General features: G+C 35.8%; 7 protein-coding genes across 10 annotated transcripts; 4 read left to right on the forward strand and 3 right to left on the reverse strand.

The window, feature by feature from the left end:
* The first annotated feature begins 3,876 nt into the window (after nucleotides 1-3,876).
* LOC129275217 (cytochrome c-like) lies at nucleotides 3,877-11,470 on the forward strand. The gene is made up of 3 exons (XM_054912009.2): nucleotides 3,877-4,007; nucleotides 7,843-8,074; nucleotides 9,307-11,470. Exons 2-3 carry the CDS (start codon nucleotides 7,882-7,884, stop codon nucleotides 9,471-9,473), a joined length of 360 nt encoding a protein of 119 aa, XP_054767984.2. The 5' UTR covers nucleotides 3,877-4,007; nucleotides 7,843-7,881; the 3' UTR covers nucleotides 9,474-11,470.
* A 5,954-nt stretch (nucleotides 11,471-17,424) lies between these two features.
* On the forward strand, nucleotides 17,425-18,660 carry LOC129274690 (cytochrome c-like). Its single transcript, XM_054911452.2, has 2 exons — nucleotides 17,425-17,903; nucleotides 18,468-18,660. The coding sequence occupies exons 1-2, from the start codon at nucleotides 17,714-17,716 to the stop codon at nucleotides 18,632-18,634; spliced, it is 357 nt and encodes a 118-aa protein (XP_054767427.1). The 5' UTR covers nucleotides 17,425-17,713; the 3' UTR covers nucleotides 18,635-18,660.
* Nucleotides 18,661-20,268: 1,608 nt separating this feature from the next.
* LOC129275212 (polypeptide N-acetylgalactosaminyltransferase 11-like) lies at nucleotides 20,269-43,721 on the reverse strand. The gene is made up of 12 exons (XM_054912004.2): nucleotides 43,651-43,721; nucleotides 38,776-39,301; nucleotides 36,815-36,971; nucleotides 35,798-35,964; nucleotides 34,456-34,616; nucleotides 33,562-33,776; nucleotides 32,845-32,962; nucleotides 32,417-32,569; nucleotides 28,777-29,010; nucleotides 28,037-28,147; nucleotides 26,598-26,741; nucleotides 20,269-25,672 (listed from the first exon to the last, which is right to left on the reverse strand). The coding sequence occupies exons 2-12, from the start codon at nucleotides 39,149-39,151 to the stop codon at nucleotides 25,547-25,549; spliced, it is 1,962 nt and encodes a 653-aa protein (XP_054767979.2). The 5' UTR covers nucleotides 39,152-39,301; nucleotides 43,651-43,721; the 3' UTR covers nucleotides 20,269-25,546.
* Nucleotides 43,722-46,614: 2,893 nt separating this feature from the next.
* LOC129275211 (uncharacterized) lies at nucleotides 46,615-56,199 on the forward strand. Its single transcript, XM_064108956.1, has 7 exons — nucleotides 46,615-47,250; nucleotides 49,819-50,841; nucleotides 51,394-51,532; nucleotides 51,987-52,151; nucleotides 52,804-52,946; nucleotides 53,402-53,499; nucleotides 54,445-56,199. The coding sequence occupies exons 1-7, from the start codon at nucleotides 47,124-47,126 to the stop codon at nucleotides 54,679-54,681; spliced, it is 1,932 nt and encodes a 643-aa protein (XP_063965026.1). The 5' UTR covers nucleotides 46,615-47,123; the 3' UTR covers nucleotides 54,682-56,199.
* A 4,615-nt stretch (nucleotides 56,200-60,814) lies between these two features.
* LOC129274247 (uncharacterized) lies at nucleotides 60,815-229,819 on the reverse strand. Its single transcript, XM_064108955.1, has 83 exons — nucleotides 229,736-229,819; nucleotides 228,896-228,957; nucleotides 227,353-227,592; nucleotides 224,775-224,932; nucleotides 220,657-220,815; nucleotides 219,201-219,342; nucleotides 215,679-215,842; nucleotides 212,425-212,571; nucleotides 210,724-210,865; nucleotides 208,093-208,436; nucleotides 206,827-206,968; nucleotides 202,429-202,473; nucleotides 199,584-199,766; nucleotides 198,700-198,882; nucleotides 197,561-197,743; nucleotides 196,677-196,859; nucleotides 195,539-195,721; nucleotides 194,655-194,837; nucleotides 193,771-193,953; nucleotides 192,634-192,816; nucleotides 191,520-191,702; nucleotides 190,386-190,568; nucleotides 188,831-189,013; nucleotides 186,923-187,093; nucleotides 183,756-183,929; nucleotides 179,636-179,821; nucleotides 133,863-134,057; nucleotides 132,931-132,957; nucleotides 129,761-130,080; nucleotides 127,446-127,587; nucleotides 126,975-127,088; nucleotides 123,875-124,185; nucleotides 121,625-121,805; nucleotides 120,456-120,769; nucleotides 119,852-119,996; nucleotides 111,125-111,148; nucleotides 110,489-110,566; nucleotides 106,492-106,566; nucleotides 105,667-105,783; nucleotides 104,406-104,468; nucleotides 104,186-104,269; nucleotides 103,532-103,648; nucleotides 102,965-103,027; nucleotides 102,745-102,828; nucleotides 102,092-102,208; nucleotides 101,530-101,592; nucleotides 101,310-101,393; nucleotides 100,654-100,770; nucleotides 100,060-100,122; nucleotides 99,566-99,789; nucleotides 98,855-98,987; nucleotides 98,320-98,391; nucleotides 96,932-96,955; nucleotides 95,668-95,718; nucleotides 94,728-94,951; nucleotides 93,865-93,997; nucleotides 93,073-93,141; nucleotides 91,785-91,844; nucleotides 90,628-90,807; nucleotides 89,904-89,966; nucleotides 86,562-86,785; nucleotides 85,827-85,959; nucleotides 84,964-85,035; nucleotides 84,192-84,215; nucleotides 82,633-82,683; nucleotides 81,704-81,927; nucleotides 80,834-80,966; nucleotides 80,072-80,140; nucleotides 78,742-78,801; nucleotides 77,577-77,756; nucleotides 76,844-76,906; nucleotides 74,846-75,069; nucleotides 74,115-74,247; nucleotides 73,271-73,342; nucleotides 71,827-71,850; nucleotides 70,319-70,369; nucleotides 68,832-69,055; nucleotides 67,916-68,048; nucleotides 67,058-67,126; nucleotides 65,737-65,787; nucleotides 64,442-64,768; nucleotides 63,796-63,855; nucleotides 60,815-63,267 (listed from the first exon to the last, which is right to left on the reverse strand). Exons 3-82 carry the CDS (start codon nucleotides 227,576-227,578, stop codon nucleotides 63,833-63,835), a joined length of 10,908 nt encoding a protein of 3,635 aa, XP_063965025.1. The 5' UTR covers nucleotides 227,579-227,592; nucleotides 228,896-228,957; nucleotides 229,736-229,819; the 3' UTR covers nucleotides 60,815-63,267; nucleotides 63,796-63,832.
* On the reverse strand, nucleotides 135,827-179,203 carry LOC129274243 (sushi, von Willebrand factor type A, EGF and pentraxin domain-containing protein 1-like). Its single transcript, XM_064108485.1, has 26 exons — nucleotides 179,197-179,203; nucleotides 177,657-177,851; nucleotides 174,375-174,569; nucleotides 172,736-172,930; nucleotides 171,098-171,292; nucleotides 169,460-169,654; nucleotides 167,822-168,016; nucleotides 166,183-166,377; nucleotides 164,545-164,739; nucleotides 162,905-163,099; nucleotides 161,268-161,462; nucleotides 159,631-159,825; nucleotides 157,990-158,184; nucleotides 156,350-156,544; nucleotides 154,710-154,904; nucleotides 153,069-153,263; nucleotides 151,429-151,623; nucleotides 149,789-149,983; nucleotides 148,149-148,343; nucleotides 146,509-146,703; nucleotides 144,869-145,063; nucleotides 143,229-143,423; nucleotides 140,654-140,848; nucleotides 138,078-138,272; nucleotides 136,439-136,633; nucleotides 135,827-135,864 (listed from the first exon to the last, which is right to left on the reverse strand). Exons 1-26 carry the CDS (start codon nucleotides 179,201-179,203, stop codon nucleotides 135,827-135,829), a joined length of 4,725 nt encoding a protein of 1,574 aa, XP_063964555.1.
* Nucleotides 229,820-246,059: 16,240 nt separating the features above from the next.
* On the forward strand, nucleotides 246,060-269,536 carry LOC129274682 (CUB domain-containing protein 2-like). Of its 4 annotated transcripts, none has more exons than XM_064108200.1 (11): nucleotides 246,060-247,189; nucleotides 251,584-251,695; nucleotides 252,253-252,338; nucleotides 253,956-254,085; nucleotides 255,310-255,699; nucleotides 256,813-256,869; nucleotides 258,425-258,557; nucleotides 264,702-264,925; nucleotides 266,147-266,457; nucleotides 267,333-267,412; nucleotides 267,911-269,536. In XM_064108200.1, the coding sequence occupies exons 1-11, from the start codon at nucleotides 247,085-247,087 to the stop codon at nucleotides 268,464-268,466; spliced, it is 2,184 nt and encodes a 727-aa protein (XP_063964270.1). In that variant the 5' UTR covers nucleotides 246,060-247,084; the 3' UTR covers nucleotides 268,467-269,536. The 4 variants fall into 4 exon arrangements, with proteins under 4 accessions (XP_063964270.1, XP_063964271.1, XP_063964273.1 ...); XM_064108201.1 differs by having other exon boundaries at nucleotides 266,147-266,436; XM_064108203.1 differs by having other exon boundaries at nucleotides 246,072-247,194; nucleotides 266,147-266,436.
* Nucleotides 269,537-288,358: the final 18,822 nt, after the last annotated feature.

A 288,358-nucleotide genomic window follows, 5' to 3' on the forward strand; every position in this document is an offset into this window, starting at 1 on the left:
GGGAAAGTTGTCCTTGCCCCTTGTCATAATTTACTTACCCAGTTGCCAATTTGAAATGTACATACTATTAGTGATCTCAATTTCAAAGCAGCTATAACTTTCTTATTGCTTGTCCGATTTATTTCAAACTTTCACCATTCTGTTTAATTTATTTTTCTCCTTCCCAACACAACATTTTATGGCCAAGGCTGGATTCCCCTTTAAGGACTATATTTTAGGAATCCATTAAGAGTATACATATCTCACCATAGTCATCTAATGCGAGTGCAAAGCGCTTGCTGATTTTGCTACATCTAAACACATGAAGCACTTTTTGTAGTCATTGTAATCATGATACTACGCATCTCACTCATCAAATATTGCGAGGGCGAAGCGCGAGCTGAAAATTTAGGATATTCAGACCTAAAGAGAGGCATTCTAAGGCCTGTTTGTAAGAATTCACTAAGACCATACGATACGTATTTCACTAACCAAATGATGCGAGCGCGAAGCGCGAGCTGAAAAATTTTGATATTCAGATCAGAAAAAGGGACATTTTAAGGACTGATTTTTAGGAATTCATGAAGAGCAGACATATCTCACCAATCTACTAGTGCGAACGTAAGCACGGACAGGAAATGTTTTATATTAACACCTTAAAATGGGGCAATCACTGTAAGTAGTCATGAAAAAGAACCATATGTCACTACATAAAACAATAATAAGTCGAAGTGCGAGGAAATATATTTGGTGTATATTGACTTAAAAACGTTAAACAGACAATGCGAGTACCGGGAACAATGAAGACATCTAGGCCTGAGCAAAATAAACTTATGAAATAATGTTTCTTATATATTATAACATAACATAATTATAATATAACATTATAATGAACAATAATTTCTTCATTCCCACTACGTTTCTCTTCCTTTCTCCCTCTTTTTCTCCTCTTCCCCGTTTTTTTTTTTTTGCCAGCCGATTGGGGGGCACGTGCCCCCCATGCCCCCCCCCGTAGTTACGCCACTGACCTGAAAGATTTATGTTAGTGACAAAAATTACTGGGAGCTAATAGTGAATGAATGAGAAAATTTTCAAAATTTAAAGATCGAAAAAGCTGTTTTGAAGCACTTTGCAGCTTTAGGAGGATGCTTATGACAGCACTAACTATGCATTTTTCAAAATTTCGAGGGAGCAAGTGGGGGGGGGGGGGGCAACTCACTGGGTTGCCCCTCTTGGTGCCACCACTGGTCTTGGGCGGCGCCCCGGAACCTCGTGATATCTTTAAACATTGCAGATGGCCATTTTTTTTATCAAATCGTGGGCAGGGGCGTCGATCCATTTTTCAGATGGGGGGGGGGGGGGGGCAAAATCATGAATCAACTTTCCAAAGGCACTCGATCACACAAAACAAACAAACTCACACACACATATGCCTATATATATAAAAGAACTTAATTGTTGGCACTTCAAAAACTGCATTACTCGTGAATTTGTTTCGCATTTCTGATGTCTTATATATATATATGACTCATGAGATAGAGACACATATCTCACCAACAAATTAATGCGAGCGCGAAGCGCGAGCCGAAATTTCTTTATATTCTGACCTGAAAGCTTGATATTCTAAGCATTTTTGGTACTAATGATTAAGATGGGTATCTAAAAAACAATAGATGCGAGCGCGAAGCGCGAGCTGAAAATTTTAATATTTCGATCTGAAAAAATTGAGTTTAATGGACGTTTTAATAAAGAACAAGATACATATCCAACAAAAGATTATTGCAAATCGAAGTGGGAGTTCTTTTGAGGTCTAGAACTGAAAAGGGACATTCTATTCACCTATTTAATCATGAAAAGTATGGGTTCTGCTACAGAAATGATGCGAGTGCGAAGCGCGAGCTAAATTTTTGTTATATTCCAATCTGAAAATCGGACATTTTGAGCACGATTTTAGATAAAGAACGAGTTGTGTATCTCAATTTCGCTTGCTGATTTCTGTGTAACATTACAATCTTATTTTATTTTTTGCACATGCGGAATTATTGGGGGGGGGCAAAACGATATGTTTGCCCCCCAAATATTTTCATTGGTGGGGCGATCGCCCCCCTGCCCCCCCCCCCCCCCAGGATCGACGCCTCTGATCGTGGGTACATAAATTATACACAACACACATATTAACTTAAAGGCAGTTGCAGATAATAATCGAAATATTTTGAGGCAGCTAAACATAGCAAATGTGGAAAAAATTGTAAAAAGCGCCAGCGAGCGAAGCGAGCCAAAACATTTAGCCTTTAAAAATGATTTTGAAATTAAATTCTAATTGTGATGGTAGCTTTGGAAGTTTAGCCAAAGTAAATATTAAGAGGCTTTTTACGGTCAATCTAGCCAGCGTATAAAGCTTTACTTATATATTATTACAGGGAGATATAACTAACTTTTGGCTAAGTATTTTTGTTGTTTTCCTGATTGCGACCATTATTTTTGGCGCGTCGTGGTCTAGTGGTTCTGACTCTCGCCTTTCACACAGAGGGTCGTGGGTTCGAATCCTAGCCGCCGCGTGTTTTCCTTCAGCAAGAAATTTATCCACTCTGTGCTGCACTCAACCAAGGTGAGGTAAATGGGTACCAGCAGGAAATAATTCCTCAAAAAGCTGCGTGCACCTGAATCGGTAGCCTATAGCTTAGCCCGGGTAACTGGGTAATAATAATAGCAGGGTCCGCTGGGAGAACAGTTTTCGGAACTGGAGTGGCTACCCTGGGTAAATATACCGTTATCATTATTATTATTATTATAACTTTTATTATTATTATTATTAATATTATTATTATTGCGTAAAGATTTAGCATGCTTATAAAAGACGCCATCCACCGTTCTTTCCGTTCTTTATATTTTTCAATCCTCGGCAGTCCGGCCGTGTTATTAAGTTCTCTTTTTTTTTCTTGTCTCTTTACTTCATATTCTGATTTTCCAATTTAGCTTTTGGCTCTTCCTTCATTTCCCGTTTCTTTTTGCCTCTTTCTCCCATTTTCCCGCCATTCTTGCCCGTGCCATTGAGTCATATTTTTTTTATATCCCTCTCTTGCTAAATGATGTATTAGTATTTCATGATTGTACTTCCTCACATGTTCTTCTTTTCTTCCATTTCCCACTTTTCCTTTCATTTTCCCTATTTATGTTCTTTCTTTCCCTTTCTTTTCATTTTCCCTTTCCCTTTCCCCTTTCCTCTTTTCTTTTCTTTCTTTCCCTTTCTCTCTTTCTCCTTTTTCTCTTTTCCCGTTTTCTTTATTTTCCCGCGGTGAAATCCGCCAGGGGGGCAAGTTATATACGCCACTGGCCATCCATTGTTGCATCTGTTACAATAAATTAATTGATTACTAGTAATTAATTCGTTCATTAAATGATTTTATTCGTTTGTTTACTTACCGGTATATTTGTTATAAATAATTTTTTAGTTTAACCCCCCCCCCCCCTTTCTTGGATTGATGCCCATGTCTGGCCATTCACAACGAGGTGGACGGGAACAAAGTTTTATATAATTTTCTCTAATCTTTTGCGTCAATCAGCCAATCAAATCTCCGTATTACCGGCGTTTTCCAAATATGGGCAATGACCTCTGACGCATCATCTACGTCGGGTAACCTTTCGCTAATCTTTTTGCAAGCACGGCTTGTTATTCGAAAAAAAAAATAATTACAGAAATAATGATTGTATATTAGTATATGATTTAATAATCAATATTATGATAACAAATAAAATCGAGGTTAATTCAAATACAATTGATTTGGGAAATAATATAATATTAAAAGTAAAATTAGGTAAGAGTATTCTTATACTATTGGAAAATGTCTTGAATTGACACTAGTAAGGTCGTTGCGCATGCGCACAATTTCCCTATCTTGTGCAACCGGAACGAGAATTTCATGTAACATGTGTAGCTAGTTGTACAAGTCGGCGGGGTCACGTCATAGAAAATTACGTGCAAAACCATACTGAAATCAACGACCAACGCCGGTTTTAACCGAATTTTAGTAAGTGATTTCATTAAATACTTTATTTATTTAAACTTAAATTACTATCTTGGTTCTAATCATATGGATGGAGGGATGTCAATGGGTGTATTGATTTGTTGATGTGGACGTATTGTGCAAAAATTTCATGGAATTTTACCGAGTGTGACTGAGTGAGAGAAATGTCTGCGCGGCGCGAGTGGCTGTACCGGTATGGTAGTGGATCGTATTACCGAACACTTTTCATAAATTCAATCATATAAAACACGTTATTCTCATAAAATTCACCAAACTTTTAACATAAATACACAATTACCTACAAAATATAAATATGTGAAAATTTTGCCAAAATCGTTTTTCCTTTTTACGATATTAGCTTCTAATCGGACCCCTCTTCGCACGTGAAATATTTTGGTCAGTAGTTAAAAAGGTATCGTATTACCGAACGTGTGTTTTCTATGAGAAAAGTTGACAAAACAACAAAAACACTTATGAGCTATTTTGACCATATTTTATTATAGTTAGAATATTAAGACTTTGAAAATGTGTTTTTGACAATTTTTCATCAATATCTATTCAAGTTCTCTTTGGAAGGATGTTGCAAAATTTTGAGCGTATGAATTTATTTTCTGATGCGTACGATGTGCGCGTTCGGTAATACAAGGCCGGTCGGTAATACAATCACTCACTATACTGCTGTACTGTACTGGCAGTCGCGTCGCTGCCTGCATGCATGGGCATGCATGCGCCTTCACTCTTCAGCCATGTCCAGGATGTCAGCTATATATTATCTGTGGCCAAATTACCCCAAATAATTAGCCTAGGGTGGCTCTAGGGAAAAGAAAAACAGGATAAGTTAAAGCAAACAAGTGAAGAAAGGAATGAGAATTTATGAAAGGGAAAAGGAGAGAAAAGAACAGAAAGGAACGAAAATGAAAGCAGAAAGGAAAGGGAGGAAAGAAAGAAATAACATGAAGAGAATCATTAGACCCTTAAAAGTAAAACCTAATATTAAATAAGAAATATTAAAAAAGGTGCAAGAACTTATTATGCTGCTGACTTGGAATCGGATCAAGGTCAGGACAAGGGTGCATACCGTGCATTTATAATTAGGCCTATACAGTTATATGGCCTATTATGCGACACTTTTTACCCTGTAGTAGAATCATGATTCAAATCATGATTTTGCAGAATCAGTCACGGTCGCGTTTAGTCAAAAGTGAAAATAAACGTCTTTCAAACATGAAATGTGGAAAAAGGGGAGATTGGAAAGATGTTTGTAGAATCACGGACAAAAAAGCTCAAATAGATTCTAGACATAATCATGATTCTACGACAGCATCAAAGGCACGCACTGTGCTCAGTATGCATGTACATAACAGAAATTCACTTCCACCATTTTTGATAAACCGACAAGATGAAATTACAAGTAAACAGAAACACAATGAGGTATAAGAATAGACCAAAATCTGGAAGCTAAAGATTTATTTTTCGAGAGCAGAGCAAACCTTGCACAAACGACTATGCGATCGAGCTACGCTGTACGAACAGCATGCAAAAACATGCAGCCGTTAAAAGAAGCCCAAAAAAGTTGACCTATACTTCCCGGGTCAAACTGCGCGCTGTGATGCGCACTGGATCGGCCCAAATCTGAAGAGGAACAGCGTTAGAATGAAGGTCGTCTAAACCCTGAATCTGTGGTACCGGGGTATTTTGATTCATGTTTGTTCATGATTCTGGCTTGAGGTCGCATAAACGCGGCCCTGGTTGTAAAGTGACATAATGGGGGTGATCAGTTCCAAAACTTACCAGGTTTTGTTTCACTTTTTTTTTATTGCTGATAGGAAAGCCTAATAAAAAAAATCTGGTGACTGATGTCAAGTTAACATTAAAAACCCCTGTCAATTAAATTTTTTGAAAATCAAGTTACAGTAGGTCTTTGATTGCTACTTTTTTTTAGCTGGGTGCAAATTGGGATGAATTTTTGCTGGCCAATACAATGGCAATATACGGCAGTTTAGATGGGGAGGGACTGGAACTTTATACGCAATCATTGCTGTCCAGTTTTCATGTGGTACACGTACAGTATTGCCACAAAGTGCCCCACCCCACCCTACTTTGATTCCTGAGTGGATAATGAGCAGTATTTTTGTTTTGTATTATTAAAGTAAATGTTCTGGCATAAAGATGGTCTGAGGAGGGGGGGGGCAGAAGGAGGGGAGGGGATATAGAGAGAACCAGAAATATAACGTGGGAGGTGTGTTAAACATGGGTTTAGCATACTGAGGAAAACTTCATGGTTCATGGTTATCAACAATGATTATGACCATCCTTAGTACTGGTCACAATAACATAGTATAGACCCTACAGGGCCTTGGGCATTACATGTACATGTTCTCATGTGGCCTTCAATGTAAGTGTGGCATTGTTCACATCAAGGCAACTTCAGGTCCTATTCAAGCCAGGCAGTTCTATTGTCAGTGCTCATTGGCTGCATCCTTGGATCTCATTGATTGATGTAACAAGCATCTTATGAATGGGAGGTCATGTGACCATGTGAAGCTGTTTTAGCAGAAGTAGCTCATGGAAACAGGAAAGAAATAGGCCATGATAGATTGAGAATATCCTTTCCTGTGTGTCATGTTTTTTTAATTTTTTTCCGCCACTGTATGTGTATACCAGTTGAAGTAAAGGGACTGTATGTTTTGTAACAATGTTGAGTTGAATGCTTAATAGAATTGTTTGCTGACCCAACTGTTTTAAAATCAATGGTACCCTCAGCTACTTGATTGATTCATCTTTTTGAGCATGCACCATGTATTTCCACTGAATTTAATCCTAATTAGGGCGTACACACATGTACTTTCTTTAGGTGCACACAATCACGTGCATGGGCTATATACTAGGGTTTCCAAATTTGCGCTTATTTTATAGTAAGCTAAGAAAAAGGGGTCTAGGAGGGGGTTCTCCCCCCCCCAAAAAAAAGCTTTTAAACCTCTTATTTTAATTGGGCCAGAATCATTGGACTAAAAAGAAGCATACTTCTAATATTGAATCTGTTGAGTGATACATGACGTTCTACTGAACTGTACATGTAGCTCTTTCGGACAGTTTACATGTATATACATGTAAACTGTGTTGACAGCCAAGATGTAGTGAAATAGATATGACATGCAGTTGTGCTGGTGTATGACTCAGTATGCAAGCATAAAGTTCACCAAAAGGTCATTTCAGTCATACTTGTACACACTATCACTTTCAGAATTAGTGCACAATGCCACAATCTATATTTAGTTACTATAGTACTGTACACAAATATCTAATTAGCCTTTATGTTGTAGGCCTACTTGCCTATATCTGTCAAAGCCTGTATTTTATAGAAAATTAACAACTTCATGAAATTTAATTGAATGCAAGGTTTCATGTATTTTATGTCATTTATTTTTTAATACTGAAATGATGGAATTCATCTGATCACAATTGCTTGGTTCAGCCAATTTTCTTGCCAATCATTGGAGGTAATCATGACAATACACTGTTTATGTTAACAGTTAGCTAACCTCGGTAACACTAACAAGTATGGCAATTTCAACTTGCTGGATAAAAGGGTGTATTCATAATTACATGCTTTTCAATATACACAATGAGGGTTATAAAACCACCTTTGTGAATTCACTCCTACATGTAGGAGTACATGTAGGTAATGATAAACAATCTTAGAAGAATCTCAGGAAAGCTAAATTTGTTGAACTTCAAAAGTGGACTTCTTGTTGTCCATTTAATCATGGTTTACTTGCTATTATATTTAGTTTTTATCAACCAATGTGTCTTCTTTTTTTATTCCTCCTCCATCTAGATTTTCAATTTCATCACCACCGATCACATCTAATTCACCATGGGAAAGGATAGCGGCCCAACTCTTGGAGATCCCGACAAGGGCGCCAAGATCTTCAAGGTCAAATGCACCCAATGTCATATCATTGATAACAGTGGGAAGCACAAGCAAGGACCCAACCTGATGGGGCTTTGGGGCAGGAAAACTGGATCAGTTGAAGGATTCAAGTACACAGATGCCAACAAGAACAAAGGTGAGTGCATTTTCTGTGGGTTTTTTTTTTCCAGCAAAGTCCCAGTTTTCCACACTACAGATATAATGGAAAAAAATTGGGATTTGGGGAGAACACGGAATTCACAGAATTTCATAGAAAACACAAGTTTTCAGGCCCCAAACTTTTAATTTTGACAAATGAATTGTGTATCATGAAATCATAGCAAATCCAATGAAACAAAACTGCATTAGTGAAAATATATCTTCCCATCAAAACTGTTAACAGTCACAGTGTTTAGTATTTGCAAACAGGGCCAATCTACATGTATATCTGCTTGGAAATCGTGTTCTAATATTTTACTATTTATGTATACAATTGATTTTATCATTTGTACATGTCACCATCTACCAAAGAACATGGAATTTATCCATTGGCATTTGAGAACACAGAAAACTAAGGTCTCTGATGGGTGTTTCATTAAGCTGTTTGTAAATTAAGAGTGATATCGTTTCATGTGATAAATGATATTCAACATTCAATGTTCATTTGTGATTATTTAGCGTGTAACAAAGGTTCACTAGTCATTCTTAATTTCCGAACAGCTTTATGAAACACCCCCCCCCCCTGTTGATTGGATTTTTGGATTGAAAAAACCCAACCCCTCTGCTGTCATATTTCATGGTGAATAGATTGTGAATTTCCCATGGAATGATGGATTTTGATGTTTGAACAGTTGTTGCAAATTATTCAAAACAAGAATTAAGTGATATAAATGTATTACAAGAAGTACACAAGATGAAAGTGCTTTATTCTTTAGAGTCTTGCGATGTAAGGCTATTTTAATAGAAAGCTGTGGGGGTAGATTATCCCCCATCACGGACTCCTCCACTAGGAATTTTGTGTGTGTTTGCATGTAGAGTTTTGACTGGTACACTATCCCAGACACATTATACACATGCTCTAGTCAATTTCTTGCTCAAATTAAGATCCATGGATTGCCATTATTTCTGCCACAATTTCCATTTTATTTTCATCAATAGACAGTCACAGTTAAACTTCCACGAGTCAAACCTATATGTAATCCATACATATATTCGCCAAAGTTTTTTTTTTTTTTTTTTTTTTAGTCCAGAGCATTAGGCAAAAGAGGTAAGTACATGTATGGTTTGCATAATCTGATCTTCAAAAAGTTATTTAACTAAGCCGAGTATTTGACTTAATAAAGCAGTTTTAATTGTTTTAACAATTGTATTTCTCTCTTTTTTTCCAAGGCATCACGTGGGGTCTTGACACGTTATGGATCTACCTTGAGAACCCTAAGGCATACATCCCTGGCACCAAGATGGTCTTCGCTGGCCTCAAGAAAACCAAGGAACGAGCCGACCTTATCTCTTACTTAAAGGAGAAGACGACGGGAAACTACCACAAAGACGATTAATGACACATTAGCTAGGTGCAACGAGACCTAAAGCATTTCCGCAAATACTGTATTGATAATATATGAAAAAACAAAAAGATAAAAATTAAAAAAAAAAAAAAAAAAACTTTAAATATGGTCAACACTGTTTTATATTGATGGAAGAATCCCATTTTCTTCCAATTGAACCATATATACTCAGGAAATGGAAAATTCCATTTTCTGAATTTTATTTCAGTCGACTTGAATACCTACTTACATTCGTAATGAGTAATGGCTAACGAATGCCTCTGTAGTATGATAGAGCAATCACTTCTCAGCAATGCTCATTGTTGTGGAGTATGTTGAAAGAATTCATAGAAAATTTATCGTGAATATTGAATTTCAATTAGAAATTTAGAATGGAAAACCAATAGTCATATTTATTGTAGGTTATCTTCATAATTTCTCCCCCATGACATATAATGATATCTCACTTTGCCATTCTCTCACATTGGTGTATTTGATATAGAGCACTAATATATTAAGTTTTTATATTCATGGGCACAAAAATTGTATCTAACATGTATTTTGATTCAAAGCTTATGCATACATGTAAATTGTGCTTTGTGTGTGAAATTTTGTCTAAATGGAGGATATACTCCGTGTTCATCCCTATATGTAGAATAGCAATAACTAATTGAATCGAAAGAACGTTTCTCTTATTTAACCATAACGGTAGTTATATTTTTTGTTCCATTTGTTTTGATGAATTGCATCAGTAAAAAGGTCTACCGATATAACTTGCCTAATTATGATCATGAAGTAAATACATGAACAGACCTCATTTATAGAAAGGAAAGTCTAGTGATGTTTAATTTAAACCCAGGATATTAATGTACAAATTGCAGTGCACATGTATGTTGAAATGGTCAATACTGTTAAGAAATGTTTATGCATTCAATGAGATATTTGTCCTTTGGATGAATTGAACCTAAGCTGTTAATGCTTATTTGAAAGAGGTCCCCCTTTCTCTATACAAATATACCTAGTATCAGGCCATATCAAAGTTTGGCGTTTGGTTCTGATTTAGTTGTTACAGGCTTGGTTCAGAATAAGATAAGGTCGATATGGCTGGTTTTAGTTTTGCACCACTCATGAGTTCATTACCAGCACTTGCGATTCTTATTCATAGATAATTTTTTTATTTGCTTGTGATAGCCTAGTCTGTAATATGGTATTCAAATTGAACTTGAGCCAAATCACTGGGTTTATTGCATTTATTATGGGAAGTTTCCGGTATTGGTGTTGGGCTGGTGCTGCCTAACACCAACACCAGTCCAACATTCATGCTATTGAGCGACTACAGAATATTTAGACTTTACCCCCTCCCCCCAAAAAAAAAAGAGAGAAAAAAAGTAAAAGAAGAGGAGAGTGAGAATTATCTAACGGGTTTGTTTTTGGCCGTAATGAATTTATGAAGTATGCTGCATGTTTTACATCGGGGAGAAATCCACAAACTGTTGAAAATCAATTTTCTCTCATATGCAATCAATTTCCTACAATATGAAGTTACTTATAGGATTCAATTGGTCTGTATTTTTTAATTGTTATTAGCAGTATTAGGGGATTCCCTCCCATGTAAAAAAGATGGAAGTTAATATCAAATGATTAAACAGGAGTGAAATTCACATGAAAACATTGCTTTTTGTGATTAATGAAAATTGATTAAGACGATACATTTCTCCAAATTGTCGTACAATTTTGCAAGATATAAAGTAACCTATATCTATGGGTTCAATGTTTTATCATTTGCAGTTTTAATCTTGAGGGTGAAAATATTTTCACTTATTAAGTTTTTTTGATGTGCTTATATGTTTTCAGGTATTTGTCCTTCATATTGTATACCAGTGTCATGTTTTGTGGGTTTTGAAGGTGTACATGTGTAGATAGACAAGTTTTATTGCATCACTTTTTATCATGTGTCTGAAATTGAAGGTGAGATATCGAAAGGAAAAAAAATGGTGTTGAATCCTTAATCAGATAATGTTGTGTTTGCTTTGTTACGTGTCAGTGAACAGGGAGTGTTTCACAAAGTTACGTCATTGATTTTCACCTAGAGATTTGAAAATCCATGTCACTGATTGGCTGATAGCATGTGAGTGGGTGAAGATCACAGACAAAACTCTTCATGAAATGCTCCCATATAAGGACAAAGTATGGTTCTCCACCAAAACTAACCCAATGTCGAGAGATTGCAGAAATCAGAGTGCTTATTTTGCCTGCTAAGTCTCACATTGGGTAAACTGTAGGTCTTGCTGTGACACCTCACCCCCCCCCCCATAACTGAGAGTAAAATTTTGGATGTGTGTAAGAGGAAGGGAGGGAGAGAGATTGTATTGTAACCAAGATGATGATCTGGTGGTTGTTTCATAAAGTTGTTTGTAAGTTATGAGCGACTTTAAGAACGACTGGTGATTCTTTCTTGTGGTTAATGGTATATACATTGGAAATGGTTTAGCACATAAGAAAGGATCACCAGTCATTCTTAAAGTCGCTCTTACGAACAGCTTTATGAAACAGCTCCCTGGTCTCCAAATGTGGGTTTAATTCGGAATCCTACTTTTCATTAGTGAGAGAACTAAGGGGAGTTTCATGTGTATAGGTGTATGATATGCCTACATATCGGGAGACATTGCACTTGATGAGTTCTGGGGTTCTGCAAGGGTATGGGGGGGGGGGGTGCAACACCTATTTCCGACCAGTTTGATTATAAGGTGATACATATTTATTTGATGAACTTCTTTCTTCTCTCTTCTATTTATATGGTTCTTCCCCCTTTTTTTCTCTACTTGAAAAAAGAATCATGGGGGGGGGGGGGGTGGGTATCGCCCCTGATCCCTGTAATGCCCCCCTTTTTTATGAATCAAATCAAATTCCAAAACCTCATTGATGCAACAACAGTTAACACAAAGTCAGTGTGATAAATGCGTTGTCAATAATGCAATTTAATAATGAAATCGTGAAAACATGCGTCGGGCACATGCCTGGGTTTTTTCCCACGCAACTTTGAACCATCTAATGATCTCGAATGTTTGCATTATTTCCAAGAGCGTCACATGCACACCCACAGTGACAGTCCAGGGCCGTAGCTAGAGGGGGGGGGGTGTGGGGGGGTGTGACACCCCCCCCCAACATTCATGGCAGTCGGCAAAATCATGTACCAGTTGGCAAAATGGAGGTTAGGGGAGAAAAAGAAAGAGGGAAAGAAAGGAAGAGAAAAACGAAAGAAGGAGAGAGGGGAGAGAAAGAAAGAAGAAAAAAAGGAAAGAAAAATAGGGGTACTAACTTCGAAGAAGGTTACGACTTATAGAGTAAAGACAACCAGTTGGCAAGTCCATGTAGCCAGGCTTAGAGCCCTACTAGTCAGCAAAATACAAAGGACAAATCAGATGGAGCTATAATAACACACAAAGTAAGCCCCCAGTCCTCCCCCAATATAAACAAGCTTGTGAGTTTGCAAATTATACCACAATTATTAACGATTAAACAAACACATTAGTTATGTAAAATTAGAGGCAAGACTATAGGTAAAGAAATATGGGGTGGGATGAATTTTCAAGGTTTAAGTTGAATAATAATCAAAGCCAAAGTATAGTTGGCAAATTATACAGTGGGCCTATTAAAGTGCAGAATACTATACGCTCTACCAGTCAGCAAAGTGATGTACAAGTCACTGGCGTAAATCCCGGGGGGGGGGGGGATGGGGGGGATATATCCCCCCACTTTTCGAGGAGGGGGGGGGGGTGGCCTGTACAAACATCCCCCCCCCCACTTTTTACGAAAGAAATGAAAAAAAAATCACAAGAGATAATTGTTTTATTGGTGAAAATTCTTCCAAAAATACCGCTTAAGAAATAAAATAATATTATTGAATCATAAAATGCAAATAAAGAGCCAGTTCACCATTTCCAAACTAAATACTTATGTCCTTCTTATAACATTGAAGAGAAACCCCCGTTTCTTCCAATTCATCAATGTTGGGGTCTTTGGGAAGGGATTCAGATGGAATGTCAAAAATTTGTTGAATGTAATCTCTAATAAAACCATTAAACCATCATGGGGTAAAAAAGATAATAATATTGGAGGGGTATTTGCCATATGGACATACAGTGGCGTAACTACGGGGGACATGGGGGCACATCCCCCCATCGGCTGACCAAAAAAAAAACGAAGAAAGGGGGAAAGGAGAAAAGAGGGAGAAAGGAAGAGAAACGTAGTGGGAAAGAAGAAAATATTATTCATTAGAATGTTATATTATATTATAACTATGTTAAGTTACATTACATAAGAAACATTTTTATCATAACTTTATGAAACATAATTTGCCCAGGGCCTACGTCTTCATTGTTCCTGGTGCTCGCATTGTCTGTTTAACGAGATATATAATCCTGTTGTACTAAAACATCCCGTTTTCAAGTCAATATAAACCAAATATATTTCCTAGCACTTGAGTTATCATTGTTTTATGTAGTGACATATGCTTCTTTTTCATGACTCAAAAGTGATTGCCCCGTGTTAAGGTCTTCGTATATATGAAACATTTCCTGTCCGTGATTACGTTCGCATTAGTGGATTGGTGAGATATATGTCTGCTCTTCATGACTTCCTAAAATCAGTCCTTGAAATGTACCTTCTTCTGATCTGAATATCAAAAATTTTCAGCTCGCGCTTCGCGCTCGCATCATTTGGTTAATGAAATACGTATGGTCCTAGTTAATTCCTACAAAGAAACCTTAGAATGCCCCACTTCAGGTCTGAATTATCTAAGTTTTCAGCTCGCGCTTCGCGCTCGCATTGTTAAGCGAGACAGGTACCTATCATGATTACTCAAATTTGATTATAATGTCCCTTTTTAGGTGTGAATATAAAAAAAATTCAGCTCGTGCTTCGCGCTCGCATTATTTGATCAGTGAGATACATATCCGTTTAATGACATTGTCCTTAAAATGTCTCTATTAGGTCACTCACTCAGTCATTCAAAAATTTTGCTGGTGCCCCCCCCCCCCATGCCGTAACCCACGGTCGCCACTGTGGACATATCAATGACAATTCCTTGCATATCTAAAAACATGATTGCAAAAAAATGCCAAAATATTTCAGTCATCCCCCCCCCACCCATCAACACGGATTTACGCCAGTGGTACAAGTACTGCCCCGTTTCAGATCTGAAAAGAACAGAACACAAGACTTAAAAAATGGTAACTCTGCAGTTGGCAAATTCATGAAGTCTACAACTTGTAGACTTGTCTACAAGTTTGCAGTTGGCAAAAACACAAAATGTTCTAAGTTATTTTTTACTAAATTCTGTCGCCGAAGATTTTTTTTAAAATTTATGTTGTCAGAATGTGCTTGGGGTGGGAGTGGGGGCAGGTTGGGGTTGCCCAAGACGTTAAATATGATATACAATAACATACAAGATAAAGGTTAATTCAATAATTTCTGTAACATTTTTAATGGCTGAAAGATCGAGATACATGTTAGCAGTAGCACTCTTGAAATTTTAGTTACATCTTGCACAGAAGATCAATTAAAAATTGACAAATCTTTGATTTTGATATTATTAATGCATAGGTATATCATTATACTGCAAGTTAGTAACTACGGCACACTAGCCTTTCTATTTTGATCCAAAATGTTTATTTTTACAGTGCAAATATCTTTGTATATCTTTGTATAATTTACCTTAAAGTATTCACCAAATGCCACTAATTCAATTCTAAAAATTCAAAATCTTTTAGCATGTGATTATTGTAGGGGGGGGGGGGCACATCCCCCATCAGACTACCCCTGTGCTCACGTTGGCGCTGTCACGCCAAATTTAGTTGGCAAATTTAGCTGGTACACCCCCCCCCCCAACAAAATGCTTCTGGCTACGGCCCTGCCTGCATACCCTCCCCAATAAAACCAACTTAGCGACAGACGCCTTTGAAATTCGAATCACCAACATCCCCACCCCGGTTTCGGTCCCATCGGATTTTACCCTTATTCATATTTCGAGAATCATAAGCGCATGCGTAATACGTGCGCGCATATTCAAATTTACCGACGACGCGCGCGAGACGTGCGCACGCTTTGAATTTGCATAAACCGAATTGAGTTTTGAGAAGTGACGTTTGCACTTTTTTTGGTTGAACTTTGCTGTATATTTTCATATTTTTTTCAAGAGACCTATAGGATAACGAGAGAAGTAAGTGGGCCATTATATTTGTTTTAGGAGCTTTGGGATTTCACGCGCCTTTCTGAGAGTGAGTTTTGAGAAGTGACGTTTGCACTTTTTTTGGTTGAACTTTGCTGTATATTTTCATATTTTTTTCAAGAGACCTATAGGATAACGAGAGAAGTAAGTGGGCCATTATATTTGTTTTAGGAGCTTTGGGATTTCACGCGCCTTTCTGAGAGTGAGGCAAAGTAACGAGTATCAAACGAACTTGGAAATGACCAAGTCCCAGACCCAGTCGTGCCGCGCCCATGATGACTGGCACTAGTGGCAGCCACGGGGCGCGCGGGCTTGCAGGCAGGCTAGGCCAGGGGCAGGGGAGTGTTTCATCAACATTTCCGTCCGACAAGTTGTCAGATCTGACATCTTTCCTTGATTCTGATTGGCTAAGAAGCACTGTTACTTTGGTAACTGTCGGATAAAGTGGGACTTGTCGGATAAAACGTCCGACAAGTCCTTTCATGAAACGCTCCCCCGATGCAAGCATATTATGGGATGGGTGTGTGGATTGGCAGAGCCAGAGGCAGAGAGGTTTCCCTGACTGAGACTGAGTGTGAGGATAGAGAAAAGGGGACAGAGAGAAAGAGTCAGAAAAGTTGACCCTATTGCATCTGGCTTTGCCCTAGTCAGCCTAAAGGCCACTCTAAAATAAATCTAGTAGTAGTAGGATGGGGGGTCGGGTGTCCGGACACTTTATATTTTTGAAGCATTCTTTTTGTCTTTGGATTACACTAAAAATATGAATTCAATAGTTGTAATCATCTTCTATTTTGTTCTCTATATTTCCTAATATTTTGTACTAAAAATTGATGAAACTTTGCTTGTAAATTTTCCAAATGACTTTCTAAAATTGATCTTCCGGACACACAACAACTGGGTATAAAAGTCAAAAGATAGAGATCTAAGTTAGATGTGGAGTTAATATTTACAATACAATTTTGAACATGTTTAGTACTAGGTCTATGCCTAACAAAATGTTATTTTTAATTCTTATGCATTTTAATAACTCAGTAAATTATTTTGGAAATCTTTTAGTATTTGCATTATTTTTCTGAAATTGTTGGTGAAACCTCGGGCCTATAGTCTATGTAGAGAAAACTCTCGTAGTACTTAAGCAGTAGTTATGAACGCAGTGTGTGAAATACAATAGATCTAAGTTAAGTTTATTTTATGTTTCTGTTATACAGAGAACTTTGTAAATAATTACGTAAAGTGGTAATAAGTGATATGTTATTATTATTGTTCACATCTGTGTGTAAGACTTGACTTTAGTGAATTTTAGGCAATTTAATTCATGTCATTTTTTGGTATCATTTGAAAATAGTGACAGCAGCCCGGCCAGGGAGGTAAAGTTCTAATCAATATGCATAGCATAATTTACTGCAGGACCAACTGGTGGGGAGGGGGTGGGGCCATGGATCCAAAAATGTTCATTACTAAGGAAAAAAAAGAGAGAAAAGGAAAGTTTAAAATATAAATTTTCTGAATATTGTATCAAATTCTATTTCTTTTTAAAAGATAGTACATGTAAAAGTTTTTGCGTTTTCGAGATTTTTTCCCCTTATGCAATGTCTGGCCCCCTTAATTTTTAGGGGGTCATTAGGTCATTGGCATGACCTCAAAGTGTCCCGTATTTTGACTGCCAAAATATGGTCACCCTGGGCAGGTAATCTAACGTCAGCTTACCTTTTATTTTTAACCCAGGCAGCGGGCTTAATGTTAGGCTTATGTTAGAGATAGACAGTCTGGTTTGCCACATGCATACACGTCATAATGTTATTGAACTGTTGGCTGTGGCCTGTGCTAAATAAATTGCCTTCAAAATTTCATATGCTAGTAATTTTCACATTTCTGTAGATCTACACATTCTTAGATTGAGATAATAAAAAAGGGGTATGAAGCCCCCCCCCCCCTCTCCTTGGTCTTGGTTCTGACTTCAGTGGTTCCATGCTCCTGATCATCACAACTTTCATTGAATTGTGTCTCATTGTTATTCCAATAGATGGGAAAGGATAGCCCAGTTATGGGTGACCCTGATAAGGGGGCCAAGATCTTCAAGACCAAATGCCTTCAGTGCCATGTAATTGACAACAGTGGCAAGCACAAGCAGGGACCTAACCTGATGGGCATGTGGGGCAGGAAAACTGGACAGGCTCCTGGCTTCAAGTACACTGATGCTAATGTAAACAAAGGTAAGCTGCATGGCCATGGGTAGGCAGGGCAATGAAGTCAGCAATTTTTCACTCATAATACAAATTTAAATGTAATGAATGCATGATTAAGTATGCTATTACCAGATCCAGAGGCACCCCCTCCCCCCAAAAAAAATTGGTTTGTAAAAAAAATAAAAGACAACGACCAACAGGATTAGTGTTGCATGCACAGCGATGCACATAATGTTTTAAATACTTGAAATATGTTAGATCAAAAACATTATTTGACAATCAGTTGATCACAAATTGGGGCTAGAACCCGGTGGGGAACAATGGGTTTATTCCGTATACTAGTAGTATGGCAGATGATGCTAAGGGGACCAAATATTTGTTAGGCCGGGGGAATTATCATCATCAGATATCATTTTTATCAATTATCATAATTATTGACATGGAAATGGAATACCCAACACCCACATGTCTTCATTATCTGTTCAACTACATCCAGGTTCTTTAACTGTCTGCATAAGAAAATCCTCTTTGTTCAAACCTTAGTACTAACAATATTCCAATGAAATTCACTTTTAATGTCATTTTATATAGGTATCACCTGGAGTCTGGAAACATTATGGGTGTACCTTGAGAATCCAAAGAAGTATATTCCTGGCACCAAGATGGTCTTCGCTGGCCTCAAGAAAACCAAGGAACGAGCAGACCTCATCGCTTACTTAAAGGAGAAGACGACAGGAAACTACCACAAAGATGACTAGATTTAACCTCATTATATAAAGGCATTCATGGTGTAGATAACAAGTTTCATAATTAATAAGTTGTATTAAAAATATTTATGATCTTCCATTATTCATTCATTTATAATGCACTGAGACATAATGAATTATTAATAATAATCAATTGTATTTATCCAAAATTTGCAATTAGATGAGTATAGTGTGAACTTTCATTGTAAAACCTACAAATTTGATCATCATATTTTACAGATAATGAAGAAAGGGCGGCTACTTTTGATGGATGAAATTGTACCATGTGAACGGAAATAGAAAACTCAGCATTTCATTATCTCTTCAATTTCTTTTTCGAGATGGTTTCTTACAAAAATTCTTAGTGATTCTTCTCTCAAGTGTCATTCTTGTAAAACAAAACTGAAATAGGTGCAACAGCAGCAATAAAACTTGCCATCAAACAACAAATCTGTATTGTGATTGATACATGTGACGTCTTTCTTGAGGAAGAGTGGAAGTGTGTAGATACTTCTCTTGGCCTTGTTACATGAAAACTTGTTAGAGTACCGAAGTGTGATGTCAGTCGCCATGTTGTCATGGCGGGCTGGTTTTAAACAGAGTCGCAGCTGACGATCGTCTGTACACATTTGCATGACTTTGGCTCATCTGAAAAATAGGTTGCAAGTGATCAAATTCCGATAGCAGCCATTTTCTCCTATGAGAAACAAACGTTTTCATTCGGCGGGTTCATTTGTTTAGAACCAGGCCGCCATGACACCTGACGTGATTGCTTCGGTACTCTATTGCATATTACAAACCCATCAGAGTGAAAGTACATGTAGCATGTGTCATTGATTACAAAATACAACCAAAAAAAAGGCCCTGCTGAGTTCAAGATAAGGCACCTTGTCAAAAGTCAGAGCCACATCTTTCCTGCAGGAATCCTGCAAGTGACTTTTAACAATCCTGATACTAGTATTTCATTATAGACCAAATACTGGGCAATGCACAAAAGCTGCATTGAAAAGATGCATAGCTTTCCTTTTGACAAAAGCATTAAAACATCTGCCTTCATATCTTGGAATAATTTGTTCTTTATACAAATTATCTTAATTCTCAGTCAAGAAGCAGCACCATGGTTTGTATTTTCATGCTGGGGGAAGGGGATGCAAGTGAAAGTGTTGATACTCCTGACAGAATAGTTTTCATTCACTTCATCCATTTTACCCAATATTTGAACAATGGAATCTGTACCAAACTACCAATTGTCTTTCAGATTAATTTCTGAATGCTATCAGTTGTAAGAGTAAGGTGATGAGAAGTAACTTTTGTATTCTAGTAAATACTCAATAATCTTTTAACCTGTTCAAGGCTGGCTGATTATACTCTTGCATAGACCCTTACCCATATATGCAGGCTCATACTCCAACATGGTAGTATTATCCCTCTATAAAATTCAAATCAACTTTGTTTTAATACTCACTATATTTGTACAAATGTAGTGAGTATACATACTCGTCTCCCTCTATTCTATTTAACACATGAAATATCATGGGGTGACAGTTTCTCCCCTGTTGCACTACTCCTGACTCACTTCAATTTCAACACTTCACATTCAAACTAAGTTTAACTACTAGAAACAAATCAATGATGATTCACAGAAATACAGATGGAATCACATTTTCCATTTTAATTTCTTATGAATAGAGCAAAATTCTCTTTGTATTACAAGATAAATAAAATCTACAGCTTCAAGCTACCTATAACATGCAAAAATATACAAAATCACCATAGTTTATACAATTCACAATTACAATCATTATCATGATCAAACTTTGTGCGTCTAGTCTAGGCCCATCGTGAGTTAAGAAAACAATATATACCAAGATGTACTAGTTTATCACTTGGTCTACACGCAATTGGTCTACATATCATATAGTCTAATATCACATAGGCTAAACCTTTGGGCTAAACCCATTTGGTCTACTATCAATTTAGTGCATACTACACTTCGTCTACACTTGTATAATTGTCAGTCAGTGTAATGCTCAGATGTCTATTTACTAAGTACTTTGTCAAATTAGAATTCAATTCATGAACAGTTCAACCAAGTGGATATTAGATGAAATAGGTATAGCCTAACTGGAAATTACCAAAATGGTGGGCTAAAATGGCAGTTAGACCAAAATGGTTTGTGAACGAACAGGTTAAATAGACAAATTAGGATTAGACCATATGAGATAAGACTATTAAAGCATAAAGTAGTAATGGGTGTAAACAAAGACCCGTCTTACAAACAGTTGCGATTGATCTGATCAACAGTAACTATATGGAAATCCATCGTCATAAATTTCCAAAAAGAAATTTGTACAATGTTTTTTGTATCCAAAGAGGGGCAAACCCAATTGTCAAAACAACATTGATTGTATGATCATACATCACATCTAGGAAACATTTTAAATAAACATGCATTTTACATGTTGGCGTTGCTGGCTTTCCAAAGTTGTTGATTGGATCAATTGTAACTCTGTACGATGGAGCCCAAGTGTTAATTTACCAATGGACTATACATGGTATGTTGATATCTTTGATCTGCACAGTTTCAGCCATGATTGAGAAGCCAATTGCGTGCCATATTCTAGGCATGCACAACTTACAACAAATAGAAGGGCTTCCATTTGTGTACAACCTGGACTGCTTTGATGCCTTATTAAGTCCCTCTGACTGTTTTCCCACCTTTTATTTTAAGCTATTTTCCATTTGTCTCATTTGTGCTGTTAATTTAAGGCCTGAAGTAGTTCGCTTCAAAAGCATGAACCAGCCCCCCCCCCCCCCTTGTGACTACACTATCAAACTGTCACATTCTTGGTAGAAAACAGACAGAGTAAAATTGAAATAAAATTAGATGAATAATATTCAGAAGAAAAAAGAAATTAATATTAAATATTGTCAATCATTGCTAAGTCTGTATCAGTGGCAAGAACTGTTATCTGTGACTTACCAGAAGAACCATAAAGTAGCCTGGGTGTTGCAAAAACTTATATATAATTGCAAATCAAGCACAAAAAGAGACATTGCAAGAAAGTTCAGTTGCAACAGAACACAAGTATCTTGCAACGATCCATAAAGAAAATACATATTGCTAGAAGTACATTCAACCAAGCTGCCAATGCTACCATCAGAGAGAAAGTAAATTTTGTGAAAGGGTGTAACATAATTACTATAATGAGTTGACTGTAATAAAATCTACATGAACAACAAGATTGTCAAACAAAATGAGTTCTTAAAAAACAAACAAATAAACAACATACCACCATGAGATAGAAAAACTTTAGACAAAGGGAGTGTTTCATGAAGGACCTGTCGGACGTCTTATCCAACGAGTTCTGTTTTATCTGACAGTTACCATAGTAACAGTGCCTCACAGCCAATCAGAATCAAGGAAAGTTGTCAGACGAAATGTTTATGAAACACTCCCCAGCATTAACATATCAAACAAAATATGTACACCCTTAAATACCAAGAATTACTTACTTATTAAATTTAGATGAATACACATACCACTAACTCCCACCAAATCAACAAACTTTCAATAGGAGTTTGATTGGGAATATATCACATTGTATTTTAAACCAATATTCATAATATTTTGAGACATCACAAATAATACACACACAATTACTTTAAAATATTTCAGTTTATGAGGTTTTTTTATATAAAGATGTATGTTTTACTGGCTTAATATTTATCATTGTACAGGTACAACTTGGTAATGGCATAATTAATTGTACATGTGCCTTTCTCTATATCAAACAGAAGGAAGAAGATGTGAAAATGACTTAAGAATTGAGAGGAAAAAGATACATGACAGGGAGAGAGAAATGAGAAAAACAAACCCACCTTTGCTATCAAGAATGCATCTTTAAAGAAGTTTGTCCAGATTTTTTCAATTCATTGTTAATATTTCCTACAACACTACTTCAGCATATGTATGTTAAATGTGTTTTAAGTTGTTACATGCTCCAATAACAGAGACACATCCTTACTACGATGTATCCTGCAATGAATGAAATAATCAAAAGCTTTGGTTTTCACTATCAGGTGCTGCAAAGGTTCTTAAACAGAGCAGAAGATGCTAGGTCACACAATACTTGAAGAGCAAAGATCTCTATTCAGGAAATAGCAATTAGAAGACTTGGTTGGAAGACAGCAAAAAAAAATAGGTAGGAATGCAAAATCATCAATACTTTGAATTGTATACACTACCATATCATTTCCTATCATTATTATCTATATTAAAAGCAGCAAATACATGAACATCATACATAAGCCGAATACTTCTCCCCCAAAATGACTTTTGGTAAATTTCTACATACAAGTAAAGAAAATATAACAATAGTTTAAATTATTGATTGATCTTGGATAGTTCAGTACAATCCAGTGATATCTAGAAATCCTGTAATAGGAATTAACTTCAATTGGAAGCTGTTAGAAAATGAAAGGAAAGTGTAGAAGACCAAAAATTCTGAAAAAAAAATTCTGCCCTGCACCTGCCATCTTTTGCAAAGTGCTTCTTTAGATGTTCATCACATTAAATCTTAACCTTATACTTCTTTCTTGCCTTTTTTCACCCCCATGACACCTGGGTCACACCCCCCCCCCCACTCTCTAGATACCCCACAGATTCTTGGCAAGTTGTACATTGACATGGAACAAACGGTAACAATGACAAGAACATAAATTATGTGTACTTACTGTGTGTCGAAAAGCACCCTTTCTTAGTCAGTCATACTTCAAAAATAGCACAAGCAATAGAAAAATATAGTCTCTGGTATATACATACACCATCAATATACATTAAAAGGAAGTAAAAGAAAAGACAAGTGGAACGCCTCTGGCAGTCTCGCCTGCATTACGCAATTCGATATAGCAGCATTGCTTCCTTTGAAAAACAGCTAATGAATAATTATTCACAGAAGAAACATTAATAGGATACTAAAATATTATGTCCATTGACCCAAAATGACCTTTGACCATGATCATGTGACCTAAGGATTGTGCAAAACTATCATTCATACTTGATTACCCTTATGTTGATGTTTCATGAGCAAGTACCATAAACTTCTTAAGTTATGATGCCAATTCCACACATACTCCCAAGCAGAGTACATTGACCTTTAAATGACCTTTGACCTTGGCCATGTTCCTGAAACACACAGGGTATTCAAGGATACACTGCTGCTCTTATGTCCAAGTTTCATGAAATAAATCCATAGACTTTTAAAGTTACGATGACAATTCCACAAATACCCCCAACATTACCAAAGTTTGTTGACCCTAAATGACCTTTGACCTTGGTCATGTGACCTGAAATTAGCACAGGATGTTCAAGGATACTTGATTGCTCTTAGGTCCAAGCTTTATGAACTAAATCCATAAAATATCAAAGTTATGATGACAATTCTTCAAATACCCCCATATGGCCAAAGTTCGTTGACCCTTAGGGACCTTTGACCTTGGTCATGTGACCTGAAACTCACACATTATATTTAGGGGTACATGGTTGCTCTTATGTCCAAGTTTCATGAACTAGATCCATAAACTTTTAAAGTTATGACAATTCCTCAAATAACCCCAACATGGCCAGTTTGTTGACCCTAAGTGACCTTTGACCTTAATCATGTGATGCAAAACTCAGGTAGGATATTCAGTGATACACTATTACCTTTATGTCTAAGTTTTATGAACTAGGTCCATATACTTTATAAGTTATGACAACATTTCAAAAACTTAACCTTGGTTAAGATTTCGATATTGATTCCCCCAACATGGTCTAAGTTCATTGACCCTGAATGACCTTTGACCTTGGTCATGTGACCTGAAACTCAGGCAGGATGTTCAGTAATACTTCATGACCCTTATGTCTAAGTTTCATGAACTAGGTCCATATACTTTATAAGTTATGACATTTCAAAAACTTAACCTTGGTTAAGATTTCAATGTTGACGACGCCGCCGCCGCCGTCGGAAAAGCGGCGCCTATAGTCTCGCTCTGCTATGCAGGCGAGACAAATATCAACGTGCTTACTGTTCTATTCTATGTACTTCCAGGGAGGAAATTGTTGTTTTTGAAATTCCAGTATTGAATGATACAAATAAACTCACATGTATGTAAATTGTTTTAAGCACATTTTCTAGACAGTATAATGTTATTTTTGCAGCATACATACATTTTCTAATAGCTCATTTTTTCAAAGAAGTAAACAAAAATAAAAACTACAATGCACACACTACTAGTCTAGTACTGTTAAATCTCATTTTCATGAGAAAGGAGAAAGAAAGAGAGAAAAAAAAAAGTGAAGTAATAAAAAAAGACTTTCAAGTTATTACTAATAAAATCAGTCAGACTGTTTTTGTGTTTTATGTTAAGTTTTGTTTTTGGACATCACTCACTTGTCGGCAATTCTTGTACATACTATGTACCATAAATGCTATGATAAAGTGACGAATTAATGAAGTACATGTAAATATTATCTGGTGGCCATACTCACTGACCACCTCTAAATTCAATAATGGTTCGCTGTCTTTCATGGCAAAATAAGAACAGCAATTGGGGCTCTATGACACAAAGCTTTGTAATCTTTAGCTAGATCGCAATGGCCAATCAAGATCATTCTCCCATGCACAGTTCATTTTAAACACTGACCAGGAACCAATCAGACTTGATCTTCCACAATATTTGCGACCCATTAAAATCTTTTGTGTTACAGGACCCAGGTTCAGCTCAGAATCAGAGTTGACTTACCCCTCAAAAATATGTCACACTCTAGATCATTAATTCCATTCAAGATTATCATCACAGTTATTATTAATGTACTTTTCATCCTACCATGGCTCAAAATTGAAAGCTTGTGACATGCAACCTTCTTTCAATACTGACGTGTCACCTGTGTGCTTGGTATTCCCATTCCTGCATAGGGTCATCACTACAGATATCTACATGGGCCATCTGTACAGTGCCAAACTCCTTTATGCTCAGGCACTGACCGGTAACAGGATGGTATATTTTCTGTAAAAAATAAAAACACCCAGAATTTATTTTGCTAATCATTTGGTACGCACATTCACTAATGAAGCCAGACTCAAAACTTTCATTGGTGTGACAGTAGTATTGACCAGGCTCAGCCAGGCTACCACTTTAGGAAAACTCACTCCAAGAATCATAGCTGATTCACTGTATCTGCTCATAGTATTCCCAGAATAACAGGGCAGTCATGGAAGATTTGTAAAAAAAAAAAAATCTTTCATTCTGCAACTCTCTGTCCTCAACTGAATCAACTGCCCCCTTTCCAGCTTTGAACTTAGGGAAGTCCCAGTTCAGAAACTAAAGCTTATTTGCAATCTTTTCACTATTTTCATTGTGATATAATAAAGGACATACACTGTTAAAGTTGCTTGCAGTCTCAGAAAAAGTCAAAGCTTCTTTGTTATTTTTAGCTGGCCCATGGTAAAACTAAAGCAAACTGACATCCTTCTCATTCAAGTTTGTGTAGACCTTGTGCAGTATCATTCAAGTTTAGGTAGATCTCCATAATTTGCATCTTTCATTGCTTAATGCCCCATTTACATTAGGTCTATAATCTACAATCATCGGAAAGTGCCCATAGGGTGATCAAATCCTAGTCCTACATGTAATCATCCTAAAATGACATACGACCATGTTATTTTCATCCCGATTAACGATCATTATACGGTCTAAAATATTGTTTAGCACAGAGTAAATGCAATATTTTGGAAAAATTACAAGATTGTAGCCCTTAATACATTGTACCAATATCATATGATTAGCGCAGGGGTATTGTATGATGATCATAGCAAATGCAAACTAGGCATTAGGTCCATGACACATTGTTAGATTTCTTTTCATTTTTTTTTCTTTCCTCAAACTTTGGGGTCTAGAGGGAACTAACCCCTAAAAAGGGAGGGGGTCATACCTTATTCTTGATACGCCAGCGTTGGGAGCCCCCCATTCCATCACACTTGCGTAGTTGAGGAGTGGAAGCAGGGTTTCCCTCCATCATGTCCATGCAAATGGCATCACCCAGCTTCAGTTCCTCTACAGAAGTCTGGTACCATGTCTGAAAGAAATATGAGAGGGATTCCTGTAATAAGTGATGTTTCATATGGTAAAACAATTGTCACAATAAGACGTCATATGTGAGGAACCAAAATATACCAATATTTGACCAATGTTCACACAAATTGCACAAACTTGCAAAATCACTCTCAGTCAAAATCATTGTTAATTCCTCCTTCAACATCATAAACCCTAAACAGGCCACATTTTCTGCGATCATTCCGCCGCGCGAAATTTTTTGACCACGCCACTTGCAGAGTTTATACTTTTAAGTTTCGCGCATCTTTTGAGACCAAATTTACGACGCCCGGGTACGCGGTTCCGAAATTACGCAACATTTCGTAAGTGCATGTCAGACCAAAAATTGTTCCAAAACGTGATTTTGTGTACAAAGTCAATGCAAATTGAGTTTTCTCATCTTATTCATAAAGATATGATTATTTTTACTTTAAACAGCTGAAATCGATTTATTTTTGCATAATTATGCTTCAAAAAGGTTGTGCAATAAATCTGGTGAAAAAAACAAAGAAAAACAAAAGGTTGAAAAACAAAAGAAATACATAAGAAATTCATAAAACAATAAAATATATAAGAAATTGATTTCCAAATCGAAGTTTTTTCAATTACAATTGTTAAGAATGCTACAAAGAATATTTTTACCAAAAATTAGCATTCTAGGAGCTTTATTTAGTGAATTAGAGCAAAAAGTATGATTTATGCATAAATTAGCATAATTTATATAAAATAAAATCTCATTCCCGGTATTTTGGAAAATTTTACCATACAGCCTTGTAGATTACATCGCACACTACCAGCGTGCAAATTTTTGCGTCGTTCGCGCGATCGGCGGCCGAGATCTCAGCGGGGGTTGAATCAACCCCCCCCCCCCCCCCGGCCACAGAACAGCCAAAAAAGCCCGGCCTAGTTAGGGTTAAATCATGATGAGTTTATGAATAAATTACCAATTAACCTCATATAGATCACATAGAAAATTCAAAGAGTCATTATAAAGATGACAGAGTTTCATATGCATGTCAATTTAGTGGACTCTGACTTCATCGCAAGGCCAACTGTTTACATAAATTAATGAACATAAAACATTGGACTCATTAATCCTATCATAACCATGGTAACAAGCATCAATATAGCGCCCTGTGGCAAAAGCAGTCATTCATTATCGGAAGCTTCCTAAATATGTGCTGAATAATTAGGATGGAATCTGCATACACCAAGATTTAAAACCATGAAATCAACACCACCTTTGTGAATTCAGGCCATTTTATTGTAGAAACTTACCTTTGTCTTGGTGCTACCCAGGAACTCACACCCTCCTAGGATAAGCTCTGTTCCTTTGACCAACTCAACTGTATTAGGCACCAGACATAGGCCAGTAGAAACATGCTTTAGCTAGAAATGAAAAGAATTTGGATGGTTTTTAGGGATCAACGGAGAAGATCAGATATAAAACTTTCTCCCAGTTTTCAAAGTTTTTTATTTTATTTATTTATTTATTTTTTATTTTTTTTTGGGGGGGGGGCTGAACCAGAAGTGCAAAAATCACAATCAGATGGTCATTTGTAAATTTTTGTACACATTAACTGAGAAAAAGTAGGGGCCCTATGACCAGACATTGAAAGACTCAATTGGAGGTATCGATTCTGAGGACAAACATTCCCTTTGTCAAGTGATATTAGTGGTACCTTCATTGGAGAAATCTACACCCCCCAATTGGGGGAGGGGGTCATCCTTAGCACAATATCTTCCTTGCATATTTTCCCCTGATATCCTGAAAAATAACCGATCAAACCAACTATTCAAAAGCTTCATAGCTGCGTAAGATAAATAATAATTAGACATGGGTAGCATTTCATGAAAAAAATTGTGATTTTCATGAGAACTGTTATAAGCTACTGAAATCCTTGCATGTGATTGGCCCAGAACAAATAAGTCAGTGATAATAACCATTTGCTCCATGAAACACTAGGGGCTCTAGACTTCAAAGTCCTCTACTGACACCATCAGATTTTAGATCATACCTTCCCCTTGCGGAGTGACGTTGGTGCGGCTTTCCTTTCAATCCTCTGCGCTCCTCCTCTGACCACCCCATCTGATTTGCCCTTGTTATCATCTGGTGTCCTGATCTCTGGGTAGACGGTATCCAGGTACCACTTGAAGGACTTGCAGTTGAGCTTCTCCCGCAGGGCCAGACGAGATGAGATGTCCCCGTAGGTAATATCTCTGGCCCTGGGCTGGACATTGTAGAAATGCTCCTGGAAATGAAAAGTGTGATTTTATGAAATTTTACAGGTAAACTTGAAGTAGTGGACCTTTCATACAATAGTCACAAAGGTCAAACAATTTTTTAATCCAGGGGGGTGTTTCACAAAGATTTAAGTATGACTTAGAGTCGCACTTTAATACCGAGTGGCGTACGGTATGAAAGGCTTGACCGCATTGGTCAGATCGTGTCATGAGGACGCGCACTACTGCGTATCTGTCAATAAGATCGCGCGTTGCATATCATGTACGCGTCAGCATTTAAGTGCAACTCGAGTCATACTTAAATCTTTGTGAAACACCCCCCAGATTATAACATTTTAAACATCTTCTAAATCAAACAGATTTGTGTGGTCCCAACAAATTCTATGGCGGCAAAGTGACCTGTATTTTTCAACTGATATGAGAACACATAAAGCAGAATAACCTGAAATAATAATCAGAACATAACATTGGAAGGAACGTAATTCATGATTTCGTGCATTACTGTTGGCCTGGGGGAACGTTTCACGAAAGGACATGTCAGAAGTTTATCCATTAAAATCTTATCCAATAATTCCCATAGTAACAGTCAAACACCTTTGCTCTCAGCCAGTCAAACTCAGGAAAGTCATCAGATCTGACAACTTCTTGGACTATAAATTTTCAATGTTCCCCTGTTCTTAGGCAAACTAATAAACCCCTCTTTAAGCCGACATAGCACCTAAGATCATGTTCCTATTATGTGTTACTTACACACAGCTTCATATAACACCAACCTGGGACCTCAACAGCTGTTGATAAGTAACATATGATTTTACATACGACTGGTGGCTTGTTCTTGTTGTTAAAAACCCCTATTCAGATGAATTAGAACTTACAAATATGACATATGATTTTATGCACGACTGGTGACCAGACCGTTTCATGAAAGTTGTCAGCACTGTCAAGTTGTCTTTCTCCGACGGTTACCATAGTAACAGTCAGAGCCAGTGCCTTTCAGCCAATCAAAACCAAGGATTTCACTGAAATTGCCAGTGCATGCTGACAACTTTCATGAAACACCCACACTCAAAAACCCCTATGCAGCTGACTTAGAACCTACAAATATGACATATGATTTTACGTACGACTGGTGACCTGGTGGGTGTTTCATATAGCTGTTTGTATGTTAAGAGCGACTTTAAGAATGACTGGTGACCGTTTCTTTTGGTAAATGGTATATTCATTTGCGATGATTAGCGTGTAAGAAAGGTTCAACAGTCGTTCTTAAAGTCGCTCTTAACTTACGAACAGCTTTATGAAATGGCCCCCTGTTCTTGTGCTTATAAAAACACCAATGTAGCTGGCTTTAGAACCTACAATTATGGGGTAAAAAGATGAATGAAAAATGTTGTCTATGCAATTGTACCGGCTCTTTGGTCCATATTTCAAATATGTGCACTGTTGCCCTTACTCAGGCAGATTTACATACCGACACAATAGCGTGTTATGTTACCTTGCAAAGGAATTGAAAAGTTGTGCTGAAAGCAATGGTATAAGATTTGATTTGTATGCTGACCTCCCAGGGATGAGAATTAATGGTGGCACAATCCCTTCTAATGTCATAGTCACCACAGTGAAACCAGATAACTCTCTATTTCCCAGAATCTACCCCTCCAAAGATTGTACTCATTGAGTTGACAGTTCCTTTTGAATCTAATATTCGTAAGGCGAGAGAACGAAAGGAAGTGAGGTACGTTCAACTGAATAGGGACATCTAAGAATTATGAGTCGCATCTGATATGTTTTGAAGTCGGAAGTAGAGGGGTGGTTACTAGAGACAATAAACAGCAAATTAAGACAATTCTACACCACGTCGGTTCAAGGAAATACAAAGATGTTATCGTTACAATGAGTAAATTGGCACTAATTGGATCATACGTGATCTACAATGCAAAGAGTGAGCCACAGTGGACCAACAGGACACTTCTTCACTAATTCTCATTTTGAATTTCCCAAATATGATTGTTGGACATCTAGAGATAATTATTTGCTAATTTTCCTGTCATTATTATGTTCATATTATTATGGCGTAAGGACCGATTCCTCTTTCCTTTTCCTTATACTTCACCCACCCCCCTCTCTACCTCTTTATCTAGATTCCCTTCTCCCCTTTTCCTCTCTTCTTCCCAACCTATTCCATACCATTTCTTTTCCATCAGCCCTTGCTTCCTCATTCTCCCAATCATAATCTCTTTTCATTCCAACCATACGTGTTTCATTTATGTATGCCAGACTGTAATATATAATATAATTTGCCGAACAAAACTACACCTGTTATATATATAAAATATAAACACAAGATTTAGGCCAACTTATGTGGATTTACCCTTTATCTGTTCATATATTTATAATTGCATAATTTATATATTTTTGTTATACCAATATGTTAGCACAATGAACTTATTTTAAAATCAGAACAACTTAAGTTAAACTACGAGATAGCATATCCCCTCCTTCCCCCTTCTCATCACTCTAAGTATTAATTTTGTTATGAATTGAATCGACGTGTTTGATATGTAAATAATGATTATCTCTTGTTTTATGTTTGTTTATGTATACCATACTGTATTCATTTTATGTTGCCCTGTATTACGTTCATCTAGAACTGATAACCTGGGCCCATTATTGTAATCGATTCCCTTTTTTTATATGAAGAAAAGGTGATTTATAAAAAAAAAATCAATTTGTGCACAAAGTCATGTGTCACTCTGGAATAGCTTTAGGAAACACCACATAAGTGACAATTCACCAAGTTCATGCTCATAAAGGTTTGTGTTCTCTAGGTCTACAAATGGCTGGTCTACTTCTCAATTAATCTAATACCACATGGGCAAAACCCATATGATATCCAGTTGGTCCAATTTCCATTTGGTCTACACTATACTTGGTCCAATACCTACTTAGACTTACTGTCCCTTAGTTGAAATCCCAGAAGGTCTATTTTCCATTTCATCTCTCTATTATTCTGTGCTTGGCAACATAAACATTGTTCATCTAATCATACAGATCCAGTGGTGTGAGAACGTGTGGATGAAGATGAAAATTGTACCAGCGTAACTGGGTCCCGTAACACAAAGCTTAGTGATCAACGCAAAATAGACTGACCAATCAAGATCAATGTTGCCTGCGCATTTGGTTCAAAATACTGACCAGGAACCAATCAGAAGTGTTCTTTCAGATTTGCTATTCATTGCTAAGCTTTGTGTTATGGGCCCCTGGATAAACAAAATGGCAAATGGGCAACATGACAATTAGACTAAATGGTTACCAGGTAGTAGAGAAACTGGTTATAGATGAACTAGTGGGAACATGTGTGATAAGACAAAATGGAAACTAGACAAAGTAATTGTAGACCAAGAGGCGATTGTACCGTACCTTATACTCATCCATCCAGACTTCAGCGACTCTGACAGCATTTTTAGTCGTCGTGTCCTGCCGACTTGGAGAGCCATAGGGTCGACGTTTTCTGAAAACATGGCCGACCCGAGAGCATGGAACTATCTCCAGTTTTCCTCCGCACTGCCATATCTGAAGCACAATTTGAGTTTTAGAAAAATATGGAGGGTTTTTAAAACATATTTATGGAATTTTTATGTCTAGTAGACACTGAGAGTAAAAAGTCATCAATATTTTCCTTTCCAAATAGATGTTGTGATTATCGAAATAGCTATGGCCAATTCCTGTACACTGTCGTGTTTGACTCTTAATTTTCTAAATTTTTATTTCACTTCACAAACTGCTTTGGCCATCATGATTTCAGAGCATTACAAGTGGTCCTATGAAAACTAGAAGAATCGTCTCACCCTAAATGAGATTTCCAGATTCTCTCCACCCCATATATCCATGCCTTCATCATATTCTCCTAGTTCATGGAAGTATTCTCTGTTCATTGCAAAGAGACCACCAGCCATCGTAGGAGACCTGTCAAGCAAAAAAAAAACCAAACACAGTGGCTGATATTCTTATTGCATCAAGTAGAGATTTTTTAAACCCTAAAGAGGAAAGTTTTCCATTAAGTGAGAAGAAATTGGTTAATAGAACTGTGATATGACAATGCTTGGTTGGGGGGTAGGGGGTTATTAATGTGTCCTGCTTATAGATGGAAACTAGAATCATTTGTAATCCACCAAAGTGTGATATACTTGTGCAAACCACATTTTCACTTTTATGGAGTTTCTGTTGCCAATTCATTAACCAAGAAAAGATTTTTTGAATATTCAGTGAAAATTACCTCCCCCCAAAAAAAAATAATAATAATAAACAAACATAAAAATAAAAATACAATAAAAAATTATTAGAAAAATAATAATGATAATATTAATAATAATAAAAGAGATAGATTTTGTCAAGAAATAAAAAATATATATACTAGTATCAAATAAATTTGACATCAGTGAATTCATTGGCAAATTATATTTGTCATTTTATTGTGAATACCGAAAATAAAACCAATTACGTGGACTGACATTCTTATTCAGTCTGGATGAACTAATGACATACCACCTGAGTAGTTGACTTACTCTATTGGCTTCACATAATCTTCTTTACCAGCAAGCTTTCCAGGCCTGATGCTCTCCCATTTGAAGTGCATACCCCAGTTAAAACCCCCTTTGACAAGCGGAGACCCGGTGTAGGCGAACGTGTCAGCACTGACGATATCAATGATGGGACAGACTACGGTATGTGGATCAGCTTTGATCCTCTCTAGCAGAGGCTCCAACCAGAGCTCATTCACCTATAAAACAAATAATCATAATTTACTTTTATATGGTCTTCTTATATAAATTTGCTATGACTTAACCGAAAACCAACTGGTTTTTGGTAAAGTTACAAAAGTGTTTACTTAAAGTCTTGCACATCTTTTTGAACCAGGGCTCACAAAGATTAGCCATGAATCGCGAAATGAACTGACCAATCCAGATCAACATTACACGCGCATTTGGCGCAAAATACTGACCGGGAACCAGAAGTGTTCTGTCATATTTGCTATTCATCGCTTATCTTTGTGTTACGAAGCCTTGGTCTAATATTTGAGAAGGGGATGCAGGGTATAACACATTTAGTAATCGCATATTGGCTAAAAGAAAAACCTGCAGTTTTAAGGAGTTTATGCACACAAAAAATGGGAAATACTCATTTTCTTAAATTGCCACGAGACACTTTTAATTTCACAAAGGATCATAATTTCTTTAAAATTGATCAACACCTTCAATCATAAAACAGTAAAACATGAAAACCATGCCACAAATAGGCGTCGTGGTGTACACTTATAATCCAAGCTATATGAGGAAGTTACGAATTGATGCAGATCTCTTGATCTCGTCTTTCGGATGGGGATGTTAAAGGTTGGCCCTGGACGTAAATAGTCATACCGGATTGATAAACACGTCTGGAAAAACTCAAAGAGTACTTACCTCACAGTGGCTGTCCAAGAACATGAGGACATCCCCCGTTGCATGTCTTGCTCCAATGGTCCTTGCTCGGATCAGTCCTTCCCTCTTCTCATTGTGGACAACACGCACCAGGCCATTGAAATTCTCTGCCATGTACTGATCAAGTTCTGCCTTCAGGTGTGCTGGAAATGAGGTGAGATGAAGGTTTTGATGTAATATTTAACACTGGAAACTGCATGCAATCAAAAGCCAGCTGCTATAATGGCAAAGTCATAATGGTATCTGCATTCTGTTTATGAAGTGATTGAGCCATAAATACAATAGAAATCTAATTTTGATTGGCTGCTGAATCCTGTAATCATGGTAGATACAAACCATAGTCACTAGTCCTGTATGAAATGAGCCCTAGGAGATACTGAGTTCAGTGAAGTCATCAACGAGAATGGTCTTCTCTTGTCTCCAGCTCTACTACTCCATTCGCTGACTCAAGCAAGCCTCCTATCATCTACTCAATCCTCTCTCACCTCTCCAACTCAACCAGCTGTCTACCAAAGCCTCTCATCCTGCCCACTACTCAGCTTTCCACTCCTGGTTTACAGCCCTTTTAAAGACTACACTCAACTCCAAAAGATACTCTACTTCCTAAATTCCACTTTCTTTGCCTCTCCATTTCACTTCTACCTCTATCCACTCTTATCTTTTTAGTCCTTCCAGGACTTTACACATGTTGTACCGTAAACCACTTCCGCGATTGTTCATGCCACAATGCAAACCTTCAAACATCTTTCGAGAATGACCTCATGGACAATTCTCCTGATTCTCAAAAACACCAGACCATCTACAGCAAAAGACACCCTACTCTAGATTAGGTGACTTAGTGACTATCATTATAGTGGTGGTCCCCAAGTCTGCGCACCTAACAATTTGAGTTAAGATTTAGCATGAAAATTTTCTTATTTCACAAATTCTTTCAAATAATTTTCCTTATATTATTATGAGTAAGAGTACCAAATATCTCATAAAAATTTGAAAGCAATATAGGAGTTTTTAGGAAAAAACCTAGGGCATTCATTTTCAGATTGAAAAAAAAATGGTACCCCATGTCTGTGCACCCATTCACTTTGCACAGAATTCGGGGATTTTGATGAGAAAGGCTGCATTTTGAGGTCGTCACATGAAATGCCCTAAATTCATTATTTTCCTACCATTTTGAGTCAGATTTTTTAATGGATATATGTCTATGTATTGCATGTGTAAAGTCTGTGTTCGTTGCGTATCTTCTTTTACTAGAATCGCGCAGATACGCGTGTGCGCAGACTTGGGGGAACTTGCCATACAGTATTCAAAATAATGGAGTACTTACTGAGTTCACTAAAGTCATCAACGAGAATGATCTCATGGACGAGCCTCCTGGGGGTACGATCAAGAACACTGTAGACTGTCCGCAATAAGGTGGACCAAGCCTCATTATAGAAGCAGATTACAACGCTTGTTGTAGGAAGCTCTTCAGAATATACCTGGTATTTGCATCTAGACATGAAATGAAGTAAAAAGGAAATGAAGAAAAAGTATTGTAAATTTATTGTGGGCGCGTCGTGGTCTAGTGGTTCTGACTCTCGCCTTCCAAACAGAGGGTCGTTGGTTTGAATCCTAGCCATGGCTTGTTTTCCTTCAGCAAGAAATTCATCCACACTGTGCTGCACTCGACCCAGGTGAGATGAATGGTACCCGGCAGGGTTAATTCCTTGAATGCACGAGCGCTGAAAGGCAGCTCGAGCTAAAGCCAGGGTAATAATAATAATAACAATGCGCCTCCGAATAGATGTTTCTAGATAGATGGCGCTATACAAATGCCTATTATTATCATTAATGTAGTGAGGCAAATCAACTACTTAAATCAATGAGGCAAGCTACTTGATGCAATTTACATAAAATCAGAAATTCAAATGCCAAAACGAAATTGTGTTTTATGAACATACGGAGGATGGTCATGTTAGAAGTAGAATGATGGAGGGGGGGGTTGACCCCAGCTGCTTTAGGTTTAAGAAGAAGCCATTTTCAGGGCAGAGCATGCATTATTCATGTCTTCTCAATAAAGTTTCACTTAATCAAAACAAAGTTTGGGCAGATTCACCAGTATAAAGCAATCCAAGGCCTGTTGCTAATCCTGTGCATAAAGAGATATTCTTTAATAGACCCAGCTTAAAAATCAATCTCAAGTCACAAATGTGCATTTCTCATTAGTTGCAATAAAGTTCGGTTTGACCTTTGCATTTGAGATTAATTACAACTCTTTCTGGAACAAGCCCCTGGAAACTAGACGCACAAACAAACTGGTATTAGGCCAAGTGGCTACAAAACCTGAACACACTATACCTACAATGGATTTCTTGTGTCCGTGACATTTCTGTGTAAGCCGACCCGTTGGCTGATGAGTTCATTAAAGGCATGCTGACGGTAACCACGATCTCTTATCGCCCTCTCTTCATCGTTCCTCACCAAACCAAGCTCATCATCACCCCATTCACCTGGAGAATCTAAAAGAATAGGGGGAATAAATAAAATGTGTGAAAAGTGGGTAATATGATTGCAAATCAGACACTTGGATTTTTAAAAATAGTTTTATTTGGTGAATGATAAATATGCAAACACAGCATAATAAAACTGGCCATCAAAAACCTTCAACAATTTCAAACATTAAAAAAAAAATCTCTTGGATGAACAAAGAGCTTGTAGAAATCTGGGCCCCGTTTTACAAAGACTCTATGGAAATCCATCAGTGTCATAATTTTTTCAACAGGAAATTTGCAAAATATCCTTTGTAAACATAGGAGAACACACCAAATTGTCAAGAAGTCAATGAATCTATGAATATACATATCTAGAAAAAACTTTTGAACAAACATGCATTTTATATGTTTACTTTGCTGGCTTTCCATAGTTGCGATTGATCGGATCAATCGCAAGTCTTTGTAAGACAGGCCCCTGGGGCCCGTTTCACAAAGGAGTTGCAACTGTTGTAACTTTGCCATTATGGCAACTACCAAGGTAACAGGGCTCAGCAGCCGATCAAAATCAAGGTTTCCATGGTAGTTGCCATAATGGCAAAGTTACAACAGTTGCAAGTCCTTTATGAAACAGGCCCCAGATCTGAGAGCAGGGCATTTTGAGGTCTATGATTAAAAGGATTAACTGCATTACAAGTTCATGTTTGTAAGAATATCAAAGCTTTATTCTAAACTTTTATCTGCTTTATCACGGTTTCTCTGCTTAAAAACTGCCTGAGAGAAGTCATACCACAAAATAAAGGCAAAAATGATCACATAATATGTATTAACACACTTTTTTGTACTAGTATTACATGTAGATTGCATAGTTATGTTTTGAAGATGCACTTTCAGGGCTTAATTTTATACTCGGGTAGCATGCAAGGTCATGCAGATTTGTAAAATTTCAACAAAATCTATTGAATTGTAATAACAATCAATATTTAGCCTGATAATTTGGTGAGTTTAAGGTGAGTTAACTAAACCCAAGGGTTAACCCGTTGGAGACTTAGCCTGCCTATATGCTGGCTGATGTCTATGGAAAACATGTGTTATAGCAAAATCATTCAGTGTCCAAAGGGTTAAAAAGCTTCATAGGAATTGATGTGCGTGGGGGGGGGGGGGGCTCGGAGGCCCCCATCAACAATTTTGAGACCAAATATGGAATGCTCGGGTACACGGTTCCCAAATTAATTGGAAATCAGACTAAAAATTGCTCAAAAACATGATTTTGTGTGCAAAGTCAATGCAAATTGTGTTTTCAACCAAAAATCATAAATGTATGATTATTTTTAGTTTTGCTGGTCTAAATGGATTCATTTTATGTTGTTGATGATTCAAGAGTCCCCAAAAAAAGTTCATTGAAAAAACAATGAAAAACAATGGTAAAAAAAACCAAAGAAAAACATAAGAAATTGAAAAAAAACAATAAGAAATTGATCTGATATTGCAACAAAGAGTTTCTACATCAAAATTAGAACATTTGAAGCTTTATTTAGGAAGTTGGAGGAAAAAGTATGATTTTGCGTACTATTATGCATAAATTAAAATGATAAATTAATAGCAATTTGCATGAAATAAGTTAATAATATACAATTTTGTACAATTCCAGACAACCTGCGTGCCAATTTTGGCTTGTTCATGCGATCAACTGCCGATATCTCAAGGGGGGCCTGAGAGGCACCCCCCCCCCCCCCCGGGCCAAATGATCTCCCAAAATACCTCGGCCTAGATAGGGTTAAAACCACATATTAAGTTCAACCCATCATTGTGAATCCCTCTGTGTCATATTCACCTGCTTTAAACTTCTGTCTTGACCTGACTGCCTTTCCATCTCTTCTGTAGACTGCATCCTTGGGATTTAAGACTTTTGGGTTAAATCTTACGGCATTCAAGTCATTACCACCTTCATCCTGCACAACTAAGTTATTCACTCTCCATTGATCATTGTCCTCCACGACACCCCCAACCACTCCAAGAGGAGGCTTGACACCGCCTCTATGTCTTGGGATCATCTTCACTCTCCCGGGGTTGTACTTTCCCCCTGGTAGCCCATCGGGGGCATCTTTGCCAACATCACTAAGGAAATTGTAGATCAGTATGAGCCAGATGAGGGATGAGATTGCTATCCCGTAACAAAAGCAACGTATCAGCCTGAAGTTGGTAGACATCTTCAGAATGTTGAGATCAGTCTCGGCAAGATGCTTACATAGAAACTCCTGATATTATCCTGGCCCAATCTCTAACTTAGGCTTCTCCAAATCAGATGCAAAGGAAGATCAATGACCTCCCGAGCCCAAGCAAGAAACTGTCATATCGTACTGAAATAAAACAAGGGGAAAAATAAACTTTTTATTATCAACAAAAGTTAAACATCACTAGGATTTTGTACTGTATGCTTGTATTCTATAAATATTTGTCCATAATGTCCAATTTACATTTTTACCTATGACTATAATAGAGTGGCCATAGGGTGATCGTATCCTGCTAATAGTTCGAGCGCCAAAGGGTGACATACAATGACCGTAGAATTTTCATACAGATTCACGCTCATTGTGCAATTATAATATATTTTCTAAATCCTAACAGTTATGGGAGTTGTACGATCATCAGTGCAGGGATATCTTACAATGCACAGACATGGTAACATCAGTGCAGGTACAGGGACTGGCCACCGCACACCTTACGATTGGTCTGCGACCTGATTTTGGAATAAAACAAAGTAGAATTTGATGCTAATATTGAGACATGGAATATCTTACCATTTAATATTCTAAATCACACTTATACCTATTTTCAAATCTGTGGCTATGCTATGATCACCCTTAATAAAATAAAAGTGAATTTCATATCTAGTTGTAATGACGTCATAGCAATCGTACGATTGGCTATGATTTGAGACTAATTTCAAAATTACTCCAAAATAAAGACTTGTAATCATCCAAAATTGTTATATTAGTATTCTAGAAAGTCAGAAGGCTCTCTTTTATTAGATAAGCAGTTTTCAGCAACTTCTTTTTGCCATATTAGTATTCTGTCAACTAATTTGGACCTCAAATAAAAAGATAGTTTTCATTCACATTTTCAGAAAAAATGAGCAAAATTTGTTTCAAAATCGGATCGTGAACCAGGTGTGCGGTGGCCTTTAGGCATCTTTATAGACTGATGTATCCTAATATATCCTAACACGTAAAAAGTATGTCTTTTTCAAGATAGGGCATATTACATACGTAATGTAATAAGGGTGTCAAAAACACTAAAATAATGACAAAAGGGTATCTATTTCGCTAGGAAAGCTATGTGTTTAGGGTCATATATGCGAGGGTATAAAAACGACTAAAATGTTTTTGTTTTAATAAAGGATGTACTCTTTGCCCCAACAGTCAACATTACATGTTTAGATTCCGATTTTTTTGCGAGGTGTGGCCGTACTAAACCCAATGATGTAGGCAAAGGTAATACCGACGACCGAAGTCCGTGACATATGTTAAAATACAGCTGTACCGTTACTTGTTCAGGGATTCAATTCAGAGAATACTTGCCATGGGTATCGTTTTGTTTCCAATACCTATTAAGGGTAGGGTTTCACACGCCAATAATTGTTAAGGGGTGCATTTTCAGAATATGGAAAATACTTGTTTAAGGTGCTTTTCCCATGGTCGCGCATTGTATCCACACATCAATGGAAGTGCCCCACCCCCGGGGAAAATGGTCACAAACCGCAAGTCTCCCATTGATATCAATTGATGAAATATATACAATATGATCTTTTGACCTTATTCATATTCCTCATGATCACAGGTGTGGTATTACACAATGCAATAGTTATTTGTACAATGTGTAAACACAATTGATACAGAAATAAAGAAATGAGAGCAATTTGAACTAAAACTTGACCTTTTGACCCTAGATGACCTTTGACCCCAAGTCACCCCATCACCCTAATGGAAACACATGTGGTATTATCCGAGGATCATATGAACCAAGTGCCAACATAATTGATGCAGAAATAAAGAAATGAGAGCAAGTTGAACACAAACTGTAACATTTTTGTAACAGACATGTACACCCTACTTGTTCACGTAAAAGTAATAAAAATATCTACGTTGTGGTTCCATATTCCATGAGGCCGGAGGTCTAATGGAATATAGAACCAGAACGTAGATATTTTGTAAGAACAAGCACGGTGTAATGATTTTATCTCTTTAAGTGTATCCTTATATCATTGCAGAATAGGGGAAATCAATAGAATAGAACTTAACCCTGCATTTTGAGAGTGATTTTTGAAAGGAAGTCATTCATAACAAACATCACAATGATCACAGTAAAAAAAATGCGCGTTTTGCCATTGAAATTATTTGATGCACAAATAGTAGTACGCAGCTTGAATACGCACACGATACTGTTTCATATTACGTGGTTGAAATCAAGCTGGGTGTAATGATTTTATCTCTTCAAGTGTATCCTTATATCATTGCAGAATAGGGGAAATCAATAGAATAGAACTTAACCCTGCATTTTTAAAGTGATTTTTGAAAGGAAGTCATTCATAACATCACAATGATCACAGTAAAAAAAATGCGCGCTTTGCCATTGAAATTATTTGGTGCGCAGCTTGATGCTTGATTACGCACGTGATACGGTTTCATATTACGTGGTTGAAATCAGCACTGCCACTGGGCATGCGCGTAACAATGTACATGTAAACAACATATTGCAAATGCAAAGTTCATTCCAGTTTATCTTTTTGGAGCTGCAAGAGGAATTATCGAATATCGTATCAAGACAAGTATCAAGTATGCAAGAGGAATTATCGAATATCTTATCAAGACAAGTATCAAGTATACTTGTCTTGATACGATATTCGATAATTCCTCTTGCAGCTCCAAAAAGCTAAACCAGGTTTAGTATAAACTGGAATGAACTTTGCAATATGTCGTGAAGGACGTCATATTGTCTGAGGTCAACCCCAACACCCGCTGGTGTTGGCGTTTCAACACCATAGATATTACTTGAAATCCCCTAGTTCTACAGTTTCTACTTCTAGACTCTAGTCTAACTTAGGCAAGGCTAGCCAGGCGGCTTCTAGAGAGTAAAAATCATTTACTAATGTAAGGTCACTCTCATACGAAGCCAGGGCTTCCGCCATATACTTTTGCGTGTATACCCAGTTGTTGTGTGTCCGGACAGGTTGTGTGTCCGGACGATCAATTTTAGAAAGTAATTTGGAAAAATTTACAAGCGAAGTTTCATCAATTTTTTGTTCAAAATGTTAGGAAATATTAGAGAGAACAAAATTGAAGATGATTATAACTATTGAATTCATATTTTTAGTGTAATCCAAAGACAAAACAGAAGGCTTCAAAAATATAAAGTGTCCGGACACCCGATCCCCCATCCTACCACCAAAAAACCTGAAACTTTCGCCCCCGAGATTTCTACTTTCTTTCTAAAAGATCTAGGCCCTAGCCCTAAATCATGTAAATGGGATTCAACTTCATTTCCGACATTTCTACGCTATGGATTTTATTTTTAGACAAGAATTCATTTTTTAAAAATGAGAAAAATATCATGAATAGACGGAAGAGACTTGCCCGATGTTTACGCCGCCTTCTTGTTTTCTATTATGATGGGGTGTCCAAACTTCGCGGACTTTTCAAAAAATATTCATCAGGCTTAAATTTGTTCACAAAATATTCATAATTTATACAAAACCAATTCAAGAAATAGTTACCACATTGACGGCAAGATCCTAAACTATAAATTCGTGGACGAAAATGTAAAGTAGGTCAAGGGATTTCGCCGGTATCGCGATCTCAAAATTCTATTCCGATTGGCGAATGCGCGCTATGCTAGAAAACCGTTCTGAAAAAGTGTGACCTAACTTCGCGGACCAAAGTTTTGTGGAGATTTAAACAAAAACTCAAGCTCAAAAAGTGACATATTTACATCAGATTGACGGCAAAATGCTATAGAATCGGTTAGTACCACATTTAACTCACATTTTTGATGATTTCTGCTTGCAAAATGGTGATATCGTAATGCTTGTTGAGAATATCAGATTTCTTCAAAACGGGCGCTAACGGTGACAAATTTGCCGATCTTTTGTCAATATTTTCATGAATACTGAACTCATCTTAAAGAAACTTACACCAAAGGGTAATTTTAGGTTGCTTTTCATGTTGATGATGTCAGATTTTAAGGATATTGGCTAGTTTTTGAGATAATGACCGTCCGCGAAGTATGGACACGCGCGAAGTTTGGACTCACTGCCATACTGTTCTTCCCCAACGTTACGCGACGCAAGCGTCCGTTTTGGTGGTACACGCAAAAGTATATGACGGAAGCCCTGGCTTCGTATGAGAGTGACCTTACGTTAGTAAATGATTTTACTCTCTAGAAGCCGCCTGGCTAGGCAAGGCCTAACTTAATCGTATTAAATGTAGACTAGAGAATTAGTACTAGGCCTAGTAGAAGAACAACACAAATGCGTTTGTATCGGACTGAAGTTCTGAAGTCAAGAGAAAGTCCCATCGAGAAAACTCCCAAGAAATATAGAGGTCTAACGTTAGTCTAGCAATAAGATCTATTACTAGATCTAGATCTAGACTTAGATCAAACGCATTATCCACATCTAAACTTACTGAATGAAAAACAGAATCCTTCTTACCAAATTTCATAAATTCGTGTTGACAACTCAGCAGCGAATCATGTATGGGCGATAGAGGGCGCCAGATCCCTAGCTAGAAAAGCAGAAATGTAAGAGAAGTAAAAGTTTGCTCGTATAATATAGTAAAGTATCATATAATTTCTATGTACAAAAATACCGCAGTGCACTTGGTGCTTTGAGCCGCGCCCGGCTTCGGGGGGGGGGGGGGGTTCAAGTCAGTTAAATAACTGAAGAAAAAAGGACGAAGTGTATTGAGATGGCTTGGTTGTTTGGGTACAATGTTGTCCTTAAAAAAAAAAAAAAAACTGTTTCAGAATTTTGAATTCACTGACAAAGAGTATCAGCGATTTTTTAAAGCTACGGCCCCTATAAACTCTATATCATTTTATTTGTACGGAATCTTACTTAAACCAGTTGTGATTATATACATATATATATATATTAAATATATATATATGTTTTATAATCTGTATATTTTCTAATATATATTTGTTGCTCTCGATCCAATAAGCACATCATCGAGAGAGTTAAGAAATTAAAAATATCTTGGTGTCATGCTTGATGAATATTTAGTATGGAAAGAGCACATCGATTACACAGCCAGTAAAGTATCTAAAAAATAGGGGTTTTCAGACGATTTTCAAAACCGGTTTTACCAAATTAAATTTTGAAGATGTTATGTTGTTTCTATAATCATCATGCCACTTCTAGATTATTGCGATGTTGCACGGTCAAATGCCTCATTGACAAATCTCGATAGAATAGTAAAGTTACACATTAGACTGGTTGGAATGATTCTGCGTGCACATCAACGAACTTGTATGTTTAGAGAACTAAAGTGGCAAGAACTGCCCATTCGACGCGATGGAATCAAAATAGAATGTTCCAAGTATATATTATATCAGTGCCTAAATGATCTTGCACCTGATTATTTGAAATGTATCTTCTCCAGCCTCCAGGCCAAGTCATGAAATTGAAACACGATTCCGCATGAATAAATTTTTTTATGTATAAATATATATATATATATAAAATAAAACAGCTAGCCGTAGACAAAAAAAAAATAGATCAAATTTTCGCCCATAATGATGAATGTATTAGTCAACAGCAAGAAACGCAGTGCGCAAAACGCAAAGCGTAACTGAAGGCATATATGTATATATATATATATATACAATAATCATTAATGGTTTAGTAACATATAAATCATAGATTTTAAAAGGAGCATAGCTCTCAAAAATGAAAGGCAAAGTCACATTCTTCGTCAATATGTATATATAATATATATATATAAACTATCATTAAATCTCTGATAAACAGATATATCGTTAACATTTAGATATACGTATTTTTCTCCTCTTGAATTAATAAATTGGTTTTCTTTAAACTCCTTTACCGAAGTTATACAACACGGAAGCCCACACCCGAACAGCAAATGGGCGTCCGCTCGCGCTTTCTATTAAGGGGGGAGGGGGGGGGGGAGTGGCACTTTGTATAATTACGTACCCCCCCAGATGAAAAGAACTTTCTGCGGGTCGACACGATTGACCAGAGGTTGATACCATTCTTGATATGTATTACAATTACATCATGATAATGTTCATGAAACTTTATATTCATGTTTAATATATTCATGATAATATACAGTGCGTCCCACAAAAAACGAAACCGAGATTTATCGATGATTTATTATAACTTAATCGCAAATACAATAGACAAATGACCTACCATTTTAAAGCTTAGAATCTCCTCTTTCATCTGAAATTACTTAGATTATTTCTCATTCACGCATGAGTGAGCAAAAACAATTTGAAGAGGGGATACCAAAAAGTCATTTGGCGGGATGTATCTGGGTTTAAAAAAAAAAACATTTTTAAAAAGCCTATTATCTACTCTTTAATTTGATACCTCAATTACAGAAAATGGTCAAGAAATAACAAAGTTCTGGTTATTTGAAATAAGGCTTGAATTTCAATAATTTCATAAAATGAAGAGGTTTTACAGGCTAGCGTTCAAACTCTCTCGACACTCCGTTTTGTTGACGATCAGCCATGCATTAAGTCTTTTGTTACCGTGCGATAGCTTCAGTGGGAAACCGGTGATATACAAACATTGTTTCGAGGGATCATAACTTTTTTACTACTAGACCATTTTCTGTGATTTAGGTATCAAAGAAAAGAGAAGATATTGAACTTTTTATTCATGTGATTTTCTTTTTGAAATTCAGATACCCCCCGCCAAATGAGTTTTTGGCATCCTTTCTTCGAATTGTTTTTGCTCACTTATGCGTGAATGAGGAATAATCTAAGTAATACCAGATAAAAGAGGAGATTCTAAGCTTTACATTGGTAGGTCATTTGTCTATTTTATTTATGATTAAGTTATGATAAATCATCGCTATATCTCGGTTTCGTTTTTTCTGGGACGCACTGTACAGTATATGTCCACAATATGTTCGTGATCATATTTATTATAATTCCTGAACTATTTATTATATTCATGATATATTCTTGATTTATTTATTATTCATTCATTCATTCATTCATTCATTTATTTATTCATTTTTCCAACAAAATTTATAATGCAATAATTACAATAAATAAAACATAACATCAGACAATATAAATGACATAAATATTCAACTAAACCAAATATAAAGAATATACACCTGATACAGAAGATAATATTTCCAATTTGATAATAACAATATGCAAAGATATGTTGGAAAAATGGAGTGGCCCACTGAAAAGCAAAGCTTGTAAAGTGTGGACCACTCAAGAAGAAAAAAAAGTATAACACTTAAATCTATATGGGCCAAAAGCAAACAGCAATCAGCAATACAAAATAGATAATGAAATAAAGATACAAAAAAATAAGTATAATAAAGGAAATTAATATTAAAAGGTGAGCAGAGACAAAAAAGACTAGAAGACACAACAAAACAAAACAACAACAAAAAAAAATAAGACACACAACACAACAGAGTAAAAACAAACAAACATTATGAATTCGTCATGGCCACGTTTTGCAGACATGCTCATAGAGCTAGGTGAAAAGGAAAGTAATTGTGTGCTATCTACCCTCACCCTATTTTCAGTTATAAGCTCCATGACCTCTTTGTCTTAATCAATTTCGGGGGTACGTCATGTCTATTTTCAGTTATTCTTTTACCCCGATATCGGAGTACTGTGACGGAAGCCCCACATGAGCTGCGCAGGGGAGGCCCATCAGGAGCGGAGGATTCATATTGTTACAAATGACATTCGTTTGTGCAGGGAGATCCAAAAGGCTGAGAAGGGAAAAAAGAAAGCATCGCAAACATAGCAAATAGGGTATTATTTGCGTACTGGTTGTTCACCCTCTTCACGAAAGGCAGATCTTTGAGAAGAGTTCCCCCCACCAGAAATCATCAATGCTCCTTAAGGACCCGGGCTTAAGGAGTAAGATTTGTATTACCATTATTGATTTTCAACATGTCAGGCACAGTAGTGATGAAATTGAAGTTAGCGTTGTTAGCTTTGGTATTGCTTTTTGGAGGATTGTACTTTCTACAATTTGCTGTGAGCGTCGAAGTATCCCTATGGCAACGCATTTTGTCAGGTGAGAAAATAAAATCAAGGAAAACCACTCTGTGCTTACATTCCATTAATAAATATATAAAAGGTTACGTTAATGTGCGTCTTAAACTATGAGAAGTAGGTGTACACAAACTGATGATATTTTCTTTTCTCATTGTAGTAACGCTAATTTTATACATTGTTTTTATTTTCATACTTAAGGCCCTCTGATATATATATATATAAATATATATATTTATATATATTATCAAGGGGAACCTTGATTTAAGCTACGCCTACCATTGTTCTCTTCATACATTTCTTTCACACTATAAATATATATATGTATATATATATATATATATATATATATATATATATGTATATATATATATATATATATATATATGTGTGTGTATATATATATATAAGAAAGATCTAGCATGTTTTGGTGTGCGTGTGTCGTGTATGTGTTAGGATCGAGAGGGGAGGGGGAGATCGAGAGAGATGAAGGTGAGGGGTAGGGTGGGGCGTGCATGGTGTGGGTGTTTCTTTCCTTTTTTTAGTTTTGCAGACGTGTATCAATCCAATATGATTATTTCCGTCATGGACCGACCTTTAACTTCACCATCCGAAAGACGTGACCAGGTCTGAGGGCGATCAACATCGAACATTTGCATTTTAACGTACGCCCCCACAATGCTTGGAATAAAGCTGTCCCACCGAGTTCCTACGGGAGTTACCATGGACAGAAACAGGCGCACGCCACAACGTACAGTGCCTATTACAATCCAGTATAATTTTATTTTAAGTGGATGAAAATTACATTGCGAAAACACAAAACTTGCACTGCGTTTGCATTTACGAGTAGGCCGAAAGTGTTTTTTTTTTAAATAATAGTGAAAATCATAGAAGGTATATATTTGACTGGATGGCATTAATAATATTATTGTTTATAGTCTACGGGTCAAAATATAATTGTGACCCGGAGTGCGATTCTTTATAAATAGCTTTTGTAATTGCATGAAAGAACGAAACCCCGTCACGAATCCAGTGATGACGTAATCAGACATTCAGACATACAATTGATGAAAAGGTTCGTGGACTGAGGAGTGCAAACACGCTCAAAAGAGATTTCTAACACTTGAAGAAACGACTTGACAATAGATTCGAGAAGTTAGCAAATGTGACCGAATGGTATAGACATGTGGGAAAAAAAGAAAGCGTCGGGGGAAAATAAATTAATGTAAAGTTAAAAAAAAATTGTGTACACATGGCTAACAGATAGTTAGTCCTGTTTTTCATAAAACTGACTTGAAACACGGTATCGTCACAAATTCATAATGATCTTTCATTATCAAAATTTATAGCAATTCAAAGATTTCTAAATTTGAAAGAAATTTTGAATCCATTTTGATAGATTTCTTTAAAGTTTTGTTAAGAAAATAAGTTGTATCGAGTCGATAAATTAGAATAAAGAGGGCTTAAATAAGCAAAAGTAATTTCTTTGCATTCCAGAAGATATTTCTTTTCATTCGTATGAGTTAGTGTATTGTATGTGTCAGTCGATGACGTCATCATCTCATATTTGCTCTTGTAATTAGACCTGCCTAGCTTTTCATTATACTTTTTTTCCACCAAAGATGTATCTATTGCCTAACATGCTACACAGAGATTAGCTCCAATGAAATTGGTTTCCCTTTTGGGCGGCAATCACCAACTCTTTTCTACGGATACATTAGTGAAACAACAATCTTCTCTGAACTTGATGATATGAATGATTTGATCGTTATAGTTATAAAACCGATCTCAAGTTGTTTTTAAAAGCTCAGTAATTAAGGATTATGCTCGGGTTTCATCTAATATTCCAAATTTGGTTCGATGGTCCGAAAACAAAATAAGGCTCTATGATTATTACGAAGTTTCTGTACTATGAAATGCAATTGGGTTCGTTTGCACGGAATACAGAAACACATAATTTATTTTCGGATTAAGAAGCCTGTGGATTAACGACCTTAGGAAATATCAAACTCGAACTAATTTCAATATTCAGCATTTATTTTTTTCTTAGTTTTCTTCTTCAGAAAACTTCTAAGCTTAGAAAGAAACTCCTAATCTTAAGAGAGCTTTAATCTTTGAACATTATTTTTTAATTTCAATCTTTTATTAAAATATCTTTAATTCAAACAGCAATTTGAACTGTTGTACTTAATCTTTACTGACTGCATGGCAGAAAACATAAATATTAACGTTTAACCCTTTCCATGTGATTTTACACGAAATCAATACAACATTGGCTTAAATCAATGACGTCATACTATTAAAGAGGGGGGGGGGGTGAAACAATAGATCACCCCCGAACAATAGGTTCACCGCTTGAAGTTACGCCAGTGCAATACTACTTTTATTCGCTCGAAATCCCGTCCAGAATACATTTTAAAATCTAAATTTGCAAATAATCCACCCCAAGCCCCGAGACGTTTTTATTTTTATCATTAGCTTAGGACGGACACGTGCATAATGTAGTAATGAAGCTGAATATCGGGAATAACCCAAACTTAAGAGAGACTTAAAACCAATGTTAAAGTAAAACATTTTCTCTTTGATGTAGGAATCCTTGGAGTCGCATGTGTTTTGATGGCTATTCCGACCACATGGATGACCACTCTGCGGATATCCTATGGTCACAGTCTTCACTCGGCCTACACACAGGTCATCCTAAATTTACTGTTGATTCACACCCGTCACAGAAAGGTCAAGGGATTCATCGAATCATGGAAGAATCCTCGAATAACTCAGGAAAATTACTTGAGAGAAATCCTCAAGGCCAACGGCCAAACGGTTTATGCGATGGATTTTGGATTAAGTTCTGTAACATCAATGGAGGGACTTAGACGGAAGCACCCCTTGGCGACGTACGAACGGTATCGGCCATATGTAGATCGTATGGCTAAAGGGGAAGAGGGTGTCTTGACTGCAGAACGCGTTGAGAGGTTTGCTCTGAGCTCGGGAACAACGGGCAGGTCCAAGATGATGCCTTTTACTAAATCCTTCAGAAAGATGTACAACGCTATCGTTGGTCTATCAATAGACCTGCGTCTGAGAGAGTTTGGGATAGGTTTCCTCCAGCGGGAAATGACAATCCATACGGCGCCAAAAGTCAGGTATTCCGAGGCTGGTATTTTGATGGGTCCTGCCTCAATGAAGAACGCATCGAATAGACATCTCTTGAGCTTGTACTCGAGCCCAGCAGAAGCCTTCCGAATCAAGGACCCTCATGATTCTGTATATGTACACCTCCTATTTGGGTTTCGCGATAGGAATCTTCGTATTATCTCTTGTAACTTTACCACCAACTTGCTGTCAGCTTTTAGGACAGCCGAACAACGCTGGCGAGATATAGTCAAAGACATCGAGCTCGGGACAGTGACCGTTACGAAAGTATCACCGGACATCCACCATGTTCTCGTCAGGAAGATGGGCGGTGGGGACCCGAAGAGAGCGACAGAGCTTAAGAGGGAGTTCGAGAAGGGTTTCAAAGGCATCATGAAACGAGCCTGGCCTCACCTGAAACACGTACAAGCCATTGATTCCTCTGGTCTCAAGGAATCACTGCTGAATTCGTATGCGAAAGGTACATATGGATAAGATATTAAAACTTATTTCAGTATATGGGAATAAAGCTTTATATAGCTCATAGACTGAAAGCTAAAGAAGATATGATAACATCAGCTCTATTTTGAAAAGGAATGGTACAACATGGAGGGAGTAAGAAGTTGATTGCAAAAGGTTCTAAAACATTCTCTGTAGATAATGTGCGTTTATGTATATGTTTAATTATTTTAAAATGATTCAAGGTTGTCATTTCCAATACTGAGAAATGTTATGAACAGTGAAAGCTTTGACGACACAGAGGTATGTATAATGTTTGATGAGCTTTGTTATTTGAAGTTTGAATAATCAATTTAATGGCAAAAGTCTTTGCTGAATATATTTAAAGGCAATAAAAGTAACAGACTATCCTCCCATTATTATCAGATATGTCCGAGAGTACCGCTAGTTCATGAACAATACATCTTACAACTTTCATGTAAAGCTAAAATTAATAAGTATTTCGTACCAAGTGTTGACTTGATAATACGCACACTTTTAAATGTACCTCCGTATTTCTCCGTTTTTCTATCAGGTGTACCCATCTTTGGTTTCATCTTTGCGGCCACGGAGGGAACGATTGGTGTAAACATCTGGCCCAAACAGATTGGAAAAGATGAATATGTTCTCTTGCCATCTCTCTGTCTCATGGAATTCATTCCAGAAACGCATATGTAAGGACATAGTAATAAAGCCCTAATATCCAAATTGAATGAATTAATTAATTGGCAGTGCCACATGGGGACAATGGGGGCGATTTTGGCAAGTTAATAAATCAAGAATAAAGATTCCGGAGGGAGAAAAGGATAATGGAGGGCTGGATGATGATATAACCTATTTCTATCAATATAAAGATATGACGTCACGTTTAGAGATCCTCACCCCGTCAAGTGTCGAGGCACAGTGCTTCTTCGTGTTCTTACTCTAACCTTCCAACATGCAGGTAATGGGTTTGGATCTTACTAATTGGTGGTAACTTCCTCCCGGTAATAAAAAACAATCAAACAATTAAATTGCCCACATTGTGCTGCACTATTCCGAGAATTTATCAAGGTCTGCATATTTATTCTAACTTGTGATGTACGTAAAAAGGTGTTAAAAGAATTTTCTCTCCCCCCTCTCTCAAAGAAATGAAGATCAGCCAGAGACACTGTTCATCGACGAACTAAAAGTCGGAGGTGTTTACGAGATAGTCGTAACGCAGATGTATGGTTTCTATAGATTGCGATACGGTGACGTCATCAGGGTTACACGATACCATCACAACACACCTGTGGTGGAATTTATGTACAGGTAATGAAAGCTAATTAACATTACTTTTTATTATACAGGGGCAGATGCAAATAATCATAATCAAATTTTTATGTTTTGAAAAAAAAAAGCCCCGCAGCCCACCGTTTCCGCGGCCCCTATTATACCCTGCAATATATGATAGCTGTGTTCCGGGAGATATTGTCATCCCCTTGGCCGCAACAGATCTTTTAGAACACCACCCATAATTCACGAATTAATTGATTGAATTTTGTCACAAAATTAGTGTTTACTCGACTTTCATGCTTAATATTTAATGCTAAAGAAATTGAAAGTTCATGCACTTTATCGAAACTACCGTGATTCTTTTATGATTAAATCATATATACAACCCCACCCAAACACCAATTCACGCTCTCAAACAAAAGACTTGAAGGAACTGCACCTTAATTTTCCTCAATCGTCTCGGTCTTTCACTTTTATTCTTGAATATTATACAATAATTCTTTGCATCCCTCGAAAAATCCTTTCGTTTGGAAAGTTGTCACATTTTGGACAACATGACATGGTATGCCTTTACTAATAATCGAAATAATTTAACATAATTATACAAGTATAATTAGATCAAGTTTCTTTGTACCTTTGAATTTGTACTTGATATCCGAGTTTCGAAATTTGAAAATTTGATTTGCAGATCAGGTCAGATTTTGGACGTTCACGGCGAGAAGGTAGATCAAATTACAGTACAGAGCTCACTTCAGGCTGCAGTGGGCCACTTCCCTAATGTTACATTGGGAAATTATGCAGTGGCAGAGAGCACTTTACTGGATTGTCTTGGTAAGGTCTACTTTTATCCGTTTGTATATATGGAATACTTGATTAAGTGAATGTAGAAACCTGAATCACAATAAGTTTGTATAGGGTATATAGGCCTATTACGGTCCTTACATAACGAGCGATAGGCCTATACATTTTTTTTAAAATATAGACTCCATTTATTTTCCCTCTTGGGATGACTATGTTATAATAGAGAAACGTACTTTCACTCACTCCTATAGCCTTTTAAACAGCTTTCTTTGTTGTTTTTAATGATTTAGATATTCCAGGGATTTAAAATAGGCATATTCTTGATGAAAAACTCCTTTCATCCTAGCTATACCAGTAACCACATTTCTTCCATTTTTCTGGACATATTTGTTTTTTGGCCCAACCAGTTCTATAAACAATTTGATTCTTTGTAAACTTTCATTATATAAGCTAGATTCATTTTTCACAAATGCTATCTCTTTTAGTGAAACCTAATACGGACCTCCGTGACTATTACATCATATTTCTGGAATTGAATCCCACACCAAATGAAGACGCGTTAGCTGATATTCCTCTTAAAAAGGTAAGAAAATTTCCCATACCCTTTCCAAACCGGAAATAGATGATTATTCCTGGTTAGCTGTAGTCATGGGCGGAAATCTGTCCCAAAAGGTAGGGGGGTCAGGTGCTGGAAAATTTGACAAGCAAAAAAAAAAGGTTATTACCCAAAGTGTGAGGTAATTTTAACCCCCCCCCCCGAAAAAAAATTGACAAGCAAAAAAAAAAAAAAAAAGGAAGGTTTTCACCCAGAAATGTCCAAAATTACTGTATTATTTTGATTGTGAATGATGAATTTTTCTCCATCATAAAAGACCAAAAATAGTAGGGGGACATTTGATATTGTGTCCCCCTTCTATTTTTGGAGGGGGGCGCGTCCCCCGTCCCCCATGTGATTGCTGCCCATGGCTATAGTATAGGCCTCACAAAAGAAAACATCTCATTACGCTTGATTTAATTATCAATTCAAGATTTTGCGAAATTAGATGAAATATTTTTTTATCCAACTGTTGATACAGAGGGTATGTATTTGGGGATTAGTCAGTGTGTGTGTGTGTGTATGTGTGTGTGTGTGTGGTGGGGGGTTATATGAGTATGGGGTGATTTTTGGGATGTGTATCCGTTTGCATGGGGTATGTGTGCGTGTTTGAAATGATTATAAGGGTGTGTTGTTCTCGGAGTTGAGCATGTTTGATGTGGGCTTATGTTGAAAAGTGTGGATGGTTGGTATATGTCATTTTGTAGGGAAGTGATACCTTACCATAATACCATGACAACATTATTCCCAAATGGAAGCAATTAACATGTGCTTAGTTTTCACCCACAAGATAACTCTAGAACTCCATTCTACCTAGGATTTTTCTTGTATTGATGAAGGAGTATTATAGTAAATATACAGTTTATCCAGACCTGCAAATAGGAGAACAGATCAATATTTTAGTTTAATTGACCAGTATATTCTTATTGGCAGGTTGATGAAGAGCTATGCCATCATTCCTTCACGTACAACTCGTTTCGTGAGAAAGGAAGTATAGCCCCTCCCTTGGTTCACATCGTGAAACCCGGCACATTTGATCGTCTGCATGATTTCATCCTTGACAACAGCACGACTTCTACAAACCAGTACAAAGTGCCAAGGAAGCTCCGATCAGCAGCTACTCTGAAACTCATGCTGGAAAATTCCATAAAATCAACAGTGGATCAATAAAACACATACATCAAAATTACAAACAAGTATCATGGAAAATGATTGCAAGTTGATCACGAAAAAAGGAAAACTTCGTGTGCATTTAAAGAAACTGTGTGGATGGTATCGTATGCCGCGCCAAAGTCTGTGCGACCACATAAATCGCGCGCAAGATGCATGGGCTATGACAACCGTGACCAACCTATCTCGATCTTTCCGATGTGGAAAGCACATAGATCATAAAAGCTCCAGCTCCAATAACGGACTCCAACAACTCAAACAGCAAAGCAAAATATTCCATTGCAGTTTAGCACAGTTTGTGGTGTAGTTACGTGGAAGCATCATTTATTTCATGCCCAGATTAGTACGTTTAGACCCAATAAAAACCCCATTCCATGTATTTCCGATCCATGTTTCCTTGTTCAAACTATACTATTTTCCTCAATAAAACTGTAGAATATATTAATTACACTTCATTTTTATGATGTAAACTATTTCCCTTCCAAGACCACGATATATTTACTTTCTATACAACTGGTAGTCTTATTCTGCTGAATACTTCCTCTTATGTTTTACTTGCCACCGACGTTTTCTGTGCACAGTGGGCAAATGACACTACCTATCTGAAGGGGGGGGGGGGGGTAGAGTGCCTTCCATCTTATCGAATTGTGTTAACTTTATTTTATTATCAGAATCGTTTTTCTTACACTTTTTTTCGAAGGCTGAAATTATTATTGAACAATCATACTATTTCAATAGAAACTCTATGTTTGATATTATGTTTTGTTTTATGTGTAAATATATATATATATTTTTAACTTGCTCTTTCGTGGCCGTTGTAGCAGGGTTTATCACGCAGGCTCTATTGTGTCTCCTCATTCCATATGACTTAATGTTTTTATAATAAACCTACCTAAACATGTCAATGATACACAAATTTTTAATGGTATCCAATTTTGGAATGCTCTTCCTAATAAAGTAAAAGCTGTTAAATTTTTTCCCCTCTTTTTAAGAGTGCATTAAAGAAGCACCTAAAACTAGAATCTACCCAAGAACATAATTACCAGTAAAAATCACACATTTTGTACAGTTGGTTTCTATCATTGTAGATAATGTAGGGTATGTTAAAATATAATCTTGTTTTCTTCAGGTGTTTGCAAATTATTTGACTGATGGATATGTATTTTTTTACCATTATTTTTTTTTACTAGTACTTGTCGTTTATACTTTTTGTTGTTGCAATATATTAATGTTTTATACTAACAATAGGTCCCCATTAGAAATAAGCCTTTCGGCTTTCATGGGCTATCTTGTCAAGGTATTCTTCAAATTCATTGTAGTCACCTGTGATATTCTTGACGAATAAAATCAATCAATCAATCGATCATGTTTGTAAATGTATTTTTAGTACTGTATATGGGTAAGATATGAAATAATAAATAGCTGGCAAATACATTTGATCATTGTAAGTCTGTCATTGTTAAACAACTGAAGTTAGCCTCGATAAAAAAGATTAAATGAATTAGAACACACATTGAACTTCAGGAATAGGCCTATTTTTTATTTTGGTTTATAAGTCTTTGCATTTGCTGTGACACATTTTCTTCTCAGATAAACAAATGTGTTATACATATTGCAACTTTATTGGTCTAATATTAAAAATAAAATTTAATCAGAATAGATTGAACCAGGCCAAGGGCATGTTTCATAAAAGGTTACAATTATAGTAACTTTGCCCTTATGTCAGCTACCATAGTAACAGGGCTTAGTAGTCAATTGCAATCAAGGTTTCCATGATTTAATCAGAAAATTAACATCGGTTTATGTTGTGAAGCGGGTCTCGGGCTATGATGTTACAAGTGGGGGATCTACATCATTTCTAAAGAAGCGATTGCACTGTCTATAGATGGAGTGATTTTTTTTGCTCGTCTTTCATTTTCTTTGTCTCCTTGGGTGGGGGAGGGGTAGGGGTGGCAATTAGGTTATTCCGTGCCAAAAGTAATTATTTGGTCAACAGCAAATGGAACAGCTTTCTGCCTTTCCCACATAGCTGAAATCCTGGATCCACCACAAGAAGTTATCATGCTTTGTAAATATATCAAGAAATCCATTCCAACTATAAGCCGAGTGACAAAGTAATTCTTGTATGCAAAGTGTGGGCGGGGCGGGGGAGGGGGGTAAGTCAACATCTGTCTTAACTCTAAACATCCTAACTCTAAAAGACTATAGAAGGCTACTTATTAAACACTGGTATAAACATTGCAGTTTCAAAAGTCCCAAACGCCACAAGAGTGCCTTAGTCGAAAGACAAACACACCTGCACAGTAACACCACTATGCAAATATAATGATCGCAGGAAATATATTAATTTTTTTTGTGTGTCTTATATCCAAGATACATAGTCTTAGCCCGGAAATTAAACACCAGAATGAGTAATATCAAGTATTTTCCACGTGTAATCTTTGATGACTATTCAGGCTCAGATCTAGCTGGATTAGACACAATAGTTTGTACTGGCCCTGAAATGGGATTGTATCCAACTCAGGTGGATCTGCTAGTGGTTCTGGAACCATGAAGATTGCAATGGAGAAAAAAGGGAATAAACCTACTTAAACATGTCAATAATACACTAATTTATATATCCCTCAGATTTTGCGCAAATATAAATATTTTAGCAGCAATTAAACATGAATTTGCATGACCTAGATTATATTATCCATGATTCAATGATAGAATTGTCTTCTCTTTCTGGAGACAATATAAAGTGAATGTTTTTACAGGCCTTGACATGACACTTCCTCCTGTGACAATTGCTCCAGGTTTACTTTCGTCAAAGATAAAGGGTTAGTGTTGTAGGGTTTTATGGTAGGTTTTGGGTCAGGTATAGTATTAAACCCAACCCAGGGTTGAAGTTGTTCATTTTATTAGTGTGTGGAATTCAGATCAGAGAAATTCTTGCTGGAGCAAATTTCATGGAACTCGATAAAAAGATTAAATGAATTAGAACACACATTGAACTTCAGGAATAGGCCTACTTTTTGTTTTGGTTTATAAGTCTTTGCACTTGCTGTGACACATTTTCTTCTCAGATGAACAAATGTGTTATACATATTGCAACTTTATTGGTCTAATATTAAAAATAAAATATAATCAGAATAGATTGAACCAGGCCAAGGGCATGTTTCATAAAATGTTACAATTATAGTAACTTTGCCCTTATGTCAGCTACCATAGTAACAGGGCTTAGCAGTCAATCGCAATCAAGGTTTCCATGATTTAATCAGAAAATTAACATCGGTTTATGTTGTGAATCGGGTCTGAGGCTATGATGTTACAAGTGGGAGCGATTGCACTGTCTATAGATGGATCGTGATTTTTTTTTTGCTCGTCTTTCATTTTCTTTGTCTCCTTGGGTGGGGGAGGGGCAGGGGTGGTAATTAGGTTATTCCGTGCCAAAAGTAATTATTTGGTCAAAAGTAAATAGAACAGCTTTCTGCCCTTCCCACATAGCTGAAATCCTGGATCCACCACAAGAAGTTATCATGCTTTGTAAATATATCAAGAAATCCATTCCAACTATAAACTGAGTGACAAAGTAAATCTTGTATGCAAAGTCCAGGCGGGGCGGGGGAGGGGTTAGTCAACATCCTGTCTCTAGAAGACTATAGAAGGCTACTTATTAAACACTGGTATAAACATTGCAGTTTCAAAAGTTCCCAAACGCCACAAGAGTGCCTTAGTCGAAAGACAAACACACCCGCACTGTAACACCACTATGCAAATATAATGATCTCACGAAATGTATTCATTTTTGTCTGTGTCTTATATCCAAGATACTTAGTCTTAGCTTGGAAATTAAACACCAGAACGAGAAATATCAAGTATTTTCCAGTACATGTTATCTTTGATGACTATTCAGGCTCAGATCTAGCTGGATTAGACACAATAGTTTGTACTGGCCCTGAAATGGGATTGTATCCAACTCAGGTGGATCTGCTAGTGGTTCTGGAACCATGAAGATTGCAATGGAGAAAAAAGGGAATAAACCTACCTAAACATGTCAATAATACACTAATTTTTATATCCCTCAGATTTTGCGCAAATATAAATATTTTAACAGCAATTAAAGATGAATTTGCATGACCTAGATTATATTATCCATGATTCAATGATAGAATTGTCTTCTCTTTCTGGAGAAAATGTAAAGTGAATGTTTTTACAGGCCTTGACATGACACTTCCTCCTGTGGCAATTGCTCCAGGTTTACTTTCGTCAAAGGGTTAGTGTTGTAAGGTTTTATGGTAGGTTTTGGGTCAGGTATAGTATTAAACCCAGGGTTGAAGTTGTTCATTTTATTAGTGTGTGGAATTCAGAACAGAGAAATTCCTGCTGGAGCAAATTTCATGGAACTTCCTCACCCCTGAAAAGTTATGCCAGTTGTCAAATATATTGCTGTACACACGCGTGACACCAAAAACGTGTTTTAAAAGGGTATTTTTTTTCAGTTTTGGACGCAGGCCGCATGTGCACTCGTTAAGGGTATCAAAAACACAGATTTTCAAAAAAGGTGGTAGTTTTGAAAGACTGGTCAATGGTAAATTGCAGGGTCAAGCGTATTTAGGGTATGTTTTTTTCCAAAGCTTTTTTTAAAGACTAGCCAAATGTGTTTAGGGTATGTTTTTGCCCCAAGCTTTTTCCCCAGGGTCACATTCTGGCGACAACTTGTTTAGGGGCCAAAATGTGTAAATAAAGCCCGCGAAACAATTGTTTAGGGGGTTATTTTGCACACAGAGAAAAACTCGTTTAGGGATTGTTTGGAAATTATTTGGCCACGTGTGTGTACAGCAATACATTTGACTGGCCCCCCGGGGTTGTATGCATCTTATGTATATTTTATTAATACCATAGTACTTTCAAAGTCTATGAGGAAAGCATCATAAAACGGTATATTTATTGAAAGTCTACACCTGAATATTTACAAATAGTGAGTTTGTATGGCTCTACTCTAGGCCTGCAGTGCATAATCTGTAAAACATGTAAACGCATGTGTTAAATGAGTGTATTTTTTTTTAGTGTGGGTGAATTTTCATATCTGCCTGACTCAACAGAAAAGTTGAAAAATTATCAAATTTGCATACAAATGCTTTTCAACTATGAAACAAGAATCTTGATCTACAAAGATAGATTGAAAGAAAAAAATGACCGAAAATCTGACTGAGCACCCAAGAACTTATTCATATCATTCATAAAGTTGATAGTAACTTACAAACAGATTTATCAAAGGCACACTCTTTTCTCCCAATTCTTGCATAATAAGGTTGTACAGGTAAAATTATATAGTCGACTTCCAAAAAAGTAAAATATTTTCCCCAAGTCAAAGTAATATTTTAGAAAAGATAATGCAAAACATGTGTAATATCCCTCTTCTTGGTCAAATTGCTATTGTGGGTGAGTGGGTCGATTTCTATGGTCACAAAAGATTAGGCTTAGGCAAGGTTACCTGAACACTGGAAAATTAGACACAAACTGTGACATAATTCAATGCGGACATCCTCAGCCAAAACACATATCATAACGTAATGCAGGGGCCATGGAATGGTTTGGAAATTTGTGTGTGTGTTGTGGGAGGAGCAAACTGCAAATTCACAATAAGATGATAAATTCTGTCTTTGTGGTTTTTACCAAAAAAGGTGTGACAGTTGAACCCCCCACAGCCCTCTCTGCCAGTTCTGTGGTTCCTGTAATGTATATAGGCCTAAAATGACCAGGGTCCCGTAACACAGAGTTTAGCAATTAATCATATGCTTGATTATCCTGATTAAGTATGCATTGTAGTCGATGCGATCATTCATAAAGAATGTTGTATGATGATTGCTAAGCTTTGTGTTGGGGGCCCCAATGTACCAACCTTTACTTGGAGAATGGAGCCCATTTTAAAAAGGCTTGTGATAGATCTAAATCAACCTCAGACTGAGACTGGTCTCAAATTCGGTAATCAATAAATAAAAACGTAGGTCAATCCTAATTTGATTTTTACATAATGATCTATTTCAACTCTTTGTAAGATGGGCTCTTATCGCAATCACATACACCCATTCGAATGTCACAATATCTCACTTGACGCAATAAAAAATACACTTGTAAACATTGCAACTGAGTTACAGGGGAGACTTTAATCTGACTTAAAATAATCATAACTGGAAGACTTTCTTCCAGTGGGACCTGAACATTACAATTCTATATTAAAGAAATAAGTTAGCATTACTTTATTTTCTAGTTTTGTACTAGTATGTTTTTAGTTTGTTTTTATAATGGTATATATATTTGGCTTACAAAATCAAATCCCTTTTACACAAATAGATTCAATCTTGTTGATAATTTGAAGAATGTTTTAATATGACACATTGGTAAATAAATGCGGCTTAAATTCAGCTCATTGACAAATACATTTGATCTTGTTAAGAATTTGGAGAAAATCTTTATAATTAGGCAACAATTGTTACTAATATGTATTTTTTATGCACAGCAGTGGCCAAAATGATTAAGTCACCCAATGCCACACAAAGTCTATGGGATTCTGAATCCTATGAGCAGTCGCTGAAGTTAGTTTTGAGGATAATATTTACATTTGAGGATAATATTTCTGTAATATATTTACGCTTCATGACTTTCTCGTATAGGGTCTTAGGCATCATTTGATACAAAATGTAAACCATCAGGTAATGAGTAGTGTAATATACTCACTATTTCATATTCTGTAGGCTGTATCTCATGTATATTCATTGTATTACCATGGAGCTAACACAGATGGTATTACCTACCTTATTCATAATATTCACAGGATAAGACCGCTCTATACCCATAAATAGTGAGAATAAATAAATAAATAAAGAGAAAGTAACTTCCACTGTCTTATGACTAATCATTGTAAAATGCATCCTGATAATGGGAGTGACCACTGACACTCTGAATAAAACGCTTGAGCTTGAGTTTTCATACTACCAAGTCATGTGTATCTGTCTCTATCATTTGTACTGAATATTATATAGTGTATCTGGAAGTGTATGACTATTGAAATATCATAGTTTGTCCAGTATACAAAAGGTAGCTAAACAAATTGTTGTGTTATGGGTTTTCAGTTTCCCCATAGATCATGTATTAAACATGGCAAATGAAGATACATGTAAATGTGAAATGGCAATTTACATACAAGGTGACAAGCTTAAAAAGTATTTGAGATATAGGTATAAAACTTTGCAGGCTTATTCATTCTAGGATGACCCTAAATACCTGCCATGTTTTAGAAAGTTTGGTCTCATGGAAAGGGGTTGAAATTGGCCCCCTTCCTGGGTCATGATATGACCTAAATAACCATGATCATTATTAAAAATGGACATGAATAAATCCCTTTGACATTTATTTTTAAGGAATTGTCCTGACCGATTCAAATATGATAAGAAATCGAGTCAGGGGAAAGAAGAGTCAAATAGGGGATCCAAATTAAAAAGAAATGGGGCCCTCAAATTTTGTTTTGTTAAATTCCAACATAGAATGAATGCAACTAATTTATTCTAGTCTATTACATGCCACTTTTGAATCACCAGAAAATATCCTTTCAAAAAATGTATACTTTTAGAGGAAGAAACTTACAGATTTGATGCTACAAATTTGTTTTCCTGATAGTGATAGGTGCAATAGTTTAAGATTTTTCATTTGGTGGCTTAACACACGATAGAGCAAGTTCAAAAGGCAAGACTTTATAAGCATAGAAGTGAATTTTGAATACATTCAAACTAATTTATAGGTATCACAAAGGCCAACAGAACAAAAACAAGAAAGATGAAATAATTTTGGCCACCACTGTATTTGGGAAAATAAATTATTACAAATTTTCAACCTCCCCCCCCCCATTACTCATGTATCTTATTTCTTATAATTCATTTGAGTTATTAGAGGGGCATTGCAGATTCACTATGTTGAATAAGTTTGTTTTCTTTCACAGTTTGATGATATGCAGCTATCTTTCTCGCTAATAGAAATGTAAAATGGGGAAACCATATCTAGGTCCTCTTCAGGAATTAAGGAGTGTATTAATTTGACAGAAAATGGAAATGGGGTGAACAATTGCATCTATTAAATGTATGCAATTTTACCAAGTTAAGGTAAGTTTAAAGATGTTTCAAGTAAGCTCTAAGTTTAAAGACTATTTTTACTACATACATTTACTACTTGGACACTAGAGGAATTTTAAGGATAACAATAATACTAAAAATAAATATAATAGTAATGATCTCAATCAAAATAATGATTTAATTAACAATGAGAGCATGGTTGTTCCCAAATATGCCTCTATTAACTTTTTGAATATAACTAATATCATTTTCATGAAATAAATCCTTACTATAGTACTTAAATTATAAAGAAATCTTAATGGTTGTCTAAAATATTGCACTGGTCTTGATATTAAATATTATTTCTATGGCTGAAGAATGTTATAGAGTATAGTTATGGATACTGAGAAATCTCAAATATCTTCAAACTTGAAAAGATAGGAATTAGATTCATCTACCAAGATGAACATGAGCTGGGATCTTTAATCAATGGGAACTGTTGAAAAGAAAGGTAGAGATAAAAAAAACATAATGAGATCTTCATATTTTCATGATTTTCATCAAAACGACATGCTGTTAGAGTACAATATGATCTGTGCCTTTCATTGTTTCATAAACATCATGCAAAGAGTAATTAAGAAGCATAGTTTTAGAAAAAATCCTCTAATAATGATCATTATGATTAAAAGATAATCTAATAATTGCAAATTCGAAATATTAACATACTTGCATCCTGGATCATGTGTTTTTCATAGGAGTTTCCAACAATGTAGTTCACAACAATGAATATGAAAAGAGAACTAATAACCTTTTTTAACAATTCTTTCATTTCATAAGTAATGACAATAATGATTGTATTACATTTGGGTGCAATATTTCACCAATACATCAAATAGATGCATTATAATACCAAAGAAAATCCAACAACAAATATGACACCAAAGTAACTAATTCTAGAATTTTGCTATGAATTACTCTCCTGTACAAGAGGTTGTCAATAAACAAGTAAATAAATGGCACTTACGTAAAGGATCCTGGTGACGTTGCCTTTCACCTCTGATTTAATGGCGATTGTAGCCTCCAACTATAGACAAAGAGAAGACAATCATAGTACAAGGGCCAATTACATTTGCCATTTGGGCAACTACTAAGGTATCCTTGAGTAAGATTGGCAACTGAGTCATGTTAACATGGAAGTAGACATAATGGCAAGTTCCTCCATGCAATTGAAGTTCTTTATGAAAGGGGCTCCAGATATGAGCATCTCAAAAATGATGCATCCATGTTGATTCATTTTACACAGGGGGAAGTCTACACTCTGCTAAGAATTAACAATGGCCCAACAGAATGGCAGTCCTCACTTAACTGCTAGACCCAGGAGGGGATAGGACCAATTCAATACACATGCATCCTTCAGTATCTCATTTCCAAAATAGGTTCTATTGATAGAAACATACCTATTCTTAAGAAACATGAAGATAACATCTTCATACGTTGAATAAAATCATTCGGGTAAAATATGCCAACAATAATCAGAACAATACATTGTTTAAAGCACCATGGGGCCAAGTTTTGAGCCTTGCACATTGTTAGCGCAAACAACGTTTCTGTGCAGAAGATTTGTACTTTTGTTTATACCAAGATTATTGCACGAAGGATGTACAGCTTACCTGTGCTACCTCCACTATGCCCTGATCCTCCACTACGACGAGAAGATCCACTTGAATTCCTGCGGTGACCAGACCGACCACTTTGGCCCTGACCACGCCTCGACTCCCCGTTGGACCTACGGCCCCCCTGGCTGCTTCGCGAACGACCGTTGTCATTGCCGCCATCATCTTGGCGTCCTCCTCCATTGCTGCGAACTCGTCCATCGCTGCCACCACTCCTTCCTTGGTCATTCCTTCTGCCCTGGCCACGGTTGTAAAGGTTGCCACCTGATATGCGAGAAGAACGCTCAGCAATTTCGGTATCGCCTCTTTCCTCATCGCGGTTACCTAACAAATGAAAAAATTTAAAGAATAGTTTTCAAATGGCATACCTGTTTGGGGTAAAATCTGTGTCGGTAACGTATAGCATGGATTTAGACTGTAATGCACTTGCATTTTATTTGTTTCTACTCAATTGTGTGCCCACGATGTATATAAAATCACTTTAATTCATGGATTTAAACTTAAATAACATACTTCCTTTTCATTTGATTTCATTACAACTTTTTTCTTTCCATTTTATGATTTTCAAATATGAATATCTACTAATTTCTTCATACCATTCCAAAGGAATACGATCTCCTTTCAGTAAAGTCTACTTTCAGTTGCTTTCCCACAAATACTTATGTCTGATAGTGGATGTTGAATAGTCATAAATAAATAATTCATTGCCGCTAATACTTGCAACTTCGCAAAGTTTGTTGAGTATACTTTGGCTATGAAGTTGGCTTACATGTTGGCCATTTAGGATATGTTGTAAACATAAACCATACTTTAAGGGACTGAATAAGTAATATCAAAGAGGCATTGTCACAAATCTATTATCTTCATAAAATGATAAAAATGCTACAACTTATCATTCCACATTGACTTTAGTGTTGGAAAGAAGTGTAACCTCAACTAAAGCGTAACGTTCATTCGATATTATTAAAACATATAAACATTGGATTTCAATAGCTTACTTTAGTAATAAAACTTTCAGAAATATGTTTCTGTTCATATAATGTATATAACCATTGGATTTCAATAACATATTTTAGTAATAAAGCCTTCATAAATCTCAGTTTCCCTTTCCATAAACTGATTGCTTAACATGTAAATATAGTGTTTTTTATTTCCTTCATGAAGAAATTCATACAATTTGGCTGCATTTCACCTTGGTGAGGTGAATGGGTACTCAGTAGGATTTATTCCTTGGATGCTTTACCAGTAATAGAATATCATCAGATTGGATAATCGCTCTTAATTTCAATTACCTCTCAATCTTCCGCCACTGCCAGATCGACCTTGATTGCCACGGTTTCGACCTAAAAGAACGAGATGTAAATCACACATGTGAACAAATATCATCTAAAGGAATACCAAATTATATCATGATAGGAAAATACATTACATATTCTTGATAGCTTTGGCAGGATGACTTTGAATGACTTTTAAAAAGTGTAGGCCTAAAGCACTATACATACTGAATGAAATACAGTTTATATGTCAACCTTGTATCATAATTAGAATGAATTTTTAAAATGAAAAAAAATATTTAGAATGAACGATTAATAACATAAAAACAGTTTCCAGAATGATCAACAGAAAAGTCTTGCATAACAAGGCATTGAATAAACAAGTATTGCTTTATCCTAACAACCAATCTTTCATTTTCCATTATGATTAAATATGAATAATAGGCAATATGCACATCTGACTAGACTGTCTGAGGTAGATTTATATTTGAAATTATTGAAAAAAAGAGAAGAGACAAATCATCTTACTACTGCTTATCAATCATATTATATCTGTATGGTGCTTTATAGAATTAATCTGATTTGACTGTACTACTTTAGTTTCAATGATATTGATAAAAATAAAAATCCACAATTCATTGATTCATTGTTTGAAATAGAAATCTGAAACAGAAATACTCTGAAAATTCATTTTGCCCATTCGACCATGGGCCCGGCAGCCACTGTGCAGCGCCAGATCAACGTAGCTCTATCCCTCAAATTGTTAGCGCCAAACAGGGTAGGAGCAACTCCCATCTTTTGATCTGATGTGGCTGGGTTTTGAAATCCCGACCGATAGGTGGTGAGGCGGATGCTCTACCAACTGAGTCAAAACACCGGTGCACCTGTACACCACATCTCGAAATAGCTAGCACAATCCTATTCTGAACAATATTCTAATGAATCGATTTGCCCATGGATTAGTAAAGTTCAACTGAACTTTCAATAAAAGAGTTCTAAGATCGAAGGTACTATACAAAGTGATATTAACTATTATTGATATAAAAAATGGTGGAAAGATTTCAAAAAAATTATTGTTAATAACAGCTGATAAGGTAGATTGTATATACTTATCTTCAAGATTGTTTAACGTATAACAAACTATTATTCAGCAGCAGGTATGGATAATTTGAACAATGACATGACTTTGTATAATTTAATGACAAAACACAATATCAACAAGTGAAATGTCATGACATCGAATATCAAAATGTGTTGAAGTGCATTATGTGGTCTAGCCTTGTTTGTTAGTGTATAGCAGTTTGTTCAAACATTGAAAAATAAAAAATAGCAAACCTACTCAGGAATTCACGTCCCTCTCGTGAACCGGTGCATCGTCTAGTAGAAGCTGATGGAAGATCTTCACCTTCTACAAACAAAACAAAAATTAATTTGATAATTAAAATGCTAGAAATACAAGGGAATAAATATTTGATTTATCAATAGGTAAATTAATAGGTAGCATAGTGAGGAGGAAAAGGATAATGCAGGAAATTGATTTTTACATCCTGAGATATATCAATATATATATATATATATATATATATATATGTTTATATATATTTATGTCTCCTCACGGCGTTTCTATTAAGTCTTCTTTTGTTTCTATATATATATACACATATTTTTTTCTCTTTCTTTTTGTCACATGAAATTTCAGAAATCAGGACAATCCTGATAACATAAGGACAGTTGCAGATCTGCATTACTATTTATAATATATTACAATATGTGATGTCAAAACCAGAGTTATAATTCAAGATGCCCCATCTCATTTCTCATTACTAACCCTGCTCAGACCCTGAACTGCGGTTTTATATCTCAACTACAAAAACCTCATTAGAGGATCCAAGTTATTTCAGCTCGAAGCTTTTTCAACCCTGCATGACCAATTAAATCCCTCTTGTGTAACTTTTCACCTCGGCAGGCAAGCCTGAGCGCCAAGCCAGGGTTAAACTATAAACAGAAGCTTCGAAACTGGGGTGTTTCTCCTCTTATGATGATTTTTCCTCATGAAGATTTCCTATCCTGCAAATGTACATGTATAACTGTCTCCCTCTTGTGACAATATGTCATAATTTTAGTTTGTACTGTATTACAACTTACCACAGAGACAATCCATTCATAACATGATTATTTGTATAATCAATTTGATTACCTTTTTCTTTCACAAGAAGCGACACAGTAACGCTGCAGGATCCTTCCACGACTGCATAGATTCTGAAACAAGAGCCTTTAATTTCATTGACTTGTCGAATCGTTAGCGACGCATCAGAATTGCCAATAAATACCTGTGTGCAATAGAATAAAATATAGGAGACACAAAGAAAAAACAAAAATAGAAACAATGAGAAGTCACATGAGTATATAGAAGGAATAAACAAATTAATTCATTAACAATAAAATACAAATGAATAAATGAAATGAGTAAAAAAAGTAATGAATTTAAAGACAAATAATCTATTAAAAGATAGATAAATTATTTAAGTAAATGAGTGGTGGGGTGAAAAATTTGTTAGACATTAATGAGAGAAACACAATTTCATATTACTGTTAACACAAAGTTGTCTACATACTGCATTTCATTTAAAAGAGGTCTTCTTTACATTAATCAAATAAAATTATAAATCAACCACTTAGTGTTTAATAGACTGAAATAGACATAATCAATAGATTATGTCTTCTGTTGTTTGGCCAAACCCCTCTAAGATATTTATCATAACTGTATTTTTCAGTAATTCATTATATTAACCCTTTCTTGATTATTTAGCCAAATTGGACTTATTATTCATTCCTTCCAGATATTATATAAATCAAAATCACTTTAAAAAATTCCTCCTTTCACATCACTCTTCATTAATGTTCAATAGTGTGTCTGAAGTGATAAACCCTTCAAATTTGCCCGTGACTGAAAAAAAATATATCATATAACATCAGGAAGCATACATTTCACATTACAGATTTAATGTGAAAATGTTAAACGAGGACCAAATAGCACCCCTAGCTATGTAGAGTTAAGGAAGTACTGATTTAATCATCATGGAGCAGGATGACTGATAAAATAGCAGTTATACCTTTTGATTTCCATTTTCATCTGTCACATAGCTGCAACCATCATCATTTTCATCCTCACCAGGGCAGGAGGGGCAGTACTGTAGTAAAAATTCCTTTATTTTATCCGAGTCACTGCTTGATTTAATGGCTACTCCATCCACCAATGATTCTTTACCAAGGTTGATTTCAACAACGCTGTTATCAGAACTCAATTCTGTTTGTGATCCTCCAATGAGGTTTAATCCTGAGTATAAATGTATATGATTTCAGTGAATTCGAAAATGTTTCTACTTATGAAAAAAAAAAAAAAAAAAACTAAAAATTATGTAACTGGTTTTGTCTTGTGGTATTATTAAGAATACCTTGACACATATTGTTTTTTATTCTCTCTGATTCATATTAGTGATGATATTTGAAATAACAATTTTCATTAGTCTCTCTTTAATAATAACAATGACAATAATAATAATTATAACAATAATAATAATTATAATAATAATAACAATATTGATAATAATAATAATAGTAATTGTAATACTACTACTAATAATACTATTAGTAATAGTAATAGTAATAATAATAATAAATAATGATAATAATATTAATAAGAATAATAATAATGAAAAAAAAATAAGAAGAACAATAATAAATATAATAAAAATAATATTAAATAATATTAATGAAAATAATAAATACTAACAATATGCATTTACATAGCACTATCTATCTAAAAATAATCTATTCAAAGGCACATAATTGTTGGTTGGTTGGTGGAGATATTTTACCTGATTGCTAAGAAAGCATGAATGCTTGTAAGCAAGCAACCAGAGGACCGACGGCTTAAGGTCCTCTCCGAAGGACCTGGTAATCAGGATTAATGCCTTACCAAAGGGCACTAGTGCACCAAATGGGAATCGAACCCGGGTCACCGGAATACGAATCCCCTGCTCTACCGACTGAGCTATCGTGCCTATTACCCCATCTTTAGCTTGAGCTGCAGTGTACATTGCTATGCATTCATTGAATGCTTTAGCGCCTATATGGCCGCTCAGCTACAGCCGGGGTAATAGTAATATACCAAGTATATTTCAGCGCCTTGAGCACTTAATCAATGTGGATTTGGCCCTTTAGAAATACTCTATATTATTTTTTTTATTCAAGTTATCAATTAATCTTGCACAAGTTGAATGCAAGACAATGGGGGTAAATATCTTGCTGAAGGAAAACATGCAATGCCCTATAATTAAATGATTGTGATCGGGAAAATTCAATTTGTCAAATACCAAAGGCCCCTTTCAAAGTGTTTTTAAGCTTTGGTTAAATAACAATACCAGTACAGGTATAAACTTGCAGCATAGAAGAATATAAAATATGTACTATTTCTGGGTATTATCATTACTTAGCCACATGATAAAATTGATTACAAAGAAATGAGATGGAAAGAAAAGGGAAAAGAAACAATGCACTACAAATATAAAACCAAGTAGGTTTTCTGTGATATACTTGCCATTAATACTTCTAGGCCCACTACGTCTACGGGGATTAGTTCTAGCCCGAGCTGGATTAGAATATTGAACCAAAAATTAAATTATTTGACAAAGCAGGGGTTTTTCAGAAGCATTATTGACTCAATACAAATAATCAGAAACTTAAAAAAGAATAACTTCCAACATTAATTGTTCTTGAAAATGTGCTCATTTTCCACTGATTGTGAAAAGAAAAATATACAGCATATATAAAATATACAAATCAATTAATCAAAACAACCTAGACATACATACATGTTATGAATTTCAATACATACGGAACACATAGTGAGTTAATTCAAATAAGCAATGATAATGCCTAGAATAACATTTCTTTCTTTGTTTTTAACTGAACCATAACAAACTTTTACATTACATTCTACTTTTGAAAAATCCATAACTTTTCAAAAGTAGAAGAAAAAGAAGTGATAAAAGTTAGACTGCTGGATATGAAATAAATTGCAAGAGATGAAATAATATAATATAATCATGAAATCATTATTCATAACCAATCTTTCAGATCACAAGTAAAGTTGTGCATGAGAAAAAATAATTCCCTGGGGCACTTATCACAAAACTTAGTGATTGATTGTAGTGCAGATTTGTACATTTGATTGCATAATGGTCAATGTAATCAAATACAAAAGACAGCCATAATATCAAATGCTAATCTTTGTGTTACACGGCCCAGGCCAAGTGATTTACATTAATCATCAGCAAATATCAAATAGTAATCTCAATCTGCAATTAATAAAGTGAGCTATGGAACTCTCTATGGATGAAGATCTGATCATAAAAACATTTCATTGATGATAAATATTCATGATAAATATTACTATTTTAGATAGATAGATGGCGTGGTTTTGAATCCCACCGCTGCCACCAGTTTGTAGGGTGGCCTTGGGCCTGTACATTGGGCATGGTATTCCTACGGAGTCATAGGCATAACATGTTCACTCCTTGCTTGCCTGTATAGATCTGCCCTGAGCTATCATACTTTATTAAACCTCAGGGTTTATTTTGCATATACATGTCTACGTACTTGATTTACATAACAAACGGAAATAGTGAATATTCAAGTAGCACAGATAACCAAGAAAATAAATTTATGAATATACATAGAACATGAATAGCTGCTACTGAATATTAATGAATCTGAGCTGTTGAAAGAACCAATCAGAGAATAAGAACTATTACTGTGAAGTATGTGTGAACATGAACAAAAGACAAGGATGGAAGAGTGGATCTGGTATGTTAGAAATAATGTTATGAAGGTGATGGAAGAAAAGATGGAATTTTGATGACTAACATAGAAGAGAGGATGATAAAAAATAGTACAAATCTATAGATAACTATTTCAGAACCCTGTTCACATTACAGCTCTACGCTATCAATAGGCCTACATATTAATGATATGAAGAAAAACTATAAGGATTAGAAAAACCTTCTACTCTGAAATGAATAATGAAAAAGCAAAGTTTAATCTTACCTACATCCCGATCCCTCTGGATCCCTGTATTGGGGTGAATAAATTAGGAACTTTAAGTAAATTGTTACCTTTGAAACAGACCAAACGCCCTTAGCTCTGCCTTGGGTATGTAAGAACTGTTCCAAATGTACCTTGTGAGCGTTATTCCTACTACTGCCCTTAATGATGTGTATTGTTTGTAAAGTAAATTCCGAAATTTCTGTCAATTATGCATTTTTTTCCTGTAGCAATTTTGATGGTACATTGCTGTCAAAGCATTAATGATAGTTAGCCTCTTGATGGTAGAGAGAGTCCATTGCCAGTTTACCTGGAAACATCTTTAACCCTAAATAGACTGGGCTATTTTGATGCCTATGAAGACTGGGGGGGGGGGGGCTGATTCAGCCCCCCCTATGATCTCGGCAGTAGACTGCGCGATCGCGACGAAAATTGGCACGTGCGTTACCCATGGCATAATCTCCAAGACTAGGATCAAAATTTCCAAAAAATCTCATAATTCATTAATTATGCTAATTTATGCGTAAATTCAAAGATTTGCTCTAATTAACTAAATAAGGCCTCTAAACTGCTAATTTTTTATTCAGAGACTCTTTGTAGGATTCTGATCAAATGTATATTTTTAAAAATTCAATATCACAATTATTTTCTTATTGATTTTTATTGTTTTTAAAATTTCTTATGTATTTCTTTGTTTTACGACTTTTTGTTTTATATTGTTTTTTCAATGGAAATTGTCCGGGAATTTATTCTGACCATAAACAAGATGAAATTAAATGAGTTTGATTAGTAAAATTGAAAATAATGATACATTTATGAATTTTGGCTAAAAACACAATTTGCATTGGATTTGTACACAAATTCACGTTTTTGAGCAATTTTGGGTCGACATGCACTTATGAAATGTTGCGTAATTTCGGAACCATGTACCCGGGCGTCAAAAGTTGCGCAAGATTTAAAAGAAAAAATTCAAGGAACAGCGCGGCGCCAGCTTTTCACGTTAAAGATTTATCGCGAAAAATGTCCAGGGGGGGCTGAATCAGCCCCCCCCCCCCAGTCTTTTTAGGGTTAAGTCTGGATCTTACATGTAAGCATAGAAACCAGAACATTTTGAGAACAATATCTACCTTACGGTATTCTACCTTACGATATTCATGAGGTGCTCTAGACATACATTGTACATCAAGCATGGGTACTTAGAGATTTATTATTACCTCAGTCATCTTATTCAATTAGTAATTTCTGAACAAACTGTATGCGTATCTTCCACTCCCTGCATGGGCACTCTAGGGATACCAAGTAAATGCTTGATTAAATAACTTTACTGAATAACAAATAAAGTGTGAATTTCATGTTAATGTTGTTTTGGGGGAGGGGGGGGGAGGATCGGGAAAAAGCCCATATCCTGCAAAATTTTGCCAGATCAAATATAATAAAAATGACTTACGTATGTAATCACGTCCTGCTCGGGACCCACCGCATCGTCGAGTAGATGCAGAACGTTGTCTCGACTGCCCTGCTATAAAATAATTGGTAAAACAAGAAGAAACGATTGCATAGTTTTTTCCTGTTTCTTGAGGATATATTTTTGTGGTGCTTGAGCATATAATACTTTAGCAAATATTTGCCCATGATTTCAGCAAAGTATAAACATGACCCTGCAGAGTGGAGCGTTGTGGCCCAGTGGATTAGTCTTCTGACTTTGGTACAGGGGTTCGAATCCCAGCGTATTTTCCCTCATCAAGAAACTCATCCACGTTGTGCTGCACTCAACCCAGGTGAGATGAATGGGTACCTGGCAGGAATTTATTCCTTGAAATGCCACTGCGCTGTAAAAGGCTGTGGGGCTAAGGCTAGCGTAATAATATCCAAGTCCTTTGGAAGCGCATAGGGACGTTATGACATAATGTGATATGCGCTAAACAAGAACTGTGTTATTTCTATTATTAATTACTCCATTTTCTTTTTCTTTCTTGTTTTCTTTATTCATTTCTTTTCCTTTCTCTTCATTCCCATCTTTCTTTCTTCCTTCCCATTTTTTTGTTCCATTTTCTTCTTTTTTCTCTTTGTGTTTCAGGGTGCGGCTGTTGGGAAGTGAGTGCCCTTCCCCTAATCAAATGAAAATATATATACATACATGCATATAGAGCACATAATTATGCGAACATACATGTACCAACTTATACACATACTCACTCTACACCTGTATGCATAATACACACACAATCTTTCAAATTCAACAATCGATGTCACCATGATTAGTAGAATGTAGTTATCTATGCAAAACTTACCAGTCTCCTTAAGAATAAGTTCAAAGGTAACCCTACAGGCTACTTCCACACTTGCATAGATTCTGAAAGTACAACCTTCAACCTCATCAAGCCTTGCAGTCATAGCAGAGCCGTCGATATTACCGATAAAGCACTGTTAACACAAAATAAAGAGGATAAATTGAAATGAAACTGGAATTGGATAACCTGATAGCCATTATTATATGGACTATTAAAAGTACATCGTTCAAAAGTATCCGAACTATTAGTTGTGAACGCACTACAAGAAAGCTACCATATTGAATAACATAACTGAATATTGTTGACAGAATTCTGGACTATCACAATTAAAAAAAGGAGTAGCAGAATTTTTATCAATATCGTATAATAATCAGGCAATTAATATGAGGAAAATTTGTCATCATTGATTTTGAAAAACTAAAGGAATAGTAGGTATGAAAGAGACTGGTTGGCTGTTGTTTATGACAAGGGGAAACATGAGTAGACATAATAAAACGTGGAAATCGATAAAGGACTACAGTGCATTATAAAACATAAGAATTGCTGTTAACCTTCTGAGACCAGAAACCCAAATGAATGAAGTAAAAAGTATGAATCTTTACAGAAGTTGCAACTTTAACATTAAATTTGCGTTGAAAAAAGGGGAATCTTTGAAAAACCATGTGTTCCAGGAGGTAAAAATAACAATCTTCCAAAAATAGTAATAGTTGGCTAATGCAAAAGTTGGTCACCTCTGGCTCATTACGGTCGTCTTCTACAAAGATCCAGTCTTCCTCATCCTCTTCATCAGCTAAACAATTCCGGCTATACTGGAAGAGAAATCCAGATATGATGTCTGAAGAATCACTGGGGATGATTTTCAATCCCTCTACTGTTGAAACATCATCAAGTTCCATTTGAATGACATTGTCTTCTGGCGTCAACTCGCACACTGTACCTGGAACTATACTCAGTCCTGAAATTGGGCAGAGGTAAGATTTTTATCAATGTAATAATTTTTGGGAAATCTGACATATATGTAACTCATTTTTCTTTGGCATTTTTTTTCTAAAGCAATGATAAAATAGTCTTCCTCTTATTTCTATTTTAATTGTCAAAACCTCTGAAAGAACTTAACTTTGTGAAAGATTTGTTGATAATGATTCCACAACTGGCTCCTCTACACATCTGATAAACTACTTCTATCATTTTTGTTCTGTTTCTGTTGAGGTAACTTCTGTATAAAACTCGGCAAAGCAACTTTCAGCCGTATCAATGCCAAGCTGGTATATATAACCAATTAAATATGAGACATTTAACGTCTGGATTAATGAGTCATAGTGGCTGACCGTTATAGATGACAGAAATTACTCTAGGGCCTTTTTTTGTTTAAGTGAAGATAATGGCAGAGCAGGGATTTGAAAAAAAGGTTAAAAATAACCATAGAAATACATAAGAAATTAATTATATTTTAGCAATTTTTTTGTAGATACTTGTAAGAAATGTCAAAATTTATGCTCTCACCAAAAATTAGCATTCTATTATATAAAGTGAGTTAAAGGCAAAAACATACACAAAAAACCAAATTTAGGGCAAATTTCATATGCTTATTTGCATAATTAATTAATAAAACAAGGCAGAAGCAATTTTGTGTCCCGCCCACTCATGAAAATAACCAGAAATATCGTGATTTGCGAGGGCACGCAACAGAATTGTATCCAAACTTCATTGTGAAATGACTGAAATGGAATAACACTTGTCATATAAAGAGCCTTGCACGTAAACTTTAATGTTGACCTGAAAATGACCTTTGACCTTACCATGTGACCTCCGACTGCAGCATAACATGCAGGTTGAAAAGTGACTTACGGGTGCGGAGTTAGGTGTCATAAGAGAGTCTTGCATGTAAACTTTAACGTTGACCTGAAAATGACCTTTGACCTTACCATGTGACCTCCGACTGCAGCATAACATGCACGTCCCCCAGTCCATCTACATGTACCATCCAAGTTTGGTTGAAAAGTGACTTACGGTTGCAGAGTTAGGTGTCATAAGAGAGTCTTGCATGTAAACTTTATCGTTGACCTGAAAATGACCTTTGACCTTACCATGTGACCTCCGACTGCAGTATAACATGCAGGTCCCCCTAGTCCATCTACCATGCAAGTTTGGTTGAAAAACGACTTACGGTTGTGGAGCTATGTTTTCATAAGGTTTGTGACGGACGGACGACATTTGGATCCCTAAGTCACCCCTTCACCTCTGGTGGGCGAGACAAAAATATAAACACTTAATTTTTTTCAAATTTAACTATACAGTCTTGTAGTTTACATCCGGCTCTACACGCGTGCAAATTTTTGCGGCAATTGCGCATTCAGCGGCGGAGATCTACTTTTCCCATGGTCTAAGATATACTTAGTCTAATTATCAATTAGTCTAGTTTATCTAATTTCCACTTGGGCTACTTTTTATTTTCTACTTTGTCAAATGAAAATAGAGAGTTTATCTAACCATATGGATTGAGTGGTATTAGACAAAGTTGAGAAATTGAGATACCCCAACAGGAAATAATTTTTTTGACTAAGTGGTATGAGGGTGGACTAGCATTAGACTAAGTGAGGGGAAATTAATCAGAAAATAGATGATGTGGATGTAGAATTACTGGGAATTTACTGATTAATACCACAATGGTGAATTCTTTATGAAACAGGGGACCAATTAATCATACCATTTTTAATCACAATTCTTACCTGTAGTAGCCTGCTGAACTCTATCCTCCCGTTCTCTTGTTGGCGCATTATCAGCATCTCCAACTAATATATATGATGACGTAAATAAGAATAGATAGGTCTTTTGTTACCATTACAAAAAGAGCAATAATGATTATAATGATAACAAAAGTAAAGTAATAATAATGATGACAATGATATTAGTTTGGTTCTTAACTTAAAGTGATGCCCCCCCACCATTGCCAGATCAAGCTTGTTTGTAAATGACCTATGTTCAACCTGCTTTTCCATTTTCTTGTTTTCTCTTTGATGAACATTTATTCAGAAACTACATACATGGGATGCCATAGGGTATTTTAATCACTGGGGAAAGGATCGGGATCGGGTTGGTTGCAAAACAACTTAAATGTGATACCCTTTACTAAATAAAATGCTATTAGTGCCTGGTTACCTCCCCCCAGAAAAATTTACAACTTGCTTTATCTCGTTTTCATTGTTCTTTTTTTACCACTTCCTCATTATCCTACCTATATGCATATTCATTCATTGCCTAAGTAATCTTGCCTTAATAACTACATTTATATTTCTTATCTCAGCATTCACAAAATTAATGTTGCTTATTTTTAATGTTTGAAATATGTAATGAGACTATTTTAATGTTTGAAATATGTAATGAGACTATGTATACATGACCAATTCAGCAATGTGGCTGTGATTCATGTTTTTGATAAACCTTGAATTATGTTATTCTCACCGTTGTCATTGCCCCCGTCATCTTGGCGTCCTCCTTCATTGCTGCGAATTCGTCCATCGCTGCCACCACTCCTTCCTTGGTCATTCCTTCTGCCCTGGCCACGGTTGTAAAGGTTGCTACCTGATATGCGAGAAGAACGCTCAGCAATTTCGGTATTGCCCCTTTCTTCATCGCGGTTACCTAACAAACAACAAATTTTAAAGAATAGTTTTCATATGGCATACCTGTCTGGGTTATAGCATTTGAGGGATTTAGACTGTCATGCACTTGTATTTTATTTGGTTTTAATAAATCTACTTAATTGTGTTCCCACAATTCAAATATATCAAATCACGTTAATTCATGGATTCAAACTTAAATAACATTCTTCTTTAAATTTCCTTTTGATTTATTTACAATTTTTTTTCTTTATGTTTTATGATTTTCAAATACGAATTTATCTATTTTCATTTCATTTTTCTGCACCATTCTAAAGGAATACAATCTCCTTTCAGTCAAGTCTACTTTTTGTTGCTTTCCCACAATTACTCGTGTCTGATAGTGGATGCTGAAAAGTCATAAATAAATAATTCGTTGCCATTAATACTTGTAATTTTGCAAAGTTTGTTGTATAGAATTTGACAACAAAATTAGCTTTCATGTTGGGCTATTGAGGATATGTTGTGAACATTAATGATACCTTTAGGGACTGAATGCATAATATTGAAGAGCCAATATCACAAATCTAATATCTTCATAAAATGATAGAAATGCTACAACTTATCATTCCACATTGACTGTAGTGTTGGAAAGAAGTGTAACGTACCTCAACTAAAGCATAACGTTTGACTGATATGATTAAAACATATAAACATTGGACTTCAATAACTTACTTTACTAATAAAACTTTCAGAAATATGTTTCTATTCATAATACACAACCAATGGATTTCAATAACATATTTTAGTAATAAAGCCTTTATAAATCTAACAGTTTCCCTCTCCATAAAGTGATTGCTTAACATGTAAATAAGTTTTCTTTTCATTTCCTTCAGGAAGAAATTCATACAAATTGGCTGCACTCGACCCAGGTAAAGTGAATGGGTAATTAGAAGTATTTATTCCTTGGATGTTTTACCGTTAATAGAATATCATCAGATCGGATAATTTCTCTTAATTTCAATTACCTCTCAATCTTCCGCCACTGCCAGATTGACCTCGACTGCCTCGGTTGGCCCGTTTTCGACCTAAAAAATTAAAAATTTAATGTAAATCAGACATATGAATAAATGTCATACTGGAGGAATACAAAATTATATCATAATAGGAAAATACATTACATATTCCTGATAGATTTTGCAGGGTGACTTTGTAAGACTTTTAAAAAGTGTAGGCCTAAACAATATACACACACTGAATGAAATACAGTTATATGACAACTTTGTATAATTAGAATGAATTTTTAGAATGAAAAAAAATGATTAGAATGAAGGATTAATAACATAACAGTTTCCAGAATGATCAACAGAAAAGTCTTGAATAACAAGGCATTGAATAAACAGAGGTGTTGCTTTGTCCTAACAACCTATCTTTCATTTTAAATTATGATTAAATCTGAATAATAGGCAATATGCAAGTCTGAATAGATTGTCTGAGGTAGATTTATATTTGAAATTATTGAAAATTATTATAAAAAAAAGAGAAGAGAAAACTTATGTTACTAATAGTTATCAATCATCATATATCTGTATGGTGATATATAGAGAGTTAATCTGAATTTACTGTAATGCTTTAGTGTCAATAATATTGAAAAAAATGAAAATCCATAATTCATTGATTCATTGTTTGAAATAGAAATCTGAAACAAAAATACTCTGAAAATTCATTTTGCCCAATGGACTGTGCACCATCTGCCAAACAGGGTAGCAGCTACTCCCATCTTTTAATATCTTTTGAACTGACGTGGCTTGAACTCCTGACCTCTTGGTGGTGAGGCGGATGCTCTACCAACTGAGCCAACACATCGGTCTAGCGAATACACCATTGTGTGTTGGATTGGGCTACTTGTACACCACATCTTGGATTACCTGGCACAATCCTATTCTGAACAATATTCTAATGAATTAATTTTTCCATGGATGAGCAACGTCCAACTGAACTTTTAATAAAAGAGTTCGAAGATCCAAGGTTCTATACAAAAGTGATATTAATTAAAAATAAACAAACAAAAAATGCTGGAGAAATTTGAATTTTTTAATATTTAATAACAGCTGATAAGGTAGATTGTATATATTTATCTTCGAGATTCTGCAACATATAAAAAAGTCAAATTCAGCAGCAAGTTTGGACAATCGGAACAATGACATGCATAATTTAATTACAAAACAAAATATAAACAACTGAAACGTCATGACATCGAATATCTAAATGTGTTAAAGTGCATTATGTGGTCTAGCCTTGTTTGACAGTGTATAGCAGTTTGTTCAAACACTGAAAAACACAGAATAGCAACCTTACTTAAGAATTCACGTCCCTCTCGAGAACCGGTGCATCGTCTAGTAGAAGCTGATGGAAGATCTTCACCTTCTACAAACAAAACAAAAATCAATTTCAGAATTAGTGAGGAGGAAAAGGATAATGCAGGAAATGGATTTTTACATCCTGATATATATATGTATATATACGTTGTTAGAGGATCCAAGTTATTTCATTTTGAAGCTTTTTCAACCCTGCATGACCAATGCCTCTTTTGTAATATTTTACATCCTCAGGCAAGCCTGAACGTCGAGACAAGGTTAAACGATAAACAGCAGCCGTGATATTACGTAATAGCAGCTCTACCTGCAGTAGGTCCTTTGAAATGAAAATGCTTTATTTCATATTTAATAAAGTTATCAAAGGTATATTGTATTTCGAAATCCAATGTTAATTTATTTTCAATTCCGAATGAAGAAAATTGACCCAGAAATAAGTAAACTATCAAAGAAAATAAAAATGATGGCGAGAAGAGTTTGCTGGGATCGTCAGGCTGCGGTTAATGTAACTTTTCACCTCCGCAGGCAAGCCAGGGTTAAACGATAAATAGTAGCTTTAAAATTGGGGTATTTCTCCTTTCATGATGATTTTTTCCTCATGAAGACTTCCTATCTTGCAAATACATGATTTCTTATGTACAGCTGTTTCCCTCTTGTGACAATATGTCATAATTGTACTGTAATGCAACTAATCACAGAGACAATCCATCCGTTACATGATTATCTATATAATTAATTCAATTACCTTCTTCTTTTACAAGAAGCGACACAGTAACGCTGCAGGATCCTTCCACAACTGCATAGATTCTGAAACAAGAGCCTTTAATTTCATTGACTTGTCTAATCGTTAGAGACGCATCAGAATTGCCAATAAACACCTGTGTGCAATAGATTAAAATATACAAGGAGACACAAAGAAAAACCAAAAATAGAAACAGTGAGAATTCACACAAATATAGAAGGAATAAACAAATTAATTTATAAACAATAAAACACAAGTGAATAAACGAAATTAGTAAACAAAGTAATGAATGTGAAGACAAATAATCAATTAAAAGATAGATAAATTATTTAAGTAAATGAGTGGTGGGTGAATAATTTGTTAGACATTAATGAGAAAAGCACAATTTCACATTACTGTTATTATAAAGTGGTCTACATACTACATTTCAAGGTCTCCTTTACAATATAATGACAATTCAATCACTTAGTGTTATTGATTACGTCTTCTGTTGTTTGGCCAAATCCCCCTAAAATGTTTATCATAACTATATTTTTGGCAATTATGTTTACCCTTCTGTCAATTTCTTTTTAATTTTGTAGCCAATTTGGGCTAGTTTGGTTGCTCCTTCTGATATTACACTTTTGATATCACTTTTGTAATAGAACTGAATTTTCATTTAAATTCCTCTTTCCTCATCACTTTTCACTTAAGTTCAAAAGTGTGCCTGAAATGAAAATTCGTCAAATATGCCCGCGACTAAAAAATAATAATTAAAGGTAAAGGTGCAAACATTTCACATTAAAGATTTATTTTCAAATATGTTATATAAGGTTAAGAAAGTACTGTTTTACTCATCATGGAACAGGATGAATGATAAAATAGCAGTTATACCTTTTGATTTCCATTTTCATCTGTCACATAGCTGCAACCGTCATCGTTCTCACCTTCACCAGGGCAGGAGGGGCAGTACTGTAGTAAAAATTCCTTTATTTTATCCGAGTCACTGCTTGATTTAATGGCCACTCCGTTCACCAATGATTCTTTACCAAGGTTGATTTCAACAACGCTGTTATCAGAACTCAATTCTGTTTGTGATCCTCCAATTAGGTTTAATCCTGAGTATAAATGTATATGATTTCAGTCACTTAGAAAAGAAAGAAAAATAACCCCCTTAAAATCATGTAGCCTGTTTTGTCTAATGGTATTAAGAATACCTTGACACATTCAGATTTGTTTTTAATCTCTCTGCTTAATATTAGGGATGATATTTGAAATAACAATTTCCATTGGTCTCTCTTTAATAATACTGGTAATAATAATAATATAGTATAAATAATGACAATAATAATAAAATAAATGATTATAATATATGCATTTACATAGCACTATCTATCTAAAAATAATCTATTCAAAGGCACAATATTTATCATTACCCCAGCTTTAGCTCGAGCTGCGGTTATTAATCCTGCTGGGTATCAATTAATCTTGCCCAAGTGGAATGCAACACAATGGGGGTAAATTTCTTGCTGAAGGAAACCATGCACATGCCCTTTAATTAAATGACCGTAATCGAAAAAAAAATCAATTTGTCAAATACCAAAGGCCCCTGTTGTTTTTAAGCTTTCAATTGGTTAAATAACAATACCAGTACAGGTATAAACTTGCAGCATAGAAGAAAATAAACTATGTACTATTTCTGGGTATTATCATTACTTAGCCACATGATAAAATTGATTACAAAGAAATGAGATGGAAAGAAAAGGGAAAAGAAACAATGCACAACAAATATAAACCAAGTAGGTTTTTTGTGATATACTTACCATTAATACTTCGAGGCTCATTACGTCTACGGGGATTAGTTCTAGCCCGAGCTGGATTAGAATATTGAAAATTCATTTATAAAAATATTAAATTATTTGACTAAGTAGGGGTTTTTTAGAGGCATTATTGACTCAATATAAATAATCAGAAACTTTGAAAAGAATAACTTCCAACATTAATTGTTCTTGACAATGTGCTCATTTTCCACTGATTGTGAAAAGAAAATTATACAGCATATATAAAATAAGCAAATCGGTTTAATCAAAACAACCTAGACATACATACATGTAATGAATTTCAATACATACAGAACACATAGTGAGTTAATTCAAATAAGCAATGATAATGCCTAGAATACAATTTCTTTCTTTGTTTTTAACTGAACCATATCAAACTTTTCTAAACAATATCATGTTATTAACATTTCCATTACATTCTTCTTTTGAAAAATCCATAACTTTTCAAAAGTAGAAGAAGAAAAAGAAGTGACAAAAGTTAGACTGCTGCATATGAAATAAATTGCAAGAGATGAAATAATATAATCATGAAATCATTATTCATAACCAATCTTTCAGATCACAAGTAAAGTTATGCATGAGGAAAAATAATTCCCTGGGGCACTTATCACAAAACTTGGTAATTGATTGTAATCCTAATTTGTACATTCGATTGCATAATGGTCAATGTAATCAAATACAAAAGACATCCATAATATCAAATGCTAATCTTTGTGTTACACGGCCCAGGCCAAGTGATTCACATTAATCATCAGCAAATATCAAATAGTAATCTCAATCTGCAATTAATTAAAGTAAGGTATTGAACTCTCTATGGATGAAAAAAAAGAAAAATCTGATCATAAAAACATTTCATTGATGATAAATATTCATGATAAATATTACTATTTTAGATAGATGGATGGCGTGGTTTCTAATCCCACCGCTGCCACCAGTTTTTAGGGTGGCCTTGGGCTGGTACATTGGGCATGGTATTCCTACGGAGTCATAGGCATAACATGTTCACTCCTTGCTTGCCTGTATAGATCTGCCCTGAGCTATCATACTTTAAACCTCAGGGGTTTAATTTGCATATACATGTCTACGTACTTGATTTACAAAAACGGAAATAGTGAATATTCAAATAGCACAGATAACCAAGAAAAGAAATCTATGAATATACATAGAACATGAATAGCTGCTACTGAATATTAATGAATCTGGGCTGTTGAAAGAACCAATCAAAGAATAAGAACTTAATTACTGTGAAGTACATGTATGTGTGAACATGAACAAAAGACAAGGATGGAAGAATGGATCTGGTATGTTAGAAATAATGTCAAGAAGGTGATGGACGAAAAGATGGAATTTTAATGACTAACATAGAAGAGAGGATGATCAAAAATAGTACAAATCTATAGATAACTATTTCAGAACCCTGTTCACATTACAGCTCTATACTATCAATAGGCCTACATATTAATGATATGAAGAAAAACTATAAGGATTATAAAAATCTTCTACTCTGAAATGAATAATGAAAAAGCAAAGTTTAATCTTACCTACATCTCGATCCCTCTGGATCCCTGTATTGGGGTGAATAAATTAGGAACTTTAAGTAAATTGTTACCTTTGAAACAGTCCAAACGCCCTCAGCTCTGCCTTGGGTATGTAAGAACTGTTCCAAATGTACCTTGTGAGCGTTATTCCTACTACTGCCCTTAATGATGTGTATTGTTTGTAAAGTAAATTTCGAAATTTCTGTCAATTATGCATTTTTTTCCTGTAGCAATTTTGATGGTACATTGCTGTCAAAGCATTAATGATAGTTAGCCTCTTAATGGGAGAGAGAGTCCATTGCCAGTTTACCTGAAAACATCTTTAAGTCTGGGTCTTACATGTAAGCATAGAAACCAGAACATTTTGAGAACAATATCTACCTTACGGTATTCTACCATACGATATTCATGAGGTGCTCTAGACGTACATTGTACATCAAGCATGGGTACTTAGAGATTTATTATTACCTCAGTCATCTTATTCAATTAGTAATTTCTGAACAAAATGTATGCGTATCTTCCACTCCCTGCATGGGCACTCTAGGGATACCAAGTAAATGCTAGATTAAATTACTTTACTGAATAACAAATAAAGTGTGAATTTCATGTTAATGTTGTTTCGGGGAGTTCATGTACTCATTTACATTGTATGTATATCTATTTTGATTATGATGTGATGTTTTTGGTTTTGAATAAATAAACTTGAAACTTGATCGGGAAAAAAGCCCATATCCTGCAAAATTTTGCCTGATCAAATATAATAAAAATGACTTACGTATGTAATCACGTCCTGCTCGGGACCCACCGCATCGTCGAGTAGACGCAGAACGTTGTCTCGACTGCCCTGCTATAAAATAATTGGTAAAACAAGAAGAAACGATTGCATAGTTTTTTCCTGTTTTTTAAGGATATATTTTTGTGGTGCTTGAGCATATAATACTTTAGCAAATATATGCCCATGATTTCAGCAAAGTATGAACATGACCCTACAGAGTGGAGCGTTGTGGCCCAGTGGATTAGTCTTCTGACTTTGGTACAGGGGTTCGAATCCCAGCGTATTTTCCTTCATCAAGAAACTCATCCACGTTGTGCTGCACTCAACCCAGGTGAGATGAATGGGTACCTGGCAGGAATTTATTCCTTGAAATGCCACTGCGCTGTAAAAGGCTGCGGGGCTAAGGCTAGCGTAATAATATCCAAGTCCTTTGGAAGTGCATAGGGACGTTATGACATAATGTGATATGCACTAAACAAGAACTGTGTTATTTCTATTATTATTTACTCCATTTTCTTTTTTTTCTTATTTTTTTCTTGTTTTCTTTATTCATTTCTTTTCCTTTCTCTTCATTCCCATCTTTCTTTCCTCCTTCCCATTTTTTTGTTCCATTTTCTTCTTTTTTCTCTTTCTGTTTCAGGGTGCGGCTGTTGGGAAGTGAGAGCCCTTCCCCCTAATCAAATGAAAATATATATATACATACATGCATATAGAGTAATAGAGTACATAGTTATGCGAACATACATGTACCAACTTGCACATACACACTTCACACCTGTATGCATAATACACACACAATCTTTCAAATTCAATCATCGATGTCACCATGATTAGTAGAATGTAGATATCTATGCAATACTTACCAGTCTCCTTCAGAATAAGTTCAAAGGTAACCCTACAGGCTACTTCCACACTTGCGTAGATTCTGAAAGTACAACCTTCAACCTCATCAAGCCTTGCAGTCATAGCAGAGCCGTCGATATTACCGATAAAGCACTGTTAACACAAAATAAAGAGGATAAATTGAAATGAAACTGGAATTGGATAACCTGATAGCCATTATTATATTGACTATTAAAAGTACATCGTTCAAAAGTATCTGAACTCTTAGTAGTGAACGCACTACAAGAGAGCTACCATATTGAATAACATAAATGAATATTGTTGACAGAATTCTGGAATATCACAATTAAAAAAAGGAGTAGCAGAATTTTTATCAATATCGTATAATAATCAGGCAATTAAAATGAGGAAAATTTGTCATCATTGATTTTGAAAAACTAAAGGAATAGTAGGTACGAAAGAGACTGCCTGGTTGGCTGTTGTTTATGACAAGGGGAAACATGAGTAGACATAATAAAACATGGAAATCGATAAAGGACTACAGTGCATTATAAAACATAAGAATTGCTGTCAACCTTCTGAGACCCGAAACCCAAATGAATGAAGTAAAAAGTATGAATCTTTACAGAAGTTGCGACTTTAACATTAAATTTGCATTGAAAAAAGGGGAATCTTTGAAAAACCATGTGTTCCAGGAGGTAAAAATAACAATCTTCCAGAAATAGTAATAGTTGGCTAATGCAAAAGTTGGTCACCTCTGGCTCATTACGGTCGTCTTCTACAAAGATCCAGTCTTCCTCATCCTCCTCATCAGCTAAACAATTCCGGCTATACTGAAAGAGAAATCCGGATATGATGTCTGAAGAATCACTGGGGATGATTTTCAATCCCTCTACTGTTGAAACATCATCAAGTTCCATTTGAATGACATTGTCCTCTGGCGTCAGTTCGCACACTGTACCTGGAACTATACTCAGCCCTGAAATTGGGAAGAGGTAAGATTGTTATCAATGTAATAATTTATGGGAAATCTGACATATAAATTGGAAGGATCACTTACAACATGTTAGTAAAAAAATTGGACCTAGATTAGCTCTATTGAGAAGATTGAAACAATTTTTACCACTAGATAGTATCAAGATGCTAGCAAATGCTCTGGTATTGCCATTGTTCGACTACTCCAGCACTGCTTGGTCAAATTGTGCAATTGTGACCAAAGAGTCACTTGTGAAACAACATAAAAGAATGGCACGAATTGTCCTTGGAGTTGGTACACGTACTTCCACACATTATGTTTTGAGTCAGTTGAACTGGACATCAATTGAAAATCGGTGGAAAATGCAAAGATGTAAGCTAGTATACAAAGCTATAAATGGTCAGGCACCAAAATACCTGACCAATTTATTTGACAAAGCGAATTCTATTCATAATTACAGAACCAGAGTTGCAATAACTGATGGACTTTTGATACCAAAAGCAAGAACAAATTCTGGCAAACAAGCTTTTTCCCATGTTGGTGCAGTGGAGTGGAATCGTTTACCGCATGATGTAAGGCAGGCACCTTCTAAACACACATTTACTGCAAGATTCTGGAAAGTGACCCAAAACTAGGTAACACCCCTCATGAAATTCCTTTAGTAAATGACTAACTCACCTAATACAGTAAAATATATCTTACATATATATATTTCTAACCAATTTTAGTATACCAATAAACAATTTCACGTGCCTGACACCATGTGGTTGCTGATTCCACTCCACTGAACTATATGTAGATGACAATAAGTTTTATGTGCATGTTCTGTAATTGTTTTCTAATGTATTTTTGTTTATTGTATTCCAGGGCCTCTAAGTATAACAGTGTTTGAACCACTGACAGAGTCACCCTGGTAAAATAAGACGTAATAAATAAAATAAATAAATAAATGTAACTCATTTTTCTTTGGCATTTTTTTCTAAAGCAATGATAAAATAGTCTTCCTCTTATTTCTATATTAATTGTCAAAACCTCTGAAAGAACTTAACTTTGTGAAATATTTGTTGATAATGATGCCACAACTGGCTCCTCTACAGATCTGATAAACTACTTCTATCATTTTTGTAATGTTTCGGTTGAGGTAACTTCTGTATAAAACTCAGCAAAGCAACTTTCAGCCGTATCAATGCCAAGCTGGTATATATAACCAATTAAATATGAGACATTTAACATCTGGATTAATGAGTCATAGTGGCTGACCGTTATAGAAGACAGAAATTACTCTCATGCTTTTTTTGTTTAAGTGAAGATAATGGCAGAGCAGGGATTTGAAAAAAAAACAATAAAAAAAAAGGTTTAAAAAACCATAGAAATACATTAAGAAATTAATTATATTTTAGCAATTTTTTTGTAGATACTTGTTAGAAATGTAAAAATGTATGCTCTCACCAAAAATTAGCATTCTACTATATAAAGTGAGTTAAAGGCAAAAACATACACAAAAAACAAAATTTAGGGCAAATTTCATATGCTTATTTGCATAATTAATTAATAAAACAAGGCAAAAGCAATTTTGTGTCCCGCCCACTCATGAAAATAACCAGAAATATCATGATTTGCGAGGGCATGCAACAGAATCGTATCAAAACTTCATTGTGAAATGACTGACATGGAATAACACTTGTCATATAAAGAGCCTTGTATGTAAACTTTAATGTTGACCTAAAAATGACCTTACCATGTGACCTCCGACTGCAGCATAATATGCAGGTTGCCTAAGTACATCTACCATCCAAGTTTGGTTGAAAAGTGACTTACGGTTGCGGAGTTAGGTGTCATAAGAGAGCCTTGCATGTAAACTTTAACGTTGACCTGAAAATGACCTTTGACCTTACAATGTGACCTCCGACTGCAGCATAATATGCAGGTTGTTGAAAAGTGACTTACGGTTGCGGAGTTAGGTGTCATAAGAGAGTCTTGCATGTAAACTTTAACGTTGACCTGAAAATGACCTTTGACCTTACAATGTGACCTCCGACTGCAGCATAACATGCACGTCCCCCGAGTCCATCTACATGTACCATCCAAGTTTGGTTGAAAAGTGACTTACGGGTGCGGAGTTAGGTGTCATAAGAGAGTCTTGTATGTAAACTTTAACGTTGATCTGAAAATGACCTTTGACCTTACCATGTGACCTCCGACTGCAGCATAATATGCAGGTTGTTGAAAAGTGACTTACGGTTGCGGAGTTAGGTGTCATAAGAGAGTCTTGCATGTAAACTTTAACGTTGACCTGAAAATGACCTTTGACCTTACCATGCAACCTCTGACTGCAGCATAACATACAGGTCCCCCGAGTCCATCTACCATCCAAGTTTGATTGAAAAATTACTTACGGTTGCAGAGTTAGGTGTCATAAGAGAGTCTTGCATGTAAACTTTAACGTTGACCTGAAAATGACCTTTGACCTTACCATGTGACCTCTGACTGCAGCATAACATGCAGGTTCCCCTAGTCCATCTACCATGCAAGTTTGGTTGAAAAGTGACTTACGGATGTGGAGCTATGTGTCATAAGGTTTGTGACGGACGGACGACATTTGGATCCCTAAGTCTCGCCTTCACCTCTGGTGGGCGAGACAAAAATATAAACACTTAATTTTTAAAAATTTAACTATACAGTCTTGTAGTTTACATCCGGCACTACACGCGTGCAAATTTTTGCGGCAATTGCGCAATCAGCGGCGGAGATCTACTTTTCCAATGGTCTAAGATATACTTAGTCTAATTATCAATTAGTCTAGTTTATCTAATTTCCACTTGGGCTACTTTTTATTTTCTACTTTGTCAAATGAAAATAGAGAGTTTATCTAACCATATGGATTGAGTGGTATTAGACAAAGTTGAGAAATTAAGATACCCCAACAGGATTTTTTTTTTTTGACTAAGTGTTATGAGGGTGGACTAGCATTAGACTAAGTGAGGGGAAATGAATCAGAAAATAGATGATGTGGATGTAGAATTACTGGGAATTTACTGATTAATACCACAATGGTGAATTCTTTATGAAACAGGGGTCCAATTAATCATACCATTTTTAATCACAATGGATTTATTCTTACCTGCAGTAGCCTGCTGAACTCTATCCTCCCGCTCTCTTGTTGGCGCATTATCAGCATCTCCAACTAAGATATATGATGACGTAAATAAGAATAGATAGGTCTTTTGTTACCATTATAAGAAGAGCAATAATGATTATAATGATAACAAAAGTAAAGTAATAATAATGATGACAATGATATTAGTTTGGTTCTTAACTTAAAGTGATGCCCCCCACCATTGCCAGATCAAGCTTGTTTGTAAATGTTCAACCTGTTTTCCATTTTCTTGTTTTCTCTTTGATGAACATTTATTCAGAAACTACATACATGGGATGCCGTAGGGTATCTTAATCACTGGGGAAAGGATCGGGTTGGGGTTGGTTGCAAAACAACTTAAATGTGATGCCCTTTACTAAATAAAATGCTATTAGTGCCTGGTTACCTTCCCCCCAAAAAATTTACAACTTGCTTTATCTTGTTTTCATTGTTCTTATTTTACCACTTCCTCATTATCCTACCTATATGCATATTCATTTATTGCCTAAGTAATCTTGCCTTAATAACTACATTCATATTTCTTATCTCAGCATTCACAAAATTAATGTTGCTTATTTTTAATGTTTGAAATATGTAATGAGACTATTTTAATGTTTGAAATATGTAATGAGACTATGTATACATGACCAATTCAGCAATGTGGCTGTGATTCATGTTTTTGATAAACCTTGAATTATGTTATTCTCACCGTTGTCATTGTCCCCATCATCTTGGCGTCCTCCTTCATTGCTGCGAATTCGTCCATCGCTGCCACCACTCCTTCCTTGGCCATTCCTTCTGCCCTGGCCACGGTTGTAAAGGTTGCTTCCTGATATGCGAGAAGAACGCTCACCAATTTCGGTATTACCCCTTTCTTCATCGCGGTTACCTAACGAATAACAAATTTTAAAGAATAGTTTTCATATGGCATACCTCTCTGGGTTATAGCATTTGAGGGATTTAGACTGTCATGCCCTTGTATTTTATTTGGTTTTACTAAATCTACTTAATTGTGTTCCCACAATTCAAATATATGAAATCACTTTAATTCATGGATTCAAACTTAAATAACATTCTTCTTTAAATTTCCTTTTGATTTATTTACAATTTTGTTTTCTTTATGCTTTGTGATTTTCAAATACGATTTTATCTATTTTCATTTCATTTCTCTGCACCATTCTAAAGGAATACAATCTCCTTTCAGTCTACTTTTTGTTGCTTTCCCACAATTACTTGTGTCTGATAGTGGATGCTGAAAAGTCATAAATAAATAATTCATTGCCATTAATACTTGTAATTTTGCAAAGTTTGTTGTATAGAATTTGACAACAAAATTAGCTTTCATTTTGGGCTATTGAGGATACGTTGTGAACATTAATGATACCTTTAGGGACTGAATGCATAATGTTGAAGAGCCATTATCACAAATCTAATATCTCCATAAAATGATAGAAATGCTACAACTTATCATTCCACATTGACTGTAGTGTTGGAAAGAAGTGTAACCTCAACTAAAGCATAACGTTTGACTGATATGATTAAAACATATAAACATTGGATTTCAATAACTTACTTTACTAATAAAACTTTCAGAAATATGTTTCTATTCATAATACACAACCAATGCATTTCAATAACATATTTTAGTAATAAAGCCTTTATAAATCTAACAGTTTCCCTCTCCATAAAGTGATTGCTTAACATGTAAATAAGTTTTCTTTTCATTTCCTTCAGGAAGAAATTCATACAAATTGGCTGCACTCGACCCAGGTAAAGTGAATGGGTAATAAGTAGGATTTATTCCTTGGATGTTTTACCGTTAATAGAATATCATCAGATCGGATAATTTCTCTTAATTTCAATTACCTCTCAATCTTCCGCCACTGCCAGATCGACCTCGACTGCCTCGGTTGGCCCTTTTTCGACCTAAAAAATTAAAAATTTAATGAATATCAGACATATGAATAAACGTCATACTGGAGGAATACAAAATTATATCATAATAGGAAAATACATTACATATTCCTGATAGATATTGCAGGGTGACTTTGTAAGACTTTTAAAAAGTGTAGGCCTAAAACAATATACACACACTGAATGAAATACAGTTATATGACAACTTTGAATAATTAGAATGAATTTTTAGAATGAAAGAAAAATGATTAGAATGAAGGATTAATACCATAACAGTTTCCAGAATGATCAACAGAAAAGTCTTGAATAACAAGGCATTGAATAAACAGAGGTGTTGCTTTGTCCTAACAACCTATCTTTCATTTTAAATCATCTGAATAGATTGTCTGAGTTAAATGTATATTTGAATGAAATAATAAAAAAAAAGAAAAGAGAAAACTTATCTTACTACTAGTTATCAATCATCATATATCTGTATAGTGATTTATAGAGAGTTAATCTGAATTGACTGTAATGCTTTAGTTTCAAGAATATTGAAAAAAATGAAAATCCATAATTCATTGATTCATTGTTTGAAATAGAAATCTGAGACAAAAATACTCTGAAAACTCATTTTGCCCAATCGACTGTGCACCATCTGCCAAACAGGGTAGCAGCTACTCCCATCTTTTAACATCTTTTGACATGGCTTGAACTCCTGACCTCTTGGTGGTGAGGCGGATGCTCTACCAACTGAGCCAACACATCGGTCTAGCGAATACACCATTGTGTGTTGGATTGGGCTACTTGTACACCACATCTTGGAAAAGCTGGCACAATCCTATTCTGAACAATGTTCTAATGAATTAATTTTTCCATGGATGAGCAATGTCCAACTGAACTTTTAATAAAAGAGTTCGAAGATCCAAGGTTCTATACAAAAGTTATATTAATTAAAAATAAACAAACAAAAAATGCTGGAGAAATTTGAAAAAAAAAATTATTTAATAACACCTGATAAGGTAGATTGTATATATTTATCTTTGAGATTCTGCAACATATAACAAAGTCAAATTCAGCAGCAGGTTTGGACAATCGGAACAATTACATGCATAATTTAATTACAAAACAAAATATAAACAAGTGAAACGTCATGACATCGAATATCAAAATGTGTTAAAGTGCATTATGTGGTCTAGCCTTGTTTGACAGTGTATAGCAGTTTGTTCAAACACTGAAAAACAAAGAATAGCAAACTTACTTAAGAATTCACGTCCCTCTCGAGAACCGGTGCATCGTCTAGTAGAAGCTGATGGAAGATCTTCACCTTCTACAAACAAAACAAAAATTAATTTCAGAATTAGTGAGGAGGGAAAGGATAATGCAGGAAATGCATTTTACATCCTGGTATATACATATATATATATATATATATATATATATACGTTGTTAGAGGGTCCAAGTTATTTCATTTCGAAGCTTTTTCAACCCCGCATGACCAATTTAATGCCTCTTTTGTAATATTTTACATCCTCAGGCAAGCCTGAACGTCGAGACAAGGTTATAACGATAAACAGCAGCCGTGATATTACGTAATAGCAGCTCTACCTGCAGTAGGTCCTTTGAAATGAAAATGCTTTATTTAATATTTAATCAAGTTATTAAAGATATATTGTATTTCAAAATCCAATGTTAATTTATTTTCAATTTCGAATGAAGAAAATCGACCCAGAAATAAGTAAACTATCAAAGAAAATAAAAATGATGGCGAGAAGAGTTTGCTGGGATCGTCAGGCTGCGGTTAATGTAACTTTTTACCTCCGCAGGCAAGCCAGGGTTAAACGATAAATAGTAGCTTCAAAACTGGGGTATTTCTCCTTTCATGATGATTTTTTCCTCATGAAGACTTCCTATCTTGCAAATACATGATTTCTTATGTACAGCTGTTTCCCTCTTGTGACAATATGTCATAATTTTAGTCTGTGCTGTAATGCAACTAATCACAGAGACAATCCATCTGTTACATGATTATTTATATGATTAATTTAATTACCTTCTTCTTTTACAAGAAGCGACACAGTAACGCTGCAGGATCCTTCCACAACTGCATAGATTCTGAAACAAGAGCCTTTAATTTCATTGACTTGTCTAATCGTTAGAGACGCATCAGAATTGCCAATAAACACCTGTGTGCAATAGATTAAAATATACAAGGAGACACAAAGAAAAACCAAAAATTAGAAACGGTGAGAATTCACACAAATATAGAAGGAATAAACAAAATAAATTATAAACAATAAAACACAAGTGAATAAACGAAATTAGTAAACAAAGTAATGAATGTGAAGACAAATAATCAATTAAAAGATAGTTAAATTATTTAAGTAAATGAATGGTGGGGTGAATAATTTGTTAGACATAAGCACAATTTCATATTACTGTTAACATAAAGTGGTCTACATACTACATTTCAAGGTCTCCTTTACAATATAATGACAATTCAATCACTTAGTGTTATTGATTACGTCTTCTGTTGTTTGGCCAAATCCCCCTAAAATGTTTATCATAACTATGTTTTTGGCAATTATGTTTACCCTTCTGTAAATTTTTTTTATTATGTAGCCAGTTTGGGCTAATTTAGTTATTCCTTCTGATATTACACTTATAATATAACTTTTGTAATAGAACTGAATTTTCATTTTAAAAATTCCTCTTTTCACTTTTCACTAAAGTTCAATAGTGTGCCTGAAATGAAAATTTGTCAAATATGCCCGCGACTAAAAAAATAATAATTAAAGGGAAAGGTGCAAACATTTCACATTAAAGATTTATTTTGAAATATGTTATATAAGGTTAAGAAAGTACTGTTTTACTCATCATGGAACAGGATAAATGATAAAATAGCAGTTATACTACCTTTTGATTTCCATTTTCATCTGTCACATAGCTGCAACCGTCATCGTTCTCACCTTCACCAGGGCAGGAGGGGCAGTACTGTAGTAAAAATTCCTTTATTTTATCCGAGTCACTGCTTGATTTAATGGCTACTCCGTTCACCAATGATTCTTTACCAAGGTTGATTTCAACAACGCTGTTATCAGAACTCAATTCTGTTTGTGATCCTCCAATTAGGTTTAATCCTGAGTATAAATGTATATGATTTCAGTCACTTAGAAAAGAAAGAAAAATAACCCCATTAAAATCATGTAGCGTGTTTTGTCTTATGGTATTAAGAATACCTTGACACATTAAGAATTGTTTTTAATCTCTCTGATTCATATTAGGGATGATATTTGAAATAACAATTTCCATTGGTCTCTCTTTAATAATACTGATAATAATAATAATATAGTATTAATAATGATAATGATAATAATAATAAAATAAATGACTATAATATATGCATTTACATAGCACTATCTATCTAAAAATAATCTATTCAAAGGCACAATATTTATCATTACCCCAGCTTTAGCTCAAGCTGCGGTTATTAATCCTGCTTGGTATCAATTAATCTTGCCCAAGTGGAATGCAACACAATGGGGGTAAATTTCTTGCTAAAGGAAACCATGCACATGCCCTTTAATTAAATGACTGTAATCAGGAAAAAAATCAATTTGTCATATACCAAAGGCCCCTTTAAAATTGTTTTTAAGCTTTCAATTGGTTAAATAACAATACCAGTACAGGTATAAACTTGCAGCATAGAAGAATATAAAATATGTACTATTTCTGGGTATTATCATTACTTAGCTACATGATAAAATCGATTACAAAGAAATGAGATGGAAAGAAAAGGGAAAAGAAATAATGCACTACAAATATAAACCAAATAGGTTTTCTGTGATATACTTACCATTAATACTTCTAGGACCATTACGTCTACGGGGATTAGTCCTAGCCCGAGCTGCATTAGAATATTGAACCAAAAAATAAATTATTTGACAAAGCAGGGGTTTTTCAGAGGCATTACTGACTCAATACAAATAATCAGAAACTTGAAAAAGAATAACTTCAAGCATTAATTGTTCTTGACAATGTGCTCATTTTCCACTGATTGTGAAAAGAAATTTATACAGCATATATAAAATATGCAAATCGGTTTAATCAAAACAACCTAGACATACATACATGTAATGAATTTCAATACATACAGGGGGCCGTTGCAGAAAGAGTTGCAATCAATTGCAACTCTAAAAATCATGCGCAACTTGATTTTCAACCAATCAACAGCGTGCATTTGGGACTTGCGTTTAAACGCAACTCTTTCTGCAATGGGCCCCAGAACACATAGTGAGTTAATTCAATAAGCAATGATAATGCCTAGAATACAATTTTTTTATTTGTTTTTAACTGAACCATAACAAACTTTTCTAAACAATATAATGTTATCATCATTTCCATTACATTCTTCTTTTGAAAAATCCATAACTTTTCAAAGGTAGAAGAAGAAGAAAAAGAAGTGATAAAAGTTAGACTGCTGCATATGAAATAAATTGCAAGAGATGAAATAATATAATATAATATAATCATGAAATTATTATTCATAACCAATCTTCCGGATCACAAGTAAAGTTGTGCATGAGAAAAAATAATTCCCTGGGGCACTTATCACAAAACTTAGTGATTGATTGTAATCCTAATAATAATAATAATATAATATAGGGTATTTATATTGCGCACATATCCACCTTGTTAGGTGCTCAAGGCGCTCCTATATTACACGGCTAAGCTAGGCATTCATAGCGCACGCAGCTTTTTAATTTGTACATTTGATTGCACAATGGTCAATGTAATCAAATGCAAAAGACAGCCATAATATCAAATGCTAATCATTGTGTTACAGGGCTCAGGCCAAGTGATTCATATTCATCAGCAAATATCAAATAGTAATCTCAATCTGCAATTAATTAAAGTAAGGTATCAAACTCTCTATAAATGAAAAATAAGAAAAATCCGATCATAAAAACATTTCATTGATGATAAATATTCATGAAAAATATTAAAATTTCACATAGATAAACCTATTAATAATTATCAATGATATGAAGAAAAACTATAGAGATTAGAAAAATCTTCTTCTCTGAAATGAATAATGAAAAAGCAAACTTCAATCTCACCTACATCCCGATCCCTCTGGAACCCTGTATTGGGATGAATAAATTAGGAACTTTAAGTTAATATAAAAATAGAATTTTCCAATAGAATTTAGGGATTAAACCAGATATGGTGGCTTTGTGGTATAGTGCTCATCTTTTAATCTGAGGTTGTGGGTTTGCTCCCTGGCCGAGTCACACCAAAGAATTATAAAAATGGAACCTTCTGCCTTCTTGCTAGGCACTCAGTAGATAGCTTAGAGAAGGGTAATAATATACAAATATAACGGGTTTGAGAAAGTATAGTGGAAATATTTTTAATCGAGGTTGGTTCGGCAATTACTATTTTTCCCAGAGAGGCGCAAGCCTCAAGGGAGTATAGTAACATTGCCCGACCAACCGAGGATGAAATATTTCCATTACACTTTCGAAAGAAACGTGCGGTATATTTGTTTTATATCCCATCCATATTAAAGTTTGAACAAAATTTGTTGGTAACCTAGTCCTAATTGACCCATCTCCATGATCTGGACAAAATCTAGATCGGCTTAGCTCTAATCTAAGCAAAACTGGCTCACCATCGGCTAGCTGGTTCCTGAATAGACTGCTCTTGGCTACCGCCGGCATAATTCCACTTACCGGTTGTGAAGTTTGTGAACTAACCCTGCTGAACTAAAATTAAGCAGTCCGAATCATTCGATGTTAGAATGATGGCCATCATTCATTTTATTTTCAGCATACAGATTTGTTATAAGCAAGCAAGATGCAATTTCATATTGACATTTACTTATCTGAGAGTTAGTGATTCAGCTAGCATTGCATTTTTACCTGTAGCAACAAATTTTCAGTAAGGGATATAATAACATATGATGTTACGCAGGGTCTGCTGGTAGAGCCCTAACCTACATGTAACTGAAGTGACTTCTTCAATAGTACATTATTTATTTTAGTATTTTAGATATCTGAAATATCTTGTGACTTTTAGATATTTTGTTTAAAATAGTGGTATGAATGTGTGACTGAAATCTATCACATCACTAAAAAATCATTTCAGCTAAAAGGTAAATTTGCCAATAACTGGTACTACTGATACTGATACTGGTACTACTATGGACAGCTAGGTCATTATTCTAGATGAGGAAAGTATATCAAAGAACAGATTACATGTCATAGTCTCATATAATGCTTAATATGCATCATTTTGCTAGGATAATATAATTTCACACACTAGTTACCTTTGAAACAGTCCAAATGCCCTCAGCTCTGCCTTGGGCACTTTAGAACTGTTCCAAATGTACCTTGTGAGTGTAATTCCTACTAATGCCCTTAATGATGTGTAATGTTTGTAAAGTAAAAAAATAGCCCATAACCTGCGAAATTTTGCCTGATCAAGTATAATCGAAACGACTTACGTATATAATCACGTCCTGCTCGGGACCCACCGCATCTTCGAGTAGACGAAGAACGTTGTCTCGACTGTCCTTCTATAAAATAATTGATAAAACAAGAAGAAATGATTGCATAGTTTTTTCCTGTTTCATAAGGATATATTTTTGTGGTGCTTGAGAATATAATACTTTAGCAAATATTTTTCCATGATTTCAGCATAGTATAAAAATTATCCTACTCCATTTTCTTTCTTTTTTTTCTTGTTTTCGTTATTCATTTCTTCTCATTCCCTTCTTTCTTTCCTTGTTTCCATTTTCTTGTTCTTTTTTTTTATTTCTTTGTTTCTGTTTCAGGGTGCAGCTGTAGGGAAGTGAGAGCCCTTCCCCCTAATCTTAAGCAAATGAAAATATATATATAGTACATAGTTATGTGAACATACATGTGCCAACTTGCACATACACACTTCACACCTGTACGCATAATACACACACAATCTTTTACAATTAATCATCAATGTCAGCATGCTTAGTAGAATGCAGATATCTATGCAAAACTTACCAGTCTCCTTTACAACAAGTTCAAAGGTAACCCTACAGGCTACTTCGACACTTGCATAGATTCTGAAACTACAACCTTCAACCTCATCAAGCCTTGCAGTCATAGCAGAGCCGTCGATATTACCAATAAAGCACTGTTAACACAAAATAAAGAGGATATATTGAAATGAAATTGGACGTGCATAACATGATAGCCATTAAAAAAATTTTATTATGGACTATTAATGTAACTGAACTCTTAGTAGTGAACGCACTACAGGAAAGCTACCATATTGAATAACAGAATTCTGGACTCTAAAATACCGCAATTAAAAAAGGAGTAACAGAATTTTTATAATACCGTACAACAATCAGGTAATTATTATGAGGAAAGTTTGTCATCATTGATTTTGTCAAACTGACGGAATACTAGGTATGAAAAAGACTGGTTGGCTGTTGTTTATGCCAAAGGGAACATGAATGGACATAATAAAACATGAAAATCGATAAAAGACTACCATGCATTATAAAACATCATAAGCATTGTTGTCAACCTTCTAAGACCAGAAATCCAATTGAATGAAGTAAAAAGTATGAATCTTTACAGAAGTTGCAACTTTAACATTAAATTTGCATTGAAAAAAGGGGAATCTTTGAAAAACCATGTGTTCCAGGAGGTAAAAAAAAAAACTTCCAAAAATAGTAACAGTTGGCTAATGCAAAAGTTGGTCACCTCTGGCTCTTCACGATCGTCTTCTACAAAGATCCAGTCTTCCTCATCCTCTTCATCAGCTAAGCAATTCCGGCTATACTGGAAGAGAAATCCAGATATGATGTCTGAAGAATCACTGGGGATGATTTTCAATCCCTCTACTGTTGAAACATCATCTAGTTCCATTTGAATGACATTATCTTCGGGTGTCAACTCGCACACTGTCCCTGGAACTATACTCAGTCCTGAAATTGGGCAGAGGTAAGATTGTTATCAATGTAATAATTTCTGGGAAATCTGACATAACAGTTTCTACAGTATTTTCCCCATTTTGCTCTAAAACTCCAACTTCTTATTCGCCAGGTCCAGAAACTGGACAAATTTCGTCACAACGCCGCCGCGCAATTTTTTTTGACCGCGCCACTCACTGACTTTTTACTTTCAAGTCTTGCGCATCTTTGTGAAATTAAGACCAGTTGATGATACTTTTTTTGAACCGCAAGATTCATTCTTACCTGAAGAAGACTCCTGCACTCTATCCCCTCGTTGTCTTGTTGGTGCTAAATCAGCATCTCCAGCTAACATATAGGACAAAGAGAATAAGAATAGATGTAGGTCACACATTACCATTACCATTATAAGAAGAGGAATATTGATTACAATGATAATAACAATCAATAAGATTGGATCCAAACTGGAATTTATGCCTCCACAAGTGTCAGATCAAGCTTGTCTGTAAATGGCCAATGTTTAACCTTCCTTGTCTTTTATCTTTATGTAGAAAATACATCCATGGAACACAGTAGGTTATTTTAATCTTGGGTAAGGGGGGATAGACAACTTAGGGTTGATGCCCTGTATTAAATAATTGGTATTATAGAGTCATACAACCTAGACCACTCTCTTCTCTTTTCTTGTTTCTCTCACTGCTTTGAAAATCAGAAAGGAAAAGTTGACTATCTCCCCTTGTAGCGCTATCTTGGCCACACCAACAAAGAGGACTCCAGACCCATAAAATCTATCAAACTATTTCAAATGTTACATCATTGGCTGGCTTGGAGTTGATTAAATTAGTATGATTGTGGCATTAAACTGAGATTCTAGTATACCTTCAAAGGTAGTGTCTTCAACTGTTTCAACTTCACTTCCAGGGTTTTCACCAGCTTCTACAGTGTTATCCCCATTTTGTTCTAGACTTCCTTCTTCTGATTCATCAGATCCAGATACTGTATATACAAATTATAGAAGAATTATCATAATTTGATCCGCACACTTCCACACGCACATAATGACCTCAATAATATTGAGAAATAAACGCTCTCTACAAGATATGAGCCATGTATCTCTGGAATATTAGGAGAAAATGATATTATAAATAATAGGCAATCAATCAAAATATTGCCTCTATCTTAAAATATGCATACATTTTCCCAAATAAAATACAGTTTGCGCAATATCAATGTCTAATCATGAACTGCTTCTTTAACTCATGACCTTATTGACGGCGGAATACGGTAGGATGAAAGTAGAAAAATATGAAGAGAATGTTATTCAGAGCACAATGACAGTCACATGTTAGTGAATCCATTGACTATTCGATGAGTGTCCATCTGTAGTAGGTCCATGACAATAGATATCATGATATGGAGTCTTTTCCACATATCATTCTTGGAGAGTAAACTTTTTATCTTGATCAACAGTGATGTTGTTATGACATGGAGCCATTATCATTATTGTCACTTTCTGAATTACAGTGGAAGGCTACCTGATTGTGATGGTCCATTTTGAATGTCAACCTCATTTGAATCTTCCTCACTAACGTCAACTAATTCAAGAGATTCTGATGATTCTGAAATGAAAATAAAGAAAGTGGTATTATTAGACAAACTTGAAATTTACTGACAAAGATACCACAATTGAAAATTCTTGATGAAATTGAGACCAGTTGATGATACCTTTTTGAATTGCAATGGATTCATTCTTACCTGAAGAAGACTGCTGTACTCTATTCCCTCGTAGTCTTGTTGGTGCTACATCAGCATCTCCAGCTAATATATAGGACAAAGAGAATAAGAATAGATCTATGTAGCTTACACATTACCATTACCACTAGCAGAAGAGTAATATTGATTTGGAATTTATAACTCCACATGTGTGAGATCAAGCTTGTCTGAAAATGGCCAATGCTTAACCTACCTTTTTTTGCTTATTACGTAGAAAATACATCCATGGAACACAGTAGGTTATTTTTAACGCTAGGGGGGGGGATATACACGACTTGAAAATGATGCCCTGTATTGAATTAATTGGTATTATAGAGGCCTACAACCTAGACCTCTCTTTTCTCTTTTGTTGTTTCTTTCACTGCTTTGAAAATCAAAAAGCAAAAGTAGTCTGTCTACCCCTTGTAGCGCTACCTTGGCCACATAAAAAAGATGAATCCAGACCCATAAAATCTATCAAACTATTTCAAATGTTACACCGTTGGCTGGTTTGGAGTTGATTAAATTGGTATGATTGTGACATTACACTGAGATTGTAGTGTACCTTGAGAGGTAGTGTCTTCAACTGTTTCAACCTCACTTCCAGGGTTTTCACCAGCTTCTACAGTGTTATCCCCATTTTGTTCTAGAACATCTTCTTCTGATTCCTCAGATACAGATACTGTATATAAAAATTATAGAATTATTATGATTTGATCCGCACATTTCCGCACGAACTTAATGACCTCAATAACATTAGAAATAAACACTCTCTACACGATATGAGCCATGAATCTCTGGAATAAGAGGAGGAAAATGAGATTATAAATAATAGGCAATCAATCACAATATTGCCTCTATCTTAAAATATGCGTACATTTTCCCAAATAAAATACAGTTTGTGTATTATCAATGTCTAATCATGAACTGCTTCTTTAACTCATGACCTTATTGACGGCGGAATACGGTAGGATGAAAGTAGAAAAATATGAAGAGAATGTTATTCAGAGCACAATGACAGTCACATGTTAGTGAATTCATTGACTATTCAATGAGTGTCCATCTGTAGTTGGTCCATGACAATAGATATCATGATATGGAGTCTTTTCCACATATCATTCTTGGAGAGTAAACTTTTTATCTTGATCAACAGTGATGTTGTTATGACATGCAGCCATTATCATTATTGTTACTTTCTGAATTACAGTGGAAGGCTACCTGATTGTGATGGTCCATTCTGAATGTCAACCTCATTTGAATCTTCCTCACTAACGTCAACTAATTCAAGAGATTCTGATGATTCTGAAATGAAAATAAAGAAAGTGGTATTATTAGACAAACTTGAAATTTACTGATAAAGTTACCACAACTGAAAATCCTTGATGAAATTGAGACCAGTTGATGATAGCTTTTTGAATTGCAATGGATTCATTCTTACCTGAAGAAGACTGCTGTACTCTATTCCCTCGTAGTCTTGTTGGTGCTACATCAGCATCTCCAGCTAATATATAGGACAAAGAGAATAAGAATAGATCTATGTAGCTTACACATTACCATTACCACTAGCAGAAGAGTAATATTGATTTGGAATTTATAACTCCACATGTGTGAGATCAAGCTTGTCTGAAAATGGCCAATGCTTAACCTACCTTTTTTTGCTTATTACGTAGAAAATACATCCATGGAACACAGTAGGTTATTTTTAACGCTGGGGGGGGGGGGGGGATATACACGACTTGAAAATGATGCCCTGTATTGAATTAATTGGTATTATAGAGGCCTACAACCTAGACCTCTCTTTTCTCTTTTGTTGTTTCTTTCACTGCTTTGAAAATCAAAAAGCAAAAGTAGTCTGTCTACCCCTTGTAGCGCTACCTTGGCCACATAAAAAAGATGAATCCAGACCCATAAAATCTATCAAACTATTTCAAATGTTACACCGTTGGCTGGTTTGGAGTTAATTAAATTGGTATGATTGTGACATTACACTGAGATTGTAGTGTACCTTGAGAGGTAGTGTCTTCAACTGTTTCAACCTCACTTCCAGGGTTTTCACCAGCTTCTACAGTGTTATCCCCATTTTGTTCTAGACTTCCTTCTTCTGATTCCTCAGATACAGATACTGTATATAAAAATTATAGAATTATTATGATTTGATCCGCACATTTCCGCACGAACTTAATGACCTCAATAACATTGGGAAATAAACACTCACTACACGATATGAGCCATGAATCTCTGGAATAAGAGGAGGAAAATGAGATTATAAATACTGGGCAATCAATCACAATGTTGCCTCTATCTTAAAATATGCATACATTTTCCCAAATAAAATACAGTTTGTGCATTATCAATGTCTAATCATGAACTGCTTCTTTAACTCATGACCTTATTGACGGCGGAATACGGTAGGATGAAAGTAGAAAAATATGAAGAGAATGTTATTCAGAGCACAATGACAGTCACATGTTAGTGAATTCATTGACTATTCAATGAGTGTCCATCTGTAGTTGGTCCATGACAATAGATATCATGATATGGAGTCTTTTCCACATATCATTCTTGGAGAGTAAACTTTTTATCTTGATCAACAGTGATGTTGTTATGACATGCAGCCATTATCATTATTGTTACTTTCTGAATTACAGTGGAAGGCTACCTGATTGTGATGGTCCATTCTGAATGTCAACCTCATTTGAATCTTCCTCACTAACGTCAACTAATTCAAGAGATTCTGATGATTCTGAAATGAAAATAAAGAAAGTGGTATTATTAGACAAACTTGAAATTTACTGATAAAGTTACCACAACTGAAAATCCTTGATGAAATTGAGACCAGTTGATGATACCTTTTTGAATTGCAATGGATTCATTCTTACCTGAAGAAGACTGCTGAACTCTATTCCCTCGTTGTCTTGTTGGTGCTACATCAGCATCTCCAGCTAACATATAGGACAAGGAGAATAAGAATAGATGTAGGCCACACGTTACTATTACCACTATGAAAAGAGGAATAATGATTACAATGATAATATCAATAAGAGTGGTTCCAAACTGGAATTTATTTAGCTTGTCTGTTAATGGTCAATGGTTAACCTGGCTTCTCTTTTTACTTATGTAGAAAATACATCCATGGGACACGGTAGGTTATGTGACCTAAGACGTGTGAAAAACAATCATTCACACTTGATTACCCTTATGTCTATGTTTTATGAATTAGATCCATAAACTTTCTAATTTATGATCTCAATTCAACAAATATCCCCAACATGGCCAAAGTTCAATTACCTTAAATGACTTTTGATCTTAGTCATGTGACCTGAAACTCGCAAAGGATATTTAGGAATTCTTGATTGCTCTTATGTCCAAGTTTCATGAACTAGATCATGAATTATTTTAAGTTATGATGACAATTCCACAAATACCCCCAACACTACCAAAGTTCATTGACCCTAAATGACCTTAGACCTTGGTCATATGACCTGAAACTTGCACAGGATGTTCAGGGATACTTCATTGCTCTTATGTCCAAGTTTCATGAACTAGATCTATAAAATTTCAGTTATGATAATTCCACAAATACCCCCAACATGGCCAAAGTTCATTGACCCTAAGTGACCTTTGACCTTGGTCATGTGACCTGAAACTCAGGAAGGATCTTTAGTGATACACAATTACCCTTATATCTACGTTTTATGAACTAGGTCCATATACTTTCTAAGTTATGATGACATTTCAAAAACTTAACCTTGGTTAAGATTTCAACATTGATTCCCCAACATGGTCTAAGTTCATTGACCCTAAATGACCTTTGACCTTAGTCATGTGACCTGAAAACTCAGAAAGGATATTCGGTAATACTTACTTACCTCTTATGTTCAAGTTTCATGAACTAGGTCTCTATACTTTTTAAGTTATGATGACATTTAAAGAACTTAAACATGGTTAAGATTTCAATGTTGAAGCTGCCGCCGTCGGAAAAGCGGTGCCTATACTCTCGCTCTGCTATGCAGGCAAAACAATAAACTGATATATGTTGGGTTCACAATCGATGGCAAAAGATGGCCCCGGCTGTGAGATGTGTCCAAATAACCAGCTACATAAGGTTTAAACTTTTAACACTGATATTATTATAATTACCTTCACTTGCAGATTCTTCAGTTGTGTCAACTTGATTTCCAGGGCTTCCAACAACATCTATAGTGTTTCCCTCATTCCCTACAACGATCTCTTCTTCAGATTCCTCCAAACTCGAGACTGTGTTAAAAGTATGATATAAGGATGACAACAATAAATCATCACCTTTTTTCAAAATGCCATTCTCTAATAAAATTACATCATATAATTGAAATTAAACATGTAACTTTGACTTCCAACTTATAGATTACTGTTTGTGTAATTTGTATTGTCAATTTGTCCAATTTCCATGTATTTATCGATTTCATTTATCGATTTTTTATACAATTTTTAGATTATTATCATTATTTTTATCATTATTATCATAATTATTATTGTGTTATTTGATAGGTGGAAGAAGATGGCTGCCAAATAAATTTACTGAAATTTAAATGTAAAGTTATAGTTTTCAGCAAAAAACTAGGGAGTCATTTTTTTGCGTTTAAAAATATGGGGGGGGGGGACATAATGAACACTTTCCCAAATTCACAATGCACAGCCACCAACACATCTTATTTATTACAAGTCTCACCCTACTTGTAACCCAAGTTCATGATGCATAGTTACATAGTTCTGGAGTAATGCAACCTATTGTAATAGCATAATAACTGTCAGACCATTCTTCAAAAAATTAATTTCATGCATAAATACAATGAAAATTTGGTTCCTTGCTGAAACTGAAATTGCGTGGAGCATTTTCCAGATTTTTGTTAAACATTTTGTTTGCATTTAAAGTTGTAGCACGATGTCCTAACAACTATTTTCACCTTCTGAGTTAAAAAAGGTTACCTGTTTCTGATGGTCCACTTATGATTTCCTCCTCGTTTGTTTCTGCCTCATCAACACCAACTACTTCAGGAGAACCTGCATCGAGGATGAGACAAAATCATATCAAGGAGTGAATTTGAATATAGAAAAAAAACAATACATAGTCCCACACGAGTAACTATTCCAACAATGTGGGAAATTCCTTTTTATTTCTACAGTGCGTATAAAAAACGGGATAGTTTTGAAAAGTCTATAAAAAATTTGCTTCAAATCATTATATCTATATTTTTATGTTAATAGATGCTCTGATGTCTTATCTTTGAAATGCCATTTAAAAAAATTAATTTTGTTCATGCATGAGTGAACACGGGACGTTTTTGTCGGGGGTTCAAAAAGAGGCTTGCGCCAAAATGGCAGAAATGAGAAATTTGATGATTAGACTTTTGGCTAATCAGCACACTTCCTCTTCATCTTTTCATTTTCTTTGCCATAATTTTCGAATTATGCTGTCAAATCTTATTTACAAAATTATTTATTTACCTGAATTATTTTGTTTTTCATTTAAACTTCTTTTACCTTTGAATTTTCCTTAATAAGTAAGAAAAGAAGACTTTTTGTCAACCTATGTACGAAGATTTGCATTATCAATTGGGAGAATTTGTAATTATTCAAATCCTTTTATTACTGGTATGTGAAACAAATTATGTTATGGTACCTATAAAAGACATGAATCCTATTTTCAAGGGGATTTTGAATCATTCACAAAGTTTAATTATGTGCCTGACAGGACAAACAGGAAAGGATTTGTGTCTTTCAATGGCAATGGTGTATTGAGTCAATTTTGAAGGAGCAAGATATGGCAGATCGGGTAAAATATATTAAAAGGTTGTGAAAGGAGCAAGCAAAATTTCCACTTTTTTATCAAAATATCAAATTTTGTGATTTTGACATAATATTCAGTAAATGATATCATATTTCAATTTCTATGTTTTCTGTTATTTTCCTTTTCACTTTTTTTCTTGGTCATGATTTTTTATTGGGGGGGGGGGGGGATCACCCCGAGCCCCCACCCATCAGTATGCCACTGTACAAAGGCACCATAACCTTTGTAGCACACAATGAAAGGAATTGAAAAAAAAACACGCTCTCCCATACTTCGGTTTAAAAAAAATTGTTCTTGCCTAAAGAAGGAATATTCAAAGCTAAAAGAGAACATATTAAAAAGGAACAGCAACAGAACTATTCAAGCAAATAAGAAGATTTTGAAATGCATTTTGACCGCATAATTCGAAAATTTTGGCAAAGATAATGAAAAGATTAAGAGAAAGTCTGCTGATTAGCAAGAAGTCTGACCATCATCTTTATCATTTTATGCCATTTTGGCACAATTCTCTTTTTTAACCCCCGACAAAAACATTCCCTGTTCGCTCAAGCATGAACGAAACTAAATTATTTTAATGGCATTTAAAGGGAAATACTTCAGAGCACCTATTGACACCAAAATATAGAGATCACAATTTGAAACCAAAATTTTATACTTTTTAAATATGTCCCGTTTTTTTGATACACACTGTATAGTAGGAGATTTTCAACAAGATAATTTGTTTACTTTTACCAAATGTTATTAATTTTTTGTCTGATTTTTGGCTGATTCATATAAAAATTTATCAATTTTTATCGTCCACTCAAATTACAAAAAAACATAACTTACGTGCTTTCAGAATTTCTGGTATACTAAAGATTTATGTTCCAAAAAAATGAGTTATGGCCTTTATCACAGAGAGAAATATGGTTAAAGTTGAATTAAGAAGGGGGTGAGTTTCCATAAATATGGGTTCCACACACAATATATAGTATATATCAGTTGTTCAAACAGATAGCATGTCACAAAAAATCTCTGCCTTCTCGATATTTTGCTTTGAAAGTCTATGAAATTAGCCACCTGTCAGAGCCCGAGAGACGAGTGTACAGAAAAATCACTCTGAGTGTGACGTCACCGGGGGGGGGGGGGGGGGGGAATTTAGTATAAGAGTTGTCCGGATGTAATACAGATATGCTATGCAGAGAGAGAAAGATTATTTTACAATTTTTTTTCAAAGCAACTCAAATCAAACAAATAGGAATCATATGTACAAATCTTTACTTTCCCTGTATAAAAAACAGTATGAATAACTATCATGAACTCTTAAATCATGATGTAAGATTGCAAAAAGTGAGTTATTGAATGATATTTTCACTATTTTTCATTTATTCTATCACGATGTTCCATCAAGTGAGAAGCTGGAAAGTAATTCCAGCGGCTAGCTCAGCTCTGCACGCCTATACAATACACACAACACCCACGCATTGAGTGTACTGTACTGCATGGTCTGGTACCGGTATGTCGACCCGCAGTTCATGACCATGCAGCGATCCCCTGGCGTCTTTTTCTTCTTTCCTTTTGTCTTTGACTCCATTTTTATATCCTCTGGATCATTTCCACTCATAGCTCATTCCACAGAACAATCTTGAATCAAACGTACTGTTCTTCTCGGCCTTCCGAGTTGTTTTCTATATTTAATTACGCTAGAGGTCATCGTCACACATACAAACGCAATTCGCAAGTGAGTTGAAGACAGCAAGAAAGGTATGCGGTACGGTAGCTCGACGGCTAGCTGAGCCGGAGCGGGCGGCCGGTCGGCACAAAGCAATTCCGCAACCAACTGTGTTTTTTGCAAGAGCCGCGTCACACGCGGATAAATATGTCGTAATAACACGTCTGCTACGTTATCGACTGGTGAAAAGATCTCGATCAAATTTCATATTATTCGCCTTGAAATTATTCCTTTCGGGTCTATGGTATCATTCTGAGGGAATTTACATATTTGGAATAATAGTACGGCCATAAATATACTTTTACTAATTTCCTCTTTGCAAGTTCTCCGGATCGCAGATACAACTTCAACTGCAGTTTATTCCATTATGACTTGTTTCGCCACGGACACAGTCCCGAACGAAAACAAGGCATTAAAATCGTCTAAAATCGCAACAAAGAAGAACAGTTTTAACAATGTAGGGACATATTATTGACTATATGTCTTTAAATAATTATTACTTCCTTTCAGTATCGTTCACATAAAATCAATAGCGATAAAATGAAGTTTTGACACACAAGTAAATATGAAGGCGTACGTGCATAGTACACAAAACGGCACTGCCTTGTTTACTACACCGGGACCGAATACCCCCCGTGACGTCACAGTCAAAGAACACCCGTCTCGGTAGGCATTGCAGGAGCGAACTCAAGGAAAATGGGTAGGGATAAATCGTTCAAATTCACTATTTAAAAAAAAGAAAATGGGGGGTCGAATCACCTCTTAGTGTTTGGGGGGTTGTAATAGGTTGCTATTAATGTAAATATCTCAATATTTGGAATCGTCTTCTTAATTCAACTTTAACATGTGTCATTCAGTACAGCTAACCTGCAATGCCTAGTCCTGTTTCTGAGATGCGGATGGTTAATGCTTGGGCAATAAAATAATTCCCCATACCTGTTATCTTGCAAACAGTAAAATGCCATCCCCTGTGTCTGGTGCAGTGGCGGACCGTGACCCAGAGGAGACAATGATTGGAGGGGCACTGTATTGTTTGTGAACAATGCTGTGCCCCTCCAATGCTTTGTCTCCTCCGGGTCACGGTCCGCCACTGGTCTAGTGTGTGTTAAAATTATTATAAAGGTACCGTGTGTGTGCAATTATTACAAATGCTTTCAATGATGTGCATCTTTTTTATATCATAGATGAGAATATTGTTCCAGATGTCTATATACATCTCGGGCTAATCAGCAAAACTACGCTCGTATTCTAATAGAAATACTACCATACAATTGTTGTCTTTAGCATGGTAAGGCAATATTCACTCAAGTTTGAATATGTTCCATTTCTAGGGTAGCAGCTAGATGACGAGAATACAGGATATGATGGGATTTAAGAGGTATTTTTTTCTTCTTTTTGCAGTATTTTCTAAAAAAAAAATATACCTGTTTGTTGATCGTCAGATTCAGCAGGCTGTAAATTTCTTTGCCTTGTCCGAGTATCAGCTACCTCAGTATCCCCAACTGAAAGATGAAATTCACAATGTTACATTTGATTTCCATATAGTTGTCAGGGATTTCATATGTTTCAGATATGAAGTGGGGTAGTCAAATGTATTGCTGTACACACGCGTGACCAAATTATTTCCAACACCCCCTAAACATGTTTTTTCTCTGTGTGCAAAATAACCCCCTAAACAAGTTTTTCGCGGGCTTATTTACACAATTTGTCCCCTATTAAAAAAGTTGTCACCAAAGTATGATTTGGGGGAAAAAGCTTGGGGAAAAAACATACCCTAAACATGTTTGGATAGTCTTTAAAAAAAAAGCTTTTGGGGAAAAAAATACCCTAAATACGTTTGACCCCACGACTGACCATTGACCAGTCTTTCAAAACCACCCTTTTTCTTGAAAATCAGTGTTTTTGTTACCCTTAACGAGTCCACGCGCAGGCTGCGTCCAAAACTGAAAAAAACACCTATTTAAACGCATTTTTGGGGTCACACGTGTGTACAGCAATATATTTGACTCCCCCCCCCCCCCCGGGCCAATACTCATATTTTCTGTTTAAAGTGTACTTACCTACTGCCTCTTCCGTCTCTTCTACTGTCATCAAAGGAGAAATTCAAATAGAGAGAAAAGAAATTTATCATTCAAAACTATGAAAAAATGTAGTGTGATGGCATAACCAGTATTAATTATGCATGTCCATCTTGGTAATGAATATAAATTGTTTACAGAAATATTCACCACATATTTATCTCATATCACCAAATGCTTCACTTCATTAACCATGATGCTCTTTCTCTTAGTAAATTAGTCAACAGTAAAACCATACTAAGTCATTTCAGAATATCCCATTACTAAGATGTTTCAGATGAAGATGTGTCGTCAATAGCATACATCATTCTTGATTTAAATTGAGTGCAATGACCTGTGGAAAATGTGAAATAGGGAGAGGAGAAAGGGTATCAAGGAATAGAAGATTAATCATCAATCAAAAAGTAATTTTATCAAAATTATGAATCACATACACTCCCAAAATGACCACTGTGACTTTAAAAAAATTTCCGCTCCTCTGCATGATCACCTATGCACAACTCGACAGATCACAGTTGTTTTCAATACGCATAGAAATGTTCTTGTCAAATTATTTAAACCAAGTTTGTTTAGAAGGTGTTTTGCAAAGTGTACCCCGGTACTTTTTCATGCAGAAGGCCTAGAGAATGTAGATGAGGCAAATGCCTTAAGTAGAACTTTCAGGGAACATGAAAGAAAGGGATGAAAAATAAAGACACAAAGATAAAAAGAAAGTATACTGGCTTGAAAGCAGAAAGCCTCTACAGCTATGGGAAAGGATCAATGATGTATATTATACTAGTGTATGATCTAACATTCCAATTGAAAAGTGTAGATTTTTTTTATTTCTGTGCCCTCTTCTTCGAAAATGATTGTATTCTTCATTATATGCCACAATCCTAAAATTTTCAGCCAATCCATACACAAGTACTTGAGAAGTGGTTATATACATATCCCACCCCCCAAAAAAAAATATATATGAAGGCTGCTTACCAAAAGTTTTGGAACGCCTATAATATTCATACCAATCTATATCAATAATACTGTGTTTCCCAACGATTTGAAGGGGAGTGTCAACATTTTTTTTTATAAACAAATGTCCTTTTAAATTCATGAAATACATTTCATATGATATGCTCCACAACAATCTTCGGACATACATGCTCATACATACAATGTTGTGATATTACTAAAAACAGTGAAAGAAACTTTTAGGGGATTAAGAGTTAAATTTATGGAAGTAAAGCAGATCTATTATGTTGACAATTAATTTTCATTTTAAAGACTTTCTCATGAAACCATTGTTTGATGCAACTACTTTCCATCAGCTTTAAAGCATATGGGTTACAATTTAATATCATCTGCCTCTTTGTGCATTCCTTTATTTTCTCAGGTTTACTCTAAACCAATTTGATGAGTAGCCTAAAAAAGAAAATCAAGAAATGGAAACCGAAAATGAATATGATCTTTAGTTATTTGTTTTTTATCTTTTTTAATAAACAATACTTTATAGTTCTTAATACAATGGCAATCATGCGTTTGCTGTAATTTCTCCTGCCCTCTGGCTGAAGCTCCAAACCAACATCTGAAATGCTCCCTGTTGAAATATTCAAATCCTTGCTTAAAACTCATCCTTTATCAACACTAGCATAGTGTTTTTTTTCAGTTAAATGGATTTATTGTTTACATTGGTCAGCCCACCTGCGTGCTTATTATTATTACTATTATCATTGTTATCATTATGTGAAATTACTTATATTCCTGTACTTTTATTAGCATGTTTGTCAATAGATCTTTGCTATTTGAAAGATCCCTCACAACAAACAGCAACAATTATACCTTACTAATTATTTGAAAGTTTTGCTCACAGTAACATTCAAGAACGGATCTACACTATTACCTATTAAAATTTTATGTTATCTATTTCCACTCAAGGGTGAAACACGCTTTTCAGCTGAGAGCTCTTCTTCTTAGGGGTCAAGTTGACATGGCTTTCCCTAAATAGTCAAATTCAACCAAATTTTAAAACTATCACTGGATTCATCTTGACACATGCAATCACTTCTTGACAACATGAACGTTTTTCAGAGGCTTATATTATCTAGCAAGAAACAAGTAATGAGTGAATACTGGAATCCAAGTATAATGTTTCCCATGCATGCTCTATCATTCTATATCAAGTGTCAATCACACCTCACCACATCAGGGGCCCAATTCATAAATAGTTACATCTATGGTAACTTGACATAATGGCAACTACCATGGTAACAGGGCTCAACAGCCTTAAAATTAAGGTTTCCATGGTAGTTAGTTGGCATTACTGTAAAGTTACCATGGATGTAAGTCTTTATCAAACAGCATCTAGTTTAATGGTAGAATGGGAAATACATGTAGCAGACTCTCATTTTGCAAGTCCTGGTGGGTGTTTCATAAAGCTGTTCGTAAGGTAGGAGCAATTTTAAGAACTGCATGGTGAATCAGATCCTTTCTTGTGGTAATTGATATACGCCAAAATGTTCATTGGCGATGGTTTAGTGCGTAAGAACGTTCACCAGTCGTTCTTAATGTCGCTCTTAACTTACGAACAGCTTTATGAAACATATCCCAGAAATTATATCTCCAGCCAATCATGACCGACTCCATCTGAAGAAGCCTACCGTAATGTAATAGGTGAAAGGCTTACCAGGTATTTCACATTGAAGGGTTACTCCAGGCTGAAAATAATACGATTTGAACACTGAGAGACAAACAAAACACTGAAAATGTCATCAAAATCAGGCAAGGAATAACAAAGTGATGGTATTTTGATTTTTTTTGCATCATTTTGGTGAAACCGTTCTATGCACTCTTCATGAATATGCAATGAGCGAGCTGATGATGTCATATCCCCATTTATTGTTTTTGTATTTTATTTTATTTCATGAAATTATATTTATTCTGATCTGTCGTCCAAGAATGGATAAAATTGGATTGACTCACGATCTAATGCGTAAAATAATCACGGCTGCAAATTACTTTGTTACAAGGGAATAATATCATACATCCATTTATAAAGGTGAAATAATTATTTCATGTGCGAAAAGGAAAAGTGGGACATGACATTATCAGCCGACCTATTCCATATTCATGATGGTGTGCATATCACGTACTGTTTTCACAAAATATTGGCAAACTTTAAAATTCAATAACTTCGTAATTTGAAGATTGTTTTTTTCATTTTTCTCATTGATTTATTACGCTATTATTCAGATATAATCACTTTCAGCCAAGAGTACCCTTTTAACTTGTGGAAATGGTTTAAAGTTTGTGAGCACACTTCTCCCAATACAGGCCTAGCAATTTAAGAAGTCTGGCTTCTCCATTTACCCCTACAGTACACACAAACACACCGCATCCATTAATTTTCATGTTGGAAAGTGAGGACACGTTTTAAAAAATATCTGACAACAAAATCCAATACATGTGTGTCAGCAGGAATCTGGAATACTGAGGATTAGTTTGAATTTGTTACTATTATGCACTTTCTATCTGTACCCATACATATGTATAATTATGTGGGAATACATTACTTGGGACCATTCGCAATAATGCACCTACCAAGGACATCCTCGCTGTAGTGTGTGTCCTCAGTCGAAATGTGAATTCTATGTGTGTGTCCTCGTTTTCCACATGAGCGGGGGCACACACCCAAACTCACAAACATACCCCTTCTCCACGCATTCATACACAATAACATATTCACCCACACCCACATGGTTTGAGTTTTTGTCTTATTTTTTTCAGAACCTAAGAAAGTAGCAAGGTATGATTACCAATGAAGAAAGGTTTAACATGATCCATGAAAAACTATCATGAACCTCCACTTTTCCAGTTCAAGAGCGCCCACAACTTTTTACTCCCATTTATTCAAAACAACAAGCAAGCAACAAACAAGACAAAACAAAACAAGACAAGACAATACAAGCAAAGATGCAACAAATACAGGGTGGACAGTGACTTTAATTTCAGACAAGTAACACGTTCTGAAAACCAAGAGAAGTTACATGTACAAACACAACACACAAACCAAAGTTCCTACCAAAGATAGCCCAATCAATACAAAGTGTTTAAAGGGAGGACTAGCTGTTTGGTTTGATTTAATAAATTATCATGGGAGCTTAAAGCATAAGGAAAAGAATACAGGATAGATAAATACATTTAGAGGAATATGTTTCTAATTAATTAAAACATAAAACAATGAATGTTCAGATCAGCTTGAATCTGCGGTCTTATTTATAACTTATCTATTTCAAAGTCTGGTTGCAATGATCGATATTGTCTGCCCTAAAACAAACGCGTCTTAATGTAATACTATTTATAGTGTATGATACCCTCCTCCCTACAAATAGGGAAACATGTTGATTTTTTAAATAGAATTTAAGTCCATCCACTAAATTTTTGTGCTCCATCAATTGCATTTATTTATCAATGTTAACAATGATCGAGGGATGAAAATGGGTGAAAATATGCCAAATAGCCTTACAAGAAAGTTATTTATGAATTAAGTTTAACAAAGTAATTGCCTAGTTTTATAACTAAAATATGAGTTCAAAACACTGAGCATACCAAAGAATAATACATCACCCAAGTGAAAATAATTCAATGTAATGCACAGATTTTTAGAAGAATGATACAGAGTTTAAATTATGCCATCGCACAGACAACCACAAACATAGATAGAATTTTCCCACCAAAGCCAAGTTAAAACATGACTTATACAGGGTGTTCTAAAAAGAGGTAACAAAGTTTATCAAGAATACATGATACTCTTGCGATCTATATTCTACATAACTGAGTAACTCATCAACTTTAAATTGACAAATTGCTTGCATCACAATTGTCACGGTTCACTGAAATATGGTCCTTTGAAGGCGAAGGGTACAAAACATAATTTTTCCAAGTTTTTGGTTTTAATGTAGTGTTCCTGATGTAGCTGACCTTAGAACTTCAGTTACCTTTTTTTAGAACACCCTGTAGAACCATATAGAATAATAGAGTGTGTATACAATATTGAAAATCCCTGTCCACCCTGTAAAGAAACCGGAATATTTTGAAGCTGATTTAAGAATATAACTGCACAACATTTTTGTAAAAATTGTTTAAAGGGGAAAGATGCCGAAATGCGTTTCTTTGATTGATGGCAGTTTTGAGATTTTCAGTTAATCTTGAGTAAAAATATCATGCAAATTTATCTTAAAGCATTTTGGAAAAGTGAAGTTTATTGAATATTGACATCCCATGGCAGACAGTGGAATGTAATAAAGTTATTCACATTAATGGACATTGCCATCCTGAGTAGCTTGTACCATATTATACAATGAACCTCTTCTTCCTAGAAAAGCATATTGGATTCCAGTTCAAATACTTGTTTACATGGCTTGCAAACTCTGACGAGCTCTATTGTGCTGCCAAATTGACCCCATCGGTATTTGCATGCGAGTACAAATATATGATTGGCAATCACATGGTAACATATATTTTGTTAAAAGAAAGACTAATGGGCAAGAATGTAATGATCATACACATTAGAGTCTACTAGATTCGGTGTATTTTGGATTAAAAAAAAATCATTAATTTTGTCAAGAGAAATAGCCCATTGATGCAGAAGAGATACTTGTGAAACGGGTCAAAATGAGATTTTATAGACAGACTGACCCCTTAGTTAACCATCCCTGGATGATTCATTTAAGTTTGTACAGTAAAGCTATCAAGGCCAAAAAGAGACAACTGGCTGCAATCATGTTTGAAAATGACTTCACTTATTATGTTTTTCTACATATTTGTCTCATGATGTTCTTTTTATTATGGTCCAAATTCAGAATGATCTGACTCATTAACTATGATATGATGTCATGAATAAGATGCTCTAAGCAGATTAATAAGCTGTATTTCATTTGTAGTGAATAACAGATTTTGTGTATTTGATTATTTTTTTCATTAACAAGATCAGCTTGATCAGGTGCAGATCCAGAAGGGCAGAAGGGTAACATTTCCCCCTTTTTCCCAAATGCATTTACAAAGGAAAACCATGCAGTATGTTGTGCCCCCTCCTCTCTTTAGCTCAATATTAGAGGTGATGGAAATAGGCCTGTGTTTAAAGTGATATCTTTTTATTTCTCCCTGCTAGTCGGAAAAAATGAAAAAAAATATGTGCCCCAAATTAAAAAAATCTTGGATCATCCCCCAATTAGTGTTTTATTCAATAATTACTAATAGTAAATGTTATCATATTTATTACACATTACATGATTTACCATGCTAATGTTTACTACAACTCTCATTATTCACAATAGAATGTTCTACACAAGTATATAAATAACAGGTAAAATATGTATTTTACAGGTTTAGAAGATATTAAAATGATCACCTGAAAAAAAATGACTGTTAGTATCTTCAAATTCAAAATTGGCAGTACAGTTGGCTTTAGTACTCGTTTTGAAAATGCTGAATGCAATGCCATTCTTACAACACATGACCAAATAGATATTTTGTAACCAAGGTTACAGGAAATTGAGTTTTGGATATAATGTACCGATAGAGAAAAATTTGTGAGCAAGCCAAAAATTTGAAAGATTTAAAGTGATTTTAGAATAAATTTGATTTGTAAAAATAACCCCAACATACATTTTCTGAGAATATTTTTATGTGGTATACCAATAGAATGGACACGGCAATGATCATTATCTGCATGAAACATCATATTGAAATAAGGTAATAACAATAAATAAATACTATCAAGCAATAACATGATCATAAAGAAATAATGATTTGTAAGATATCAAATCAGATGTATTTTAGTAACATTAAATTATTGAAAGCCATTCGTTGAAGTTCATTCTTCTATAAAATAGAGGCTTGAAAGGTTTGTTGCTTTATCCATACTAGGGTGCTGTAGAGGTCAGAACGGGAAAAGGATATAAAGATACAGAAAGGAATTAAACAAACAAATCAATCAATCAATCAATCAAGTTTATTATGAACTTACAATACAACTTACATTAATACATTTACGTAGTGCATTCCATCAATATTTCAATGCGCTTATAATTTCTCATGAATAAAACACTCAAAAGAATGATCAAGTTAATTAAAGCCAGCAGAATCATAAATCTACACTCCACTTACCTCAATCATCTGCAGTGCTGGTGTCAACAACCATAGGCAAGGGTACATTGTACAAATAAATTTATAAGAGCCTAAGACCCTAGTCGGACCTGTAGTCTGAAGTCAGGGTTAAGTTAGACCATGGTCTAAGTTGGTGCTAAAATTATGACAATTTACATGATTATTCTCAGTAGTTTTTAATGGTTAGAGTGCCAAAGAAGCAAATAATTTCATCCTCATTTTCGAGAGAATTTTGTCACTATTGATATTTCATATCTAATCCACAACTTTAGACTAAAGCTTAAGTTAAAGTCGAGTTCAGAATACAGGTGGGTGTTTCATAAAGCTGTTCGTAAGTTAAGAGCGACTTTAAGAACAACTGGTGATCCTTTCTTGTGGTAAATGGCATATTCATTGGCGATGGTTAAGCGAGTAAGAAAGGTTCACCAGTCGTTCTTAAAGTCACTCTTAACTTACGAACAGCTTTATGAAACGGCCCCCAGGCCTATAACTTTAAAGTAATGCAGTCATCTTTTAAAGAAATGTGACTTACATGTAGCAGTCACTGATACTAACACCAGTAAGAATTCTCAATTAAGACTCACCTTTTCCAGATTCTGCAACAATGATTTTGATTATTGATAATGAACAGTTTTCTTTGTATTTCTGTAGATTTCATAGTTGCATGTATATGTTTTCTTTTCATTTAAAACATATGTAAGTTATATTACATTTTGTTATGTAGTAGTGATTCTCGGCTTCTTGTTTTATAAACAGTGCTTTGAAACATTGGTCCAAAGTGCAATATAAATCAAAATATTATTATACTTAGTGTTGGCAACATACTCATTGATTGAATAGTAATAAATCAATCACTATATAGACTTCAGGTTTACTATACAACAAAAGGAGAGATAAAAATATCTCTCCTTAAGATAAAAAAGCAGGTAAACCGGCACTGTGTGCGCCTCACCGGCGACTAACTGGAATACTCCCAAGGAAGTGGAGGATGTGCACACATTGTGTGCGGGAATGGCTGATTGAATACAATGACTGGGGTAATAATATATCTGTAAAGCGCTTAGACACGTCGTTCCGATGTATTAAGCGCTATATAAAAGTGGATAATTATTATTAGACAAAGAAGGCAATTTACCATTAATACCCTATGACAGGCCTGGCCTGTATAACATTGCATTGGGGGGGGGGGTCATCCAGGCACTTATTTTGACATTGGTTTTCCAAAACGTCATCTTGCCGCTACGTAACATAACTCCGCTGTATATTCAGGCAGCAAACCTATTGTTAAGGGGAGGACTATTGTTTATTGTCAACCACTCAAATAGTATTTATGCCTGAGTGTGTAACATACATGTACTTTCAAAGAATGTAGGGTGGTTCAGGTCTGTGCCCGATTTAATAAAGTAGACCCAGCCGAAATTCCTCTTCAGGGATATTATAATAGCTTTCTTTTAAAGGACTTTTTAAATCTTTCAATTTGAGTGAGTGTATGAAGCAAAAAAAAAACATGAAAAGAGGGATATTCAGCCTCACAGAGAGACCTAAAAAGACTATTAATAAACCTACCAAGATTGCCATAAACCTCCACTCTCAAGCATGGGCCAACAGATCCTTCATAGCCCTTGGGCAGGATGACAAGTTTATCCACCAGTATTGGTGAATTGAATTTGATGACTATGTCACAGTTTGCGTTTTCTCCCAAAGTATATGTCTATGAAATGAAAAAAAAATAAATAAACGTACAATACAACATTATACATTTTACACATTAGCATCTCTGGATTGTGAGACAAATTTTCATCAATATTATCATAGTTCTAATATAACTATTTCATCATTTCACCAGATGCGTAGCATTTGTTTATCATTAAAGCTTGAGGGGTTCTGGTTTTCGGAATTCATTTACAGAAGAAATCTATGCATCATGGCAGCATGAATATGCGAAATTGCCATCCAAAAGTGGCAATTCCCATGGAAACAAGGCCACAAGCCAATCAAAATCATGGATTTCATGGAATATACTGCAGGGTGGCAAAGTTACCGGAATACGAACTTTCATGCAAATGGGGTCAACGCCAATTATTGCATATTCCTGACAACATACATAATAATTTCATTTCTTATCCCGGAGTACCAGGTACATGGAAGGTTAAAAAAAAGTCCTACTTACTTCGTCAAGCACAACATCATGATTCTGGAGCGCCTCCAAGGCCAGCGATGTCGTCCAAGCTTCATAACCCGGATAGTTGTTCCCACGGATAACGAGTCCAAAAACTTCAACATCATGAGGGAATACAATCTTAACTAAAGGTAATTTGTCTCCACCCGCAGGACACCAAGCCACGCCAGGGTCATCTTCAGGCCTTAGCGGTACACTCTGAACACCATGAGCATGGTGTTGTCCATTAGAAGATACAGCGATGTCAGCCTGACTGATGATCGCGTCCCCTTCAGGAAGATTGCCTTCAGAACATTCAATTGTCTCTGTCAAGAATGAAACAATTCCATTCTAATTAAATGCAGTGAAAAATCAGTAGCACTCTTTCTTTCTTCAGTTTCGTGTTCTCCTTTCAAGTTTTTCTTCTTAGTTCAAATCAGTTAAGTGACTCATAAACTGTTCCAAAATGTAATTTGTGTACACATCCAATAAAATTTAGTTTTAAACTGAAAGTGTATTTAAATGAATCATAAAAATTCAAAACAGAAAAAAGGTACATTCAAAGTTAACCCTAATAATCATTGGGGGCTAAAATGGTGTCACATTTGTTTACAATACAACAAAGTTATATTCACTAAGGTGACATAAATTCCTAGAGTATAACAAGTGCGATCCTTGCAGTTATGGTCACGTGATTGCATATTGACCCATCACCGATTGGAATCTACATAGCATATAAAATATGATTTTCCGTCCAATAGCTACCACTAGGGGTATTCAATGTTAGGGAGAAGCCCAAGAGGAAAATACAGTAGTGTATTCTTCAACAATATGGCAGGCAACTTAAAGGGGACTCAATTCTATGTTAAGGGGTATTTGAAAAAAAATGAAACAAAAAAGCCCCTATTTGAGATTTGAAGTTATTTATCCACACATTTATCAAGTATATTAGATTAGGGTTGATATTCTTAAAATATCAATACTATTATCATAACCACTAACATCATCAACATCATCATCACCACCACCAACATCATCATCATCATCAATAATCATCATCATCATCATCATCATCATCACAATCACCACCACCACTATCACCATCAGGTAAAAATAAAACATGCAACAGTCTGAAAACAAGGGAATGCATCAGGCAGAAATTTTTTGACTTTTTCCCTTACCTGGCTGTGCTGGGATAAACTCAAACACTTCTATTTTCATGCACAGGACGTCATCCTGATCTGAGTGGAATTCATTTGGGGTGATAATGATTTTTCTCATGTTCACTGGTGTTTCAAATAAGATAACTGCATCGCAATCGGCATTACTGTTGGCAGTAAATTCCTCTGACCCATCTGATGTCTGTAATATTGGGAAACAAATTCAAAACTGTGATATGACAGAGAAAGTTCTTTATAAGTTTTGGATGACTTAACGTATGACTGGCAAAGTTAATTCTAAAGTTAAGTTTAAAAAGTACATTAAAGGCAACAACAAATTTTCCAAGTTTTGTGGTAATTGAGAGCCCATGTTCATAATCACCTCTGGGCTTTTATAGCCATCAAAATAACCTAGTGTTTTAGAGTCAACATGTAGAGCCATTGGTTCGTTTTCTGAACTCCAGGGCTCCGTAACACAAAGATTAGCGATGAATAGCAAATATGAGAGAACACTTCTGATTGGTTTCTGGTCGGTATTTTGTGCCAAATGTGCGTATAATGTTGATCTTGATTGGCTAGTTCATTTAGTGATTGATCGCTAATCTTTGTGTAACGGAGCTCAGGTCTAATTTTAACTCTGGTTCAAAGTTGCGGTGTAACTATGGTCATGTAGTTGGAAGGCAATTAAGCTTTGGTTGGTTCAATCTGTCAGTTCATTTGACAGTCAAATCATTGATAACTCTCTGGAACCAATAGCTTAGATAATTTTCTTCAGCAAAAAAAAAATTGTGGAAAACATGGAGAAGACTTCAAAATACTGGTCATGATACTTATCTCATTTCAATCTCATGCAGTCATTTTATTCATTTAATGACAATGATACACAGGATTATTTATCAGTTAACTTTATAGTAAAGCTGAAAGTATTTGAATCAAATTTATTCCTCTGTAATGATTTATTGTGAAGAACACAAATTTGCCATGTTGTTGAAGTTGTTTGCTTCAAAGATAATTTTGAAAAACCCACTGCAGAAAATATGTCCCACCTATTTTTTTATTAGATTAACCCTAACTAAACTGGGCTATGAAAATATGGGGGGGAGCTCAGATCTCATAATCATACAATTTTTAATTAGTTATTATAATTTATGCAAATTATATGCATAAATAAAGCTTCATCTTATTATTTTTGGTTCTTCAAGTATCCTATAAGTATTTGCAATATTGAAGCAAAGGAAAATATCTGAAATCGACATTTACTCATGTGTATTTTATTGTTTTATACATTTCTTATGTATCAAATTTTTTAAATTATATTTTGTTTATTTTGATTGGAGTACTTCATTTTTTTAAATACTGTGTAAAAATAATTGATATCAGATATCAGAGACAACAGTAAATCTGCAAAATTCTTTTGTGGTGTTCAGAAGTGGATGGCTGCTTGGTTTTAGATTGTTGCAAATTGGCATTCCACCATCAAATACATGTGTTCTCTCTTGGTTATTGCACTATTAACCCTTTCCATGCATACTTTGCACCAAGGTACACTCGGTGCAGCACAAACTTTGCATTTCTTGCTCAAGCAAACAATGCATTGTTTCCCTCACTTAAAATAATTCAGCACAGATGGGTTCATGGCCCAGCGCACAAAGAGTCAAAACAAGGCTATTAAAAAGATGACTACATGTGTATCAACTTAAAAAAAAAAAGTTTCACAAACTATCTGTACACAGGCAACTATTGGTTCTCAAATATTTTTTAGAAGATCGAGACACTGAAAACCAGTTTCACAAGAAAGTTGCATTTTGCGGTGGGGAAATGGAGAAAAAAAACCTTACTCACTTGCTTTGCTCAATCACACATCAATATGTATGAATAATCAAACCAATGCTTGTACACATAGCTATAGTATACTAATACTTCTTATCAAACTAACAAATGACTACTGGAGAAATTTGAAGAAGTACATAATATGCTCAAGCAGTAATCAAAATAAAGGGGGTGGGGGAAGATTGGTAAATTTTACCCGTTGTAGGGATTGCTTTATGATACTTATATGACCCTACAAATTGTGAAAGATTTTTGCAATATTGCCATCATTCCCCCTTCCCATCTTGGACTAGATTTACACCAAAGGGCATGCAGTGTCAATAATACCATAATGAAACATTTCTCATCACCCTCTTCCAACCCTACACCATTGGGGTCTGTAGGTTACAGTTCCCCAACCCATTACCCCAAGAAGAAAAGATTTGGTATGCCATTACTCACTCTGAGAATTTCTGAACTATCGCTGATTGCTTCCAGCTTCACTTTCTGGACCCAGGCTTTGACACCATCATTATTCCCACGGAAGGCAAGCCCTTCGATGGGTCTTTCTTCTCCAAGATCAATTATAAGAATTAAACCGTCTGCATCCTGAGTACACCAGGCTTCGCTGACTGTACTGCTAAGATCTTTGAGGGGTAACAGGTCCAGAGAATCCTTATCCCCAGGAGAAGTGGTAAAGATGTCACCTGCTGTAATGGTTTCCGTTTGGAAGAGAGGCTTTCCTTCAGGATATGTTGGGTTAGAGCACACCTCTTTAATAAAGGGAAAAAGGAGGGTATAAATTACTTGAATTCAAATGCATGCATTAAACATGTTACAAATTATAGGCTTACTCATGATGTTCAATCATAAATGGGATGGATCAAAAACCAACAATGATAGGAAGAACTCTACCAGAATATGTGAAACAATCATTGTATTTCATCTTTTGGGTTGCTTTTTTAGCACCATTTTCCAGCAATTGACACTTGAAGTAACCTATAGACCATGCGGTGTTGCTACATAGTTGTGCAGATTACACCATTTATGGGGGCAATTACAATGATTAAAACATTTGTTCATTAGGAAATTTATAATTTATGATAGGTGCAAAATCAGTGTCACATCTCTTGTAATAGCAGGAATCCTATAAAAAGTATCAATTTTAAGAAGCTTCCTGCATTCCATACTATTTTGTAAGTGATGCTTGCAAAATTTGTTCATATTATATAGATTATGCCATTCAGGGTAAATGTGGTTAGCAGACATATGTGTGTAGCATGCAATGTGCAGAATGCAAATGACCACCCCCCACAGGTTTACAGAACTGAGAGTGTGGATTGGTCAAACAAGGCAATTTTAGATCAACCCCACCCAAAAAAAGTTTATTTGAATAAATAAGGAACAATGAAACAAGTAATATACTGAAAATTCTATGAAAATCAGAAGTAGAAGAAGAAAGATATGACAGTGTAAGATTTCATTAATTTTACAAAATAACTTTGCATGCATATTGCAGTAATATGCAAATGAGAGATGCCACACATTAATTTTTTATCTTTTGCATTTTGTTGTATGAATTCCACAATATTTCCATTTTGCAGACTTGACAATAAGATAACTCTTCTTCAAATCACAATGACAATACAAAATGTTCAGGGAGGCTGGGAATCAAATTGTTTCCCATTGTGATGGGAAAACAATTTTCATGTTTCATATACATGTAATACAAAACAAAACAATTGCAAATGGAATCCCATCAGTTCCTTCATTCACATGCCATCCAAGATGTGCAAAAAAACTATATTGTGAAATTACATGTAAGTGAAGCTTACAAATTTGATAACTTTATTATTCTACATTCGATTTTAATGATGTTTGCAAAGTTTTATTCGAAACAACTTTATGTTTGGGTGGACTCCCTTTAACAATCCTTGTTGTAACAACAGGTCCATGTGACATACAGAGGATACAATCAATTTCATAATTGAGTGTAACTGTAGTCTATGGAAAACCATGTACAAAAAGTTACAATTAATCGTATCTCTTTGTGTTATATACCAGGTCACAAAAGGACTTGTGCATTCAACAGGGTTTCTCTTCTTATTTTGCCAGCTCATTGTTTCAACCATTGAGAATGAAGACGAGACAAAAAGCTATGGCTGCACATATATCATGTATCAAGCATGCACTGATCTACATTATTAAGCAAATAATACTGGACAATATAAAGTATCTATACTTCCTATTTGAATCATAGAATACACAGTTTATCTATCTTGTATTCTGACCCCCTCCCCCAAATAATGTTATAACAAATCCCTTGGGTCATTTTAGAGGTTGGGAATGGTATATTGGTCAGGGAGAACTGCATTATATAAAAGAAAAACAAATTGATATTCAAGATTAGCCAAATTAGAATTCCAAGAAAACATGTCAGTGAACCATTTCATGAAGCACCATCACCGCTGACAAGTAATGGTGTAGTCACATTCTGCCTACGATGGCCATACGGCGAGTCAAAAAACAGCAGTTATGATGATTTTTGTATGAGCTTCCTGTGTGTGGTTGATAAAGAAATCTGTAAAACAGCATATTTTGACTCGCCGTGCAGGCACCATAGGGGAAATGTGACTGCAACATAAGTATTTGACAATCGTCAGACACCTTCCTTTCCAAGACAATCACAAACTTGAAAAGTTTAAGATCTGTCAGATGACAAATTTGATAAAACCCTCCTTAGGTTTGCCAGACCAGGGGCCCGTAACACAAAGCTTAGCAATGATCGTAGAACATTTTTCTACAATTGATCGCATTGACTACGATGTACAATCAATTGTAAAAATCAAGCAGATTAATTGCAAACCTTTGTGTTACGGGACCCAGGTAGGCGTTTCAAAAAGCTGTTCATAATCGACTGGGAAGAATACATATTTGCAGCAGTTCTACTTTAGATTTCTATTTTGAAAAATAAATTATGAATTTTCATTTACTGAATTTAATTCTCTTATTAAGTTACAAATCACTTTATGCACAACTGGTGACCCTTTTGCATGCTAAAATGATATTTCCCTGTGTAGCCAAGTTAGTTCCTAAGAACATGTTCCAGTTATCAGAATGGGGGAAAAAACTAGAATCTATAGACTATTTTACAGACCTATCCGATCTGTCTACATGGGTCAAACAAAACTAAAGCATGCTTGGGTATCATACATGTTGCAAGCATGCACATGCACACTATGATGGTTTTGATTAACTTTGATGTGAACTTTATGTGCATGCAGATTATGTATGTACATGTGGTTAATTGTCGCCCATATACCTGACATTTGCGAATGCAGATTGGTTCTCAAACTGTTTGTTTTGAATGTACTTCTGAGCTTTGTGTTCAAATTCCATGAAACATATTTTCATCAAAATAGACTTTCTTAAATTTTAGTATGTGGGCCTCGAAAAAAATCTGAGAGTCAAAGTGGTCCTCAAGAAAAAAAACGGTTGAGAAGCGCTGATTTAAAACATCTGTAAAATAAAAAATACCAAGATTAATGCTAAAATAATTTACCCGTTTCACAGTTTGTTCCAGTATGACTGCTTGGACATTGACATGAGTATTGATCATCAGCAGAAGAGCATGTTCCTCCATTTTGACAGGGTGATGAGTCGCATGGGTCAAATTCTGGTAAAAGATAAATAATGAAAATTATTGTAAATATAATACAATATATGTGATACATATCTTTAACATTAGAAAACTGGTATAGAATATATCAATTGACTAAAATGGATTATTAACAAAGGCTTACAAGCACTGTGCTTATTAAGGGTATCCCTCCATTTTTAAACTATGTATCGGTATTTTATGTCATATTTTTTATGTACACTGATTTTTAAAGATGGTGAATAAATTGAAATTGAAATTGAATATCAAGAATCGGATACAGAAAAAAGAGAAACTTAAAGAGAAAAGGGAAAACAAAGAATAAACTAAAAAGGATTATTAAAAAAGGAATATCATTCATTATCATAAACCAACCTTCTGCATAAACTTCCACCCTCATACAGATGAGATTATGTGGGTGCCAGCTTGTGGGGATGATTCGGATTTCAGATGCCAATAGCACTTCTTCAAATATGATTGATACGTTGCAATTTTGGTTGGTGTTGGCATCGGGAATCTGCAAACAGACATACAAAATTGAACTACTGTAACAATCATTTCAATGACCAGTGCGCCAATGCACATACTGCAGATCAATATATACAGTGATCATAATAAATATATATTGGATATGGGGATCTATCATCCTTATCAAATGATTGGCTGAGAGCCGATCACATGACATGCATCATTTCTACTGTAACGAGGACCATGTATTTCTTATTAAGATCTGCACTTCTTGCCCTGGATGTGCAGGGATGTATATATGGTGAAACGACATTTGCTCTTGCGACAATTGCTCCGGGCTTAAATTCGTTGAAGATATAGGGTTAGGGTTAAGGTTGCAATAGGGTTTTATGTTAGGTTTGGGGTCAGGTTCAGGGTAGGGTATAGTGTTAAACCTAGGGTTGAAGTTGGTCATTCAGTTAGTGTGTGGAATTCAGAGCGGAGCACATGCCTTGGAACCACCAGCCACCCCAGAACCAACAATAAGTTGCCAGGGAAGGTTCTCTGTAAATAGCCCAAATAGTAATTTCGTCTTCAAAAAACAAAAATTAAAAATTAGCTTATTTCAAAGAGTAATTCTTCTTCTTTATGCTGTAAAAATTGCAAGTTGTAAAATTGAATAAAAAACAAGATTCAAGAGCTTCTTTGACACTAGTTTTACAGACAGCTTGGAAATTTAATTGAGATATTGCACAGTGTGTGTACATCTCATGCTTGAGTGAACCCCTAACTTCAAGCGTTGTTTTCTCCTGATTTTGTGACGCTCTCGCTTACTGTTTTTTCTGCATTCAATCAAGTTCTTGTGCAGTTTCTTGTTGATCAATTTTGACAAGATATATATCATTTTAAAGCTTCGGATGTGCTTTTTAGAACTCAATAAAAATCTATAAATTGATTCTTGGAAACTTATTGTTGGTTTTGGTGTGGCTGGTCACAGAAGATGTGTTACTCTGCCCTTTGCTACTAGCTCAAGTCATTTTCATTTTGTGCTTCATTACTGTGCCTGTAGATCAAAGAGTGTTACAAAATGTAACTCTTCAAGGCTATGATTTCCAATCTATTATTTTAATACACTTAATATACTGTACTGCACATTTATTTCAGTAGAATGGCTACTGCTCCTAAATTTTTGATGCTGTGTGAACATCTAGAAAGTCTAATAGGCCTACAAAAATTTGCTTTTTGTATTTTTATTCATCAAGTTTAAATGTTACCAGTATTTATGTTAGTATAAGTAACTAGACCAGCAAATTAGGATTGGGATTGTTGAAACTTACATCTATACTAGCGCTTATATGTAGATTCCATTTGAGTTATCAAACGGCAAGGATCCCTACATCTCATTTTATGAAATAAATGACATGCAGCTCTCTCCCGTGCAACGGTTCAAATTAATACAATAATTATAATTTTATGAAATAAATAACATGCAGCTCTCTCCCGTGCAATAGTTCAAATGAGCTCATTTGATTAAAGTTCAGAATATTCCAAAGCCATGATGCACAATTTCTAAAGTTATAGCATGCATTAATTTGACCCAACGCACTCACTTAGAGCAGCATGTTATTTGAAGATAATAACATAGATTTATAGAGCTCAGAAACTATTCAACAAAGTATATATTCTCTACAAGACATCTGATATGCTTGTTGATGTAGTCATTTACAGATGGTGGTTTCCTGACTTACAGGGGTAAACTATTCCAGAATTTTCGGGCTACACAAGCAAATGCTCAAACACCTAGTGTCACCTTTGTTTGAAAAGATGAGATCTTTAAAAGCAAGGAACATATTGAGGTGCGACCAGACTGGTGGTGCAGATATGGCAAAAACACCTATCATTTTTACTTGAGAACTTGTAAAGTACCTAAGTGAATTGTAATTGTATTTCAGCATGCATGCATACACATAGCGCAAAAGATCAAATTTGCTAAAGCAACATTTTGGTCACTTGGAGCCCAAAATCTGTCCCAAATAACCGCAATCTGTTGAATATAGGCCCATGGGAATCGTACTTGGAGTCAGCAAAAAAATAAAATTGGACGAAATTTTGACACATTCCTCAATTCCATTCAATTAAATTTGTTTGAACTCAGTTTACATGAAAGCATGAGTAAAGCCTAAGGAAGAGTTGCAAACAATATCACCAGGGTATTTCCAAACAAAGATGATTTGTTTACTTACAATCAATTCATGCAAATGTCCATCTTCATAATACTCCAACTGGAGCTCCTCGACCCATGAATCATAAGTGTCACCTTCAAAATCATTCCCTCGTAGGACAAGCCCTGTGACTTTTTTCACTTTTCCAAAATCGATGGTGACTGATACATGAACATCACCAGGGTATGCGCACCAAGCCAGAGGATCATCATCTACGAGGGGTAACTGCTCGATGCCATGATTTGACGAGAAATGTACCGAAGAGGCATAGACGTTGGATTCATCAATATCACCGGCATTAAAAAGTGCTGTTCCAGGAGGGGTTCGCACTTTATCACATGCTGTAATAAAAGAAAGAAACTACTTATTTATCCATTAAGTCATATTAGTGGTTTCTTCAAATAACAGGTACACCCCAACAAAGAATGGATTTGAATACATACAGAAAAATCTAACAGGTATATTGCTGAAAATCTCATCAAAATCAGATGTGAGGTATTATGGAGACAGCATTTTAAAGTCATACTTATTTTTCCCCAAAACAACGATATGCGCAATAGAGTGATAAAGCAAAAGAGACAGTTGATGATGTCACTGATTCACTATTTCCTTTGCATTTCACTAATTAAAATATAGAAAACTCCTGTTTTGCAGATTTTCAAAATGAGGAAGCATCTTTATAAAAACAACTTGCAGCAGTGGCAACTATGTGGGTGCGTCGTGGTCTAGTGGGTCTGACTCTCGCCTTTGAAACATAGGGTCGTAGGTTCGAATCCTAGCCATGGCATGTTTTACTTCAGCAAGAAATCTATCCACACTGTGCTGCACTCGACCCAGGTGAGGTGAATGGATACCCGGCAGGAGTAATTCCTTGCATGCACTGAGCACCAGTGATGGTAGCTCGAGCTAAAGCCGGGGTAATAATAGCAGCGCTTTGTATCCTCAGGCAAAAAGCACTTTATAAATCCAGCTATTATTATTATCACATAGGCCCTATTTGCATTGAAATACAGAAAAGTAAGATATTTCATCATCAGTTTCCTCATGTGCACACTGAAGAGGATGTGAAACTGCATGTTATAACATTAAGAAAAAATTTAAAACAATAAAATTTTCTTATCTTACATTTGTTTTTTATGAAATTTTTACTTTTATCCTAGTTTGATTTTTCTCTTTTCATTCAAATCTTTTAAAATTCTAACCGGCTTTGTAGAAATTGTCATTTCAGCATTTTCCGCATGACCAAACCGCTGCATGAATTTCTTTAACCACTGACCTTTTAAATCATTAAAAACTCCCCCATCTTTTGAAACCATATTTACAAAAGCCTGATACACAGTTCTGAACCCATACATCTTTTTTGGTAGCCTAAATATTGCAAACAAAAAATGATTTCTTATACAAAGTAAGTGCAGTTGGATTTTCCTAAATCTATTCAGAAAATTATTATTATTCTTCACTATTATTTTATAGCTGAAATTAACTGATTTTCGTATTGTAATGCTTCAAAACGGTTTGCAAACATATTTGGCAAAAACCCCAAAGAAAGACAAAATATAATAAAAATACACATACCTATAACAATATAACATACCCAAGAAATTAATAATTAAGAATATTTACACCAAAAGTTAGCATTCTAGGAACTCATTTTATGAATTGGCAATATGTAAGGTTTATGTTTAAATTAGTATAATTAATAACTACCTAATACATTATTACTATCAAGAGAATGCTCTCCTCTACAAACTAGCACATCAATGATGTTGAGCTTATCCGGCATCTCGCAACAAAATTTAACACAATTTTTAATTTCAGCCCAGTTGACATTGTAGTGAATTATATTAGCGATATGAATTGAGGAAACAGAATTGAAATTGATGAAGAAATGACAGAAAAGAAGCATTTTTTGTGATTTATGAATAAATTTTATATGAATCAGTATAAATAATTTTCTAGTCAAAATTTCTAAATTCCGTGTAGAACCTTGGTGAACCTCATGAGGCTCTCAGATGGAAGAAAAAAAAATTCAAAATTAGTCAACAAATGAATAAGAAGCATTTTTTGTGAGTTTTGAAAAATATGCATAAATTAGCATATTTAATGAGTTTCAAAGTTCTGTGTAGAAATTTAGTATCCCTATCTAGAGCTATCATACAACGCAAACAAAACTGAAATTGATCAACAAATGAAGGAGTGTTTCTTGTGATTTATGAATAAATTTTGCATAAATTAGCATAAACAATTTTCTAGTGAAAATTACAAAATTCGGTATGGAGGTTTGGTGACCTCATGTAGCTATACCAGATGGATGAAAAAAAATCAAAATTGGTCAACAAATAAAGAAGAAGTATTTATTTGTGATTCTGAATAAATTTTGCATAAACTACCATAAATAATTTTCTAGCCAAAATTTCAAAATTCTGTGTACAAGTTTGGAGAACCTCATGCTGCTCTACCAGATGAAAGATGAAAAATCAAGATCAGTCAACAAATAAAGAAGCATTTTATGTGATTTATGAATAAATTTTGCATAAATAAGCATAAATAATTTTCTACTCAAAATTTCAATATTCTGTGTAGAAGTTTGGAGAACCTCATGAAGCTCTTCCTGATGGAAGCAAAAAAAATCAAAATCGGTCAACAAATAAAGAAGAAGCAGCATTTTATGTGAATTTTTAAAAATATGCATAAATTAGCAAACAAAATTTTCTAGTCAAAATTCTGTGAACAAATTTGGTGAATCTCATGAAGGTCTACCAGATGGAAGCAAAAAAAATCAAATTCGGTCCACAAATAAAGAAGAAGCATTTTTTGTGAATTTTGAAATATGCGCATAAATAAGCATATTTAATAAGTCTTGTTTTGAATCCTCCACCTAGTGCTGTCATATATAAAGCAAACAGAATTAAAATCGAACTTGAAATGACAAAGAAGAATCATTTTGAAATTGTGGACGGACGACAGACGATGGACAACAGAGGCCACGCCATGGCATAAGCTCATCTGGCCCTTCAGGCTTGATGAGCTAAAAAGGGGATTAAACAGTGCTGAATAACATTGTAGCAAATTGACAAGTTAAGGCTGTCAGCCCTTCTCCCTCCAAAATTGACTGAAAAAGGATATATATCAACAACAAAAAATTGTGTTTGAGAAGATATATTATCCAGAGAATTGAACCCTGAACTTACCCACATCTGTATGGCCAGTCTGGTCAACTATTGAGAAAAAACAATAGAATAGCAACAAAATCAAAGTTGGGTGTAGAGTATCCTGGTGAGTATGAGGGTGTGGTGTGGATGAATAAACATTTGCTCCTGCAACAATGATTGCTTTGGGCTTAATTCTAACTAAGATGAAGGGTTAGGTCATTGCAATAGGGTTTTATGCTAATCTACTTGATATATACTGGAACAGCACAGATTCAGCCATGGGGAGGCATGTCCAAGAAAAAAGTAAGTACACAAAGAACTACATGTAGGGAGATGAAGACACGGAGGCCGCTGCCATAAGGGCCAATGACAAAGAGTTGATCAGATTTATAAACACACTTTGTCTACTAGAGATACATATTTCAAAGCCCGGACAGAACACCAATGCAGAAAGGAAATAAAAGTCTGAAATGGGAGCAAGTAGGACTCCACAGAACCAGACAGGACCGATTGGTTCTTGACAATGACGAAGGTGTGGGAATCAAGCAGACTCCGTGCCAATGTGTGTGCAAAATTTCATGACAATTCCAACTGCATGCTGATTCCTACATGGCACCTTAAAACTTTGGCAATTTAGCAGGGGTATACAAATTTCAGTATGTAATAATTTTTTTTTGTACCTTTCTATTACCCAATCCCTAAATTTGAAGTGATCAAAGATACATTTTCAATAAGAAAACATTACTGAGAGAGTGCCCTAGATGCTAAACTTGAATTTTAATGGATGATAAAGAATTTAATTAACACTTCATCCTTTTTTTTCCAGAATCATTTGGCACATTTTATATTTTAATACATACAAGCACTAAGGTGGCCACTTTCTTGGATTATGTTCAGATTCATTTTAGCTACCACAACAAGCATCTATAAGATAAAAAAATCTTTCTTACTAGTCATCTCTTCATACTTACCCTCACACGTAGGTAAGTCACCAGAAAGAGATGAATCTTGCTGACAAGTTACCGTATCAGATCCAGCAAGATTATGTCCATCATCACAATAATAAGTACATTGTTGGTCGATATTAATGGAGTCCCCACCCTCGCAGTCAGTATCATTGGTATTTAGGTTTGATGGAAGCGATTCGGGTATTGAACAGGTGATTTCTATAATAGAAGTAAAGAGGACAAGTTTAGTGATTTGAACAGAATTCTTAGGCATGTGAGTGTCATGAAAATAGAAAATTGTGCAAAAAGCATTTTGCAGGTTCTAAACAAAGTTAAGAATAGTAAAAAATAAGTGCCACAAAGGGGTTAATTTATAATGGAATATACTCAAATACAATTGTTTACAAGGGTTTTATAGAGTATAGGTATAGATTATTACTAACAGTAATTAGAAATCAAGCTTTTAATAACTAATTTAATATTAACTGCACGCAGTAAAACTTCATGCCTCAATCCTTGACAGATAAAGAATGTATGACACACCTAAAATCCAAATTTTTTAAATAAAGCCTTTGTGATCTATGATCTAATCACATCATTGTCATTCAAATATGCGTAAATAAACTTAGAACGAGATCCTCCGCAAACATGATAATACTTACCTTATTTTCTTATTGACGAGTTAGCTGGATACATCTACTTGACCTATGCTAGTTTTTGCTAATCAAACAGAAACAAAAGGACCCAGAATTCCTTGCGCTAGCGCGTCATCTCCCTGTGCGTTATACTACAGAGATCATTAAGGACGTTCCATAGTTAAAGTGAAATCCATGTCATTTTCACCAAACTTTGCACATAGATACTTTAAAACGTTAATATTCGAAATATGCAAAAATTAACATAGGTCCATTTGCTTGATTTTTTGCTACAGAGCTTCAAAGTTCACCCAAATTGATGTTCTTAAGAATTGCGCATTCAAAAGAATTTGGCATTTTTAGACCGCCCAAAATTACTACAATGAGTTTAAACCTCTATTATTCAGTCAAAATACGTGAAAAAGTCATCAAATTTCGCAAGAGAGTTAATAATTGTATAATTAGAATGGAGAATCTATTTATAGTGCTATTTGTTTGCAATTTTTAGTTTAACAGCACTGTCAGTTCTTAAAAATGGCGTAAAAGATAACAAAATCCCAATCTAAATAAATTGAAATTTCAGTAACAATCTACAAACGTACAATAAATGCTGCACTTTATTCAAAATCCATGTCATTTTCACCAAAATTTGCAGAGTTGTAGAGGAAGGTATAACTAAGAGGTACAAACATTAAAAACTAGGGGTTCATGAGCTTGTTTTTAAACTATCAGCATTTTTATCAGAGCAAATGTGCTTTTTAAAACACCAAAAATGCGCCGAATGCTTTGTATCTAAGTGAAGAAAAAATCAAAACCACTCTACCATTTATTTAAACTCGGGGTAATATTCGTGATTCTTGGCAGCACTGCAGAGTAAAGTATTTTGAAATTGTAGAGAATTTTTTTTTAATGGTCCATGGAATAATTCAATTTTTAAGCTTCATGAAATAACGCATCGGATCTGCAGTTAAAGTGCAGAAGATGAGAAAAATCAGCTCATACCCGCAGCTAATTAGTCACCTGTTCATCAATTGTGATGTGAGCGCGCAGAGTGTAAACTATGCGCAGATCATAATGCGCACAAACATAACTGTGGAACGTCCTTAAGCTACGATTTCCATCTTCCTTGAATTAAGCCCGTGACACTGAGACATGCATGTTGCCACGCAAGGAGAGGGGCCGGTGAGATGGACTCAAGTTGATGTATCCAGTTATCTCATAAATAAGAAAATCAGGTAAGTATTTTCATGATTTCTTTCAATAACTAGGATACATATACTTGATCTATGCTAGACCAACACAGATCCAGCCGAGAGGAGGCATTTTCCAAGCAAAAAGTAAGAACATAAAGAACTAGGGAGATAAAGACAAGGAGGCCGCTGCCTTCATGGCTGATGACAAAGAGTTGATCAGATTTACGAACAGACTTTGTCCAATCGAGATACCATTTCAAAGCCCAGACAGGACACCAAACTTTATCTTCAGAAAGGAAGACGCGATATTTTGGTTCTTGACAATGACGAAGGTGTGGGAATAAAGCAGACTACGCACCAATGTGTTTGCCAAGTTTCATGACAATCCAACTGCATGCTCATTCCTACATGACCCCTTAAAACTTTGTTTGGCAGTTTAGTAGTGGTATACAAATTTCAGTATATCATAATCTTTCTTTGTAGCTTTCTATTATCCAATCAATAAATTTGAAAAGTGATCAAAGAGATATTTTCAATAACAAAACATTACTGACAGTGTGCTAGATGCTACATTTGAATTTTAATGGATGATAAAGAATTCAATTAACACTTCACCTCTTTTCCATAATCATTTAGCACATTTCATATTTTAATACATCCAAACACTATAGAGGTCACTTTCTCGGATTATGTTCAGATTCATTTTAGTTACCACAACTAGCATCGATAAGATACAAAAAATCTTTCTTACTAGTCATTTCTTCATACTTACCCTCACACGTAGGTAATTCACCAGAAAGAGTTGAATCCTCCTGACAAGTTACCGTATCAGATCCAGCAAGATTATGTCCATCATCACAATAATAAGAACATTGTTGGTTGATAGCAATGGAGTCCCCACCCTCGCAGTCAGTATCATCGGTATTTAGGTTTGATGGAAGCGATTCAGGTATTGAACAGGTGATTTCTATAATAGAAGTAAAGAGGACAAGTTTAGTGATTTGAACAGAATTCTTAGGCATGTGAGTGTCATCTAAATAAAAAATTGTGCAAAAAGCATTTTGCAGGTTCTAAACAAAGTTAAGAATAGGAAAAAATAAGTGCCACAAAGGGGTTAATTTATAATGGAATATACTCACATACAATTGTTTACAAGGGTTTTATAGAGTATAGGTATAGATTATAACTAACAGTTATTAGAAATCAAGCTTTTAATAACTAATTTAATATTAACTGCACGCAGTAAAACTTTATGCCTCAATCCTTGACAGATAAAGAATGTATGACACACCTAAAATCCAAATTTTTTAAATAAAGCCTTTGTGATCTATGATCTAATCACATCATTGTCATTCAAATATGCGTAAATAAGCTTAGAACAAGATCCCCCGCAAACATGATAATACTTACCTTATTTTCTTATTGACGAGTTAGCTGGATACATCTACTTGACCTATGCTAGTTTTTGCTAATCAAACAGAAACAAAAGGACCCAGAATTCCTTGCGCTAGCGCGTCATCTCCCTGTGCGTTATACTACAGAGATCATTAAGCTACGATCTCCATCTTCCTTGAATTAAGCCCGTGACACTGAGACATGCATATTGCCACTCAAGGAGAGGGGCCGGTGAGATGGACTCAAGTGATGTATCCAGTTATCTCATAAATAAGAAAATCAGGTAAGTATTTTCATGATTTATTTCAATAACTAGGATGCATATACTTGATCTATGCTAGACCAGCACAGATCCAGCCGAGAGGAGGCATTTTCCAAGCAAAAAGTAAGAACATAAAGAACTAGGGAGATAAAGACAAGGAGGCCGCTGCCTTCATGGCTGATGACAAAGAGTTGATCAGATTTACGAACAGACTTTGTCCAATCGAGATACCATTTCAAAGCCCGGACAGGACACCAAACTTTATCTTCAGAAAGGAAGACGCGATCATTTGGTTCTTGACAATGACGAAGGTGTGGGAATAAAGCAGACTACGCACCAATGTGATTGCCAAGTTTCATGACAATCCAACTGCATGCTCATTCCTACATGACCCCTTAAAACTTTGTTTGGCAGTTTAGTAGGGGTATACAAATTTCAGTATATCATAATCTTTCTTTGTAGCTTTCTATTATCCAATCAATAAATTTGAAAAGTAATCAAAGAGATATTTTCAATAACAAAACATTACTGACAGAGTGTGCTAGATGCTACATTTGAATTTTAATGGATGATAAAGAATTCAATTAACACTTCACCTCTTTTCCATAATCATTTAGCACATTTCATATTTTAATACATCAAAACACTATAGAGGTCACTTTCTCGGATTTATGTTCAGATTCATTTTAGTTACCACAACTAGCATCGATAAGATACAAAAAATCTTTCTTACTAGTCATTTCTTCATACTTACCCTCACACGTAGGTAATTCACCAGAAAGAGTTGAATCCTCCTGACAAGTTACCGTATCAGATCCAGCAAGATTATGTCCATCATCACAATAATAAGTACATTGTTGGTTGATAGTAATGGAGTCCCCACCCTCGCAGTCAGTATCATCGGTATTTAGGTTTGATGGAAGCGATTCAGGTATTGAACAGGTGATTTCTATAATAGAAGTAAAGAGGACAAGTTTAGTGATTTGAACAGAATTCTTAGGCATGTGAGTGTCATCTAAATAAAAAATTGTGCAAAAAGCATTTTGCAGGTTCTAAACAAAGTTAAGAATAGGAAAAAATAAGTGCCACAAAGGGGTTAATTTATAATGGAATATACTCAAATACAATTGTTTACAAGGGTTTTATAGAGTATAGGTATAGATTATAACTAACAGTAATTAGAAATCAAGCTTTTAATAACTAATTTAATATTAACTGCACGCAGTAAAACTTTATGCCTCAATCCTTGACAGATTAAGAATGTATGACACACCTAAAATCCAAATTTTTAGAATAAGGCCTGTGTGATCTATGATCTAATCACATCATTGTCATTCAAATATGCGTAAATAAACTTAGAACGAGATCCTCCGCAAACATGATAATACTTACCATATTTTCTTATTGACGAGTTAGCTGGATACATCTACTTGACCTATGCTAGTTTTTGCTAATCAAACAGAAACAAAAGGACCCAGAATTCCTTGCGCTAGCGCGTCATCTCCCTGTGCGTTATACTACAGAGATCATTAAGGACGTTCCATAGTTAAAGTGAAATCCATGTCATTTTCACCAAACTTTGCACATAGATACTTTAAAATGTTAATATTCGAAATATGCAAAAATCAACATAGGTCCATTTGCTTGATTTTTTGCTACAGAGCTTCAAAGTTCACCCAAATTAATGTTCTTAAGAATTGCGCATTCAAAAGAATTTGGCATTTTTAGACCGCCCAAAATTACTACAATGAGTTTAAACCTCTATTATTCAGTCAAAATACGTGAAAAAGTCATCAAATTTTGCAAGAGAGTTAATAATTGTATAATTAGAATGGAGAATCTATTTATAGTGCTATTTGTTTGCAATTTTTAGTTTAACAGCACTGTCAGTTCTTAAAAATGGCGTAAAAGATAACAAAATCCCAATCTAAATAAATTGAAATTTCAGTAACAATCTACAAACGTACAATAAATGCTGCACTTTATTCAAAATCCATGTCATTTTCACCAAAATTTGCAGAGTTGTAGAGGAAGGTATAACTAAGAGGTACAAACATTAAAAACTAGGGGTTCATGAGCTTGTTTTTAAACTATCAGCATTTTTATCAGAGCAAATGTGCTTTTTAAAACACCAAAAATGCGCCGAATGCTTTGTATCTAAGTGAAGAAAAAAATCAAAACCACTCTACCATTTATTTAAACTCGGGGTAATATTCGTGATTCTTGGCAGCACTGCAGAGTAAAGTATTTTGAAATTGTAGAGAATTTTTTTCTAATGGTCCATGGAATAATTCAATTTTTAAGCTTCATGAAATAACGCATCGGATCTGCAGTTAAAGTGCAGAAGATGAGAAAAATCAGCTCATACCCGCAGCTAATTAGTCACCTGTTCATCAATTGTGATGTCAGCGCGCAGAGTGTAAACTATGCGCAGATCATAATGCGCACAAACATAACTGTGGAACGTCCTTAAGCTACGATTTCCATCTTCCTTGAATTAAGCCCGTGACACTGAGACATGCATGTTGCCACGCAAGGAGAGGGGCCGGTGAGATGGACTCAAGTTGATGTATCCAGTTATCTCATAAATAAGATAACAGGTAAGTATTTTCATGATTTATTTCAATAACTAGGATACATATACTTGATCTATGCTAGACCAGCACAGATCCAGCCGAGAGGAGGCATTTTCCAAGCAAAAAGTAAGAACATAAAGAACTATGGAGATAAAGACAAGGAGGCCGCTGCCTTCATGGCTGATGACAAAGAGTTGATCAGATTTACGAACAGACTTTGTCCAATCGAGATACCATTTCAAAGCCCAGACAGGACACCAAACTTTATCTTCAGAAAGGAAGACGCGATATTTTGGTTCTTGACAATGACGAAGGTGTGGGAATAAAGCAGACTACGCACCAATGTGTTTACCAAGTTTCATGACAATCCAACTGCATGCTCATTCCTACATGACCCCTTAAAACTTTGTTTGGCAGTTTAGTAGTGGTATACAAATTTCAGTATATCATAATCTTTCTTTGTAGCTTTCTATTGTCCAATCAATAAATTTGAAAAGTGATCAAAGAGATATTTTAAATAACAAAACATTACTGACAGTGTGCTAGATGCTACATTTGAATTTTAATGGATGATAAAGAATTCAATTAATACTTCACCTCTTTTCCATAATCATTTAGCACATTTCATATTTTAATACATCCAAACACTATAGAGGTCACTTTCTCGGATTATGTTCAGATTCATTTTAGTTACCACAACTAGCATCGATAAGATACAAAAAATCTTTCTTACTAGTCATTTCTTCATACTTACCCTCACACGTAGGTAATTCACCAGAAAGAGTTGAATCCTCCTGACAAGTTACCGTATCAGATCCAGCAAGATTATGTCCATCATCACAATAATAAGAACATTGTTGGTTGATAGCAATGGAGTCCCCACCCTCGCAGTCAGTATCATCGGTATTTAGGTTTGATGGAAGCGATTCAGGTATTGAACAGGTGATTTCTATAATAGAAGTAAAGAGGACAAGTTTAGTGATTTGAACAGAATTCTTAGGCATGTGAGTGTCATCTAAATAAAAAATTGTGCAAAAAGCATTTTGCAGGTTCTAAACAAAGTTAAGAATAGGAAAAAATAAGTGCCACAAAGGGGTTAATTTATAATGGAATATACTCAAATACAATTGTTTACAAGGGTTTTATAGAGTATAGGTATAGATTATAACAAACAGTTATTAGAAATCAAGCTTTTAATAACTAATTTAATATTAACTGCACGCAGTAAAACTTTACGCCTCAATCCTTGACAGATAAAGAATGTATGACACACCTAAAATCCAAATTTTTAAAATAAAGCCGTTGTGATCTATGATCTAATCACATCATTGTCATTCAAATATGCGTAAATAAGCTTAGAACAAGATCCCCCGCAAACATGATAATACTTACCTTATTTTCTTATTGACGAGTTAGCTGGATACATCTACTTGACCTATGCTAGTTTTTGCTAATCAAACAGAAACAAAAGGACCCAGAATTCCTTGCGCTAGCGCGTCATCTCCCTGTGCGTTATACTACAGAGATCATTAAGGACGTTCCATAGTTAAAGTGAAATCCATGTCATTTTCACCAAACTTTGCACATAGATACTTTAAAACGTTAATATTCGAAATATGCAAAAATCAACATAGGTCCATTTGCTTGATTTTTTGCTACAGAGCTTCAAAGTTCACCCAAATTAATGTTCTTAAGAATTGCGCATTCAAAAGAATTTGGCATTTTTAGACCGCCCAAAATTACTACAATGAGTTTAAACCTCTATTATCCAGTCAAAATAGGTGAAAAAGTCATCAAATTTTGCAAGAGAGTTAATAATTGTATAATTAGAATGGAGAATCTATTTATAGTCCTATTTGTTTGCAATTTTTAGTTTAACAGCACTGTCAGTTCTTAAAAATGGCGTAAAAGATAACAAAATCCCAATCTAAATAAATTGAAATTTCAGTAACAATCTACAAACGTACAATAAATGCTGCACTTTATTCAAAATCCATGTCATTTTCACCAAAATTTGCAGAGTTGTAGAGGAAGGTATAACTAAGAGGTACAAACATTAAAAACTAGGGGTTCATGAGCTTGTTTTTAAACTATCAGCATTTTTATCAGAGCAAATGTGCTTTTTAAAACACCAAAAATGCGCCGAATGCTTTGTATCTAAGTGAAGAAAAAATCAAAACCACTCTACCATTTATTTAAACTCGGGGTAATATTCGTGATTCTTGGCAGCACTGCAGAGTAAAGTATTTTGAAATTGTAGAGAATTTTTTTTTAATGGTCCATGGAATAATTCAATTTTTAAGCTTCATGAAATAACGCATCGGATCTGCAGTTAAAGTGCAGAAGATGAGAAAAATCAGCTCATACCCGCAGCTAATTAGTCACCTGTTCATCAATTGTGATGTCAGCGCGCAGAGTGTAAACTATGCGCAGATCATAATGCGCACAAACATAACTGTGGAACGTCCTTAAGCTACGATTTCCATCTTCCTTGAATTAAGCCCGTGACACTGAGACATGCATGTTGCCACGCAAGGAGAGGGGCCGGTGAGATGGACTCAAGTTGATGTATCCAGTTATCTCATAAATAAGAAAACAGGTAAGTATTTTCATGATTTATTTCAATAACTAGGATACATATACTTGATCTATGCAAGACCAGCACAGATCCAGCCGAGAGGAGGCATTTTCCAAGCAAAAAGTAAGAACATAAAGAACTAGGGAGATAAAGACAAGGAGGCCGCTGCCTTCATGGCTGATGACAAAGAGTTGATCAGATTTACGAACAGACTTTGTCCAATCGAGATATCATTTCAAAGCCCAGACAGGACACCAAACTTTATCTTCAGAAAGGAAGACGCGATATTTTGGTTCTTGACAATGACGAAGGTGTGGGAATAAAGCAGACTACGCACCAATGTGTTTACCAAGTTTCATGACAATCCAACTGCATGCTCATTCCTACATGACCCCTTAAAACTTTGTTTGGCAGTTTAGTAGTGGTATACAAATTTCAGTATATCATAATCTTTCTTTGTAGCTTTCTATTGTCCAATCAATAAATTTGAAAAGTGATCAAAGAGATATTTTAAATAACAAAACATTACTGACAGTGTGCTAGATGCTACATTTGAATTTTAATGGATGATAAAGAATTCAATTAATACTTCACCTCTTTTCCATAATCATTTAGCACATTTCATATTTTAATACATCCAAACACTATAGAGGTCACTTTCTCGGATTATGTTCAGATTCATTTTAGTTACCACAACTTGCATCGATAAGATACAAAAAATCTTTCTTACTAGTCATTTCTTCATACTTACCCTCACACGTAGGTAATTCACCAGAAAGAGTTGAATCCTCCTGACAAGTTACCGTATCAGATCCAGCAAGATTATGTCCATCATCACAATAATAAGAACATTGTTGGTTGATAGCAATGGAGTCCCCACCCTCGCAGTCAGTATCATCGGTATTTAGGTTTGATGGAAGCGATTCAGGTATTGAACAGGTGATTTCTATAATAGAAGTAAAGAGGACAAGTTTAGTGATTTGAACAGAATTCTTAGGCATGTGAGTGTCATCTAAATAAAAAATTGTGCAAAAAGCATTTTGCAGGTTCTAAACAAAGTTAAGAATAGGAAAAAATAAGTGCCACAAAGGGGTTAATTTATAATGGAATATACTCAAATACAATTGTTTACAAGGGTTTTATAGAGTATAGGTATAGATTATAACAAACAGTTATTAGAAATCAAGCTTTTAATAACTAATTTAATATTAACTGCACGCAGTAAAACTTTACGCCTTAATCCTTGACAGATAAAGAATGTATGACACACCTAAAATCCAAATTTTTAAAATAAAGCCGTTGTGATCTATGATCTAATCACATCATTGTCATTCAAATATGCGTAAATAAGCTTAGAACAAGATCCCCCGCAAACATGATAATACTTACCTTATTTTCTTATTGACGAGTTAGCTGGATACATCTACTTGACCTATGCTAGTTTTTGCTAATCAAACAGAAACAAAAGGACCCAGAATTCCTTGCGCTAGCGCGTCATCTCCCTGTGCGTTATACTACAGAGATCATTAAGCCACGATCTCCATCTTCCTTGAATTAAGCACATGACACTGAGACATGCATGTTGCCACTCAAGGAGAGGGGCCGGTGAGATGGACTCAAGTTGATGTATCCAGTTATCTCATATATAAGAAAATCAGGTAAGTATTTTCATGATTTATTTCAATAACTAGGATGCATATACTTGATCTATGCTAGACCAGCACAGATCCAGCCGAGAGGAGGCATTTTCCAAGCAAAAAGTAAGAACATAAAGAACTAGGGAGATAAAGACAAGGAGGCCGCTGCCTTAATGGCTGATGACAAAGAGTTGATCAGATTTACGAACAGACTTTGTCCAATCGAGATACCATTTCAAAGCCCGGACAGGACACCAAACTTTATCTTCAGAAAGGAAGACGCGATCATTTGGTTCTTGACAACGACGAAGGTGTGGGAATAAAGCAGACTACGCACCAATGTGTTTGCCAAGTTTCATGACAATCCAACTGCATGCTCATTCCTACATGACCCCTTAAAACTTTGTTTGGCAGTTTAGTAGGGGTATACAAATTTCAGTATATCATAATCTTTCTTTGTAGCTTTCTATTATCCAATCAATAAATTTGAAAAGTAATCAAAGAGATATTTTCAATAACAAAACATTACTGACAGAGTGTGCTAGATGCTACATTTGAATTTTAATGGATGATAAAGAATTCAATTAACACTTCACCTCTTTTCCATAATCATTTAGCACATTTCATATTTTAATACATCAAAACACTATAGAGGTCACTTTCTCGGATTTATGTTCAGATTCATTTTAGTTACCACAACTAGCATCGATAAGATAAAAAAAATCTTTCTTACTAGTCATTTCTTCATACTTACCCTCACACGTAGGTAATTCACCAGAAAGAGTTGAATCCTCCTGACAAGTTACCGTATCAGATCCAGCAAGATTATGTCCATCATCACAATAATAAGAACATTGTTGGTTGATAGCAATGGAGTCCCCACCCTCGCAGTCAGTATCATCGGTATTTAGGTTTGATGGAAGCGATTCAGGTATTGAACAGGTGATTTCTATAATAGAAGTAAAGAGGACAAGTTTAGTGATTTGAACAGAATTCTTAGGCATGTGAGTGTCATCTAAATAAAATATTGTGCAAAAAGCATTTTGCAGGTTCTAAACAAAGTTAAGAATAGGAAAAAATAAGTGCCACAAAGGGGTTAATTTATAATGGAATATACTCAAATACAATTGTTTACAAGGGTTTTATAGAGTATAGGTATAGATTATAACAAACAGTTATTAGAAATCAAGCTTTTAATAACTAATTTAATATTAACTGCACGCAGTAAAACTTTACGCCTCAATCCTTGACAGATAAAGAATGTATGACACACCTAAAATCCAAATTTTTAAAATAAAGCCGTTGTGATCTATGATCTAATCACATCATTGTCATTCAAATATGCGTAAATAAGCTTAGAACAAGATCCCCCGCAAACATGATAATACTTACCTTATTTTCTTATTGACGAGTTAGCTGGATACATCTACTTGACCTATGCTAGTTTTTGCTAATCAAACAGAAACAAAAGGACCCAGAATTCCTTGCGCTAGCGCGTCATCTCCCTGTGCGTTATACTACAGAGATCATTAAGCCACGATCTCCATCTTCCTTGAATTAAGCACATGACACTGAGACATGCATGTTGCCACTCAAGGAGAGGGGCCGGTGAGATGGACTCAAGTTGATGTATCCAGTTATCTCATATATAAGAAAATCAGGTAAGTATTTTCATGATTTATTTCAATAACTAGGATGCATATACTTGATCTATGCTAGACCAGCACAGATCCAGCCGAGAGGAGGCATTTTCCAAGCAAAAAGTAAGAACATAAAGAACTAGGGAGATAAAGACAAGGAGGCCGCTGCCTTAATGGCTGATGACAAAGAGTTGATCAGATTTACGAACAGACTTTGTCCAATCGAGATACCATTTCAAAGCCCGGACAGGACACCAAACTTTATCTTCAGAAAGGAAGACGCGATCATTTGGTTCTTGACAACGACGAAGGTGTGGGAATAAAGCAGACTACGCACCAATGTGTTTGCCAAGTTTCATGACAATCCAACTGCATGCTCATTCCTACATGACCCCTTAAAACTTTGTTTGGCAGTTTAGTAGGGGTATACAAATTTCAGTATATCATAATCTTTCTTTGTAGCTTTCTATTATCCAATCAATAAATTTGAAAAGTAATCAAAGAGATATTTTCAATAACAAAACATTACTGACAGAGTGTGCTAGATGCTACATTTGAATTTTAATGGATGATAAAGAATTCAATTAACACTTCACCTCTTTTCCATAATCATTTAGCACATTTCATATTTTAATACATCAAAACACTATAGAGGTCACTTTCTCGGATTTATGTTCAGATTCATTTTAGTTACCACAACTAGCATCGATAAGATAAAAAAAATCTTTCTTACTAGTCATTTCTTCATACTTACCCTCACACGTAGGTAATTCACCAGAAAGAGTTGAATCCTCCTGACAAGTTACCGTATCAGATCCAGCAAGATTATGTCCATCATCACAATAATAAGAACATTGTTGGTTGATAGCAATGGAGTCCCCACCCTCGCAGTCAGTATCATCGGTATTTAGGTTTGATGGAAGCGATTCAGGTATTGAACAGGTGATTTCTATAATAGAAGTAAAGAGGACAAGTTTAGTGATTTGAACAGAATTCTTAGGCATGTGAGTGTCATCTAAATAAAATATTGTGCAAAAAGCATTTTGCAGGTTCTAAACAAAGTTAAGAATAGGAAAAAATAAGTGCCACAAAGGGGTTAATTTATAATGGAATATACTCAAATACAATTGTTTACAAGGGTTTTATAGAGTATAGGTATAGATTATAACAAACAGTTATTAGAAATCAAGCTTTTAATAACTAATTTAATATTAACTGCACGCAGTAAAACTTTACGCCTCAATCCTTGACAGATAAAGAATGTATGACACACCTAAAATCCAAATTTTTAAAATAAAGCCGTTGTGATCTATGATCTAATCACATCATTGTCATTCAAATATGCGTAAATAAGCTTAGAACAAGATCCCCCGCAAACATGATAATACTTACCTTATTTTCTTATTGACGAGTTAGCTGGATACATCTACTTGACCTATGCTAGTTTTTGCTAATCAAACAGAAACAAAAGGACCCAGAATTCCTTGCGCTAGCGCGTCATCTCCCTGTGCGTTATACTACAGAGATCATTAAGCCACGATCTCCATCTTCCTTGAATTAAGCACATGACACTGAGACATGCATGTTGCCACTCAAGGAGAGGGGCCGGTGAGATGGACTCAAGTTGATGTATCCAGTTATCTCATATATAAGAAAATCAGGTAAGTATTTTCATGATTTATTTCAATAACTAGGATGCATATACTTGATCTATGCTAGACCAGCACAGATCCAGCCGAGAGGAGGCATTTTCCAAGCAAAAAGTAAGAACATAAAGAACTAGGGAGATAAAGACAAGGAGGCCGCTGCCTTAATGGCTGATGACAAAGAGTTGATCAGATTTACGAACAGACTTTGTCCAATCGAGATACCATTTCAAAGCCCGGACAGGACACCAAACTTTATCTTCAGAAAGGAAGACGCGATCATTTGGTTCTTGACAACGACGAAGGTGTGGGAATAAAGCAGACTACGCACCAATGTGTTTGCCAAGTTTCATGACAATCCAACTGCATGCTCATTCCTACATGACCCCTTAAAACTTTGTTTGGCAGTTTAGTAGGGGTATACAAATTTCAGTATATCATAATCTTTCTTTGTAGCTTTCTATTATCCAATCAATAAATTTGAAAAGTAATCAAAGAGATATTTTCAATAACAAAACATTACTGACAGAGTGTGCTAGATGCTACATTTGAATTTTAATGGATGATAAAGAATTCAATTAACACTTCACCTCTTTTCCATAATCATTTAGCATATTTCATATTTTAATACATCAAAACACTATAGAGGTCACTTTCTCGGATTTATGTTCAGATTCATTTTAGTTACCACAACTAGCATCGATAAGATAAAAAAAATCTTTCTTACTAGTCATTTCTTCATACTTACCCTCACACGTAGGTAATTCACCAGAAAGAGTTGAATCCTCCTGACAAGTTACCGTATCAGATCCAGCAAGATTATGTCCATCATCACAATAATAAGAACATTGTTGGTTGATAGTAATGGAGTCCCCACCCTCGCAGTCAGTATCATCGGTATTTAGGTTTGATGGAAGCGATTCAGGTATTGAACAGGTGATTTCTATAATAGAAGTAAAGAGGACAAGTTTAGTGATTTGAACAGAATTCTTAGGCATGTGAGTGTCATCTAAATAAAAAATTGTGCAAAAAGCATTTTGCAGGTTCTAAACAAAGTTAAGAATAGGAAAAAATAAGTGCCACAAAGGGGTTAATTTATAATGGAATATACTCAAATACAATTGTTTACAAGGGTTTTATAGAGTATAGGTATAGATTATAACTAACAGTAATTAGAAATCAAGCTTTTAATAACTAATTTAATAATAACTGCACGCAGTAAAACTTTATGCCTCAATCCTTGACAGATAAAGAATGTATGACACACCTAAAATCAAATTTTTTTAAATAAAGCCTTTGTGATCTATGATCTAATCACATCATTGTCATTCAAATATGCGTAAATAAGCTTAGAACAAGATCCCCCGCAAACATGATAATACTTACCTTATTTTCTTATTGACAAGTTAGCTGGATACATCTACTTGACCTATGCTAGTTTTTGCTAATCAAACAGAAACAAAAGGACCCAGAATTCCTTGCGCTAGCGCGTCATCTCCCTGTGCGTTATACTACAGAGATCATTAAGCCACGATCTCCATCTTCCTTGAATTAAGCCCATGACACTGAGACATGCATGTTGCCACTCAAGGAGAGGGGCCGGTGAGATGGACTCAAGTTGATGTATCCAGTTATCTCATATATAAGAAAATCAGGTAAGTATTTTCATGATTTATTTCAATAACTAGGATGCATATACTTGATCTATACCAGACCAGCACAGATCCAGCCGAGAGGAGGCATTTTCCAAGCAAAAAGTAAGAACATAAAGAACTAGGGAGATAAAGACAAGGAGGCCGCTGCCTTCATGGCTGATGACAAAGAGTTGATCAGATTTACGAACAGACTTTGTCCAATCGAGATACCATTTCAAAGCCCGGACAGGACACCAAACTTTATCTTCAGAAAGGAAGACGCGATCATTTGGTTCTTGACAACGACGAAGGTGTGGGAATAAAGCAGACTACGCACCAATGTGTTTGCCAAGTTTCATGACAATCCAACTGCATGCTCATTCCTACATGACCCCTTAAAACTTTGTTTGGCAGTTTAGTAGGGGTATACAAATTTCAGTATATCATAATCTTTCTTTGTAGCTTTCTATTATCCAATCAATAAATTTGAAAAGTAATCAAAGAGATATTTTCAATAACAAAACATTACTGACAGAGTGTGCTAGATGCTACATTTGAATTTTAATGGATGATAAAGAATTAAATTAACACTTCACCTCTTTTCCATAATCATTTAGCACATTTCATATTTTAATACATCAAAACACTATAGAGGTCACTTTCTCGGATTTATGTTCAGATTCATTTTAGTTACCACAACTAGCATCGATAAGATAAAAAAAATCTTTCTTACTAGTCATTTCTTCATACTTACCCTCACACGTAGGTAATTCACCAGAAAGAGTTGAATCCTCCTGACAAGTTACCGTATCAGATCCAGCAAGATTATGTCCATCATCACAATAATAAGTACATTGTTGGTTGATAGTAATGGAGTCTCCACCCTCGCAGTCAGTATCATTGGTATTTAGGTTTGATGGAAGCGATTCGGGTATTGAACAGGTGACTTCTATAATAGAAGTAAAGAAGACAAGTTTAGTGATTTGAACAGAATTCTTAGGCATGTGAGTGTCATGAAAATAGAAAATTGTGCAAAAAGCATTTTGCAGGTTCTAAACAAAGTTAAGAATAGGAAAAAATAAGTGCCACAAAGGGGTTAATTTATAATGGAATATACTCAAATACAATTGTTTACAAGGGTTTTATAGAGTATAGGTATAGATTATAACTAACAGTAATTAGAAATCAAGCTTTTAATAACTAATTTAATATTAACTGCACGCAGTAAAACTTTATGCCTCAATCCTTGACAGATAAAGAATGTATGACACACCTAAAATCCAAATTTTTTAAATAAAGCCTTTGTGATCTATGATCTAATCACATCATTGTCATTCAAATATGCGTAAATAAGCTTAGAACAAGATCCCCCGCAAACATGATAATACTTACCTTATTTTCTTATTGACGAGTTAGCTGGATACATCTACTTGACCTATGCTAGTTTTTGCTAATCAAACAGAAACAAAAGGACCCAGAATTCCTTGCGCTAGCGCGTCATCTCCCTGTGCGTTATACTACAGAGATCATTAAGCTACGATCTCCATCTTCCTTGAATTAAGCCCGTGACACTGAGACATGCATGTTGCCACTCAAGGAGAGGGGCCGGTGAGATGGACTCAAGTTGATGTATCCAGTTATCTCATAAATAAGAAAATCAGGTAAGTATTTTCATGATTTATTTCAATAACTAGGATGCATATACTTGATCTATGCTAGACCAGCACAGATCCAGCCGAGAGGAGGCATTTTCCAAGCAAAAAGTAAGAACATAAAGAACAAGGGAGATAAAGACAAGGAGGCCGCTGCCTTCATGGCTGATGACAAAGAGTTGATCAGATTTACGAACAGACTGTCCAATCGAGATACCATTTCAAAGCCCGGACAGGACACCAAACTTTATCTTCAGAAAGGAAGACGCGATCATTTGGTTCTTGACAATGACGAAGGTGTGGGAATAAAGCAGACTACGCACCAATGTGTTTGCCAAGTTTCATGACAATCCAACTGCATGCTCATTCCTACATGACCCCTTAAAACTTTGTTTGGCAGTTTAGTAGGGGTATACAAATTTCAGTATATCATAATCTTTCTTTGTAGCTTTCTATTATCCAATCAATAAATTTGAAAAGTGATCAAGGAGATATTTTCAATAACAAAACATTACTGACAGTGTGCTATATGCTACATTTGAATTTTAATGGATGATAAAGAATTCAATTAACACTTCACCTCTTTTCCATAATCATTTAGCACATGTATTTCATATTTTAATACATCCAAAGAATATAGAGGTCACTTTCTCGGATTATGTTCAGATTCATTTTAGTTACCACAACTAGCATCTATAAGATAAAAAAAAATCTTTCTTACTAGTCATTTCTTCATACTTACCCTCACACGTAGGTAATTCACCAGAAAGAGTTGAATCCTCCTGACAAGTTACCGTATCAGATCCAGCAAGATTATGTCCATCATCACAATAATAAGTACATTGTTGGTTGATAGTAATGGAGTCCCCACCCTCGCAGTCAGTATCATTGGTATTTAGGTTTGATGGAAGCGATTCAGGTATTGAACAGGTGATTTCTATAATAGAAGTAAAGAGGACAAGTTTAGTGATTTGAACAGAATTCTTAGGCATGTGAGTGTCATCTAAATAAAAAATTGTGCAAAAAGCATTTTGCAGGTTCTAAATAAAGTTAAGAATAGGAAAAAATAAGTGCCACAAAGGGGTTAATTTATAATGGAATATACTCAAATACAATTGTTTACAAGGGTTTTATAGAGTATAGGTATAGATTATAACTAACAGTAATTAGAAATCAAGCTTTTAATAACTAATTTAATATTAACTGCACGCAGTAAAACTTTATGCCTCAATCCTTGACAGATAAAGAATGTATGACACACCTAAAATCCAAATTTTTTAAATAAAGCCTTTGTGATCTATGATCTAATCACATCATTGTCATTCAAATATGCGTAAATAAGCTTAGAACAAGATCCCCCGCAAACATGATAATACTTTCCTTATTTTCTTATTGACGAGTTAGCTGGATACATCTACTTGACCTATGCTAGTTTTTGCTAATCAAACAGAAACAAAAGGACCCAGAATTCCTTGCGCTAGCGCGTCATCTCCCTGTGCGTTATACTACAGAGATCATTAAGCTACGATCTCCATCTTCCTTGAATTAAGCCCGTGACACTGAGACATGCATGTTGCCACTCAAGGAGAGGGGCCGGTGAGATGGACTCAAGTTGATGTATCCAGTTATCTCATAAATAAGAAAATCAGGTAAGTATTTTCATGATTTATTTCAATAACTAGGATGCATATACTTGATCTATGCTAGACCAGCACAGATCCAGCCGAGAGGAGGCATTTTCCAAGCAAAAAGTAAGAACATAAAGAACTAGGGAGATAAAGACAAGGAGGCCGCTGCCTTCATGGCTGATGACAAAGAGTTGATCAGATTTACGAACAGACTTTGTCCAATCGAGATACCATTTCAAAGCCCGGACAGGACACCAAACTTTATCTTCAGAAAGGAAGACGCGATCATTTGGTTCTTGACAATGACGAGGTGTGGGAATAAAGCAGACTACGCACCAATGTGTTTGCCAAGTTTCATGACAATCCAACTGCATGCTCATTCCTACATGACCCCTTAAAACTTTGTTTGGCAGTTTAGTAGGGGTATACAAATTTCAGTATATCATAATCTTTCTTTGTAGCTTTCTATTATCCAATCAATAAATTTGAAAAGTGATCAAAGAGATATTTTCAATAACAAAACATTACCGACAGTGTGCTAGATGCTACATTTGAATTTTAATGGATGATAAAGAATTCAATTAACACTTCACCTCTTTTCCATAATCATTTAGCACATGTATTTCATATTTTAATACATCCAAACACTATAGAGGTCACTTTCTCGGATTATGTTTAGATTCATTTTAGTTACCACAACTAGCATCTATAAGATAAAAAAAATCTTTCTTACTAGTCATTTCTTCATACTTACCCTCACACGTAGGTAATTCACCAGAAAGAGTTGAATCCTCCTGACAAGTTACCGTATCAGATCCAGCAAGATTATGTCCATCATCACAATAATAAGAACATTGTTGGTTGATAGCAATGGAGTCCCCACCCTCGCAGTCAGTATCATCGGTATTTAGGTTTGATGGAAGCGATTCAGGTATTGAACAGGTGATTTCTATAATAGAAGTAAAGAGGACAAGTTTAGTGATTCGAACAGAATTCTTAGGCATGTGAGTGTCATCTAAATAAAAAATTGTGCAAAAAGCATTTTGCAGGTTCTAAACAAAGTTAAGAATAGGAAAAAATAAGTGCCACAAAGGGGTTAATTTATAATGGAATATACTCAAATACAATTGTTTACAAGGGTTTTATAGAGTATAGGTATAGATTATAACTAACAGTAATTAGAAATCAAGCTTTTAATAACTAATTTAATATTAACTGCACGCAGTAAAACTTTATGCCTCAATCCTTGACAGATAAAGAATGTATGACACACCTAAAATCCAAATTTTTTAAATAAAGCCTTTGTGATCTATGATCTAATCACATCATTGTCATTCAAATATGCGTAAATAAGCTTAGAACAAGATCCCCCGCAAACATGATAATACTTACCTTATTTTCTTATTGACGAGTTAGCTGGATACATCTACTTGACCTATGCTAGTTTTTGCTAATCAAACAGAAACAAAAGGACCCAGAATTCCTTGCGCTAGCGCGTCATCTCCCTGTGCGTTATACTACAGAGATCATTAAGCTACGATCTCCATCTTCCTTGAATTAAGCCCGTGACACTGAGACATGCATGTTGCCACTCAAGGAGAGGGGCCAGTGAGATGGACTCAAGTTGATGTATCCAGTTATCTCATAAATAAGAAAATCAGGTAAGTATTTTCATGATTTATTTCAATAACTAGGATGCATATACTTGATCTATGCTAGACCAGCACAGATCCAGCCGAGAGGAGGCATTTTCCAAGCAAAAAGTAAGAACATAAAGAACAAGGGAGATAAAGACAAGGAGGCCGCTGCCTTCATGGCTGATGACAAAGAGTTGATCAGATTTACGAACAGACTTTGTCCAATCGAGATACCATTTCAAAGCCCGGACAGGACACCAAAATTTATCTTCAGAAAGGAAGACGCGATCATTTGGTTCTTGACAATGACGAAGGTGTTGGAATAAAGCAGACTACGCACCAATGTGTTTGCCAAGTTTCATGACAATCCAACTGCATGCTCATTCCTACATGACCCCTTAAAACTTTGTTTGGCAGTTTAGTAGGGGTATACAAATTTCAGTATATCATAATCTTTCTTTGTAGCTTTCTATTATCCAATCAATAAATTTGAAAAGTGATCAAAGAGATATTTTCAATAACAAAACATTACTGACAGTGTGCTAGATGCTACATTTGAATTTTAATGGATGATAAAGAATTCAATTAACACTTCACCTCTTTTCCATAATCATTTAGCACATGTATTTCATATTTTAATACATCCAAACACTATAGAGGTCACTTTCTCGGATTATGTTCAGATTCATTTTAGTTACCACAACTAGCATCTATAAGATAAAAAAAATCTTTCTTACTAGTCATTTCTTCATACTTACCCTCACACGTAGGTAATTCACCAGAAAGAGTTGAATCCTCCTGACAAGTTACCGTATCAGATCCAGCAAGATTATGTCCATCATCACAATAATAAGTACATTGTTGGTCGATATTAATGGAGTCCCCACCCTCGCAGTCAGTATCATCGGTATTTAGGTTTGATGGAAGCGATTCAGGTATTGAACAGGTGATTTCTATAATAGAAGTAAAGAGGACAAGTTGAGTGATTTGAACAGAATTCTTAGGCATGTGAGTGTCATCTAAATAAAAAATTGTGCAAAAAGCATTTTGCAGGTTCTAAACAAAGTTAAGAATAGGAAAAAATAAGTGCCACAAAGGGGTTAATTTATAATGGAATATACTCAAATACAATTGTTTACAAGGGTTTTATAGAGTATAGGTATAGATTATAACTAACAGTATTTAGAAATCAAGCTTTTAATAACTAATTTAATATTAACTGCACGCAGTAAAACTTTATGCCTCAATCCTTGACAGATAAAGAATGTATGACACACCTAAAATCCAAATTTTTAAAATAAAGCCTTTGTGATCTATGATCTAATCACATCATTGTCATTCAAATATGCGTAAATAAGCTTAGAACAAGATCCCCCGCAAACATGATAATACTTTCCTTATTTTCTTATTGACGAGTTAGCTGGATACATCTACTTGACCTATGCTAGTTTTTGCTAATCAAACAGAAACAAAAGGACCCAGAATTCCTTGCGCTAGCGCGTCATCTCCCTGTGCGTTATACTACAGAGATCATTAAGCTACGATCTCCATCTTCCTTGAATTAAGCCCGTGACACTGAGACATGCATGTTGCCACTCAAGGAGAGGGGCCGGTGAGATGGACTCAAGTTGATGTATCCATTTATCTCATAAATAAGAAAATCAGGTAAGTATTTTCATGATTTATTTCAATAACTAGGATGCATATACTTGATCTATGCTAGACCAGCACAGATCCAGCCGAGAGGAGGCATTTTCCAAGCAAAAAGTAAGAACATAAAGAACTAGGGAGATAAAGACAAGGAGGCCGCTTCCTTCATGGCTGATGACAAAGAGTTGATCAGATTTACGAACAGACTTTGTCCAATCGAGATACCATTTCAAAGCCCGGACAGGACACCAAACTTTATCTTCAGAAAGGAAGACGCGATCATTTGGTTCTTGACAATGACGAGGTGTGGGAATAAAGCAGACTACGCACCAATGTGTTTGCCAAGTTTCATGACAATCCAACTGCATGCTCATTCCTACATGACCCCTTAAAACTTTCTTTGGCAGTTTAGTAGGGGTATACAAATTTCAGTATATCATAATCTTTCTTTGTAGCTTTCTATTATCCAATCAATAAATTTGAAAAGTGATCAAAGAGATATTTTCAATAACAAAACATTACCGACAGTGTGCTAGATGCTACATTTGAATTTTAATGGATGATAAAGAATTCAATTAACACTTCACCTCTTTTCCATAATCATTTAGCACATGTATTTCATATTTTAATACATCCAAACACTATAGAGGTCACTTTCTCGGATTATGTTCAGATTCATTTTAGTTACCACAACTAGCATCTATAAGATAAAAAAAATCTTTCTTACTAGTCATTTCTTCATACTTACCCTCACACGTAGGTAATTCACCAGAAAGAGTTGAATCCTCCTGACAAGTTACCGTATCAGATCCAGCAAGATTATGTCCATCATCACAATAATAAGTACATTGTTGGTCGATATTAATGGAGTCCCCACCCTCGCAGTCAGTATCATTGGTATTTAGGTTTGATGGAAGCGATTCGGGTATTGAACAGGTGATTTCTATAATAGAAGTAAAGAGGACAAGTTTAGTGATTTGAACAGAATTCTTAGGCATGTGAGTGTCATCTAAATAAAAAATTGTGCAAAAAGCATTTTGCAGGTTCTAAACAAAGTTAAGAATAGGAAAAAATAAGTGCCACAAAGGGGTTAATTTATAATGGAATATACTCAAATACAATTGTTTACAAGGGTTTTATAGAGTATAGGTATAGATTATAACTAACAGTAATTAGAAATCAAGCTTTTAATAACTAATTTAATATTAACTGCACGCAGTAAAACTTTATGCCTCAATCCTTGACAGATAAAGAATGTATGACACACCTAAAATCCAAATTTTTTAAATAAAGCCTTTGTGATCTATGATCTAATCACATCATTGTCATTCAAATATGCGTAAATAAGCTTAGAACAAGATCCCCGCAAACATGATAATACTTACCTTATTTTCTTATTGACGAGTTAGCTGGATACATCTACTTGACCTATGCTAGTTTTTGCTAATCAAACAGAAACAAAAGGACCCAGAATTCCTTGCGCTAGCGCGTCATCTCCCTGTGCGTTATACTACAGAGATCATTAAGCTACGATCTCCATCTTCCTTGAATTAAGCCCGTGACACTGAGACATGCATGTTGCCACTCAAGGAGAGGGGCCGGTGAGATGGACTCAAGTTGATGTATCCAGTTATCTCATAAATAAGAAAATCAGGTAAGTATTTTCATGATTTATTTCAATAACTAGGATGCATATACTTGATCTATGCTAGACCAGCACAGATCCAGCCGAGAGGAGGCATTTTCCAAGCAAAAAGTAAGAACATAAAGAACAAGGGAGATAAAGACAAGGAGGCCGCTGCCTTCATGGCTGATGACAAAGAGTTGATCAGATTTACGAACAGACTTTGTCCAATCGAGATACCATTTCAAAGCCCGGACAGGACACCAAACTTTATCTTCAGAAAGGAAGACGCGATCATTTGGTTCTTGACAATGACGAAGGTGTGGGAATAAAGCAGACTACGCACCAATGTGTTTGCCAAGTTTCATGACAATCCAACTGCATGCTCATTCCTACATGACCCCTTAAAACTTTCTTTGGCAGTTTAGTAGGGGTATACAAATTTCAGTATATCATAATCTTTCTTTGTAGCTTTCTATTATCCAATCAATAAATTTGAAAAGTGATCAAAGAGATATTTTCAATAACAAAACATTACTGACAGTGTGCTAGATGCTACATTTGAATGTTAATGGATGATAAAGAATTCAATTAACACTTCACCTCTTTTCCATAATCATTTAGCACATGTATTTCATATTTTAATACATCCAAACACTATAGAGGTCACTTTCTCGGATTATGTTCAGATTCATTTTAGTTACCACAACTAGCATCTATAAGATAAAAAAAATCTTTCTTACTAGTCATTTCTTCATACTTACCCTCACACGTAGGTAATTTACCAGAAAGAGTTGAATCCTCCTGACAAGTTACCGTATCAGATCCAGCAAGATTATGTCCATCATCACAATAATAAGTACATTGTTGGTCGATATTAATGGAGTCCCCACCCTCGCAGTCAGTATCATTGGTATTTAGGTTTGATGGAAGCGATTCGGGTATTGAACAGGTGATTTCTATAATAGAAGTAAAGAGGACAAGTTTAGTGATTTGAACAGAATTCTTAGGCATGTGAGTGTCATCTAAATAAAAAATTGTGCAAAAAGCATTTTGCAGGTTCTAAACAAATTTAAGAATAGGAAAAAATAAGTGCCACAAAGGGGTTAATTTATAATGGAATATACTCAAATACAATTGTTTACAAGGGTTTTATAGAGTATAGGTATAGATTATAACTAACAGTAATTAGAAATCAAGCTTTTAATAACTAATTTAATATTAACTGCACGCAGTAAAACTTTATGCCTCAATCCTTGACAGATAAAGAATGTATGACACACCTAAAATCCAAATTTTTTAAATAAAGCCTTTGTGATCTATGATCTAATCACATCATTGTCATTCAAATATGCGTAAATAAGCTTAGAACAAGATCCCCCGCAAACATGATAATACTTACCTTATTTTCTTATTGACGAGTTAGCTGGATACATCTACTTGACCTATGCTAGTTTTTGCTAATCAAACAGAAACAAAAGGACCCAGAATTCCTTGCGCTAGTGCGTCATCTCCCTGTGCGTTATACTACAGAGATCATTAAGCTACGATCTCCATCTTCCTTGAATTAAGCCCGTGACACTGAGACATGCATGTTGCCACTCAAGGAGAGGGGCCGGTGAGATGGACTCAAGTTGATGTATCCAGTTATCTCATAAATAAGAAAATCAGGTAAGTATTTTCATGATTTATTTCAATAACTAGGATGCATATACTTGATCTATGATAGACCAGCATAGATCCAGGCGAGAGGAGGCATTTTCCAAGCAAAAAGTAAGAACATAAAGAACTAGGGAGTTAAAGACAAGGAGGCCGCTGCCTTCATGGCTGATGACAAAGAGTTGATCAGATTTACGAACAGACTTTGTCCAATCGAGATACCATTTCAAAGCCCGGACAGGACACCAAACTTTATCTTCAGAAAGGAAGACGCGATCATTTGGTTCTTGACAATGACGAAGGTGTGGGAATAAAGCAGACTACGCACCAATGTGTTTGCCAAGTTTCATGACAATCCAACTGCATGCTCATTCCTACATGACCCCTTAAAACTTTGTTTGGCAGTTTAGTAGGGGTATACAAATTTCAGTATATCATAATCTTTCTTTGTAGCTTTCTATTATCCAATCAATAAATTTGAAAAGTGATCAAAGAGATATTTTCAATAACAAAACATTACTGACAGTGTGCTAGATGCTACATTTGAATTTTAATGGATGATAAAGAATTCAATTAACACTTCACCTCTTTTCCATAATCATTTAGCACATGTATTTCATATTTTAATACATCCAAACACTATAGAGGTCACTTTCTCGGATTATGTTCAGATTCATTTTAGTTACCACAACTAGCATCTATAAGATAAAAAAAATCTTTCTTACTAGTCATTTCTTCATACTTACCCTCACACGTAGGTAATTCATCAGAAAGAGTTGAATCCTCCTGACAAGTTACCGTATCAGATCCAGCAAGATTATGTCCATCATCACAATAATAAGTACATTGTTGGTCGATATTAATGGAGTCCCCACCCTCGCAGTCAGTATCATCGGTATTTAGGTTTGATGGAAGCGATTCGGGTATTGAACAGGTGATTTCTATAATAGAAGTAAAGAGGACAAGTTTAGTGATTTGAACAGAATTCTTAGGCATGTGAGTGTCATCTAAATAAAAAATTGTGCAAAAAGCATTTTGCAGGTTCTAAACAAAGTTAAGAATAGGAAAAAATAAGTGCCACAAAGGGGTTAATTTATAATGAAATATACTCAAATACAATTGTTTACAAGGGTTTTATAGAGTATAGGTATTATAACTAACAGTAATTAGAAATCAAGCTTTTAATAACTAATTTAATATTAACTGCACGCAGTAAAACTTTATGCCTCAATCCTTGACAGATAAAGAATGTATGACACACCTAAAATCCAAATTTTTTAAATAAAGCCTTTGTGATCTATGATCTAATCACATCATTGTCATTCAAATATGCATAAATAAGCTTAGAACAAGATCCCCCGTAAACATGATAATACTTACCTTATTTTCTTATTGACGAGTTAGCTGGATACATCTACTTGACCTATGCTAGTTTTTGCTAATCAAACAGAAACAAAAGGACCCAGAATTCCTTGCGCTAGCGCGTCATCTGCCTGTGCGTTATACTACAGAGATCATTAAGCTACGATCTCCATCTTCCTTGAATTAAGCCCGTGACACTGAGACATGCATGTTGCCACTCAAGGAGAGGGGCCGGTGAGATGGACTCAAGTTGATGTATCCAGTTATCTCATAAATAAGAAAATCAGGTAAGTATTTTCATGATTTATTTCAATAACTAGGATGCATATACTTGATCTATGCTAGACCAGCACAGATCCAGCCGAGAGGAGGCATTTTCCAAGCAAAAAGTAAGAACATAAAGAACTAGGGAGATAAAGACAAGGAGGCCGCTGCCTTCATGGCTGATGACAAAGAGTTGATCAGATTTACGAACAGACTTTGTCCAATCGAGATACCATTTCAAAGCCCGGACAGGACACCAAACTTTATCTTCAGAAAGGAAGACGCGATCATTTGGTTCTTGACAATGACGAAGGTGTGGGAATAAAGCAGACTACGCACCAATGTGTTTGCCAAGTTTCATGACAATCCAACTGCATGCTCATTCCTACATGACCCCTTAAAACTTTGTTTGGCAGTTTAGTAGGGGTATACAAATTTCAGTATATCATAATCTTTCTTTGTAGCTTTCTATTATCCAATCAATAAATTTGAAAAGTGATCAAAGAGATATTTTCAATAACAAAACATTACTGACAGTGTGCTAGATGCTACATTTGAATTTTAATGGATGATAAAGAATTCAATTAACACTTCACCTCTTTTCCATAATCATTTAGCACATGTATTTCATATTTTAATACATCCAAACACTATAGAGGTCACTTTCTCGGATTATGTTCAGATTCATTTTAGTTACCACAACTAGCATGTATAAGATAAAAAAAATCTTTCTTACTAGTCATTTCTTCATACTTACCCTCACACCTAGGTAATTCACCAGAAAGAGTTGAATCCTCCTGACAAGTTACCGTATCAGATCCAGCAAGATTATGTCCATCATCACAATAATAAGAACATTGTTGGTTGATAGCAATGGAGTCCCCACCCTCGCAGTCAGTATCATCGGTATTTAGGTTTGATGGAAGCGATTCAGGTATTGAACAGGTGATTTCTATAATAGAAGTAAAGAGGACAAGTTTAGTGATTTGAACAGAATTCTTAGGCATGTGAGTGTCATCTAAATAAAAAATTGTGCAAAAAGCATTTTGCAGGTTCTAAACAAAGTTAAGAATAGGAAAAAATAAGTGCCACAAAGGGGTTAATTTATAATGGAATATACTCAAATACAATTGTTTACAAGGGTTTTATAGAGTATAGGTATAGATTATAACTAACAGTAATTAGAAATCAAGCTTTTAATAACTAATTTAATATTAACTGCACGCAGTAAAACTTTATGCCTCAATCCTTGACAGATAAAGAATGTATGACAAACCTAAAATCCAAATTTTTTAAATAAAGCCTTTGTGATCTATGATCTAATCACATCATTGTCATTCAAATATGCGTAAATAAGCTTAGAACAAGATCCCCCGCAAACATGATAATACTTACCTTATTTTCTTATTGACGAGTTAGCTGGTTACATCTACTTGACCTATGCTAGTTTTTGCTAATCAAACAGAAACAAAAGGACCCAGAATTCCTTGCGCTAGCGCGTCATCTCCCTGTGCGTTATACTACAGAGATCATTAAGCTACGATCTCCATCTTCCTTGAATTAAGCCCGTGACACTGAGACATGCATGTTGCCACTCAAGGAGAGGGGCCGGTGAGATGGACTCAAGTTGATGTATCCACTTATCTCATAAATAAGAAAATCAGGTAAGTATTTTCATGATTTATTTCAATAACTAGGATGCATATACTTGATCTATGCTAGACCAGCACAGATCCAGCCGAGAGGAGGCATTTTCCAAGCAAAAAGTAAGAACATAAAGAACTAGGGAGATAAAGACAAGGAGGCCGCTGCCTTCATGGCTGATGACAAAGAGTTGATCAGATTTACGAACAGACTTTGTCCAATCGAGATACCATTTCAAAGCCCGGACAGGACACCAAACTTTATCTTCAGAAAGGAAGACGCGATCATTTGGTTCTTGACAATGACGAAGGTGTGGGAATAAAGCAGACTACGCACCAATGTGTTTGCCAAGTTTCATGACAATCCAACTGCATGCTCATTCCTACATGACCCCTTAAAACTTTGTTTGGCAGTTTAGTAGGGGTATACAAATTTCAGTATATCATAATCTTTCTTTGTAGCTTTCTATTATCCAATCAATAAATTTGAAAAGTGATCAAAGATATATTTTCAATAACAAAACATTACTGACAGTGTGCTAGATGCTACATTTGAATTTTAATGGATGATAAAGAATTCAATCAACACTTCACCTCTTTTCCATAATCATTTAGCACATTTCATATTTTAATACATCCAAACACTACAGAGGTCACTTTCTCGGATTATGTTCAGATTCATTTTAGTTACCACAACTAGCATCTATAAGATAAAAAAAATCTTTCTTACTAGTCATTTCTTCATACTTACCCTCACACGTAGGTAATTCATCAGAAAGAGTTGAATCCTCCTGACAAGTTACCGTATCAGATCCAGCAAGATTATGTCCATCATCACAATAATAAGTACATTGTTGGTCGATATTAATGGAGTCCCCACCCTCGCAGTCAGTATCATTGGTATTTAGGTTTGATGGAAGCGATTCGGGTATTGAACAGGTGATTTCTATAATAGAAGTAAAGAGGACAAGTTTAGTGATTTGAACAGAATTCTTAGGCATGTGAGTGTCATCTAAATAAAAAATTGTGCAAAAAGCATTTTGCAGGTTCTAAACAAAGTTAAGAATAGGAAAAATAAGTGCCACAAAGGGGTTAATTTATAATGGAATATACTCAAATACAATTGTTTACAAGGGTTTTATAGAGTATAGGTATAGATTATAACTAACAGTAATTAGAAATCAAGCTTTTAATAACTAATTTAATATTAACTGCACGCAGTAAAACTTTATGCCTCAATCCTTGACAGATAAAGAATGTATGACACACCTAAAATCCAAATTTTTTAAATAAAGCCTTTGTGATCTATGATCTAATCACATCATTGTCATTCAAATATGCGTAAATAAGCTTAGAACAAGATCCCCCGCAAACATGATAATACTTACCTTATTTTCTTATTGACGAGTTAGCTGGATACATCTACTTGTCTGACCTATGCTAGTTTTTGCTAATCAAACAGAAACAAAAGGACCCAGAATTCCTTGCGCTAGCGCGTCATCTCCCTGTGCGTTATACTACAGAGATCATTAAGCTACGATCTCCATCTTCCTTGAATTAAGCCCGTGACACTGAGACATGCATGTTGCCACTCAAGGAGAGGGGCCGGTGAGATGGACTCAAGTTGATGTATCCAGTTATCTCATAAATAAGAAAATCAGGTAAGTATTTTCATGATTTATTTCAATAACTAGGATGCATATACTTGATCTATGCTAGACCAGCACAGATCCAGCCGAGAGGAGGCATTTTCCAAGCAAAAAGTAAGAACATAAAGAACTAGGGAGATAAAGACAAGGAGGCCGCTGCCTTCATGGCTGATGACAAAGAGTTGATCAGATTTATGAACAGACTTTGTCCAATCGAGATACCATTTCAAAGCCCGGACAGGACACCAAACTTTATCTTCAGAAAGGAAGACGCGATCATTTGGTTCTTGACAATGACGAAGGTGTGGGAATAAAGCAGACTACGCACCAATGTGTTTGCCAAGTTTCATGACAATCCAACTGCATGCTCATTCCTACATGACCCCTTAAAACTTTGTTTGGCAGTTTAGTAGGGGTATACAAATTTCAGTATATCATAATCTTTCTTTGTAGCTTTCTATTATCCAATCAATAAATTTGAAAAGTGATCAAAGAGATATTTTCAATAACAAAACATTACTGACAGTGTGCTAGATGCTACATTTGAATTTTAATGGATGATAAAGAATTCAATTAACACTTCACCTCTTTTCCATAATCATTTAGCACATTTAATATTTTAATACATCCAAACACTACAGAGGTCACTTTCTCGGATTATGTTCAGATTCATTTTAGTTACCACAACTAGCATCTATAAGATAAAAAAAATCTTTCTTACTAGTCATTTTTTCATACTTACCCTCACACGTAGGTAATTCACCAGAAAGAGTTGAATCCTCCTGACAAGTTACCGTATCAGATCCAGCAAGATTATGTCCATCATCACAATAATAAGTACATTGTTGGTCGATATTAATGGAGTCCCCACCCTCGCAGTCAGTATCATTGGTATTTAGGTTTGATGGAAGCGATTCGGGTATTGAACAGGTGACTTCTATAATAGAAGTAAAGAAGACAAGTTTAGTGATTTGAACAGAATTCTTAGGCATGTGAGTGTCATGAAAATAGAAAATTGTGCAAAAAGCATTTTGCAGGTTCTAAACAAAGTTAAGAATAGGAAAAAATAAGTGCCACAAAGGGGTTAATTTATAATGGAATATACTCAAATACAATTGTTTACAAGGGTTTTATAGAGTATAGGTATAGATTATTACTAACAGTAATTAGAAATCAAGCTTTTAATAACTAATTTAATATTAACTGCACGCAGTAAAACTTTATGCCTCAATCCTTGACAGATCAAGAATGTATGACACACCTAAAATCCAAATTTTTTAAATAAAGCCTGTGTGATCTATGATCTAATCACGTCATTGTCATTCAAATATGCGTAAATAAGCTTAGAACAAGCACCCCCGCAAACATGATAATACTTACCTTATTTTCTTATTGACGAGTTAGCTGGATACATCTACTTGACCTATGCTAGTTTTTGCTAATCAAACAGAAACAAAAGGACCCAGAATTCCTTGCGCTAGCGCGTCATCTCCCTGTGCGTTATACTACAGAGATCATTAAGCTACGATCTCCATCTTCCTTGAATTAAGCCCGTGACACTGAGACATGCATGTTGCCACTCAAGGAGAGGGGCCGGTGAGATGGACTCAAGTTGATGTATCCAGTTATCTCATAAATAAGAAAATCAGGTAAGTATTTTCATGATTTATTTCAATAACTAGGATGCATATACTTGATCTATGCTAGACCAGCACAGATCCAGCCGAGAGGAGGCATTTTCCAAGCAAAAAGTAAGAACATAAAGAACTAGGGAGATAAAGACAAGGAGGCCGCTGCCTTCATGGCTGATGACAAAGAGTTGATCAGATTTACGAACAGACTTTGTCCAAACGAGATACCATTTCAAAGCCCGGACAGGACACCAAACTTTATCTTCAGAAAGGAAGAAGCGATCATTTGGTTCTTGACAACGACGAAGGTGTGGGAATAAAGCAGACTACGCACCAATGTGTTTGCCAAGTTTCATGACAATCCAACTGCATGCTCATTCCTACATGACCCCTTAAAACTTTGTTTGGCAGTTTAGTAGGGGTATACAAATTTCAGTATATCATAATCTTTCTTTGTAGCTTTCTATTATCCAATCAATAAATTTGAAAAGTGATCAAAGAGATATTTTTGAATAACAAAACATTACTGACAGTGTGCTAGATGCTACATTTTAATTTTAATGGATGATAAAGAATTCAATTAACACTTCACCTCTTTTCCATAATCATTTAGCACATTTCATATTTTAATACATCCAAACACTATAGAGGTCACTTTCTCGGATTATGTTCAGATTCATTTTAGTTACCACAACTAGCATCGATAAGATACAAAAAATCTTTCTTACTAGTCATTTCTTCATACTTACCCTCACACGTAGGTAATTCACCAGAAAGAGTTGAATCCTCCTGACAAGTTACCGTATCAGATCCAGCAAGATTATGTCCATCATCACAATAATAAGAACATTGTTGGTTGATAGCAATGGAGTCCCCACCCTCGCAGTCAGTATCATCGGTATTTAGGTTTGATGGAAGCGATTCAGGTATTGAACAGGTGATTTCTATAATAGAAGTAAAGAGGACAAGTTTAGTGATTTGAACAGAATTCTTAGGCATGTGAGTGTCATCTAAATAAAAAATTGTGCAAAAAGCATTTTGCAGGTTCTAAACAAAGTTAAGAATAGGAAAAAATAAGTGCCACAAAGGGGTTAATTTATAATGGAATATACTCAAATACAATTGTTTACAAGGGTTTTATAGAGTATAGGTATAGATTATAACTAACAGTAATTAGAAATCAAGCTTTTAATAACTAATTTAATATTAACTGCACGCAGTAAAACTTTATGCCTCAATCCTTGACAGATAAAGAATGTATGACACACCTAAAATCCAAATTTTTTAAATAAAGCCTTTGTGATCTATGATCTAATCACATCATTGTCGTTCAAATATGCGTAAATAAGCTTAGAACAAGATCCCCCGCAAACATGATAATACTTACCTTATTTTCTTATTGACGAGTTAGCTGGATACATCTACTTGACCTATGCTAGTTTTTGCTGATCAAACAGAAACAAAAGGACCCAGAATTCCTTGCGCTAGCGCGTCATCTCCCTGTGCGTTATACTACAGAGATCATTAAGCTACGATCTCCATCTTCCTTGAATTAAGCCCGTGACACTGAGACATGCATGTTGCCACTCAAGGAGAGGGGCCGGTGAGATGGACTCAAGTTGATGTATCCAGTTATCTCATAAATAAGAAAATCAGGTAAGTATTTTCATGATTTATTTCAATAACTAGGATGCATATACTTGATCTATGCTAGACCAGCACAGATCCAGCCGAGAGGAGGCATTTTCCAAGCAAAAAGTAAGAACATAAAGAACTAGGGAGATAAAGACAAGGAGGCCGCTGCCTTCATGGCTGATGACAAAGAGTTGATCAGATTTACGAACATACTTTGTCCAATCGAGATACCATTTCAAAGCCCGGACAGGACACCAAACTTTATCTTCAGAAAGGAAGACGCGATCATTTGGTTCTTGACAACGACGAAGGTGTGGGAATAAAGAAGACTACGCACCAATGTGTTTGCCAAGTTTCATGACAATCCAACTGCATGCTCATTCCTACATGACCCCTTAAAACTTTGTTTGGCAGTTTAGTAGGGGTATACAAATTTCAGTATATCATAATCTTTCTTTGTAGCTTTCTATTATCCAATCAATAAATTTGAAAAGTAATCAAAGAGATATTTTCAATAACAAAACATTACTGACAGAGTGTGCTAGATGCTACATTTGAATTTTAATGGATGATAAAGAATTCAATTAACACTTCACCTCTTTTCCATAATCATTTAGCACATTTCATATTTTAATACATCCAAACACTATAGAGGTCACTTTCTCGGATTATGTTCAGATTCATTTTAGTTACCACAACTAGCATCTATAAGATAAAAAAAATCTTTCTATCTAGTCATTTCTTCATACTTACCCTCACACGTAGGTAGATCACCAGAAAGAGTTGAATCCTCCTGACAAGTTACCGTATCAGATCCAGCAAGATTATGTCCATCATCACAATAATAAGTACATTGTTGGTTGATAGTAATGGAGTCTCCACCCTCGCAGTCAGTATCATTGGTATTTAGGTTTGATGGAAGCGATTCAGGTATTGAACAGGTGATTTCTATAATAAAAGTAAAAAGGACAAGTTTAGTGATTTGAACAGAATTCTTAGGCATGTGAGTGTCATGAAAATAGAAAATTGTGCAAAAAGCATTTTGCAGGTTCTAAACAAAGTTAAGAATAGGAAAAAATAAGTGCCACAAAGGGGTTAATTTATAATGGAATATACTCAAATACAATTGTTTACAAGGGTTTTATAGAGTATAGGTATAGATTATTACTAACAGTAATAAGAAATCAAGCTTTTAATAACTAATTTAATATTAACTGCACGCAGTAAAACTTCATGCCTCAATCCTTGACAGATCAAGAATGTATGACACACCTAAAATCCAAATTTTTAAATAAAGCCTGTGTGATCTATGATCTAATCACATCATTGTCATTCAAATATGCGTAAATAAGCTTAGAACGAGATCCCCCGCAAACATGATAATACTTACCTTATTTTCTTATTGACGAGTTAGCTGGATACATCTACTTGGTCTATACTAGTTTTTGCTAATCAAACAGAAACAAAAGGACCCAGAATTCCTTGCGCTAGCGCGTCATCTCCCTGTGCGTTATACTACAGAGATCATTAAGCTACGATCTCCATCTTCCTTGAATTAAGCCCGTGACACTGAGACATGCATGTTGCCACGCAAGGAGAGGGGCCGGTGAGATGGACTCAAGTTGATGTATCCAGTTATCTCATAAATAAGAAAATCAGGTAAGTATTTTCATGATTTCTTTCAATAACTAGGATACATATACTTGATCTATGCTAGACCAGCACAGATCCAGCCGAGAGGAGGCATTTTCCAAGCAAAAAGTAAGAACATAAAGAACTAGGGAGATAAATACAAGGAGGCCGCTGCCTTCATGGCTGATGACAAAGAGTTGATCAGATTTACGAACAGACTTTGTCCAATCGAGATACCAATTCAAAGCCCGGACAGGACACCAAACTTTATCTTCAGAAAGGAAGACGCGATCATTTGGTTCTTGACAATGACGAAGGTGTGGGAATAAAGCAGACTACGCACCAATGTGTCTGCCAAGTTTCATGACAATCCAACTGCATGCTCATTCCTACATGACCCCTTAAAACTTTGTTTGGCAGTTAAGTAGGGGTATACAAATTTCAGTATATCATAATCTTTCTTTGTAGCTTTCTATTATCCAATCAAAAAATTTGAAAAGTGATCAAAGAGATATTTTCAATAACAAAACATTACTGACAGAGTGTGCTAGATGCTACATTTGAATTTTAATGGATGATAAAGAATTCAATTAACACTTCACCTCTTTTCCATAATCATTTAGCACATTTCATATTTTAATACATCCAAACACTATAGAGGTCACTTTCTCGGATTATGTTCAGATTCATTTTAGTTACCACAACTAGCATCTATAAGATAAAAAAAATCTTTCTATCTAGTCATTTCTTCATACTTACCCTCACACGTAGGTAGATCACCAGAAAGAGTTGAATCCTCCTGACAAGTTACCGTATCAGATCCAGCAAGATTATGTCCATCATCACAATAATAAGTACATTGTTGGTTGATAGTAATGGAGTCTCCACCCTCGCAGTCAGTATCATTGGTATTTAGGTTTGATGGAAGCGATTCAGGTATTGAACAGGTGACTTCTATAATAAAAGTAAAAAGGACAAGTTTAGTGATTTGAACAGAATTCTTAGGCATGTGAGTGTCATCTAAATAAAAAATTGTGCAAAAAGCATTTTGCAGGTTCTAAACAAAGTTAAGAATAGGAAAAAATAAGTGCCACAAAGGGGTTAATTTATAATGGAATATACTCAAATACAATTGTTTACAAGGGTTTTATAGAGTATAGGTATAGATTATTACTAACAGTAATAAGAAATCAAGCTTTTAATAACTAATTTAATATTAACTGCACGCAGTAAAACTTCATGCCTCAATCCTTGACAGATCAAGAATGTATGACACACCTAAAATCCAAATTTTTAAATAAAGCCTGTGTGATCTATGATCTAATCACATCATTGTCATTCAAATATGCGTAAATAAGCTTAGAACGAGATCCCCCGCAAACATGATAATACTTACCTTATTTTCTTATTGACGAGTTAGCTGGATACATCTACTTGGTCTATACTAGTTTTTGCTAATCAAACAGAAACAAAAGGACCCAGAATTCCTTGCGCTAGCGCGTCATCTCCCTGTGCGTTATACTACAGAGATCATTAAGCTACGATCTCCATCTTCCTTGAATTAAGCCCGTGACACTGAGACATGCATGTTGCCACGCAAGGAGAGGGGCCGGTGAGATGGACTCAAGTTGATGTATCCAGTTATCTCATAAATAAGAAAATCAGGTAAGTATTTTCATGATTTCTTTCAATAACTAGGATACATATACTTGATCTATGCTAGACCAGCACAGATCCAGCCGAGAGGAGGCATTTTCCAAGCAAAAAGTAAGAACATAAAGAACTAGGGAGATAAAGACAAGGAGGCCGCTGCCTTCATGGCTGATGACAAAGAGTTGATCAGATTTACGAACAGACTTTGTCCAATCGAGATACCAATTCAAAGCCCGGACAGGACACCAAACTTTATCTTCAGAAAGGAAGACGCGATCATTTGGTTCTTGACAATGACGAAGGTGTGGGAATAAAGCAGACTACGCACCAATGTGTCTGCCAAGTTTCATGACAATCCAACTGCATGCTCATTCCTACATGACCCCTTAAAACTTTGTTTGGCAGTTAAGTAGGGGTATACAAATTTCAGTATATCATAATCTTTCTTTGTAGCTTTCTATTATCCAATCAAAAAATTTGAAAAGTGATCAAAGAGATATTTTCAATAACAAAACATTACTGACAGAGTGTGCTAGATGCTACATTTGAATTTTAATGGATGATAAAGAATTCAATTAACACTTCACCTCTTTTCCATAATCATTTAGCACATTTCATATTTTAATACATCCAAACACTATAGAGGTCACTTTCTCGGATTATGTTCAGATTCATTTTAGTTACCACAACTAGCATCTATAAGATAAAAAAAATCTTTCTATCTAGTCATTTCTTCATACTTACCCTCACACGTAGGTAGATCACCAGAAAGAGTTGAATCCTCCTGACAAGTTACCGTATCAGATCCAGCAAGATTATGTCCATCATCACAATAATAAGTACATTGTTGGTTGATAGTAATGGAGTCTCCACCCTCGCAGTCAGTATCATTGGTATTTAGGTTTGATGGAAGCGATTCAGGTATTGAACAGGTGACTTCTATAATAAAAGTAAAAAGGACAAGTTTAGTGATTTGAACAGAATTCTTAGGCATGTGAGTGTCATGAAAATAGAAAATTGTGCAAAAAGCATTTTGCAGGTTCTAAACAAAGTTAAGAATAGGAAAAAATAAGTGCCACAAAGGGGTTAATTTATAATGGAATATACTCAAATACAATTGTTTACAAGGGTTTTATAGAGTATAGGTATAGATTATTACTAACAGTAATAAGAAATCAAGCTTTTAATAACTAATTTAATATTAACTGCACGCAGTAAAACTTCATGCCTCAATCCTTGACAGATCAAGAATGTATGACACACCTAAAATCCAAATTTTTAAATAAAGCCTGTGTGATCTATGATCTAATCACATCATTGTCATTCAAATATGCGTAAATAAGCTTAGAACGAGATCCCCCGCAAACATGATAATACTTACCTTATTTTCTTATTGACGAGTTAGCTGGATACATCTACTTGGTCTATACTAGTTTTTGCTAATCAAACAGAAACAAAAGGACCCAGAATTCCTTGCGCTAGCGCGTCATCTCCCTGTGCGTTATACTACAGAGATCATTAAGCTACGATCTCCATCTTCCTTGAATTAAGCCCGTGACACTGAGACATGCATGTTGCCACGCAAGGAGAGGGGCCGGTGAGATGGACTCAAGTTGATGTATCCAGTTATCTCATAAATAAGAAAATCAGGTAAGTATTTTCATGATTTCTTTCAATAACTAGGATACATATACTTGATCTATGCTAGACCAGCACAGATCCAGCCGAGAGGAGGCATTTTCCAAGCAAAAAGTAAGAACATAAAGAACTAGGGAGATAAAGACAAGGAGGCCGCTGCCTTCATGGCTGATGACAAAGAGTTGATCAGATTTACGAACAGACTTTGTCCAATCGAGATACCAATTCAAAGCCCGGACAGGACACCAAACTTTATCTTCAGAAAGGAAGACGCGATCATTTGGTTCTTGACAATGACGAAGGTGTGGGAATAAAGCAGACTACGCACCAATGTGTCTGCCAAGTTTCATGACAATCCAACTGCATGCTCATTCCTACATGACCCCTTAAAACTTTGTTTGGCAGTTAAGTAGGGGTATACAAATTTCAGTATATCATAATCTTTCTTTGTAGCTTTCTATTATCCAATCAAAAAATTTGAAAAGTGATCAAAGAGATATTTTCAATAACAAAACATTACTGACAGAGTGTGCTAGATGCTACATTTGAATTTTAATGGATGATAAAGAATTCAATTAACACTTCACCTCTTTTCCATAATCATTTAGCACATTTCATATTTTAATACATCCAAACACTATAGAGGTCACTTTCTCGGATTATGTTCAGATTCATTTTAGTTACCACAACTAGCATCTATAAGATAAAAAAAATCTTTCTATCTAGTCATTTCTTCATACTTACCCTCACACGTAGGTAGATCACCAGAAAGAGTTGAATCCTCCTGACAAGTTACCGTATCAGATCCAGCAAGATTATGTCCATCATCACAATAATAAGTACATTGTTGGTTGATAGTAATGGAGTCTCCACCCTCGCAGTCAGTATCATTGGTATTTAGGTTTGATGGAAGCGATTCAGGTATTGAACAGGTGATTTCTATAATAGAAGTAAAGAAGACAAGTTAAGTGATTTGAACAGAATTCTTAGGCATGTGAGTGTCATGAAAATAGAAAATTGTGCAAAAAGTATTTTGCAGATTCTAAACAAAGTTAAGAATAGGAAAAAATAAGTGCCCCAAAGGGGTTAATTTATAATGGAATATACTCAAATACAATTGTTTACAAGGGTTTTATAGAGTATAGGTATAGATTATTACTAACAGTAATAAGAAATCAAGCTTTTAATAACTAATTTAATATTAACTGCACGCAGTCAAACTCCATGCCTCAATCCTTGCCAGATTATGAATGTATGACACACCTAAAATCCAATTTTTTTTAATAAAGCCTGTGTGATCTATGATCTAATCACATCATTGTCATTCAAATATGCGTAAATTAGCTTACAACGAGATCCCCCGCAAACATGATAATACTTACCTTATTTTCTTATTGACGAGTTAGCTGGATACATCTACTTGGTCTATGCTAGTTTTTGCTAATCAAACAGAAACAAAAGGACCCAGAATTCCTTGCGCTAGCGCGTCATCTCCCTGTGCGTTATACTACAGAGATCATTAAGCTACGATCTCCATCTTCCTTGAATTAAGCCCGTGACACTGAGACATGCATGTTGCCACGCAAGGAGAGGGGCCGGTGAGATGGACTCAAGTTGATGTATCCAATTATCTCATAAATAAGAAAATCAGGTAAGTATTTTCATGATTTATTTCAATAACTAGGATACATATACTTGATCTATGCTAGACCAGCACAGATCCAGCCGAGAGGAGGCATTTTCCAAGCAAAAAGTAAGAACATAAAGAACTAGGGAGATAAAGACAAGGAGGCCGCTGCCTTCATGGCTGATGACAAAGAGTTGATCAGATTTACGAACAGACTTTGTCCAATCGAGATACCATTTCAAAGCCCGGACAGGACACCAAACTTTATCTTCAGAAAGGAAGACGCGATCATTTGGTTCTTGACAATGACGAAGGTGTGGGAATAAAGCAGACTACGCACCAATGTGTCTGCCAAGTTTCATGACAATCCAACTGCATGCTCATTCCTACATGACCCCTTAAAACTTTGTTTGGCAGTTAAGTAGGGGTATACAAATTTCAGTATATCATAATCTTTCTTTGTAGCTTTCTATTATCCAATCAAAAAATTTGAAAAGTGATCAAAGAGATATTTTCAATAACAAAACATTACTGACAGAGTGTGCTAGATGCTACATTTGAATTTTAATGGATGATAAAGAATTCAATTAACACTTCACCTCTTTTCCATAATCATTTAGCACATTTCATATTTTAATACATCCAAACACTATAGAGGTCACTTTCTCGGATTATGTTCAGATTCATTTTAGTTACCACAACTAGCATCTATAAGATAAAAAAAATCTTTCTTCCTAGTCATTTCTTCATACTTACCCTCACACGTAGGTAATTCACCAGAAAGAGTTGAATCCTCCTGACAAGTTACCGTATCAGATCCAGCAAGATTATGTCCATCATCACAATAATAAGTACATTGTTGGTTGATAGTAATGGAGTCCCCACCCTCGCAGTCAGTATCATTGGTATTTAGGTTTGATGGAAGCGATTCAGGTATTGAACAGGTGACTTCTATAATAGAAGTAAAGAAGACAAGTTAAGTGATTTGAACAGAATTCTTAGGCATGTGAGTGTCATGAAAATAGAAAATTGTGCAAAAAGTATTTTGCAGATTCTAAACAAAGTTAAGAATAGGAAAAAATAAGTGCCCCAAAGGGGTTAATTTATAATGGAATATACTCAAATACAATTGTTTACAAGGGTTTTATAGAGTATAGGTATAGATTATTACTAACAGTAATAAGAAATCAAGCTTTTAATAACTAATTTAATATTAACTGCACGCAGTCAAACTCCATGCCTCAATCCTTGCCAGATTATGAATGTATGACACACCTAAAATCCAATTTTTTTAAATAAAGCCTGTGTGATCTATGATCTAATCACATCATTGTCATTCAAATATGCGTAAATAAGCTTACAACGAGATCCCCCGCAAACATGATAATACTTACCTTATTTTCTTATTGACGAGTTAGCTGGATACATCTACTTGGTCTATGCTAGTTTTTGCTAATCAAACAGAAACAAAAGGACCCAGAATTCCTTGCGCTAGCGCGTCATCTCCCTGTGCGTTATACTACAGAGATCATTAAGCTACGATCTCCATCTTCCTTGAATTAAGCCCGTGACACTGAGACATGCATGTTGCCACGCAAGGAGAGGGGCCGGTGAGATGGACTCAAGTTGATGTATCCAATTATCTCATAAATAAGAAAATCAGGTAAGTATTTTCATGATTTATTTCAATAACTAGGATACATATACTTGATCTATGCTAGACCAGCACAGATCCAGCCGAGAGGATGCATTTTCCAAGCGAAAAGTAAGAACATAAAGAACTAGGGAGATAAAGACAAGGAGGCCACTGCCTTCATGGCTGATGACAAAGAGTTGATCAGATTTACGAACAGACTTTGTCCAATCGAGATACCATTTCAAAGCCCGGACAGGACACCAAACTTTATCTTCAGAAAGGAAGACGTGATCATTTGGTTCTTGACAATGACGAAGGTGTGGGAATAAAGCAGACTACGCACCAATGTGTCTGCCAAGTTTCATGACAATCCAACTGCATGCTCATTCCTACATGACCCCTTAAAACTTTGTTTGGCAGTTTAGTAGGGGTATATAAATTTCAGTATATCATAATCTTTCTTTGTAGCTTTCTATTATCCAATCAAAAATTTTGAAAAGTGATCAAAGAGATATTTTCAATAACAAAACATTACTGACAGAGTGTGCTAGATGCTACATTTGAATTTTAATGGATGATAAAGAATTCAATTAACACTTCACCTCATTTCCATAATCATTTAGCACATTTCATATTTTAATACATCCAAACACTATAGAGGTCACTTTCTCGGATTATGTTCAGATTCATTTTAGTTACCACAACTAGCATCGATAAGATAAAAAAAAATCTTTCTTAGGGCTATTCCACGGTTACTCACGTTACATTTGGAGACACCTTGACTCATACTTGGAGCTGTAACTCCATTATTATTGATAGGAACTAAACATCTCCTTATCACAACAAAGTACACAGTCTGACTATCCTTTGTACAGAAACAAAACTTGGGAAATTTTATTATGCTCCTGGCAAATCTTTGGAATGTGTCGGTTACTCACGTTACATGATTTGGACATGCATAAAATGAAAAGTCGACATAAGTGAAAAGTCTCCTCATACAAGGCTTTTATGAAAGTTGATTATATCCATTTCAAAGAAGTATATTAGGGAGACAAACTTTGTACATAATTAAAAAAATAAAGAACACATGGTTTTTACTTGGGGTGCAGATAATATGGTTACTCACGTTACGGTTACTCACGTTACATTTTGTCCATGTATTGTTAACAACACAAATGTCATTAAAAATTCAATGTGTGTAAAACTCATTGCTAGGAACATCAAAAAGAGAGATTTTATACAAAAAATTGGAACAATTGGAGCTTTATTAGGAAGTAAGAGGGAAAAGTATGATTTTGCTTACTAATTATGCATAAATTAGCATAATTGCTTAATACCAATTTGAATGAAATAAATTACTGTATAGTATTGTAGATTATGTCCAAGACAACCTGCGTGCAAATTTTCGGCGTGATCGTACAGCCAATGGCCGAGATCTCAAGGGGGGCCTGGGAGGCCCCACCCACCCCCCCCCCCCCCGGGCCATATTAACTCCCAAAATACCCCAGCCTAGATAGGGTTACAGGTAAGGACATTCAATGTGTTGTTCGAACACTCTTTAAAGTTTGGTTAATCCAAACCAAGTCTTACTAATGCACTCTCGCATTGTGAATACTTCTACTAATATTCAATTTTTTGTGTGATTGTATGACCACTGATATTTTGATGAACAAAGAGTCACATCAAAGAGGTGTACCATCATTTCGCTTTTAATTAATCAAAAATAACTTCACAACTCACCATGAGACTTAAAACTTGACATCCCACAGAAAATGTTACCTAACTGCATAATTTTTACTGGTTACTCACATTACATGATGGTTACTCACATTACAAAGTTACTCACGTTACAGTTTTTCTTCATCATTTTTATAAAAAATTGTACTTTTTAATGATTTTGATAGTCATCACTGTGTCAAAGATTGTTTGAAGGAAGAGAATTTAAAATCCCACCAATTAACTGTGAAGAATTTTTCTCTCAGAAAACAAAGTCAGTTTTTTCGGTTACTCACGTTACATCACCTGACCAGGTTGCAATATTCATTTTTGAATGAGTACTACAAATGCTTGAAAAGCTGTTGTGTATTTTAGGTAATTTGACTCTTCTAAACTTTAGAAATATATAAAGTGGTATGTTGTTGCAATAACAAAATGGTAATAAGGCATATTTCATTTTTCACTATTTTTCTTGTATTTTGGTACAGAATGGAAGACACAACTTTTGACCATTTTTTTCCAAAGTATAGATATGAAAATAAACTTTTTATTTGTTGTTCCTGAAACTATCATGTATGAAGGACTTAAAGTATTAAAAAATTCAAGAAAATATTGAATTTGAATTTTTAAGTTCATGTCCACCAACCTGTGGAATTGCCCCTTACTAGTCATTTCTTCATACTTACCCTCACACGTAGGTAATTCACCAGAAAGAGTTGAATCCTCCTGACAAGTTACCGTATCAGATCCAGCAAGATTATGTCCATCATCACAATAATAAGAACATTGTTGGTTGATAGTAATGGAGTTCCCACCCTCACAGTCAGTATCATTGGTATTTAGGTTTGATGGAAGCGATTCAGGTATTGAACAGGTGATTTCTATAATAGAAGTAAAAAGGACAAGTTAAGTGATTTGAACAGAATTCTTAGGCATGTGAGTGTCATGAAAATAGAAAATTGTGCAAAAAGTATTTTGCAGGTTCTAAACAAAGTTAAGAATAGGAAAAAATAAGTGCCACAAAGGGGTTAATTTATAATGGAATATTCTCAAATACAATTGTTTACAAGGGTTTTATAGAGTATAGGTATAGATTATTACTAACAGTAATTAGAAATCAAGCTTTTAATAACTAATTTAATATTAACTGCACGCAGTAAAACTTCATGCCTCAATCCTTCACGGATCAAGAATGTATGACACACCTAAAATCCAAATTTTTTAAATAAAGCCTGTGTGATCTATGATCTAATCACATCATTGTCATTCAAATATGCGTAAATAAACTTAGAACGAGATCCCCCCCAAACATGATAATAATTACCTTATTTTCTTATTTACGAGTTAGCTGGATACATCTACTTGACCTATGCTAGTTTTTGCTAATCAAACAGAAACAAAAGGACCCAGAATTCCTTGCGCTAGCGCGTCATCTCCCTGTGCGTTATACTACAGAGATCATTAAGCTACGATCTCCATCTTCCTTGAATTAAGCCTGTGACACTGAGACATGCATGTTGCCACGCAAGGAGAGGGGCCGGTGAGATGGACTCAAGTTGATGTATCCAGTTATCTCATAAATAAGAAAATCAGCAAATCAGAAAAGCAACCCGCCTGCGAGAAAACGTATCTTATGTTTAGACTCACAAGAAAGCAGAACAAAATACGTGAAAATAAATATCACAGAGAGCTCAGCGCGATGGGATATGCTTAAAACAATCATAAATCGAAAAATAAGATTGAAATAAGGGAACAAATGTACAATAATAGAATCCAAAATGTGAAACAAAATTGCAAATTTGGGAGTGTACTTAGCTTGCGACTATACTCGACGGCAGGCAAAAGTAAAGAGGAAATGGACGCCAGATTGCGCGATGATCTTGGGATAGTGCGTTCATAGGGAGATGCAGCGCGCGCGCAGGAAAATTGTGTACTTTTTATTCGGCGTGCAAGTTAATCGTAATGAACTAGCAAATCAAATGAGTATATCCCAGTTATTGATAGTAAATAATCAAACTAATTGTGATTGTCATAAAAAATTAGAGTGCAAGATAAGTGTGCCCACCGCATACGATGACTCAATTCACCTATCTTCAGTCATGTAGAGTGACTTTTGTGTCTGTTGTCAAGACGATGATACCCTAATTCCTGATGAGGCCTGTTCACGTGGGTTGTGCAGTATAGGTTTAAATACTTGACAAGTAAAATGTAGCTTTATCTCATTACTGATCATGATAATCATATTTTGATGAATTAAAATACACATGGAATGGAGAAAAACATGTCATGTCAAATTTATATGGACATACGATATGTCTGAAAGTACATGCATGATGGTCCTTGTTTTGAGAAAACAAAAAGAAAAAATATCGGTAAATGAGAACTCTTGATTTCTTATGTCATTTTTTCAGGATAAATCAATATCATAATTTTAAAGAAGCCTTGAAAATGTGAGTGACGTTTTTGTTTACATAATCCAAAAAAAGAAGCAAATGAATTTTCATGCAACAACAAAATGGATTCCAGCTCATTTTAGGTGTGTGGATATAGCCGTTGAGAATTCAAAATGTTTCAGGTGTTATCACAAACCTAATTGCACTGTTTCGCTGGGCCTGTTAGCATGGATTTCCCCTTTAACTACCAAATTTTATTGATATGTATATACCTTCACAACTTGGTCTGTCATCAGTAAAGTCCCCAGAGTCCAAACATTCCATACTAGATGTTTCTCCAGTTAAAGAATAGCCAGTTTCACAAGAAAATTCGCAAGATGTACCAGATCGAACCCTCACATTCATTGTGCAATTTGTTGAAAGAGGTAAAGACATGCTTGGTACAAGACACGTATTAACTGTAACATGAGATACATAAAAAGATATGAACACAATATTTCAGCTACTGTAATCTGATGTAGCTTCCTCTATATCATTCATAATCTAATATGACTGTAATTATACATGAACTATTAGATTAGGGATTCTTTGAAAGGTCAGGTTCTGAACTGAATTCATAATGAAACAGGTGGAACGCCTCTGGCAGTCTCGCCTGCATTATGCATTTCGATATAGCAGCAGTGCTGCCTTTGAAAACAGCTAATGACTACTTTACTCACAGAAGAAAACACTAATATGATAATAAAATATTATGTCCATTGACCCAAAAGGACCTTTGACCATGTGACCTAAGACATGCGCAAAACAATCATTCATACTTGATCACCCTTATGTCGATGTTTCATGAGCTAGATCCATAAACTTTCTAAGTTATGATGCCAATTCAAAACATACTCCCAACACGGCCAGAGTTCATTGGCCTTTAAATGACCTTTGATCTTGGCCATGTTCCTGAAACTTGCAAAGGGTATTCAGGGATACATTGCTGCTCTTATGTCCAAGGTTCATGAACTAGATCCATAAATTTCTAAATTTATGATAACAGTTCCACAAATACCCAAAAAAATACCCCCAAAATTACCAAAGTTTGTTGCCCCTAAATGACCTTTGACCTTGGTCATGTGACCTGAAACTCGCACATGGTATTCAGGGAAACATGGTTGCTCTTATGTCCAAGTTTCATGAACTAAATCCATAAACTTTTAAAGTTATGATGAAAATTCCTCAAATAACCCCAACATGGCCAAAGTTCGTTGACCTTTGACCTTAATCATGTGACCTGAAACTCACGTAGGATCTATAGTGGTACACTATTACCCTTATGTCTAAGTTTTAAGAACTAGGTCCATATAATTTCGAAGTTATGACAACATTTCAAAAACTTAACCTTGGTTAATATTTTGATATTGATTCCCCCAATATGGTCTAAGTTCATTGACCCTAAATGACCTTCAACCTTGGTCATGTGACCTGAAACTCAGGCAGGATGTTCATTAATACTGGATTACACTTATGTCTGAGTTTCATGAACTAGATTCATATACTTTCTAAGTTATGATGATATTTCAAAAACTTAACCTTGGTTAAGATTTTAATGTTGACGAGGACGCCACCACCGTCGGAAAAGCAGCGCCTATAGTCTCGCTCTGCTATGCAGGCGAGACAAATATAAAAATGTGCATTAGCATAGATAATCTAATTATTGACGTAAATAAGGCAGAACAAGCACCATCACTTAGCCTGTTACATTATCACACTTTACTTGTTGTCCACTGTACTTTATAAAGGACAAGTCCACCCCAACAAAAAGTTGATTTGAATAAAAAGAGAAAAATCCCACAAGCATAACACTGGAAATTTCATCAAAATCGGATGTAAAATAAGAAAGTTATGACATTCTAAAGTTTTGTTTAATTTCACAAAATAGTTATATGCATATCCCGGTCGGTATGCAAATGAGGGAACTGATGATATCACTCACTCTATATTTCTTTTGTATTTTATTATGTGAAATATGAAATATTCTAATTTTGTCCTCCTTGTCCTATGAAACAAAATTGTATTACTCCCTGAACATGTGGAATTACCATTGTTTAACATATTATGGTTTAGTCAAGTTGGTCCTTGCCGTCAAATCTGTAATAATTGAAAAATTGTATAATTCAAACAATAAAAAACAAAAGAAAAAGTGAGTGAGGGACATCATCGATTCTCTTTTTTGCATGTGACTAAACTGTGCATATAACTATTTTGTGAAAAATAAGCGAAACTTTGAAATGTCATAACTTTCTTATTTCAAGTCCGATTTTGATGAAATTTTCAGTATTATGCGTGTCTGATTTTTCTCTATTGATTTAAATCAACATTTTTCTGAGGTGGACTTGTCCTTTAACCCTAAATAGACTGGGCTATTTTGATGCCTAAGAAGACTGGGGGGGGCTGATTCAGCCCCCCCCTATGATCTCGGCCGTCGACCGCGCGATCGCGACGAAAATTGGCACGTGCATTACCCATAGCATAATCTCCAAGACTGTAGGATGAAATTTCCGAAAAATCTCATTATTCATTAATTATGCTAATTTATGCGTAAAATCAAAGATTTGCTCTAATTAACTAAATAAGGCCTCTAAACTGCCAATTTTTTATTCACAGACTCTTTGAAGGATTCTGATCAAATGTACTTAAAAAAAAATTCAATATCACAATTCTTTTCTTATGTATTTTATTGTTTTTAAAATTTCTTATGTATTTCTGTGTTTTTCGACTTTTTGTTTCTTATTGTTTTTTCAATGGAAATCGTCCGCTACTTTATTCTGACCATAAACAAGATGAAATTAATTGAGTTTGATTAGTAAAATTGAAAATAATGATACATTTATGAATTTTGGCTAAAAACACAATTTGCATTGGATTTGTACACAAATTCACGTTTTTGAGCAATTTCGGGTCGACATGCACTTACAAAATGTTGCGTAATTTCAGAACCACGTACCCGGGCCTCGCAAATTTGGTCTCAAAAGTTGCGCAAGACTTGAAAGAGAAAAGTCATGGAACGACGTGGCGCCGGCTTTTCATGTTACAGATTTATCGTGAAAAATGTCGAGGGGGGGGCTGAATCAGCCCCCCCCCCCCCAGTCTTTTTAGGGTTAAGGCAAAGCTTGATCATATTAGATATATTCCAAACCGTGTGAATATGTGATGCAAGAAGTAATGGTAATCTCTGCTAACAAAGAATGAACTTCTTCATTGTCATCATGACTATTCTTTTTAAGAACAGGCACTGTCAATGATGCATCCCAAGACTTTCGAGGAATTCACCTGATGGTGAGCTAAACCTTGTTATAAAAGTGGGAAGGTAATGCTTGAAAGATGTGCAATATAAGGCCCAGTGACATCAACCAATCAAACTTGGAAGACTTTTCGGCTGACAGAGGCAAATGGAGAAAGCTCATGAGAGAAGGTGTACTTTAGAGTGATTCAAAACAAATGAGATGATGGGAGAGGCGTGATCGCAGAAAGCGAACAGTTTTGGGACGCAGATAAACCTAGTGGGTGGTATTCTATGTTTAACCCTAGAATTTGAAAACACACTTCAATAGAATGCTAGGCTTCATAATATTCATTCCATATTCATGGCAATTATAATGTACTAATTAATTAAAATCCTAAATATCTTTCTTTTTCCTATTCTTCCCTTTTCACAAGTTAACTTATAAATTTTCAGACATTTTTTTTGCAGCAGAATAAGAATAATTTGCCATAGGTGAATGAGCTGACAGCTGGCACTCCTAAAACGTGTGGTCCAACTTAACCCAGGTTTCACAAACCATTTGGCTATCAGCAGACAAACAGATGCCATCCGATGCTTTATCAACCACATAGGAAGGGGATGCAAAAGAATGGTATTTGTTTGGAGAACATTTGATTAAATTCTATGTAATGTAAGGAGCTATAAAATGTAAATTGTCCAATGCAATTATAATTGTGATCACTGATGCATGCACACCATGCTACTGACCTTCTCCACCAATGCCTGTAACCCAACAGCCTTCCGTTGAAGTTTGAGGACTGGCAGGAGCTAAATCACTGATACCTTTTACTTGCACCTTGTAAATATACACATCGCACCTGAACCTAAGTCCTTTCACACACTGAAAACTGATCTGTAAGAATCTTGTTACTATGGTAATTAACAGACAACAGCTTTACAACATGGCACACTCATCTATTGTGGTTGTATAATTGGCATTAATGGTTTATTTTATTTCAAATCACACCTAGATCTGCACCATCAATTATCATATCATCAAATGTAAGGCACTACCAGGGATATTATAGATGAGTTTTGTGGTGTATATTGGCTAGGAATTTTGTCAAGAGGTAAAAACTTACCACATACTCCTGAAAATGATTCCCAAGTGCCATTTACATTGCAGAATATATCCCGATCATCTCCCTCAAAAACATATCCCTCGTTGCAGTCATACCATGCAAAGGTCGTACCAGGTATATCCCTCGATTGTACAGTGACATTTCCATTCAGTAGTTGAGGTGGTTCTCCACAAACTAGAAGAGTGCATTATTTGACAAATGAAAAATAAAATAATAGTATTTCATAAGGCAGGTCCCGGACAGACTTGCCTACAGTACTCACCAGTTTTCCATAATCATAGATTCTTGATTTCTTTGTCATATTATATAAAAAAAGCCGGCCAATACAAGATTCGTGATTTCTTACTTTCAACTATTAAACAAGTGGAATGCCTCTGGCGGTCTCACCTGCATCACGCGATTCAATATAGCAGCAGTGCTCACTTTGAAAACTACTATAAAATAATAATTCACAAAAAACACCATTCCTATAATGATACAATACTACGTTCATTGACATCTGACCTTGATCATGTGACCTAAAACTTGTCAGTGACACTTGATTACCCCTATATCCACATTTTATACACTATATCTATAAACTTTGAAAGTTATGACAGCAATCTAATGATTACCTAAATGGCCAAAGTTCAATGACCTTAAATGACCTTTGACATTGGTCATGTGACCTGAAACTCTGACGGGATCTTCAAAGATACTTGATTACTCTAATGTCCAAGTTTCACGAATCAGATCCATAAACTTTCAAAGTTATGATGGTAATTAAACAGATACCCCCTATATTGCCAAAGTTCATTGACCTTTGATGTTGGTCATGTGACCAGGAAATTTGCAAAGGATGTTCAGTGATACTTGATTACTCTTATGTCCAATTTTTATGAACTAGACCAATAAACTTTCAAAGTTATGATGGTAATTCAACAAATACCCCAAATTAGGCCAAAGTTCATTGACCCTAAATGACCTTTGTCCTTAATAATGTGACCTGAAACTTGCACAAGATGTTCAGTGATACTTGATTACTCTTATGTCCAAGTTTCATAAATCAGATCTATACGCTTTCAAAGTTATGATAGTAATTCAACAGATACCCCCAATTTGGCCAAAGTTCATTGACCCTAAATGACATTTGACCTTGGTCATGTGACCTGAAACTCAGGCAGGATGTTTAGTAATACTTGATTAACCTTATGGCCAGATTTCATGAACTAGGTCCATATACTTTCTAAGTTATGATGACATTTCAAAAACTTAACCTTAGGTTAAGATTTTGATGCTGATTCCCCCAACATGGTATAAGTTCATTGACCATAAATGACCTTTGACCTTGGTCATGTACCTGAAACGTCCGCAAGCCACCCGGCAATCGAACCGTCTGCGGCTTCTGATTAGTTGGTTGCGTTGACCAATCATAGCCCAGCAATTCCGGCACCTTCGGCACTCAGCTTACGCTATAAAAGGCGCTCAAGTGACGAAAATTATCTGCCCACCTATTGTTCCGCGTTCGTGCGTACGGTCCTGGGGATTGGTATAAATAGACTACGTTATCAGATAATTTTCGTCACTTGATAAAGAGTTGCAGCAGCACTCGAAAGCTCGTGAACTTGTAAGCTAGTGAACACTTTTTGCGAGAGTGATCACAAATTTCCTAGAAAGCTAGTGAACACTTTTTGCGAGTGATCACAAATTTCCTTGTTGACCATAGTAGATTGCGAGACAAATGAATACCCTCTACGATTATTTCAGTCCGCAATAATGAACCTATTTAGTATTAATGACATCATTATATCAATTTGATGCTCTTTAAGACCGAAATAATGTCCCCCAATTTTTTTCTCAAAGAACACTAAAAAAGGGTGATTAAACCCTAAATCCTAAATCCTAACAAATACATAAGAAATCAGTTTTGGTACCAGGATAATTTTCAAGTGCATGCTATAAAGAACGTACAAACGCACTCTCCACATGGACTGCTACCCACCCGTGTCCGACAACCTCACCCTAAATGGCGAAATGACATGAAGTAAATTTGCAACCCTAAATGGCGTAACCCATGAAAAAAGCCACCCTAAGTGGCGTGAACAGGTAAATCCCCTAATTTGATACCCTAAGTGGCGTAAACATCAAAATCGATGTTATACATGTACCTGTGGGCGTGTGTGTAACGAGTGCTGCCTAGTATAGAGCCAGGTGTAAGAGACTAATAGGACTATACGGGGGTAAATCAAGTACTACGCTGGCCATGCCGGCGTGTGCAAGGATTATTTTGTATCCCTTAAAATCGCCCTTCATGGTGTTTATGGCTTTAGGTCTGCTCCCGGGTCTCCTCAAATTTGCACCCCTAAATGGCGTAATTTTTATAACCAAATTAGCAACCCTAAATGGCGTGAAGAGAGAAAAAAAAGGCTACTCTTTTGGGTGATTTACCAGCGAATGGTGCTGAAATGCAACCCTTTTTGCCAAAGACGTCGACGCCGCCCGAGTGCCTGAAATGGGAACCTTTTCGACGCTTTTTCTGGACGCGGGTGCGTAGCAGGCCATGTGAAGAGTGACCCCCCCCCCCCCGGGACTATTACGATTAACCATGTACTTTGATTTGATTGGCTGGAAAGTACTGGGCCCTGTTGCACAAAAGTTACTAATATGGTAACTTTGCCATTCAACGGCATCTATCATGGACTATTTGATTTTGACTGGCTGATGAGCATTGTTACCATGGAAGATGCCAACGTTACCATACTATTAACTTTTTCTCTGCCTCATACAATGGAAACCTGCCATTTTAAGCTTCATCAAATGGCACGCTTACCTACTGAGATTGTATAACTGGCATGTTTTATTTTATTTTAAATCACACCTAGATCTGGGTTCGAATCCTAGCCATAACGTGTTTTCCTTCATCAAGATATTTATCCACACTGTGCCGAACTCGACCAAGGTGAGGAGAACGGGTACCCGGCAGGATTATTTCCTTGAATGAACTGAGCGCCGGTGATGGTAGCTTGAGCTAACGCCGGGGTAATAATAGCAGCACTTTGTATCCTCAGGCAAAAAGCGCTTTATAAATCCAGCTATTATTATAGATCAGCACCATCAAACACAATCTATAATGGATTAATGAGTTGTGCAGTATTGGCTAGGGATTTCATCAAGAGGTAAAAACTTACCACATTTTCCTGAAAATGGCGGCCATTCACCATTTTCATCGCAGCGTATATCCTGTGGTTCTCCCTTGAAATGTAATTCACCATTACAATCATACCATGCAATGATAGAACCAGGAACATCCCCTGTTATTTTAACGATTCCATTTAGTAGCTCAGGTGGTGGTCCACATTCTAGAAGAGAGCAATATTTGAGAATTTAAAAATTTCATTTTTTCATTTCATGTATTTCCATATTTATTTATTAGACTAAAAATTGCTCAACAACATGATTTTGTGTACAAAGTCAATGCAAATTGTGCTTTCAACCAAAAATCATAAATTTTTAGTTTTGCCGGTCTAAATGTATTTATTTTATGCTGTTTATGATCTTAAGAGAGGCCCAAACAAATTTCATTGAAAAAATAAAGAAAAACAAAAGGTAAAAAAAACCAAAGAAATACATAAGGAATTGCAAAAAACAATATAATACATAAGAAATTGATCTGATATAGCAATTTTTCATGTACACTTGCTGAGAACACCACAAAAAGTTTTTATACCAAAAATTAGAACATTTGGAGCTTTATTTAGAAAGTTAGAGGGAAAAGTATGGTTTTGCATAATAATTATGCATAAATTAGCATAATCACTTAATGTCAATTTGCATGAAATAAATTACTATACAATCAATACTAGAATTTGTTATTTATTATATCCATTACTCTATTTAAATTTTTTTAAATTCAAAATTCAAGACATTCATACCTATCCCTCAATAAAATGATAGAAAAATAGATTGGTTTACAAATGATAGCCTGCAAAAACTTTAGGTAAAATGATCAAGAGTTACAAAAACGACACATGTAAAATAATAGGAGCGCTGGTGCATCAGCAGTTAATGAAAGCACCATCTTCATCAAAATTTTCATGTGAAGACTTTTATTATCAGCTTACAACTTGTACTCGCTTTGAATCAACTGAGAATCTGCTTTCAGACTGTTAGATCATGGTAAATGTGACTAAGTCTTGTGTTACAACATTAAAAAATCGCTGCCCTAGGACCTGCCTTGGCTAGGATAGAAAACAGATGTAAATACGTAGCTCGGGCCACCTTTTAGTGACCCTATACCCAAGACTACCTCTGGAAGTGGTCTCCGGTAGGACTCGGGTTGGCCCATGTCCACCTATCCGTGGATTTGAAATAATACCTACCTCGAACCCGTCTCAGTCCACTTACGGTAGTTTCCTGCACAGACACCTGTTTGTCCAGAGTGGCATGAATGTTTCATTGTCAAAGAGGGAGTTGAGACTATGAAGTGCATATATCATCAAACTAAAGTCCCAAAATAGTAAAACAGAGAGTCTGCAGTATTTTAAGTCACTTTCATATCTTAACGTGTATCACAATTTAAATAAGGATCTGTGCCTTCATAATAACTGAAAGTGGTCAGGAATATGAAAGCAACTTTGGGATTGACATAAATTTCTGTGACCGAGAGGGGGGGATGAATGTGCCGAGATGTAAACACACTCTTTTCTAGACCGGGTTCATTCCCAAAGCAAATCCGCTTAATCAATTTCAAGGTTGCAACTGGACTGGGAAAGGACTTGGGTAAGCGATTTTCTAGATGTAACAGGTGTCAAACACAACTTGTCAGTACTATCGAGCTTCATGAAAGGATAACCTCCTCTTTTCGGTCTGTCTGGATATATTGCATTATGCTATTTTATTTCAAATCATGCCTTTATCTCCAGAACTACTCAACATAACATAATGCACATAATGCAACTACCTGGGATTTGATTGAATTAAATTATAAAAAGGTTGCACATGGCAGTCAAAAAGCAAAATTAATCGCAATCTACAATGGCAACTTCATGTATGGTATCCACACTACATAATGTTCCTCAAGACAAAATACAACTTACCAACTGGAATAGGAACACATTTTCCATCAAAAATGTCCCAAGTACCATTTTCAAAACAGTCTATATCCTGATCTCCCTCAAAAGTATATCCGTCGTTGCATTCATACCATGCAATGGTCGAACCAGGTGCATCGCCAATGACTGTAACATTTCCATTTAGTAGCTCAGGTGGTGATCCACATTCTAGAAAAACGCAATAATTTATTTGAAAACAAATATATATATAACAATTCAAAGAGAAGGTCACGGGCAGTCTTGCCTACATTACTCACCATTCAAATTCATAATCACAAATTCTTGATATTTCTTTGCTTTATTGTAACAAGGATATTAATACACATTACGTCAAACCCCGTTGGGATATAAAACCGCAGTTCAGGGCGTGGACTGCGGTTTTAAACCCCACTAACAAAAGCCTCGCTAGAGGATCCAAGATATTTTATTTTGAAGCTATTTCAACCATGCATGACCATGCAACTTAATCCCAGTAATGTAACATTTCACCTCTGCCGGCAAGCCTAAGCATTGAGCCAAGGTTATATAGACGATAAACAATATAACGTAAAAGTAGCTCTGCCTATTGTAGGCACTTCCGAATGAAAATATTGTATTTGATATATATGAAAAGGTGACTTAATCTATTCGGTTTGTCTGGATACATTGCGTTATGCTTTATTTTATTATTTTCAAATCATGCCTTTATCTCTAGAACTACTCACCATAACATCATGCACATAATGCAACTACCTGAGATTTGATTGAATTGAATTATAAAAAGGTTGCACATGGCAGTCAAAAAGCAAAATTAATCACAATCTACAATGGCAACTTCATGTATGGTATCCACACTACATAATGTTCCTCAAGAAAAAATTCAACTTACCAACTGGTATAGGAACACATTTTCCTTCAAAAATGTCCCAAGTACCATTTTCAAAACAGCCAATATCCAGATCTCCCTCAAAAGTATATCCGTCGTTGCATTCATACAATGCAATGGTCGAACCAGGTGCATCGCCAATGACTGTAACATTTCCATTTAGTAGATCTGGTGGTGATCCACATTCTAGAAAAATACAATAATTTATTTGAAAACAAATATATATATAACAAATCAAAGAGAAGGTCACGGGCAGTCTTGCCTACATTACTCACCATTCAAATTCATAATCACAAATTCTTGATATTTCTTTGCTTTATTGTAACAAGGATATTAATACACATTACGTCAAACCCGTTGGGGTATAAAACCTTGTTAGAGGATCCAAGATATTTCATTTTGAAGCTATTTTAACCCTGCATGACCAATATTTGATCCCAGTAATTTCACATTTCACCTCCACTGGCAAGCCTAAGCATTGAACCAGGGTTAGACGATAAACAACAGCTGTGATATTACACAAGAGCAGCTCTGCCTACCTGGGATTTGATTGAATTGAATTATAAAAAGGTTGCACATGACAGTCAAAAAGCAAAATTAATCACAATCTACAATGGCAACTTCATGTATGGTATCCACACTACATAATGTTCCTCAAGAAAAAATTCAACTTACCAACTGGAATAGGAACACATTTTCCTTCAAAAATGTCCCAAGTACCATTTTCAAAACAGCCAATATCCAGATCTCCCTCAAAAGTATATCCGTCGTTGCATTCATACAATGCAATGGTCGAACCAGGTGCATCGCCAATGACTGTAACATTTCCATTTAGTAGATCTGGTGGTGATCCACATTCTAGAAAAATACAATAATTTATTTGAAAACAAATATATATATAACATTTCAAAGAGAAGGTCACGGGCAGTCTTGCCTACATTACTCACCATTCAAATTCATAATCACAAATTCTTGATATTTCTTTGCTTTATTGTAACAAGGATATTAATACACATTACGTCAAACCCGTTGGGGTATAAAACCTTGTTAGAGGATCCAAGATATCTCATTTTGAAGCTATTTTAACCCTGCATGACCAATATTTGATCCAAGTAATTTCACATTTCACCTCCACTGGCAAGCCTAAGCATTGAACCAGGGTTAGACGATAAACAACAGCTGTGATATTACACAAGAGCAGCTCTGCCTATAGTAGGCCCTTGATCGGAATGAAATTATTGTATTTTATATATAATCAAGTTTTCAAAGAATTTTGTATTTTGAAATCCAATGTTCATTCGTGCCTTCAGACTAAATGACAGTGGTCAGGAATATGAAAGCAACTTTGGGATTGACATAAATTTCTGTGACCGATAGGGGGAGATGAATGTGCCGAGATGTAAACAGACTCTTTTCTAGACCAGGTCCGTTCACGAAGCAAATCCGCTTAACCTATTTCAAGGTTGCAACTGGAGTGGGACAGGACTCGTGTAAGCAATTTTCTAGATGTAACTCGTTTCAAGGACAACTTGTCAGTACTATTGAGCTTCATGAAAGGATGACCTCATCTATTCAATTTGTCTGGATATATTGCATTATGCTTTATTTCATTTCAAATCATGCCTTTATCTCCAGAACTACTCAACATAACATCATGCACATAATGCAGCTACCTGAGATTTGATTGAATTGAATTATAAAAAGGTTGCACATGGCAGTCAAAAAGCAAAATTAATCGCAATCTACAATGGCAACTTCATGTATGGTATCCACACTACATAATGTTCCTCAAGACAAAATACAACTTACCAACTGGAATAGGAACACATTTTCCATCAAAAATGTCCCAAGTACCATTTTCAAAACAGTCTATATCCTGATCTCCCTCAAAAGTATATCCGTCGTTGCATTCATACCATGCAATGGTCGAACCAGGTGCATCGCCAATGACTGAAACATTTCCATTTAGTAGCTCAGGTGGTGATCCACATTCTAGAAAAACGCAATAATTTATTTCAAAGAGAAGGTCACGGGCAGTCTTGCCTACATTACTCACCATTCAAATTCATAATCACAAATTCTTGATATTTCTTTGCTTTATTGTAACAAGGATATTAATACACATTACGTCAAACCCGTTGGGGTATAAAACCTTGTTAGAGGATCCAAGATATCTCATTTTGAAGCTATTTTAACCCTGCATGACCAATATTTGATCCCAGTAATTTCACATTTCACCTCCATGCACTGGCAAGCCTAAGCATTGAACCAGGGTTAGACGATAAACAACAGCTGTGATATTACACAAGAGCAGCTCTGCCTATAGAAGGCCCTTGATCGGAATGAAATTATTGTATTTTATATATATAATCAAGTTTTCAAAGAATTTTGTATTTTGAAATCCAATGTTCATTCGTGCCTTCAGACTAAATGACAGTGGTCAGGAATATGAAAGCAACTTTGGGATTGACATAAATTTCTGTGACCGATAGGGGAGATGAATGTGCCGAGATGTAAACAGACTTTTTTCTAGACCAGGTCCGTTCAAGAAGCAAATCCGCTTAATCTATTTCAAAGTTGCAACTGGAGTGGGACAGGACTCGTGTAAGCGATTTTCTAGATGTAACTTGTTTCAAGGACAACTTGTCAGTACTATTGAGCTTCATGAAAGGATGACCTCATCTATTCAATTTGTCTGGATATATTGCATTATGCTTTATTTCATTTCAAATCATGCCTTTATCTCCAGAACTACTCAACATAACATCATGCACATAATGCAACTACCTGGGATTTGATTGAATTGAATTATAAAAAGGCTGCACATGGCAGTCAAAAAGCAAAATTAATCGCAATCTACAATGGCAACTTCATGTATGGTATCCACACTACATAATGTTCCTCAAGACAAAATACAACTTACCAACTGGAATAGGAACACATTTTCCATCAAAAATGTCCCAAGTACCATTTTCAAAACAGTCTATATCCTGATCTCCCTCAAAAGTATATCCGTCGTTGCATTCATACCATGCAATGGTCGAGCCAGGTGCATCGCCAATGACTGAAACATTTCCATTTAGTAGCTCAGGGGGTGATCCACATTCTAGAAAAACGCAATAATTTATTTGAAAACAAATACATATATAATATTTCAAAGAGAAGGTCACAGGCAGTCTTGCTTACATTACTCACCATTCAAATTCATAATCACAAATTCTTGATATTTCTTTGCTTTATTGTAACAAGGATATTAATACACATTACGTCAAACCCGTTGGGGTATAAAACCTTGTTAGAGGATCCAAGATATCTCATTTTGAAGCTATTTTAACCCTGCATGACCAATATTTGATCCCAGTAATTTCACATTTCACCTCCATGCACTGGCAAGCCTAAGCATTGAACCAGGGTTAGACGATAAACAACAGCTGTGATATTACACAAGAGCAGCTCTGCCTATAGAAGGCCCTTGATCGGAATGAAATTATTGTATTTTATATATAATCAAGTTTTCAAAGAATTTTGTATTTTGAAATCCAATGTTCATTCGTGCCTTCAGACTAAATGACAGTGGTCAGGAATATGAAAGCAACTTTGGGATTGACATAAATTTCTGTGACCGATAGGGGAGATGAATGTGCCGAGATGTAAACAGACTTTTTTCTAGACCAGGTCCGTTCACGAAGCAAATCCGCTTAATCTATTTCAAAGTTGCAACTGGAGTGGGACAGGACTCGTGTAAGCGATTTTCTAGATGTAACTTGTTTCAAGGACAACTTGTCAGTACTATTGAGCTTCATGAAAGGATGACCTCATCTATTCAATTTGTCTGGATATATTGCATTATGCTTTATTTCATTTCAAATCATGCCTTTATCTCCAGAACTACTCAACATAACATCATGCACATAATGCAACTACCTGGGATTTGATTGAATTGAATTATAAAAAGGTTGCACATGGCAGTCAAAAAACAAAATTAATCGCAATCTACAATGGCAACTTCATGTATTGTATCCACACTACATAATGTTCCTCAAGACAAAATACAACTTACCAACTGGAATAGGAACACATTTTCCATCCAAAATGTCCCAAGTACCATTTTCAAAACAGTCTATATCCTGATCTCCCTCAAAAGTATATCCGTCATTGCATTCATACCATGCAATGGTCGAACCAGGTGCATCGCCAATGACTGAAACATTTCCATTTAGTAGATCTGGTGGTGATCCACATTCTAGAAACATGCAATAATTCATTTGAAAAAAGTATATATATATAATATTTCAAAGAGAAGGTCACAGGCAGTCTTGCTTACATAACTCACCATTTAAATTCATAATCACAAATTCTTGATTTTTCTTTGCTTTATTGTAACAAGGATATTAATACACATTACGTCAAACCCCGTTGAGATATAAAACTGCAGTTCAGGGCGTGGACTGCGGTTTTATACCCCACTAACAAAAACCTCGCTAGAGGATCCAAGATATTTTATCTTGAAGCTATTTCAACCCTGCATGATCATGCAACTTAATCCCAGTAATGTAACATTTCACCTCTGCTGGCAAGCCTAAGCATTGACCCAAGGTTATATAGACGATAAACAATATAACGTAAAAGTAGCTCTGCCTATTGTAGGCACTTCCGAATGAAAATATTGTATTTGATATCTATGAAAAGGTGACTTAATTCATCTATTCGGTTTGTCTGGATACATTGCATTATGCTTTATTTCATTTCAAATCATGCCTTTATCTCCAGAAATACTCAACATAACATCATGCACATAATGCAACTACCTGGGATTTGATTGAATTTAATTATAAAAAGGTTGCACATGGCAGTCAAAAAACAAAATTGATCGCAATCTACAATGGCAACTTCATGTATGGTATCCACACTACATAATGTTCCTCAAGACAAAATACAACTTACCAACTGGAATAGGAACACATTTTCCATCAAAAATGTCCCAAGTACCATTTTCAAAACAGTCTATATCCTGATCTCCCTCAAAAGTATATCCGTCGTTGCATTCATACCATGCAATGGTCGAACCAGGTGCATCGCCAATGACTGAAACATTTCCATTTAGTAGATCTGGTGGTGATCCACATTCTAGAAAAATGCAATAATTCATTTGAAAAAAGTATATATATATAATATTTCAAAGAGAAGGTCACAGGCAGTCTTGCCTACATTACTCACTATTCAAATTCATAATCACAAATTCTTGATTTTTCTTTGCTTTATTGTAACAAGGATATTAATACACATTACGTCAAACCCCGTTGAGATATAAAACCGCAGTTCAGGGCGTGGACTGCGGTTTTATACCCCACTAACAAAAACCTCGCTAGAGGATCCAAGATATTTTATTTTGAAGCTATTTCAACCCTGCATGATCATGCAACTTAATCCCAGTAATGTAACATTTCACCTCTGCTGGCAAGCCTAAGCATTGAGCCAAGGTTATATAGACGATAAACAACATAACGAAAGAGTAGCTCTGCCTATTGTAGACACTTCGGAATGAAAATATTGTATTTGATATATATGAAAAGGTGACTTAATTCATCTATTCGGTTTGTCTGGATACATTGCATTATGCTTTATTTCATTTCAAATCATGCCTTTATCTCCAGAAATACTCAACATAACATCATGCACATAATGCAACTACCTGGGATTTGATTGAATTTAATTATAAAAAGGTTGCACGTGGCAGTCAAAAAACAAAATTAATCACAATCTACAATGGCAACTTCATGTATGGTATCCACACTACATAATGTTCCTCAAGACAAAATACAACTTACCAACTGGAATAGGAACACATTTTCCATCCAAAATGTCCCAAGAACCATTTTCAAAACAGTCTATATCCTGATCTCCCTCAAAAGTATATCCGTCGTTGCATTCATACCATGCAATGGTCGAACCAGGTGCATCGCCAATGACTGAAACATTTCCATTTAGTAGATCTGGTGGTGATCCACATTCTAGAAACATGCAATAATTCATTTGAAAAAAGTATATATATATAATATTTCAAAGAGAAGGTCACGGGCAGTCTTGCCTACATTACTCACCATTTAAATTCATAATCACAAATTCTTGATTTTTCTTTGCTTTATTGTAACAAGGATATTAATACACATTACGTCAAACCCGTTGGGGTATAAAACCTTGTTAGAGGATCCAAGATATCTCATTTTGAAGCTATTTTAACCCTGCATGACCAATATTTGATCCCAGTAATTTCACATTTCACCTCCATGCACTGGCAAGCCTAAGCATTGAACCAGGGTTAGACGATAAACAACAGCTGTGATATTACGCAAGAGCAGCTCTGCCTATAGTAGGCCCTTGATCGGAATGAAATTATTGTATTTCATATATAATCAAGTTTTCAAAGAATTTTGTATTTTGAAATCCAACGTTAATTCGTGCCTTCAGACTAAATGACAGTGGTCAGGAATATGAAAGCAACTTTGGGATTGACATAAATTTCTGTGACCGATAGGGGAGATGAATGTGCCGAGATGTAAACAGACTTTTTTCTAGACCAGGTCCGTTCACGAAGCAAATCCGCTTAATCTATTTCAAAGTTGCAACTGGAGTGGGACAGGACTCGTGTAAGCGATTTTCTAGATGTAACTTGTTTCAAGGACAACTTGTCAGTACTATTGAGCTTCATGAAAGGATGACCTCATCTATTCAATTTGTCTGGATATATTGCATTATGCTTTATTTCATTTCAAATCATGCCTTTATCTCCAGAACTACTCAACATAACATCATGCACATAATGCAACTACCTGGGATTTGATTGAATTGAATTATAAAAAGGTTGCACATGGCAGTCAAAAAACAAAATTAATCGCAATCTACAATGGCAACTTCATGTATTGTATCCACACTACATAATGTTCCTCAAGACAAAATACAACTTACCAACTGGAATAGGAACACATTTTCCATCAAAAATGTCCCAAGTACCATTTTCAAAACAGTCTATATCCTGATCTCCCTCAAAAGTATATCCGTCGTTGCATTCATACCATGCAATGGTCGAACCAGGTGCATCGCCAATGACTGAAACATTTCCATTTAGTAGATCTGGTGGTGATCCACATTCTAGAAACATGCAATAATTCATTTGAAAAAAATATATATATATAATATTTCAAAGAGAAGGTCACAGGCAGTCTTGCCTACATTACTCACCATTTAAATTCATAATCACAAATTCTTGATTTTTCTTTGCTTTATTGTAACAAGGATATTAATACACATTACGTCAAACCCCGTTGGGATATAAAACCGCAGTTCAGGGCGTGGACTGCGGTTTTATACCCCACTAACAAAAACCACGCTAGAGGATCCAAGATATTTTATCTTGAAGCTATTTCAACCCTGCATGATCATGCAACTTAATCCCAGTAATGTAACATTTCACCTCTGCTGGCAAGCCTAAGCATTGACCCAAGGTTATATAGACGATAAACAATATAACGTAAAAGTAGCTCTGCCTATTGTAGGCACTTCCGAATGAAAATATTGTATTTGATATCTATGAAAAGGTGACTTAATTCATCTATTCGGTTTGTCTGGATACATTGCATTATGCTTTATTTCATTTCAAATCATGCCTTTATCTCCAGAAATACTCAACATAACATCATGCACATAATGCAGCTACCTGGGATTTGATTGAATTGAATTATAAAAAGGTTGCACATGGCAGTCAAAAAGCAAAATTAATCGCAATCTACAATGGCAACTTCATGTATGGTATCCACACTACATAATGTTCCTCAAGACAAAATACAACTTACCAACTGGAATAGGAACACATTTTCCATCCAAAATGTCCCAAGAACCATTTTCAAAACAGTCTATATCCTGATCTCCCTCAAAAGTATATCCGTCGTTGCATTCATACCATGCAATGGTCGAACCAGGTGCATCGCCAATGACTGAAACATTTCCATTTAGTAGATCTGGTGGTGATCCACATTCTAGAAACATGCAATAATTCATTTGAAAAAAGTATATATATATAATATTTCAAAGAGAAGGTCACAGGCAGTCTTGCTTACATTACTCACCATTCAAATTCATAATCACAAATTCTTGATATTTCTTTGCTTTATTGTAACAAGGATATTAATACACATTACGTCAAACCCGTTGGGGTATAAAACCTTGTTAGAGGATCCAAGATATCTCATTTTGAAGCTATTTTAACCCTGCATGACCAATATTTGATCCCAGTAATTTCACATTTCACCTCCATGCACTGGCAAGCCTAAGCATTGAACCAGGGTTAGACGATAAACAACAGCTGTGATATTACGCAAGAGCAGCTCTGCCTATAGTAGGCCCTTGATCGGAATGAAATTATTGTATTTTATATATAATCAAGTTTTCAAAGAATTTTGTATTTTGAAATCCAACGTTAATTCGTGCCTTCAGACTAAATGACAGTGGTCAGGAATATGAAAGCAACTTTGGGATTGACATAAATTTGTGTGACCGATAGGGGGAGATGAATGTGCCGAGATGTAAACAGACACTTTTCTAGAACAGGTCTGTTCACGAAGCAAATCCGCTTAATCTATTTCAAGGTTGCAACTGGAGTGGGACAGGACTCGTGTAAGCAATTTTCTAGATGTAACTCGTTTCAAGGACAACTTGTCAGTACTATTGAGCTTCATGAAAGGATGACCTCATCTATTCAATTTGTCTGGATATATTGCATTATGCTTTATTTCATTTCAAATCATGCCTTTATCTCCAGAAATACTCAACATAACATCATGCACATAATGCAGCTACCTGGGATTTGATTGAATTGAATTATAAAAAGGTTGCACATGGCAGTCAAAAAGCAAAATTAATCGCAATCTACAATGGCAACTTCATGTATGGTATCCACACTACATAATGTTCCTCAAGACAAAATACAACTTACCAACTGGAATAGGAACACATTTTCCATCCAAAATGTCCCAAGAACCATTTTCAAAACAGTCTATATCCTGATCTCCCTCAAAAGTATATCCGTCGTTGCATTCATACCATGCAATGGTCGAACCAGGTGCATCGCCAATGACTGAAACATTTCCATTTAGTAGATCTGGTGGTGATCCACATTCTAGAAACATGCAATAATTCATTTGAAAAAAGTATATATATATAATATTTCAAAGAGAAGGTCACAGGCAGTCTTGCTTACATAACTCACCATTTAAATTCATAATCACAAATTCTTGATTTTTCTTTGCTTTATTGTAACAAGGATATTAATACACATTACGTCAAACCCCGTTGAGATATAAAACCGCAGTTCAGGGCGTGGACTGCGGTTTTATACCCCACTAACAAAAACCACGCTAGAGGATCCAAGATATTTTATTTTGAAGCTATTTCAACCCTGCACGACCATGCAACTTAATCCCAGTAATGTAACATTTCACCTCTGCCGGCAAGCCTAAGCATTGAGCCAAGGTTATATAGACGATAAACAACATAACGTAAGAGTAGCTCTGCCTATTGTAGGCACTTCGGAATGAAAATATTGTATTTGATATATATGAAAAGGTGACTTAATTCATCTATTCGGTTTGTCTGGATACATTGCATTATGCTTTATTTCATTTCAAATCATGCCTTTATCTCCAGAAATACTCAACATAACATCATGCACATAATGCAACTACCTGGGATTTGATTGAATTAAATTATAAAAAGGTTGCACGTGGCAGTCGAAAAACAAAATTAATCGCAATCTACAATGGCAACTTCATGTATGGTATCCACACTACATAATGTTCCTCAAGACAAAATACAACTTACCAACTGGAATAGGAACACATTTTCCTTCAAAAATGTCCCAAGTACCATTTTCAAAACAGCCAATATCCTGATCTCCCTCAAAAGTATATCCGTCATTGCATTCATACCATGCAATGGTCGAACCAGGTGCATCGCCAATGACTGTAACATTTCCATTTAGTAGATCTGGTGGTGATCCACATTCTAGAAAAACGCAATAATTTATATGAAAACAAATATATATATATAACATTTCAAAGAGAAGGTCACGGGCAGTCTTGCCTACATTACTCACCATTCAAATTCATAATCACAAATTCATGATATTTCTTTGCTTTATTGTAACAAGGATATTAATACACATTACGTCAAACCCCGATGGGATATAAAACCGCAGTTCAGGGCGTGGACTGCGGTTTTATACCCCACTAACAAAAACCTCGCTCCTTATGTCGATGTTTCATGAGCTAGATCCATAGACTTTTTAACTTATGATGCCAATCAAACACATACTCCCAACACGGCCGGAGTTCATTGACCTTTAAATGACCTTTGATCTTGGCCATGTTCCTGAACACGCACAGGGTATTCAGAGATACATTGCTGCTCTTAAACAAGTTTCATGTACTAGATCCATAAGCTTTCAAAGTTATGACGGCAATTCCACTAATACCCCCAACATTGCCAAAGTTTGTTGACCCTAAATGACCTTTGACCTTGGTCATGTGACCTGAAACTCGCACAGGATGTTCAAAGATACTTGATTGCTCTTATGTCCAAGATTCATGAACTATAAATCCATAAAATTTTAAAGTTATGATGACAATTTCTCAAATAACCCTAACATGGCCAAAGTTCATTGACCCTAAGTGACTTTTGACCTTAACCCTCATTAAACTGGAGGGGTCCCCCCCTCAACAAATTTCATCACTACGCCGTTGCGCAAAGTTTTTTTGTCGCGCCACTCACTTGACTTCATATTTTTAAAGTCTTGTGCATCTTTTGAGACCAAAATTGCGACGCCCGGGGATGCAGTTCTGAAATTACGCAACATTTAGTAAGTGCATGTCAGACCCGAAATTGCTCAAAAACGTGATTCCGTGTACAAAGTCAATGCAAATTGTGTTTTTCAACCAAAAATAATAGATGTATGATTATTTTTACTTTTGTTGGTTTAAATGGATTTATTTTATGCTATTTATGATCGCAGAAGGGTCCCCAACAAAGTTCATTGGAAAAAACAATAAAAAACAAAGGTCTGAAAAAACAAAGAAATACATAAGAATTTAAAAAACAATAAAATACATAAGAAATTAATTATATTTTTGCAATTTTTTGTAGATATTTGTTAGAAATGTAATAGTTGATACTCCAACCAAAAATTAGCATTCTAATAGCTATACAAATTGAGTTAAAGGCAAAAACATACACAAAAAACAAAATTTAGGGCAAATTTCATACGCTTATTTGCATAAATAATGAATTAAAAATATAAGGAATTAATTTTTTTTTAATTTTACCATACAGTCTTGTAGTTTACATCCGGCTTTACGCGCGTGCTAATTTTTGCGGCGATCGCGCGATCAGCTGCTGAGGGGGGTCAAATTGACCCCCCCCCCCAGTATAAACTGGTCTGAAATAGCCCAGTTAAGATAGGGTTAATCATGTGACCTAAAACTCAGGCAGGATCTTCAGTGATACACTTTTATACTTATGTCTAAGTATTATGGACTAGGTCCATATACATTCGAAAGTTATGTCAACATTTCAAAAACTTAACCTTGGTAAAGATTTCGATATTGATTCCTCCAACATGGTCTAAGTTCATTGACCATAAATGACCTTTGACCTTGGTTATGTAACCTGAAACTCACGCAGGATGTTCAGTAATTCTTGATCACCCTTTTGTCTAAAGTTTCATGAACTAGGTCCATATACTTTTTAAGTTATGATGACATTTCAAAAACTAAACTTTGGTTAAAAAATTTCAATGTTGATGACGCCACCATCGCCGCCGCCATTGCCTTCGGAAAAGCGTTGCCTATAGTCTCGCTCTGCTATGCAGGCGAAGACAATAAAAATGACCTCATGCACTGGCGAGCGAGTTTGCTGGAATAGTCACGCTGCATATGCAAGCGCAGTTTAGTTCTTTTCGGACACATCGAGGTCAAGAAACACATGTTTAGATATTATGGCCCGGGGTGATTTAGGTTTTTCACGTTTCGAAACTGGGGTTTGTATCCTCTAACTGTAGTTTTGCCTCATGAGAATTTATTACATCCATTTAATACTCTTTTGTAAAAGTTTTTATTTTTTATCCAAGATTCCAAGATGTTCATCCCTATTCCTATAGATAAGAGATTTTGGTACATGTACATTTGACAGTGTAAAACGTTTAGTAATAAAGACCAACATTTGAATTACAAACATTATGAAAACTTTTGACCTATTTTGGATATTGGAAGGTTACGATGTCCTACAATTTAGAGGCGCTTTAGTGTCTTTTCCAGAAACTGAGCAAAAACACCATTGCGTACCTAATTTTTAACGCAAAAAGCAGTGAGTTTATAATTTGTCAGTTTTTTATATTGAAATCATACAAAACTGAAGTTTCAGCATTTTAATGATTTGCACCACACGTCAAATGATGGACAAATACTTGGGTCATCGCAAAGCATGCATTAATTTGTCTTTAGTTGTGTGAATGGCATGCATCCTCAGCCAGCTACAACAGCAAACAGAGATGTCTGGATGTCTTTTAAAATTGAACATGCATGATTTTTTCACAGAGTAAGGGCATGAGAACACTATAAGTACTACGCACAAAATCTCTAATTGAAATAAGAAAAGCTGGTTGGGTGAATACCTGGCGCTGGAGGTGCAGTTAGATTGGCATCTGTATTGTCAGGTTCTGTAGATTTGAAATATAAAATAATCATAAATATTTTAACAAAGCATTAATAATAATAATATAGGTATATTTACCCAGGGTAGCCACTTCAGTTCCGAAAACTGTTCTCCCAGCGGGCCCTGCTATTATTACCCGGCTAAGCTAGGCAACCTTTTCGGTGCACACAGCTTTTTGAGGAATTATTTCCTGCCGGTACCCATTTACCTCACCTGGGTCGAGTGCAGCACACTGTGGATGAATTCCTTGCTGAAAGAAATTACGCCATGGCTGGGATTTGAACCCACGACCCTCTGTTTTAAAGTCCGGAGACTAATCCACTGGGCCACGACGCTCCACATTAGCAATATTGTGCTCGCCCACTTGTAAAAATAACTACAAATATTGCAATCTCCTTTGCCACGCAACAGAATTGTATCGAAACCTCATTATGAAATATCTGGTATAAAAATGTAATACAAACAGAATTTGAGAAGGGGCATTTCATGAAATGGTATGCCCTTTCATCTTTCCCTGTACCTACTCCACCCCTTTGATATGTTGGCAGTCTATCATTTTTATACATGTATTCTTCTCTTTCTTTCCTCTCTTCCTTATTCTTACATTTTTATTTTGTTTTCTTGGATGCAAAACCAGTTTAAAGGTGCTTCAACCAATCAAGCTTTTAGCTTATGTTGCAACACCTTTGTATGTTCATTATATACTTGTGTTTTATATATATTTATATATCACCTGTGTATTCTTTTACATTGTACATTGTGAACATGCATGAATGAATAAATAAATATGAATGACTTTATTGCACTGACATTTTACATGTGTGAAGATTAAATGTGTTTGCGAGTGCAGTAGAAGATGTAGTGTCATAATGAGCTTATTATTCAGAGAAAAAAATAAGAGAACAGAGTTTTTTAAGTTTGCTTGAAAAGTGAGACACGGTTGCAGAGTTCCATGTTATAAGAGAGTCTTGGACCTAAACTTTAACATTTGAGCTGAAATGACCTTGGACCTTAATATCTGACCTACGACTGCACCATAACATGCAGGTCCCCTAACTTCTTCTACAACCCAAGTTTGGTTGAATAGTGACTAATGCTTAAAAAGTTATCTGTCAAGAGAGTCTTGCACGTTAGCTTTAACACTGACTTAAAAATGACCTTTGACCTTAGCATGTGACCTTTGACTGCACCATACCATTCATTCCAGTTTAGCTTTTTGGAGCTGCAAGAGGAATTATCGCATCAAGTATCAAGGTCTCCTAAGTACATCTACAACCCAAGTACGGTTAAAAACTGACTTACGGTTGCAAATTTATCTGTCATAAGAAAGTCTTTCACGTAAAAAGTTTAATGTTGAACTCAAAATGACCTTTGACCTTACCATGTGACCTCTGCCTGCACCATAACATGCAGGTCTCCTGAGTACATCTACAACCCAAGTACGGTTGAAAAAACGGGTGCAAATTTATTTGTCATAAAGAGAGTCTTGCATGTAAACTTTAACATTGACCTCAAAATGACTTTTGACCTTTAGCAAGTGACCTTAGACTGCACCGTAACATGCAGGTCCCCTAATTACATCTACAACCCAAGTTTGGCTGAAAAGTGACTTACGATTACAAAGTTATTTGTCATAATATTTGTGACGACAAACAGACGCGGACGACATTTTGATCACTGATACCTCGGTCACATTTATGCTACGGCAGCCGTATGGGGAGTTGAAAACAGCCGTTTTCACATTTTTGTACCAGCTATACATGTACATAGGTGGTTTGAATGAAAATGAATAAAACGGCTGTTTTCGATTCCCCGAAAGACCGATATGTAGAGCAAATGTGACAGAGGTATTAGTCTCGCTTCACCTCTGGTGGACGAGACAAGAAAAGGTATAATAGACAAGGTGGTTCGTGGACCAAGAGTCTCACCTGATTTTGTGATCAATTAAATATGCAATATGACCTTTTGACCCCTAGATGACATTTTACTCAATCATCCTCATGAAGACACACCAAGTGTGAACATAATTGATTGATGAGGAAATGAGAGCAAGGTGAACAAAAACATGACCTTTTTCTGACCCCTCAATGAATATGGAAAACATTGCAGTAAAGAATGCACGACTGAAATACATTGCGACACAAGATGTCAGATATAGATAGAACCATGTAAAAATTTGAAGATATTTCAGAATGTAAGGAAAAAAGAAGACAAATGAAGTAAATGATTGAAATTCATATTTACTTTCTCCACATGGATTTTATTTACTGAATTATTTTGTTTTCTTTTTTATAGACAAACTTAGATTTAACTGAAGAAATAGCAGTATGTGTAATTGTAATGAATGACTGCGGGAGATCCAGCACACTGCTGACTCCACACTTATATTGTCACGTACATGTAGGGGAAAATAATGTACTATCCATTGGTTTAGAATTGTTTTCATTCTTGTGACCATACATGGATCGAACAAGTGATTATTCTCCTGCTCTTCGAGTCCCTTCATTCTTTTTTTTCTTTTCATTGGCCCTTAATACAGCTAACTAGCATTTTGAAAAACCCAGGCTTGGGCAATCCACATACATTTATCAAATTGTGCTGTACTTAGTATGCCTATTAGTATACCTTCTTCTTCCTACAGTTTCACCAAGCAAAATAAAACTGTCTTTGTTTATACATTTTTTAAAAGAGGTACACAGCTTTCATACATTCAAAATTAATCTTCTTTTGCCCTGTTCCTCAAATTGACATTAATCATTAATTTCTATTAATTTTCAGAATATAAAATTTTTTAATATGGATATAATGTCATTCTAAATTAATGATAAATAAAGTTTGTATTTTTAAAGAGATTTTGTTGTTTTTCATCATGTTGCTAATGCGGTGTATGTAATGATTAGCTCTGGTTAAACAGCTTTATTTCAGGAACAGCACCACAAACCGTATTGGGAATGTTATTGATTTTTTCTTCATATTTTTCTCGTTCGAAGCACATCATATTTGCCATTACAGGCATTCAGGATAAACACAACTGTAAAAGAGTGTTTGTTAATGAGGCCCTGTACTTCTATAGGTTAATGAAGAAATAACTAAGCTTTCAATAAGACTCAAATCACTGGACAATCATTAAACTAGCACATCAATGATGTGGAGCTCATACGGCATCTCGCAACGAAATTTAACACAATTTTAATTTCAGCCCAGTTGACACTGTAGTAAATTATATTGGTGACATAAATTGAGGATATAGAATTGAAATTGATGAAGAAATGACATAGAAGAAATGACATAGAAGCATTATTTGTGATCTATGAATAAATTTCATATAAATTAAGCATAAATAACTTTCTAGTCAAAATTTCTTAACTCTGTGTAGAACCTTGGTGAACCTCATATAGCTCTCAGATCATCAGATGGAACAAAAATAATCAAAAAATCAATCAACAAATAAATAAGTAATTTTTGTGAGTTTTGAAAATATATGAATAAATTAGCATATTTAATGAATTTCAAGATTCTGTGTTGAAATTTTGTATCACCACCTCGAGCTATCATATAAAGCAAACAAAATTGAAATTGATCAACAAATGAAGAAGAAAAAACATTTTTTGTGATTTATGAATAAATTTTGCACAAATTAGCATAATTTTCCAGACAAAATTTTATGTACAACTTTGGTGAACCTCACGCAGCTCTACCAGATGGTAGAAAAAAAATTAAAATCTGTCAACAAATAAAGAAGAGGCATTTTCTATGATTGATGAATAAATTTTGCATAAATTAGCATAGATAATTTTCTACTGAAAATTTCACAATTCTGCGTAGAAGTTTGGTGAACCTCATGAAGTTCTACCAGATGGAAGAAAAAAAATCAAAACATTTTATGTGAATTTTTAAAAATATGAATAAATTAATTTTGCATAAATTAGCATAAAAATTGTTCTAGTCAGAATTTCAAAATTCTGTGTAGAAGTTTGGTGAACCTCATGAAGCTCTACCAGATGGAAGCAACAAATTCAAAATCGGTCAACAAATAAAGAAGAAGCATTTTTTGTGAATTTTGAAAAATGCGCATAAATTAGCATATTTAATGAATTTCGAAATTCTGTGTAGAAGTTTTGAATCCCCCACCTAGTGCTATCATATAAAGCAAACAGAATTGAAATCGGACTTGAAATGGCGAAGAAGTAGCATTTTGAAATTGTGGACAGACGACGGACGCCACGCCACGGCATAAGCTCATCTTGCCCTCTTGCCCTTCGGGCCGGATGAGCTAAAAATGGGTTACAACTTCTATAGCCATGCACTACCACATATCCCACTGCAGCAACCAAACTTATTAGCTTACTACAAATACCTATGGTTTTTATGTAGACGTCCCAACGCAGGCATACACAGTCTTTCCACTCTTCAGGAATAACTCGGATGTACCGACCGTTTGGCTGTGGATCGAATTTGGCTATTTTGTAACCATCATTGCTGGCACTCCCTATAAATACCTGTAATGGTGGAAGACAAGCAGGAGAAAATATATGCATCTTTAGCTGAATAGTACATTTTTTTTTGCACCGCTCCTCCTGAGCAAACCTGCATATGTTTAAAATGAAACGATACAATAAATAATTCTGGCATCTCCACTACCCATAAATCTAGACAATATGATTATATTTGATCGAGCAGATCATGTCAGTTACTGTGGTAAGAAATATACCCTTTCTTGGTGATAACGATGTTTTAAGTTCAATGGTTCACACAACGGAAAATGGCAAATAGTAACAGAGTCAAAACCAAGAATAATTTTCAGTAGATTCATATTCCATTAGGAAAAAAAAATCAAGTTTGGAAAATACCCATCAGTGGCTATTTTGAAAATGCATTTTATGGTTGTTTTGTTTGGCATAGAGCACTGCTCAAAATATGGATCAAGAGATTTTGCTGGGTTATTATGCAAGTTAAGTGATTCAACATAGTCTTGGCCTAAAAAGGAAAGAATAGTTTGGAAATGGAGGGAGTTGGTCAGTAATAATACACTTTTTTCTGGTTAGCTTGCCTTGTCAACAAACTATTCTGGCCCCATTGATATCATTATTGTTTATCATCGGTAAATTATTGCGACTATCATTGTTAACATTATCTTCATATTGAAGCATTTTGATATTGGTATCCTCAGTCATCATCATCATGACCAATGAATAAGAATGGTTCTCATGGTTACTGTGCTGCCATTCTGCAGTGAAGTAACAAAGAGTCGCAAACAGACAAAACAAAATGGAGTCACACGTTTAGAGCAATAATTGAAACCTCAGCGTAGATACTACACACAGAAGCGGGCCTAACATGCACACACTCTTGTACTTGGTTGCATCTACACTTACATCAGTTGAACAAGATAAAACAATCTTGAAAACCACAACACATTGTGGCTTTCAAACTGGTTTGGAAGACCATGTAAGATTGCTTCCAAGACGGTTTCAAAGGTCACATTAAATTGGCCCCCACTAAACTGGTTTCCACTCATCTAGTTTCAGGGACATTGATAAGAACGGGGTCTCTGTCTTGTTGACTTAATTCGTAAATAAATCCCATCAAGCAATCCATCATCAAATCAATTTGATTTCATTACCTTTGGCTCTTGTGAATCTGCTGAATCTAGTACTTTATCAAACGAAACACCATCGTCGCTGACCGCTACGAAAAACTTAGAGACCCAGAAGTTCCTGTTGGCATCCCCTCGAATAACCACACCAGTGAAAGTGACTTCGGTGCCAAGATCCATCTGAATCCACTCGTCATTGCTGGTGGTACTCTCTTGAGCAGCGCACCAGCTCCCACCAAAGTCTGGAAGATCTGAGCCGGTTTCCAGAGGGCTCCTGTCAGGGCCATATTTCGGCCAGCTAGAAGAAGCAGTGATGGCTCCGACGCCGACAAAGTTATCATCTATTGCTGCTATGCCTTCTGGGAGACCGTCTGTTTACAAACAAGAATTTAAAATAATGGTAATTTTTTTTTCTTATTAGGCTTTTTTTGTTTCTGTCTTCTCATTGTCTTACTCCATACATGTATATGATTATTTTATTTTCTTGACCTTAACACTTACCTTTTAGTTCATAATTTCATATTCATTGTGATTTATAAAACGCTGAAATTATAATGCTTACAATGCATGCACCATGGACTGACATCCGTGATGATCTGTGCTGCATCCTTGAAGGTGTAAAAGAGGCTTTACGAACAATAGAAAATGTTGACTTGAAAAGACGGGCACATGCATCATTTGAGTGGGCAACTATAAGAATGTAAAAGCGGGCTTTGAAAGCAGCTTCAAACCCGATGAATGTGTGCCCTAGTCACAACCTAGCTACTAGTTTGCGGCACACGTATACTTCTGTAAGCGGGTAGGTAACCAGCCCATAATGTTACAAATTCATTGCATTCATCACAAGCTGCCAAATTCATTTTTACAAACAAGCAACTACAAAAGGGACTTGAACACCTGACACTCAAATGAACACTGAATTTTGTACATTGGGAAAGGTGCCCAACAGCTTCGGGCAGCATACCAGCATAGATTTTCAATTTCAATTTGTTTTATTTCATTTTCAATAGAACAAAGGAAAGTGGACATATATAATTAAAAAGACAATTGCAAATGAAACTTTTACAAACAACATAAATTGAAGTAATTACAAAACATATTTTTTCCATAAGTAAAACAAAGTATTTTATATAAGCCAATTATCATAAACATAAAAAATGGAGGGATCCTCTCAAAAGCAAATGCTTGTAGAGTGCGGAACCCTCTAAGTAATTATTGTAGAATTGCCTATGAAGATAGAAGGAAACATGGTAGAGGGGGAGTCGGAGCAGCTGGGGCGGTACCCAGGGATAGTTCCCAGCTCATTTTCTCAAAACTTTCAAAAGATATATCAATTCACACTTATCAAAATGGCATTAATCATACACTTGTGAAAATTCCCATTGTAGACAGCTGATGCAATATCCACAATTAGCAAGGGGTACTCAAGGCTGAAAATAATATGATTTGAACAGATTAAGAAAAATCAGACAAACAAAACACTGAAAATTTGATCAAAATCTGACAAGGAATAAGAAAGCTACATTATATTTTTAAGATTTACATTATTTCAGTAAAACAGTTTTAGGCATGTCTTCATGAATATTCAATGAGCAATCTGATTATGTCATATCCCTACTTCTTCTTTTGTATTTCATTATATGAAATCAGGTTTATTCAAATTGTTTCTACGAAAGAACTAAGCAAATTAGATTGACAACTGATTTAGTGCATTAGATATTCATTGCTGCCACTTATTTCATTATAAGGGCAACATATACATTTATGAAAAAAATTAACCATTATGATTTGATGTAATAACATAAGAAAAAAGGAAGTTGGGGATAAGTCACCATCAGCCCATGTAATGGATATTCATGACGAGGTAAATACCTAACTATTTTCATAAAATATTGCTTAAGTTTAAAATTCACAAACTTCATTGTTTGTAATCAGATTTTAATGAAATTTTCGGCCCGGAGTAACCGTTTACGGCTGGGGGGGGGGGGGGACTTTAGATTTTTTTCCACACTTTTGATTTCTTTTCAGCTACTATCAAAAATCTTTCTTATTCTCCTTTAATGGCAGTTTAAAAATGAGTGAGTGGTGAAAATGGGAAGTATTGGAAAATACAAAAATATTGTCGATATTTAATGAATGAATGAAAATGTTACAATTGTCATGAATATGAAATAAATACTATGGCCTGTATTCCGAAGTCAGGTGTAACTTAGACCATGGTCTAACTCTGTGCTAAAATTATGGGAAGCCAAAAGTGTCACAATTTTTTATGAAGTTATATGTTTATGTTTACTGTGCTCTTTCCTGATTCATCGATGGTGAAGACAATCATCTATTTATACTTCCTAGACAATTATGAATGATTCGAGAGCCAAATGAGCTGGAATATTATATCTCTACTGTTAGTGATTTAGGTAACGATTGGCTATCCATACTTAAACCACAACTTTAAACCTGAGTTTAAGTTAAACCCAACTTCAGAATACGGGCCAGCGAAGCCCGGCATTCCATAGAAGTGCGTTTTAAAACTCTAGTTTAGACTAGGGTTATACCAAGGTTTAGGTATCAGAATACCATCTATTGTCTTTTTTTTCACCCCCTCCCAAAAGACAAAGTAAAAAACTTTCTGTATATAGCAATGTGTTATTATTTACATACCATAATCGCACAACTCCTTGACATATATCTCAAAACTCATGCAAGCAGCTATATGACTGGTCTCAACATGAATCCTTACTCTCCTTGCTAGTGGACTACGCTCAAAGATATGGAATGATCTCTCACGCCCTGCTTCAAAATTCTATAAGGCAAAATAAAATAATATGTTCCATTCATACAGCGCTTGATACTTGGCATCATAGGCGCTATTAAAGCATTTAAGGACTATATCCTACCAGGAACCCAGGGTCAAGTGCAGCACAATGTGGGTAAATTTCTTGCTGAAGGAAAACATGCCATGGCTGAGATTTTAACCCTCGTCCCTCTGATTGAAAGACAAGTCGTAACCACTAGACCAAGATACACCCATATTGCAAATTAAAATCTACAGTCCATCCAAGCAAAAAAGATTACTAGTATTTGAATGAAAAGAGAAATAATTGTAATTCATTTAATGCTGTTTATAACACAAAACAATATTATGAAGTTTCATTAATTTGATTAAGTATGTTGGAAATAAGAAACATAATGACCTTTGACCTTGACCAAGAAACCGGAAATTATACTCCTCTATTTTCTGATACCTGTGGACCATTACCAAGTTACCCATACCCAGATTCATGATTTCAACATTATCTTGAAAATTCAAAATCTCAACTTTTGGTTAGAGTAGATTTAGTTTATTGACCCCACAATTACCTTCCACTAACTCCTAGTGTATCTGAAATTCATATATTTGTCAATACTTTGTTAGCATAGTATAAGTCAGTTTTATGCAATAGGGACTTATACTTAGTATATATCATCATGAAAATTCAAAATCATTAAAATGGTCAAAGTTCAATGACACTAAAATGACCCTTGACCTGAACCATGTGCCCTAATCTCATGAAAAATTAACATTGATACTATAATTACTTTTATGTTCAAACTCCATGAAGAAAGTCCTTGTACTTTTATAGTTATCATGACATTTAAAAACTTAATCTTGGTTAAGATTGTAATGTTAATACTACAACATGGTCAGACTTCAATGACCATTAATGACCTCTGACTTTGGCAAAATGATCAGTCATACTTGATGACCCTTAAAACTTCATCATGACTATATATCCATATTTTTCAGAGTTATGACGACATTTCAAAAACTTGAAGTTGTTAAGATTTTAACTTCAAACAGCCGCCATCGCTTGTGTCGGAAAAACAGCACCCCTCCCCTCCCATATTATCAGGCTTATTTGATGCCAGAAAAAAGGTCAAATAAAAAAAATGAAGTGTAATAGCAACATCCAAGGTTTGATGAACCAATCCCCCTCAGGCAAATAAAGGCCAAATTAAGGCATGTACAACTCTTGACCCATTGAGCCATATACCAGGATCCTGTCTTACAAAGTTTTGACAGTAATACAATCACTTACAACTATGTACAGCAAGTGATGCCAACATCTTCCTTTCCACAATATACTAATACATGCATCATTGTTTTGGCAAATCAATGTGCTCCCGTGTGTTTTTATAGGGAATTTGTATGCCTACAATTCTACAAAGGATTTATGACATTGATAGCTTTTCATAGCTGAGAATGATTGGATCAATTGCACCTCTTTGTAAGACGAGGCCCAGATATTTTGGACTAGGGCCTTCAGAAAAGGTGTAATATATTACATCATGCTGAAATGAATGCAGCAAGATAAAACATACCTGCTTGTAACCAAAGGAATTCGTTATGAATTGGTATCCTGTTGCACTCGTATATATCTCCACCCGGAAATCCTCAACATAGCCAACGCCATCCCCTTCTCCTCCAACCACGATGCCCGTTATGGAATGTTCAAGACGCAAGTCCACCTGAAAGATACAATTTAGAAATAATAAGTCCAGGGTCCCGTAACACAAAGGTTAGAAATCGAATGTACGCTTGATTTTCACCATTAATTATACCGTAGTCAAAGAAATCAACGGTAAGAAAAATTGTTCTTAAGATGATTGCTAAGCTTTGTGTTATGGGCCCCTGACCATTTGAAAACAAAGAATGTTTTCATGTCCTGGCTCACATCTTTGACCTCTATCTATTATTAAAGCCATCACTTGCACAGATACAAGTAGGAAACTAACTGTTCTGGGGGATATGAACTAATGTGCCATCCCTCCCACTTGAATTGCGCGAGATCATGCATCTCTTTACATCCGCAATTGAATACATGTAGATGACATCATTGCACAAACAGTATACATCTCTTGCAGACTCAGGTAGCATTTGTCTAACAGCGTTACCATTTATTTTTGACTAGTGTTATCAACCATAGTGACATATTCCCCTCAGTGAGAGAACAGGTGCCGTTTGAGTGGGGGGGATCGGGCATCATAGTTCACTGCCCCAAGTCTGTTTTGAGCAATCAAACCTGGTTCATTGTATTATATGCTAGAGAGCGATGCAAGTGACCGGACCAGATTAAAAAATTGCAAAATGATAATGGTAAGAGTGTAATAATGCCATCCAAATCAACCAATTGTCCTGTGAAATAATCACAGTGCCCTAATAATCTAAATGTAAGTTGATTACTGTTGAGGCACAGGAGCTAAATACAACTCAAGTGTGGTTATATATCTTGAACATATTTGAAAATTTTTTGACAGATTTATATTCTTCAACTAGCCATAAAAAAGTGGAATATCTCTGGCACCATTGTTCTCTTCATAATTCATATCTTTCACAACATATTTACATGAAGATTTGCTTAAGCTGTTGTACTTATAAACTTTCTACAACTCACATTTATATATATTGAGTTCTATATGGAATAAAATAAAAATATTATCACTCATGTGAACAAAAAGCAACAACTTCATTTATGATCCATCTCTTACAGGTAAAATAAAGTAGTTAAAGCTGTTTTTGCTGTTGTTCTCTCCTTATCCTTTTTCTTCCTCATCCTTTTTCTTCCGTAATTCTCCTTCTCCTCCCCTTTCTTCCTCCTTATTTCTTTTCTTCTTCTTCTTCGTTATATTCTTGTATATATTATCTTTATATCTTAGTTATTGGTAATAGTAAATTCTGATTTTTTTCTTCATTTTTCTAAATTATGTAAATAGTATAATTTTACCATTTTATTATCTTAATTCTATATGTCGAGGACCCCACTGGAAATAAGCTTTCGAGCTTTCGTGGGTCATCCTGTGCAAGCCTTGTTTTTAATGCTACTGTATATATGTTATGGTGACTTGCCAAATAAAATCAATCAATCAATCAATTCTTCCAGAGCCAATTGGCATATATTTTTTATTCATACATACAAACACTTGGGTGTTCATTGTAAGGGATTCTATTCAAACTTATTTTGATATCGTTATCACTACTGGTATTTATCTTTAAGCTTGGATGATATTATTATCTTTTTTTCGGACCATATTTTTGTGAAACCCTTAAACCCGAAATAGTCCTTTTACACATGGACCTATTACGAATGGACATTCAACGAATCCCCTCCTTTGGGCCGAAGACCGTCACCGCTAACCCTTTTATAAACAGAGCGCTGGCAGCTGACGCCCATCAAGCCGGTCGTAAAACACGCTCTCACTGATGGACAGCGGAAATCAATTGTACGCTGCTCCTACCCATTGCGATGTTGTTCGTTCACTTTATCAAAAGCAACGCACAGCAGCGAACGTTAGCGCTATGATAATGATAGCAGAAACAAGAAAACAGGCATGCATAAACATATTTTTTACGTACATCGCAAACAACCGCACATGAAATGCATTGACATCACTTTGCAGATCCGTATATCTACGGCAAAAAAGCAATTGAAATTTGACGGAGAAATGTGCTGAAAAACGTTAAAATGCATCTTTTTCGGACAGTACTGATGTCGATAGTAGCGCTTACCTTCGGTCAGAAGGAGCCTGTGTAAACAAGCGCCCCAGGCGGCCGTCGTAAAAACCGCGTAAAGAGAAAGTTAAGGGTTAGACAGCGATTTTGACAGCTAGAAACAGGTGGTGGTCATAAAATGCTCTCGTTGAATGTCCATTCGTAATAGGTCCATGTTTTACACTTTTTTATTATCTAAGTAGATGAATTCAGCCAGGCTTATAGAAGAAATAACTCAGGAACTGACCATGTACCTAAACATCTACTCCATCAAAAGAAAGTAGAACCACAAAAATTCAAGACAGTGTTAGCTCCATGGTGCAAACTTGCTGTTGTGCTTGAAGTACACTTCAAGGTCAAGTTCATCCCAGAAAAATGTTGATTTGCATCAATAAAGAACATTCAAACAAAAACATAATGCTGAAAATTTCATCAAAATCTGATGTAAAATGAGAATGTTATGACATTTTAAAGTGTCACTTATTTTTCACAAAAATTATATGCACAACTCAGTGATATGCAAATGAGCAAGTCGATGATATCCCTCACTATTTTTTTTCAAATAATACAGGCCTAATTAACAACTTGGAATGAACAAAAAAATGCTAAAAACAATAGCAGGCTAGCTATCAGGGAAGAATAAATCTGTTTCACATGACGATGAGGAGAAAATTAAAATATTTGTATTTCATATAATGAAATACAAAAGAAATAGTGAAGAGGGTGATATCATCAGTCCCCTCGCATACTGACCAGGATGCGCATATAACATACTGTTATGTGAAATGAAGCAAAGTTTTGAATGACATTAACTTCCTTCTACATCTGATTTTGATGAAATTGTTATGTTTTTTGGATTTTTATCCTTTTAAATTTAATCAAATTAACTTTTTGTTGGGGTGGACTTCTCCTATAAAAATGTTGTATGCCGCATGCATGAATGTCAGATGAGCTAGCTCTCTGACACAGGCGGCTAGGCCTAGATCTATCTTTGGAATTTTATTCAGAGTAGGCAATACCATCATGGGTGTAGAATAGTTCAATACACAGGCCCTCAATCTCAATACACGAACAAGATTACCCATACCTCCACATACGGAGATTCTTCGGAGGGATTAGCACACCAGGGATCGGGGCTTCCCAATCTGATGCCATCCACTGTTCTCCCATCTCTGATCGACGATGGATTGATATACTCTGTTGGGAAACTGTTGTCTTCCAGGCCGATCGGTTCGCCTTCCAATACGACATCTAGAGGAGGACAAATGAACAATGAACTGAAGAAACATATTTCTCGTAGAAACAGGATATGGTCGTGGTCATCGATCACCACCGAGATCACAGCAAAGAATAATAACAATCATCTTTACAGACTTTTCCCCGACTTTTCCCTTTGACCCTTACGATGAGTTCGCGGCTTCGTTCGTAGGTGGGGAGTCGGAAGATGAGAATCATGCGCGCTGCTGGGGTACAGATATATGGAAGTGGGTGGAGGTGGAGGTGGGTGGCGGGGGTGGGTGTGTCAGCGATTGACCACAAAAGTGGTCCACCAAAACTTTAGGGGGGAGGAAAGTCCCGAGGAAAGTAAATATGAAGCAGTGGGTGAAATACACGCCCGCTATTACATTTGGAACATATTGACGTCCAAATCTACCACATTTTTTGTATCACATAATTTATTGGATAATTTTGCAATGATTTGTAATTGTTTCGAATTACTTGTGAATTGTATGAATTTGAAATAGAACAATAAAACATCTTTTTAAAAATGATGAATTTTTCGGAAATTTTCCCGGGGGAATTTTCAAAACTAAACTTGTTCAAAATTAAAATCACCCAAAGATCTATAGGAATTCGATAATAATTCTGATATTGAAGGATGTTGTTATCCAAATCAAAAATATAAACCGCTAGGAATATAAACGTAAAAAAAACATTATAACTATACAAAAAAATACAATATAATCTTTATCATATAAAAAAGAAAAGAAAACGACCCTCATTTGAATATTTGTTCAATTAACTTAAGCTCGATTTCTTCAAGTCACTACTAAATATGGTATCGGGCATATGCCCTAGCCATAACCTTAAAAATATTTAGAGGAGTTCATGTCCGTCTCAGGCTATCTGATTTTAATTTCTACGTCGAGTAGGCCTGATAATCGCCGAGCATGAGAAACAGAATGTAGGTTTTTGGCGAAATTCAAAAGAGTTATGAAGTTATCATTTTAAATCATAAAGCTTTTGAAAGGCCGTGAGGAGCAGGGGCGGATTCAGAATTTTCCAAAGGGGGTGTACATTTTCCCGAGGAAAAATTTGACAAGCGACCCCCCCCCAAAAAAAAAAAAAAAAAAAAAAACAGGTTTTCAACCAAAAATTAAGTTAAGTTAAGTACATTTCGACCAATTAAGAAAAATAAGGTCCTCACTTTTAAAAGGGGGAGGGGGCGCAGTTTTATTCTAATGGCATTTTTCCATTCCAAATTTTAATTATGCCTTTTAAAAAGGGGGCATGAGTCGGCTGTGCCCCCCCCCCCCTCGCCCGTGGATCCGCCAGTGGTGAGGAGGTACGTACAAAATCCATAAATCGACACCTTATGTCAAAATATAGGCCTATGGTGAAATATGTATGCTATATATACACATTCAAAATAAAAATGGTCACTCTTCTTATTTCATAACCATGCTTACACTGTAGGCCTATACCGGCAAAAATCATATAGTGCGTGAATAATGAGCGAGAGCTTGTTATAGCTGATTACTATTTTCTTTGTTAAAAAAATCCACCAAACCGACAGGTAATCCCTGTACAAAAAGAGAGAGTACAAAAATCTTCACTACCGATCGGATTTTAGACATGAACTCAGTGGCGTAACTACGGGGGGGGGCATGGGGGGCACGTGCCCCCCCCCCCCCCCCCCATCGGCTGTCCAAAAAAAATGGGGAAAAGGAGAAAAGGAGAGAGAAAGGAAAAGAAACGTAATGGGAAAGAAGAAATTATTGTTCATTATAATGTTATATTATATTATAATTATGTTATGTTATATGTTATATTACGTTAAAAAAATCATAACTTTATGAAACATAATTTGCTCAGGGCATATGTCTTCATTGTTCATGGTGCTCGCATTGTCTGTTTAACGAGATATATAATCATGTTGTACTAAAACCTCCCGTTTTCAAGTCGATATACACCAAACAGATTTCCTCGCACTTCGAATTATTATTGTTTTTTGTAATGACATATTCTTTTTCATGACACTTAAAGTGATTGCCCCATTTTAAGCTCTTAATATAAAACATTTCCTGCCCGTGCTTATGTTCGCATTAGTGGATTTGTGAGATATGTGTGATTTTCATGAATTCCTAAAATCAGTCCTTAAAATGTCCCTTTTTCTGATCTGAATATTAAAAATTTTCAGCTTTCAGCACCATTTGGTTAGTGAAATACGCATGGTTTCGTGAATTCCTTCAAAAAAGCCTTAGAATGCCCCTCTTCAGGTCTGAATTTCCTAAATTTTCAGCTCGCACTTCGCGCTCGCATTATTTGATTAGTGAGATGCATATGATAATTACAATGACTACAAAAAGTGCTTCATGTGTTAAGATGTAATTCTAAAAATATCAGTATGCGCTTGGCACTCGCATAAGATGACTATGGTGAGATTTGTGTACTCTTAATGGATTCCTTAAAAAAAAAGTCCTTAAAATATCCTTTTGTGGTCAATATATACAAAAATTTCAGCTCGCGCTTCGCGCTCGCATGGTCTTCGTGAATTCCTACAAACAAGCCTTAAAATGTCCTCTTCAAGTCTGAATTTCCTATATTTTTCAGCTCGCGCTTCGCGCTCGCAATATTTGATTAGTGAGATGCGTATGATAATCATGATTACAATGACTAAAAGTGTTTCATGTGTTTAGATGTATATAATTATAACCAAATCAGCAAGCGCTTGGCACTCGCATTAGATGACTATGGTGAGATATGTATAATCTTAATGGATTCCTAAAATATAGTCCTCAAAATGTCCCTGTTTGGGGTCAATATATACAAAAAATTCGGCTCGCGGCTCGCGCTTGCATTGTTTGTTTAGCGAGATAGGTATGTATCATGATTACAAAAATGTGCTTATAATGTCCCTTTTTAGGTCTGAATATCAAAAAAATTCAGCTCACGCTTCGCGCTCGCATTATGCGATCAGTGAAATACATATCCGTTTAATGGCACTGTCCTTAAAATGTCTCTATTAGGTCAGTATATCTGGCAACAGAGCGCGCTTTGCGCGCTCACTAAGTGACTAAATTTTTTGCTGGTGCCCCCCAATGCCGTGACCCACGGTACGCCACTGCATGAACTGATTTGAATTGAATGAGGAGAAAAAAATCAAAATAAAAACACATAGGCCTAAACCAAAAAAAAAATCTCCATCAAAAGAATGTCATTTAAACTTTTGAGCGGGCTTCTGAGAGAAAAAGTTTACAAAACGGTTGCAATGAGCAGTAGGGCTATTAAATAATTGTGATACTGAGAAATGGTGAATCCAATTACACTAGCGGAAGATTTTGTACATGTTTCAGCTAAATCCAGGATTTAAAATAATGTCACCTACTCAAATCTTCGACGTAGACTTCCCATCGAAGACAAATGCAGTGGTGATAAGTCCTTGGAACTAACCGAACGAAACGTGCTGAAACTGACGGGGTGAATACAGCTACCGCTACGCCATCCAAGTTGTAGTTACCATCATAGTACTAATTAACAAAAATAAAAACAAGGAAGATAATTTTAGTGGTGTAATTTAATTGGCCAAAAATAAGACGCTGCCGCGGTGACTTTTATGCTCTGTTTCTGGGTATTTTACTGTGAGAAGTGTGCACACGTCTCATTTGCTTTCATATTTCAGGACAACTTAAATTCATACCTGTATCTAGTTCATTTATTGGGTGTATAGCTGTAGTATGAACAGGGTTTCAAGAATAGTTAATGTTATTTATAGATGTATTCTTTACTATTCTTGATTATCCTCTCTCCTCTTGTTAGTCATCAAAATTCCATCTTTTCTTCCATCACCTTCTTAACATTCCTTTCAACATACCAGATTCACTCTTCCATCTTTTTTTTGTTCATGCTCATGTTCACACATACTTGACTCTTGCTAAGTTCTTATTCTCTGATTGGTTCTCTCTCTCTGACTTAAGTTCATTAATATTCAATTAGCAGCTAATCATATTCATGTACATTCATGTATTTCTTTTATTTGCTATCTTTACTATTTGAATATTCATAATTTATATTTGTTATATATAAATCATGCATGTTAATATTTTATGCCAAATAAACCCCTGAGGTTCAAAGTTGTTCAGCCCAGGGCAGTTAATCACAGGCAATCATCGAGTGAGGTTGTCCACTTTCATGTCTCTGTAAGTTAGAACCACGCCCCTTGCCTACCGCTCTGGCCACTCTTTTGGGCATTTTTTAAACAAAATTTTATTTTATTTTCTTGCTTGACTAAGAACATGTTCACGTTTGAAATTCTTCTTAAAAGCCTTTTGAAAGTTTCAATTTCTAAATACACCATACCAGGGTAGATCGATGGAATTGGCAAGACAATCTTAAAGTCAAGTCATACATTTTGCGTAATTGAAGAAGAATTGTAAAGAGTTACATAATAAAGACATTTTTTCTTTCTTCTTACTTTTGAAAAATCACGAATGCATCACGAATAAAGCCTTTGAGGATTTAATTTACAATTAATATTCTGAAGCTCTGTTGTTCCACTCTCTAGCATGTTTCCTGTTGGGATCTCATAAGAGTTTGCAGAGGTTGAACCAGGCTTATCTTTCTCTCTCTCACACCTTACCTTAGCTCTACCAGTTTGCTAGTGACAAGGTGCACGACAACCTCTGGGCCGTTTCATAAAACTTTTTATAATAACAAATATGCACTAACAGTTTCAACTTACTGAAATCATTCAATTTGATTGCATGATGGTTAAACTTGCTATAGAGTTTTCGAATTTGTTATTTTAACAAGTCTTTAAGAAACCTCTAGACTAACTTTCTTACCTGTATTTGCCCATGACTATCAAGGACGCATGTCCATCTTTCTCCGTCAGTACTGATCTCGATCCGGAACTTTCGAATCCAGCACTCTTTCGATGAATCCCCGCCTCCTTGAATGGCGATCTCAGTAACTTTCAATTTATTTGGGAGTTTGACAGATACCTGGGTGGATATAACACAAAAAATGGACGGAAAAGGGTTAAACAGTTAAAGAAAAAAGATATTGATCGAGTCAATCAACGTAATTTATCTCAATCGCTGATGAGATTTATCTCGTACTGAAGTCTTGAATCTCACACTTTTACATAAGTTCGTTATAGATTCGTCTATTGTTCTAAACAACATGCTGTAGGGCCCCCTTTAAAGTTCGTGGAACAATTTTCTGAGTGTTTAAGCTTATGACAAGAAAAAAAATGTATTTGACATTTTTACGGGCTCAATTCTTTTTAATGAAATCTATAGGCCTACGTTGCATATTAATCTGTAGGTTTAGATGGAATGGATGAAGTCATATAATATCGTCTATATATGTATACATTTTGTTACATAATTTGTGAATAACATTACGATTAAGTCATATTGGTCTAACTTATATAGTGACCAATGAAACAATTTATATTCTTGCTGATGTTATTGAGAATCCAGTGCTAAAGTGTTTGATACTACCAATGTGAAATTTTATAATGAACTTATCAACATGTGGTTTGAAGAGGAGATGAAATTTTGACAATGAAAACAGTTTGTACGCACAAAATTCTAATGCAAAAAGTAAAATTATCTATATTTCAAATATTCATTTCATAATATTACAAATTTGCATTATCTAGCGTTACCGCTATTAAATTGGATGATCGGGTGATGTTTCTTATTCCGAAACACTTAGACGACTATTACAGGGGCGGATCCAGCCTTCGCCAATAGGGAGGGGCCCGGAATTTTTTTCAGCCACATTTTCCCCGATTGGCCGCTCGAAGTTAATTTTTGTTTGTTTCTTTGAAGGGGTAGTCCTAATAGTCAGTTCTAAGCTTTATATATATTCATATAATATCATAAGCCTTATTTAAAAAGTGCGAGCAGAAATTTTTAATATGTGTTTTGATCTGATAAAAAAAGGATCTGTTAACGGCAGCTTCTTAGCCATGAAGACGTTACATATTTCAACTATCAAATAATAAGAACGCGAAGCGCGAGCTGAAAAATTCGAGATTTAAACCTACAAATGGGACACTCTATTCATATTTTGTAAATCATGAAAAGGATGAGTAATTGGAAATCTTCCTATATTAATAATGCGAGCGCAAAGCGCGAGCAGAATTTTTTTAATTTATTTTTAATATACGTTTTGATCTGATCACAAAAAGGATCTGTTAACGGCTGCTTGTTAGCCATGAAGACGTTACATATTTTAACTATCAAATAATGCGAGCGCGAAGCGCGAGTTGAAAATTTTGACATTTCTACCAGAAGAATGGAAATTCTGGGCACTTTTTGTAATCGTGAAAAGGATTAGTATATAACTAAACAATTGATGCGAGCGCGAAGTTCGAGCGGAAAAATTCTGGTCACTCTATTCATGTTTTGTAAATCATGAAAAGGATGAGTAATTGTAAAGTTTCCTACATTAATAATGAGAGCGCAAAGCGCAAGCAGACAATTTTTGATATTGTGATCTGAAACTGGATAATGATTTAAATAGAGAACAAGTTGCGTATCTGAATAAACGCATATTTCAGATTTCGACCTAGAATTCGGGTATTCTAAATACCTTTCTTATCATGAAAATCAATAAAGCGAGCGCGAAGCGCGAGCTAAAAATGTATGATATTCCGATATGAAAAAGGATCAATTTAAGCTCTGTATTTCAAGCACTTTGTGGGAAAATTGTGAGGTACCGTGGATATGAATCACAGTTTAAAAAGAGCTGATATGTTTCATTATTATTACTTTGAGTTTTGACATAGGACCGGGACATTCTATAAGGAAATTATGTCATCATATGAAAATGATGACTATCTTCCTATTTCTCTTCCTAAGCATGAGAGCGCAAAATCTGTTAATATTATGCCCTGAAAACTGGACATTATTTTAAAGCACTTTTGTAATAATGAATAAGATGCATGAGTTAATATCTTACAACAATCAATGCGAGCGGAAATCGCGAGCCGAAATTTATGATAAACTGTCATCAAATGGGGATTTTAAGTAGTTTGTTTTAGAATTAATATTGAGATATACATAACTCACCAATCAAAATGCGAGCGTGCAGCGCTAGCTAATACGTTTTGACAATCTGACCTGAATAGGGATATTTTGATAACTTTATGGAATACAGGAAAATAATAGGTACCTGACAAATCAAATTTTGCGAGCGCAGCGCAAGCAGAAAATGTTAATATTCAGACCATAAAACATAAATTTTTACAGAGCACTTTTTAAAAATCAATTTGTAAATCAAACAAAATAGTGAAAGTTCAATTTCTGAGCTGAAATATGTTTTGTATATTGACTTCAAAATTTGATATTTTAAGTTCCATATTGAGCAAGATATGTAAATCACCTAAAAGGTAATGCGAGCGCGAAGCGCGAGCGAAAATTTTATATCCCGACATGAAAGAGTTTTTTTCATTATTTTCCAATTTTATTAACTCGTCTTCCTCCTTTTATGTTTCACCTTTTTTTCTCCTCTTTTTTTCCCTTCTTTTTTTTTTCTTTCTTTCCCCCCTTTTTCTTCTTTTTTTTTCTCCGCCAATAGGGGGGGGGGCCGGGTCCCTCGGACCCCCCTGGATCCGCCTATGTTTTACTCCCCCCCCAAAAAAAAAAAAAAAATAATAATAATGGAAACAAAACAAGTTCGTTAATCCGAAAAGAAAGAAAAGGGTTAAGTTATTCCGAACGTGAAACAGCAATAAAATAAGGTTCATTATTAGGAAGAATCGACTGTCACAAAATGAAATAGGTTTATCAGTAAGGAAAACAACAATACTTCAGTATCAAACCTTCGAATAGAATTAACCTATATGGAGCATTCGAATCTCGAGACACGAGGAAGTTCTGTCATGTCTGTAGCAAGGGACAGTTTTCAAGAACGCCAAATACGACAGTAGAAATCAATAGAACAAAACTGATCAGCCAATCTATTTCCATCACACGCAGGGTTGGGCTAACTTACAAGGTAATTGATCAATAATACGTAAGCAAATACAGTTTTCAGAGTAATTGTAATTGTAGAAGTTTTGAAATAGAAGGTAATTGTAATTGTAATTGAAAAGAATGTAATTCACTTCAATTACTGTCAATTACTTTAGATTACATTCAATTACTTTGAAATAAACTTATTGAATTTATGATTTAATTTAATGACCTTTTTCATTTCAAATGCTTCGGCATCAAAGAGAGTAACAGGCAGAATCCATGCTTTTTAACCCAAACCTCCATCTCAGTATATCTGTAACTTAGAATTATGTTGAAATAGGTGGTACTATGTACAGAGTACAAATTGATTTTATTAATGACTTTTCTAGAAAGTAATTGAAATTATAATTGAAAAAAAAAAGTAATTTGATTGAAAAGTAATTGTAATTGAACATTTTCTTCAATTACGTTATTGCAATTGTTATGATTGTAATTGAAGTAATTGAGCCACCCTGGCCAACGATCATCTTTTCCGTCAACTATATTACTACGCTTTTTGACTCAGTACAGCCGATAAAAATGCATAAGACGGAATTTAGAGAAAAATTGCCGAAAGCGAGGAGGGGATTTTTTTCCTTTTTTTTCATTCCATATTGAATTATATATTGTAATATATTTAGAGTTCTCGGATTTTTTTTTCCATAAACGACCCCGTACTGTATCGTAGCTGTAACGTTAATGTAACGTAACTGCAAACGAAGCTCGACCATCTCTGCCATATAGCTGATCACGGTCCCGTAACACAAAGGTTAGCGATTAATCGTATGCTTGATTTTTACGATAGATTGCACATTGTAGTCGATGGAATCAATTGTAGAAAAATGTTCTACGATTATTGCTAAGCTTTGTGTTATGGGCCACTCAGATGGAGTCAAGAGATTAGATGGCAACGTTGTGAGAATTAAAAAAAAAACGTTGATAATACTCACCCACTGGTTCTCATCACTGACGGCTGCGCACCAACTTCCTTCAGAGTGAAGGCCAATGTGAGAGAGTCCATGATCTGGTGCTTGGCTAGAAGCGGCCAGATCCTCCGGTGGAATGCTGCCATCGCTTATACCGATTGGTACCCCTAGTGGATCCGATGCTAGGAAGTGAGAAGTACAGTTAACATTTTTATACAACGCTGTTTACTATAGACATGATATACGAACAGTATAGTTGTTTAACAGTTTACATAAAACATGTTTAATTTATTGAGAATTAACAAAGAATAAACTTTGTAGTTTAAGATTTTAAGCACTTGTTTAAAGGCATGTTCATACAATAATGTTTTAAAAAAATAAACAGCGATTTAACTGTTTAATAAACTGACTTGTGCTTGTATTACAATGGCTCTTAATTACACACACAGGAAACAGAACAGACCTCTGGGAAACACTGAAGTGACAAAAATAGAAAGTTAAGTTTTAAGTTCCTATTGAGTTTCGAAGTCAATGTTCAAAGTAGCAATATACAATTTAGTTTGACACGGCAGACCTTTTGGACAATTGCTCTCCAGGCCTAAACTATGATTTACAGATTTCCACACTAATCTCCTTAACTTTTTTAACTTCTATGTGTGGTGTGCTCTTTAAACTGACTTAAAGCTTGTGCAGGGCAGGTCGAGCTTTCGCCAATAAGGGGAACTGGCGGAAAATATTTTAATCCACATCAAGTTCCCCGATTGGCTGGCCGCCCGCCTCTAAAACCTAAATTTGTTGTTGATTCTATTGATTTGATAGGATAATCCTAACTATAGACTTAAACTTGAGTACATATCTAATGGTTCTTACAAGCAAAAATTATCTTATGTTAAGCACATAAGGCCTAAATAGATATAGCAAGCGCGCCAAGCGAGAGCTCTTTTTTTTTTTTTAACTTTTCGCATATATAGACCAGAAGAAATGAACATTCAGTTTTTGTAAACAGAGCGCGGAGTGCAGAATTAGTTTTTTTTTATATGCTGACCTGAAAAGGAGCATAATATAGTGACGTATGAAACATATCTTACCCATCAAAAAATGCGAGAGCAAAGCGCAAGTTGACAAGTACTTTATACCAAAACGAAACATGTTCAGCATCGCTTTCGTGTAGAAAAAGTCCGTTAAGAGCAAAGGGATCTCAATATGCGGAACTATTTTGTACATTAATGACATTCATTAGTGTCTTTATTCATTGATCAGGGTTAATGATCCTTTAAATTGTTCATGACCTTCTAAGCCAGAGTCTACCTAAATTAACCCGTTTTACATTTACAGCACATTATTCAATTAAGAATAACTCTAGCTTACATTCCTCTTTTCTTGCTACCAGTCTTTATCAACCGTCTTGCCTTTTGTGATCCTCAGATCATTTATTCTGCATTCCTTACAGCCCTTATACTAAACCATTCATTTTTTATTTAATCTATTTTCTCTATGGTCGCCTCTTAATTCAGCTATGTTAATTATTCTCCTCCTACTTGGTTGAATAAATCATGCAGTTATTGTTACTCTCAACTTTATTTGAATGTGTATGTCCATTGTGTAAAGGCAATCAAGAGTTCTGTTGAATAATAAGATCAGGCCATAAGCACATTACTTCACACCAAAAACCTCCATACGGTACTTGCACTGTATTGAACAGAACCCGCTAACACTCTTTATCTAACAAATCACAAAATATAGCTCCTACATCAATAAATAAATGATTCTAGCGCGAAAGAAGAGCTGAATATCTTTGGTTATTTAGACTTAGAAAACGGAAGACAAGCACTTTTTTTTGTAATAAAATAATGATGGGAATTGTATCTAACGAAACAATTTATGCATGTGCAAATGAAATACTGTTTCGTGGAAGGGATATTATTAAGGACTGTGTGATGGAGATGATACATATCTCACTCTAACGAGCGCGGAGCGCGAGCGGAACACTTTTGCACGTTTTGTGTAATCATGAAAAAGATGCATATCTCGTTAAAACAGAATAACGAAAAATCTCATTGCGAACAGGATATCATAATTTTAAGCAAATTAACATCTTGCTTAACTGACAATACAAGCGCTGTCGAAATTTTCATATTGGCCTCATTTTTTTTTCTCTCATTCGTTTTTCTTAAATGCCGGTTTGGGTAAATACATAAAAGGGAATCAATCGATATCTGAAATGATTCCCCTTATATTCTGCTGAATCTGCTCTGGGAGCATCTTCGATGTCTTTGACCTTTGTTGCCCCCTGTGTTGTCTTTTATAATTACTTATGAGGTTATTTCACCGTCCAATGTTTTTTTATATATTTTACGTATATATATTCTTATGATTGTGATCTCCAACTGTAATGATGTCATTGACATTTTTTATGTATTAAGATGGAAAATAAACGTTATCAACTTCATTTACCTTTAAGAATGGGCTTTTAGTTAAGGGATTTTTACGTTTATTGGCATATTTTTTGGCCTGGTGAACCCTCACTACCAGTCCCCTTACCAACTTGCCCTGCAAACGCAAGATAAACGAATTTATTAGATTTAAACTTGGATATAGTTACCTCTGTGGGACGCGATGTTCTGTTTACATGTCTTGATTGCCCATTGTAGTTGGAGGAAATGCTGGTTTACGTCTCCCTTGGTATATTCTGGACACTCCAAAGCGATGAGATGGTTTATTTTGTTCAGCAAATCGTCTAAGGTCTCGACGTTTGCTGAAGTGAAGGATAGACCGCACAGTAAAGGCAGCAGGAGGAGTAAGCAACGGACGCCTCGTTGGGCGGTCATCGTTGGAGATAGGTCTGTGGAGTGTAATTTAATGTAATCAATCATTAAAGGTATTTGAATAGTAAATCTGATGATAAAGAACGAAATTATTAAGTTTAGCAAATTTTTGTGATAACAGTTACAAGCACCCCGTCATGAATACGCAATAGGTGGACCGATGACGTCATGTTCTGCTTTACAAGGTATGTTATTACATTAAATTATAATTACTTAATATTTTCATACATATGTCTATATATTCCCCCTTTAATATAATAAGTTGCAGTAATGGATTGTCTTACATATGGCAAAATATCTTACTAAGGCAAAATATAATTCTCCATCCTCATGTAAAAGCTTTAAACAATACAAAAAATAGACAAAGAATTTGTCAAAATTAGAGAGAAAAATGACTTCAAATGACCCTGACTCAGAAACATACACTTCATGAAATATCACTTGTGAAATCGAATTCACATCAGTTTAATTTGATTTAACTGAACTATTTAACATCTTGTAATGAACAAAATAATGTTTTGTTATTTTTAATTGATCTGAAATGACGTTTGACACGACCAAGTTACCTATGTGTTTATTTATATAAATCAAGATACTTAATAACAGTTCAATTCAAGACTTTTTATTTTAAAATTATATTCTTGAACATTCAAAATCTTAATCTTTGGATATAATTAATAAAAGGATTAAACCAGTTTATTGACCGCAAAGACTTTTCGCTTTTGCCTGAAATCACATTAACTCATATGTCAATACTTGATATACTTTGAAATTTACCTTTTTTAATAAAAAAAAAACACAACTGATAATGGGATCACAAAATGGTCAACGTTCATTGACTCTAATTGACCTTTCATCTTCATATCACCCGAAGAAGATGAAGGAGAAGAAGAAAAAGAAGAAGAAAATTGTGAAGAAGAAAAAGAAGGAGAAGAAGAAGAAAATTACGAAGAAGAAGAAGGAGAAGATGATGATGATGAAGAAGAAGAAGAACAACAACAACAAGGGGAAGCAGAAGGAGGCAGGGGAGAGTGGAAAGATGAGAAAAAGAAGAAAAAAGGGAAAAAAGTGCGGAATAATTGACGAGTACAAAAATAAAAATTTAACCCGCGCTTCAAATGAGGGTTTAATGAGGGAATTTTTTGGTGCGTCAGATGGCATATGCCCCGCACAAACAAACCTCTTTCATTTTTTGGAAATAAAATTTATGCTTCATAGCAAAGTGTATTTCAAAAAGAAGAAAAGAATTCATATAATTTTCTGACAATGCATTTACAGCATTTGCTATTTCATATTCAGTTTCTTTCTATGGTTACTTACCTAACTCTAAAGGTTGAAAATCTTATCAGTTTGTTTTATCTGTTCAACGCGGACGATCCGATCTGCGAAAGAATATTGATGGGAGACAAACATACATGTACGTCAAGATTTATTTTGTATCTATCATTACTATTCTAGTAGAAATAGGTGAATTTGAATTTGGCGTAAAAACACATCTAAATCAGCATGTATGACAGTACTTTAACATTTTAATCAGTTGATTGAATGAATGGCCTACATTACGGCTTGATTGAGGAGATAATCACATAAAAACTAAGTATTTTTAGTAAGATCTGGGAACTTAGAAAGATTCGATATTATACAGTATTTTTTTGGAAATTTTGAATAGTATAATAACGAAAATAATGATAATAATAATACCAATAATGATACATGTGGCTTGAAACGCGCCCAATCCACTCTGTAGAATGCTCAAGGTGCATAAAAGAAATGAAGAAGTAAAAAGAAAGGTTTTAAGAACATTCTAAAAAAAAATTCAACAGAGATACTATTTTTGATGGCTTCAGGAAGGTTTCTCCGTAGTATGGGACACGCATGAGCAAAGGACCTCCCCCCCCCCAAGTTTTTAAAACTTTTGGAACCGCAAGCAAACAAGATGTTGAAGAGCGTAACGACCTGGTGGGTATGTAATAGTTGATAAAAGTAAGATTGTACTGGCGAGCTGATCCATGAATGCAAAGAAGGGCAAGCAGCAAAATCTTTAAAGTATTTAAAATTATCGTTAAGATTAAGTAGTCATTCCATTTTTAATTATTGCTTCGTCTGCCTAATTAATGTTCCCTGAAAATCGAAAAGTAAAAAAAACAAAAAAAAACTTACCATCTAATGACGATTAAGTTTGGTCCCGAGTAGAGCATACTCTTCGCAAAATACCTCAGAATACCTCACTCTGCTTGATTTTGGGGCCCCAAAAGCAATTATGAAATCACAAAAATATGACAGGTCATCAACACGTTTGACGAGCGTGAGAGGTGGCCTACCAGACCCCACCCATCTGAGAGCGCGCCGGGATTGGACAAAAATACACGACACGTTTCCCAGCGCCTATTGTTTCAAATCGATCACGTGGGTATTATCAAGGCCGAATCCGCCACAACGGCTGTTGCAAAGTTGTCACTTTGGCCATTGTTTCCAACCAAAATAGGGTGGAGGAGCGGAAACCGGTTTGAGTTTGACACTCTGTATTGCTCTATAAAAAAGGCCTTCTAAGTTCATGTTCTTGATAAAAAAAATTGTGTAATAGTTAACGGTATAAATTCCGAAGAATATGAGAACATTATTATGTCTCCAATCTCTGCATATGGTTATATTTCGTTATTTCACGCCACCAATCTCGCAATCTTTCACTCTTCATTTCAATGACATAGTTCAAAATGTTTCTCTTTTTAAATCATGTCTACTGAGTCAAGTCTTTTAGAACACATTATTCTTTCCTTCCGCTTACCTCTTCACACTTTTTTGCATATATCTCTTCCCGTTTATTCTATCAGTCAAATCATTCAAGTCCTCTTCTCCCATCTCTACACCCCTGGGGAGCGTTTCATGAAAGGATTTTATCCGACAAGTCCTGTTTTATCCGACAATTACCATAGCAACAGTACCTCTCAGCCAATCAGAATCGGGGAAAGTTGTCAGATCTGACAACTTGTCGGACATAAATGTTGATGAAACGCTCCCCAGGTTTTATCACTTATCTCTCTCCCTCTCTCTCATTCTGATTATTCATCTCTCTTTACCCCTTTCTATTCTACTTGCTCTCTTTCTTTCTACCACTTACTATTCAACCGCCTAATGTAGCTTTAATGTGAACATAGTTCCTTTTAAATGGATACTCCGGGCTGAAAATATTCATATCTTAATAAATAGAGCAAAATTCACAAAGCAAAGTGCTGAAAATTTCATCAAAAATCGGATGGCAAATAATGAAGTTATTGAAATCTACAGTTTAGCATCATTTTGTGATAATAGTTATATAAGCACATCATCATGAATTTTCATTAGGTGGGCTGATGATGTCACATCCCCACTTTCCTTTTCTTATGTTATTACATGAAATTATAATTGTTTCATTTTTTCATACACGTGTCAATAATGTGTCTAATCTAAACTGAAATAAGTTGCAGCAATTAATATCAAATGCAATAATCATTTGTCAATCCATTTTCTTTAGTTCTTGGTAGAAAGAATTTGAATAAACCTAATTTCATTTGATAAAATACAAAAGAACAAGTGGGGATAAGACATCATCAATTTGCTCATTAAATATTTATTAAGACATGCCTAGAACTGTTTCACCGGATTAATGCAAATCTGTAAAACCCCATAACTTTGTTATTCGTTGTCTGATTTTGATCACATTTTCAGTGTTTTGTTTTTCTTATTTTTCTTTATCTGTTTAAATCATAATATTTTCGGCCCGGGGTATCCCTTTAATACAACATTTAATTCTATTTATTAAAAAAATAAGATTGTACAAATGTAAATGTATGATAATTGAAAGCTTAATCATTAAACCCAAGTAATTCCGCTTTTAGACTACCATAATTTGGTTTACTGACTACATGTTTTTTTTATTATGCTATTATTACTTATTTTCCCACTACTACTACTATTACTGCTACTACTACTACTACTACTACTACTACTACTACTACTACTACTACTACTACTACTACTACTACAAAACCAATTAACAAACATATTTATGTTACCCTTTAATGTATTTCACCAACTTCTCATTCGTTCTGCTTTTATTTTATATAAAAAACATCTTTCAATTGTCATCTTTTAAAAACAAGGAAGTCAAGATAACAGAAATATACAACACTGTACGGAGAATCCTTTTTTCTCAATCATATCCAGTGCAAACTATTAATCTTTCTGCTTCAAATTGTAGCAGTATTTAGCCTTGATTTTTAAAAAAAGAATCGTTTCTTAGGATTTCATACAATGATATAATATATATATATATGTGTGTGTGTGTGTGTGTGTGTTAGATTATACATGCACAACAGCCTTGGCAACTCTTTTATATAATATAAATATCTTGTGAAAGAAATGGATGAAGAGAACAATGGTAGGCGTAGCTTAAATCAAGGTTCCCCAGAGCTATCTACCCTTTGGAAAAATTGGTGATGCCGAAAAAAAATTATCCGCCGGGAATCGAACCCGGGCCCCCAGCTTTGAACGCCGGTGCCTTAACCACTAGACCACAGAGACGGGTTAGTGGCTAGGGCGACCCCGATCCGATTGACCGTCAGATAGACAGATTTTCGACACTACCAATTATATAATTTCCTCTGTCGGGTGTAGGTGGGTTTTGAACAATGACAAGCCGCCATGCCTCAGCTGGATCAAAGCTATTGTTTTGATACAGTACACGTATGGGAGAAAGTATACAAATGTGTGAGATTATACATGCACAACAGCCTTGGCAACGCTTCTATATAAAAATCTTGTGAAAGAAATGGATGAAGAGAACAATGGTAGGCGTAGCTTAAATCAAGGTTCCCCAGAGCTATCTACCCTTTGGAAAAATAGGTGATGCCGAAAAAATGTCTCCGCCGGGAATCGAATATATATATATATATATATATATATATATATATATATATATATATATATATATATATATATATTCTCTCTTTCTTTCTTCCTTTCTGTCTCTATTGGTGTGAACCGCACCTTAAGCATAATAAATGAACGTACCTGATAAGTTACAATGGATTATAATTATAAACCCCTACAAGAGTATTCAGATGTGCGTGTGGGTGTATATTGTGGAAAAAAAAATGTGTGAGAGTGTGTGTTCGTGTGTGCGGTACGTGTGGGGTAGATACGTGTGTTCCGTTTAAAGGCAGCACGAGACTGTAGTCGTAACTTCGTTTAATAATGATACGTAATAATAGTGCTCTTTGTCTGAGGATGCAAAGTGCTGCTATTATTACCCTGGCTTTAGCTATTGCTGCATACATAGGCGCTCAAGCATTCGAGGGATTTCTTCCTACCGGGTACCTTACACATCACCTGGGTTGAGTGCAGCACAAAGTGGGTAAATTTCTTGCAGAAGAAAAAAACACGTGGTATCTGGGAATCTAACCCACGTCCCTTAGATTGAAAGACCACTAGACCACGGTGAGAGTAAATATTGGGAGGTAAGACAAACTCGGTTTTTTCGGGGTTTTTTTTTTGGTTTGCATTACAAGATTTCACTTTTTTTTTTCTGGAAACAGTAACTAGCATTGCTAGCATGAACAATTAGTATAATGTAAAAATCATTATAATTAATGATCGATATGTTATTCGCTATACGCTTCGGTATGGTGTTCTTTAACCCAATTAAATATTGAATTCAATACCCATATATTGGGTTGTTTTGATGAGAAGAAACTTCCAATCCAGATGATAACAGATATTGATTTTGGCTCTTTTTTGCATTCTCTTTCCATTGCGTGATATATTTCTGTCGCAATCCTGACGGTACAACAGAAAAACAATCAAAAATTTTCCAGCAATTTACGTCACTAAAACACCTGTCATTGGGCATTTTATTTTTGTTTTTTACAGGCGCGTCTGTTACAAAACGAATAATTGTATAACCTGTGTTATGATATCAAACGTTAACTGCTTTGCTTTAATGACAATACTTTAGAAAAAGTATATATATATATATATATATATATTGTGTGAAAGAAATGGATGAAGAGAACAATGGTAGGCGTAGCTTAAATCAAGGTTCCCCAGAGCTATCTACCCTTTTTGGAAAAATTGGTGATGCCGAAAAAATGTCCCTGCCGGGAATCGAACCCGGGCCCCCAGCTTTGAACGCCGGCGTCTATCTGACGGTCAATCGGATCGGGGTCGCCCTAGCCACTAACCCGTCTCTGTGGTCTAGTGGTTAAGGCACCGGCGTTCAAAGCTGGGGGCCCGGGTTCGATTCCCGGCAGGGACATTTTTTCGGCATCACCAATTTTTCAAAAAAGGGTGGATAGCTCTGGGGAACCTTGATTTAAGCTACACCTACCATTGTTCTCTTCATCCATTTCTTTCACACAATATTTAAATAAAAGAGTTGCCAAAGCTGTAGTACATGTATAACTTCACACACACACACATATATATATATATATATATATATATATATATATATATAAGCATCTTGGTTTTCCACGTATTGGCAATAATAATAATAAGACATCAGAAATGCGAAACAAATTCACGAGTAATGCAGTTTTTGAAGTGCCAACAATTAAGTTCCTTTATTCACTCTCCAAATTTTCGGTAGACGTCTACCTTCTTCAGGGAAGATTCGTGAATTGTGACAAGTTTGAATGACAGTTGTTTTGAGATCGCGCACGCTTTAATAAAAACAACTGTCATTCAAACTTGTCACAATTCACGAATCTTCCCTGAAGAAGGTAGATGTCTACCGAAAATTTGGAGAGTGAATAAAAGAACTTAATAGTTGGCACTTCAAAAACTGCATTACTCGTGAATTTGTTTCGCATTTCTGATGTCTTTATATATATATATATATATATATATATAAAGTTTCTATTTATCTTTTTTTGGGGGGAGGGGTAGTAAAGATGATTGTGATTTGTCGGATTGATCCCCCATCCTCTCCCTTATATGAAAGAGGGTTATATGTTAACTCTTTACTCCCTTTCAACTTTTCGTTTATTTTTAAATTCCAAAAGGTTATCACGTCAATTAGACATGTTCGAAACTATGTGGCTCGGTATATACGAAAGCCCATTCTTTTGAAGGACCGTTAAAAATGTATATATATATATATATATATATTTCTTTTCAGATTTCAATTAAAATCACCATGAATGCATCCATGTTGATGATCCGTGTAATAGAAATGGCCTTTATTAACATTTTCAATACAACTTATCAATATAATATATGAAAGGTACTTTATAAAGCGGATAGTACGTTCAATATTTCATTCAAACTGTCTTATATAATCCGTGTTCAAGCGGTGTTTTTCACACAAAGAAATTATCATATTTTGCATGCTTTATGAAAAAAAAATTAACAAAAATGTATTTCATGAAAATCAACCAATCAATATATATTACGTATTCTGAATAAAAGTTGATTGTAAAAATAAAGGAAAGGTGAAAAAAAAAGAAACGAAAATCCATACTTTATTGTTCGAAATAAACATGAAATGAAATACTCCGAAAATTTTCTTTGTCCAATTGATCGTGGGCCCGGCGACAGCAGCTGTGCAGCGCCAGATCGACGAGGCTCTATCCCTATAATCGTTGAACGCCAAACAGGGTAGCAGCAACTCCCATTTTTTAACGTCTTTTGGTCTGACGCGGCCGGTGTTTGAACCCCCGATTGTGAGACGAACGCTCTACCAAGTGAGCCACCACACCAGTCTCAACGCAGTGGAAGGTTCCGATTCCGGGTCTCTGAATAATGAATGTTTTATGTCTTTTTCTTTTCATTTAGATCATAACTCCAAATTAACTGTACGCAAAATGATGGCATAAATTGTAAACAAATATTAATCCCTAATTAAATACCTCAACAGGAACACAAAATGTTTTTCTGCTCAAATTCCACCATTATGGTGTTGCCGTTGTCGTTACATTACTGCTATCATGGGACTCATTTAATTGAAATTATCGTAATTATTATCCATTATATCATTAAATTAGTATTATTGTTATCATTACTACTATTGTTAGTGTTATTATTATTATCATTATTATTATTATTATCATCATCATCATCCTTATTATTATTATCAGTAGTAGTAGTAGTAGAAGTAGAAGTAGTAATAGAAGTAGAAGTAGTAGTAGAAATAGTAGTAGTAGTAGTAGTAGTAGTAGTAGTAGTAGTAGTAGTAGTAGTAGTAGTAGTAGAAGAAGAAGAAGAAGTAGTAGTAGTAGTAGTAGTAGTAGTAGTGGTAGTAGAAGTAGAAGTAGTAGAAGTAGTAGTAAAAGTAGAAGTAGAAGAAACAGCATCAGCATTATCATCATGCCCACCATGTCACCATGTCACCATGTTTTATATTTGTGTTTGTTACGAAGGGCCCAAATGAAGACCAGGGGGGCGTTTCATGAAAGGACTTGTCGGACGTTTTATCAGACAAGTCCCATTTTATCCGACAGTTACCATAGTTACAGTACCTCTCAGCCAATCAACATCAGAGAAAGATGTCAGATCTGACAACTTGTCGGATGAAAATGTTGATGAAACACTCCCCAGCTTGTTGCTGATTGGGCTACCCTTCTTTTAAATATTTTAAATAAATAAATACGGCCACAATCCAATGATTATCTAGCAGTTAACCCCAAAAGGCACTGTTGCTGTTTACACTCAGTTTCCACATTTGTACTCGAAATAGCGCCAGCTAACGACTGAAACAATCATATTTCTCGTCACTAAAAGATTTGCGGGCTGATGCGGTGTTGATGGAATGAATATTGAATTAACAAAAACTTGTTGATGTATTTGGGTATTGTAAATGAAAATATATTTTCATTAGACACCCAAACAAACAAAAACAACTGCATATATATATTTTTTTTGCTTTTTCGATTTGAAACCATTGTTTTAAGAATTGAAGTGAGTAGAAATTGGGGAAATTTCAGGATATAATTTACATTATTGAATCTGGACCATATTTTCCTTGGTTTGTCAGAAAGGCGATCCTTAATTCTAGTCTCACTATCTCAGACTTTACATAATATATTATGCAAAGCCAAAGGTCTGTGCCTGGAGACCAGTTATGAAGATGCGAGTTGGTAGGTGGAGTATGTTTACTATACAAATCCTTAACTCCATGAAATTGGTCTGGCAGTGTAAATTGTACACAAAAAAGTCCTTATTTAGGAATATTGCAAAGGCAAGTTGTTTTTGCGTTTATCTTATGTCAAGATCAACTTTTTTTTAAATCAATGTTTAAATCAGAGTCTGTGCCAGCAGACTAATAACGGCCTAAATACATGAGTTTATGTTATTATTATATTGTATATGCGCATGTTTGTTATATTAGTCCGGAGTTCGATCCCCGGCACAATGATTTTGCCCTTGTGTATATATTTCTGTCTAAAGTTTCCTTTTATTGTATTGTATTGAAGAAAAAAATGAAAATACGATATAGACATTATTTGTATCGATGCCTTGTGTTTTAGAGAGTGTGTTTGTGTATGCGATCTCGTGCATGAAGGGTTAGCTGTGAGGTTGTGTAAGTTTGTGTGTGTTATTTTCAAAGATGTGAGTGTGGGCGAGTGGATCTATGCCGTCCTATGCGTTGTGTGTGAGAGGGTATATGTGGGTGTGTGTGTGTGTTTATAACCGAACGGTTCATAAAATCTCCCGTAAAGACGTCCTCCATATGTATTTGTGCTTCATCAAACCATATATAGAATCAATAAATTGTAATACTTATAGCTCTGATCTAAAATCAAATGAAGTGTTTGTAATAGCATGGCGGTAATTACCGAGCTAATTAGATCACGTTGTTTAATATGCTGACTGTTTTATTTCTTTCTTTCTTTTTCGACTACAACAAAAATGCGAGAAAAAAATTACTTCGCTGGGTGTGTGCCTGCTTTAGCGCCACCTATTGCCTTGGCTATAAACTAAACTTTTACAGAAACTAATTTATTACAAGTCATTATTATTATGAAACCAGTTTAAAATCACATTACATGAAAAGTCTGAGGATTTTTTTTTTCATTTATGACAGCTCTATTATGCGCTTCCATTTACTCTAATATCTAATACCCTATAAAAACTGGGGTGTTAAAACTGACACCAGTTGGTGTTAATAGAGGACCACACTCTGATGTGTTAAAATTACACCCTAGAGATTGAACATAACACCAAAGAGTGTAAATGTAATAACCAAAGGTGTTGTAATAACACCTATAGGTGTTAAACTAACACTGTCAATTTAACAATTTGTACACCGATTAACACCACAGTTTTTGCTGTGTAGGGTTTAAGTTGGTTATTTTTTTCCATAGGAAATACTTGGATTTTAGTATTTCACCCCCTATATTTCTCTTTCACACTGGTTTTAGCGTAGCATATGAAATTACTGGGGGATTGTTAGTAAACTAACGATGTTATTATTTTACAATTATACCAAGAACATGAAGAATAACATGTTGCTCATCTCACCATGTATGTCTGACATTAATTTCACCCCCCCCCCCTCCTCTCTGTCAAATGCACACACACACACACACACACACACCATCCCTCGCATCTCGCACACACACTCACACACACACACACCATCCCTCGCATCTCGCACACACACTCACGCACCACGGTACTTTCTGCTGTTCCTTGTCAAACTTTTTCGGCTCGCTTCTATATTGCGGTGATTGTGAATGTTATACACAGGGCAATATAATTCGATTACATTTAATTTCTGATTCCCTTTATGCTTCTTCATTACTGATATTTTTATGTTTTATTTACTCAATATGCAAGTACCTGTAGTATAAATAATTTCATAATAGCTGGAAAAATATCCCTAACAAGCTATTAAAGCGGGTGTTATTCCGGTTGTTATTAGGGATATATTAAATGAAGAAAAAAAATCATTTTCAAATATCTCACAGCATGGCATTTTATGGAATTTATAACTTCTTCTTCTTCTTCTCCTTTTGTTCTTCTTCTTATTCTCCTTCTTCTTCTTCTTCTTCCTCCTCTTCTTCTTCTCCCTCTTCTCTATACTTATTTTTCATTTACTTCATTTTTTCCTTTTTCTATTGATTTCGTAGTCATTTTTTGTTCTGGCTTTCCGATCGTATTCAATTCTCGCTGTCAGTGTTTTGGAACCACACCAAGTATTATCCCTCTGTGGGAAATGAAGTAACAATGGGAACGTAAACCTGCGAAGCAGTGAGGTGAAGATGGCGGCAGAGGAGGGGGAAGGGTCAACAACAAAATCTGGATAATTTGAAAAACATGTGCAATTTGCGTCGGATTTTTTTTATTTTTATTTTTTTTGTTTTTTGGATAGCGACCTTGCTCCGTAGATGAGAATCTCGGCTAAATTATGGCACAGGGTAAAAGGGTGAGCTCTCTAATTGGCGGTGCCCTTAACCTCCTCCCGGCGGGTCAAAGAAGTTCAATTTTCAACAGACGTAGCAATAAGAAGGGCTAAACCGCGTCAGAATACGTCATGGGATTTTTTATTCCCGTTGTCCATGGTTATGACATCGGGAAGGCCGTCAACGATAAACGATTTTCCCCCATGTCGGAAGAGGGATTGGAAGAGTTCGAAGTGGGTCATAAAAATCCTTGAAAATAATTCTAAAGAAAATTCCTTGTTCCTTTCGATGTCATTTGTAAAACAAAATTCAAAACAAAAGGGCTACGCTACAGCTTTTCACCGATGGCACGATACACGGTCATGACATGTTGTTGTCCCTAGCAAATATCACATCAATCTCTTGGTTCTTTCGCTGAGAAAGGTTTTTACAATAAAATACATACGTGCATGTTTTAAATAAAAGTTTGAAAATCTGAATCAAATAATACATTGAGTATTCGGACAGACAGAGGTAATATTTTTCACAATCAACACAGACACGAAAAGACAGACTTACTTAAAAAGTTTGATTTTGGTAAGTCGTGTAAATTAAAAGGAACATGCTTTATAAAAACAAACATATTACCCCCATCGCACAAGCGAAGATAAATATAATTGCTATAAATGACTTGTTACAAAGAGTTATAAAGAGGTGATGGTATAATTTTCCACAGTTTTACAGTAAACATTCTTGTAATTTCTATATGGAAAACGAAGACCAATATTTTTTTATATTTTTTAACATACTTTTTTAGTGTTTTCGACTTCCGCATAACTGCAGTAGACTTCCTATAAATCAAATCCAATATCACAGCTGTGCTTCTAAACTGAATTGATTTTATTAATCCACTGTGCAGAACACTTACGATTTTTTTTCCTGGAAAGATTTTTCGATATCCGTTTCTGCTGGTGGCTAGCGCCACCTGTTTTATCGAAATAATGTTGGTTCTATACATGCATAGGGGTCCATACCTTTCCTGTTGAGTGACTTTTTTCACGTCATACATCATTTATCAGTATCATCATCATCATATTATTATTATTATTATCATTATCATTATTGCTATTATTATTATCATTATTATTATCATTAACATCACCACCATCGTCGTCGTTTATTATCATCTTTATCTGTATCATCACATCTATTTTTTTCTTTTTTTAATTATGATTTCAATCATTCTTTGCAATCCATTCTGCTCGTACAATATTATTGTATATTTCTGGTTGTTATTATTGGTTTGTCATATTCTAAAGAAAATTTGTTTGCAATGTCAATAAGTCTCTCGCATGTCTGTGTTCAATCATGCATAGCTAATAGGCCTATTTGTTTTACCATATTATATTTTTTATGCAGATAAAATAAATAAATCCCCATCAAGCACCATCATCATCATCATCATCATCGTATCATCATTATCATCATCATCATCATCATCATCATCATCATCATCATCATCATCATCACCATTATCATTATTGTTATTACCAACATCATTACCATCATCATCATCATTATCACCATCACCATCATCATCATCATCACCACCATCATCATTATTGTTATTACCAACATCATTACCATCATCATCATCATCATCATCATATCATCATCACCATCACCATCATCATCATCATCATCATCATCACCATTATCATTATTGTTATTACCAACATCATTACCATCATCATCATCATCATATCATCATCATTATCACCATCACAATTAACATCATCATCATCATCACCATTATCATTATTGTTATTATCATCATTACATCATCATTGTTATTCTTATTTTTTTATCAATACTATTATTGTTGTTATTATTACTATTATTACTAATATTATTGTTAATATTATCATCATCATTATTATTATTGTCATTACTATCATCATTATTATAAATATTATTACTACTAAGCATTGTAATATTACCAACATCATCATATATTTTTAAAATTTATCATCATTTTTATAATTAGCCTACAGTTACTCATAAGACTAGCACTACAATTATTATAGTAATAATGACAATTAGTGAGAAATTAAACATGTAACATACATTTCACATGAAAAAGAAAGATCGATTGATAAAGAACAACGGATTATTATCATATTCATTTATATCAAATAGATATTGCCAATTGCGGGCCAGAATAATTATTCATAGAAAAACTAATAGATATTTCCTTTAAAAATTGTTAACATCAATGTATCTGCAAAATGATTGTCCAAATTTCGTGAGCTACTTGTTTATTTTTATTTTTTTTGTTCATGGAAAGTAGATCACATTGCATTCGTGGTTATCTCATCTTTTCGAAAGTTACCCTAGCTAATTGGAACAAGGGAGATTTTTAATAAAACCAATATTCTACTTCAACCAATCAAGGGTAATTGATTTCACATGCTTGCCCTCTGTTTGGAATTCAGAGAAGCTCAGAGTTCAAGGCTGACATGTAATATTCTCCATGGGAAATAGGCCAATCATTTCAATTGTCATCAAGAATGACTTCAATCAAAATATATAGTACCACGGTAAGGTATAAGACTAGTATTAAAAAGTATAGTAATGGAATCTTTTGTTCGAGTAAAGATATCTTTCCAAGATCTGTAGACCTGATATACAGTCATAACTTTAGAAGCCATGGTATGAAGTCGAACAGTGGCGTACCTATGATTTTCCACGGGGGGGGGGGGCAAAACCGTCCGCCCAAACAAGCAACAACAACAAAAAAAAAGGTCTTCAATCACAAATGAAGGATTTCGTACCAGAAAAAAATTTGACAAGCAAAAAAAAAAAAAAAGGTCTTCAATCACAAATGAAGGATTTCGTACCAGAAAAAAAATTGACAAGCAAAAAAAAAAAAAAAAAAAAAGGTCTTCAAGCTCGTCAGGGGGGGGGGGCAAAAAAGGTCTTCAAGCTCGTCAGGGGGGCAGGGATACGTCCTTTGCATGGGTTGTGGCTCGTCAGGGGGGTAGACTGCCCCCTCTGCCCCCCCCCCCCCCCCCCCCCCGTAGGTACGCAAGTGGAGTCGAACATTTAATACATACATGTATATTTAAAAATTGCCGCCGGTAAAAAAGGGAATAACTCCCAATGGTTATTCCTCTCGGGATCGACCCTCTTTATAAGAACTGATATTGAGTGTGTGCGCGTTTGAGAGAATGTGTGTGAGGGTGAGGGTGTGTGTGTGTGTGTGTTATTGACTTTCGGACGTCTGGGACCCATCTTTAAACGTCACCATCCAGGAGACGTAACCCGTGCTCGACCTTCGAACCTCTGCATGTATTGTCTCTGCAACTATATATATATATATATTTTCTATAACTCCAAGTTGTAAATTATCAATATTCGGACAGAGCAATGAATTGACGAGAAAGTTTTGAAATCACGGTTCAGATGGAATAACGGCAGATGTCTAACGCCGATCTAACGATTTCAAAATGGCTTCCTATATCGTATACAACAAATTGACCACCAAAGTGTCTGACGGTTGACGTTTCTGTATAAATGAAAATATTGTGTCAAAGGATTCTGGAAGAGATTGTGCAATTGCTGAGAAATAAACAAAACATGCACGACAATCCAAGGCTGTTTCATGATTGCATAATTCCACAAAGTTCAGCTAATGTTACTTTTACCGGCGGGGGCCCGTTTCATAAAGAGTTACAACTGTTGTAACTTTGCCATTATGACAACTACCATGGTAACTTTGATTTTGATTGGCTGCTGAGCCCTTGTTGCGATGGTAGTTGCCATAATGACAAAGTTACAACAGTTGTAACTCTTTATGAAACAGGCCCCAATCTAAATCTACGATGATTTAGTAACGATTAACCTTGACATGTATTCCATATTTCCATTCTTGTTTTATTATTTCTTTCATTCATAACTTTGGTCACACTCTCCATCCTTTTACATTTCATTCTCTCTTTTCTTCCTCTTCTAAGTTTTCATTAATTTTATTCTGCATTCCTTCTGTCATATTCTTTCAAACTTTCTTTTCTCTAACTTTAAAATTTGCCAGCTCTTTTATATATTTCCTCTCTCCATTATGTTCATTTTATCCTTTATTTCTCAATCCTCCTGCATTCAATATGCAAGTTACTTTTTTTGGTAATCATTTGACATTTCTGTCTGAGACTAAAAGACTAGTACATGTAATTTGTTCAGTGAATTTAGTTTTGATACGTATGTTCACGATTCCATCAAAAATGGTCTGTATTTCGAGTGCCAATAATTCAATCTAAAAAAAACTGCATACTTTCCAGTCTCAATGTCGAAATTCACGTTTTGTTTTGTTTTTATTTTTTATTTTTTGTCATGAATGAAAGTTCACAAATTTGTTTTCGGATATATTCAATTTTCATCGGACATGTCCTATTTTTCCCATTTATCCCATAATTCATTTTTTTTTAATAATCATCTTCAAAATATTTTTCAATTCTCTCTGAGCTTGGCTTTCATATTTCACCCACATAAAGATACCAAAACGACCTTGTTTGGAATCTGCGCATGAAATTAGAATCGACATGAGGAGGAATTGTGGTAACAATAATTCCTCGAAACTGTATTTCTCTAACTTCATCGCAGCCAGGTTCCATAAGAAGGGGTGGGACAGTGATCCGTCGACTTACTACCAGTATACCGATATGGTTACAGGGGAAGTCCCCCCAAAAAATAATAATAAATAAATAAATAAAAAAAAAAAACTAGTGTCTTCCATATCAACAATATACAAATGTTGATGAAATGGCATGCCTTACTCGCTTTGCTTGAGTGCATTGTAAGAATTATTATATTTGCATTCATTTTTTTAGCTCTTTCTCGCAAATTGTCAAATAAACAATGAGTGAAGTAAAAGCCACATTTTAGCAAGCTTATCAAGATTTTTGGAAATCATACACAGATTCTAGCTAGTTCATACAGCCAGTGACAAAAATGCTTTTGCTTTCTAATACAAGAGAGGAGGGTGATGATTACGAATATTAATAGAATCTCGAAAATGAAGCATGCACAGGAAAAACTGTCTACAGTACTCGAGAAAGAAAGAAAAATCTCACTCAAAGACAAATCTGGACAGGTCAATTTGGCTTGAAAGGGAACTCACTGTGAAGCAAGAAGCCTCCGCAAATCAATCAAAAATTAAATTAAATCAGAGAAGATATATATTCATTACAATAACTAATTTAGGAATATTCGACAGTAGTAACAACACTGACTTTTGGGATTGGGAATTTGCCGCATACATAATGTTATAATGTAATCAGATTTAGGGTCGGGACTACTTTTCCAATTTATTAAACAAATATCAGAAGTGATGTTTTTCTTTTATCAATGCCAGGGCACACAAAATTATCATGTTGTATCTTGGGCTTTGATGCCACCCCTTCCTGTGTGTGCCAACGCCCATATAAAATGCATGGCGCTCAAAACGGTTTATTTTCATTTGGTCTAATGCCAGTTTGTCCAATTGCCAACTCGTCTACTTTCATTTGGTCTACCATCAGTTCGTCCAATATCCACAAGTTCTTCATGCCAGTTCGTCCACTCACCATTTCGTCTAATAACCAGTTGGTCCAATTGCCATTTAGTCTATATACCATTTTGTCTACTTAGACTAAGTGTTAATTGGGCAAAGTGAATGAAAATAAAATGGACATTAGACCAATTGGTTATAAGACGAAATGGTCATAGACAAACTGGTGATTAGACGAAGTGATGATTGGACCAAATGTTTATTGGGCCAAATGGTTGTTAGACGAAATCTTGATGGACGGAATGGCATTATACTAAATGAATTTAGACCATGTAGTGAGTGGACGCGTTGACAGTAGACGAATTGGCAATTTACCCCCAAAAAACTACGGATGTCAGTATACTACAAATGCTCTAGACAGGATGGTGTAAGCCGAGTCTCAACTAAAACAGTAGATGGATTTATTGGCGCCCATACCTATCCAGTAATACTAATTAGATTAGATCTGTCTGTGCAGCTAGTTTCAACACCTCTTGTTCTTCGCCAATGGATACAAACCAATCCTTGCTATCTATTATCGCCATTATCAGAGCCATGTTGTGAATTGTAGGCGAAAAAAAAAACTCCATCTGGTTTGTCGAGATAGCGACAAGCATGACAAGGGTGAATACACGAGAGTGGGAGGGGGGGGGGGCGGTCGAAATATTTTTTTGGTAATTCGTTTCTGAGAAAGAAATGGTGTAATAAGGCAAAGTTGAAGAAAAACATATGTATACAGTGACTAATTTAAATACATTATTGTCAACATTACATGACATTTGTCATTGGTATAATCATTCATAGAATATTATATGAGAGGATCATCATAAGTACTTAGACTTAGAGCTTGAGAACGATGTCCAAAAATAAGACGGAAAAAATCCTAAAAATACAATGGCTTTACTGAAGTACAAATAATTATGCAAGCATAAAAGGACAGAAGGATGAGAGAGAGAGATAAAAAATATGAGAGAACTGAATAGAAAGAGAAACATATAGCAATATGAATTTTAAGGCTAGGAGAGAGGATTACGGGTTGGGTATTCGGTGCTATTCCAAGTTCTATTTTTAAAAAAATATTGAAAGGTTGTGACTGCATTTTATTCACCATTATTAACAGTATGATATATGTGAAACTGATTTTTTTTTTACTTCGGAGAATCGTTTTTTTCTCTTTCGTCGTCTCCTTCCTCATCCTCTATTTCTTTCCTTCTCCTTCTTCTTCATCATCATCATCATCATCATCATCATCACCATCACCATCATCATCATCATAATCATCATCATCATCACGATCATCATTATCATCATCATCATCATCATCATCATCATCATCATCACCACCACCACCACCACCATCATCATCATATCTTCTTCTACCCCTCTTCCCTCTTCCCCCTTCTTCTTATTCTTGTTCTCATTTAATTATAATATTTTTTCAATCGTTTGAAAGATGATTAGATGCCGCCAATATTGATAACAATTCTGTCCTGGTTTTGCGATGCACCCGAGAAAAAAAAAACCAACAACAGAAAAGGTCATCCTTGACTTTAATGGTCAGGTAGTGAAACTTTAGTGTGACGTCACTGCATCAGAGCCCGATCAGAGCCTTTTCAAAGAATATCTAAATTGCGGGGGAAGTACATTTTGTGTATTTTGTCTTCGTTTTGAAACTAGATATTTTTTTTGTTCTGAATTAAACCATCTCCTGGGGGTTTTCAAGGACTCAAAAGAAATCACTGACCGCGATCAGGGAAGGGAATCCAAACGGATTTGAAATATAAGTAAGCCCGCCACTACAAATATTGCAATAGTACGATTGAGTTCTGCCATCTGGTATGGGAACCAGTCATTATTTATTGAAATATATTTATGTATATTTATCCACACTTTGCTTATTGAGATAATTTGGCACTGTAACAACATTCCTGGATTAATTTGCTGATTTCCTTGCAACTTTCCAATTGGAAACCGATGTCATAAAGCAAGAAAGAGGGAGCAAAGTTTGTTGTCTTTCTGGAGAGTCCGCCAAAAACCGGGAGAATTCTCGTCACCCATGCCATATAAAACTTCGATACGAGTCTCTCTCCCGGCTGTTTCTAGGCAGCAAGATTCTCTGCATTTAAGCACTTTCACCGGTGATTGACGTTTGACGTTGGATGGTAGAACAAAAGGTTGTGACAAAAGAACGACTGGTACGGGCGGACAGAGTGTCGAGTAGGGGAAACAAAGCACTCTGCTAACATCAATGAATGGTTAGCAAGACTTTCAACACTGTTTCGACGTCAAGGGCGTCGCACCGAAAGGGAAGGGTCTACATCTTGTTTCCATGAACTTTCGGGTTATTGATCTGTTACGTAAAAGTGGAGGCAAAAACTCTTGATGGTAACGAAGAGATCGTTTCCATCACTGTGACACCAGAAGGCACCATCTTACCATCAATATACAACGAGAAGGACAATAGAAGAAAATAAAGTATCATCGGGGCGACGTATGAAAGATATTTCCCCCTTCTGACTGTTGGTTGGAAGACTGCTTGTTGCACCATCAGTTACCCCATCCATCATGCTGGGCACTCAGTTGATGGCCGCTGTTAAATTATTCTTTGCAGTTTGTTTATTCCACGCGGCCTGGGCCCGACCACATGCAGATGATGAAGAAGGATTAGAGGTAAGGTTTTGAATGTTTTATCGTTTCCGATTTGCGAGCGCTCATTTGGTATTATCAGTTGCGGAAATTAAGGAATATTTCTTTACCTGCATGACTTAAATTATAGATATCATAGTCATACACCACCCCTCCCAAATGTTGTCCGTTTACGCGGTGTGCTACGTAATTCGTTTAAAAGAATTGGGTGACCCAACCTTCTGAAGCGGTATACTGGAGTTGTGGTGTCTGGCTACAGTAGTATTGATGATAATCATGTACTGGTTGGTTATTTAATGATTATGATCATGAATTTGATGATGGTTAGTGCTGGTGGTAATGATGATGCTGATGCAGGAGGAGGATCCCGATGGTCTGTGAATATGATGGTTAATGGTGGGCAAGTGGTGGTAATAACAATAATGAGGAGGGGGTTAAGTGGTGATAATAACATTAAGTGGTGGTAAAAAAACAATAATGAGGAGGGGGCCTGGAAGAAGATGAATATAGTGGAAGTGGTGGTGATGGTGGTGGTTGTGATGATGATGAGGATGATTATTGTAGTTGTGGTGGATACGGTTGTGGTGGTTATGACCTAATATGGCTTATGGCAGGCCTGGTTATAAGGAGGTAATGTGGATGATGCATGAGACAGGAGGAGGAAGATGAATTGGGAGAAGAAGAAAGAGGAAGAAAAAAGGAGAAAGGAGAAAAAATGGAGAATATGGTGATGGACAGGTGTTTGTGGTGGCGTTGATGCATTCAAACGAAAATAATATATATGTATATATATATATTTACTTAGGCCTATAGACATATTTGTGATACGTTTAGATACATTGTGGTCTTTATTGATGTAATATTATACCTTTTAGCTTTTATTAGTAGTAGTATTAGTATTACATTATAGTGTAATGACAATCGTTTCATCTAATTTTGATATCATCATGCAGATCCAGATAGACTGCATTTATGCCATTTATGTTTTGGAGTTTCTCTCGCTTTTGAGGCTGTTGAAAACAAGTCTTGTACACTGTAATCTGAATCCCAAAGTGATCGTTCTTTTTTTTCATCTGGTGGCCAAGGGAGACTATATTCTAATCATCTTAACCTTGGAAGAGAAACACACAGAGTCAGCCCTTTTTTACCGAACATGAATTAAAAGCACATGTGTGACAGCCCAAAATAGCTTTACAATAATAACCGTACGTAGAAAACAGGGAATAGATATGCTGAGATGGACTGGGTCATCATTGCAATCATCATCATCATCATCTGCTATAATCTTCAAAGGGCTCTGCAGCCTATCAAAACTGACATTCTCTTTTATAAATGACCAAGTTAACATCTTTTACTTTGCGGTATTTCAGTTAAATCTATAGACTTCAGTAAATCGGAGAGGAAAATATATTTAGGAGTACGCTTACAATATTACGAATCATGACTAAATGGGAGGTTCGCCTGACGATAAATTGGTTTAAATAAAACTATGAAACTATAAAAAAAATATTGGTTCAAATCAGTCGAAGAATAATGGAGTTATAAATCTTTAAATGTGTGATTTCGTGACGTCACATATCGTGTGATATAAGTTCCCCCAAAATGTAATTTCCAATAAAAGTAAAAGTGATTTGTGGGTGGATGTATAGCCTATCATCAGACTCACCTCTTTTAGAAAGATATTTTTATTCATGTTCCAATCTGTGGAATTTATATTGAACGATATACAGTTGTGCTCAAAAGTTTGTGAACCCCACCCCAAAATGCACTTCTTCATGCAGAGTGTTGAATATGGGAGACGAAAATGTTCCGCTAGCCCCGAGAAACAAACTTTGTTGAATGCAATATTTTATCACCTGACGTCGCAATTAAATACCTATAAGATGGCAGAACTTGAACACTTTAAATATGTTTTTTTTTTTGGGGGGGGGGGGTGGGGTTCACTAATTATTGAGCACCACTGTACGTATGGGGAAACAGCTTGCATAGTGACGTCATAAATCAAAAATGTATGACTCTTCTTATATGATGGGTTTTCATCAAACGTTCACAGCAGTACTTGCTATTTCTGTGGAGTACTTTTACCAGTGAAGTTTATGATAATTTACCCTGTATCAATGTATTTTGACATTATCTGGTAATAAATTCAGTTCAGTTCATATTTTCTATAATATTTCTGTTTTTATTAAAGCCAACTTATTATCAGGGAGAACTTTCCCTTTAAAGCTTGACTCCCGTAAATCGCAGAGGGAAATACTTTTCAGAGACCAGCTATAAAATCATGGTTAAAGGCCTAGTATTCAGTCCCAAGTTACAATTTGAATTTAAAAAAATCATCAAAATCGGATGTAAAATAAGAGATTTATGACATTTAGCTTTTCATGATACAGTTTTATTCATGCACCACGGGGAGTACAGCAGAATTCGACGAAATTGTATTTTTATTTTCCCTAATCCTGGAAAGAATTTGTTTGAGATGTTCACATAGGGATCGTTTCTAGGCTAATTTGCTCATACAATCGAATTACATTTGATTTCTCATTTAACCATGGGGTTGAAAATGGATGAAGTACAAAAGAAAGTCCATGGATAAGGATAAAATGACTTATCAATTTAGACCATGTTTCTCAATAAACAACCTTTAGAAAAAAATCCTAAATGTGTAACTTTCATCTTTATCTCTATATGCCATAAGCAGTTTGGCGGGCATATATTGCTGATTTTCCACCATGTTGAAACTACATGTATGTTTAATAGTCTCACTGATATTATGCAATCATACTTACTGTTCACCTGTTGGACTGGATTTTGATTAAGCAGTCGCGACGTTGTAATTTGCTAGGTAATCTGCAACCATTCTTCTTGTTTGAGTCAGATTTTGATAGAATGTTTCATGTTTGATGGTGAACTTACTTCCTATTTGTTGCTGAAAATGAAATTCAGGCAAGGCCAATGTAATGGTCTTGCGTCTTATCTAGCATAGAGAGAATAGATGCTGAATGGTCATTAAATGGTGTACAGAGAGGCGGCGAAGCTTCTTCTGTTCTCCCTCAAAAAACTTACTCGAAACATGGTGAATTTGATGTTAAATTTTTTTAAAGGTATTTTGCCCATTTACGCCATATTCCCTTTCAAATTTTGGCTCACGACTGTCTACTGTTTACCACTTTTGAAAGTAACTTCTAGAATATTGGGGCAGACAGTCCAGATGTTATTAAAGAACATAGGTCGCTAACAAGTAGAGATAAAAAGAAATCTGGTTTATTCTCTAACCATAGAGCTATAACCTACTCTAATGGAAGAACAAGACAGAGTTTAATAAATGGTGACAGACAGATGCGAGACGAGGAAATTGGAAGGCTTATACTGTATATTGGTGCTATGGTGGTCTTTAGGGCTAATATCTATGGAATTCGAAAAAACACATGTTTTTTATTCATATGTTGGCTTTAGATTTATATCTTTTTATTGAATTGCCATTTAATGGCTTTAATAGTTTGCTATTAAGTTTTATTGTGTAATGTTTTATTTTATCTTCAGGTTGTCTAATGTTGACATTACAAATACTTGCTAAGAAGAATGCTGTATCACAAAATGTGTTCACATAGTGGACAATGTGATTCACGTTGTAAAATGCTCAAATTCAATTGTGTGAACACAGCAAGGATGTTTTTAGCAGACTTTACAACGTCAATGTTTTAGCTCTATGGCTTCAATGAAACCATTCTACTTTTCCGAACTGACGATTAAAAGGACTTTCATTTTTGCAGGTTTATAAAATCAATCCAGATTTACTGTGATTGCATGTGGCCGGTTGAACTCTAGATTTAATTCGAATCCTTCAAATTTATTTGTTAAGTCTAAAATAATGTCAATCAAAATCTATAAGGTTTACTTAGTTTAAATCTATGCAACGTTCGGCTGTATACTTACCACTATGGATCTGGATTCATTTTTTTTTAATACGGAGCGTATTAAAGACATATGTTATCAATTCAACTTCTAAAAGAATAGGCATATGACACCCTGGCGAAATGAAGTATAATCATGCTAAATATATGTTAAAACTAGGCCTAGATGTCATCTTTTTCGCCATTAGGTAATATATATCCTACCAAGGCGACTTCTAGAAAGTTACATGACCTCTTGCCATTAGAAAGTATTTTGCAAATTCGGGTTCTAAAATCTCACGACTTCTAACATGTCTAAGAAGGTTTCTTTGCGAATTATTCTTCCAAGTCAACATTTAAGTATAGGCCTATGTCGTATATGGCGTCTTGATGCCAAGTCGACTTATGAAATGTTTCAGATAGCTTTTCAAGAAGATGAACCTTCCCCTTAATATAAAATTATTTTAAAGGAAAAAACGAGTCTTATAATAATGACAAGACGTTGCTTATCTGCCTTTCTTTGTCTAGGATCGTGATGGAGAGAGATATAAGAGGAATACAGACGTCAGCTATGGCTGGAAACACACTTCATTTTTAATAGATTCGTTAAGGCAGCGCCTAAGAAACAACGATTTAAATTGTGAGTATTCTTAATTTATTCATCTCTAATTTTACTATTAAAATCATGAATATATTTTACATCTAATTTCACTACAGTTTAAGAAAACGTTGGTGGTTTACTATCCAATTTATTGTGTTTTATTTTATTATGACCGTCAGTTTGGGGTCATTTCTTAAAATATATACGACTTAGTCATACTCCAGTATCATCTAACACTCTTTGAACCCCCCTTTTCAACTGGTATTTATTATTCAAATTTGAATGTAGATTTTGAGGTATTTATTGAGCTTTCTGGGAGATTATTTTAACCTATTTCTCTTTAAAAGTGTTCCTTTGTGTATTTTATCATTTTTCACGTAGAGATATGTAGGTGTTGTGCGTATTAAGAACTGTACTATTATTATTATTATCTATGGGCACCCCTATAAAAATTTCATCAAGTGAAAACCACATTTATTTCACATCATTCACATCATATTCATTTAGGGCATTTATATTCACATAATGTCGTAATGAATTGAAGTAGTGACTATAAATTTGTGACATGACATTTTATTCAATTTATTCCATTACAGTCTGCATGAATGACCCCTTCAAAGGAGTTGGATGTCCTGAAGAATCAAATTGTGTTGACTGGCATGAAATATGTGATGGTCATCAGGTATGTATGATTTACTTATTTCCTTTACGTATTTTCTTAGGCATTCTAAGAAATGATTATAACTTCTTGTATAAATGAGGCAAAGAAATACAATTAAAAAAAAAACAAGTAAAATGAAGTCAGAAGTATAGTAGATGTAGAATTAATAGTAGAAGTAGAATTAGTAACAGTATAGTAGTAATACATGTAGTACCCTTAGTAGGAGTAATAGCATCATTAGTAATAATAATAATAATAGTAGTAGTAGTAGTAGTAGTAGTAGTAATAGAAGTAGAAGTAGTATATTTATAGTAGTAGAAGTAGAAGTAGTAGTAGTAGTAGTAGTAGTAGTAGTAGTAGTAGTAGTAGTAGTAGTAGTAGTTGTAGTAGAAGTAGTAGTAGTTGCGATGATAGCGATAATAGTTATCGTTGTAGTAGTAGAAGGAGATACAGGACAGGAGATACAAATATTTGTACAGCTCGTTCCCTCCATTAAGACAGGGATCACAGCGCCGTACAAAATAATGATAGGCCACATCTGGATAAAGAAAGATAAGGGTTGTAAGTAAAGCAAAAAAAATATGTAGATGATAAATGCGTTTGTATACATGTTTGCACACATCGAAGCTCATTTTTAATGAGAATCACATGTACCATGGAAGTAGGTGCATGGACCAGGGTAGTAAATGCAGGGGCAGATATGATAACAAAACATATCTGTACCTGAAAAGATACCACAAATTATTTGAGGGTATGGTTGATAACAGAAATAAGCTATGTATGGGATGTTACTATCTTAAAGAGTTATAGATAACGGACTAGGAAAAACACGAGGGAGTTGATGGGGGAAGACAAAGAAATGGATGGTTTGAAGGAGGTACCTAATATAAGAATCTGGCAAAGAGGTATGCGGGATGGCTCATGTTAGTGAAGCATGGGTGACTGACTTTCGCCTAGGTAACAATTCCCTGAGTCATAAAGGCTCGATGGCGCACACATCAGCTGTATTAGAGCGGCCATAATGAGAGTCGAACCACATAATATAAAATACGTTAAGATCTAGAGAGTATGTCGTTATATCGAAATAGTCGTATTGTAGTTATTGCAGTAGTACACAGTTTAATGACAATATTCATCCGAACATACCTCCATCCACTATCCTAAGCAGTGAAGTAGTTGTAGGCTTTGGAGTAATAGTCAGGGGAGCGTTTCATCAACGTTTTTGTCCGAAAAGATGTCAGGTCTGACATCTTTCTTTTGTTTTGATTGGCTGAGAAGCACAGTTCCTATGGTAACTGTCGGATAAAAAAGGGTCTTGCCAGATAAAACGTCCGACAAGTCATTTCATTTAACGCTCTCCAGTAGTAGTACTAGTAGTTCCGCTTTTCTTTTCCTTTTTTTTCATTCATCATCATAATCATCATAATTAGTGATATAATGTCTCAATTAGAGAACAACTTGCCAAATGAGCTTCTCCATCTGCAAAACGCTCAAACATGGACTAAAGACTATCTCTTTTTTTTAAATCTAACCTTGTTTTCCAAGCATTACAGAAGCTCTTACAGTGCAGAATATACGGGCAAAGTTTTTGCGCTATATAAATCAGTGTATAATAATATTATTATTAATTATCTGCAGACTTGTGGGCTGGAGGTTCGAGAGGCTTGTATAAACAGTACAATTGACTCCTACGGAAGGACAGACGATCGCTTTTGTGTTGGTGACGAAGATGATAAATGGTGTGCTTATAAGCAATTGGCGCCTAAACGTGAGTTTCTGGTATTTCTAATGCAAATCTCATCGATTTCTCCTTTTCCTTTTTGTGGGGGGGGGGGATTTTCCCTTCTGTTCACTTGCATAAGGCATGTATTCGAAAGTAATGAAAGTCTCATTTGTAATGAATTGTTCTTATACATACTGTAACATCCCCTTTTACCACCCAAGATCTGCAAAGTACAGTCCATAAATAGGTTTCACAGGTCCGATAACTCAATTATTGTTGTTTCGAAATCCCAAATCTGTGCACTAATAATACAAGCGTTGGAACGTAACCATAACCTCATTTGTAATGAAATAATGAATTATTGTTATGCATATTCAATCGTGCCCTTTTTATCACCCTGGATCTGCAAAGTACATGGTATACTGCCCAACTTTGGCAAAAGGAAGCAAGTAACACATCAGTCAAATTTGAGTTATTGTTGTTTCTGAAACACCCTTTGTATATGTTGCACGTTTCGGCAAAATTTTGGGAAGAAATGATCGTTCAATGCATTGATCCTATTAGGATCCATGTTCAATGGAAAGATATTGAAGAAATTTTAATTTGCATTGACACCCATGTAAATGACGAATACAAATTGCTGATTTACAACACATGATACTTTTGCAACTTGCTCCATTTTGCCAAAGTACGGCAGTATAGTCCTAAAGTAGGTTTATCAGATCCGATAAGAAAAGGGTCCAATTATTATTCTTATAAGACTATAATTATTTATGCAAGGTTTATATGCGACTTCACAACGCGTATCCACCCGAACAAAGTTAAGTTGAATATAGCATAATACACTTAATATTCCATATATGTTGCTTATTTCTCACAAATACACAGGGAATTGTGCACAACACAGTGATCAGGGTGATATGCAAAATGGGAGAATTAATGATATCACTCACTATTTCTTTTGCATTTTATTGTTTGAATCATATATTTTGTTCAGATTCGACAATCGACAATAACAAGACTTTTCAAACACACTGACAATAGGTCACAACAATGGGAATTCCACATGCTCAGGAAGGATTCCAATTTTGCTTCACATTATAAATATTTCATGAATATTAAATTAAAACAGAAATATTTTGATACTACAGAATACTTTTCTGTGCAAAAGGGGCTCTTGCCACCCCCCCCCCCCTCCGATCTGCGTTTTATAATTCACAATTGAAAAAGATTTATTGACCTTTTTTTACATTGATTTTTACTCAACAGGTTGCGGGGAGGATTTTGTTTTCGATTTTAGTAAGAAACGCCGACAATACCGAATCCGTCACCCTGGTTTCCCCAGCCAGTACCTGAATGATCGATTTTGCTTTTGGACAATCAGTACTGCCCCGGGGCATTTCCTCTATGTCGAGTTTAAGAAGTTCAATACGGAAGAGAACTTCGACTACGTGTCTGTGGGACAGGGACTTCGCCGAGATGATCAAGCCAGCACACTCATCTATAAATTAAACGGCAAACAACAGTCGTTTATGTTCCAGACCAATCGCAACATGCCTAACCCACATCAGGTATGGGTCACCTTCAAGTCGGATGATTGGGATACCAGTGATGGTTTCATCATCGAAGTCAGTGACAGTTCGAGGAGGATAACCCATGGTAAATTTAAAAAAATAATAATTTGAAAGTTTGAAAAAAAATCCTGGGAAGTGTTTCATAAAAGCCCTGTTTGATACGACAGTTACCATATATCATAACATTGCTTCTCAGCCAATCAAAATCAAGAAGACTTGTCAGATCTGGGGCCTGTTGCAGAAAGAGTTGCGTTTAAACGCAAGCCAAAAAATCAATGTCCCAAATGCGCGCTGTTAATTGGTTGAAAATCAAGTTACGCATGATTTTTAGAGTTGCGATTGATTGCAACTCTTTCTGCAACAGGCCCTGACAACTAATAGCGATGTTGATGAAAACGCCCCCCTGATGACAAACCTTAATGGAGACAAAAGGTTTCAATCCAAAGTATCGCATTTCAGTGAGGTCGTCCACAGATATCAGCGGTTCACAGCTTTGCACTTGAGAACTCTCCTTGAAACCGTGTACACATTATAAATCGTCTGAGGAAACCTAAACCTAGATAGGTTAGCCATATGATTCAATAATAAAAAAGTTATTTTCATAAAGAAATTAATAAATATTTGCCACGTGGTGTAGGGGGACGGACTAGACATAAGGCTGAAAGTAAACCCATTTCTCGGCCATGTTTACAAGTTTAGGTCGACGAACAAGAAGGCACTGCTACCATTTTTCTTAGTAGATTTTTTTAAGTTGCTATAATGACTCTTACTTTTTCCTACCTCTGTTTTGGCCTTTTGGGCTCTCCAAAATGTATGTTATCAAATCGCTTATGAATCGTTTGATTGGTTTATCCAGGTTTTACAGCACGATTAATGCAGATTGCTTTTCAATGCATGAAACCTTTCAAAGATTTAGGATTTTTTTTGTAGAGAGACTTGTCTGAAAGCAACATAAAATTATTACATGAATAGATTTTAATGACTTTTTATATCATTAGTGGGATATTCTGGTCGACTGGATATCGTACTTGACTTAACTCAATTTATCAAAGAATACGAGATAAAGGGGACGAGTGTGTATAATCAAGGAATAAAAGTCTATATTTTTCCAATTCTTTTTTTATTCTTGTATCACCGGGAGCTATTCTATTCTATTTTTATGATACGTTTTTTTTTTGTTATACCTTGTTATTTTCAGTTCCTCAATCAAGCATTATGGTGGGATCGAACCCGTTCCGTACGAGACCATACACTTGTGAGTATAAATTGTTACAGTTGGAACAGATTAGATTTGTGGCTGGGTTGATAAAACCTCGTATCTCAAAATTTAAATATTTTTATGACAGCTCAGAATAAGCTAGATTTTAGAGTTATATCATGGGTAGAAACATATTGCCTCGACAGAATTATTCAAAGGTATCAGGAGACTGTTTTCAGACAATATGAGACGACCACCATTGCTATATATATATTTTTAATACAGCCTTTTCTAAGCTGCCTTCAAAATTTTTAGATTTTGAGATTTAGGCGATAACATAACCATTCTGTGGTCAAAACCTTGGAGATACTAACACAATACATGGATATTTTAGACTTTTCAAAGTTTTCAAGTAATGTTACTCTTTAAAGTGCAATAACACGGCCTTTTCACAATCTATTTTATCCCTAAAAAAACAGGGGGGGGGGGGTGATTCAGCCCCCTCGACATTTTTCGCGATAAATCCGCCGCGCAACATTTCGTAAGTGCATGCAGACCGGAAATTGCTCAAAAACGTGAATTTGTGTACAAATCCAATGCAAAAAGTGTTTTAGCCAAAATTCATAAATGTATCATTATTTTTCCTTTCACTGATTGGGGTCAATTAATTTCATCTCGTTTATGGTCAAAATAAAGTTCCCAACAATTTCCATTGAAAAAACTACAAAAAAGTCATAAAAACAAAGAAATACATAAGAAATTTAGAAAAAATAGAATACATAGAAAAATAAATTTGATGTCGAAATTTTTCTAAATACATTTGATCAGATTCCCATAAGTGTCTTTGAACCCAAAATTAACATTTTAGGGGCATTGTTTAGTTAATTAGAGCATTGACTTTACGCATAAATTAGCATAATTAACTAGTAATGAGATTTTTCGCAGAATTTGATCTCATAGTTTTGTAGATTATGCCATGGATAACGTGCGTACTAATTTTGTCGCGATCGCGTGATCGACGGCCGAGATCATAAGAGGGGCTGATTCAGCCCCCCTGTCTTCTTAGGCGTCGAAATATCCCAGTCTATTCAGGGTTAAAAACATCAATTAAATTGTCGTATATATTCCTTTTTAATGAATTTCTTATATTTAATTCAATGTGGTATTTTCATTGATAGTTTTTGGCCCCTTGACATACCATTGTGTGACGTCATTATTTATGTAGCACTTGTTGTGAAAACGCACATACTAATTTGACATGAACCATGGTGCCCAAGTTATGGCCATCAGAAGGCTTGTTACCCCAATTGAAACCAGTGAAATTGGCTTGCTTCTAAGTGTTTTGAACCAGGCCAATTGTTACTGCTATTTTAATTCATGCGACATCTTGTGTATGCATCAACTTCTTTCTCCCCAATTGCATGTGTTAAATTTGTTTAACATCATACCCAACCAAGATGTAGTATCATGATTGCTGAGATGCAAGCAGGGAAAGTGACGTCATCGCTTCTTTAGCCCCTGAGTCTTGGATCCATCTTTATGAAGTGCAAAGATCAGCAGCTGTAGCATGATGATCACTAAATTTCTCCCTCTTGTTATCACATTATCACAGCAACCAATCGACTAGTCATTCCAACTGACGACAAACTTCTCATAAAGTCACCCAACTATCCCGCATACTACGACCACCATAACATCACTAATTGGATTGTATCAGCAAGAAGGGGACGTCGCATAGAAGCAACGTAGGTGAAGTATACTCTCTCTAAATGCAAAAGAGTCAATCTGGACCCTAATGACACTCTTCTCTGAGTGAGACGAATTACTTAAATTACTTAGATTATTTCTCATTCACGCATGAGTGAGCAAAAACAATTTGAAGAGGGGATACCAAAAAGTCATTTGGCGGGCTGTATCTGGGTTTCAAAAAGAAAACCACATTGTCAAAAAGTTCAATATCTGCTCTTTAATTTAATACCTCAATTACAGAAAATGGTCGAGAAAAAACAAAGTTCTGGTTATTTGAAATAAGGCTTGAATTTCAATCATTTCATAAAATGAAGAGGTTCTACAGGCAAGCGTTCAAACTCACTTGACACTCGGTTTTGTTGACGATCAGCCATGCATTAAGTCTTTTGTTAACCATGCGATAGCATGGAAACCGGTGAAAACTCGTTTATTTCATGAAATTATGAAAATACAAGCATTGTTTCGAGGTAACATAACTTTTTTACTTCTTGACCATTTTCTGTGATTAAGGTATCAAATAAAAGAGCAGATATTGAACTTTTTAGGCATGTGATTTTCTTTTTGAAATTCAGATACCCCCCGCCAAAGGAGTTTTTGGTATCCTTTGTTCAAATTGTTTTTGCTCACTCATGTGTGAATGAGGAATACTCTAAGTAATATCAGATGAAAGAGGAAATTCTAAGCTTTACATTGATAGGTCATTTGTCTATTTTATTTGTGATTAAGTTATGATAAATCATCGCTTAATCTCGGTTTCGTTTTTTCTGGGACGCACTGTATAAGGGATCCAAATGTCGTCCGTCCGTCACAAACATTATGACACATAACTTTGCAACAATAAGTCAATTTTCAACCGAACTTGGATTGTAGATGTACTTTTGGGACCTGCATGTTATGGTGCAGTCGCAGGTCACATGGTAAGGTCAAAGGTCATTTTCAGGTCATCGTTAAAGTTTGCGTGCAAGACTCTCTTATGAAAACGTTATTCCATCCCGGTTATTTCACAATTAACTTTTGATACAATTCTGTTGCGTGCCGTCGCAAATCGCGATGTTTCTGGTTATTCCCACAAGTGCGCGAGACACAACATCGCTTATGCCTTGTTGGAGTGAAAGTGTATAAAAAGATGCACTCTTCACTCAGAAAGAGCATTAATGCAATCTATAAGGATGTAAAGTTCACTCCAAAGTGATTGTTCTCTACCATCGCTCTGAGAGGAGTGTGTTTAAAGACTAGATTAGCTCTTTTGCACGTAGAGTACTATCCACCAGGGTGTAGGGTAGTTTAGATTCGGTTGTGGCATTCATCTTTCAATTTTAGTTCTGGTGGTGCTGACCTGTTTCTGATATTTTTTTTCTCCGAAATTCCCTACCTCAGTAATTGCTTAACCTATATTCACCGGGGATGACTTATACTTATGCACTCCCCGCGACATTTCGCGCAATATTTTCGCAACGCACACCGCCACGCCGCGATGTTTCACGAGTTGTTTTAGAGTCTCCCACGTCTTTTAAGACCAAATTTGCGACGACCGGGTACTCGGCTCCGAAGAAGGCATAATATTATACTTTTTTTTTCAAAATACAATTTCAATACAAATTGTGTTTTAAGCCAAATATCTTAATGTGTGAACATATTTTTTAGTGATTAAGATTATATGATTTTATGCTGTTTAAAATAGCATAATTGTCACAAACAAACAAAAAGTAAAAAAACCATAAGAAATTGCAAGAAAAACCAATGTAATTCATATGAAATTGATATGATATTGCAAATTTACAGGTACACTTGCTGGGAACACCATAAATACTTTGTACACCTAAAAAAGCACATTCGTCGCTTTAATTAGGGAGTTAGAACAAAACGTATGAGTTCGCATATCAGTTGTCCATTATATGTAACTATAAAAAAATTGTCTTTATATAAATAACAATAACGTGTGTGGCAATTTTCGGTGAAATTATGCTGTCGAGAGCCGAGATTTCAAGAGGCCCTGTGATCTCCATCCCTCGGCCATATGACTTTACATAATATATACCCCTGGATTGGCAGGGTTAAGTTTCGTGCAACATTTTAAAACCAATTTGCAACACTCGGGTACGCGGTTCCGAAGCTACGCAACATTTCGTATAAACATGAAGCATCGATTAACATGATTAGTTAATTGAAAATAGATTTGAATAATTTTGGTCCAATTACCCACACGCAGGCGCGGATCCATGGGAGGCCGAAAGGGGGCTTGCCCCCCCCCCCCAAACCGAAAAAGGAAGAAGAAAAGGGAGAGGGGAGGAGGGGAAGAGTAGAGAGAGAGGGGAAAAAAGAGGAAGTGAGGTAAGAGAAAAAAAAAGAGAGAGGAAGAGGGGGAAAGGAAGAGAAGAAGAAAAACGAAAAAGGAAGAGAGGGAGACGGAAAAAAGTAGAGGAAAATGGAGAAGGAGGGAAGAGAAAAAACAAGGGGACAGAGGAAAAGAGAAATAAAAAAGGGAGAAAGGGAAAAAGCAGAGGGGAGGAGAGAAAGGGAGGGAAATAACTAATAAATGAGAGGAAGCGCATTCTGATCGAACTAGGGGGCGCCGAATTGATGTTCAAATGGGGGGAGGGAGGGGGGCGCCAAATTGATGATCGAACTAGGGGGGCGCCAAATTGATGATCGAACTAGGGGGGCGCCAAATTGATGTTCTAATAAGGGGGCATCGAACTGATGTTCGAACTAGAGGGGCGCCGAATCGATGTTCAAACTGGGGTGGGGCGCCGTATTTATGTCCAAACGGAGGGGGGCGGGGCGCCAAATTGATGTTCGAACTAGGGGACGCCGAGTTGATGTTCGAACTAGGGGACGCGCCAAATTGATGTTCTAATAAGGGGCACCGAATTAATGTTCGAACTAGAGGGGCGCCGAATTGGTGTTCAAACTGGGGGGCGGGGCTCCAAACTGATGTTCGAACAAGGGGGCGCGAAATTGATGATCGAACTAGAGGGGCGCCGAATTGGTGTTCAAACTGGGGGCGGGGCGCCAAACTGATGTTCGAACAAGGGGGCGCGAAATTGATGATCGAACTAGGGGGCGCCGAATTGATGTTCGAACTAGGGGCGCCGAATTTATGTTCGATCTAGGGGGCGCCGAATCGATGTCCGATCTAGCGAGCGCCAAATTGATGTTCGAACAAGGGGGGGGGGGGGGCGCTGAACTGGTGTTTGAACCAGAGAGGGGCCGAATTGATGTTCAAACTAGGGGAGCGCCGAAATTAATGTTCGAACCAGGGGGCGCCAAATACTGATGTTCGAACTAAGGGACGCGCCAAATTGATGTTATAATAAGGGGCACCGAATTAATGTTCGAACTAGAGGGGCGCCGAATTGGTGTTCAAACTGGGGGGCGGGGCTCCAAACTGATGTTCGAACAAGGGGGCGCGAAATTGATGATCGAACTAGAGGGGCGCCGATTGGTGTTCAAACTGGGGGCGGGGCTCCAAACTGATGTTCGAACAAGGGGGCGCGAAATTGATGATCGAACTAGGGGGCGCCGAATTGATGTTCGAACTAGGGGCGCCGAATTTATGTTCGATCTAGGGGGCGCCGAATCGATGTCCGATCTAGGGAGCGCCAAATTGATGTTCGAACAAGGGGGGGGGGGCGCTGAACTAATGTTTGAACCAGAGAGGGGCCGAATTGATGTTCAAACTAGGGGAGCGCCGAAATTGATGTTTGAACTAGGGGTCGCAAAATTGATGTTCGAACTATGAGGCGCCAACTTGATGTTCGAACGGGGGGGGGGGGGGGGGGGGCGCCGATTTGATGTTCGAACCAGGGGGGCCGATTTGATGTTCGAACTAGCGGGCGCCGAATTGATGTTCGATCGAGGGGGCGCCAAATTGATGTTCGAACCTGGGGGCACCAAATTAATGTTTAAACTTGTGGGCGCCAAATTCATGTTCAAACTAGGGTTGGGGCGCCAAATAATGATGTTCGAACTAGGGGACGCCGAATTGATGTTCGAACTAGGGGACGCCCAAACTAGGAGCGCCGAATTGATGTTCGAACTAGGTGGCGCCAAATTGATGATCGAACTAGGGGGTGCCAAATTGATGTTCGAACTAGGGGCGCCAAATTGATGATCGAACTAGGGGGGCGCCAAATTGATGTTCTAATAAGGGGGCATCGAATTGATGTTCGAACTAGAGGGGCGCCAAATCGATGTTCAAACTGGGATGGGGAGCCGTATTTATGTCCAAACGGAGGGGGGGGGGGGCGGGGGGCCAAATTGATGATCGAACTAGGGGGCGCCAAATAGATGTTCGAACTAGGGGGCGGCGAATTGATGTTCGAACTAGGGGCGCCGAATTTATGTTCGATCAAGGGGCGCCAAATTAATGTTCGAACCAGGGGGCGCTTAACAAATGTTCACACTTTGGGGCGCCAAATTCATGTTCAAACTAGGGTTGGGGCGCCAAATATTGATGTTCGAACTAGGGGACGCCGAGTCGATGTTCGAACTAGGGGACGCGCCAAATTGATGTTCTAATAAGGGGCACCGAATTAATGTTCGAACTAGAGGGGCGCCGAATTGGTGTTCAAACTGGGGGGCGGGGCGCCAAACTGATGTTCGAAAAAGGGGCGCGAAATTGATGATCGAACTAGGGGCGCCGAATTGATGTTCGAACTAGGGGCGCCGAATTTATGTTCGATCTAGGGGGCGCCGGATCGATGTCCGATCTAGGGAGCGCCAAATTGATGTTCGAACAAGGGGGGGGGGGGCGCAGAACTAATGTTTGAACCAGAGAGGGGCCGAATTGATGTTCAAACTAGGGTAGCGCCGAAATTGATGTTTGAACTAGGGGTCGCAAAATTGATGTTCGAGCTATGAGGCGCCGAATTGATGTTCGAACGGGTGGGGGGGGGGGCGAATTGATGTTCGAACCAGGGGGTGCCGATTTGATGTTCGAACTAGCGGGCGCCGAATTGATGTTCGATCGAGGGGGCGCCAAATTGATGTTCGAACCTGGGGGCACCGAATTAATGTTCAAACTTGGGGGCGCCAAATTCATGTTCAAACTAGGGTTGGGGCGCCAAAAAATGATGTTCGAACTAGGAGACGCCGAGTTGATGTTCGAACTAGGGGACACCGAATTGATGTTCGAACTAGGGGACGCCCAAAACTAGGAGCGCCGAATTGATGTTCGAACTAGGTGGCGCCAAATTGATGTTCGAACTAAGGGGCGCCGAATTAATGTTCAAACTAGGGGGGGGGGGGCGCCAAATAGATGTTCAAACTAGGGTTGCGCCGAATTAATGTTCGAACTAGGGGAGCGTAGAAATTGATGTTCCGACTAGAGGGCGCTGAATTGATGTTCGAAATAGGGGGCGCCGAATTGACCTGAAATGAGGAGGCACCAAATTGACTCGGGAGGGGGGGGGGATGGGAGGTGGTTGCCAAAATGATGTTCGACTATTTGGGCGCCAATTTGATGTTTGACCGGTGGCGACAAATTCATGTTTTGGAGGGCGGGGGCAAACTCATATTTTACATGGGGGCGCCAAATTTGTTCAACCGAGGGCGTGTGTGTATGCGCTTTGGACCAAAAATTGCCCGAAGACGGGGTGATTTAATTTACAAAACAAATGCGAACTCTTTTTTCCGCCAAAATTCATAACTGTATGATTATATTCCTTTACCATTAACTATTAAAAGCCATTGATAATTCTTTTGGTCTCAAAAGTTCCGCGAGACTTGAAAGTAAAACGTCAGCGAGCGACGCGTCCGAAATGTTTTCGCAGCGGTTTTTCACGAAAAATGTCCAAGAGAGGGGCTGATTCAGCCCCCGTCTTATTAGGGTTAAAGTTCTAATGGTTTGTTTTTATCGTTTGCGACCAGAGAAAAAGTAATAGTGAAATAATAGTAGTCATATATAGTTATCAATTCCGATTTATTTCCACAATTTTATTTAAAACGAACAACAAGTACAATCCTAATACATATATAAAAACTAGTCAGCAGAGCGAATTCGAAATGTGGTATTTGACAAAGGACAAATTGAACTATAAAGTAAAAGCAATATTAGTAGGCCTATTAGAACTATTTCATTGATGAACTATTTTGTTTTTTCTTAATCTGAAAAACACACTCATTTTCTTTAATGACAGGTTTGTCGAATTGAATACGGAGCAAGATGGAGACTTCATAAGCCTAGGAAACGGTCCCTTAGTGCGCAGATACCCGATATTCTACAGAAAAAGCGGTCGGATAACCGACCCCCGTGAAATGCGCTTTGTTTCAACGGCGTCCGACATGTGGATGACGCTCGAAACAAACTTGGCCATTGCTGGTTCTGGTTTCCGTGTCTACTTTAGGGAGATACCCATTACTGGTAAGTAAAGCCCCCCCCCCCCTGAAATTATAGCAAGTTTTCGCTTCACCACGCCCGACTGATTCAAGAAACACAATAAATGTACTTAAATTGTCCGACAAATGACAATGAACAGCTTGGCGAGCTTTGTTGAAAATTGGTGAATCAGAAAAGCAGTTTAGTCCTAAGTTTCGGAGCTGACGACAAACTACAAGCATGCATGTCGTTAGTCTAGAGTCGGCCAGGACGAAACCTCTGTTTCACCAATTTTTGACAAAGACTTCTTGGTTGCTCATTGTCATGAAGGCATTGGATAACACATTTGCTATGTTTTTGCGGACGTCGTGCGTTGTAGAAGCGACAGCTATTTAATGATCTTCTTTTAGTGGTTTGGTAACTTGTGAAATATATGAGTGGTATGACCCTAATTGCCATGAGGGCATATAACATAGTGCCAAGATGAAATCCCGAAAAATGTGAAGAGAAAAATAACCATGTGCTTTAACCCGGTCTTAGCCTGAGTATTTAGGAAGATCATGTGGAGGATGGGGGGGGGGGGGCGTAAGATCTCAGCCATCGATCTCGCCGAAAATTTACACGCTCGTTGCCTGTGAACTACTGTAATCTACTGATTCATGTAGTTATTAATATCATTAATATTGAAATGTGAAATCCTACTTTTTTTGCTGCAACTCCCTAAATAAGCTCCAAAACGTGCTAAGTTTTTGTGTATAAACCATTTGTGGTGTTCTCAGCAATTGTAAAAATGTAAAAAAAAAACACCACAATTTAGCATGGTTATAGTCAAGAGTTTAAACCATGCTTAATTTATTGAAGATTAGATATTAAATTGCATTTTGTTAAATATTTCAAACACCTGTTCAACAAACTACGTTGTAAAGAAAATTTTAGTCGTAAAGATTTGAAGGTTATCATAATGACATAATGGCGTCTCTAAGCGGTTTAAAGGTATTTACAATTTGATTGGAATCTTGCACACAGAATATATGTACTTCTTCCACTCCCTGGGGAGTATTCCAACAAGATTTTATAAACATAATTGCTAAGCATACTGCATTGGCAAAGTTTAGATTGACGCCTTGCCAAAGTATGCTGGGCGTGATGGGATTGGACTACATTAGCCCTCTGATTACAAGACGAGAGTCAGAACCACGACACCATTAAATTTCTATAAACTGAATTTGTCCCCTCCCCCTTTCCTCTCTGTTTTTTGTTTTTTAGATTGTGGAGGATCACTCTTAGTGCCGGATAACGGGTCGATCTCGGTGGCAAGCGATAACTATCCAGACCGTTCCTATGGTGGTAACCTCGATTGCACGTGGTCGATCAAGAACGAGGAAGGCCGCCGAATGTGGATCAGTTTTCATGAATTCTCAACAGAGTGGCGCAAGGATTTCCTCAGCCTTGGCAACGGAGCACCAGAAGATCGCAACCGCACCTCCGCAATTATTACCATGCACAGTGGAAGGCACATGCCAGATCCCTACGAATTCACAAGTTCGGGAGATGAGGTTATTATCGCTCTCGTTGAGGTTATTGTTTTTCACACGTCTGTTAGTTTGTTTGCGTTTTCCCCCAATGCCACCAAATTGTTGTTGGTTAATGTGGTGTTTGTTTGATGTTGATATTGTGTTGTTTGTCGAATGAGTTTAGACTTCTTTTTCGTCAATTTGACTTGTATGAAGGGGGGGGGGGGTATGTCTGCGCGCCTAACCATTTAAGTTAAGATTTAACATGAATTTATTTTTATTTCACAAATATTTTCAGTTGATAAAGTTTCAGATTTAACCCCCCCCCCCAAATAATGGTGCCCCATGTCTGCGCACCCATTGCCTTTACACACGATTCTGGGATTTTGATGAGAAAGCCTGCGTTTTGGGATCGGCATATCAAATGTCAAAATTCCTAATTTTTCTATCATTTAGAGTAGGGTTTTTAATGAATATCTTCCCATGTATTGCATGTGGTCTTTGCGTATCTTCTCTTACTAGAATCGCGCAGATACGCGTGTGCGCAGATAAGAGGGACTGCGCATACTTTGGGGAACTTACCATCTTCGTATGTTACAATATTTTTTGTATTATTAGTATGACAATTATTAATTTTTTTTTTTTCATCTGAAGTCTGAATTGAAAATAGTTGATGACTAACCATCACCTTTCAGTATCTGTAATTGTGTAACACATCCATGTTTCCCTTTTCCTCCTGTTTTTTTTGGTAATCATTCTTGCTCACTCCAAGAAAGTTGAATGTAGCTATGTTTGCACACGTGTATCCGTCTCCTCCTAATTCTAACCCTTCAATTTGTATGAGTATATGTGTGAATGTGTGTGTGTTTTGGTGTGTATATAGTATGTGTTTCCTATTCATAATTCAGTTTTTTTCTCCAATATTTATTTGCATGCAGATCTGGATGACTTTTACGACCACTCGTTACGGCAGTGATCGTGGATTCGTAGTTGATATCTTTGACGAGAAGCTGCACCCGTAAGTAACATTATTCATTCTACCAAATTTGCATATAATTTGCATAATTATAATAGCCATTAGTCAGGGGACTTACAAGCGTAGGTACAGCAAACAATAAATGATTTGGGCTACTTGGAATAAATTCCGCACATAAGTATGTTGCAGTTTTAAGATCCTGACAAAGCATTCGCAATTCTAAAATATTTTCAGAAACAAGGTCAACGCTCTCATTTGCTTTTACTCAAAGAGCATCCTTTCACGAGCCAACGTAGCTTGTAATGTTTGTGTAATTAATGCACACCAATGTTACACCAAAGTCTATCCTCGCACCGATGTGTGTTACCCACCAACGTTTTCCATGAACTTGTTTATAATTTATTTCTGTGTAAATTCCACTAAAGTACCATTGATAGTATCATAAGAAAATACATAACGTAGAGAGTATGTCTTTTCTATTTTAAGATACTCCTTTCAATTGATCACGCTCCAATACTGATTTATGTTATTTTGGCACAGACCACCGGTGACAACCGCTCCGCCAACTACCGAGCCCCCTCCAACTGAGGCACCTCAAGTACCGACTGATGAAGATCAAGAGGTCCGACCCACCAGGCGTCCAAATCGTCGTCCTAAACCACGGCCTTCGCCCGTCGTCCTGCCAGGTTTCGAACCCGCACCAACCAACGATTATATACCATGGACCTGGCCACGAACAACGACCACCAGACGGCCAACGACTACACGACGAACTACCCGACGTACGACAACAAGAAGACCAACGACTACTCGGCGGACAACGACCACCAGACGCCCGACGACGACAACGCGTCGACCTACAACACGCCGTACAACTACGACTACACGCCGTCCAACGACCACCCGACGAACGACCACAACCCGGCGAACCACCACTACCAAACGCCCAACCACCACTACCAGGGCACCAACAACCAGGAAGACAACAACTAGCACACCAGTCGTCATCAACCCTTGGGAGATTCCAAGCGACTCTTCATCTTCTTCCTCAATCTCTTTCTTTTCCAGCTTCGACTCTACTGGCAGCCAGTTTTAGTAAGTGGCTCCTGGTTGGTCTTGACTTGTTTCACTGTGCCTCTATACATGCTTATTTACAATGCCTCATAATTGATCAACTGTCAACAATCATATGTGTTTATGAAATTACACCAAACATTTGGGATAATTGTATTCCAATAAAGATATGACAAAAAGTAATGGAACGATTCTGGTATTATACTTATATATTACACTAAATTTATTGTGGTATATTGATTCACAGGAATAATAATAGTACATTTCAGGTTCTGCTTGCGCTTGTTGCAAATAGCGGAACTACTGATAGATTCGTCATTTCTATGTCGGGCAACTTTTCTATGTTTTCTTCTCTGTAAATAGTGTTTTATGCGTCACAACTCTTTGTGCTTTAGATTAGCATTTGGTAAACGCCATTGCGTTCGCTCGTTCGCTGCGTAACCATCGTTTTCACATTTTTTTCAATAGACTGATAGAAATGTTCATCTTTTTTTACGTTTCTTGCAAACAGTATACGTTCAAAATTAACATGAGATTTAAATGTGTAAATTGTCTATTAATAGATGTATTATATTACATAGGTAACAGTTTCATTGTTTAATTAAGCTTGTACACCATGCGATTTCAAAATGACAATATGTATAATATCACCCAAGATTTACACACTGAGTTTATCCTATTGTGGGAGTACTTGTCCTAAATGACTGCCGTTTTTCATACATCGGATAAACTGTCAACAAGTACTCTCAGTTTGGGCTCGTGTTAGAGTAATTCTACTCGCTATTACAGATCAAGACAGAATTTGTTTGATGACTTTCAAATAGAACATTAATGACAAAGGATAAAGCTCTCATGTGTCTGACAAAAGAAGATAAATGACGGATAAATAGACTCCGAAGACCTGGCAGTCATATTAGAAGGGCACATTCTCCAGATTTTTCTGATGCCTATTTTATATTTCCTCTTAGATTGTATTGTACAGAAGTCATCCTCAAGTAGGCATTCGTAGGTTATGATTATATTCATGAAAAGTATTACCAAATAGATTCATGTGTTCACGTTTTGGTGAATAAAGTCACTCGATAAATAAAACTAAGTAAAGTGTGGTATCATTTATTTTCGTTGGTTATCTGACCTTTCACCTTCTCCATACCATTATCCCGTCCTGTTTGGTGATTTGGGTTGGTCAATGTATTCTATGATGTACTGTGCATTAGGCCAAAATATCAACAACAACAAAAAAAAAGAAATCATTTGATTTCATTTCAACCAGTGCACACATCGTTCGAAACCAACCATAAGGGTAAAATAATGGTAGGAAGGACGATGACAAAGATTGGTGAGGATTAATCTTAAAGAGAATGGGGACAGAAATACTTGAGAAGCTCTTGCCGCGTCCTTCCAGAAATTTAAGGTCTTGCGCAAGACGAAATTTGCGACCCCATGTACAGTATGCTTTTCAAAAATTACACAACTTTTTGGAAGTAGATGTCGGAGCCAAAATTAGTCCAAAACATTATTTTATTCACAAATCCAATGAAAATGTGTTTTTGTGTTTTAATCAAAATCAGTGGCGTACAGAAGGGGGGGGGGGGGGTGCTTGCCCACCCCCCCCCCCCATTTTTCACGAACAAAAAAAAAAGGAAAGAGAGTAGGGTGAAATATGATATTATTTTCTGAATATTATGTCCAAATCTACCACAAAATTCGATTTAAAAAAAATACAAATGTCGAAATCCGTGCTCGCTCGGTTCGCTCGCAACTTTTTAATAAAGATAAAAATCTGGCGCCCTGAATTTTTTTGGCTCATTACGCCGCTGGTCAAAATTTCATCTAAGCCTTCGTTTAGTTATTAAACTGATGGTAATGATAGTGGTTACAATGAGGATGAGGTAATGGTGGTAAATATATTATGATGATAATGACGATGATGACAGCAGTGGGAATGATGATAATGACAAAGAAAATGGTAGCCATCATCATCGTAAGCGGCGATCAGCGAAAGAAAGCGGACAGGGAGTGAAACTCATGTGTGCGTTATTCTGACAGAACCCCCCCCCCCCAAAAAAAAAAAAAAAATAAATAAATAAATGAAATAAAAGATAAAATGATATAAAAAATAATCTCTCTCCACCTCTCTCTGTCTTTCCATCTCTCTCGGGGTGAACCCTCGGCCTCGTGGAAAGACCCCCATCTCCCCCCTCTCTCTTTTCTCTCCCTCCCCCTCTCATTCTATTTATCTGCTTTCAGACTCTCTTTCTCGTCTTACCAGAATTGATCTGTCCTGTCCATTTCCTTCCAAGTTCTTTAAGTAGCCTCAGTATCATCTCGTTATTGGTCTTCATCATTGGTTACCAGTAGACAAGGGAGACACAAGCCAATCAAATTAGTTCTAAATGTATCCAACATATGCGAAAGTTTTGAGGTCGGAGAAGCATCAATTGAATTAGACCCATGAAACATGACTGGGTCATAGGTCACAGATGTTTGAGATAACATGTACTTCCTGAGTTTTCCTTCTCATTTTGAGGGGGGGGGGGCGGGATGGGCTCTCAACTAAAATACTAGTGATCAGCATCAGTGGCGTACCTAGGATTTTCCACAGGGGGGCAAATTTGTCCGCCAAAAAATTTGACAAGCAAAAAAAAAAAAAAAAGGTCTTCAACCACAAATAAAGGATTTCGTACCAGAACAAATTTGACAAGCAAAAAAAAAAGGGGGGCAGGGATATGTCCCTTTCATGAGTTGTGACTCGTCAGGGGGGGGGGCAGTCTGCCCCCTCTGCCCCCCCCCCCCGTAGGTACACTAGTGATCAGCATAGTACATTTTTTTTTTCTTAAAGTAATGTATGCTGTTGGTTAAGATGAGGTTGTGAATAATGGATAAAACTTCAACGGGCTAGAATGTGCATCGACCTATTGTAAAAATGAGTGAAACCTTAAAATGTCGGAACTGTCTTGTTTGTTTTATTTTGATGAAATCTCAAGTGTTATTGTTGTTTGCTTTTTCCCAATTTATTCAAATCCACTTCTTAGGTAGATTTTGCCTTTAGATTTGGATATTGGACTCCATGGTGTGCATGTGGGTTGTGTGCATGAGTATATATTGAAGATGCGTTGTGTGTGGAAGGGTATGTGTGTTTATGTGAGGGTGTGTTTGCGTGTGTGCGGGATGTGCACTTACGTGCTTATGTTGGGTTTATTCCCAATTACTAGTAGTCTAATGCCAATTCGTCTAGTATATAATTTTGGTCTATCATCAATTTGTCCACTATCCATATGGTCTAATTGCTATTTCGTCCACTCACCGTTCCGTCTAATAACCAGTTGGTCCAATAGCCATTTAGTCCATATACCATTATTTTGGTCTAATTGGACTTAGTGTTAATTGGGCGAAAAGAATGAAAAGGAAATGGGTATTAGACCAACTGGTTATTAGAAGAAATTGTCATAGACGATCTGGTGATGAGACGAAGGGATTATTTGACCTTCTAGTTTTGGGACTAAATGGTTGTTAGACGAAATGCTGATGGAATGGCATTATAGACTACATGAAGGTATATTGAGTGGAAGAGTTGGCAATAGACCAATTGGCAGTTTAGTGCGTGTGCGGGTTTGTGTGGGTTCAAGTTTGGCAAAATGGTTAGGTACATTAACGGCGTATTGCACTAAGAAATCCAATAGAGAGTGAGAGGGGACAGGGGGTGGGCACTCGGATTTGGAAACGGTATAGGGTGTGTGCCCCCAAAATCTGAAACGGAAATTGCTTATGGAATAAGGGGCTGAAGAACTAACAAGTTAGATGGCCCTCAGCAAATAGGGGCGCTTGGAAACTGGAAATTAAAGGGTTACTCCGGGTTTGAAATAATTATATCTAAATAAAAAAAGTAAAATTCACAGAGCAATATGCTGCAAATTTCTTTAAAAATCTGATAACAAATATAAACGAAAGTTATTGAATTTTATACTTAAGCAATATTTTGTGAAAACGGTTATCTATACATCGTCATGAATATTCATTAGGTGGCCTGTTATGTGGAATGCTATTACATGAAATATTTTTTTTTTCATACACGTGTGAATGATATGGAAGGTTATCGATAAATTGCAAAAAGAAATAGCCTGTCAAGTTGATTGCTGCATCCGCATTTTGCTAAGTAGACTGGTGAGGATCAGAATTATACTTTCATTAATTAGCGATTAACCGCGAACCTTACGGAGTTTTTTTTTAAAGTTTTTTAATGTTAACATCACTTTTAATGTTTTGACGTTAACATGACTTTAACGAAAATCATCATTTATGTCACCAACTGTCTGAAATAAAAATAGATCAGAATATGCAGCTCTCCGGGAAGCTGAATTTGTTTTGATATGTGTCCAAGAAAAAGAAAATCCGGCTGAAACTCGTTTATCTAAATCTGCTTCAAATTTGCTCAAATTCGTCTCGCAAATAGTGGGAGGTCGTCAAAATTAAACCTCTTTAGGAGAGTATTGGGTTTAGATCAAAGGAACGTTATCGACTCTTTCACTGCTGGACTTTTCTTTCTCAGGAAACACAACCCAATCGTCAAATATGTTTATCCAATTCAAAGTCGTATGACGTAGAAAATCCACAGGTTAGGGTGTTAGTAAGAGAAATGGTGAAAAGGGGACCGAGATTGGGCGTGTCCCAGCAATTGTCCTCATAATTCAAGAGAAAAAAAGGTATTAACAATAAACGGACTCTCAATCTATAACACAAACAATAATAAACGATGGTGTAACTTCTTTAATTATTATTATTATATTTGAGGGTTGTATGGGAGTCACAATCATCCCCTAACCTAATACATCTTAATCTTGATACGTGCAGGAACATCGTTCTAGTGCCAAGTTTATTTTTTTCGCTTTTACGCCATACCTTGACCCCATTATAGAGTAATTGACCTCTATCGAACACTTGTTCCAAAATCTCACTCCGACTTCTTTTATGATTTCTCGTTCCTTTCTTTAAAGAGGTACTCCAGGATGAAAATAAAATGATTCGAACCGATAGAGAAAAATCAGACAAACATAACACTGAAAATTTCATCAAAATCGGACGAGGAATAACAAAGTTATGACATTGTAAAGTTTTGCGCTATTTCGGTAAAGCTGTTCATTGCACGACTTCATGAATATCAAATGAGCAAATTTATGTCATATTTCCACTTATTCTTTTGTATTTTATTATATGAAATTACATGTAGGCTATGCTTATTAAATTGTTGTCCCAAGAACTAAAAAGATTTGATACAGGCCCTGTATATAGACAACCGATAACTTTCTTTATGATAAGGGAGATATTATCATACACAGTTTTATGAAAATGTGAAATACATGATTTTATGAAATAACATAAGAAAAGAGGAAAGTGGGGACATGACATCATCAGCATACCTAATGATTATTAATGAATATTCATGACGAAGTACTTTTAACTATTTTCACAACATTTTTATAAATGAATAACTTCGTTATTTGTTACCAAATGTTGATGAAATTTTTAGCATTTTGCTCAGTTAATTTCATTTTATTTATTTAGATGTAATTATTTGAAGCCCGGAGTACCCCTTCAATTTCTGTAATTATGTTTCATTTGTATATTTTGTGTCATATAGCCTAATATGAATTGTATCAATGTGATAAATACGCTCAAGTAACGTACTCTCCGAAAATACATATGCAGTTTTACCCGAATATTACTAGGCTCGTAATAAAAGATAATCTATTAAATTAAAGCAAACTTGAACTGAGGATGGGTCCCTAGACATTTATAACCATAATTTCTGTAACGTATTTTGTTATGACGGATGTTAGATAGGCCAATGCACGAGTATAACAAAACGACAAAAAAATTGTCTCGTATATAAAACAAACATAGGGCTGAATCGTTTCACCGAAATAATGAAAAAGTTATGAATTCCATTAATTTCCAAGTTTCATTCGATTCGGATTTTATATTCTGCTTGCTTACCCCCGGGAGCCTACCCCGACAACCCATCGCCAATTCTCTCATGGACTTTGGGCTCCTTCAGTAGATTACCACCGCCAAGGACTCATAATTTGTCGAGGGACGTATAATCACGAGGACAATGGATGGCTCGATGTTTAAAGGGAATCTATCTAAACGACAAATTAGGGAGACCAAAGAAAACAGAAGCAGAGGAACAGTTTTATGAAACTTTAAACAAAATTGGACAAACCATTGTTATAAAGTTGGGATCAGTCGGCCTTTACCTATATCTAATCGTGTGAAACAATAATAATGATATTAATATTGATTAGGACGATGATCGCAATAATAATAATAATGAAATGAATAACAATCATAATACTAATGTTATGACTTTGTCTATCGAATTGCTTTAGAACTTTCATCAGAATATTATTATATTCAAATAAATTAATTGTACTAATAATGAAATTTCTTTTTTTTTATTCATCTTTTCAAAGATTTATGAGGCTGAGCTCACATTTCTCCTTCAGATAGACTGTCAGCCGATATTTATATCTTAATTTCACTAATCACTTAATTATTCAATCAAAAAGTAGGGTATTAAAACTCAGAATAAGAGTAATTAATGCAACTAACCATTTGCTGAATAATATCAGTCTCTGAAAATAAACGGGGTATTTTCTCCAGCCTTTTTTTTTTTTTTTTTTTTTTTTTGGGGGGGGGGGTGGACTTTTATCGTTTAATAGTATACCCAGATCAACCCCCCCCCCCCGTCCCTCATAAACCACTTTCTGGCAGAGGCAGAAAGAGGCAAAGAGAGAGAAAGAGATGAAGAAGAAGAGGAGAGGGATATTTGCCAGAAGGAGATGGCGCTCTTACACAAAGGGGCGTATTAAAGTGAGCAATGTACATCAGCGTTGCTCTTTCAATGATTGTTTGTGTCGTGTTTTATTTGAGTTTGTATCACGGGCGTGTTGTTCTTTTAGTTGATTTTCTGTAACTCAGTGGCGTAACAGGCGGGGGGGCAGGGGGGCAAGCTGCCCCCCCTGGCGGAGCTCACCGGGAAAATAAAAAAAAAACGGGAAAAATAAAAAAAAAGGGAGAAAGGGAAAGGGAAAGGGAAGAAAATAAAAAAGGGGAAAGGGGAAAGGGAAGGGGAAAGGAAAAGGGAAAAGAAAACTAAGAAAAAAAGGGAAAACGGAAAGATAACGGGAAAATGAAGGAAAAAAGAACAAGTGACAAAGAACAATTCGCCCAGATATAATACATTAGCATGATTAGTAAGACAGGGAAATAAATTAAAGATGACAAAAAGGCAAACAAAAGCGGGAAATAAAGGCAGAATGGAATTAGCCAAAATCTAAATTGGAAAATAAAGAATAGGGACAAGATAACGTACACCACCGGGCTGCCGAGGATTGAGATAACGAGCGGGAAGAAAAATGGATGGTATAAAGCATAATGTTGTATGAAAGTCTATCATAAACTTGCTAAATCTCCAAACGCTCTGTCCTAGAATCAAGACCCCGTGCAGTGGGGGCTCTTCATCTGTAACCTTTAATGGGTTCTATAACGGGCCCCTACATGGACCCTTCCTGCATTAAGCTTTACGTTGAAGCACTGGCGTACCGGGGGATGGTTCCACAGCCAAGGGGAAATAAAAGAAAATAAAGGAGGCAGCGAAATGAGATGAATGAACAAAAATATATGACATGATATTTGCTGTAATGATGTAAAAATCTATCACATAATTAGAATTTCATTTTAACAGGCCATTTTTTTTCTGGCTCGCTTCGCTCGCTGGCGACTTTTTACAAATTTTCCCACATTTGCTATGGTGTGCCCCTCACAATATTTGGATGATTACGATACACAACTGCATTGAATTTATGTGTTGTGTTAAAGCTATATAAATATACACACAATTTGATTAAAATAAGTGGCCATCTGTAAGGTTTAAAATGGCTTTGATATCAAGAAGTTCCGGGGCTCTGCCCTGGACCCCACCCATAAAGCACTGTTATATGGATGAGTTGGACCATGGCCCCCAAAAGTTCTACAACCAAACAAAAAAAAAGAGGAAAGAAAGGAAAGTGTATTATATTTTTTTTGAATATCACGTTAAAATCTATCTTCATGTTAGATTCTCATGAAAATGTGATGTTTTTATCTCGCTCGCTTCGCTCGCTCGGGACCTTTATTAAGCTACTTATTGCCAGAAGCGCCATACTCGGCCCCCTCAAGCATATAGAGCTTCGCCATGATGCTCACAATCATAACAAAAATCCTGTTCACCGTGGCGTACAAAAAAAGAGAGAAAAAAGGAAAGAGAGGAGGGTGAAATATGATATCATCTTTTTAACACATTATGTCAAAATCTATCACAAAATTGGATTTTTGCAATAAAAATGTCAAAAGAATTTGCTCGCTCACTTCGCTCGCTCGCTTATATATATTATATATTTGCCCGATACGCCATATCGCCCCCTCAAAATTTTTGCCTCATGACGCCATTGCCTGTTCCATGATATGACCGGGAAATTTTTGGCTCTTGCCCCCCCTGGCCACCGACCCCTGTTACGCCGCTGCTGTAACTCAAAGGTATTTTAAGATTTCAAAAAATAAGAGGTCATACATTCGGTTTATCAACTAGTATAATATCTATTTTGATTTCAAAATATCTCTGGCGTAAATCCTTGCGTCACTTCTATTGTTGGGGGGGGGGGGGGGCAAGAGTTCATCCCCTGAACGATAGGTGTGGCGCCAGTGCAAAATGTAGATATTATAGAGGCAGGCAGGAGATAAACAGGGAGTTAGATAATATTTATTGAAATCATATCGGTAGCCTATGAAATATGAAACAAAAATATGAAGTCATAATGAAATCGGAGGCGGAATATTTATGATGAGCTGTGAGACCAGTTTCAGCAGGTATCGCAGGAAACCATCAACTATATTATCTTCATCATGAATATAGTATTCTAGGATATAGTGGCGCTGTGGTTTCCCTCACAGGAAAAAAAAAGAGATTGAGCTGGCTGATCTGGTGTGAACTGCGCGAACTGTCATGTCCCATGTTAAGATGCGATATTACAGTGTACATCAAAAAAATGTAAATGATAATAAATCTTCACGTGGGAGCAGCTTGGGGATATTGAGGTCATTCTCATGACCCATATAATGTAAACGCCCCCGTGAATCCTGTCAAGGAATTCCAAGTATTATTTACCCTATCTTGAAAGTAAGAATTTTTTTTAATAATGTGATCTTTGAAGTTAGATATGATGAAGCTAAGTAGATATGAAAGACTCCTTTTGCGCCTTGTCTGTGTTGTGGAGTTATGTTTTCTTTTCTTTCTATTTCTCCCACTTTCCTTCTTCCTTTTCAGGAACAACACTTGCCTAAGAAAGATACATGGTGTACCGTGAAACCTACTACTCTATTCTTCCATTTTCTTCCTCCTCTTCTTCTCCTTCTTCTTCTTCTTCTTTTACTTCTTCTTCTTCTTCGTCTTCTTCTTTGTCCTCATCTTTTTTTTTTTTTTTACTTAATTTCATTTTCTCTTATCTTGCTCACTACAACAACGATGATGATTATGATATTTGTAACTTGGTATTGTTTTTTTTGTGTAATAATATTCTCATTATTACTATTTTTTTTAATCTAGCATAATATCATTATGATTGTCATTGTTACCTACCATCATTATCCTTATTTCAATATTTTGATATTAATAATAATAATGATAATAATAATAATAATAGTAATAATACTACTACTACTACTACTAATAATAATGATAATAATGATAATGATAATGATAATGATAAGGATAATAATAATAATAATAATAATGATAATGATAATGATGATGATGATAATGATAATAATAATGGAAATATTAATAATTATTATTATTATTATCATGGTTGTTGTTGTAAATATTCATCAACTTTACAATATTTTCATTGTTATTATATACATATTTATCATATTCAATAATACCATCAATAATATGATTAATAACGATTGTGGTAGGAACTTCAAGTATTGTCATTCAGAGGACAATACCGGAAAAATTAAAACCGCAAAAATCTTAAAAGAAAAATCGCATGGATTTTTTCCCTTTAACAGAGAGAGAGAAGGAGGAGGGGGGGGGCTAAGCAGTATAATATGTTGTTATGTTGACCAGTGTGACCTTTAATGATGTAATGATTATCCGACTGTATGATTCGTCATGTCACAAGTCAAAACCACTTTAGGATAACGAAGAAGAGTAAATAGAACTCCTGTCTCTGGTAAAACGATACAATTTGATTTCTTTTTAGTTTATATCAACCTTTAAAAACACCAGTTATAACATTGAAACGTGGTTTATATATTCAAAATTTGTTATATCACTAAAAAAAAATCCGCTTTCATAACTGAGATTTATTGTTTGCTGCATCAATTTTTTTGGCTAATTATCTGAGTCATCTGGGAACTTGCGATTGTCTATCAACATACAAGAAACGCTAGAGATTGTATATACATGACATAAGGTTCGAAAATTTAATAAAATATATGCAACGAAATTTAGGGGCGGTGTCTTGGGTATTTTGATAGTTAGCATGACGACCTTTAAAATAGTCATAAAAATGGTGGTAGATATTAGGAAAATTGAGTAATGGACCTCTTATACAACCCTGCCCCATTCCTCCTATTTCTTTTTTTTTCAGTACTTGAAAAATCACAGCATTCACAGGGTGACAGCCCGTGCCCCCAATAGCGCATTCAGTAAGAGCAGGGACGATTTAAATCATATGCATCACGTGAATCCAATGTTATACAATTTAATTTCAGTGTAAGTCCCATTACTTATCCAGGGAATTATACAAACCTAACTATGTTGTCACAAAGTATATGACCTTCGTATATGAATTATTGCAAATACAATAATGTGGGGGAAAGCAACAAAACAAAAGAAAGAAGGGAAGTGCATTACTGTAAATAAATGTTACGTTTTCGACTATGAAGGTTCCTCTTTTTGGTTGAAAAAAAAAACCGAAAATTAAACACATGAAAATATCTCGGAGAGCTACCTCGTATTGTTTCGCGTTGTATTTCCTTTTCTTTCTATGGAAATAACCAAACATTAATCCTATGCGTTTTAAACCAAAACTGCAAAGGAAAACTTTTTTCAAATTTCCAAATTCTTAATCATCAATGCAACCTGCATCCCTCCCTCCCCAAATATTCAAACTTATTGACTGAGAATGACTTTATTAATATAAACCAACCAACTGACGACATGAAACAAAAAGGAGAAAAAAGGGAGAAAGTTAATCTTGAATACTACCGACCTGTTGAGGGCGCCAGCATCACTCGCATCACCAAGAAAGTCGGGCTCTCATCTCGACACAAAATGCAAAATAAAATTATTTGTTATTTCATAGATGTTTTGAAATTAAATTTGTTATGGCATGTCATACTTTCATCTCGTTTGATTGCAAAAAATAAGGACTAAACTCGGATATAAAGTCTAATTGTAGTGGAGATATATATATATATATATGAATATATATATATATATATGAATATATATATATATATATATATATATATATATATATATATATATATATATATATATATACTAGTACTAGTATACTAGTATATCCTGCACATGCATAACTGAAGGGGGTGAAGTCAATTTGATACATGTAACTGTGATATTCTTAGTTCGGAAAAGGGGTGTGTGTGTGTGTGTGCATATGGCTCATGAGAAAGAGACACATATCTTACCAACAAATTAATATGCGAGCGCGAAGCGTGAGCTGAATTTTTTAGTATACTGACCTGGAAACAGGAAAAAGGTACCTGTTTAGGACTGTTTGTATTAACTCATGAGGAGGATACATACATGTACATGTATCTCACTAACAGATAATGAGAGTGCCGAGATATACTGACCTGAAAGCTTGATATTCTAAGCAATTTTGGTACCAATGATTTAGATTGGTATCTAAATGAACAATAGATGCGAGCGCGAGCTGAAAATTTTGATATTTCGATCTGAAACAAATTGACAGTTTAATGGACGTTTTTAATAAAGAACAAGATATATAACCAACAAAAGATTGTTGCAAATCGGAGCGGGAGTTCTTTTGAGGTTTAGAACTGAAAACGGGACAATATCACCTATTTTAATAACTAAAAGTATGGGTTTTTGCTACAGAAATGATGCGAGCGCGAAACGCGAGCTGAAAATTTTTGTATTCCAATTTGCAAAGCGGACATTTTGAGCACGATTTTAAATAAAGAACGAGTTGTGTATGTCAATCTCGCTTGCTGATTTCTGTGTTACATTACAATCTCATTATCTTATTTCTGCACATGCGGAATTATTGGGGGGCAAAACGATATGTTTGTCCCCCCCCCCAATATTTTCATTGGTGAGGCGATCGCCCCCCTGCCCCCCCCCCCCAGGATCGACGCCTCTGTCAGTAGCAGTCTTATGATTGCTGCCTTGTTTGATGTTTGGACTGTGATACTGTGTGGAATGAAGCCATTCCTGACTGTAATAACTTTTTAACAATTTTGCGACGTGAGTTTTGATATTTTTCAATGCTGAACAATCCCTTCTCATAATTAGCTAGAATAACAACGAAAATTTTCCGACCATTGGCTCAATTTTACCGCCTACTCAGTATCATTACCATAATGAGATTGTTTAAATACAACACTGTAAAAAACTGAGTAAAATTTTACCCAATATTAGGTCGAAAGGGAACATGCATTTTGCTGGGGTGTTTTTTTACCCCATATTGGGCTATTTCAACGCAACATTGCATAAAATTTACAAAATATTGTTTTTTTTTTACCCAACCAACATGCATGTTCCCATTTTACCCGATATTGGGCAAAACTTTTTTTTAGAGTGAACGTAGGCCCAATTATACATGATATATCAATTTGCAGACTCTGGATGTGATATTGTTTTTAAAATCATTTAACCCAATGCCACCCAACCCAATTTTGTGCGATACCATAATATGATGAGAATGACATAATCATACGAACATCATTTTTTTGTGTGTGCGTGTGTGTGTTAGCAGACACCTAACCGTGGATGGCGTTTACACGACGGTAACATGTTTACACGACGGTAACATGTGAACCTTATACCGAAAATACACCTAAATGGTGTAAACCCAACCACATCGCACCAGTCAAGGATATCCCTAGTGGGGTAAAAAGCAGTGGCGTACAGAGGGGGGGGGGGGGGGGCTTGGGGTTCTTGCCCACCGCCACCACCCCCCCCCCCCAAAAAAAAAAAAAGCAAATCAAGACCAAGGCAAATAGAGAACAGAAAATGAAAGAGTGGTGGGTGAAATATGATTTTATTTTCTGAATATTGTGTCAAAATCTACCGTTTGTAATAAAAATTTCGACATTTTTGCTCGCTCGCAACTTTTATTAATTTGACGCGATACGCCATAACAATTCATGGAAGAAATAGGCTGACCTGTATTTGTCGATTTTATTGAAGAACCCACTGCACTATTCGTATAAGAGTAGGGGAAAACCCCGGTGTACATGCGGTGTAGTGGTCCACCTGCAGTCCCCCCAATCAGTTATATCGGGAGGAGAGACCTGCGGGTCATAGTGATTCAGTTCGCTTTTCGCTTCCCAGGCACAGCCAAACAAACAATAATAATAAAATTGCTTTCATCATTCTGCAGACGAGTTCCAATCGCTTCTCTCAATAGATACTAGAAATCTGAATTGCTCGGCCATTTTGATTTACTTTTCTAAAACTTAATCTAGACTTCTAGATCTAACTTAGATCGTTAGGCTACACCTCTCTGTCCACTAAATCGCGTAGGCCTATTCGGTATAGATATCCCATTGTGATGGTGAACCAATGCATGTAATAGAGATTGTTTATTGTTTATTTAATAAAGGGTAGGCCATTCAAAAACAGTTGATCTCCCATGGGGCCCCTAAACACAAGAATGCGATAACAGATAATATTTACAGATGAAACATTCAAATACATGAATTTAACAAAGTAACAAGTACCAGCGTAAACCTTAATTGTCAATCGACCTTAGATGTTTTTTAAGATTACATTTGAATGAATTTAAAGATGACGATTCCCGTATGACGACCGCCAAGCTATTCCACAGTTTCGGACAGGCGTAAAATAAGGAATGTGATGCAATACACCGGCACTTTGTCGTGTTTATGTATAATGGCGCACGCGCCGGTGCAGCGGCATGCATAGTGAAATCGTAGCATACGGTAGCCAAGAGAGCTCGAGAAAATCATAGTAACTTCACCATTGTCACTCAGAAATTTCACCGCGTATGAAAGTGATGGGAAAATGAATTCTAAAACAGAAGCCATGTGCTTTAAGTTTGCGAGGAACGCGTAAGCACCAGCGAAATTCACCCGAGTACTAGATGATTGAGTACCTCACGTGATTAACTTTTGACCAATCCTAGGCAAGATTCTTAGAAAGGGGCATAAAATAAAAATCGTTTATATTTGAGTGCACTGGCAAAGCCAATTCGGCACTACAAAAGTAGCAATACCAATATTGGGTAGGCCTAAATAAATAACCAATAATCACCATTGGTGATGGAGAAAACTATCATTTCCGACCAGCTTTACTCCTGCCATGTCTGCCGTTTTTGCCTGGCCTCAGAAAATCAAGGTTTTCATTGTTTTTAATGCACTTGAGTCGATGCTTCGTTACTGCTAGCATATATGTAAACTGTGCTTGCACATCTAGATTTTGCTCGTTCAAGGTAATTGTGACGTCACAAAAGAAACTGGACCCAATATGAAAAAAAAAAAAAAAAAAAAACAAGAGGCGAACATCATTTTTATGGTCATCAGTATCGACATGATCAGCTCAACTCAAGAGTTCCATCTCCACCGGTGATGATTGAGTGAAAGGATGGGCTAAACGTCTATCACGTGATTAACTTTCGACCAATCCTAAGGAAGATTATTAGTATGTGGAATATAATTCCCACTTTCTCATCGTCTTCTATATATGCATATTACACATGATAATTCATGCCTTATGTTGCATATACAGTTATACCGTTTTAATATTTCAAGAGGGTTATATGTCAGCCATGCTGTATGTATGCTGAGGTAAGTAAGGCTATATGTAATTTAAGAGATACATTTTATGTCTATGGATGCACATTAATTTTGTTTTATTTCATCAAAATGAACATGCAGGTTAAGTATAAAACTCTTAAAGTCTCCTTTTTAATTTTTGGTAGATCACCATAAGGCAAATTGCAGAATGCCAAGGATAGCACACCAGTCCTGAGCAATCAGAAATATACTCCCAAGAGGTCCTTTTTATATGATAAAATACCAAAAACATAAAGTGAATAATGAGCGGATGTCATCGTTTGTGCATGATAAAAACTGGTTTATTTGGGGGTTGTCATGCCTTTTAGCACATATGGTTAGTGTCTATGATGACAGTCCATTCGTACAGTACAATGTAGAATGAATCATAATTAATGCTTTATCATGATTTTACCTTAAGCTTCTTTTGCGTTTTTCAATAAGATATTTGTTGTACTATTATTATCCATTATTGAAAAATATACTTTGATTTTATGTAGAAGAAAATAAAACAAACAAAAGTGAGGAAAGTACGCGAAACTTTAAAATGTCATAATTCTATATTTTGCTTTAAATTGTGCAGGATTATGCTTATTTGAACTATTTCTTATCATTTAAATCAAGTTTTTGTGTGGTTGGCTTGCCTCTGAGCCCTTTAAGTACCCGAAAAAAATAGGTGGATGGTTGACCCTGTCACGTTTGTCTATTCTGACAATATTGCCAGAGAGTATGCAAGGTTAGCGATTTAAATGATCGTAGTGATCATTGGCGTACGGATGGATGGCTCGTGGGGACTACGAACCCCCTAAATGTTCACGACCGAGAAAAAAGGGAAGAAAATGAAAGAAAAGGAGAGGAAAACACATGATATTATACTCTGATTATTTTGAAAAATCCATCACAAAAATTGGATTTTTGTATTACAAAGGTTTTAAAATTTGTTCGCTCGCTCACAGCTTTTTACAATTTTGCACACATTACGCCTTTGGTGGTGATCCTATTTTTCAAACGGCCTTGGCTTCCTTTACTCCTTGTCCGATTTTTATCAACCTTTCACCATAATGTACCCCTTTTCAGACAACTCATTTTATGATCACGGTGACTCCATGTCGACTTCATTTAATGTTTCCCATCGATATGCGGCAAATTGTCAGATGCTATTTTCTCGATTTCCGGTTTGGTTGACGGCGATGAATATTGATATATAACTTAGTGAAGACAAATGAAATGATCATGATGACTAGTAAATGTAGACTGTTGCTATCAGAAACATTATAGCTTGACCCACCCCCCCCCCATTTTCTGATAATGTCTTTCTTGTTTATGCGTCTTTGAGCGGTTTTGTCCCTGGCGTACAGATGGGGCGGCAGTGAGGCGTACCCCCGCAAAAAATCCCACCACCAAGAAACAAAATGAAAGAATGAGTAAAAGGAAAAAATGGAAAATAAAAATAGGAAGATATGTTATTATCTGAAATGTAAAAGTCTATAAACAAACCTAACATTTTATTTAAAAGGGTAACAAATTTTGCTCGTTCGGTTCACTTTCTCGGATCTAATAAATATTTTTTTAACAGTGGTCATTTTTTACCCCGTCTAATCCTTTCGATCATTGTGGTACTGGATTTTGTAAAGGGAGGGGTTCTATTTTCTGGACCTCAAAGGCTTAGCCTTTACATTTTAGGTTGCTCAGTTTGTTGTTTTTTACATTATCATTGTTTTCTTTTCCTAAAAAGATGAATTAATATTCAATGTACGCCGTATGGAGTTTGCAGACTGCATAGCCTCGAACAGCTACAGTTCTGTTATGTTTTCAATTTATAAAAATGGGTCTACTGGTGCTTGTTATAAGGGTTATTTTTCATTTCGCTATCAAAATCTACAGACCCTGTGCCAAGATTTAAATTGTCACAATGATTGAATAATGAAATTGTTATACATTGTACATATTGTGAAAATGCAATATGTCACGAAACAAAAGGAGTGAAAATTGAATGCCGAAATGTAAAGGACGAAGGGAAGGGAAAGAGACACTAGCCATGCTAGCAGAGGCGCAAAAAAAAATCCATTATCAATTTTCAGAGACACCAGTAAAAATATTGCTGTTATCATCATAATCTGCGAAAAGCAGTGGTAGGTAAAAGTGAAAATTCCATCACTGTTTAAAATGAATGTGTGCGAATATAAAAAAGAAAGGCTAACGTATAACAATTGTTGTTCCTTACGTTCAAAGAATAATGCTACCTACAAACAAATATATTTTTCTCGGCAAGCATGTGTTTTACAGGAAATATTCAAAGATATCAAAGTATCAGTGTCATTTTTAAAAACCTCAAAATCATTTTTTCTGGTAAAGACGAGAGGTGTCAATGATGGGGAAGCAGTGGGGGTGCATCCCAATGAAAATAGTGGAGGGGGCATATCTATTTGCCTCCCCTACCTTTGACAAGTTGAAGAATTATAATGTGCACTGCAAATATATAATTTAAAAAAAAATTGTCAAGCACTACAAACCCACCAAACTTGACATAAAAATACTAAATTGTAGTTTTTTAAGCGCAAAAGTCGCCGCGCAAAGTGCACCGCAAATTTTGGACATTTTTTCACATTTTCCCTCCCTCCCCCATTCCAAAATAGGGATCGTCACACCTTCCACAATGACTTCCAGATCCGGCAGTCGTATAATTCTACTTGAAACCTGTTGTACAAAAGTATTTTATTCACATTGCCGCACAAGTAAAGTTTAAAAAAAAAGAAGTTTAATATACTAATCATTCTACAGCTGAGCCAGTGGGGTTGTCAGTAATAAAGTAAAGCTACATTCCTTCGCTTCCTCCGTCTGCCAGGGGTTCAACGGTTGCTCAGTGAAGAAACCCAACCAAGAAACTAATACCGAGTTTAATCACCTATTACCTTCTACGATTTCCTTCCTGTCACTTTTTTGATAATTTTAGCCAATATCAGCAAATTGGAGCCGACTATCTTTATTCCACTGTCAACGTTCTTTTCAGCAGGATTATGAGGATACTTGAAAAATTCATGAAATCAATGTTAGTAATACTTGTTTCATCTCATTTCCATCCTATGAATTCTTTCCAACCGCTGACATGCAGATAGGGGTATCGGGGCTCTGGATCCCCAAAAGTTCAACGACCAAGAAAAAGGGGGAAAAGGGGAAAGGGGTGAAATATGACATATATTCTGAACACTAGATTTATCACAAAATACTGTTTTTTCAATTATAAGAATGCTAAAACTTTTGCCCTTTCATTTTGAATGCTGCCAACTTTTCAGCAATAAGCCATGTGTGGCTCACACATTTTTTTTTTTTTTGGGGGGGGGAGGGGGGAGGTGGCCCCATTATGTCGCTGTTTTTAACCATATAAGTCGTATCATACCATTCTAATATTTAGCGGCTTATTTCAAGACTAGCTGTGATAAAATTAACGACGAGGCATCATTTTTGCGACAGGGATTGAGATGATGAACGAAGTTAGTCTGTGGACGTGTTACCACATCACCAGACAGTACTGATGTTGCGAGGTTGATGCTGCTCCGGTTTGAGACGGACGGAGGATTCGTCCAGGAGAAGGATTATCGAAACATCCTTAGTTGTACCCAAAGAAATCGGGGAACAACATCACCACTCCTAACCCTTTTCTTGCTCCGGTAATCAGGAGGATAGGTGTTGGCGTGGGATCCGAGGACACGACGTTGGGTGGTAGAACCGTAACTTTTTTTCCCAAAATAAAAAGTTTATCGCTCCCGAACGTCTGCCTCTTTTCCGACTTCGCGGAAGTTTGAGGCGATCGTCTTTTTTTCACTGAGTATCGTCAGGCGAAAGGCCATTGCCACTGTGATCTATCCCCTGTGGGTTTGCGCTGGGTTTTCAAGCATACGTTCGTCAAAGGGAGCTGCATTCTTGACACGTCGACACGAGACCGGCAAACCCAACGCCGTCTCGTCACCGGCGGTTGCCAACATCTCCATCGATTTGATCCGATATCTATCGATCAATCAATCAATCAATCACCTGAGCGATATTCCGTCGATTGTTCATCTTTTGATCTTTTTAACTAATAACTGGAGGGAAAATCGAGGAATCCACGATGAGGACTTTAATGGTGTTTTGTTTGTTGATGATCGGCTTGGGCTTGGCGTCCGCTAAACCTAGACCACTCTTCATCGACGAATTGATGGATGTTGAGGTAAGCTAAAAATTAAAATTTAAAAGAATTGTAATATTTATTTCAAGATTTTAAAGAACAAACGTCGAATTAGGTTTTTATATCTTAAGAACTTAGTAGAGTTACCTCTTTAAGCTACTTAAGGATGTTTCAATATAAGTAAAGTTCTACGATTCATTCTAAACAGCGGGAAAAAGTGATGACGAGGAGCAAAAATTATGATTGGCGTTCGCTATAACATTTCCCTTCACTATACGACGCATCGCTGTATCTTGCTTCAAGTTTAAAAAGCCAAGATTCATCAAAATTATCGCATGAATTTATGTCCAAATTCTGGTTAAATAGCTTATTATCATACATTTTTGCCTCCATGTGTATGCCAATGTGTTAAGGTTTGGGTGTCTTTTGAACTAAACGTGACAAACGTGACAAATGAGGTAAGAAATCATATTTGTCATTTCTGGTGGGGGTATCTTAAAGATAGTCTTGTGTTTCAGGTAGGAATGGGATGCTTTGATGTTGTCTTGTTTTAAATGTTTATAAGGAAGGAATGTTATGTCCCATCTGCCATTCCCTTGGCAGGCGACCTAATAATGGCGGGAATATGTTTTTCT

This window comes from Lytechinus pictus, chromosome 13 (assembly GCF_037042905.1).
Source record: "Lytechinus pictus isolate F3 Inbred chromosome 13, Lp3.0, whole genome shotgun sequence".
NCBI lineage: Eukaryota > Metazoa > Echinodermata > Echinoidea > Temnopleuroida > Toxopneustidae > Lytechinus > Lytechinus pictus.

What these genes read in the sequence shown, in the direction of transcription:
- LOC129275217 (XM_054912009.2), top strand. Translation starts at nt 7,882, where the DNA reads ATGGGAAAGGATAGCGGCCCAACTCTTGGAGATCCCGACAAGGGCGCC. An exon ending in AGATGCCAACAAGAACAAAG is followed by an intron (nt 8,075 to 9,306) that starts GTGAGTGCATTT and finishes TTTTTTTCCAAG; the next exon opens with GCATCACGTGGGGTCTTGAC.
- LOC129274690 (XM_054911452.2), top strand. Translation starts at nt 17,714, where the DNA reads ATGGGAAAGGATAGCCCAGTTATGGGTGACCCTGATAAGGGGGCCAAG. An exon ending in TGATGCTAATGTAAACAAAG is followed by an intron (nt 17,904 to 18,467) that starts GTAAGCTGCATG and finishes CATTTTATATAG; the next exon opens with GTATCACCTGGAGTCTGGAA.
- LOC129275212 (XM_054912004.2), bottom strand. Translation starts at nt 39,151, where the DNA reads ATGTCTACCAACTTCAGGCTGATACGTTGCTTTTGTTACGGGATAGCA. An exon ending in TGATGACTTTAGTGAACTCA is followed by an intron (nt 34,617 to 35,797) that starts GTAAGTACTCCA and finishes CCTCATTTCCAG; the next exon opens with CACACCTGAAGGCAGAACTT. An exon ending in TGGGTAGCACCAAGACAAAG is followed by an intron (nt 26,742 to 28,036) that starts GTAAGTTTCTAC and finishes TATTTCTTTCAG; the next exon opens with ACATGGTACCAGACTTCTGT.
- LOC129275211 (XM_064108956.1), top strand. Translation starts at nt 47,124, where the DNA reads ATGTCAGGCACAGTAGTGATGAAATTGAAGTTAGCGTTGTTAGCTTTG. An exon ending in TTCATTCCAGAAACGCATAT is followed by an intron (nt 51,533 to 51,986) that starts GTAAGGACATAG and finishes CCTCTCTCAAAG; the next exon opens with AAATGAAGATCAGCCAGAGA. An exon ending in GTGGTGGAATTTATGTACAG is followed by an intron (nt 52,152 to 52,803) that starts GTAATGAAAGCT and finishes TTTGATTTGCAG; the next exon opens with ATCAGGTCAGATTTTGGACG.
- LOC129274243 (XM_064108485.1), bottom strand. An exon ending in TGAATTACCTACGTGTGAGG is followed by an intron (nt 151,624 to 153,068) that starts GTAAGTATGAAG and finishes CTTCTATTATAG; the next exon opens with AAATCACCTGTTCAATACCT. An exon ending in TGAATTACCTACGTGTGAGG is followed by an intron (nt 135,865 to 136,438) that starts GTAAGTATGAAG and finishes CTTTGTCATCAG; the next exon opens with CCATGAAGGCAGCGGCCTCC.
- LOC129274247 (XM_064108955.1), bottom strand. Translation starts at nt 227,578, where the DNA reads ATGACCGCCCAACGAGGCGTCCGTTGCTTACTCCTCCTGCTGCCTTTA. An exon ending in ATAGTCATGGGCAAATACAG is followed by an intron (nt 219,343 to 220,656) that starts GTAAGAAAGTTA and finishes TTTGTTAATTAG; the next exon opens with TACTATGATGGTAACTACAA. An exon ending in ACGATCGTGAAGAGCCAGAG is followed by an intron (nt 98,988 to 99,565) that starts GTGACCAACTTT and finishes TTGTGTTAACAG; the next exon opens with TGCTTTATTGGTAATATCGA.
- LOC129274682 (XM_064108200.1), top strand. Translation starts at nt 247,085, where the DNA reads ATGCTGGGCACTCAGTTGATGGCCGCTGTTAAATTATTCTTTGCAGTT. An exon ending in ATGATGAAGAAGGATTAGAG is followed by an intron (nt 247,190 to 251,583) that starts GTAAGGTTTTGA and finishes TTCTTTGTCTAG; the next exon opens with GATCGTGATGGAGAGAGATA. An exon ending in AAATATGTGATGGTCATCAG is followed by an intron (nt 252,339 to 253,955) that starts GTATGTATGATT and finishes AATTATCTGCAG; the next exon opens with ACTTGTGGGCTGGAGGTTCG.